Below are 232,568 nucleotides of genomic sequence, written 5' to 3'. Positions count from 1 at the left end.
CTCCTCATATACAAGGAGTCCAGAGGTAGGAAGTCCAGGGCTGGTAAGGTGCTTCCACAATGTCCTTAGGGACACAGGTTCCTTCTGTCTTTCTGTTCTGTCACCTTTAGGGTGTGGGCCTTGTCTTGTTCACTAAATGGCTGCTGTACATCTCGGTCCAATGTCTACATTACAGGTAGGCAAAGATCCTTATCCGATCGGGAAACAGTAACTTTCCTGGAAATCTCACACAGGATACTCCTTCTCCATCTACTTGGCTAGAACTGGGTCTCATAATTATATCTTTGTCTATAAGAAAGAATATTATTTAAAGAATAAAATTGTTTATATAGATATAATTTTACAAATTTAATTTTGCCCATACACAGGAAAGGCCATGTCTTTTGGCCTTTAATACACTTAACTGAGTTCTCTTCTTTATCTATTTTTCTTTTCTGCTTCTCAATCCTTGTTTTCCCACTGACCTTCTATCTCTCCATTAATCCTCCTTCCCAATGGAACCACTTTTTCAAGCTGAAAAACGGTGTTCTTTTCCTTTTTCAAAAGAAACAACTAAAAGAACTTTTAAATACGTACATAATACAGGCGAGGTGTAGCCATTGTTATTTTCTCTGCCCAGCACCTGTCCCTCCTCCTCCTGATAACAGCATCACTCTCCTTGCCCTTCCCTGTAGCACAGAGCTCCTCTTCCTCCACTGTAATCCTGCCCCACCCCCCGAGCCACAGTAATGGGCATGTGACTCAGACCTGGCCAGTGTCTATCTCATTCTCCTCCTGACCACAGTGACAGTCCTAGGAAGGGGTGTATGACCATCAGTGAAGCAGTCAGAGTTATTCTCTGGATTTATTTCAGGAAACTAGAGAGAGCATTTTGCCTTTTCACAGAATATTACATAGTTGGGATCATACAGTATGTAGCCCTTTCAGAATGGCTTCTTTCACTTTGCAATATACTTATATATTTATGGTTCCTCCATGTAATTTCATGTATTCATAGCTAATTTATTTTTATGTTTTTATACCTGTGTGTCAATGAAGTTTTATTTACAAAACAAGTAGGGGGCTGTATTTGTCCCATGGGCTGTAGTTTGCTGACTTCTGATTTAGGTAATTCATTTCTTTTTAGCACTGATTAATATATCATTGTCTGGATGTACTAGAGTTTATTTATCCATTCACCTATTGAAGGATATCTTGGTTGCTTCCAAATTTTAGTAATGATGAATAAAGCTGCTATCAACATCTGTGCATAGGTTTTCGTGTGGTTGTAAGTTTTCAACTCATTTGGGTAAATACTAAAGAGCTGATTGCTGGATTGCATGGTAAAGTTACGTTTAGTTTTGTAATAAACCACCAAACTGTCTTCCAAAGTGGCTGTACCATTTTGCATTCCCACCAGTAATGAATAAGAGTTCCTGTTGCTCCCCATCTTTGCCAGCATTTGGTATTGTCGGTGTTTTGGGTTTTAGCCATTCTGATAGGTGTGTAGTGGTATCTCGTTGTTGTGTTCTCTTTCTCCTTGAATTATAGGCTGTAAGGTTATTACCAGGGAGATCCTGGGGCTGTATATCCTGCCACTTGGAGGAACCTTAGATAATAAGGCCAACATCTAGACCTAGGAACTTAGACAAGGGTCAGAAACAGTGAATTCAAGTCCTTTAATCCAGTTAATTCTGAAAACACTACCCCTATGTTTATACAGTTTGTTTACATGGGTTAATAAATTTGCCTTCTTACTTAAGGCAGTTTAAGGTAGGTTTCTGACACTTGGAACCAGAGTCCTGACTAGTATAGAAAATGCAAGATTGTCAGGACTGAGTGTAGGCTCTGAAGCCAGACTGTGTAGGTTCAAATTCTCTGCAATCATGGGAAGTCCCTTACCTTATGTTTCAGTTTTCGTATGTATACAATGTGGATAAAAATACCTCATAGAGAGCTTCCCTGGTGGCGCAGTGGTTGAGAGTCCGCCTGCCGATGCAGGGGACACAGGTTCGTGCCCCGGTCCAGGAAGATCCCATGTGCCGCAGAGCAGCTGGGCCCATGAGCCATGGCCGCTGAGCCTGCGCGTCCAGAGCCTGGGGGAGGTCACAACAGTGAGAGGCCCGCGTACCGCAAAAAAAAAAAAAACCTCATAGAATTAATATATGTATAAAATACGTAGAACAATGTTCAGGATACAGTAAGTACTTTGTAACTGATAGCTACTGTGATGGTAATAATAATGACTGGGGTTATTATTTCACTATCAGTACATAAGAATTCAAATCCCTTTTGCAGAGGTAGACACTGGAAATGTTGTTGCAAAGGTACCAAAAAAATTTTTTTTTCTTTTTTAACAACAGCTAGTTTCTACCATTTATGCTCTGGATACTATTCCTTTCCTTAAAAACTTTGCCATTTTTTTCTGCCCCAGAGGCAACTACTTTCAGCACATTGGGTGATTGTTTTGTACTTACCTCCAAGGTTCTAAACGATATGTTTGAACTGCTCCTTTATTTTTTTTAAAACATGTTTATTGGAGTATAATTGCTTTACAATTATAAATTACAGTGTTGTGTTAGTTTCTGCTGTATAACAAAGTGAATCAGCTATATGTATACGTATATCCCCATATCCCCTCCCTCTTGCATCTCCCTCCCACCCTCCCTATCCCACACCTCTAGGTGGTCACAAAGCACCGAGCTGATCTCCCTGTGCTATGGGGCTGCTTCCCACTAGCTATCTATTTACATTTGGTAGTGTATATATGTCCATGCCACTCTCTCACTTTGTCACAGCTTACCCTTCCCCCTCCCTGTGTCCTCAAGTCCATTCTCTACATCTGCATCTTTATTCATGTCCTGCCCCTAGGTTCATCAGAACCATTTTTTGGTTTTAGATTCCATATATATGTGTTACAATATGGTAGTTGTTTTTCTCTTTCTGACTTACTTCACTCTGTATGACAGACTCTAGGTCCATCCACCTCACTACAAATAACTCAATTTCCTTTCTTTTTATGGCTGAGTAATATTCCATTGTATATATGTGCCACATCTTCTTTATCCATTCATCTGATGGTGGACACTTAGGTTGTTTCCATCTCCTGGCTATTGTAAATAGAGCTGCAATGAACATTTTGGTACATGACTCTTTTTGAATTATGGTTTTCTCAGGGTATATGCCCAGTAGTGGGATTGCTGGGTCATATGGTAGTTCTATTTTTAGTTTTTTAAGGAACCTCCATACTGTTCTCCATTGTGTCTGTATCAATTCACATTCCCACCAACAGTGCAAGAGGGTTCCCTTTTCTCCACACCCTCTCCAGCATTTATCGTTTGTAGATTTTTTTGACAATGGCCATTCTGACTGGTGTGAGGTGATACCTCATTGTAGTTTTGATTTGCATTTCTCTAATTAGTGATGTTGAGCATCCTTCCATGTGTTTGTTGGCAATCTGTATATCTTCTTTTGAGAAATGTCTACTTAGGTCTTCTGCCCATTTCTGGATTGGGTTGTATGTTTTTTTGATATTGAGCTGCATGAGCTGCTTGTATATTTTGGAGAGTAATCCTTTGTCAGTTGTTTTGTTTGCAAGTATTTTCTCCCATTCTGAGGGTTGTCTTTTCGTCTTTTTTATGGTTTCCTTTGTTGTGCAAAAGCTTTTAAGTTTCATTATGTCCCATTTGTTTATTTTTGTTTTTATTTCCATTTCTGTAGGAGGTGGGTCAAAAAGGACCTTGCTGTGATTTATGTCATAGAGTGTTCTGCCTATGTTTTCCTCTAAGAGTTTTAGTGTCTGGCCTTACATTTAATTCTTTAATCCATTTTGAGTTTATTTTTCTGTATGGTGCTAGGGAATGTTCTAATTTCATATTTGCACATGTAGCTGTCCAGTTTTCCCAGTACCACTTATTGAAGAGGCTGTCTTTCCTCCATTGTGTGTTCTTGCCTCCTTTATCAAAGATAAGGTGACCATATGTGTGTGGGTTTATCTCTGAGCTTTCTATCTTGTACCATTGATCTATATTTCTGTTTTTGTGCCAATACCATACTGTCTTGATTACTGTAGGTTTATAGTATACTCTGAAGTCAGGGAGCCTGATTCCTCCAGTTCCATTTTTCTTTCTCAAGATTGCTTTGGCTATTCGGGGTCTTTTGTGTTTCCATACAAATTGTGCAGTCTTTTTGTTCTAGTTCTGTGAAAAATGTCATTGGTAGTTTGATAGGGATTGCATTGAATCTGTAGATTGCTTTGGGTAGTATAGTCATTTTCACAATGTTGATTCTTCCAATCCAAGAGCATAGTATATCTCTCCATCTGTTTGTATCATCCTTAATTTCTTTCATCAGTGTCTTATAGTTTTCTGCATACAGGTCTTTTGTCTCCTTAGGTAGGTTTATTCCTAGGTATTTTATTCTTTTTGTTGCCATGGTAAATGGGAGTGTTTCCTTCATTTCTCGTTCAGATTTTTCATCATTAGTGTATAGGAATGCAAGAGATTTCTGTGCATTCATTCTGTGTCCTGCTACTACCAAATTCATTCATTAGCTCTAGTTTTCTGGTAGCATCTTTAGGATCCTCTGTGTATAGTATGTTGTCTGCAAACAGTGACAGCTTTACTTCTTTTCCGATTTGGATTCCTTTTATTTCTTTTACTTCTCTGATTGCTGTGGCTAAAACTTCCAAAACTATGTTGTATAACAGTGGTGACAGTGGGCAACCGTGTCTTCTTCCTGATCTTAGAGGAAATGGTTTCAGTTTTTCACCATTGAGAACGATGTTGTCTGTGGGTTTGTCATATATGCCCTTTATTATGTTGAGGTAGGTTCGCTCTATGCCTACTTTCTGTAGAGTTTTTATTATTAATGGGTGTTGAATTCTGTCAAAAGCTTTTTCTGCATCTATTGAGATGATCATATGGTTTTTTCCTTCATTTTGTTAATATAGTGTATCACATTGATTGATTTGCATATATTGAAGAAATCTTGCATTCCTGGGATAAACCCCACTTAATTATGGTGTATGATCCTTTTAATGTGCTGTTGGATTCTGTTTGCTAGTATTTTGTTGAGGATTTTTGCATCTACGTTTATCAGTGATATTGGCCTGTAGTTTCCTTTCTTTGTGACATCTTTGTCTGGTTTTGGTATCAGGGTGATGGGGGCCTCATAGAATGAGTTTGGGAGTGTTCCTCTCTGCTATATTTTGGAAGAGTTTGAGAAGGATAGGTGTTAGCTGTTCTCTAACTGTTTGATAGAATTTGCCTGTGAAGCCATCTGGTCCTGGGCTTTTGTTTGTTGGAAGATTTTTTTTTTTTTTGCGGTACACGGACCTCTCACTGTTGTGGCCTCTCCTGCTGCGGAGCACAGTCTCCGGACATGCAGGCTCAGCGGCCATGGCTCACGGGCCCAGCTGCTCCACAGCATGTGGGATCTTCCCAGACCGGGGCACGAACCCGTGTCCCCTGCATCGGCAGGCGGACTCTCAACCACTGCACCACCAGGGAAGACCTGTTGGAAGATTTTTAATCACAGTCTCAATTTCAGTGCTTGTGATTGGTCTGTTTATATTTTCTATTTCTTCCTGGTTCAGTCTCAGAAGGTTGTGCTTTTCTAAGAATTTGTCCATTTTTTCCAGGTTGTCCATTTTATTGGTATAGAGTTGCTTGTAGTAATCTCTCATGATCCTTTGTATTTCTGCAGTGTCAGTTGTTACTTCTCCTTTTTCATTTCTAATTCTATTGATTTGAGTGTTCTCCCTTTTTTTCTTGATGAGTCTGGCTAATGGTTTATCAATTTTGTTTATCTTCTCAAGGAACCAGCTTTTAGTTTTATTGATCTTTGCTACTGTCTCCTTCATTTCTTTTTCATTTATTTCTGATCTGATCTTTATGATTTCTTTCCTTCTGCTAACTTTGGTTTTTTTTTTGTTCTTTCTCTAATTGCTTTAGGTGTAAGGTTAGGTTGTTTATTTGAAATGTTTCTTGTTTCTTGAGGTAGGATTGTATTGCTATAAACTTCCCTCTTAGAACTGCTTTTGCTGCATCCCATAGGTTTTGGGTCATCGTGTTTTCATTGTCATTTGTTTCTAGGTATTTTTTGATTTCCTCTTTGATTTCTTCAGTGATGTCTTGGTTATTTAGTAGCATATTGTTTAGCCTCCATGTGTTTGTATTTTTTAGGTTTTTTTCTATAATTGATATCTAGTCTCACAGTGTTGTGGTCAGAAAAGATACTTGATATGATTTTAATTTTCTTAAATTTACCAAGGCTTGATTTGTGACCCAACGATATGGTCTATGGTGTATCCTGGAGAATGTTCCATGAGCACTTGAGAAGAAAGCGTATTCTGTTGTTTTTGGATGGAATGTCCTATAAATATCAATTAAGTCCATCTTGTTTAATGTGTCATATAAAGCTTGTGTTTCCTCAGTTATTTTCATTTTGGATGATGTGTCCATTGGTGAAAATGGGGTGTTAAAGTCCCCTACTACTATTGTGTTATTGTCGATTTCCCCTTTTATGGCTGTTAGCATTTGCCTTATGTATCGAGGTGCTCCTATGTTGGGTGCATAAATATTTACAATTGTTTTATCTTCTTCTTGGATTGATCCCTTGATCATTATGTAGTGTCCTTCTTTGTCTCTTGTAATAGTCTTTATTTTAAAGTCTATTTTGTCTGATATGAGAATTGCTACTCCAGCTTTCTTTTGATTTCCATTAGCATGGAATATCTTTTTCCATCTCCCCACTTTCAGTGTGTATGCGTCCCTATGTCTGAAGTGGGTCTCTTATAGACAGCATGTGTATGGGTCTTGTTTTTGTATCCATTCAACCAGTCTGTGTCTTTTGGTTGGAGCATTTAATCCATTTACATTTAAGGTAATTATCGATATGTATGTTCCTATTACCATTTCCTTAATTGTTTTGCATTTGTTTTTGTAGCTCTTTTCCTTCTCTTGTGTTTCCTGCCTAGAGAAGTTCCTGTAGCATTTGTTGTAAAGCTGGTTTGGTGGTGCTGAATTCTAACTTTTGCTTGACTGTAAAGGTTTAAATTTCTCCATCAAATCTGTATGAGATCCTTGCTGGGTCGAGTAATCTTGGTTGTAGGTTTTTCCCTTTCATCACTTTAAATATGTCCTGCCACTCCCTTCTGGCTTGCAGAGTTTCTGCTGAAAGATCAGCTATTAACCTTATGGGGATTCCCTCGTATGTTATTTGTTGCTTTTCCCTTGCTGGTTTTAATATTTTTCCTTTGTATTTAATTTTTGATAGTTTGATTAATATGTGTCTTGGCATGTTTCTCTTTGGGTTTATCCTGTATAGTACTCTCTGTGCTTCTTGGACTTGATTGATTGACTATTTCCTTTCCCATGTTAGGGTAGTTTTCAACTATAATCTCTCGAAATATTTTCTCAGACCCGTTCTTTTTCTCTTCTTCTGGGACCCCTGTAATTAGAATATTGGTGCATTTAATGTTGTCCCAGAGGTCTCTGAGACTGTCCTCAATTCTTTTCATTCTTTTTTCTTTATTCTGCTCCCTGGCAGTTATTTCCACCATTTTATCTTCCAGCTCACTTATCCATTCTTCTGTCTCAGTTATTCTGTTATTGAGTCCTTCTAGAGTGTTTTTAATATCAGTAATTATGTCGTTCGTCATTGTTTGTTTGCTTTTTCGAACTGCTACTTTTTGATACTTCTGTTTTGGGTATTATCTATTTACTTCCGTCTACTGAAAAACAATTTTTTAAATTCATTTAATTTGGTTACGTTGGGTGTTTGTTGCAGTAGGCGGGTGGGCTCCTTAGTTGCAGGTCACCAGCTTCTTAGTTGCAGCACGTGGGCTCCTTAGTTGCAGCAGGCAAGCTCCTTAGTTGTGGCTTGCTGGGTCCTTGGTTGTGGCATGCAACCTCTTAGCTGCAGCCTGCATGTGGGATCCAATTCCCAGACCAGGGATCAAACCTGAGCCCCCTGCATTGGGAATGTGGATTCTTAACCACTGTGCCACCACCACCAGGGAAGTCCCCCCTCTACTGAAAATTGAAGATTTCATTCTTTTTCCTTCCTTTGCAGTCACAGCTCATGTGTAAACAGTTTACTGTTTATCAGTTTGTTACTAAAGGATATGGTAAAGGATACAGGTGGACATGTAGATGGGAGAGATGCATAGGGCAAGGTAGGCAGGAAGGAGTGTGGAGCTTCTGTGCCCTCTCTGGGGGGCACCATTCTCGCAGCACCTTCACGTGTTCACCGACTAGAAGCTCTCCAAACCCTGTACTTTGGGGATTTTGATGGAGGATTAGTCACATAGGCACAATCAAATATTAACTCCCTTTCCAGCCCCTCTCCCTTCTCTGGAGAATGGAGGGTGGGGCTGAAAATTCCAAGCTTGTTTGTTTGTTTTTTGGCCCTATGGCATTCAGGATCTTAGTTCCTCGACCAAGGATTGAACCCGTGCCCCTGCAGTGGAAGCGTGAAGTCTTAACCACTGGACCACCAGGGAAGTCCCAGAAAATTCCAAGCTTCTAATCATGGCTGGGTCTTTCTGTTGACAGGCCCCCCTACAGGAGCCCACCCAGAGTCACCTGATTAGAACAAAGGACATTGCTATCACCCAGGAAATCCCAAGGGAGCTAGAAGCCCTGGGTCAGGAACCAGACTCAAAGACCAAATTTGAGAACAAGAAAAATGCTCCTGGTGCTCTTATCCCTTCAGAAATTATTGATAGAAGTATTTTAGGAGCTCTGTGCGGGAACAGGAGGCAGAGACCAATATATATATTTTCTGTTATCTTACCATCCTCTTTTCTTTCTCTTTGGATTCTTATAGGATATTCTCTTTGTTCTGGTGTCTGAAATGTCACTTTGTTGTAAGTTGGGATGTATAGGAAGGGTATTTGCTGCAATGATGCTATGTAACAAACCAGCTCAAAACTCCCATTCTTTCACCCTCCTCATCCCATCCATCAGTAAGTTGTATTGATTGCACCTTTAAAATGTCTTGAATCCAGGTGGGCTGGTTCAGTAGCCTTCTATTCAGTCTCCCTCCTTCAAATGTTGCCATGACCAGTCCACTTTCCATAGTTATAAGAATGACCCATCCACAGCTAGCTTGATATTAACTGAAAGGAGGCCTGGTGGAAATGGTAAATATTTGCACAATCTTTTGGACTCTGAGCATGTTCTTCACTGGCTAAAAACAAGATGTTTCTTCCTGGCAAACAGAGTGATCAGACCTGAAAGTGATCTTGAAGATGTTTTGGAGAATAATAGCAGAGTTTTATACAGCAACCATTTCCCAAACCCCAAATTAAGACAAATATTCTGAGAAGTAGTAGGGTACTTAGGGCTCAAATAATGATCATTTATTAAACACCTTCTATGTTTGCTACATACTTTGTATAATTTAATTTAATTAAATTAATTAATTTAATTTAATTAATTTAATTCTGACAAAGGTACACTAAAGTAAATACGTTTTCTATATTTGTTTAACAGTTAGTGGAAGTGGGGGGAAAATTATTTTCAATTAATAAAAATTATATATAGTAATGAATGCAGATTTCTGCTGGCAGAGCAATCTGTGTTCTTCAAAGACATGTACGCACACACATCCATACAACTGCCAAAACACTTCCATTTTTCCATTCTTGTTCTGTCTCAGGTTTTTCCTTAATGAGTATCTGAACCCACAAAAAGGTTTAAGTTTAGATAATAAATCACTTGTTCCCAGCAAACACCATTACAGCATGCAGAATTCCAGGGGCCATCGCTGCGCCTGCTAGGGCTGCAACAGCAAACTGTTCTTAACTTTTCCACTAAGGGAACTGTCTCCTGCATTGGGAATAGGTTAAATGTACATCTCCCTTGATTATTCAGTAATGTTTCAAATCCCTGATAAGACTGGTGTCCTGGAAGTTCCTCATAATTAATCTTCACAATACAGGTAAACAATCAGAGTTTAATCCACCCAAGGTTTTTTACTCTGGCAGAGCAATGGTTTAAATCATTTGTGCTTGATTCCAAAGCCAGTGTTCTTTCTACTACTTGAAAATTCCATAAGAGGATGACAAATAATCCTAGCTTTTACCTAATTTAAGGGAAAGATGTAATTTACATTAAACAAAGTTTTAATTGTTAACAACTGTATTTTGAACATATTATTGTTAGAAGAGGTAACTATTAGGTGGATTAAATCTGAGTAGTCATTACTAAAACAAGCTCAGTAAAACCATTAAATCATGGATTCAGTTACATTGCAATGATTATTACAGTGTCTCTTTCAGTATAAGAGTTTTAAACTTATATTATCTTCATCAACTACATTAGTAACACGGGTCGTACTGGGATGGTGATGGAAAGTAAAAACACTCAAGCCATTTTGCAAAAGGAACAATAGTATTTAATAGATTAACAGAAAATTTACACATGGTACATTTAAATTTGAACTTTTCTCTTTTGGGGGGTAAGTCTGCAAAAAACCTGAATGAATTTAAGATATGACCTGTGAAGCTGAATCGTAGTGTATCTATATTTAAAAGAATGATGTTGACAGAGAATATATCGAAGTATGTTACAATTATATTTATTAAGTGAAAGTAAGTTAGTTATTTTTTTAAAAGAATCCGGCTATTCTGGTAATGCTGCATATGTTTTAAGCAAATTATTTAAAAATGTAAACCATTACATTTTTTGTTAAAATTGAACAAGCTGTTAAAATTGCTACAATATATCTCACCTAAGCTCTCCAGTACTATTTTAAATACATATGTATTGTAGAAAAAGCACCAGAAGCAGTCAAGGCAGCAAAACTGTATTCATAGCAAAATAAGCCAAAACCCTCGTCCTTTTGTTTATTCCTCATTCCCGAAAGGAGTTATATTACTGAATGAAGGAATTTTCCAACTGCATTTTTGAGGTCACAGTTACAGCCTTAAATGATTGGCTTTTGCAGGCAATCAGGTACAGATAAATTACACTAAAATGAAACTGTATGATGTTTTTGTCATATTAACACCAAACTGAATGGTGGACTGAAATGAACAGATGAGAAAGAAAATCAAGCTCGAGGCTCACTCTTTCTCTAAAGTGGTCATGTTTCTAGTTTTACTAAAGCATTAATTTTCATAAAGTGCACTAACAAAATAAATAAGTTGAAAAAAGCTTTGAAGATCTATGTACAACTCTGAGATTAAGATAAATTACTGATTATGTTCTTGATAGCCTTTTAATGCTGTGGAAGCTGTAACATACATGAAAAGCTCATTGATCCGGGTAAAATAATGATTTTTCCCCCCTTAGATCAATCTAGTATTAAGGCGTATGTAATTATGCTAGCTTATTCTATAAGGCAAGTTTAGATTAAAGGGAAAATTTATGTGCTATAGGCTAAATCCAGATACTGTCAGGTGCTGGGCATTATTCCTGGCTTCAAAATAAGATGTATCAGTTTCACTGTCTGGCTGGGGTATGAAAGGCATCGTTTGATGCTGTAGATTTTCCCAGTCCACATCACTGAAGAGAGGATGATGTTTCAACTCTTAGGAAAAATATCAAACAAAGCAATATTATGACACCATTACCAAAGTCCTATTTTACAGGAATTAAAAGAGACGGTCTCACATGTAGCTTGCCCTGGTTTACTATGTCCGTTTCACAGACATTTTAAAAACATGTCTCTTTCTTCAACCACATACTTCCCAACAGCACACAGTGTCATTCTGTATGTCACTTGGCATATGACAGGTGCCTTAACAGAAGCTTATCTTTCTCACTGCCTGCATCTTCTCTCAGAATCCCTGACTCGATGAGAGAAGACAGCCTGGCCTACTTCCTGTTCCCCGACACGGCTTCCACACCACTAATCCTAATCTTCCATGATGAATGCCCCACTTCTCATTCCAATTCCTTGCCGCCTGCTTTGATCTCTGTAATCCTCAGCATCGTCACCCTAGATTACTTCAGCAGGAAGCTCATCCTCCAGTCCCTTACTCTCTTCCCTGTGCTCCATCCTTATCCTTCCTGGTAATTTCAACATACACACTGGTGATATTTCTGACACATGCTTTCTCTTCCTGGTTCTTTGATTTCTTTGATTTCACTGACTTGCATCTCTACAACACACCAGCCGCCCAGCAGTATGGCCGCATCCAAGTCTACTGCTTCCACTTACAAAATCTCAAGTTTGCCTTCCTCTTTAACTACATTTTCCTTCTATCTAGTAAAATGAAATCTCTTTTGATCACACAGGTATTTAGCTGGGAGACATAGCCACCCCTCTCCTCAACTATTCACTTCATTAGGCAACAATAAAGACAGCAAAAAAATGAAGTGTCAATTAAGGCAGTATACAAACCAAAAAAGCAATCAAATTTAAGGAAAATATCAGAAGACGACTACACAGACAGGAAAGAATTGTTTGTCTGTATTGGGGGTAATGGGCTGGAAAATCAATATGTATATATGATGGATTTTCCATAAACTAAAAGACTGGTAGGAAAAGGGATAAAAGAGCAAAAATAATTCACATTTAGAGAATTTATTTGTCTCAACGGTTCAAGCATGTGTTACTTTAGAGTTATTTGTAGTATTAACTCGAACTGGGATATCTGGATGTGATGTGATGCTTCGTGATCCTCTCATCATAACTATTTATTTAAACTGAATCTGCAAAAGAATTCTAATCTAGGTTAAGATTAACTAAATAAACAGTTGTTGAAACAACTGTTTCTTAACTGAAGAATACCCCTATCTGCTTCACTAGGTAAACTGTTCATTTAACTAATGAACAAAAATTTGAGGTCACTGGTAAGAATGTACTGAGCAAGTTACAGAGCATTATAGCCATTTTCTAAACAACGGTTTCCCAACTTTGTTACAGTTGACCTTTGGGACCAGATAATTCTTTGTAGTAGGGACTGTCCTGTGCACTGTAGGATGCTGAGCAGAATCCCTGGCCTCTACCTACTAGATGCCCCCAACTGTTGTGACAACCAAAAAATGTCTGCAGACAACGCCAAATGTCCTTTGGGGAGCAAAATCATCAGCAGTGGAGAAGGCTGTTCTAAAGCAATCTTTATTTTTATTATTTTAATTTTTTATTTTATTATTATTTTTTTTTGGCCGTACCTTGCAGCCAAAATAAAAATAAAAATAAAACTGAAAAAAAAAATAAAAAAAAAATAAAACTGTATGATGTTTTTGTCATATTAGTTCCTTAGTTCCCTGACCAGGGATCGAGCCTGTGTCCCCTGCAGTGGAAGCTTGGAGTCTTAACCACTGGACCACCAGGCAAGTCCCCTAAAGCAATTTTTAGAGCTTGGTTTTCAAATGTCTGCATTCTCACTTTACATAAGTTTTTGCTCAGATTCTACTCTTCAGGTCTTCCTGACCACCCCATCTAAAATATAAATCTCTTGCCTTCACTTTGTACCCTCTCACTTTGCTTTCTCTCTTCATGTACTTACCACTAGATGGCGTTATGTTATGACTGTTTGTTTACTTCCTGTCTTTCCACTAGAATGTAAGTTCTAGAACTTAAGCACAGGGATGTGTCTGGTTCATCCCTAGGATACCTCCAGTGCCTGAAACGAAAACACTGCCTAGCACCTAGAAGTCACTCTATAGGATTTGTTAAATAAATAAACTGTTGACCTCATTGGAGGGAACACCTAGAAGCTGATGTGAATGACATTATTACTAAAGTCCATTTAGTAATATACCCTACTTCACATGGAAATGCATTCTGAGACACAGTGCTTAGTTGTCTCTATATATACATTGTGACAAAAAGGATTTTAAGGCAGCTGCTAATGAGATTTTGAAAATTGGGTTTTTAAATTAATTGGAGTTTCCTGCACTGGAAAGAACCTTTGAATGGGCCACAATGCACCAATTTTGTCTTCTTTGAGGCAACCTGGCTATGAAGAATGCAACAGGGAGTCAAAGTCCATAAAAATATTTGATAATCAATAATGATACCAGGGACTTCCCTGGTGGCACAGTGATTAAGAATCCACCTGCCAATGCAAGGGACATGGGTTCGATCCCTGGTCCGGGAAGATCCCACATGCCACGGTGCAACTAACTCCGTGCACCACAACTACTGAGCCTGTGCTCTAGAGCCCACGAGCCACAACTACTGAGCTAAATCAGTAGTCTGGCTCAACAAATCAAGGGTAAAAGAGTTAACTAACACAAAACCTTACCTTTCATTCCAGCTCTCTTTGTATCATCAATGGTTAAGAGTATTTCTACAGCACTTTGAGCATTATCAGATAACTTTTCTTCACCTTCAGGCCAAGGGATATCTATAAATACAAATAAACTTGTTAATCATTGCTCAAGACAATAATACACAGAGATAAATGAGATAAATCAATCTATCTTAATAGGAGAAAAAGAATCACCTCTTTTCAGAATATTCTGGAATACTTGCTGGGGTGTTTCATCGTTGAAAGGGGGAATTCCTGTTAGAAACTCAAACAAGCAAACTCCAAGTGCCCACCAGTCTACTGCAGGACCTGGAATTTAAGAGGAAGCAGCTGAACTTGCAAGCATTTTCTATAAATGTTTGATCAACTAAAACATTAACTGTGGATATTTGGGCACAATGAAGACCCAAAGGCTCGTTTCCTTAAGGCTTTCTTCTGGCTTCCAAACGTGCAAAGACCCAAATTACCTTCCTTTAGGCAATGTGGTAATTACTTTCTTGGAAAATACTGGGCTCCATAAGATGATATGGAAAAACCCAAACGAACCTTTTGGCCAGCCCAACAGACGTTTAGATTAGCAATTAACATGGCTAGTTAAAAAAAAGTTTAAAAAGTTATTAATAACCTCTGATATTCTGGATACTTATTTGTGCTAAATCCTAAAACACAACCAAGGAATGCATTTAATCTAAAAATTATTCTCTAAAAGAGTATTTCTTAATTTCAAAACAGGAAACAATAACATTCAGATGATTCTATAGCCCACTCGTTTCACAAAGGAATGAGATGAGGTAGTAATATTAATGCAAACTGGAGGATAACCTGCTAACTAGGGAAAGCCTTACCTACAGAGGGTTTTTTTGTTTTGTTTTGTTTTTGCCACACACACCATGTGGGATCTTAGTACCCCAACCTGGGATCAAACCCGTGCCCCCTGCAGTGGAAGCACAGAGTCTTAACCACTGGACTGTCAGGAAAGTCCCCTTACAGAAGGTTTTAATGTGGCTTTATTCCTTTTAAGAACATAGAGGGACAAATTAGTTTAACAAAAAATACTCATTCAAACTATTGCTTGAGGAGGTAATTAGAAGATAAGTCTTAATAAATGGGTAAAACTGATTTCTTTTTTTAAAAATTTTTATTGGTGTATAGTTGCTTTACAATATTGTGTTAGTTTATACTGTACAGCTAAGTAAATCAGCTATACATATACATATATCCCCTCTTTTTTGGATTTCCTTCTCATAGGCGTTCCCTGTGCTATACAGTAGGTTCTCATTAATTATCTACTTTATACATAGTATCAGTAGTGTATATATGTCAATCCTAATCTCCCAATTCATCCCACGCCCAGGTAAAACTGATTTCTAAATAAAATCTTCATTGGAAGCATCATTTGTATACAAAGACATTTTAGACAATTATTTTAAACATGACCTTATAATCTGGTTTATACGCTTGTTTAGATACATCTATGAACAAAATTTCCTAAGCAAAGGTTAATTTCAGTCCAAAAATGATTAACTTCAATATAATTTTAGAATTGAGACTCTAGTCTAGAACTAAATTTGCCTGAAAATTACTCTTTAAAATCAATTTCACAAGAAAACCCTCAGAATGGGAGAAAATATTTGCAAATGAAGCAACTGACAAAGGATTAATCTCCAAAATTTACAAGCAGCTCATGCAGCTCAATATCAAAAAAAACAAACAACCCAATCCAAAAATGGGCAGAAGACCTAAACAGACATTTCTCCAAAGAAGATATACAGATTGCCACAGACACATGAAAGAATGCTCAACATCATTAATCATTAGAGAAATGCAAATCAAAACTACAATGAGGTATCACCTCACACCAGTCAGAATGGCCATCATCAAAAAATCTACAAACAATAAATGCTGGAGAGGGTGTGGAGAAAAGGGAACCCTCTTGCACAGTTGGTGGGAATGTAAATTGATACAGCCACTATAGAGAACAGTATGGAGGTTCCTTAAAAAACTAAAAATAGAACTACCTTATGACCCAGCAATCCCACTACTGGGCATATACCCTGAGAAAACCATAATTCAAAAGGAGTCATGCAGGGGGCTTCCCGGGTGGCGCAGTGGTTGAGAGTCCGCCTGCCAATGCAGGGGATGCGGGTTTGTGCCCCGGTCCGGGAAGACCCCACAAGCCGCGGAGCGGCTGCGCCCGTGAGCCATGGCCGCTGAGCCTGTGCTCCGCAACAGGAGAGGCCACAACATTACAATAGCCAGGAAATGGAAGCAACCTAAGTGTCCATCGACAGATGAATGGATAAAGAAGATGAGGCACATATATACAATGGAATATTACTCAGCTATAAAAAGAAATGAAATTGAGTTATTTGTAGTGAGGTGGATGGACCTAGAGTCTATCATACAGAGAGAAGTAAGTCAAGAGAAAAACAAATACCGTATGCTAACACATATATATGGAATCTAAAAAGAAAGAAAATGGTTATGAAGAACCTAGGGTAGGGGCAGGACGGGAATAAAGACGCAGACCTACTAGGGAATGGACTTGAGGACACGGGGAGGGGGAAGGGTAAGCTGGGACAAAATGAGAGAGTGGCATGGACATATATACACTACCAAATGTAAAATAGATAGCTAGTGGGAAGCAGCCCCATAGCACAGGGAGATCAGCTCGGTGCTTTGTGACCACCTGGAGGGGTGGGTTAGGGAGGGTGGGAGCGAGACGCAAGAGGGAAGAGATATGGGGATATATGTGTATGTATAGCTGATTCACTTTTGTTATAAAGCAGAAACTAATACACCATTGTAAAGCAATTATACTCCAATAAAGATGTTAAAAAAATCAATTTCACAAAATTCATTACTGTGGTTAAGCAACTACCACCATTTCATTTTAAAACAAGTAGGAAAAAAAAAAAACAAGTAGGAAAGCATCATGGAATATGCCATTAGAAAAAATAATCACATGCATTTAGAGTGCCTTTTCATCTGCAAGCCACGTAATCCCATCTTCCCTAAGGAACACAAGGTACAAACAGTCTCTAGGCTTCTATTTCTATAGTAATCACTATAAAGACATACAAAACACCTCGGTTAGTAGGCTTTTAAGCAGCACTGAGAAAGAATTATTCCAACAGCTCAGATAATATAACCAAATAATAGAAAAGTAGGGGGAAATCAGGAAAAAACGTGCATTTTAATTTATTTTACTTAGGTTAGAAATTAGGACCCTTTTCCCAGCTCAGCCAAAAATGTACTTATGTCATGTCAAAACATACATGATTTCTCCATGGATATGTCATACATACCCATATAATTGAGTCAAAGTCTAATAAGATCATGTATTGTGATAAATCATATTATCAATTATAAAATAAATCAATTATAATATATATCATTAGCCAGAGATATAGAATAAAGTTGTTTTATACTACTGGCTTTCTAATTTAAAACCCGCTTCTTTAATTTGTAAATTGATACTGTTAATTCCTTTCTATTTTCTAATAATAATAGAATTGAATGATTTAGAAAATTCAAGCCCTTTTGTAGCCACTAATATTAATATTTTTATCAAGCCTATTTCTTCAGTTGCAATAGAAAAAGCTATATCCACACTCTCTGCTACCTTTAAAAGTTATAAAAAAATGCCACATGCCTACATTTGTTTTCACAGAGAAGAGCAATTTCTCTGGATGTCTTCCTGCTCAGAAGACAGAAGACAGTTCATAAATGAGCTGAAATGAAAAAAAATTTTATATGCAATGTGATCTAGTTAGACTTTGTTCAGTTAAATGTGCTTTGCCATGTTCCTGTATGGAGAAATTTATTCACTCAAAGTCAGAGATCCTGCATGTAAGAAAATAGGAGTTAGGTACATTGTCTTAAAGTTATGAGTTCATTCTCACATCATTCATTGAATTAGAAGCCAGGTATTGTGCCAGATATAAGAGATACAAAGATGAGGAGGACAGCTTTCCCCAAGGAGAAAACACCCTACTCTGGGAGAGACAATACAGGTAATTTTAACACAATTTTAAGAGAGCTGAAACAAACATATGCACAAGAAGCTGTGGAAACTCAGGCCAGGGTCCCTAAGTCCCCTTGGCTGAGGGGAAGACATGGAGGGCATCAGAGGTCTCAGTAGGATGTTTGGAATTAGAAAACTAAAGAGCCCAAGTGAGTGTTTCTGGGGCCTGGGATTCCAGGGAAGAGGTTAGAGAGCAGGGAATTGTTTTTTAAAATTATAAATTGCTGTCTATTATTTATTTTAAACTCTATGTATCAAATTACTTTTATAGAAAATAAAAATTTTAGAATATTTCACTAGCTAGCTAAGATAACTAACTACATGTCCCACTAAAAGAGTGGCAAGATCTTATCAAGTAAATCTTTACATTTGAGGTTTACTTTCATATTGTATCCTAAGTTGGAGAAAATGTAAAATTATAATATAGGAAATGAGCTGGCAAATCTGTGACTTAGCAAAAAGGACAAAGTACCAAAACTAGTTAAGTGCCCAGAGGAACTTAGATGCTTTGGCGGATAAAGAGAGGGGAATATTAAACGTGTCTGCTTTCAACATTGTAGAGATTATTGACAAGGGTGAGTGAGGGCTGCCAAGGAGCTCTCCTGGAGGGCTATGCACAAGGAGAACTCAGACTCTAGATACAGCAGTGAATAATTAGTTCTCCATAACTGATCAAGGGATGCTTTATGGAAGAGGTGACATTTGAACTGATGAGCGGATGAGAAGAAATTTGACAGGGAGGTGACTGGGGACTGGCTTTTCTAAACTAAGGGAAAACAAAACAAAACAGGACTTCCTTGGCGGTCCAGTGGTTAGGACCCTGCGCTTCGACTGCAGAGGGCATGGGTTCAATCCCTGGTCGGGGAACCAAGACCCCACATGTCACACGGCGCGGCCAAAAAAAGAAAAAACCCTACTAAGGCAAAACAGTTGTGCAAAATAAGGAAAATGTGAAAATAAATGTGTCTAAGTAAAATGGGAGGATAAGGCCTATAAAGAGACTAACTGAGAGACGAGTCTAGCATGAGAGCTCAGAGCCTCGAATCAGTGATCTGGCTTTCTTTTTGCAGGTAGGAAGGAGCCACCAAGCCAAACACCTCCTCTGTTTCAAGGAGAAGAGTAGCATGAACTCTATTATGCTTTAAAAGGGAAAGTCTGGTGGCAGTGATAGCAAAAAAGAGAATGAAGTTGAGGAGATCAAAGAGAAAGTTATTAAATGAAGGAAAGGGAAAGATGAGGTTCTTACATGGAATAGTGGCAGAGATGAAAAAGTGAGGAGACACACTGCAGAGATGTAATTCATCGGATTTAAATGCCTGAAGGTAGGGACAATGTTTGTGTCACCATGAAGATGGTGAACAGAGAGATGGAACAGAGGAAGAGCAAGCTAGAGGACAAGTCGAGCTCTGATACATAGCAACTGAATGACAGTAGAATACAGAATAGGCACTTTGGCCACGTGTCTGCTGCCTAGAGAAAGTCAGGATTAGAGACAGATTTTTTTTTGGCCTCGTGGCATGCGGGATCTTAGTGTAGGCCCAACTGTCTATTCCTGAACCCAAACTAAAATAGACCTGGGGAGACATTTAGAACAAAGACAGTAGAGGGGGTGGAAGGCGGGACTTCTCTGGATCATTGAGACTAAACCAGCAGGCCAAGAACAAATGGCTGCATGTCTTCTTTCCTATAATAAAGGGCCATATATGTGAGAAAAGAGCATTGCACGAGTTCATTTTCTTTTACCTTATGCAATCTAAGTACTAAAGAAATTTAAAACAATTTATCTCAGAAGAAAACATAGTGATACTTCAAAAACGCAAGATGTGCATGCCTTACCGTGGGCCCTGCCTAACAGCAGCTCTGGTGCGAGGTAGTCTGGAGTTCCCAGAATTCGCCCACCATCCACGGGGGCCGCCCCTCTTCTCACACTCTTTGGAGTTCGGTATGGAGTTCCTGACTTGACCTGATCTGGGGTCTGCTAATTTCAAAAGAGTTTAAGACACAATAAATATCTTAATTCCTTTTACAGTGAACAGAAATGCTAGAACAAAAGAAAAGCTAGGCTGCTGGACATAAAGGATACACTCAAATACTTGATCAGTTTTGAAAATGACCTTGTAACTAATTATAATTATGAAAAGTCCTATTGTAAAAAGCCCCAATTATAATAATGAAATTCAATAGCTTAGATAACACCAATTATTTCAGTAAGAGCTGGAAATGCAAGAAACAATGAAAAAAATCCACAGGAAAAAATTCTTGATAGGATGGATCAATACAAGCTTGAGAGCAGTCACAGAGGGAGGCTGTGGCTGACAAATGAGTGAATTACTAGGACAATGCATACAACAGAACTACACATAAATAACCTCTCGCGCTAACTGACATTTATGGTTTTAAGGTATTTTCTTGTCTCACAAGGACTCTGTGGGACCAGCAGGACAGGTGTCATTATATTTTACAGACAAACGGCAGACAGAGGCTCTGAAGATAAGGACTTCTAAGTCACTCAGTAAGTTCTAAATAGAAAACTCAAGTCTTGTAACCCTACAGTCGAGGTTTACATTTTCTGTATTATGATGTCTCTCTGAAGGAAGGAAAAAATGAAACTTTGGGTTTAAAAAGATAAAGGTTTAGGAAAAAAAAAAGATTTGAAATATCTATTTTTCAACTTTCTTCTGTAAAGGAAAGAGATCATCTAAATATGTCCTTAAAAGGCAGTAAGGTAGATGGACTTTAATTTTGCATCTCAGAGTTGCCGTGATCAAGTGAAAATATGTGATTGTAAATATGTAAATGTGATATGTAAATATGTGAAAGTATACAGAACAGTACAAATGAAGGAGGCATTGCAGTTAAGAATGATAAACACTGCTACCTGCTTTACCTTTCTGTACTAAAACCTCCAAGGAGCCATAGATTCCCAACAAGCAAAACAAAACTATATGATTAATATTATATAGTCTAGCTGACAGGCAAGTGTCTGGCCTTAATAGTTTATTTTTCTAAAATCTAAAGGACAGAACATTAGCAAGTGATCACATACCTGATATGGCACGTAGGATCTTTCTTTTTGAGTAGGGGTTATAGCCATGGGATATGAACCACTACAGGCACATGAAATATCCATCATATCTAAAGAAGTAATGCTCATTTTGGATGGTTCTGAGCTATCGGATGCATTAATATGACTGTTAAAACTCCGAAAAGCCACAGCATTTCTTTTAGAGGTTAATGTTTTCAACGCCTCCAAAGAAGGAGCTAACATTTTTCGGTTGCTGTCCTGGACGGCAGGACTCTCATCACCTCTCGGCAAGGTGCTTTCTTGGCAGCTGGGGGATGCAGAAAGTAGGTCTTCAATATTTGATTCTTCCAAAGAGGATTCTTTGATGCTTTTATCTGGATCTAAGGACTGCCTTCCTAATGGACTTTCCATGATGGAAATTCCAGGAAAAGATGAATCAGAGTCCATGCAAATACTTTTAGGAGTTCTATCATCATCGGAACACAGGAAACTAGAACTTAAGTAGTCTTTCTTACTATTCTTGTCACAGTCGTCATCCAGTTCACACATAAGGTTTTTTGCTATCATTGGGACAGGTGATTTTTCTGGGGTTTGTTGCTTATCAATGAAAGAATTGCCCACGTTCTCCTTATTAGCACCGTCATTTTGCTGATCTCTGTATACCGACAGCTTAAGGTCCTGGACTTCAGCTGTTAAGCCTGTCCTTTGATTGACATAACCATCTCTCATTTCATTACTACTCTTATACTCGATACAATTTTTTTTATTCTGTATAATTTCCTGACAAGGACTGGAGTCAACTAACTCAAAACTTCTTTTACAACTTCTTTTCCCAAGGTGTTCTTCAGTCACCCCACTGGAATCCACAGCACATTGATGTGACTGATGGTAACCAGACTGGCTTGTGTCAGCAGCCAGATGAATATTATTTACATCCAGTTCTCTTGCTTCCCAAGAAACTTCCCCAGAAGAACATTTTTCAGCAAGGTTTCCACACGAGTTTCCAGTGGCAGGATCGGCACTGCTGTTATGAATGGGAGAAACGGCTAACTCACGATCCCTTTTATTGAAACTTTTGGTCTCCATGGCATTTGTAGATTTTGTACCTAAAGGCTTTTCGACTGTATTCCAACTCATCATTGTAGAGCCCACTGTGTTGTCACTTTCCTAAGAGGGAGGAAAAAACGGTTAAAAAAATTATGTAAAGCTGAGAATCTTTAACCTTTTAAACCTCTGCCCACTTAAGTGGGATAACTGACCCCATAAGCTACGATGGGTAGCTCTTTCCACATTCCTGTGGAAAAACAGAACAATGATAATGGAGAATTAGAAAGCAATGTAAACAATTATAGTATACATTTATATACATTATTTTGAGTGAAACACTGGTATAAAATTTAAACCAACTATTCTATAATATGTATTTGATGGTGTATTACATGTTATTTAAATAGGACAAATTAATAGGAATATATTCAAGCAAAACTGAGGGTAAGGCTACATTATGTATATATCTGCTGTGCAAAAGGGATGACTGTTTTGTACTTCAATCACAGGGCATGAAATACAGTTAATGGAAAATTACAGTCTAAAAATATAGTTAATGTAAACACGTATCACTTCATACAAGTATAATAAAACCAAGCTGACAAGATGAAGCTAAACTAACGGCAATTTGTAATTAAAAACCCAAAATAACAGGAGTTAATATCCATTGTCAACAATATAAACTGATGATGCGTTGATAACAAAGTGCTTTTCCTGAAGACTGTTTGAGTTCCAATTCTGCAGGTGCCCTTGTGTGATCAGAATTTTGGACATAATCTTGCAAACTGGCATATGGTAATCAGGATTTTTACAAGATTACTCAGTTAGAGTGAATCTTCAATAAACCCTAATAGTGCATATTTTTGATATGTGAAAAATCGAACTTTATTAACTTACTTAGTAATAGTAAGGAGCAGTTAGTCATGAACAAAAAGACAATTCCTAAAGTACAACTCACTGCTCTGGAAGCACAGAAAATGATGCATTTGGGGATCAGCAAGTTTATCAGCGGTCCCCTGTGGTCCATTGTCACTCCTCTGACCTAACTTGAGAGGCTCTACTGTAACCCAATCATTGCATTCCTTAGGGATGCAGCCGAGGGAGGAAGAAGGTTAAGCTATGTATACTTTGAAATATTATATAACATGCTTTCTTGAAGAGAAAAGAGGTAAAATAATAGAATGGAAATCTGGCTTTTCCTGAAGCATTTATTACCTAGAGGGCAATCAATGAGAGAAGGAAAAAAGATTGAGAAACCCTGCCTTAACTAAAAAATAATGTGACCTTACTCCTAAAATACACATATCCAACAATAATGAAGAAAATCATGCTACTGAGAATAAGGAGCAAATACAGTCCAATTTATTTTATCAAATGGAAGGTTTACTCTTTGTGTATTAACATTATTCTAAGCTAACATTATTTTGTCAGCATTCTATAAAGGAAACTTTATTGTATTTTAGTTCCCCTCAGCTTTAATAGCTTAAAAAAGCCCAAAACAGAATATATAAATTAAGTAAGATAACTTGCAGCAAATTTATTCATTTGGTAAGCAATCTCCTTAGAATAGATACTTTCAAAGACACACCTACATTACCTTTGTGGTCTAAAAGTTATTTCTGATCCAAAAGAGTTACCATTCCATTAAATGAGAAACTGGCAGAAAACAGTAAAGAAGGAGGTAGTATAAGTTTAAAATAAGACAGGTTAAAAAAACTCAACAATCTAAGGTCTGTGTCAGGGTAGGGAATTAAAAAAAAGAAGTCCATCCAGATGCCTAGAAGCCAAACATTTACTATTAATATACTGCAAAAATAAAAAAAACTGGAATCTCATATACTGAGCAAAACTAATTTCACATTTGAATGAGAAATATTTCAAGAGAATTTGACAGAATATATAGGAAAAATGAAGAATACCTTGATTGCCATTCATGTAACCATTTCATTTCCTTACAGAATTTGTATGAAATGGTACATAGCGTTTCTATCATTAATTTGACACACATAGTTGGTTTTGGGTAAGGTGAATGTCACTCTGACCTGGCAATCCTTTTCCCATCTGGGACTGCTGTGGCACTCGGATTCCACACTGGACATGAAGGTGTGGGATTGACTGCTGGTGCTGGATGTCGCCAGCCTTTTCCTAGACTGGAGGAGATGGGAAGTTAGACACTTCACAGGCATCCCAGGGTGGGAGGCAACGGTTTCAAGACCTGTGGGGAAGAGAAAACATTGAAGTTTATGTCACATCTTTCCTACTTTCCCGCTGATCCCGAATCTTTACAGATAATTAGAAAAAGTATTAAGTATTTCATATCAGAACTATTTCCATGTAAACATTATTTCACCCATAATGATGGCTTTGGGTGGTTTTGGCATACAAGTACTGTTCTGAAAGTTAAAAAACAAAGCAAAACTCTCAATATTCATAAAGTAGAAATCAGGACAAGGGAGCGAACATAATTAGGAGGAAATCCATTTTGAATAACCATTATCCAACTTGAAACTTTTCTTGATGAAGGACCATTATTTTTTTATTTTTTTTTTTTTTGCAGTACGCAGGCCTCTCCCTGCTGTGGCCTCTCCCGTTGTAGAGCACAGGCTCTGGACGCTCAGGCTCAGCGGCCATGGCTCACGGGCCCAGCCGCTCCGCGGCATGTGGGATCTTCCCGGACCGGGGCACGAACCCATGTCTCCTGCATCAGCAGGCGGACTCTCAACCACTGCGCCACCAGGGAAGCCCAGAAGGACCATTATTGATGTGCTATATCCAGGTGTGCTAGGAGGCTGGAATGGGACTACGTTTACTCGATTCAATTTGTATTTAATTAAAACTGTGGCTTTATTTTAATGTTGAGGTTTACATGCTTACAAGTGTGGAATTATATACATCCATAGAGACTTTTTTACACTACTGGGTAAAACAAATAATAGTGATTTGTCTAGGAGTGAGCCAGTGCAAGAAAGCAGCACCATCGAAATGATACAGGTTCCTGTATCTTATATACAAATAATGATGCTAAAAATTGTTGCTCTGGGACTTCCCTGGTGGCACAGTGGTTAAGAATCTGCCTGCCAATGCAGGGGACACGGGTTCGAGCCCTGGTCTGGGAAGATCCCACATGCCGCAGAGCAACTAAGCCTGTGCACCACAACTACTGAGCCCACGTGCCGCAACTACTGAAGCCCACACGCCTAGAGCCTGTGCTCTGCAGCAAGAGAAGCCACCGCAATGAGAAGCCCGCGCACCACAACGAAGAGTAGCCCCCACTCGCCGCAACTAGAGAAAGACTGCGCGCAGCAATGAAGACCTGATGCAGCCAAAAAAAATAATAAATTTAAAAAAATAAAAAAATAAAAATTGTTGCTCCTGAACTTAAAATGAGACACAATAGATAATCATGCTTTTACTAAAGATCACAATACATGCATATAAAGATTTGATATGTATATCTTGTTTTCTCTTTCCTGAAAAGGGTGAACATGACTTTAATCCCAAGTAAATTCTTAGTTTACTATAGTTTTTTTGATCTAATAAACCTTAGAATTTTGAAACTGGAAGGAGATTTGAAAGTCCGTCTAAAACAACTTTCTCTTTGGCACATAAATCCTCTCAATGGGATTCCTGAGACTCACTGGACACTGACCTTGACAGCTGAGTAAACTGCTCAGCTGCTTTTCCCCAGCAACATGGGAACTTGTATCTGATCTAATGCGTCTGCACACTGTATATTTGCTACTGAGCTCCTTCTGGATCACCGATACGATCAGACCATTCCCTGCTTTGAAACTTTTGGTGGCTTCCCTTTTTCTACAGCTTACATTCCAGGCTCTCTGTAACAACACTGATCCTTCCCCATGTACCTTCCCCATCTACCTGCTAAACTTCCTTTTTCTTTGCACGTGCTTCCCATTCTCACATGTTGTCCTGTTGTCTAAAGATAGAAGATACTTCCATGTGTCCATGCCTTTGCTCATGCCTCTATCTGAAATGCCCTTTTCCAATATACTTGGAGCTATTAAGATCCTATTTCTATTTTTAGGTCCTGCTTGGTTGTTCCTATATCTTTATTTAGAACCATTCTTGGTTTTTCCAGTTAGCAATGATCACTTTTTGTGTTGGATCACAGTATTCTTCCTATGGCATTTATTTTATAGGACTGTTATTATTATCCCTTTATACCTACAATCACCACAAAATTACAGGTTCTCCGGAGGCAAGGACCTCTCGTATTCATCTTCATATTCACTCATGTGACCAGCACAGTGCCTACCACATTCTGATCAGATTAAAAAATGGCTGAGGGAGATGCAATCATTTCCCTTAAGAACAAGGCTATAAATCACATCTGCATATCCTATATTTTAACAGTTTTCTGTTTGTTTTTTTTTTCCCAGCCACACCACACGGCTTGCAGGATCTTAATTCCCTGACCAGGGATTGAGCCCGGGCCACAGCAGTGAAAGTGCCAAGTCCTAACCAGGACCACCAGGGAACTCCCTAACAGTTTTCTGTTTATCAAAGTTATATATATATTTCAGTTATTTTGATGTTCACAGAAGTGTTTGAAGAAACAAGAGGAAAGGGTCAGTGGACAGAAAACTATATTTGCAGTCAGGAATTAATTGACCCACTTACAAGTATGTAACTGAAAGTTTTTAATATTCTCATTTGTAAAAAGGAGGCAATTCTTTCTATCTATCTACCCATTCATCCAAGATATGTACAGATTTGAGGACCAAATTATAAACAAGGTAAAATCTATGGAAAAAACAACACTAATTACCCTTCAAAGCATCATTATTCACATTCCCAAGATGATGAACATGCATGCAGACAACTAAACTGTCCACTGTTGATAAGTTATAGAGGGTAAGGTTAAGTGCTATACAAATGTCCCACTTGCCTCCTTTACTACTTGACTTTTGTCTTTTATTGTGTAATAATTAAAAACCATATCTTTACTTCAACTATTTTATTTCAGAATCTTTTGGAAATAATTTTATAAAGGAACAGAATAGTACAAGTACTACATCTTCTCCATATAAGACTTCCATAGACTCAGTATAGTAATATTCACCCAATGATCATTACAATGTTATAGCTAATTGAAGAATTAACTTGACATTTTATTCTGTTGATTTAAAGATCTGCAACAACCCCTGTCAGAAATGGCATTTACATGATAAAATAGAGAAATGCCACAGAGCGTCTGAATATTTGAATATTCCAAAATACTTTGTTCCTCAAAAGACACATTTAATAGAATAAACTACCTTTTCTTTTATACTCACATGATTTTAGTAGTTTGCTAGAATAAGGAGTAATGTCCTTTTGATCTATAGACATAGGACAAGTTAGTCCTTGAGAAAGCTGTGATGTTTCAGATACATGGGTTGAAAGAATATTTGCAGAGTCTTGACTTTTTTCTGCAACTGGTGTGTGCTATTAAAAAGAGAAAGAGAAAAACAAATGCTATGATTTACCTTCACAAAAACACCACCTAAATGCATTGACTGTTATACACCTAAGTAGATAAAATGTTGAAGTAATTCAACATGCTTGATATTTTAATTCATTTAAATGGCAATCATGAAAGGGCATATTATATGAGTTTTTTCTTATCAAGTACTTACAAATCCCAAAGAGCTGATGAGAGATAATACTTGTCCGGGGGTTCTTGAATAATAATCTTGCCTAGGTTTGGCCATAGATGGTGTTGTAAGAATATCCATCATATTGATATCTATGTATGGAAAGAAAAGTATATGATATTCTTCAAAAACTTCAACTGTCATTGACTAAGTCAATACCTATTTGCTCTGAACTTTGCCTCACTTTCCACATTATTAACATTATCTATAGAGTTGGCTTGTGCAAGACAAATAGAGCTAGGAAAGCCATCACGTCATACAGTAAATATGTATGACTAAGCAGACAGAGAAATACAAACACCATACGTTCCCTCTATATACAGAATATAAAAAACAAAACAAAACAAAAAACCAAGCTCAGGGATACAGAGAACTGATTGGTGGTTGCCAGAAGTGGGGGTAGGGGGTGGGAGAAATGGATGAAGGGGGTCAAAAGGTAAAAATAAATTAATCAATTAACAAGAGTGATATCTAACTGGCAAAAAAATAATTCTTGGTAATAAAGTATTAGAAAGGAGGTTGAAGGGACTTTCCTTGTGGCACAGTGGTTAAGAATCTGCCCACCCATTTTTCACAGAACTGGAACAAAAAATTTCACAATTTGTATGGAAAAACAAAAGACCCTGAATAACCAAAGCAATCTTGAGAAAGAAAAATGGAACTGGAGGAATCAGGCTCCCTGAATTCAGACTATACTACAAAGCTACAGCAATCAAGACAGTATGGTACTGGCACAAAAACAGAAATATAGATCAATGGTACAGGATAGAAAGCTCAGAGATAAACCCACACACATATGGTCGCCTTATCTTTGATAAAGGAGGCAAGACCAAACAATGGAGAAAAGACAGCCTCTTCAATAAGTGGTACTGGGAAAACTGGACAGCTACATGTAAAAGAATGAAATTAGAACACTCCCTAACACCATACACAAAAATAAACTCAAAATGGACTAAAGAACTAAATGTAAGGCCAGACACTCTAAAACTCTTAGAGGAAAACATAGGCAGAACACTCTATGACATAAATCACAGCAAGATCCTTTTTGACCCACCTCCTACAGAAATGCAAATAAAGACAAAAATAAACAAATGGGACCTAATAAAACTTAAAAGCTTTTGCACAGCAAAGGAAACCATAAAAAAGACGAAAAGACAACCCTCAGAATGAGAGAAAATATTTGCAAACGAAGCAACTGACAAAGGATTACTCTCCAAAATATACAAGCAGCTCATGCAGCTCAATATCAAAAAAACAAACAACTCAATCCAAAAATGGGCAGAGGACCTAAATAGACATTTCTCCAAAGAAGAGAGACAGATTGCCTACAAACACATGAAAAGATGCTCAACATCACTAATCATTAGAGAAATGCAAATCAAAACTACAATGAGGGATCACCTCACACTGGTCAGAATGGCCATCATCAAAATATCTACAAACAATAAATGCTGGAGAGGGTGTGGAGAAAAGGGAACCCTCTTGCACTGCTGGTGGGAATGTGAATTGATACAGCCACTATGGAGAACAGTATGGAGGTTCCTTAAAAAACTAAAAATAGAACTACCATATGACCCAGCAATCCCACTACTGGGCATATACCCTGAGAAAACCATAATTCAAAAAGAGTCATGTACCACAATGTTCACTGCAGCACTATTTACAATAGCCAGGACATGGAAGCAACCTAAGTGTCCATCAAAAGATGAATGGATAAAGAAGATGTGGCACATATATACAATGGAATATTACTCAGCCATAAAAAGAAAGGAAATTGAGTTATTTGTAGTGAGGTAGATGGGTCTAGAGTCTGTCATACAGAGTGCAGTAGGTCAGAAAGAGAAAAACAAATACCATATGCTAACACATATATATGGAATCTAAAAAAAAAAAGAAAAAAATGGTTCTGATGAACCTAGGGGCAGGACAGGAATAAAGATGCAGACATAGAGAATGGGCTTGAGGACATGCAGAGGGGGAGGGGTAAGCTGGGACAAAGTGAGAGAGTAGCATAGGTATATATACACTACCAAATGTAAAATAGATAGCTAGTGGGAAGCAGCTGCATAGCACAGGGAGAGCAGCTCAGTGCTTTGTGACCACCTAGAGGGGTTGGATAGGGAGGGTGGAAGGGAGACTCAAGAGGGAGGGGATATGGGGATATATGTATACATATAGCTGATTCACTTTGTTATACAGCAGAAACTAACACAACATTGTAAAACAATTATACTCCAATAAAGATGTTAAAAAAAAAAAAAAAAAAAAGAATCCACTTGCCAATGCAGGGGACATGGGCTCGAGCCCTGGTTTGGGAAGATCCCATATGCCACAGAGCAATTAAGCCCGTGCACCACAACTACTGAGCCTGTGCTCTAGAGCCTGCAAACCACAACTACTGAGCTCGTGTGCCACAACTACTGAAGTCTGAGCACCTAGAGCCCGTGTTCTGCAACGAGAAGCCACCACATGAGAAGCCTGCGCATTGCAACAAAGAGTATCCCTTGCTCCCTGCAACTAGAGAAAGCCTGCACGGAGCAATGAAGATCCAACGCAGCCAAAAATAAATAAATAAATAAATAAATAAATTTATTATAAAAAAAAAGAAAGAAAAGGAGGTTGTAAAAAACGCTAAGGAAGGAATCAAAATATTAAGAATATAAAATAAATTTCAAAAACAGAATCTATTTAAGTAATTAATATAAATTGTGGGCCCCTCATGTGAGCTAACTATGTAAGTATAGGGCAAGATAGAAAATGATGCAGATTTCTATCAGGTTTCAATGTGTAACACTGTAAAATAGAACATTCAGCACTCACACGTAATATTGTACTATTTTCTTTAGCTATCCAAAGTAGTAAGAGAAGTGTAATGCTTTGTATGTGGTATAAGACTTTAAAAGGTAGGCTGAAAGTTTGAACTTAATGAATTTCATTTATACCTCATTTTGATGAAACAATAAAAATGAAAATAAACTTCTTTAAAAATATTTTACAAATTAAACAAGTTAAAAAATATTATGGCAATGATTTCTTGGTTATGACTTTAAAAGCACAGGAAAAAGGCAAAAATAACAAATGGGACTATATCAAACTTCAAAACTTCTGCACATCAAAGGAAACAATCAACAGACTGAAAAGACCACCTACAGATTGGGAGAAAATATCTGTAAATTATTTATCTGATAATGGGTTCATATACAGAATATAGAAACAACTGCAACTCAATAACAAAAAACCCCAAGTAATCTAATTAAATTGTGAACAAAAGTCTTGGATAGACACTTCTCTAAAGAAGATATACAAATGGCCAACATGCTTATGAAAAGATGCTCAACATTAGTAATCAATAGAAAAATGCAAATCAAAACTACAATGAAATATTACCTTACATGCATTAGGATGACCACTATCAAAAAACAGAAAATAAGAAGTGTTGGAAAGAATGTGGAGAAATTGGAACGCTTGTGCATTGCTGGTAAATTGTAAAATGTAAAACTGTGCAGCCACTATGAAAAACACAGTGGAGGTTCCTCAAAAAATTAAAAATAGGGCTTCCCTGGTGGCGCAGTGGTTGAGAGGCCACCTGCCGATACAGGGGACATGGGTTCGTGCCCCGGTCCGGGAAGATCCCACATGCCACGGAGTGGCTGGGCCCGTGAGCCATGGCCGCTGAGCCTGCGTGTCCGGAGCCTGCGCTCCACAACAGGAGAGGCCACAACAGTGAGAGGCCTGCATATGGCAAAAAAAAAAAAAAATTAAAAATAGAATTTGATCTATATGACCCAGCAATTCCACTGCTGGGTATACACCCAAAAGAATTGAAAGCAGGGTGTTCAAGACTTATTTACATACTCATGTTCACTGCAGCATCATTCTCAATAGCGAAGAGGTAGAAGCAACCCAAATACCTATCGACAGGTGAATGGATAAAGAAAACACGGCACGCATATGTATATCTGTGTGTGTGTGTGTGTGTGTGTGTGTGTGTGTATATATATAAAATTTGGCCTTAAGAAAGAAAGAAATCCTGTTACATGCTACAATATGGATGAACTTGAGGACACTATGCTAAGTGAAATACGTCAGTCACAAAAGGACAAATACTGTATGATTCAACTTATATGAGGTATCTAAAGTAATCAAACTCATACAGAAAGTAGAACTGTGGCTGCCAGGGCTGCAGGGAGGGGAAAATGGAGTATTGAGTTTCAGTTTTACAAGATGAAAAAGTTGTAGAGATCTGTTGCACAACAATGTGACTAGAGTCAATATTACTAAAGTACACACTTAAAAATGGTTACGATGGTAAATTTTACCTTATGAGTTTTTTTTAATCACAATCCAAAAAAAAAAAGGAAAAGAAAGAAACCAAATCAGAAAAACCTGTATGCTCCAAGATGTTTTTCATAGAATTATTTATATTAACCTAAATTCACAATGTTTGGGAGCCATCTTTAAGCTAAACCATAGATATGAAAAAATAAAAATAAAAAGTATTAATATTATAATATAAAAATAATTTAAATCCATCAGCAATATCACCCTAATACAAAATTTTTCTGGGATTTCCCTGGCGATCCAGTGGTTAAGACTCTGAGCTCCCAATGCAGGGGGCACGGGTTTGATCCCTGGTAGGGGAGCTACAATCCTTCATGGCGCACAGCGCAGACAAAAAAAAAAAAGAAAAAAGACAAAATTTTTCTCATTTGTAATTTTTCCCAATATCTTTTCTGAAACTGAGGAGTTAGATTTGCCTTATTAAAAAATGTTTAGGGCTTCCCTGGTGGTGCAGTGGTTGAGAGTCCGCCTGCTGATGCAGGGGACACGGGTTCGTGCCCCGGTCCGGGAAGATCCCACATGCCATGGAGCGGCTGGGCCCGTGAGCCATGGCCGCTGAGCCTGCGCGTCCGGAGCCTTGCTCCGCAACGGGAGAGGCCACAACAGTAAATGTTTAGATTTTAGAAAAATAAGTGATTAATATACTATATAGTATGGAACATCCCTAGTGCATTTCGTCTACAATCTGTACTTATTATTACTTCTATGAAAAGTATGGGTTGTCACGTGAGGTAGGATTAATAAAAACTATAAATGGTCCACATCAACTCAGGTCACATTTTACCAAACATATGAAAAATCTCTAGGTCTTCAAAATGCTTCAAAATTTGTACTTGCAAATAAAGAATTGTAGCTCTCTATTTACTTTCAAATATTTATAATCCCACGGTTAATAATTTATAACCCAATATTTGGTTCTACTGCTCATTTATTTCCATCCTCTGCCATTGTAGTAGATAATACAACAAGCTACCAAGTCAGGAAGCTGTCATTTCTCCATGTTTCTGTAATAAACTTAAGTAGTTTCTAGTTTCTCCCTGTTAGAAACAATGCGGCTACAAACAACTTTATTCATATATATTATTCTTTTGTTTTTTTAATTTTAATTTTATTTTATTATTATTATTATTTTTTGCGGTACGCGGGCCTCTCACCGTTGTGGCCTCTCCCATTGTAGAGCACAGGCTCCGGACGCGCAGGCTCAGCGGCCATGGCTCACAGGCCCAGCCGCTCCGCGGCACGTGGGATCCTCCCGGACCGGGGCACCAACCCGTGTCCCCTGCATCGGCAGGCGGACTCTCAACCACTGCGCCACCAGGGAAGCCCCATATATATTATTCTTTTGAACCATTTCCTTAGAATAAATTCTAAGACACAAGTCACTAGGTCGAAAAGAATTAAAACCTTTGTTTCTTAAATCATACTGCTCCATTTCCTTTGGAAAGAACTATGCTTATTTGCAATGTCCCTAGGAAAACTTCCTGTGCTTTCTGCAGTCTCATTAACACTGGATCTTCAGCTCTCCGTTTTTGCTTTTGGCTAGCTTAATAGTGTAAAATGATTCATTTATTACTTTTTTAAATTAGCATTTCTAGTGCTATGAGTAGTGAAATTAACATACTCCCATATATATGTATTTGTGAATTCTGTGTTTATTTTCTCTGCCCCTTGTTTATCAAGGTGGTGGTCATGTATATTTGAATAATTTCTTTAGGTATTAGTTGTCTATCATGTTGTAGTTATTTTTTAGTCATTTTACTGATGTTTAATTGGTCAGCGCCAGTTTCAGTAGGGATAAAAATTTGGAAGAACAGAAACTGTCAGTTCCTCTTTGAAGATCCAAAGATCTTCAAGGACCTTTGAGGATATAAGATTAGTTAATCCATTTTCATTTTTAATTGAATGAAAATACCAGTATACGTTTTTAGCCTATTGCAGAAAAAAATAATCATCAAATTTTATTCATTATAAACTAACAAAGAAAACAGTATAAGTTAATGAAATGTAGTGTCTAAAATGTGTTGGATTTTTTAAAAGGTACTTACTTGCTGTGTTTCTTACCTCTATTCAAAGTAACTCTGGAAAGGCCAAAATCTGTTAGTTTAATGTGACCTTCATTAGAAATAAGCATATTGTCTGGTTTCAAATCCCTGCACATATAAAAAACAAATAGCAGATAACTAAAAAAGAGCTAGCGTTGATTTTAGAATTACCAGCGAAAAAAACAGAAAGTTACAGAACAATCAAACCCGACTTATTTTCTCTCATTGGTGGCTTTGAAAGTTCAGAAAACAACTCTCAAAAGCAAACTATATTTTGTATATCTGAATCTACAAGAAAGTTAACTATTTAATGCTAGATTATCTTTGGCATTATTCATTACATATTCTATTAAAATAAATAAACTTCATTAGGTAAAATAAACCTCAAGCCAGGTCAAAATCATATTTACCTCTTTCAAGGAGGGTGAGATTAAGCCTTAATCGAAAAGAGCCACTTAACCTTTCTTTGCAAAGAGCAAAACACTGTAAATCAGCTGGCATTATAACATATAGCACTTTTATATGACGTACAGCCAAAGGAGTGGAAAAAAGATTCAATATTTTCCACAAAATGGGATACCCGAAGACAAAGCAACATATTCAAAACACACAGGGAGATGAAAGAAGAGTTGATATAATTCCTAAACTCACACAAGTTACTACTAAACTTTAGATAACCCAGATATGTGGGGTTACGCAAATATTTAAGACTAAAATATTTAATAGATAATTTGATTACTTGTGCTTTAAGTAATAGTTTGGAGAAAAGTCAGTCTTTACCTGTGGATGATTCCATGTCTATGAAGATAGTCTAGAGCCAATGCCACTTCAGAAATATATTTCACAGCCATCTCTTCATCAAAATAACCATATATGTGTAAGAGAGACTTGACATCTCCACCTATGAGATACTCCATTACCTGTCAAAAGGAATATAAATATTGCAAAATAAAACCAATATGACTACTTTAAAAATATCTTACTTGAGCATTACGGTTATGCATTTTTAGCATGGTCCTATAAGACACATTTTCTTGGTGTCACTAAGTACACATCAATACCAGGTTTACTCATACTGCCATATACTTTTTAAAATTTAAATTAAACTGTTCAGTCTGAACAAAAATTCAGACATATAGAAAAGGTGTGAGAAGAGCAGGATGACTTCTCATATTCTCTCCATCTACATTCACCCATCGTTAGCACTTTGCCACATTTGCTTTCTTCCTCTCCACATATATGAATATAAAAATGAATATTTATGCTAATCATTAACATGATTATGTTACATAATAAACATAACACAATTATTAACATCATTAACATAAATACCTTACAGGCATGTATTTTTGTTCAGATTAAGCAGTTAAATTTAAAAAAATATGGCGACATTAGCAACTGGTATTAATCTATAACTTTAAAATTTTGGCTAACTCAAGAATAAAATTGAAGAGGTCATCATGTATCTCCCAACAAGGTCATTCTTATGTAACTATAGCATAATAAAATGCACGGAATTTAATTCTAAAATAATGCTATTACCTGTTGTATAGTCTGTATTCAAATTTCTCTGATTACCTCAATATTGTTCCTGATGGCCTCTCTCCTCGTCTCTCATGCCCAGGCCAGGACCATGCATGAGATTTAGTTGTCATATCTCTTTCATCTCCTTTAATCTGGAATAACTTTTTGCCTTTTTTTGGCAGGGTGCTGGATGGGGCATGGGATGGTCTTTCATGACATCTGATTATTTCCTTATGATTCAATTCAGGTTATGAATTTGGGGCAGGAATACTACAAAATGGATGTTGAGTACTTCTTAGTGACTTCCACCAGATGAGACTGCTAAATATTAGTGTGTTCCATTCCTAGTAATGTTAACTTTGATGACTTAGTTAAGGTGGTGGCTTCCAGGTTTCTTCACTGAAGAAGTATTTTCTCCCTCTTTGTAATTAATAGGCAATCTGGGGAAGATACTTTGAAACTATGTAAATACCCTCTTTCCCCAACAAACTCTCAAGCAATGATTTTAGCATCATATGACTATACATGATTCTTGCCTGAATTCATTACTGCTATGAGGCTGCAAAGCTCTATTAATCCTTCTACATGTACTAGTCATTATTCTCAAAATTTTCTATAGTTTCAAGCTATAAAATATTGCCTACTAAGGACTTGATAATATAAGTCATTTCTTTCCTCTTTAAGGCAATCACTTCCCTGGTACACAGAGGTTAGTTAATATTTGTTGATAGTATGAATCATTAAAACACTACTAAGCACAAAAACTGTGCTAGCATGGGGAATATAGCATGAATAAAATGTAACTGATGCACTTAACGATTATAATTTAGTAGCAGGGAAATAAGCAAACAGATAACTGTATTTGAGCTCACGAGAATGCTTGTTTTCTCACACCCTCATCAAAAATGATTATCAATACTTTTTGTCAATCTAAGGAAGAAAAAATGAACTTGTTTAAATGTTTATTTACTTTTAGGGAGATTTAGCATCTTTACACTGCTTTTAGTCTTTCATATTTCTTCTCTGAATCACTTGTATTCTTTGCCTATTTTTCTACTGGGGTATTTACCCTTTCTTCCTGACCATGTATATGGTATTTTGTGTCAAAGTAGGCTTTATTTTTCACTTAGTAAGATGTGCACCATTCTATTAAAATAATCACATCAGTTTTCTTCTAGTACTTTTATGGATTCCCTTCTCGAGTAGAAATCTCTGATACAAAAGGGGAATAAATGAACTTTGCACTGTCTCAAGTTTCATAACCACACAGAATTATTTCAAGTGACTTCAGAGAACAGAATCTTGATAGTACATACATCATAAGGGCAAAAAGAATTGCAGGGAAATCCTAAATTGAATCCAGTTGTTTTAGTGTTAGGAAAACAATACTGGTACCGCTATGTTGAAAATACTATATGCGTATATATATAGATATAGATATATAGATAAAGTTAGGAACCCAGATTTTCAGGGTGAAAGAATACAAATATTTTTCAAAATATTTTTATATTTTATATATTTTTCAAAAATGTTAAGTAAAAATTCTGTAATTTTCGTTTGACCTGGAAATATCAGCATGAACTCATGATATATTTTTCTATAAATATGTGTGTTTCCTAGTCTGTCCACTGAGAATGCCTAAAAGGAATGACAACCTAGTGGCAATGAACTTTTCTAATCACTACCTCCTAGATCACAGCCTCTAGACACTATTTCCCAAAAAGGAGCTAGACCTCCTTGCCTAGATCTAGTTCAGGACATTTGCAAAATGAGCCTTAACTATCTTGTCATGCCAGAAAGCAAGAAAGCTATCAGAATACTAGGATAGTATAAAAAGACAAAGAGATGAACTGAAGGGACTCCCACTCACTAAAGATGGGACAATTTAAACACAGAAAAAAATGACTGCAATGGATTAAAACACATCAACACTACAACATTCCATGAATTCATAAAGATACTTTAAAAAACACACTTATTTAGAGGTTGCACGTCTGAAAACTGGTGATGAAAGGGAAAGAATCAAGCATTTATTCTGCCTTCCTTAGACAAGCTGTATTTCAGAGCAATGAAATAGATAATAAGGGAAAGTTCTTTATAGATGAATTCCAGCTAATAAAAGCTGAAGGAATAATAGAATTTTTTAAAATCATCATTTTGAAAACCTTAATAAAGAATCCAGGCATTAAGGTAAGCTGGGATGAAGTGAGAGAGTGGCATGGACTCATATATACTAACAAATGTAAAATAGATAGCTCATGAGAAGCAGCCACATAGCACAGGGAGATCAGCTCAGTGCTTTGTGAACACCTAGAGGGGTGGGATAGGGAGGGTGGGAGGGAGACGCATATATATATATATATATATATATATATATATATATGAATAGTTGATTCACTTTGTTATAAAGCAGAAACTAACACACCATTGTAAAGCAATTATACTCCAATAAAGATGTTTAAAAAAAAAAAGAATCGAGGCATTGAATCACAGGATGCCAAGACCATTACATGAAAGGTTGGTGGAGGAGTTGGAATGGATTAAACAAATTTGGTGAAGTGTTGCCAACTGGTGGACTTGGATGATGATATATGGGAGTTCATTATAGTAATCTTTCAATTTTTGTATATGTTTGAACATTTCTGTAATAAACATTTCCATCTTTATGTTCCTTGTACTAGCATAGTACCTGGAAAGTAGTAATCAATTATTTGTCGTTATTGTGGCTAAGTTTAGTCATACTTTATCTTTTTTGTCTCAAAGGTAGCTTTGATTTCTAGGAAATCTTTTGTCTAAGCCAGTGCTTCTCAAACTTTAACATGCCTGGGGATCTTGTTAAAATGCACAGTCTGGGGAATTCCCTGGCAGTCCAGTGGTTAAGACTCACACTTCCATTGCAGGGGGTGCGGGTTCGATCCCTGGTTGGGGAACTAAGATCCCACATGCCACACAGCACGGCCAAAAAATAAAAAACAAACAAACAAACGAAATCTCATTCTGATTCAGCAGATTTGGAGTGCAGCTTGAGATTCTGCATTTGTAATAAGCTCTCAGACAATGCTGATACTGCTTGTCTGTGGACACACTTTGAGTATCAAGGATCTAAACCAGTGATGAAGTTAGTAGACAAGATATGGCCATCTATCTGATTTCAGGAATAATAATTCAAAAATATTATAGTAGGGACTTCCCTGGTGGCACAGTGGTTAAGAATCCGCCTGCCATTGCAGGGGAGATGGGTTCGATCCCTAGTCCAGGAAGATACCACATGCCGCAGAGCAACTAACCCAGTGCGCCACAACTACTGAGCCCGCGTGCCTAGAGCCCGTGCTCTTTGGTCCATGGGCCAGTTTGCCAACTATTGGCTTAAAAGATGTAAAGTCAATTATTCTGTTTGTTTACACTAAACAGAAGCTATTGGAGTTACCAAACATTTAATCCACACACTGTCTCTGAAGTCAGAAGAACCTCTAGAACTTGAAGTCAAAACACCTACCATCCTCACCTCTTCCTACCCCCACCCAAATTCCTCATTAGAATTAACAGTGTAAGCTGCCATGTTAAATGAAAAGCAAGCAACTCTCTAAGTCCATACACCCCAAATCCACCACTTCCCTAAATCTTTCCTTATCATACCCCAAGCTTTATGTAGTATTTCTATTATGCATCCTTTACTTAGCAAATATTTGTAGCACTCTGTGCCACACACTGTTCTACATAGTTTATATCAACCTATTGAAATTTCATAACAACCTCTGAGGTAGGTACTATTATTATGTCCATTTTGCAAATGGGAAACTGAGGTGTGATAGTTCATTTTATGTGTCAACTTGGCTAAGCCATGGTACCCAGATATTTGGTCAAACACTGATCTAAATGTTGCTGTGAAGGTATTTTTTAGATAAGATTAACATCTAAACCATTAGACTTTGAGTAAAAGCTGATTACCCTCCATCATGTGGGAGGGCCTTATCCAATCAGTTGAAGAGAAAATAATTGAGGTGTCATCTCTTTCTCCTCCAAAGAGGAAGGAACTCTACCTCTTCATTGCCTTTGAGCTTGAGCTGCAACATCAACTCTTCCTGGAGTCTACAGCTTGCTGGCCTACCCTGCAGATTTTGGACTTGCTTGCACCATAACCATGTAGGGCAATTCCCTAAAATAAATCCCCCTCTCTCCCTACACACACACACACACACACACACACACACACACACACACAGACACAGGCAGACAGACAAACACACACACACACACTCTATTGTTCTTTTTCCCTGAGAACCCTAACTAACAGAACAGGTAAGGTAACTTGGCCAAGGTCATAAAGCTTGTAAGTGCAAGATCTGGAATTCAAACCCAGGTACTCTGAACCCAGAGACTGTAATTCTTAAGTCACTGGGTTCAGTGATTCCTGAATGAAGAGAAAATGTCAAGTTATTTACTCACCAAGTAGACATTGTTTGCTGACTGCAGTGAATAGTACAAATGCACAATGAAAGGACTTTTGCTTAGGGCCAGGGCATCCCTCTCAGCTTGTACTTGATGAGTCATATTTTTGTTGATCATGTCTGCTTTTTTGACAACCTGTAGTACGTAACATGACAATAGACACATCCATTTTATTTTTTATGACAAAGTATTCTCAGGTTTCCTAGTTGCCATCATGAAAACAATCAGAGAGAGAAAACACAGATGTTGTTTGGACCTCACATTGCCAGTGGGAAACTCTGCTAGAAAAACAGCTAATATGGTGAAAACAAAACAAAACTTTCTTTAACAAAGAACTGCTTATCTTGGTATCAAGTGGCAAAAGTATCACATCCCTTTTGATAAGGAAAAAGATGTAAGCAAATGCTCCCTGACTACCCTACCTATTGGTAGAAAAAAATTCTGTTCTGTTCTTCTTACAACTAAGCCAAAATATAGTAATGTTCCTAATACGTCCCCAGATAATCAGGAATGTAGGCAAGAGAAATAGTAGCTAATTCACTTTTTAAGTTTCTGGTTCTTTGATGGATGGAAATAGAAACAGAAAGAGAAAGAATGTATGTTTGTTTGCCTGGGAAAAAAATTTCTTAAAAACGGTTAGAGTTTACTGAAACTTAATAGTCTCAGATGCTGTGTTATAGAAAATAACTAACTACTCTTTTTAAATCTCAAGGTAACTGGTAAGGAAGCAAAACTATAATCTACATTAAAATTGGAGCACTAGGGCTTCCCTGGTGGCACAGTGGATAAGAATCTGCCTGCCAATGCAGGGGACACAGGTTCAATTCCCAGTCCGGAAAGATCCCACATGCCGCGGAGCAACTAAGCCCGTGCGCCACAACTACTGAGCCTGTGCGCCAGAGCCTGCAAGCCTCAACTACTGAGCCCGTGAGCCACAACTACAGAAGCCCATGCACGCAGAGCCCGTGCTCCGCAACAAAGAGAAGCCACCGCAGTGAGAAGCCCGCGCACCGCAACAGAGTAGCCCCCGCTCGCCGCAACTAGAGAAAAGCCCGCGCACAGCAACGAAGACCCAACGCAGCCAAAAATAAATAAATTAAAAAAAAAAAACTGGAGCACTAAACTGAATAGTTAGTAACATTGAGATCAATTCTCAGGAAGATCACAAGTCAAAAAAAGGCATATTTCTTCCAAAGATTCAATAGAACATGTAATAAAATCATTAATACGCTGTAAATTCCAGCCTTAGAGCCTTTCCCTAACAAAACAAGGGAAACTGACAAAGCCAGTCTGAAACATGATCTCACCTATCATTCCACTAGATTACAAGCTCTATGAGGGCATGTTCGTTTTGTTACCACTGTACACAGACTCTACACAGAAAGCGGATATTCACAAATACTTATCAAAAAGTGTATTGGTGTTTTCATTTCAACAGCTAATAGTGACTGGTTAGTATAATAGAAGGAAACGCAAAAAATCTTGGGAACATATGAAGCGAGAGAGAATTAATTTCAATAGGGTGGGTCTGAAAGGTCAGGAGAGGTTTGAAGGGGGGCTAAGATGAACCTTAATACATAAATAACATAGGTGGAGAAGAGCAGAGAAGGGTGGAAGGAAGGCACTTAAGGAGGAAACAGAATAAACATAAATTTGGAAGCAAGACAATACACAGCATTCAAGGACTAGCCAATTGTCTGGAGTGGCTAGAACATAGAATATGTAGAAGATACAGTGGAAACTTAGAGCCAGAACTTGGAGCATGACTGCTTTTCTAAGGAGTTTGGACTTTAGCTTGCATGGCACAGCCAAAGGAATAAAATAGTGATTCCAGTTAGGGGCCTGTTCCAATAGACTAGGTATAGTAATGAAGGCTTGATGAACCTTAAAAACATCATGTCAAGTGAAAAAAGCCAGATGCAAAAGACCATATATTTCATGATTCCATTTATAGGCAATGTCCAGAAAAGGCAAACCTATAGTGATAGAAAATAGACTGATGATTACCTAGGGCTAGGGGTGTTAAGTGGGAGAGACATTGCAGATGAGCAAGAGAGGTCTTTTCAGGGTGATGGGAATGTTCTAAAATTGGAATGTGGTCATGGTTATTCTATATTTAATTTACTAAAAACTGAATTGTACTTTTAGAAAGAGAAAGAAAGAAAGGGAAAGAAAGAAAAAAGAAATGGAAAAAATGAAGTCCTGTACTTGGGCAGACTTGGGAATGGAATGGAAGGGGTAATACGAATGAATATGAGACAGAATTGACAGGCCTAGTTGAGAGAGAGAATATACAGATGAAGTAGAGAAAAGTTAAAATGCGTGAAGTTTCTAGCTTGAAATGACAGAGATGGTGGTATTATTACATGGAGAGAAGGAACACAGGAGGCAGTTAGGTGGAGAGGATTGTTCGAAGTTAGGCAAGCACAATTCCGAGGTGCCTGCTAGATAGTCACACAGCAATGTCCGACAGGAAGTTGAAACTGCATCAGACTGCTGGATTCTTTCCTTTATCACCATCACTCAGTGCTGAGATGTGAGTAATCTGAAACTATGGGAGTGGATAAGAATCAAGAGTGGCCAGAACAGCTTCAAATATACTGAAAGCTCTTGAATGCTTTGGAATGATATATACTACTGCAAGGATAAAGGAGTGATTTGGGACATATTTCAGCTCCGTCTTTAAATATAAGCACATTCTAGATTTATACAATGAAGAGAAAAGTGGGGTTTAATGAGATCTTTTTGTCATATAGGTCAGAAGTTAATCTACATCACAGCATGCTGACTACAGTTAATCCTACATTGTATATTTGAAAGCTGCTGAGAGAGATCTTAAAAGTTCTCATCACAAGAAAAAAAATTTGTAGCTGTGTCATGATGGTTGTTAACTAGACATTGTGGAGATCACTTCGCCATAGACAAATACTGAATCATTATGTTGTACACCTGAAACTAGTAAATGTCAATTACATCTCAATAAAAAAATGAATCTGTCAAACTGATAGAACTAAAATGTAATATGGAAATAACTGTTTAAAATTTAAAGTTTCAACCCTAATCCTGGTAAAGCCCAAATTAGTAAAAATGATTCAGAAGTTCTGGCGTCTCCTAAGCGTTCGCGGTGCGAAGAGAAGGGTGGGGCAGAGGTGGCACCGACTTGCCCGCGCTGTCACCCCAAGTGAGAAGTTATCCCACAGGGCTCCGGAGGTTTCAGCGAGCCAGGCACCCGTCTAGTCGTTCCAGCGGCCCTGGGGCCTGCCCAGTTCAGGGGGCGGGAAGGAGGACGCAAGGGCCGGCCTCTTTCGCTTTCTTTATTCCTTGACTCTTACCTTCACCGCGTACAACCTGTTGCCTTTCTGCCCCAGATACACCTTCCCGAAGGCGCCGCGGCTAATGGGCTTCACTATGGTGAACTCTTCAATGGAGGGAGGTCGTGGCACCGGGATCCTATTCACGAACTCCCCTGTCGGCGTGCCTCCTCCACCCTCCATCTCGCCGCCGACGGTGGTCTCCATAGCAGGCCAGCCCGGATGCAAGTCTCTGTCAGCGACCAAGAGCCCTTCCGGAGTCGCAACTCCCGCCAACTGGTTTCAAAGCGAGGCTCCGCCCACGCCGCTCTTCGGCCGTGATGTCACCCCGTCGCCGCGCACGCCACGCCCAATCCAGTGCGGCCCCGCCCCTGTCACCTGCTCTGTGTCGACGCAGAAGGCAATGAACGTGAAGGCGGGGCAGCTGGGAAATTCTTGAACCAACCACAGACTCTTCCAGGGTGACCGCGGCTCACGAACCTCGTTTGTAGTGACAGGGGGTGGCACAAATAGTTCTTGGCAGACGGGGAAAGGGATTACGGGGTCTTGACTCTGAATCGAGGGATTTGAAGAGTTTTCTCCCGACCTCCAAACGAGGTTGGTGGGACCCGGCCCTCATCCCACTTTTTTTTGTTTTGTTTTTTAAACTCCTTTACGGCCTCCCACCCGCGGGAGAAACGTAAACCAGTTCGGTCTGGTCCGTGAAACAATGGCCAGTGAAATCACAGAATGTGGAGAAACTGGATGAGCAGGATGCGCGTGACTGGTCCTGTAATTTGACATTTTAACAGGATGTAATTTGCCTATCTGAAATAGGAAGAGCTTTTTATTGTGGGGAAGATAAAGAGCACTTAATTGTAGCAAAAGAGGTTATCATAGCTCAAGGCCCAGTCAGAACAGGAGAATATATTGTAAGTATTGATAACAAAGCTGGAGAAAGATTTTAACGGGGTCCGTGTCTTTCCCCTTTAAAAAGAAAACTACAGCCAATGAGCTTTGGGGTTCCGGCGCCTGCATTACTCAACGTGAACGTGTACTACCTTGGGGGGCGTCAGCTGTCCCCGAAAAGGCGGAGCGTTGACGCACGCCCCTGAGTGGTGGCCTCACCTGCCCCGGAAGTACTGTTGCGTTAGCGCCTTGCCTTCCGGGGCAGATTGTCTGTCTTTGCAGCAGCTGTAGGGAGGGGAGGCCATTTTCCGTTTCTAGGAAGAGTGAGGGCGAGAGGAGAGAGAAAAGAAGGGGAAAAAAAGGGCTCAGCGCCTCCCCGCCGGGCCGTGGACAAGAGGGACAGTTTCGGCAGGCGGGTGAGGTCGCTGACGGCCTGGAGAAGATGTTTTCCCTGTCGAACACCGTTCAGCCCCAGGTGGGTACGGCGTCCAGTCCATTTTTCTCCCCCCGCCCTGCCCGCGTTTGCCGTTTGCGTTTCTTGGAAGTGGTTTCTCTTACGGGATCGTAGGAGGGAAGCGTTTAATCCAGTTGGAGTCCTGGGGTTGAGAAGGGATCGTGGCGACGCTGAGAGTAAAGGGCTGACGATGAAGCAGAAGCAAAATAGGAGCGTGATGGAGACCATGCCTTATTGATTTGATTGCGTGGAATTTTTGCTACAGAATCCATCAGGCATTGTTCAGTGTTAGACCTTCTGGGGTGGGGGTGGGGAGGGGGCAGGGGAAACGTCTGCCGTAGATGTAAAGGGAGCAAGTGATGTTTCTTTTCCATCCTTCCGCCTCTTCAAAGACTTTCGTCTTCACAGCCCCGATTCTCTACTCTTTCTTTTAAATGGAATTTAACCCAAACATGCTATAAAAATTTGAATAATCTTCTATGAATGCTTTCCTTTTTTTGACCAAAAGTAAGTAATAAATATATATTGATATATTTAAGTTATTGACTGCTTGCACTTAAAATTTTGATTCAGCCTCCTCCCCATCTTTTCATTTTTGAAGCAAAAGGGCAGAGAAAAAAGATTCCAAGCGTTTTTATTTTTAATTCTTCTTTCAGGAGTAATCACCGGTGATAATGTTTTGTTCTTAGTTCATTTAAAAATCTTTTTTGATGGTGACATTTAGATTTTTTTTTGAGAGTTCTTCACAGTTTTGCAAATAAACAGTTTTTGAAAACATTCCGTTTTAAAAATAATTTTTGACGTTCTTTAGTTTCTTGGTTAAAGCATATAATTATGTTCCTCTGTGTAACCTCCACTCCCTTTTGTTTTGTTTTGAATTTTGCTAATACTGGTGGGGTAATAAAAAATAAAGTGGTTAGTTATTTATTGGGCATCAGTGATGTGCTAGGTGAACAAAGCAAATGTGGAATCTTGATGATATGAAGTAAAAAATGAGTAGGAGTTAGCCAGGTGAAGAGTGAATAGATATGAACAGGTAGACAGAACATCTGGAGGTTCTGAGGTAGTGACAAGCCTAGTTGATTGGAGGAACAGGAATAAGGCCAGTGTGGCTAGAGCGTGGTGATTAAAGGGCCAGTGACGGAAAGGAGGTTGGGGAGAAGACATGATGCAGATCATACAGGGTGTTACAAGAAGGGACTTTGGGCTTCATTTTAAGTTTGTTGGAAACCATTGAATGCTTTTAAGCATGTTAAGGAGTAAAATGATCAGATTTACATTACAATCTATTACAGAGTAATAGATTACTCTGGCTTCTTGCTGTGTGGAGAATGTTGAAGGACAGAGTGGAAATGTTTTCAGTTTAGGATGTTATTGCACTAATCCAGAGAGGGATAATGCACCGCTAAGTGGTGACAGTGGTTATGGAAAGAAGGGGATGAGATTTATTTTGAAAAAAGAACAGAGGGAATTCCCTGGTGGTCCAGTGGTTAGGACTCCCTGGTCGGGAAACTAAGATCCCAGAAGCCGCGCGGTGCGGCCAAAAAAGAAAGAAAGAAAAAAAGAATAGAATTTTATGAGGGATGATGGAAAGAGGTGTTTCTGGGTTTGATCAGCTGGATGCAAGTAGGTGTTATTTACCAAGATGACCGGTGTCTGGAGGAGTCCTACCAATCGTTTGAAAAAGAATTTGACTTGGCTTGCTGAATACAACATTAAACCTTTTGAAACTGAACTGCAAGAAATTGATGTCAAGAAGACCCGATTTTAGGAAAATTTGTCATTAGCTGAATGGAGTTAGTGGTATGCAATGTCGGTAGAGGTAGTGAAGGAATTTTCTGTACTATAGGCAGTCCTAACTGGACTCACGTACGACCATTAATATGACACAGAAGTTCAACCTTTTCATTGAGGAGAGATCAAACCATCTTTTAGCAGTTTAAATTCTTTATTGAATGAGAAGAGGTACAACTAATTAAAATAAAACTTTTCAAGGTTATAGACAGGGAATTCCCTGGCGGTCCAGTGGTTAGGACTTCACACACTCGCTGAGGGCTCAGGTTCAATCCCTCCTTGGGGAACTAAATTCCCAGAAGCCGCACGGGGAGGCCAAAAAAACAAAAACAAAAAATGTATAGACAGAAAATATGTATCTTAAAATAATTTGATTCCTACAGTTTTTTGTTTGTTGTTCTTGTTTTTTGGTCACGCTGTGCAGCTTGTGACATTGAACCCAGGCCCTCGGCAGTGAAAGCGTGGAGTCCTAACTGCTGTACCGCCAGGGAATTCCCTGATTCTTGTAATAGTTTTAAAAGAGCTTATCGTTTCTTTCTGACTCTAAAAATAATACACGCTAATTGCCAAAAATCCTGAAAAGAAAAATATAAATAAGGAAGATCATCTATAATTTCATCACCCCAATAGATTACATTTTAGAATAAGTTCTTTCATCCTTTCAACTCTGCACAAATATGTGTATGCATACTTTTTAAAAAAATGTTACATAAAGGTTTATGGCTCCTTTTTTTCATTTAAAAAACAATGTTATGAATTTATTTCTGTATCAGTAACCATGGGATGAAAAGTCTTTAAGTGAAATCTGGAGTCAGATTATCTGTGTTAGAATCCTTCTTCCTATAGTACTTTCTTGCTGAGAAAGTGTGATAGAAATGTAATAGTAACTAATGTTTATAGTTGTTAGGAGGATTAAATGAGATAATATAAGTAAAGTACATAGTTCAAAATGTGGCATATAATAAGAGCCCATTTAATTTAATCATTTACTCAACAGGTATTTATTTAGCATCTACTGTGTGCATTATTGCACTGGGATACAGTATTGAATGAAATAGAGGAAGTAAGGTAGAGCAAAATAAAATATAAAGTGTTAAGTTATATTAAGTATAACGTAAAAACAGTTTATATTAAATAATTTATAAATAAAACAGAGAAAAATAATAAAATAGAGGAAAAAAACCCTTGCCACATGAAACTTATGCTCCAGTGGGAGAATGTGGTATAATAAATAAAAACTATTTGGTCTTTGTTCCCAATTCTTGGCACAGAGCTCCTAAAACCCTTGAAATTTCCTGTGATGGGCGTGTCTTTACTCTTAAAGCCCCTCTTTGGATCACACCTGGATTTACACTAATGAGGTGACTTAAACTGGGGTTTCTAGTAAACAATATATAGGTAAATAAGTAAGTATATGAAGTGTGTTAGATAATGAAAATGTCAAGAAGGAAAAATAGAGCAGAGGAAGGCAATAAGGAATATTTTTTAGGGGAGGGTTGCTGAAATCTTACATAGGTTGTCCAGAGAGATGAATGAAAAGATGACTTGTGAGTTAGGAACTGAAGGGAGAGCAAACTATGTGACTAACTGGACAGGGGAATAAACAACAGTGCAAAGTCCTTGAGGTGAGGGCCTGCCAGGTGTTTTCCAGGAACAGAAAAGGGGATGCGGTGGTGGGAGCAGAGAGAAGGAAGGGGAACTTAGTGGTGGATCAATTTGGAGAGGTGATGAAGAGCCAGGGAGGGCTTTCTGTGTCATCATTGTTAGGACGTTGACTTTTATTGTGAGAATAGCCATTGGAGGGTTTTGAGCAGAGGAGTGATGAGATCTGACTGGCTTTAATAGAGCAGATTCAGGGAGAGAAGTTAGGATGCAGTTGTAAAAATCCACATATGGATGATGGTGACTTAGAATAGGGTGGTGCAGTGGGGAAGTTGAAAAGTATAAAATTCTGGGTATATGCTTACTTGTTTCATGTCTGCGAAATATTTCATTTTTGTGGTGGTATCATTTGTGTAGCCACTCCCCTATTGGACATTTCTAGCTTTCCACAAATTTTTAAATATTTTGATGAAAACTGTCTTCTGTGCATATGCAAGCATAGATCATTACTTACTAGATTATTTCCTTGGAATAAATCCCTAGAAGTTAGATTGCTCGAATGGTGAAATGTATGTATTTTTAATACTTTTGCTGTATATAACCCCTATACTATCCTGAAGGTCAGTTTTCTTCCTACCAGCAATAATCTGAGTATTTATAATTTTTAATGTATAGTTTTGATATACGGTGTATATTTAACTTTTTACAATACCCAATCCTGACAATAAAAGGTTTTTTCTTCTGTTTTTATTTTAAAAAGCACTACTTATTTTCAGCTTCTATCTTTTTATAGGTTACAGTTCCTCTGAGTCATCTCATCAATGCCTTCCATTCACCGAAAAACACATCTGTTTCTGTCAGTGCATCAGTTTCTCAAAACCAGCATCGGGATGTAGTGTCTGAGCATGAGGCTCCCAGCAGTGAGGTAATAGTTTTTACCCTGGGTGTGTGAGAAAGTTTTTTTGGTTTAGTACATTGTAAACATGCCTGAAATAACTTTCTATGTTTAGGCATTTGTAACAGGGTGATTTCTGTCTTCAGCTTCATCTCCCTTTTACAATTAAAGATGTCCAACTCTGGCTTTGTTGTACATATAGAAATACTACTTTGTTTTATTTTTAACATTTAATTTATAAAAAATTTCATGTGGCAGTGTATTGGTATTCACTTCCTACGTTACTGCTTGTGTAATATCATTTAGATATTCTTTTGTGTTGCTTCAGTGGTAGCAGGGAACCTACAGTTAACTCCATAATTCCCATAATTTTCAGGAAAGATAGAATAGCAAGAAGTTATCATCTACCACCTTATAGGAGCTTTCAGTGTAATTGAACAATTAGAATATAGATACCTGAAAGTGAAATGTATAAGCTATGAAACCGTACTTTGAGTATTCAGAGAATTATAAAATCATTGTGGCCTAGGATATAGCGAATTCCCAACGTAGGAACCTTGTGTTTACAAGATTCATTAATAAGATAGTTTCTTGTAGCTCAGAATACATTTTTCATAGTAAACATTATAATCTGTAGTTAAGTTTCTCAGAAGCCTCTTTAACCATAAATAGTTTATGTTCTTAGTCCTGATATCAGGGGCTATGGCAAAGGACAGTAGAGGAGGAGTTGAAAAAAAAGTTTGCAGGACTTCCCTGGTGGCCCAGTGGTTAAGACTCCACGCTTCCAATGCAGGGGGCCCGGGTTTGATCCCCGTTCGGGGAACTACAATCCCACATGCCACGTGGCACAGCCAAAAAAAAAAAGTCTGCTTTTGGTGGGGATGGGATGGGGGGTGGTTGTGAGGTGAGTCTTGGGATACAATTTTACTTAGATGAAAAGTTTGTCTTTATGCTTTCCTTTTTTTTTCTTTTTTAATTGATTATTTATTTTTGGCTGTGTTGGATCTTCATTGTTGTGCGTGGGCTTTCTCTAGTTGTGGCGAGCGGGGGCTACTCTTTGCGGTGCGCAGGCTTCTCATTGCGGTGGCTTCTCTTGTTACGGAGCACGGGCTCTAGGCGTGCAGTCTTCAGTAGTTGTGGCTCGTGGGCTCAGTAGTTGTGGCTTGGGGGCTCTGGAGCACAGGCTCAGTAGTTGTGGCGCATGGGCTTAGCTGCTCCGCAGCATGTGGGATCTTCCCGGACCAGGGTATGAACCCGTGTCCCCTGCACTGGCAGGCGGATTGTTAACCTCTGTGCCACCAGGGAAGCTCTTATGTTTTCCTTTTATGTTATCTGCCAAATTCCTATTGCCTCTGTCTATGGGCAATCCATTCTTGTCTTCTGTTGTGACACCCTTCTTCCAATTTACAGCCCGAGAGCTTTCCTAATGATAAGACTGCATGTATCAAAATTGCTACATGCAGCAATATTATGTTCATTTTAGAAATTTTGGAAAATATTATGTAGGTAGAAGAAATTAAATTAACCTATGATCCTGCTTCTCTTTTTCTCACTTGTACTTTTATATTTTATAATAGTTGGATCATACTGTATATGCTGATTTAGATTTTGCTTGATCATTTAATAGTCTTAGGAACTTTTTATTCCATACATTTTCTGTATTTTTAATGACTTTCAGAGTGTTCATTTTATGATGTTCTCTTTTTGGATATTGTTTCCAATTTTTTGCTGCTCTGAACAACACCATTTGTACTCTCCGTGGTGCTAAATGTTTGACTATTTCATCAAGTGAAATGGCTAGGTCAGTAGTGAAGTACATTTTGGGGGCTTGAAAAGTAGCTAAACTCTAGAAGCCAATGTTGAGCTTAAAACTAATGGTCCCAGATACAGAATTGGTGTCTTATCCTCGATTTACCTTCATTATTCCTATGGTTTATCATTGATGACTGTTTGTTATTGCTTCACAAACATTTTCATTCTTCTTAAGCATCCTCCCTCATCTCTACTCGCACTTCCTTTGCTCTGAGGTTACATTGCTTTCATCAAGTCTTGCTCATCCAAACACCCACTTCACAGTGCAAGCAAAAAACTTTCAACTTCCTTCAAGCTACTGACTTCTTTTCCTGTTGCTTTCAGACTTCTTGAAAAAGTAGTACTCTGAACTTAACATCTGTTCTTGCTAAACTTTTATTCATACTACATCCCATTGTAGTTTGGCTACTACTTTTACCATTTTATAGACTTGTTTTGGTATATTTTGTTGACTTCCTTAGCAGTAAGTACAGGCCTTTTTAAAAATCCACATCTTTTTCATCTTTTCCTTAGCATTTGACCTTGCTGAACATCCACTGCTTTCAAAATACTTTCATAAATTGAGTGATACTACATTGATGGTTTTTTTTTTTTTCTCTTTCTGTTTTGCTGGGCGTTTTTATTGCCAGCCTTTTACACAGTGTGTGTACATTTATCTGTAATCTAATTTTCATTTTGCATAGTCTCCCAGATTATATATCTTAATGTCTATATATATTTATATGCTGATAACTCCCAAATCTATCTCCAACTCTAAAGTATCTCTAAAGTTTTAAAGTAATTATCTGGTGGCTTATTAAAATACCCCTCTGGATAGGCTCCAAGGACCTCGAAATTAAGATGTCTAAAACTGAGCTGCTTCCTCAGATTCCAGTGTTTTTTTTGTTTTTGTTTTTGTTTTTTGCGGTACACAGGCCTCTCACTGTTGTGGCCTCTCCTGTTGCGGCGCACAGGCTCCGGATGCGCATGCTCAGCGGCCATGGCTCACGGGCCCAGCCGCTCCGCGGCATGTGAGATCTTCCTGGCCCGGGACATGAACCCGTGTCCCCTGCATCGGCAGGCGGACTCTCAACCACTGCGCCACCAGGGAAGCCTGATTCCAGTGTATTTGATCTTAGAGTGGTTTTAGCCCCTCTTCATCAGTCTGGGTCCAACCAAGAGAGAGAGACCACATAGTCATTTGAACAGTGAATGTTTAATATAAAAAATATATAATTTTTTAGTTTAATATTTTAAAAACCCTGGTCTAACGGGATTAGAATAACTAGGGATTGGCTAGTAATAAGTAAAGAAAATTCAAATATATAGGACTTGCGGATTCAAGAAGCAGCTAATCCTCCCAGGACTGAGAGCTTCCCAGGAAGAGTTCTCCACCCCTGGGCTGAGGTTCTGAGGTTGTTGGAGAGGGAATGGCCTTGGCTCACTGAATGGCGCAGGAGTCACTGGTGCCGTGCCAGCTGAACCTGATGGAAATCTGCCCCCTTGGGTACCAGGAGAAGCTGTTCATGGGGATGTGTGTTACTGGAAAAGCTGCTGGGTACTGCTGGCAACTGTGCACTGTAGGAGCCAGGCTTTGGAGAAGCTGCACCAGTGGCAAGAACCACTCCTGGAGAAACCCATGGGTGTTATGTTGCACACAGGAGCCTGCTGAGTGAACACAATAGCCTGAACCAGGAGCAGAAACTCCTCCTACAATGTCTCTCCAGTGCCCTCTACTGACAGCTTAATGTTCTAGCCAACAAAGGAAAAATATTTAAAGGGCCCAGATCCATGAACATGGAGCCAAAAAAAGGATGAAGAGGAGCTAAGAGACAACAAATCAATAACCAGCACATCCATCCTTCTCCCTCACAATCCCTATACTTTACTGGTTTCTTCAAATGTCTGTTGTCTGTGACTTGATATTTGCATCCTTCTTAGTCAGGGCTCAGTTCAGGTTCATACCATTTTTCTCTTGTTACATCAGCCTTCTATTCTCCAGCTTATCATCTTTGTCTTCTATTTTCTTCCTATAAAACAAAACTAATGATATTAGCTATAGAATTAAATTCAAACAAGGCTCTTCACAATATGGCCATAGCCCATCTTTCTAGTGCTTTCTTTGGTCACTAAACTTTTTACTGCATCTCAAACATTCCAAGCCCTTTGATGACTTTTTGTTTGCCCTCTTCCCCAAGGTTTCTGCCCCCATCATTTGTGAATTAAGTGTTATTTCAGTGAAGCCTTATCACTTAGGAAATTAGTTGTGTGTTCTCTTATGACTTTTTAAAAAAATATCTCTGTAATAGCAGTTACCTTATTGTATGGTAATTATCATATTCATATGTACCTTATTTCTCTTTATGTTCCTAGGACTTGATACTCATTATGTAAGGGGCATAAATTTCTGTCTTAGTTAAAAATCTGCATTTCCCTTTGTATTATAAATAGACTTTTTGGTTTCCCCATTTTAAAAGATAAAATATCTTTGTAGCTCTTGAATATTGTAGTCCTTCTGATTCCATTATGATAATGTGGTTTATATTCTACAGTTTTTATTACCTTAAAAAGCACCTTTTAATGGCTTCCCTGGTGGTGCAGTGGTTGAGAGTCCGCCTGCCGATGCAGGGGACACGGGTTCGTGCCCCGGTCCAGGAAGATCCCACATGCCACAGAGCGGCTGGGCCCGTGAGCCATGGCCTCTGAGCCTGCGCGTCCAGAGGCTGTGCTCCGCAACGGGGGAGGCCACAACAGTGAGAGGCCCGCGTACCGCAAAAAAAAAAAATTCACATTGTTTCAATTGATAAGTACTCTTCAAGTTAAATAGCTTGATAATAATGCTTACTTGATATAAACAACAAGGACCTACTGTATAGCACAGGGAACTGTATTCAATATCTTGTAATAACTTGTAATGGAAAATAATCTGAAAAAGAATACATATATTTATACATATATAAGTATATGTATATATAACTGAATCACTGCTGTATACCTGAAACGTTGTAAATCAACTATATGTCAGTAAAAAAATAAAAATTAAAAAATAATAATGCTTACTTGGTTGCATTAATCTTTTACAGCCTATACTTAACTTAAGGGACCTTGGATTATCTGAATTAAAAATTGGACAAATTGATCAACTGGTAGACAGTCTACTTCCTGGAATTTGTAAGGACAAAAACGTTTCTTCCCGTTGGCATACATCTCATGTATCTGCACAGTCCTTCTTTGAAAATAAATATGGTAAGTTAATATATTTTGTGTCCCAATGAAGGTAAGCCATTACAGTACTATTGATAATTTAATTGATACCACTTATTTTTTTTTGATACCACTTATTAATACACCTCTGGTTTCCAGTGTTTCATTACATTGTTGATTAGAGGGGTTTTTTTTTCTTTTTTTTTGATTAGAGTTTTGAAATTGTCTCTAGGAAATAGCAATTTTTTGTTTCTCCGTGCTCTTAGCTAAAAGTAACTTAAGCTAGACATATATATTTTTACCTCTTGGTTTGAATTTAATTTCATTGGCAGCTATATTTGTATATCATATAAAAAAAGATAATGCAAAGGACAAGTGATAGACACTAATATGATGAAGAAATGTGATTAAATTTGCAATGCTTTTAGATAAAAATACAAAAAGCAGAGTCATACATGGGCAAATGAAAGGCAAAACTCATTTTGGTTTTTCTAATATTCGGTAAAATTATTTGTTGTATTTCATGACTTTTTTGTTTGACCGTTAGAAAATTTACTTTTTACAATTTCCCTCCAGGTTGCTTAGATATATTTAGTACTTTACGTTCCTCTTGCTTGTACAGACAACATTCAAGAACTCTTAAAAGAATTTGTTCAGATCTTCAGTACTGGCCAGGTATGAAGCAACAGTTGTACTTATTTTGAAAAAAATAATAGATTTATTTAATCTATTCAGATTTGTCTTTTTTAATGATATTAATGATTAGAAACATTCATTTGTAGCTCACAGTAGAACTTGGAGAATATTTGGAATCAACTAGTTTGGGTATATCTGTGTAATTTTTAACCTGGGAAATATAACTAAATTTTGAATGTGAGTGACAAGTGCCACAGTAAAGGAAACTCTAGGGAGCTCACGTATACCTGCTCCAAAACAATTAAGCGCATTTGTTTACTTCTCTCATTTTCAAAATCCCATTGCAATGACAAAAAAAGATAAAAATAAGAAAAAAGTCAGGGCAGCAGCAGAGGGGTTTTGTAAATGGACCAGAAATTTGATGACTTTCTGGAACTTGTAAAGTAGACGAAACCCCATTGATATCAAAATCCAATATGTATTCATTCATATTTATTTAATATCAGGCACTACTGATAGGTGTTAGGCGAGAGTGATAGTTATGTAACTGAAAAAGACATATGTTATCAACCCTCATGAAGCTTATAGTAGAGTGACATGAAAGAGGTGTGTAATGCTAATTCCAGTAGAACTTAGGAAAAATCCCCAAGTTCTAAGTCAATAATAGTGAGCTCTGGGGTAGCTGATTTAGTGAAACAGTTGAAAGATTGCGAAAAGTGGGCCAGTCACAGAACAGATTTGGCTTGCAACTTTTAGACAAAAGAACACATCTCTAATAAGGTATCCGTGTGTATATGTTGAAAAGGGACTCCTGGTTTGAGGGTTGATGCCAAAGAGAGAAACAAGATAGTAACCCAGGTTACTTTGGACTTGAATCATACACTAAAGGTACCTGCTCATTTACCATAAGTCCATGTTTTGTAGTCTAAATATATTTACCACTTTGATAGTTTTGAGGACTCCTGTCTGCAGTCAGTACTGATCATTGTGTTCTTCTTTACAAATACAAATGGTTTGCAAGAATCTCCATGTTTGAGGAAAATTTATAGCATGAAGGAGAGGCACCAGGTTGGGCAAAGAAATCTCTTTTGTAGTTCTTTGAAGAAATGGTTAATGTAGAAGACAGAAGAATACTTAAGAAGGGATGATACACTCAGTTTTAAATATTCAAGGAAGAAAAAAACTGAGCATGTATTAGGGTATAAAATATATCTTAATAACTTTTTAAAAAGTTAAAACTCAAAGGTCAGATTCTCTGATCATATGATAAAACTGAAGTCAAATAATAGAAAAGATACCTAAAAAAAATTCCTAAATATGTGGAAATGTTTAAAGATACTTTTCTAAGTGTCTTGTGGCTGAAGGGAATTGAAAACAAATTACAGACAATAATTCCTGAACCACAATGAAAATCTGCATATCTAAATCTTTGGGTTGAGGACAAACTGAAGCTGAAAGCATTGTATGAATTTTAGGAAATAAGGAAGATGGGAAATAAATTGATTAAATATTTATTTTTAGAATTTCTTTAAAAGAACATGAGAAATTAATATGGATAAGACACATTAAATTAAATGAATATAATGGCAAGAAATGGTTTTACTTAATTTAATCAAGAATCAATTTAATTTGAAAAGAAAATAGAACAAACAGTCTGATTAAGAAATGATGAGAAAATACAGTGTTAGAAGTGAAAAGTGGGAACTGTCACAGATAATGAAGATTTTTAAATTGTAATGTATATAATTTTATATTGTAAATAAAAATATGTTGAAACATAATTATTTGAGTTATAAATTACTAGCAAAATTGACCCAGGAAGAGATAAGACAATAACTATAGAATTTGAAAGATAATATCTTTCAAATATAATCTCTTTGCCCCAGAGGCACTAGGCTCAGATGGTTTTATGGCTGTATTCTGTTTTCCAAGGTCAGGAGTCTTCCTGTTATTTAAAACTTTTTTAATAAAGAAAAAGATAGACTAGGCTTCCCTGTTTATTCCATGAGATGACTGATACTAAAATATTAGTACAAAAAGAATACAATAGATTAATTTCACTTAATCTAGATATAGAAATCCTAAGTAAAGTCTAAAAAAGCACATATAGAAATATCCTAAAAATTATGATTAAGGAATACAAGAATGATTTAACATTAGGAAGTATGTTAATTTATCATGTTAATTGATTAGACAAGAAAAGGATTATTATTTGTGTATGATAAAAAGGCATGTGATATATATGCTAACTATTATGCTTCCTAAAAACTTGTAGAGTAGATACTTTTAAAATTTCTGAAGTGTATCTGTTAGGTTCTCATTAATATGAGAAACAGGATGTCTGGTATCCTGTTTTTGTTCAGTAATTTGGAGATCCTGAAATATCTGATTAAAAAGAAAAAGGAAGTTTTATATAAGTTAAAAGGGGCAAAATTATAATTAGGTGATACAATTGTTTACCCGAAAATTCAATAAAATCAACTGAAAGGCTGCCCTGGTGCCATAGAAGATAAATGCATAAAAATCAATCGCTTTTTTTTTTTTATCCTAGCAATAGGTTTTATTTACAGTTCGTTCAAAATCCATGAAATCTTGTATCCTGACAAGAAATATGCAACATGATACATATATACACACACAGATGTATATATGTATGCATGTGAAACCTGACTGAAAGAAATAAAAGAAGAGCTGAGTAAAATAAAGTGAGAGAGTACTGTAGTCCTCTTCAGAAGAACTTAGTGTTCTAACATTATCAATTTGCACCCAGATTTTCAATGCAACTCCAATCAAAACTCGAAACATTGGTTAGGAAAATAAAGAGTTGATTTTAAATTTGGGCATTAAAAGGGAATCAGATTATTTTCTTACACCTTAAAAAGTTCCAAAGAACTGAAAACAAGTAGAAGTATTAGATGAAGTCAGTAAACTGCCTTTAAAATCTTAGTGTGAGGATGAGACTCTTTAATGAAAGCACAGTGAACAAACCACTAAAGATTAAAAGACATGGCTTCATTAACCTTACAGATTACTGTATCACTTAATTAAAAGACAAAGACATTAAAATAAATGTTTGAAATATGCATGACTAAAAGTATATCTTAAAGTATATCCATATTCTGCAAATGAAAATGGAAAAATATGAAAGGTCATGAGTGCTCAGTTCACTAAAGAAATAAAAATAATCAATAAAAATAAAAAATGTGGGCTTCCCTGGTGGCGCAGTGGTTGAGAGTCCGCCTGCCGATGCAGGGGACACGGGTTCGTGCCCCGGTCCGGGAAGAGCCCACATGCCGCGAAGCGGCTGGGCCCGTGAGCCATGGCCACTGAGCCTGCGCGTCTGGAGCCCGTGTTCCGCAATGGGAGAGGCCACAACAGTGAGAGGCCCGCGTACCGCAAAAAAAAAAAAAAAAAATTAAAAATGTTTTCAAAAATTTTCCTCACTTCTAATCTGAAATGCAAATTGAAACAAAATGTTACTTTCTGCCCATCAGATTTTATACAAATTAAAAAGATTTTTATTTATATTCAGTGCTGCAAAGGATATGGAGGAAAGGACACTCATATTCATTCGTGGGTGTATAAATTCTTGATAACATCCTTTTGGAGGACAGTTTCTTAGTGTTAAACAGTTCAAGTCTCACAGTGTCACTTTTAGGAATGTAGTCTGTGTGTGATGAAAGATAACAGGTACAAGATTTTTAACCGCAGCATTATTTTTAGCAATAAAAACTAGGAAACAGCTAATGCCCATAGTAGGGAAGAAGATGAGTATATTGCCATACCCTGATACATGGGAAAACTGTAAACAGCCATTAAACTGAATGCACTGCCTCATCTGTTCTGGAAAATGTCCATGATAAATTGTTAAGGGAAAGAAGACAATTGCAAAAGTTATGTACTATTTTTATAGAAAGAGCATGTTTTAATACATAGAAGTATAGTCATGGAATTGTTCAATTGGTTACTTCTGGAACACTTCAGCACACTTGTAATTAAAGTAATTAAAACGGATTGAATCTATAAATCAACTTTACTTTTTCTTGGTAATTTTAAAATGTAAAAACATAAACAAAGAACTGTGTTAAAAAAATGAGATAATAACTAGGATGTACGGGAATAGTGTCAGAGTTTTGATTCTTACGCATTTTCCTTATAAAAATTTAAAATGAGAAGTAAATATGATACTGTTTGATTCAGTTTTCATACAGTCTCGGGGTTTTAAAACTTTAAAATCAAGGACACGACGTCTACAGTCCACTTCTGAAAGATTAGCAGAAACACAACATACAGCACCATCATTTGTGAAGGTAATTAGACCTTTTATGCTGTTGTTTGAAAAAGCAGTAATTTTCAAGTTATTAAAAAGAACGTTCAATATCTGATTTCTATTGCTGACTAATAGATTTTCTTCCATCTTTCCACTTAGAATAAAGGATTAATATCCTGTGTAATCAATATAGCTAGAACTCTCCTGGGTGCCAAGCTTATCTTTCCATTAGCCTGTTAGACATCTTCCTCTGGTTTTTTTTTTTCCCTGTCAATCTACACCTGCTTATGTATTCTTGGATAAGTAGCATCCACCCAAGCTAGAAACCTGCTGGACAGCTATGATCTGTCCATCTTCTCTCACCTCCCACATCCATTAATCACTAAAATCCTGTTGATTCAGCCTCTTAAGTATTTATTTCTTAAATCTGTCTTCATCCCCAGTTCCACTGCATAGATAGACCATAGTTATTTCTTGCCTAGATTCCTCTCATAAACACTCATTTAGTCTCCTTGCCTTTAGTTATGCTACCTTTAGCCCAGCCTCCAGACTGCCATCCACCAGACTGTCTGAAATGTATCAGTGTAATGGTTGTATTCCTCTGCTTTATTGTCAGACTTCTGCCGTGTATACATACGGCATTTCATCATTTGGCATTCTGCCTACCATTTTTGTGTTCTTATCTTTCAGTGTGCCCCCTCCTCTCCTCCTACCCTCCTCCTCTCCTGGTTTTTTAAAGTCCTGTCAAACAAGATTGTTTATAGCTCTTGAGCACTAAAGGCTGCTGTTTCATGGCTCTGTCAAATTATTCATGCTCTGTGCTGCTGTGGTTCAGCTGTGCCATTCTCTGTAAGGCCTTTACTGACTTCTTAGGTAGCAGTTGTTTTACCACCATACCTAGTACCTCTAACATAGTATCAAAATGACTTCAAAAACTTAGTTGTTTGTGTATCTCTGCCCAATAGACTGAAAACGTTCAGATGATCGGTTATTTATCTTTACATCTTCAGAACTTATACAGGACCAAGTATATGCAAGGTGCTCAGTAAACATTTAATAAATGAATGAGGTTTTTCCTCCAGCAGAAATAAAGGAATGTGACCTATTCTAAGCCATTAGAACCCTAAGTCAACATGTGACCTGTTAAATGTTTTCAGTGTAGTTAGTGGTCTTATGTAGAGAGTTTCTCTATATTAATTGATGCAAGTATAGGGTCCAGTGTTAGTTTCCTAGCCATTGATTATTTATTGTTGAGTCTTAATTCTTCACATTGACAATAAAAATTTTTAATTCTAGAATTTTAATGAATTTTTTTGTGAGTGGTTGTTATATTTTGGGGGAGTATTATCCGTATAATCAGCTGATACTGATGTATTGTTTGCGTATTTAGGGGTTTCTTTTGCGGGACAGAGGATCAGACATTGAGAGTTTGGACAAACTCATGAAAACCAAAAACATACCTGAAGCTCACCAAGATGCATTTAAAACTGGTTTTGCAGAGGGTTTTCTGAAAGCTCAAGCACTGACACAAAAAACCAATGGTGAGTTGATTTGACAGCATCCATATTTAGGGAAGAATATCTGAAAGAAAGTTATAGTCCTGCCTTTAAGTGATTATAATAACTTTTCTAACAATTTCCCAACATTTTATTGGTTATATTTCGTTATATTTGTATCTTAAGCTGTGGTGTAGAAGTGGGAATATCTGCTGGCACTTTTCACTTTCTGAAGTGAGAAGCCAAAGTCAGCGATAGAAGCATGAGTGGCTTCATGAAGTTTTTGGTAACAGGTGCTGAAAGGCAATCATGGAGATTATGCAAAACATGCCAGGCTCCAATATTGCATGTGGTGAAATGTGATTACCGTCAGTAACCTAATATTTGCATTTCATTGATATGTCATTTCTCATTGATATAATTTGATTTAAGGCTTTTTCTTTTTTCTCCAGATTCTCTAAGAAGAACTCGCCTGATTGTCTTTATTCTGCTGGTAGTTGGCATTTATGGACTCTTAAAAAACCCATTTTTATCTGGTAGAGGCTCTTTATATTTATCTGACTTTTTTTTTTGTCTTTTATATACTCATTTCTTTTTCATAGTTGATCTAGCTAAGGCTTAGAGATAAGAAAACATTAATGTTTATAGTTCCAGGGTCTAGGTCTTTCATTCCTAAGTCAAGACTTCTCAGATTGGGTCACTTTAAGATTGTTTTTTGCATTGAAATTAAAGTTCCAAGGATTATGTTAGAGTGGAAATGTTAGATCTACTTCTGGTAGTGGTTAGTTCCCCAGATTTTTAGAAAATGATACCTATCCAATAATAAAATTTTAAAAACATGTAGAATTTTATAATAGCAATACAAAGTGTAATAGTCATCTGTTTCAAAGACAGTAATAAATTGAATTTTGTAAAAATTAACTTATATGGAAAATTACTTTAAATAGAGTCCCAGATTTTCTCAGTTTGCAAGTCTAAAATGAAGTAATAATGTCAGGTTTAAGCGGTTCCAATTGCTTTTTCAACTATCATTCAGTTTTTACCCCGTGTTTTCTCCTTTCTTTATGATGGATTACCTTGAGAGAAAAAAACTGATTTACAATTAAGAACATTGATTGACCTGTATAAGGAATCATTCCCAGAACTTGCATGTAGCCCCAGTTATTTTAAAATTTGTTAGTGACATCAAACCTGAAATGAGGTTTTAACATCTAGGAATAGCCTTTCTATATCTAGATCTGCCTTCTCTTGTCTCCTTTTTTTCAAAAAAAAAACCAATACAGGGATGATAGGTGATATCAGCAGGGTGGTGGAGGGGTGGGATGAGCTCTGATGATTATTCCTTTTTGTTTCTTAATTATGTACAATGGAGTTTGAGAACCATTGGTTTAAATTTTTATTATTCGATATAAGAAGAGGAAAATTCTTAGTTTTAATTGGAAAGGCAAAGGTGTCATTTTATTATGAATCATTTATTCCTTGAATACCATCTCAAAATCCAGAAGACCTAATATCTACGCCTCACACTGATTAAATATATGTGAACTTAGATATTTAATTTTTCTGGGCTTTCTTGCATCTGAAAAATAAGGTAGTTAGAATTTTATGAATCTATCAAATATGTAAACATTTGTTTATGTCCCTTTAGTCCGCTTCCGGACAACAACAGGGCTTGATTCTGCCGTAGATCCTGTGCAGATGAAAAATGTTACCTTTGAACATGTTAAAGGAGTAAGTTAAAAAGTTTACCTTGATCTCCTCAAACATTATCTTAATTGTATTTTATTATTCTAAAGGTTGAAATAATAGAAAATATATATTATTGGTCTCTGCCCCATGTTCCTGGCACAGACGTCCTAAAACCCTTGTCATTTCCAAAGTGCTAAGAGCACCAGGAGCATCTTTTGTTTTACTGTTTGGTCTTTGACCCCGGTTCCTGACACAGGGCTTCTGAGTCCCTTAGAATTTCCTGGGTGATAGCAGTGTCCTTTGTTCTTTTTTTTTTTCCGCCTTGGCCACACTGCACGCAGCTTGCCGGATCTTATTTTCCCAACCAGGGATTGAACCCGGGCCCACGGCAGTGAAAACTTGGAGTCCTAACCACTGGACCACCAGGGAATTCCTGCAGTGTCTTTTGTTCAAATGAGGTGGCTCTGGGTGGGTGCCTGGATGGGGGCCAGTCACCAGAAGGACCCAGCCATGATTAGGGTCTTAGAACTTTCACCTCCACTCTGTTCTCCAGAGAGGGGAGAGGGCCTGGAAAGGGAGTTAATAATTGATCATGTCTATGTGAGGAAACTCCCATAAAAATCCCAACAGATCTGGGTTCAGGGAGCTTTCAGTTGGTGAACACATGGAGGTGTGAGGACAGTAGCGTTTTCAGAGAGGACGTGGAGGGGCCTGTGCCTCTTCCTATGTCCCTTGCCCTACCTGTCTCTTCCTTCTGGCTGTTCTGAGTTATATCCTTTCATAATAAACCAGTAGTCTAGCACCTAAACTGGTTTCCTGAGTTCTCTGAGCTGCTCTAGCAAATTAATCAAACACAAGGAGGGGTTGTGGGAACCTCCAATTTATAGCCAATTGGTAGAAGCACAGAGACAACCTAGATTTGGGATTGGCATCTGAGGGGTGTGTGTGTGGTGCTAAGTGTTGTGGGACTTTGGCCCAAAGATGTGTTTCACATTCACCCCTTCCCAGGTACTTTCTTTTTAACACTGCCCAATGTACTTGAGCTTTCTCACTGAGAGTTATTTAAAGTTGTGTAATGTGAGGTTGCAGGTTGGCTGCAAATATGTTATTACGGCAGTGTAATTTAAAATAAATAAATATGTGAAAGTACACATGCAGAGGCATTTTAAATTTACATTGGTAGCCAACATTTTTAAATTGAAGTTTCACCCACAAAAAGAGTTCTGTATTGTTTGTTCATTTGTTTTTTGAACACTGAAGCCTGGAGTGCTAGGCCTGTATTCTCTGGCAGAGCCATGTTGTGGTTGTCTTTAAAGGGACCGTTGCTTTCCAGTTCAGCACATTGCCACCACTATTGTTTTACATCTGGCCTTCTGCACTCATTGATTGATACCGTTTTGCCACTAGGAATTTGCATTTGTGACTTCTGGTTATATGCTGACTAGGAAAATGGCTCACCATTTCTGATAGGCATCTTAATCTTACATCAGAGTTTTAAAGTTGAACTCGTTTTCTGATTGCCATTTTTGTTGGCCAGATTGGGCTTTATTTTTGCTAGGGATCTCAATTCTGCAATATTTTATATTTTGGAGATTAAATCTCTTAAATTTTTTTTACCACAGCCATTTATAAAACAATATTAGTACACTATAGCTTAATTTTTGTCACTGTCCTTTGGCATTTGTCAGGAACTAAATCGTTTATAATCTAGTAGTAGTTCCTTGTAATGAAAATGATCTCATAACTAATCACAAATTAATGTTATAACTTAAACACAGACTCCCTTATCATTAATATATAGTAAGTCCACATAATTTGCCATTGAAGCTTATAACCAGGTCCAAAACAGTTTTGGATTTGAAACTTACTAGGTGACTCTTTATATTAAATGCCACTGACACATTTAATGAGAATTTTGAATATAACAGTTCTTTTTAACTAAAGGAAGCAGTTAAAAAGGGTTTTTGTTGGGACATATAAGGAGACTTCATATAACTGGCATTGAGGGTCGGGAGAAAACTCTGAGTATTTCTAAAGGGGCCTTTTTGTATACTTTCACTGAAACAAAAAGCCAAGTTAATTTAATCTGCAGTTAAATTTATGATATTCAAAGAGGGTATCTTGGTAATATAATAATTACTTGGTAAATTGTATCACTTTAGGTGGAGGAAGCTAAACAAGAATTACAAGAAGTTGTTGAATTCTTGAAAAATCCACAAAAATTTACTGTTCTTGGAGGTAAACTTCCAAAAGGTAAGATATCTTCCCTTTCACATAACTTGACAAAATACTGTAATATGTCACTAATTTAACTTTTATCAAAGTTGATCAAAGTTTAATTCTTAATTGCTATTTTACAAATAAGTGCTCATTCTGAACATACTGTTCTGTAATCTTTTTTTTTGGTAATTTAAAATTTTGTTATAATTTCAAACTTTAAGTAAATTGCAACAATAAATAGTACAAAGAACTCCCTCCAGGGCTTCCCTGGTGGCGCAGTGGTTGAGTGTCCGCCTGCCGATGCAGGGGACATGGGTTCATGCCCCGGTCCGGGAGGATCCCACATGCCGCTCCGGCTGGGCCCGTGAGCCATGGCCGCTGAGCCTGCGTGTCTGGAGCCTGTGCTCCGCGGCAGGAGAGGCCGCGGCAGGAGAGGCCACGGCAATGAGAGGCCCGCATACCGCAAAAAAAAAACAAAAAAAAAAACTCCCTCCATACTTTTAACTCATGAGACTCAAAATTTTTTTAACATTTTGTTCTATTTGCTCATTCCTTTCTTTACATAACGTGTAATTTTTAAACCATTTGCAAGTGAATTATAGATGTCATGCTCCTTTGCCCCTAAATACCTCATTGTGTATTTCCTAAGAATTACGGATATTCTCTTTACACCATTTCAGTACAGTTATTAAAATCAGGAAATTTAACATAGATCCAAAACTATTAATCTAATTCAAAGTCATATTCAAATTTCAGCATTTGTCCCAATATGTAAACAGTATTTAAATGATACAGGAGAATTAGTTAAGGAGCAGATCCTGAAGTGAATCATTAGTAGAGACAAATACGTTTTGGCTATGTTTCAAAATATTGGTCATTGATGTGCCTTCAACTGCAAAGCTATATAAATTAATAATTATTTGTTATAAGTTCATGCCAGGCTTTGTTTCTGATTTTTAATTTGAACCATTCTTGTTTATTTTTTCTTTTAGGAATTCTTTTAGTTGGACCGCCAGGGACAGGAAAGACACTTCTTGCCCGAGCTGTGGCTGGAGAAGCTGATGTTCCTTTTTATTATGCTTCTGGATCAGAATTTGATGAGATGTTTGTGGGTGTGGGAGCCAGCCGTATAAGAAATCTTTTTAGTAGGTTTTAACGTATCTTTCATACAGTACTAATTTCTCTTAACTTTAGAGGAAGAGGATTTCTTACCCTTTCTTTGCTACCTGTTTCTGATTGATATAGTTGGCTGAAATTGTAGGGTTCTGGTTTCGGATAACTTAGTGTGTGAGCTAAAATAGAACTGTACTTTTTTCCCCCAATTAGTCGGAAGAGCTAGTGGAAGTGCTCGATTGCTGGGTGAGGCTGGGGGCCTCACCAATTTATTGAAAAAGCTGTTACTTTTATTAGAAACAAAAAATGCTTCTCAAGATGTTGGCAACAAGTCATAGTATAGACATCTGTTTCAAACAGTGTACTTCTCCCTTCAATTATAAATTATATTCCAGTTGGAGGAGGAATACCTCCTTGGCTATGGGAAGTAGAAGTATTTGAGGGACTGTGTAAGCTGGTCTCCTTGTACACAAACCATGCATTTCCTCCCCAAAGTACCATATTCAGAAACCAAAGATCACAGATACATTTAGGGATCCCAGAGTAGTCACAGAGCCAAAATGACATATCACTTCTTGTTGATTACAAGGTAGAAGTTCCTGGACAATATTGTGACCAGTAACTGTTTTAATATCTGTAAGAGCTTTAGCCCAGGCTGAAGTGCTCACCAACCACAAGAAAGTGGCAACAAGAGTAACAACAAAGTCAACCATGGGAAGTTTTCGACTATCACGATACACGTTCGTGTAACCAACATAGAGCAGCGATGCAGTACAGGAAGACAAAGACTGCAAAAGTAACATAGAATTGTGCAGAAGAAGAGTAATCTCCAATAAGGACATGATTTTTCCAATCTGCATCACACATATTTACACCTTGATGTGCCTGAAATGATGCTTCATTCAACCTGAATTGATAACCCAAAGTAGCTGTGATCGTTTTATTGTCAGAAACTTTAGGATGACAAGCCACTTGAATTTCTGTTTTGCCCTTAAAACCTCCACAGGTGGCAAAAGCAAAGATAGAAGCAATCCACTCGAGGACCTTGATGAAGCCGAGCAGCTTCTTGAGCGGGTTGAGGTTGAGCTGGAAGGAGGACATCCTCTGAGGGAAGGAGGGAAAGAGAGTCAGGACGGTGGGGCGGAGGAGGAGGGGGACCGAAGAGACAGAGCTGCCCGGCCGTGAGAAAGGGCAAGCGGGGCGGGCCTATCAATTCTTTAGTATGTATTTAAAAAGTATTTGCCTCAAATCTGATTGTATATGGTTTGTACAACTAGGAAGAATGAATACTCAATGGTATAATTTTTTTTTTCTTCTGAGGCTACTGTTCTTAAATCAGTTTAAGAAGGACCTCCTTTTATGTATTTTCTCCCTACTGAATGTCTTTTTTTGGCTTTTTAACTGTCTTACAAGTTGTTAAATATTTATGCAATTTTATTTTAAAAGTGTTGATTTTATTAAACTTATTTGAATCTTTTCTGTCTTCTTAGGGGAAGCAAAAGCAAATGCCCCGTGTGTTATATTTATTGATGAATTAGATTCTGTTGGTGGGAAGCGAATTGAATCTCCAATGCATCCATATTCACGGCAGACCATAAATCAACTTCTTGCTGAAATGGATGGGTAATTGAATCTTCCTGTCTTTAGAATTTGGTGATATATTTGGTAGCATACCAGAGATAGGAACAATTTTGTTTATAGGCAACAGAGTAGTCCCTCGTGCAAGAAGTAAAGACAAGCTATTTTGACTATTGTATTGTTTTTACTAATGGGATCATTGATAATTGTTATATCAACTTTTCTTAAATTAAGAAATAGATTTTTCATTTACTGTAGCATGACAGGAAAGCAGTGATTCCAGCTGAAAGTAGTAGTCTCTTTGGAGATGTAAAGAGAGAATACCCTTATCCCTGCACTGTTTGTGACTAGCTTTGAGTGTTGCTGTAGATCAAAAAAATGTTTCTTAAAGTCATATAAGACATTCTGGAAGTCTAGGAGCAAATAATTTGAATTGATAAAGTTGAAAATAATTTTTCAAAAATTAGTCAGGGACTCAAGCTTTTTGTGTCAGGTCATCTCTTCCTAACTAGAAAAATTATTATGAAGGTATGTAACCACAGATGATTTGGTGATTTATTATTAACACTTTTATTGAAGTGCACTGGCATTTTAAAAAACAATTAGAGATGCCTTATCATTTTGGGCTTTAAAAAGATCAATCCTTTTTCTTTGCTGTCAGTAAGATTAATGATAAACAGTTTTGCATAGAACATTTCTACATGTGTGCTGTTTTAATTTTCAATGAAAAGGTCCTTTTTTTTTTTAATAGTTTTAAACCCAACGAAGGAGTTATCATCATAGGAGCCACGAACTTCCCAGAGGCATTAGATAAGTAAGTATTAAAATTTTTGTGATATATTCTAGAATAGTGATGAACTTTAAAAACATTGTGCTAAGTGAAGGAAACCCATCACAAAACATCACATATTATATGATTGCTTTTATATGAAATGTCTAGAATAAGCAGATCCATAGCAACAGAAAGTAATTTAGTGGTTGCCAGAGGTTAGGGAAAATGGGGAATAACTGCCAGTAGATTTGGGGTTTCTTTCAGCTGGAGGAGAGGGGGAGGGCGTAAAAATTCTCTAAAATTAGATTGTGGTGATGGTTGGGCAACTCTGAATATATTAAAAACCACTGGGTTACACTACCAAACGTAAAATAGATAGCTAGTGGTCAGCAGCGGCACAGCACAGGGAGATCAGCTTGGTGCTTTGTGACCACCTAGAGGGGTGGGATAGGGAGGGTGGGAGGGAGGCGCAAGAGGGAGGGATATGGGGATATATGTATAGCTGATTCAATTTGTTACACAGCAGAAACTAACACACCATTGTAAAGCAAATTTATACTCCAATAATGATGTTAGAAAGAAAACTACACTGGGTTTTCGACTTCAAATTCTATGATATGAAAATTGTATCTCAGTAAAGCTGCTAAAAGAGTCTTCTCACAACTTAAACATCACAAAGCTTTTGGGTGGGGGGTGGAGAGAATTTTTAGAATAAAATTTACTATAGTTTAAAATTTTTATTGGTTTTATTATATAGAAGTTATTCATACTTTCATTTGATCTAATAGTTAGTTCTTGCCTAAGACTCTAGTTTAACATTTTGTACTTAATAGCAGTAAGATGGATGTGTAGCGCTCATAATAGATTGCTGTAGAATTATTTGTTCCTTGACTGGCTGACTTGCATGTCTTTGTCTCTGACGGGTTGTATGCTATCTAGATGCACACATTTATCTATATGAACCTTTGTTCTGCCTTCCGGTTATTGAAACTGTTATTTGAGCCACGTTTTATAAGGAACTAATCTGAATATTTATGTTCAAAATAAATATTCGTTGCCATTGTCTTTCCATCTTCTCTTTAGGATGTCAGTCCTGTTTAACTTGACCTTCAGCACAGTCAGCTTATTAATTTATATTTTCTTTTTGTATTCTCCCTTTAGCGCCTTAATACGTCCTGGTCGTTTTGACATGCAGGTTACAGTTCCCAGGCCAGATGTAAAAGGTCGAACAGAAATCTTGAAGTGGTATCTCAATAAAATAAAGTTTGATCAGTGTAAGTCTTAATTCGATGATACAGACATTATCTCCATAAAATGCTAATATATCAATCCACCCTGTTTGTGGTCCTTACTCAGGATGTCTTAAAAGACAAATCCCTTTAAATGTCTATTTTTCTCTCCTCTTGTTTGTCCATAAAGTCCATTTCTCAATTAATGTGTATCCAGAGATTCTGTCATTTTGAATCCCGATTCTAAACAAAGTTTTCTTTGAGTACTTAGATAATACTTGATGAATCTATGTATAAATGTTTCTTTAGATGAATGTAAAATATAAAATAATATAAAAAGCACCTGTATATTATGAGCATAGTACCTTATGATATAGTCACTTCGGGGCCAAAAGAGGGGAAGCAAACTATAAAACAAAACACATGGAAATATTATAGAACCACCTGAGTAATAAAAGCAGCTATTAAAGCTGCAGTATTTTCAAAGATATCTGAATCAATTCATAAAACCAAATATGTTTCCGATAATAAGGGGGGCTATTATGTCCAAAGTTATTCCAAGATGAAATTCTGAAAACAAAACGTTGTCTATGAATGTGCTTTTTCAGTTTGTGGTTAGGCCATAATTAAAGGTTTGTAAGTCGTTATCTGGCAACTCTACCTTTCTTTGTTTATCACAAAGTTATTTAAATGTAAGAACTTTTGTCATTTGTCCCAATGACAATTTTAATGGTGTGTTTAATAGCAGTTTTGGCTTTTTCCCCTTAGAATTTAGTGAAGTAAGCTTTTGTAAAATTACAGTTCATGATGGCTATCTTCTTTCTTTTGCAATGTGAGTTCTTTATGAAGAGCTTTTTATTAGCTCTTCTGAAATTTTAATATTGTGTCCTGTCTGCATATAGCTGTTGATCCAGAAATCATAGCTCGAGGTACTGTTGGCTTTTCTGGAGCAGAGTTGGAGAATCTTGTGAACCAAGCTGCTTTAAAGGCAGCTGTTGATGGAAAAGAAATGGTTACGATGAAGGAACTAGAGTTTTCCAAAGATAAAATCCTAATGGGTAGGTTTTCTTTTTTTCTTCTTTTTTTTCCCCTATCTTATACTGTTCATTATGTTAGAGGAAAAATTCTTTTTTTTTAAATTGCCACTTGGTAATTTTTGGTTTGGTGGTATTTCACTCTTTATTTATTTATTTATTTATTTATTGGCTGCATTGGGTCTTTGTTGCTGCGCGCGGGCTTTCTCTAGTTGCGGCGAGCGGGGGCTACTCTTCATTGCGGTGCACAGGCTTCTCATTGCGGTGGCTTCTCTTCTTGTGGAACATGGGCTCTAGGAGTGTGGGCTTCAGTAGTTGTGGCTCACGGGCTCTAGAACTCAGGCTCAGTAGCTGTGGCACACGGGCTTAGTTGCTCCGCGGCATGTGGAGTCTTCCTGGACCAGAGCACGAACCCATGTCCCCTGCATTGGCAGGTGGATTCTTAACCACTGTGCCACCAGGGAAGTCCGAGAAAAAAACTCTTAATTTTGAGAGGAAGTTTATAAAAAATAAAGGTATAGAAACATGCAAATACATACTCTAACAGAGCAACACAGTTTGGCCTCTTACAGAACAAATATATTATAACTTATATTACACTCTTTGCGGGGCATGAGTGCCCATGTCTTTCCTCTTGTCCGATATTGCTGATAAAAGAATAGTTAATTTTACTGTTTTTCAGTATTTAATTTTTATTTTAAATCTTGAATTGCCTTCAAAACAGGTTAGTTATGATATTCCTGTTAAATTAGAAGTTTATTTTCTAGAAATAGAATTAAGCTTTTCCTTTTGATATAAGGATTAAGATGATAGTTTTTACAGTTTGGTTTTCAGTTGACAAATTATGGTTTACATGTGTTGTAGAGTGGAGTCAACTCATTTTTTAAACTTTCACACTTTTAAAATATTTATTAATGACATTAAATCATATTACTCTAAGAATGACTTTGAGGCAAAGGAGCTTCATTCATTTAAATATACCTTCCTAATGGAGTATTTTACTTAAGTAAATTTTTATTCTTAGGGCCTGAGCGTAGAAGTGTGGAAATTGATAACAAAAACAAAACGATCACAGCGTATCATGAATCTGGTCATGCTATTATTGCATACTACACTAAAGATGCTATGCCTATCAACAAAGCTACAATCATGCCACGAGGGCCAACACTTGGACATGTGAGTATCTTTAGTTTTTCTTTTCTTTCAGATAGTGCTCCCCAGGAGCTTATATAGGAAATTGCTGATGAAAACGTTTCAAAAGAAAATTCAGCTACTTCCTAGGTGTGTTGATACTTTCTTCTTTAACTTCTTCAACTGTCTTGAAATCAGACATACTTGTGAAATTTATCTGCTAATAAAGGATATCCTTAATATTTCAGATAATATATTTACATTATGAAATGTAATTCAGGAATGACAGCAAAATATAATTCTTAAATATGTAGTTGTTCTTTTCCCCTCAAAAGAAATTATGTATCATAGTGACTGGTTCAATAGTTTTTCTAAGTTTTTTCTCATTGAGTAGAAGTTTCATTTTCATATCTAATTATAGATTTTTTATTTATTTATTTAATTTTATTTTTGGCTGCGATGGGTCTTCTTTGCTGCATGCAGGCTTTCTCTCGTTGAAGCGAGAGGGGGCTGCTCTTCATTGCAGTGCGTGGGCTTCTCATTGCAGTGGCTTCTCTTGTTGCAGAGCACAGGCTCTAGGCGCGCGGGCTTCAGTAGTTGTGGTACATGGGCTCAGTGATTGTGGCTTGCAGGCTCTAGAGCGCGGGCCCAGTAGTTGTGGCGCACAGGCTGAGTTGCTCTGCGGCATGTGGGATCTTCCCAGACCCGGGCTCGAACCATGTCCCCTGCATTGGCAGGCAAATTCTTAACCACTGCACCACCAGGGACGTCCCTATAGACGTTTTAAACATTTTTGTGCAACGAGGGACAAACAGTTGTATTGCATCATCAACTACTTATTATTTATAAACTGCACTTTTGCTTTCCTCATTTTGTACATAGCTGGTTTGGTCATCAATCACCATGACCATCTCTATTAAATGCCGCTGAGCTTTCAGCATCATGGTATTAAGTAAGGTCATGGGAGACAAATGATAATTCAGGTTAATTAATGTAAGTGTTTCAAAACTGTGTCTGAATTTTTTCTTTGTTTTTCAATTGTCTAGGTGTCCCTGTTGCCTGAGAATGATCGATGGAACGAAACTAGAGCTCAGCTTCTTGCTCAGATGGATGTCAGTATGGGAGGAAGAGTGGCAGAGGAACTTATATTTGGAGCTGATCATATTACAACAGGTTGGCTGTAAAGAATAGCTTTGGTTCAAATTGTGTTTGTTGGTTTAAAGATTTTTTTTTAACTTGAGTATTATGTATATTTTAAAATTTTAGGTGCTTCCAGTGATTTTGATAATGCAACCAAAATAGCAAAGCAGATGGTCACCAAATTTGGAATGAGTGAAAAGGTAATGGCTAATTTTAATCCTTCCTCATGTATCAAATGTTGATGTGCCAAGTGTCTCTTTGTGAGATAGGGCTCTCATTATAAGTTGATAGATTTTCCCCTATCTCATTCCAGATGGATTTAACAAAGCTTACTCTAAACTAAATGTCATTTTCTGAGAAATGTAACATACTCTTTCCATTCTAGCTGCTCAAACAGTAAGAGTTATTACTTCATGAATTAACCAAATGATAATATAAATTCTTTAGCTTTTTTTATTCATATGACATCGAAGACCTGCTTGTTGAGCTTGCTTACTTTGCCCTTTCCACATACTTCACGTTCCTACATTATCACTGTGGCTCCATAAAGCATTTCCAGTACTCTGTGAAGTGTGGATTTCTGGACAGAATAGCTGCTAAGGTTTTCTAAGATGGTACTCAGAACAATACTTAGGATTTAACATTTTCTCTCTTGCTCACACTTTTTAGTATTATACTTGCAGAAGAATAATGAAGTTTTTTTGCCCTCAAGGGCATTTTTATATTGTATTTTTTCCTTGCCCCCATGATATTTATTTTCTTATGTATAGGATAGTACTTCCTCTGTTACATACATTAGTGTTGGAGGTTTTTCTGTTGGATTTCTTTCTTTTCATTGATTTTAGCTTGGAGTTATGACCTACAGTGATACAGGGAAACTGAGTCCAGAAACTCAATCTGCTATTGAACAGGAAATCAGAATCCTTCTGAGGGTAATGATCTTTTTTTTTTTAATGTTTATTTATCTATTTAGTCAAAATGTGCCTAAATATTTGGGTGCTTGCAAAAAACCTAAAGTTCCTCTGTTTTATAAAGTTAATAGGTGCACTGTTGCTGCCGTGATTAAATATGTCATAGACGGGAACCCCTGATCATAGACTGGATCTTTATTTTATTCTGGCCATAGGTTAAGAACTATATATATATATATATATATATATATGTGTGTATATGTATATATGTATGTATGTATGTATATATATATATTTTTAATAAATTTATTTATTTTATTTTTGGCTGCGTTGGGTCTTTGTTGCTGCACTTGGGCTTTCTCTAGTTGCAGCGAGCAGGGGCTGCTCTTCATTGCGGTGGCTTCTCTTGTTGCTGAGCACAGGCTCTAGGGCGCGGGCTTCAGTGGCTGTGGTGCGGGGCTTCAATGGTTGTGGCGCGTGGGCTTAGTTGCTCCGTGGCATGTGGGACCTTCCTGGACCAGGGATTGAACCCACGTCCCCTGCATTGGCTGGCGGATTCTTAACCACTGTGCCACTAGGGAAGCCCAGAACAATTTACATTGTGATTTAAATATTCAGTTCTACTTTAGCTGATATATTTCTAATATTTTATGTATTTTCTTTAATTTGATTATTTTACTTGGACATGGTTATGTTCAAAATGTCTAGTAATTGTATTGTGCTTATATGACCTGTGTTTCTTGGTGTTGGTAAATTCATTTTTACATTTTCCACCCAATTTTATAAGGACAAAAATATAATTCACTAGTAAAATATTGGCATAAACATTGTACAGGCAAATATGACACTGCCAAAAATGAACTGTTATTACTGCCGTTATTCATAAGCTGATAAACTTAATTCAGACTCACCTTTGGAAAGAGAGTTGAAGGATTTAAGTCAAGGTGGGTTGCAAAAAAAAAAAAAATGTATGGAAGTCAGGGATCACCTTTAATGATACTGTATTACAGTATTGAGAGGTAAGTGTTTTACCAAGTAAAAGAATGGAAATTATATCTTTTCTGGCCATTCTAGATTGAGTAAATTGGTGAAATCTGAAGAGGCAAAAGGAGCAAACTCCCTTTCCTTTTAGCACGTATTTTGAAAAGAGAAATAGATATCTGTGTTCACAGACCTTATTTAGAAAGCAGATGAGTACAATGTATACTTTTATTTCTTAAGTAGCTTTTTGTTTAAGTAGTCCTCAGTTATCTCTATGATAGATTTTGAGGTTAAAAATATAACATTTGAAAGTATGAAAGAGTTATCTTTAGGGAACCAAGCTTTTAAATGCTTTTATCTTTCATAAATAGAAGTCAATAGATTTTATAGTTTTTTAGGGTACATAAAGGCTTTTTATCTCATTTAGGGTTTTTGCTTCTCCTAAGGTTTCTGCCTCTTACATATCTGCTTTGTATTTCAGGATTCGTATGAGCGAGCAAAACATATCTTGAAGACTCATGCAAAAGAGCACAAGAATCTAGCAGAAGCTTTATTGACCTATGAGACTTTGGATGCCAAAGAGATTCAGATTGTTCTTGAGGGGAAGAAATTGGATGTGAGATGATAGCTCTTGATGCATTGTTGGTTTTATTGCAAGACCATAAGTAGCACTGCAGTAGTCGTATTTTGCAACACTTTTCTCCCATTCTTGGTATCACTCAAGGGTGTGAAACACTTTGTCAGTCTTTTGTCACATTTATCTAATTTTGATTATTCTCATGATGGACACCTACTGCAAATAGCAATTTATTAAAGAAAATAAAGAACTATCAGGATTGAAAACAGCTTGTTTGAGAAATGTCAATCAGTTATTAAGTTGAAAATAAGTAATGATTTTATGGTTGGTTACAGTGCTAGATGTGAATAGAAATTGTGCCTTTAGCTCTTGGGAAGTATTTTTACTTAGGAAAATAAAATTCTTGAAGGATTGTCTTTATTTCTAGATAGTACCACTTATCTTTGATAAAGAAATGATGCTATTTGGCTATTGGTAAATCATATTTCTACATACATCAGTGGAAACTTCATTAAGATGCACTTAATTATGATCTAGATTGACCATATATAAAGTGTTTTTTTAAAAATCTAAGAGTAGAGAAATGTGAACCTACAGATACAATTGGAATTTAAATGATTATTATAAGCTTTTTAAAATGCAGCTTGCATTTTCATGGTCTTTTTTTTTTTTAACATTACTCTCACTCTGAAAATGAAGTTTATTTCAGAGCAGCAGTATTTTGTTAAATAAACAAGTAACACACCTCAAATTATGAATAACTATGTAATTATGCTTTGCATTAAAACCAAAATAAAACCAAAAACCCAGTCCTGTTCAGAGTGAACTTTTGAATTATGCTGTGTTAGAAATGGAAAGTTGTGTTTATTTTTCAGTCAGATTTTGTGAATATGAATGTGTTACAGAATTTACAGATGACTTTATTTAACTCAGTAGAAAAATTATTTTAGAGCACATTGTATTGGTTTTACAACCATATTATATTCTTGAAGTGATTTTATTAAAATTACCTACAGTTTTCTAGTAACTTTTAAGCTGTATATGGTCTTCGTTGAGGTTGGTAGAGGGAGCTTGCTACATGATATTCTTGCCCTTTTATTTGGGTAATTTAAAATTTTGATGTACTTTCAAACTTAGAGAAACATTACCAGAATAATACAAGGAATTCCCATATACCCTTGATTCAGATATACCAGTTATTTTCATTTGCCCATTCTTTATTGCCCCTGCTTCCTTTCTCCCTTTCTCCTCTCTTCCCTCCCTCCCTCCTTCCCTCCGCTTCTCTCTGTGTTTATATATATATGAGTATACATGTCTTTGCGTGGACACACGTTTTCATTTGTCTTGGTAGACTTCTAGAAATTGCTGTGTGATGTGGCGAGTTTCTGTTTAACTTTTTAAGAACCTGATGAACTGTTTTGAAAGTAACTATATAATTTTATGTTCCAACTACCAGTGTATGAAGGTTCCCGTTTCTCCATATGTTGTACAGTGTTTCTTATAGTCTTGTCTTTTTGACAGAGCCAATCTAGTGGGTATGAAGTAGAATCTCATTGTGGATTTAATTTTACATTTCCCTAGGACTAGTGATTTTGAACATCCTCTGCTAGGCTTTTGGTCATTTGTATATCGTCTTTGGAGAAATGTCTGTTGAAATCCTCCCTTCCCTCTTTGGGTTGTTGTCTTCTGTGTTGTAAGAGATCATATATTCTAAAGACAAGTCCTTGATCATATGGATCTTGTTTTTTTTTTAATCCAGTCTGAAACTCTCTGTTGTTTGAGTAGGATGTTTAGTTCATTCATATTTAATATTTATGTAGTTTATGTATTTATGTAGTTGCTTTTACATCTGCCATTTGCATTTGTTTTCTGTTTTTCTCATATCTAAAGAGATCCCTGTGTTCCTCTTCTTTTTTTTTGGCTGCACAGCATGGCTTGTGGGATCTTAGTTCCCCAACAGGAATTGAACCCGGGCCCTTGGCAGTGAGAGAACGGAGTCCTAACCACTGGACTAACAGGAAATTCCCTGTTCCTCCTATTGTGAGTTATGTCTTAGCAGTTGCTCTAGGGATGACAGTATGCATTTATCACTCTTAATCACAGGCTCCTTCAAAATAATACAAGTTTAATTCTGTCAAAATGTAGCAAATTTGTTCCAGTATATCTCCTTTTCTTTCCTTTGTGCTATTGTTATCATGTTACATCTGTACGTGTTACAACAACTTAATACAATGATTAACTACTGGTTTATATAATCTTAAATCCTCTGTCTTTATCTGGGGATGTCTTTATTTTGCCTTTGTTTTTTAAGAATATTTTTGCTGGATATAGAATACATGATTAACAGTTTGTTCTTTTCTTTTTTTTTCGCGGTACATGGGCCTCTCACTGTTGTGGCCTCTCCTGTTGCGGAGCACAGGCTCCGGACGCGCAGGCTCACAGGCCTAGCCACTCCGCAGCATGTGGGATCTTCCCGGACCGGGGCACGAACCTGTGTCCCCTGCATCGGCAGGCAGACTCTCAACCACTGCACCACCAGGGAAGTCCAACAGTTTATTCTTTAATCACTTTGAATGTGTCGTCCCACAGCCTCTGACTTCCATTATTTTTGGTGAAAAGACAGCTGTTAATGGTAATTTTGGTCTCCTTTTCCGATAGGTTGTTTTTCACTTGCTGCTTTCAAGAATTTTTTCTTAGCCTTGTCTTTTAACAGTTTGACTATGATGTTTATAAATGTGGACATCCTTGAGTTTTTCCTACTTGGGATTCATTGATCTTCTTGGATCTGTAGATTAATGTTTTTCATCAGATTTGAGACGTTTTTGGCAATTATTTCTTCAAATATATTTATTTGCCCTTTCTCTCTTCTTCTGGGATTCTCCTTTCACATATGTTGATCTGGTTTCTGAGGCTTTGTTCATTTTTTTCATTGCTTTTCTCCCTCTCCTCTTCAGATTGAATACTTTCTGTTGATTCAGCTTCAAGTTCACTGATTCTTTCTTCTTCTTTCAACTGAATTTTTCATTTCATATATTATATTCTTCAGCTCCAAGTTTCTATCTGGTTCTTTCATATACCTTGTATCTCTTTACTGAGATTCTTCATACATTGCATCATTTTCATCATAGCTCTCATTAATTTTTTAAACATGAATTCCATTAGTTCTTTGAACATGTTCATAATAGCTGCTTTTAAGTCTTTGCTCATTCTAACATCTGGAGATACTCAGTTCCTATTGAATGCTTTTCTTCCTCAGTAAGGGTACACTTTCTTCTTTCTTTGCTTTGTAATCTTGTTGAATTTCAGATAATGTAGCAATTACTAATTCTGAATTTTTCCCCAGAGGGTTGTTCTTGTTTTATTTAGTAACTTGCCACCAGTAAATTTGTGAAATCTGTCTCCACAGCAGTGTGCAGTCACCAATGTCTCTACTCATTTTTTAAAATAATAAATCTTGCTTCCTAAGCATTGCTGCTGGATTGCATAGCTTAGGTTATAGCCAAAGATTGGACAGAGGTTGTGTTCAAACCCCATCAGTCAGGCCTCTACTCTGCCAGTGGATCTGTGTGGGCTGGCAAGTACATTCAGTGTTCAGGTCATTTTCAAGTCTGTTCTGGTCTGTGCTTTCTGTTGGGCTTTTTTGCTTCTCCCTTGTGCATATGTGCAGGCTTTGGCAACCATGGGTATGTGGGTGGCCTGAACCAGCTTCAGTTTCCGCTTTGCATGCCTGTACATCTGGAGTATATAGAGTGCTTATCAAACCCAGATGGCTGTCTTACCTCCTAGAACTTCCGGTGAAATCCCTAGCTACTCTGTTGTTTGCCCCAAACAGGACTACAACCTCACTGAGCTTTGTTTGCTTACCACTGAGCTCCCAGGTTAACTTACAATGCATCATATCAAATGAGTCCCCTCTGGCAGTGACAACAAGCCTTGTTCCCTGGGTCTGCTGTTGCCCTGGTTGAACTACTGCACCCGTAGACCTGGCCCAGGATGTGGCAGCACAGTAATCCCACAGGCTCACAGGTTATTTCCCTAACTGGGTTTCATGAATAAGCACTTCTTAGTGTGTTGCAGATCTTCAGTTAATTTCCAGAGTGCTGAAATGGCTGTTTTATTAAACAGTTTATCCAAATTTGTAGCTGCTTTTTAAAAAATGGAGAGGGAAGAGATATGGGAACATATGTATATGTATAACTGATTCACTTTGTTATAAAGCAGAAACACACCATTGTAAAGCAATTATACCCCAATAAAGATGTTAAAAAAAAAAATGGAGATGATTTGTCAACCTCCTCCCCTCATCATGCCAAAAGTATATTTCCCCAGCTTATTCTGAGTCACATTTCAACCAAATCAGTTTAATAAGAATGGACTTTGAGAGGGCTTGTAAACTTTTTAAAGCTGTCCATTGAAAGCTACCACAATGCCAGAGTTTTACAAGTAACCTATACCTATTAAATAGATTACTTGTGGAAATTGATAAATGTTTTATTTTTAGATATTCTTCGTTCATATTCATTTTAAAGTAAATACTGAGTTACTACAATCTGGCTAGTTATAAGCATTTTTCTTAATGTAAGTATGTAATATTTTAATAAAATATGTTGGAATGTAGACTTGATCTTTGAATTGAAAAAATAACACCTAGTCGTGGACATAAAATTTGGAGAGTTGATACATTTGAACTGAGGATTTTATTTTTATGCAGATTCTCCCCTGCCCCCATTCTGTCACATGAATCCCTATCCTTTTGGGCAAGAATGTGATTCCCCGACACACACCCCTCCCCACCTTTTAAAACAGAAACTTAATTTAGTTATGTATCAATGCTTCATATGGGAATATAATGGATAGCTAATCTGTTATGAATTTGAGAATGTATTTCATGAAAAAAGAAATTACAGAGCTGCCAAAGAGAGAGGGTGAGAGGGAGAGAGGTTGTAAAACCTAGTTTGGGGAACTTGATATGAATCTAATCTCCTGCAGTTCTGAGAGCAGGTATGTAACTCATACCCAGGGAACCTGGAATCTGAAGGAACTGGTAGGTTACTTTGGCTCAGGACAGGAGAAGAACTGCTATGTGTTGAGACTGTTCTGCACTCTCAGCATTTGCTTTGACAAAGACTGTTTGAGTGCTTATCGAGGACCAGATGTTAGTCAAGCGTGAAGGAGAGAAAGTGAGCCATGGTGGTGGATCCACGTTGGATACCACACAAAAGGGCCACTTAGAGGTGTGAACAGGCCTCAGAACAGGACAGTCCAAAGTGGGGCTCTGGATTCCTTAAGAACTAAGAAGAAAGAATAAATTACATTCACTTAGGTCAAGGGAGTTACAGGTGAGAACAGCTGTGGGCACAGAAATGCCCCTGAGAGAAAGAGTCAGCTCTAAAACAATTGCCAGATCCAGACTGCTCAAAACCATCTCACATAAGAACTCTACCGCCTCCTGCAGTTTTGAACCTGGCAGCACGGGAAACCCTAATTAGCCAGCTGAAGGAAGGGGACCATGCCTGCTTTCCACCCCTACTGCAGGTGGTCTGCCTGTAGCATGGCCTAGCTGATTAACTCTGACTTGGCATTTTTATAGTTCCGTATAGTTATGCGGGGCTGGACATTGTTTTTCAGTGCTTTGTGAGTAGTTATGCGGGGCTGGACATTGTTTTTCAGTGCTTTGTGAGTTAAAGCAACTCTGGACTTATTACTTGAGAGTAAGGGTTTTCAACCTGGGTTGGGAGAAGAACCTCTGAATATTTAAAAGGGTAGTGGGAGATGAAGTTGCCTTCTAATTATATCCCATGAGTCAAAAATAGTGGTTACATATATTAACAGATTTTTGTTTGAACATTTTTCTGGGTGATATAATTCTATTCATAAGATTTTTCAAAATTGAAATATTTGTGTAATTTCCATCATAATCATGTATGGGGTATGTGTGTGAGTAACTATTTTAACAAAGCTTCTAATGTCTTAGTATTTTTTAAAATTTTTATTGACGTATAGTTAATTTACAGTGTTGTATTTCAAGTGTACAGCAAAGTGATTCAGTTATACATATATATATCTATATATATTCTTTTCCAGATTCCTTTCCATTATAGGTTATTACAAGATATTGAGTATAGTTCCTTGTGCTATACAGTAGGTCCTTGTTTATCTGTTTTATATATAGTAGTATGTATATGTTAATCCCAAACTCCTAATTTATCTCCCACCACCATCCCCCTGCTATCCCCTTTGGTAACCATAAATTTGTTTTCTATGTTTGTGAGTCTATTTCTGCTTCGTAAATAAAATAAGTTTATTTGTATCATTTTTTTTTAGATTCCACATATAAGTGATATCATGATGTCTTTCTCTGACTTGACTTCACTTAATAATCTCTAGGTCCATCCATGTTGCTGCAAATGGCATTATTTCATTCTTTTTTATGGCTGAGTAATATTCCATTGTATATGTATACTACATCTTCTTTATCCATTCACCTGTCAGTGGACATTTATCGAAAAGACACATGCATCCCGGTGTTCATAGCAGCACTATTTGCAATATCCGAAACATCATGGAAGCAACATAAATGTCTTGGTATTTTTTATATCATTTTATTTTTTCTCCCCCTTATATGATATTTTATTGTACTATATTATGGTTCAGTATTCTTTCCCCTTAAAATTCCTATGCAATTTAGTCATGTTATATTTCCATAATCATTATCAGTTTAATATTTTTAATATTGAAATAGCTAATCTAGGGATTTAGTAGAATGATCTATTTATTGTTTAAATGGGGACAAGAGAAACTGCTTTTAGTTGATTACAGCTCTTATTTCCCCCTTTATTGATAACATTCTTATGCTTATGTTAAAATTCAGGAGTTATTTTGTGGGATCTTATTGTTTGCTCTCCATTTTATGTTGGTAAACTCTAAGGTTATATATATATCCTTGGTCCTTTTAGCTTCTCTCTATATTTTTGTATCATCTGTATGCTGATGACTTCTTAGTCTTTCTCTACAGCCCTTTTCCATTTAGGCTACATGTCCAACTGTTTTTCTCCATAGCATTTGATTTGTATGTTCATAAGAAGCTGTTCTTGGGGACTTCGCTGGTGGTCCAGTGGTTAGGACTCTGCACTCCCAATGCACAGGGCACAGGTTCAAACCCTGGTCTGGGAATTAAGATCCTGCATGCCACATGGCGCGGCCAAAAGAAAAAGAAGAAGAAGAAAGAAAAAGCTGTTCTCTAATTTATTGTTTCTGTGTCTGCCTTTTCCCACCTGGTGTTGAGTTCTAGGAAGAAATCTTGAACACTTGTATCTCTAAGACTAAATGGAGTGCTTTATAGGTAGACAGCTAATAAATTTTCAGTGAGTGAAAGAATAATAGGCATTCAGTAGATTGATCCTAATTCCCCCATCAGGCAGAGCACTAGAACAGATGGGTCAGATTCTCCATAGACGTTAAATAATGCCATAGAGGATGTGAGTAGTAAGTGGTTTTTTCATCTTTGAAAATATCGCAGTGAATATAACAATAAAGAAGATGGAATGTCTTCCTGAGGAAAATCTGCCTTCTTTTTTGGAAGATAAAATGTGCAAGGTAGGACTGAATGCCAGGCTAACAGTATCTTTTACACAGAAGGATCTGTTAACTGGATAAAAAGATAACTTTAAGATCTGCAGCATGTGAAATTCCTTAAGTATTCTGGATTGATTTCATACAAGATGTGTTTTATCTTTGATCAACCAGTTGCCTCCATTCACAGTCCTGAGGCATGTTAAAGACCAGTTGTTGGTAAACTTGAGATGTTAGGAATGTCTGTATAACTCTCCTGGAAGTTCTGAACTAGGTGATGAAAGAGACAGAGGTGCAAGAAGACGGAGAAAGAAGAGACAAAATATGGAGGATTGGAGAAGATGGTTGCTAAAGGATTTCCAGGAAGAACAAAAGAGAGACTGTGTTTATATTATTCGGAAATAAGCATCGTTATCTAAAAAGAAACCCAAATCAACTATAACCAAAATATCAAATGACTGAATGATTATAAGAAATTTGTGAATCAAACTGTGCAAAGCCTGGGGCTTCCCTGATAGCGCAGTGGTTGAGAATCTGCTGCCAGTGCAGGGGACACGGGTTCGATCCCTGGTCCTGGAAGATCCCAAATGCCTCGGAGCAACTAAGCCCGTGTGCCACAACTGCTGAGCCTGCACTCTAGAGCCTGTGAGCCACAACTGCTGAGCCCATGTGCCACAAGTACTGAAGCCCACACTCCTAGAGCCCGTGCTCTGCAACAAGAGAAGCCACCGCAGTGAGAAGCCCATGCACCGCAACGAAGAGTAGCCCCTGCTCGCCACAACTAGAGAAATCCCACATGCAGCAATGAAGACCCAACGCAGCCTAAATTAATTAATTAATTTAAAAAAACTATGCAAAGCCTGATGCACAATGTTTCCTGGTGGAGGGAGCATAGCTCCCACCAAGTAGAAGCATCTTGTCAGCATTAACTCTGCTAGGCCAAAAGGTTCATAATTTTTTATTTTTAATTTTGCTGAAAGATAATGTTTTATACTGTTACAGCACAAAGAAAACTGACTTCAAAATTTATCAAAACTTAATGTGATTTTTTTTCTTCCTGTTTGGGAAGTTGATAGGAGGGCAAGTGCATACTTGTACCCTGGTTCCGCTTTCTGTATGCTGCTTCATCCTTGTTAGATTTTAAGATTCTTAAGTTCATGCTTCTTCTTAGTGTCATAAGATCGCCTCAAATCCTCTCATATAAAATTTGAAGAAAGAGTTGTTAAAGGAGTACATATATGGTAAAAAGAATGTCTCTCTTGGTTGGGTTTTATAAAAAATACACCTTTTCTTTTTTTTTTTAAATACACCTTTTCTAAAAGTGAACTGTTACTATGCTTCTCGGTACCCCGAATCACAAATTTCATTTATCCACCAAAGCTGCTGTTGGTCACTGTTAGAACTGATTATATGGTTAGCATTATATTTTGTAAATTACTTGTGATGCCAAGGTGATGTTTAGGATTTGTGCTTAACTCTGGAGGAAATATTTCTTTAAATGGATAATGCTGATTTTTTTTAAGAGGGTTAACATAAATCATAACAGTGGGAAAATAAATTTTTACCAGAACTTTTAAACTATCTCCTATTTCCTATGCACCTAATACCATCAGCATGAAGTCATCCACATAATGGGTAAATTTGATGTCCTGTAAGGTAGTGAGAATATCAAGATCTCGGTGGATTAAATTACCACAGAATTATCAGCATTTGATGAACAAATGTTGTCTTGAGGCAAGATGATGAAGGTTGAACCCCTATCCATATCAAGTAAGAGTAGAAAGCTTCTGGTACCCTTAGTTAATTTGTGAACTGATTGTATCCTTTGATCATTAAAAAAAAAAAATTTAGGGGACTTCCCGTGCAGTGCAATGGTTAAGACTTCGCCTTCCAATGCAGCGGGTGTGGGTTTGATCCCTGGTTGGGGAGCTAAGATCCTTCATGCCTCACAGCCAAAATAACCAAAACATAAAACAAGCAGTATTGTAACAAATTCAGTGAAGACTTTAAAAATGGTCCACATCAAAAAAGCTTTTTAAAAAATTTAGTTCCTTGATTGTAAACAAAGAAAGAATGTTTTATTAATTATGCATGTTAATGCCTTATCTGTATTTGCATTTATACTGAGTGTGTGTGTGTGTGTGTGTGTGTGTGTGTGTGTGTTGTGTGTGTGTGTGTGTGTGTGTGTGTGTGTGTGTGTGTGTGTGTGTGTGGCTGCACCGGCCCTGGCAGCAAAAGTGCCAAGTCCTAACCACTGGACCGCCAGGGAATGCCCTAAACTAAATTTTTTGGTCACAAATTTTATGTGGCCAAATGTACTGATATTTTCTTTTGACACTTCCATTGTTTTTGTTTGGAAAATCTTCAAAAACTTATAAATAATACCACTCATCCATATTTTCTTCTAAAATATTTAATGGTTTCATTAAAAAGACTAAACATTTTTACTAACCTGGAGTTTCTTTTGGTGTATATGTTGAGATATGTAGTTAACTGCTTATCACTAATTGATTTTGCCCAAACCATTTATTAATAATCTATATCATTCTCATTGATTTGTATAGTTTCTCTTATGTTAATAAGTTCTCACCTCCTACTGTTTTCCAGTAATATGCTTACTCTTCTGTAGGCTAGTATTTAATAATTATATTTTTATATTTACTAATTATATATTTTATAATCTAACAGAAAAAATTTATCTTTCTTTAAACATATTTAAAGCTATTTTATTTTAACTAGAAACAAATCACTATATGTCTGTGCAAAAGCAACATATGTTTATTGCTGAAAAGTTAGAAAATATAAATAAGAAAATAAATATGAAAGAAGGAAGACCTTAGTAGTGAGAGTGGATGTAGCTATGCCTCATTCTCCTAACACTGGGTCCCCCACGTGCAGGGTTCTGAGGGGTGATGTTAAGCTTTATGCCCTACCTCCTTCCCCTCTTAGAACCCACTTGGGTCCCAGGTTGGTGACTGAGGCACCTAATTTGTTTCCAGTGAAAAAAGTTTGGCCACAAAGGGGATGGCCATAACACCTTTCTTGGTACCAACTCCTTATAAAACTAAGAGGTCCTATGTTTGCCACAGACTCAAGCGAAAAACGGCTTAAGACTTTATGAAGTAGAGATGCCGACCAGTTTTTCTTGTAGATGGAAGTGCATTGCTGGCTGACTGTAGTCATGAGAAAATAAGCTCAGTACCAATAAGAGAATGATAATAAGAATAAGAGAAAATAAGCTCAGTGCCTTCTCATAGGAAGCAAAGACCCTCGGAAGGGCTAAAGTAGGCACGTTGCCAACTGATGCTCTATATCCTCACAATGCTGGGGGGTCAGGGACACAGGGGATAGTCTGGATTCTATGGGGGAGAAGTATGGAAGTAAAACAGCTAAAATTTTAACTTGCATTCCTAATGAGTTTCAATGTTTGAGAGTTACAAAGAAAAGTTACAAACACCCCAGTCTGACTACGGAATCTCAGGAGTCACAGATGGTGTCTACTCTGGCTAGGTAGCGAAGGTAGGAAGAGGGTGAAAATCTTTTCCAGCTATAAACTGCCAGGATAAGCAGAAATTATCCTAAGGGGGCCACAGAGATGAGGGGTATGTTGAGTATGAAAATGCTCAGATCAGGTCTCCAGTGCTAGGGACAGGGTAACCAACCATGCCAGTTTTCCCAGGACTGTCTTGGTTTTATCACTGATAGTCCTGTGTCCCAAGAATGCCCCAGTCCTGGGCAAAGTGGGGAACCTACTTGGGACACATAGTAGACTGACAGCCCCAGCAGCTGTCCTTCTGGATCCACGTCTGTGTCTGTCCTATGCCCATGCTTCCCACGACTGCTCCCAGCCATTATACCCACAATAGGGGTAAAATACAGGCCCATTCCTGGAAGATGCGGGATTTATTTTTCATATGACTTTGGCTCCAGGACTCCCCTTTGGCCTGGCCAGAAATGTTGTTATAACTGTGCTGCAGTTTTAGACTCTCTCTACCCAATCCTCTTTGTTTCCCTCTACCTCCACTTCTTCCATTCTTCCTAGCTCCCTCTCTCCATAATTTTCTATGGCCACTTAACATATTACCACAAATTTTGTGGCTTAAAACCACACATATTTATAGTATAGTTCTGGAGGTCAGAGGTCTGAAATGATTCTCACTGAGCTAAAATCAAGGCTGCATTCCTTTCTGGAGGGTCTAGAGGACAATTAGTTTTCTTGTCTTTTCTGACTTGTAGAGGCCACCTGTATTCCTTGGCTTGTGGCCCCTTCCATCTTCAAAGCCAGCAATGACCTGTCGAGTCTTTCTCACATCATTCTGACACTTCTGCCTCCTCCTTCCACGTATGAAGGACCCTTGTAATTTCACTGGACCCACCTGAATTTGTTCAGGCATCCATAACATGGATCATGGATTTTTTCATCATAAAACAGGTATTACTCTGACATTATTAATTCCATTAGCATATCTATTAAATAAATATGCAGGAAACCACCAGGGCATTATTTGAGTCTTAGATAAGCATGGGAGCTCTAAGCAACAACTTTACTTTTAAAAAAAAAATTTTATTTATTTATTTGGCTGTGCCAGGTCTTAGCTGGCAGCACTTGGGCTCTTTTAGTTGCAGCATGTGGCATCTAGTTCCCTGACCAGGGATCGAACCTGGGCCCCTGGCACTGGGAGTGTGAAATCTTAACCCCTGGACCACCAGGGAAGTCCCTAAGCAACAACTTTCTAGAGGGCATCTGTTTGCAAAGAAATCTGGGAATCTTAGTTTTCAAGTGCTTGGGGATCCAGGTAGCATTTGACAAAGGACATACAGAAGTTCAGAGTTGGCCTAGCATATACTCCTTGAGTATCTCTGGTCTATACAGAAACACTAGAATCAACCAAATCTTGACAACCTACCTGGAGTCCTGGTGTGTGGTTCTTATCTCCCTACAGCCTGGTAATGTCTTTGACCCTCATTCCAGGCTGCATCAGCAAGTGTCAGAGTCTTCCTCAGATGTCACCATAGGGAGCCTTTACTGGTCTCATAGGTCACCCTGGGGAGTACTGCAGAGACAAATAGAGGACAAAAGATAATTTTCTGGTTGGGCTATTATAGGAAGAAAATTGTGGGTGGTCAGAGTTGAAACCAGTCACACACACCAAAACCATTTGGTCCAGCTAAGCTGGATAGACCTAAGAAATGTTTTTTGTTTTTGTTCATTGCTCTTTCACCGGTGAAGACACTGTCTGGAACCAGCTATCACTTCAACAGGGACCCTGCCTCCTTCCAGAGTTTTTCGGTGCAATTGCTTGCTTTCTTTCTTTTTTTTTTTGGCTGTGCTGCATTCCCCAACCAGGGATGGAACTCGTGCTTGCTGCAGTGGAAGCGAGGAGTCCTAACCTCTGGACCTCCAGGGAGTTCCCCCAGCAGCAATTTCTGCTGAAGGTCTGGACACCTGACTTCTGAGTCACTAATTCCAAACAATTTGTTGTCAAATCATTCAACCTACAAAGCACAAAATGGCATTAAATTGCCTCTGAAGAATAAGTACCTAAATTAATACCTGTGCATTTGTCTTGCTGTAAAATATGGCTGCCAAACTTTCAAATTTTGCTGGTGCATCTTGTGCAATGGTGGTATCTGTTACTTTTTAATTTGGTTAATAAAAATTCTTAAAATCATTAACATGATTTTGATCTTCAAATCATTAACAAATGTAATAGAAACCTGCTGAGTTTGGGGATAGCTGGTTTTGTATTAACTGTTGTTGTGAGCCTGCTTCTGCTTCTGTCTGTTTCACCCACAATACCAGGTTTGGTTTAATTGTATTGTAACTGTATAATTACAGTAATTGTATAATTACTGGATCAGGTACTACATTAAAAGGAGTTTCTGTATACAGTCGCCTGTTTCTACCAGTATGGAGTATGGAGTCAACCTATTTTGCTTTATTCCTAAGAAATGGAATAAAGATGGAAACACAAATTACAGATAGAGAAAGATGGAAGCAAGGGAAAAGATTATTTAAAGTTTGGGAAATTTTAGAGAATATGGGACAAGTATAAAGCATAAGAGGATTCATAAAAATGGAGATGATAAGATTCCACAAGGTCACTATGATGATTAGATTTAGGAGTGGGAAACAGATTTGGGTGGATAAAGCGAAGGAGCAAAGAGACTATTAAGAGAAAACAAAAGTTAGATGTCCCTATTAGTTAGCTAATTGCTGAAAAATTTGGCTAGTAGAATTTTAGGGAAATTTAGCTATATTGATTTTTTAAATTTGTAGCAACGATCTTATACTTCAATAAAAACAGTATCTTGTTTGCATTCTACTTGATTTTTTTTCATCTGCATACTATTCTTCAATATTCTTCAATCTATACCAACCAGTTTGTGCCTTCCTTAAGTACTGCCAGAAACTATCAACTCTTTCTCCTGTTACAAAATTATAGCTTAAAAAAGTTCTTCACTCTGGTTGTCAAAAGAATACACAGATATCAAACAACAATCGTTTACAAATTATAATGAAAGAATAATATACCATTACCAAAAAAAGCCCAGGTACAGATATATCAAGAAGTGTACAGGATTTACATAATGAAAAAAGCTACCAAAGGCTAATGAAGGACATAAAATAAGACAAATTGAGACATAACATGTACCTGGATACACTGATACGAGAGACTGATTCTCAGTTAAAATTCTCTTAACCTAATCAAAATCTCACAAAGAACTCTCTTTAGCTTGGCATAGTGATTAAAAGTTCATCTCAAATAATGTAGAGGTAAGCATTTCCAAGAGAATACTGAAAAGGAAGAATAAGGAGGGGAACCTTGGACCTGTAATAGATATTTATATTTTATACACTACTGACGCTAGAAGAAGCAGACCAGAATGGAAAACCCAGAAACAGAAAAAACATCCGAGAATTAAATGTAAGATTAAGGGGTAAACTAGGTGAGGAAAGATGGATTGTTTGGGACGAGTGGATAATCATTTTTTTAAAAGTTCTCAAATGTTACACCATGCTCCAAAATAAATCTTGAATTGATTAAAGATTTAATTAGGGGAAAATAAAAGCAAAAACTAAAATATAAGTGAAGAAAATGTGCAGACGGAACGCTGGGCCACAGTGGAGCGTCAGGAGGCATGCGGAAACGCGTCTTCATTTCATCTGGAAAACCTGCGTTGGTTTCTCCTTAAGTTTGCACTTGATGACACCTGTTGCCACGGTCTCTGGAACCATGAAAACAGCTTTCTGTAGTTACATCTGTTAAATTCCATGGAGAAAGCCTGGGGCCCAGAGGGATGTGGAAAGGAATAAACTGAGGGATAAGGAGATTTAGAGAGTATTTTTAGGGGAGCTCTCTGGGGGACGTGGCCTTCAGCATCCTGAAGCTCCCCGCCACTCTAGCCCCAGTCGCATGCGAAGACGACTTTCTCACGGGAGATTCTAACATTTGCAAATGTCCGGAAACGCTCAGCCAGCTCGCACCAACGTTGGAAAAGAACCCAGCGCGGCCCACAAAGAATCGCAGAGATTTCAGACGCTTAGGTCTCGCACATGCGCACTGGGTACTCCTGGTCTCCGGGCCTCTGTGCGCAAGCGCAGTGACGCCTTCTTACAAGGCGCGCATGCGCACTGCGTTTAGCTGTATCGCTTGGCTAGGGTTAGTCTGGGCTGAAACATGAGAAACCGCGGAGTTTCCCAGCTGGGATGTTGTGGCCAGACCGCGTTGGCTTATCTGTACCGCTAGTGTTAGGCTCGGGAGACTGTGAGAAGCCGAGGGGGAGGTGAGGTGTGTCTGAAGCCTGTAGGCTCTGCAATGAAGAAGATTTTTGGCTTCGGAAGTAAGAAGGGCGAGTCGCCCTTCGGCTCCTTCACCAGCTCGCGGAGAGAGAGCGGTAATCGAATCAACTCCCGGCCCGAGTACCACATCCGAGACAAGGATCTCGGGAAGATCCACAAAGCTGCCAGCGTGGGCAACGTAGCCAAAGTGCAGCAGATTCTGTTGCTTGGGAAGAATGGCTTGAACGACAGGGACAAGATGAACAGGTAACTGGGGCGGGCGGGAGGAGGCGGGGCGGGCCTGGGTGGGGTCCCTGCTGTCAGTTTCCCCTCCGAGGCTCGTGGACACCCACGTGGGATCCCGCGCCCCGCAGACTTTATAGGCAGCAAAAGCCTTAGCTGGTTTCGGACCCGCTCATGATTCCCCTTATAGAGCACTTTACTGACAGTTTTAAAGTCATTTGACTGAATGTCAGTAACCACAGAAACGAAATTAAACATGAACAGTATCTTATTTTTAATGTACACATTTTTATACCGTAATGTTATATGTTACAGAGAAGTGCATAATGAGGAAAATGATCTGTCTCATGACAGATAAACTTCTGGACTAAAAATTCTTCAGATACAATCCAGTATCTTTTTTTAAAAAAATTAATTTATTTATTGCTGTGTTGGGTCTTCATTGCCGTGCGCGGGCTTCTCATTGTGATGGCTTCTCTTATTGTGGAGCACGGGCTCTAGGCGCGCGAGCTCAGTTAGTTGTGGAAGGTGGGCTAGGTAGATGTGGAACATGGGCTAGGTAGTTGTGGCTTGCCGGCTCTAGAGCGCAGGCTCAGTAGTTGTGGCCCATGGGCTTAGTTGCTCTGCAGCATGTGGGATCTTCCTGGACCAGGGCTCGAACCCGTGTCCCCTGCATTAGAAGGCGGATTCTTTTTTTAAAAATTTATTTATTTTAATTTATTTATTTTTGGCTGTGTTGGGTCTTCACTGCTGCACGTGGGCTTTCTCTAGTTGCAGCGAGTGGGGGGCTACTCTTCGTTGCAGTGCGTGGGCTTCTCATTGGGGTGGCTTCTGTTGTTGTGGAGCACGGGCTCTAGGTGCATGGGCTTCAGTAGTTGTGGCATGTGGGCTCAGTAGTTGTGGTTTGCGGGCTCTAGAACGCAGCCTCAGTAGTTGTGGCACACGGGCTTAGTTGCTCCACAGTATGTGGGATCTTCCCCGACCAGGGCCCAAACCTGTGTCCCCTGCATTGGCAGGCGGATTCTTAACCTCTGTGCCACCAGGGAAGCCTGCAGTATCCGTTTTATATCAGTGTACACCTATGTATATATGTTCTCTACTGAAGGACCTTAGAAGACAGCTTTGAAGTGGGAAGATGGCTGTGTCCTTGAATAGGAAGACTCATTTTCTTAAAATATGGTCTTCCCATATTTAAACCAAATAAGCATATGGTGGTTTAAAATTTTTTGAGTTTCACATGCTTTCTTTATTTGCTGTGATGAAATTAAGTTTTATGTAGTAGACAAAGATTTGCTCTTCTAGATATCAAAATGTGCTGTAAGTTCCCACAAATTATTCATTTACTAACAACTGAAAAGACAGATAAATGAATGGAACAGAATAGAAAATGCCCAAACACCCAAATATATGTAAGACTTTAGAACTTGAACTAATGACATTTCATATTAGAAGGAAAAAATAAATTGTTTGTAAATGGTGGAGAAGTAAACTGCTAACTATTTAGAGAAAAGTAACTAGATTTTTATCTCACAAAAATAAGTTTCAGATGGAGTACATATCAAAAATTTTAAATATTCAAAGTGAGAAAACGACTAGAAGAAAACAAAATTCCTATTTATACATTTTTTGTGCTGACAAAGACCTTCCTAAGAATGACTTCAAAAGCAAGAATTCTGGAGGTTGATTTAACAACATAAAAAAATTAAAACCCTCTGTAGATCAGAAAAGAAGATTAACAAAATAAAAGACAAAGAGCTTTTAAAATATATCAACATATTTGTATCAGGCAAGAAAACATATCTTCATTTTACAGAGAATTCTTTGAAATCAGTAAGGGGAAAAAACCTCTAATTTGAAATTGAGCAAAGTACTTTTTTGCATATCCATAAGTGACCAATGGATATAGGAAAAAAAATTTAGCATTTCTGGTAATAAAAGGAATTTAAGTTAAAGAGGAATGAAAAACATTTTCCCTTCACAAAGTTTGTGAAGATGAAGAACAGTGGTGCTTATACTGCTGTTTAAAGTCTAAGTTGCTTTTGACTTTTCAAATAGGCAATTTGGTGATAAGTACCACATTTAAAAAATGTATATTCCCTTTACACATCAATTCTCTTTATACAAATAAGAGGTAAATAATTAGAGATAAATTAGAGATAGGTAACATACAATTTGTTGTTCTCAACACTGCTTAAAATAGCAATGTATTAAGACAAACTCAAAGATTTTAAAAATAAATTACAGTGTATCTGGTATGGAGTAATATGTGACCATTGAAGGTGGCATAGATAACAGATGTGTGTTGACCTGCAGAGATGTACTTTGGTAGAACATTGAGGAAAAAAAATCAGTTTCCTTATATATAAACACAAGAAGACTATGGTCTTATCTTAGGCAAAAATATGTACAAAAATATGATAAAATTTGTTATTTCTGCACACTTATAAGTGAAGCTTTCTTTTCCTTTTAAAAAAATCTGTGGGGCTTCCCTGGTGGCGCAGTGGTTGAGAGTCCACCTGCCTATGCACGGGATGCGGGTTTGTGCCCCGGCCCGGGAGGATCACACATGCCACGGAACAGCTGGGCCCGTGAGCCGTGGCCGCTGGGCCTGCGCGTCCGGCGCCTGTGCTCCGCAACGGGAGAGGCCACAGCAGTGAGAGGCCCGCGTACTGCAAAAAAAAAAAAAAAAAAAAAAATCTGTGATTTCTACAGTGAACATGTACAAAAATTCTAGTAAATGTTTAGTATTAGTGAAATAATTCTGGGAGAGAGCAGGAATATGAATCTTGTACAAATAAAAATAATTCCTCACTTTCTATTTTTTTTGGAAGTTTTTCAAGGATTGATATCTTCTGACAACTTTTAACCTCTTCAGAAGTAAAGGGAATCTTTTTATCCATGCCTGTAGATTTTACTAGGTATATATTTCGCTATATACACGTTTTTGATTTTGTGTAACTTTACTACCTATAATATGTAAATGATTATAGATTAATCATTTTACTTTATTGCAGTCTTATGAAAATAAAAAATAGTAAATCTAAGTGGTGATTATTACTATTGCAAAAGTTTATAGAGTTTTAGTTGTGTTCTTATGAAAATAAAAAATCAAAAATACAAATGTAAATGATTATTACTATTGCATAAGTATTGCTTTACTTCCCAAAAGTTTTCTTTAAAAATATCGAACTCTCCAAAGTAACAACTGACATCAGAAATACAAAGATTCATGAGAGATTACTACAAGCAACTATATGCCAATAAAATGGACAACCTGGAAGAAATGGACAAATTCTTAGAAAAGCACAACCTTCCAAGACTGAACCAAGAAGAAATAGAAAATATAAGCAGACCAATCACAAGCACTGAAATTGAAACTGTGATTAAAAATTTTCCAACAGGGCTTCCCTGGTGGCGCAGTGGTTGAGAGTCCACCTGCCGTTGCAGGGGACATGGGAAGATCCCACGTGCCTCAGAGCAGCTAGGCCCGTGAGCCATGGCCACTAAGCCTGCGTGTCTGGAGCCTGTGCTCCACAACGGGAGAGGCCACAGCAGTGAGAGGACCGTGTACTGCTAAAAAAAAAATTTTTTAAATCTTCCAACAAACAAAAGACCAGGACCAGATGGCTTCACAGGAGAATTCCATCAAACATTTACAGAAGAGCTAACACCTGTCCTTCTCAAACTCTTCCAAAATATAGCAGAGGGAGGAACACTCCCAAACTCGTTCTACAAGGCCACCATCACTGTGATACCAAAACTAGACAAAGATATAACAAAAAAAGAAAACTACGGACCAATATCACTGATGAACGTAGATGCAAAAATTCTCAAAAAAATACTAGCAAACAGAATCCAACAGCACATTAAAAGGATCGTACACCATGATCAAGTGGGGTTTATCACAGGAATGCAAGGATTCTTCAATATACACCAATCAATGTGATACACCATATTAACAAACTGAAGAATAAAAACCATATGATAATCTCAGTAGATGCAGAAAAAGCTTTTGACAAAATTCAACACCTGTTTATGATAAAAACTCTCCAGAAAGTAGGCATAGAGGGAACTTACCTCAACATAATAAAGGGCATATATGACAAACCCACAGCCAACATTGTTCTCAGTGGTGAAAAACTTAAACCATTTCATCTAAAATCAGGAAAAAGACAAGGATGCCCACTCTCACCACTGTTATTCAACATAGTTTTGGAATTTTTAGCCACAGCAATCAGAGAAGAAAAAGAAATAAAAGGAATCCAAATCGGAAAAGAAGAATTAAAGTTGTCACTGTTTGCAGATGACATGATACTATACATAGAGAATCCTGAAGATGCTACCAGAAAACTACTAGAGCTAATCAATGAATTTGGTAAAGTAGCAGGATACAAAATTAATGTACACAAATCTCTTACATTCCTAAACACTAATGATGAAAAATCTGAAAGAGAAATTAAGAAAACACTCCCATTTACCATTACAACAAAAAGAATAAAACACCTAGGAATAAACCTACCTAAGGAGACAAAAGACCTGTATGCAGAAAACTATAAGACACTGATGAAAGAAATTAAAGATGATACAAACAGATGGAGAGAGATACCATGTTCTTGGATTGGAATAATCAACATTGTGAAAATGACTATACTACCCAAAGCAAACTACAGTTTCAATGCAATCCCTATCAAACTACCAATGGCATTTTTCACAGAACTAGAGCAAAGAATTTCACCAGTTGTATGGAAACACAATAGACCCTGAATAGCCAAAACAATCTTGAGAAAGAAAAATGGAACTGGAGGAATCAGGCTCCCTGACTTCAGACTGTACTACAAAGCTACAGTAATCAAGACAGTATGGTACTGGTACAAAAACAGAAATATAGACCTCTGGAACAGAATAGAAGGCCCAGAGATAAACCCATGCACATATGGTCACCTTATCTTTGATAAAAGAGGCAAGAATATACAATGGAGAAAAGACAGCCTCTTCAATAAGTGGTGCTGGGGAAACTGGACAGCTACATGTAAAAGAATGAAATTAGAGGAATGAAATTCCTCTAAAACTCTTAGAGGAAAACTTAGGCAGAACACTCTATGACATAAATCACAGCAAGATCTTTTTTGACCCACCTCCTACAGAAATGCAAATAAAAACAAAAATAAACAAATGGGACCCGATGAAACTTAAAAGCTTTTGCACAGCAAAGAAAACCATAAAATAGATGAAAAGACAACCCTCAGAATGGGAGAAAATATTTGCAAATGAAGCAACTGACAAAGGATTACTCTCCAAAATATACAAGCAGCTCATGCAGCTCAATATCAAAAAAACAAATAACTCAATCCAAAAATGGGCAGAAGACCTAAATACACATTTCTCCAAAGAAGATATACAGATTGCCAACAAACACTTGAAAAGATGCTCAACATCACTAATCATTAGAGAAAGGCAAATCAAAACTGCAATGAGGTATCACCTCATACTGGTCAGAATGGCCATCATCAAAAATCTACAAACAGTAAATGCTGGAGAGGGTGTGGGGAAAAGGGAACCCTCCTGCACTGTTGGTGGGAATGTAATTGATACAGCCACTATGGAGAACAATATGGAGGGTCCTTAAAAAACGAAAAGTAGAGCTACCATACAACCCAGCAAACCCACTTCTGGACATATACCCTGAGAAAACCATAATTCAAAAAGAGTCATGCACCACAATGTTCATTGCAGCACTATTTACAATAGCTAGGACATAGAAGCAATCTAAGTGTCCATTGACAGATGAATGGATAAAGAAGATGTGGCACATATATACAATAGAATATTACTCAGCCATAAAAAGAAATGAAATTGAGTTATTTGTAGTGAGGTGAATGGACCTAGAGTCTGTCATACAGAGTGAAGTAAGTCAGAAAGAGAAAAACAAATACCATGTTCTAACACATAGATATGGAATCTAAAAAAAAAAAAGGTTCTGATGAACCTAGGAGCAGGACAGGAGTAAAGACACAGACGTAGAGAATGAACTTGAGGACACAAGGAAGGGGGAAGGTTAGGCTGGGATGAAGCGAGAGAGTAGCAGTGACATATATACACTACTAAATGTAGAATAGCTAGCTAGTGGGAAGCAGCTGCATCACTTGGGAGATCAGCTCGGTGCTTTGTGACCACCTAGAGGGGTGGGATAGGGAGGGTGGGAGGGAGACGCAAGAGGGAGGGGATATGGGGATATATGTATACACATAGCTGATTCACTTTGTTATACAGCAGAAACTAATAAATCATTGTAAAGCAATTATACTCCAATAAATATGTTAAAAAAATTATTGAACTCTCCAGTTATGTTTATCCATTGTTTAATCCATTTGTTCATCAAATATAACTTGAATACCTATTATGTAGCAGATGCTTTCTACTCAGGACCCTGCATCTATCTCTCAGAACTCTTTCATCCTTAAAAACTTCATGTTGCCCCCGTGAGCACGATGAGAAATTTAAAATTTGAAGTATTAAGGCTTAGTCTCAATTGAAGCTTTTCTCCCTTCTTTCAAACAGAAGCATTTCTGAAGGTAGGAAATTGTAAAAGATAACCTTTACTTGTCCTTTTTGAACATTTATAATGGTATTAAATACTACTATTGATCATTGGAAATGCCTGATTTCACACAATCTATAAATGTAAATATTGAATAAAATGAGCCATTCCTATTCATTTGAATCCTGAATTTCCTTTGGCTTAAAGTTTCCTGAAAATCAGAGTTAGAATTACTTTTTAAAAAATTCTTGTTTTGCTTGTTATTTTAGTTCTCTTTCCCCGTGCTGCTTTTATTTTATTATTTTTTAAAAATTGAAGTATAGGTGATTTACAGTATTGCTCATCATGCCTTTAAGAACTAAAAGTTATTTAAGTGCCAACCGTGTGACTAGAACTGCAGTAGACCCGTTATACAGGCCATTATTTCATTTGATGAAAGGCACCATGGACTGTATGATGCCCCACTATTTTATATATTAATATAGAAATTTTTTTAAATGTTACCAACTCACAGATATAGAGAACAAACTAGTGGTTACCAGTGGGGAGAGGAAAGGGAGGAGGGGCAAGATAGGGGTAGGGGATTAAGAGGTACAAACTATTAGGTATAAAATAAGCTACAAGGATATATTGTACAACATGGGGAATATAGCCAATATTTTATAATAACTATAAATGGAGTATATAACCTTTAAAAATTGTGAATCACTATGTTGTACCCCTATGATATATAATTTTTATTTTATTATTATTTTTTTATTTTTGGCTGCGTTGGTTCTTCGATGCTGCGCGCAGGCTTTCTCTAGTTGTGGCGAGCGGGGGTTACTCTTCCTTGCGGTGCGCGGGCTTCTCATTGTGGTGGCTTCTCTTGTTGTGGAGCACGGGCTCTAGGCGTGTGGGCTCAGTAGTTGTGGCTCGCGGGTTCTAGAGCGCAGGCTCAGTAGTTGTGGTGCATGGACTTAGTTGCTTTGTGGCACGTGGGATCTTCTGGGACCAGGGCTCGAACCTGTGTCCCCTGCATTGGCAAATGGATTCTTCACCACTGCGCCACCAGGGAAATTCCGTAATATATAATATTATACATCACCTATACTTAAATTTAAAAAAAATGGCAACTTTAGGCACAGAGACAGAGATAATTAGACCAACAGGAAAAATGAGAAAGGAACAGACAAAAAATGCTATCAATTATAGTTGTAAGACATCATGAATTATAAATTTCATTCCAATGTCAGAGATGTTAAAATGTGAGAAAATGAGCATATTAGAATCACTGAAGTACAGTGTTCTCTCTAGTCCTCAAGACATATCTTCAAAAGAGGTATAATATCCTTTTATTTAATTGAAATGTTGCCCTTGTAAAATATTAGTAATAATTATGATAATATTACCTAATAATTATTGAGCTGTTATCTGTGCGAGGAACTGTTCTAAACCCTTTGCATGGGTTCTCATTTAAGCATCACAGTGGTGTCCTGTGAGATAACTACTGCTTTATCCCCATTTTGTTGATGAGGAAATTGAGGCACAGAAAGGCTAAGTGACAGCTAATAAGTGACACAGTTAAAGTCAAATTCAAACCCAAGTTGAGCTGAATCTCAAGGTCATGCTCTTTCTATTCAAGCAGGTTGTTCTTTCATTAATGTGGAGAGTAAGAAGAGCTAATATATATTGTTCTTTCTCCAGAAGAAAACTAAATATTTGTTTTAAAGGGATAGGAATAGCATGCTCTTAAATGTTTTCAATTACATGAACAATTATATGTTTTGAAATAGTGCACTACAATTTCCTAAAAACTCCTCTCGGTTTCGTAGGACTGCTCTCCATTTGGCCTGTGCCAGTGGCCATCCAGCAGTGGTAACTCTCCTAGTGGAGAGAAAATGCCAGCTTAACCTCTGTGACAACGAAAACAGGACAGCGCTGATGAAGGTACATAGTAGCCAACCATGTCAACGTGAGATGGATTTGATTTAACTGCTTAGAATAAAAATGGATTTATCTCATTTAAATATAACGAATTGGTGAAACTTCTGGAATGTTTACTCTGAATTTCTAGAATTTACAGTCTGTGTCTTGGCATAACACTTATAGGCCATACAATGCCAGGAAGAGGAGTGTGCAACTATTCTGCTGGAACATGGTGCCGACCCAAATGTCATGGATATCAGTGGCAACACTGCTCTCCACTATGCTGCCCTTTATCAGAATATATCACTCGCAGCAAAGCTGCTTTCACATGATGCCAACATTGAAGCAAGGAACAAGGTATAGCTCAACTATATTTACAAAATATTTGCAATACATGGTTTTTTTTTGTTTGTTTTAGCTGCAGATGTTTTATCTATAATAATATGTATACTGAATACCACCCATCAGGCCCTGTTACCATGGAAACAACTGCAAAGCCAAGTCACGGGCTGGAGAAAGGTGGTGCTCACAGAAAGAGCACAATTCTGTCTCCCAGCCACCCTTCTACCCCAGAAGGGAAATCTTCCCATTAGGATATGCCTGGGAGTGGGTGGTGGGCTCAGAGCCCACACAAGACAAAGACCTGGGGGAAGGGAGATGAGGTGGGGGCTGGCTGCTTGCAGGGGCTCAAGGAATGGGTGCTGTTGGGGATGGATGGGAGGAGGAAGGAGACTCAGTACCCAGCAGGGAGAGCTGGGTGAGTGCAGGTGGCCAGGGCAGGCAGCAGGCCCTGAGCCCTCCAGGACCCCAGGTTCTAAGATTGGGGAAAGTGGGGCAGGTCGTGTTTGACACCCAGCAAGGGTGTTCCCTTATGCTGGTGGCCGTTTGGTCCACCATGTACACCTTGGGGTCTTCCACACTCAGCCTGGGGGGCTCCTCAGCAGGGTTGTAGCTGTGCATGGGGAGCAGGTGATGGCGGAGCTGCTGTTCCTGCTTTTTCTTTGGGATACACATTACCTCCTCCTGCTGCAGCCCCGCCAGGAACTCCCTCTGCTGACATAAATGGGGTCAGTTTTACATATTTGGAAGCTCAAGCATTCCCTGAGTGAAAATATTTTGAAATAACTTAATTATCTAAGATTTCACTTTAAATCATTATATTTCTAAAGAAGCATTAGAGGGTATAGCTTTCTTTTATGTGTCTATAGCAGATATTTGTGAAAACATTGCATTTGTTAAAGGTAAGACTTTTTTTTTTCCCCCGCTCAAATTTTTTTCCTGATTAGTGTAAAACAACACAGAAATGCAAAACTTGCCTTGGAGATAGACTTTGTCCTAAAACTCAAACAAAACAAAAGCATTTTACAATAATAACAATCTTGCTGCTGTTGACAAGTTCCTATGTTATTAAAAAATGATTTATGTAAAAATGATTTCTCTCTCATTACCTAAGGCTTCAGAGGGAAAAAGGAAAAGGAAAAGGAGAGAGCAGTTGAAATATGCAGGCCGGGCTTCCCTGGTGGTGCAGTGGTTAAGAATCTGCCTGCCAATGCAGGAGACATGGGTTCGAGCCCTGGTCCAGGAAGATCCCACATGCCGCGGAGCAACTAAGCCCGTGAGCCACAACTACTGAGCCTGCGCTCTGGAGTACGCGAGCCACAACTACTGAGCCCGCGCCCCTAGAGCCTGTGCTCCCCAACAAGAGAAGCCACTGCAATGAAAAGTCTGTGCACCGCAAGGAAGAGTAGCCCCCGCTCACCACGACTAGAGAAAGCCCACGCGCAGCAACGAAGACCCAACGCAGCCAAAAATAAATAAATTAATTAATTAAATTAAAAAAAAAAGAAATATGCAGGCCAATTTGGAAATTTGGCAGTTAGGAAGTGCCAAGAAGAGGTTTTTTGGGGGGGTTTTCCCCTTCAGTTTATGTATTTAGGCAAAGTTCTTTTCAGGTTTCGGGGATAATAATTCTTATTTTGGGAAAGAGCCTAAGTGAATTGTAACCTTGCCTAGAGATCAATTTTAGGAGGACTCAGAGGAAATCAGATTGGCGGTGAACGTGTGGTGATTAAATGGGAAATAAGGGAGAAGAACAAATAATTAACTGACATATTATCCTGTTTTGGCAGAAACAGCCTCTTAGATAAGAGTCTAGACTCTGCTCTCAAATCTAGAATGTCTTGATGGGAAGTAAAGGGTTTATAATTAATGAGATCAAGTTGCATTTTGAGTTTACTCGTCCCTGTTCTACCTATTTACCCAGAAAAATTAAATGTAGTTTTGGTGACTCTTATCTCTTACACTTTTCTTTTTTTTTTTTTCAAATCCTCAATTGAGAAAAGGAATTGGCCATGTGGGTAGGAGATGAGACTGACATGGTTGCTACACTAGTTCTCAGCTAGAATTCTTCTCGTGAACCACAGTCACCTGGGAGAACTTATAAAAAATTTACAAGCCTAGGCTCTCCCCTGAAGATTTAGATTGAATAAATCTAGGAAGGCCCAGACATGTGTGTTTGGAAATATTTCCTCGAGATTCTGATACAGCCCTTGGTTAAGAACAATGGAATGGATGAGTGTGATTTATAAATTCACAGATCTCAAAAATAAGAAATCTCTAGAAGAGTTGGAGTTTGATAGATGCTACTTCCATCAACTCCCTCCTTTCCAACAATATTAGCCTGACTTTTATCTTTCTCTGCCTCTGTGATTGAGAAGGTAAAAGGGATATTATTGGCAATATCTATTGGCTTGAAGAATAACTCCTTTTTCCTTCCAACCACTAGTCATTCACTGGCACTCAGAGAGTCTTTAGAAATTTGCTTATGGTGAGTCATTTAATAAGTAGAGTATGACCCTTTGCGATTTTTGCACCTTTTGTTATCATCCAGGTCGTTAGGTCAGCAGATGTTTATCACAAACAGGGTTTTCCTGACTGCAGTAATAGTAAAGCATGAGCCTTCTTTTGGTGAAAGCTGCATGACAGACTCTTGCAGTGTGTCTGTTAGGTTCACTGGGCCCTGGCATAAGCAAGATGATAGTTTTAAACAACAAAACCCATGAAGTTAGTAACAGTACAGATAGGAATTGTTTTAATAATTTAGTTTCAGCAGTCTTATGAACTAATTATCCATTTGGTTAACATCAGGGAGAATTATAGAAATAGATTGTAGGTTTTTTTTTTTTTTTTTTTTTTTTTTTTGCAGTACGCAGGCCTCTCACTGTTGTGGCCTCTCCTGTTGCAGAGCACAGGCTCCGGACGCGCAGGCTCAGTGGCCATGGCTCACGGGCCCAGCCGCTCCGCGGCATGTGGGATCTTCCCGGACCGGGGCACGAACCCGTGTCCCCTGCATCGGCAGGTGAACTCTTAACCACTGCGCCACCAGGGAAGCCCATAGATTGTAGTTTTAACAGGCATTGGAAACATTCTTGAAGTGGGTATTGTGAATCTTAATAGCAATTTTTATTACATGTTGAGACCCACTTTTGTTTTGTAAAACACATGATACTAAAGAAAGGAAAGGTTTTACATGCAAATATTTGCTTTATATCCACCCGTTTGGAAACACTCACAGCAAACATAAAAACACAAGTGGGCTATAGACTAAACGTGGCCCCTGGATGTGTTTAGCTTTTCTCCACAAATTGAGTCAGCATTTAAAATTTAGGAGACTCATGCAGAAATCTGCATTTCAGGCTTCTCTTAAGGAATCCAATCTGGTCCCCCTTGAGCCCACGCTACTGTTTGGTCTGCCGTGCAAAGGGTGCCCCTTCTGTATGGTGCGCGTTCTCCGGTTTGCTGGCCTCACCTGGGTTCTTCACTTACTTGGGTCACCTACTTTGCCTCCATAAGCATCTGTGTTTCCAGTTCCTGTATTACAGTTTATTTTGATAAATATTTCTAGATTTTAAAACAGTCATTAATTTATAATCTATTTCATATTTTAAAAGAATCTCTTAAGAGTGGGATTGAAATTTTCAAGTTAGAATTTATAAGTTTTTTTTAAAAAAACTCTTTTTCTTTACATGTTCATGTGAAGAATCATATTCCCATTGGAATGTCTGTAAACCTTATGAGGTTAATTGGTTATCGTTGGATAGGTTATGCATGTTGCAGACAATATTATATCTTTCTCCTCAGCATTGTTCCTAAAATATGCAGTTGATTTAATAGTTAAATGATTATCTCTGGAGGAGTGTTTAGAGTGTATAGACTAGTATAGAGCAATAAAATAACTCCAGTATACCTAATAAATACTGTGATAGAAGCAAAGATCCTTGGAACCGGTAAATGTTGGAAGTGAGTTTTAGAGAATGACTTTGCAGTTAATCATGTAAAGAAGTGAGGAGCATTTTAAAGAGAAGGAAGAAAAGCACAGCGTGGGTGAGAAGGAAGGGGCTCCTTTTTATTTACTTTCTATATTAGATGTTTAAGTTCAGAGAATCTATTATAAGTTTTAAAATTCAGTTTAGAAATATGTAACTTTGTACCTTCTGTATAAAGTGTTTCTGCTGTCTTACAGGAGGACCTCACACCACTTTTACTTGCTGTAAGTGAAAACAATCAGCACATGGTGGAATTTTTAGTAAAGAAAGAAGCAAATATACATGTAGTTGATAAGATGAAAAGGTACAGTAGTTCTTTTTCTTTTTAAAAACCTTAGTGCTGTTCTAGAGTGGTGACAGATTAAATTAGTAAGAAGAGGATTAATGTATAATCAACACATCATCAGGTCGAAAAGCAATTACTCTGACTGTGTATCATGAAAAATAATATATAGCAGGATTCATATTCCTTTATAATATTGACTGATGTCATTTGCAACCTGATTTTTTTCTTTTTTTGGTCACACGATCTTATAATAGCTAAGGGATTTCGTATTAGTTTTATTAGCTTTATAAAATACGGATTCTACTTTTTAATTTACCTTATGACACAATATTGAATTTCTTAATTCTTTTAGAATAATTTTTTAACCTCTACTTTGTATATATTTTTCCTTAAAAGATGCATGTCTTTGGGATGACTCTTTGCTTTAAATTACTTTCTTTGAAGAGTACTGATGTTATTAGGTTATCACTAAGTGATTGTTAATCACTATTACCAGATACTTTGGGCTCATCAGTTTTTATCCTTTTTCATTTGTAGTACTTTTTTTTTGGGGGGGGGTACGCGGGCCTCTCACTGTTGTGGCCTCTCCCGCTGCGGGGCACAGGCTCCGGACGCGCAGGCCCAGCGGCCACGGCTCACGGGCCCAGCCACCCCGCGGCATGTGGGATCTTCCCAGACCGGGGCATGAACCCGTGTCCCCTGCATCGGCAGGCGGACTCTCAACCACTGCGCCACCAGGGAAGCCCCATTTCTAGTACATTTTGATGTTCTTATTTTTAATTGGTGAAGGTAGAAGGAAGAAAGATAGCTTTAATTGGATAAACATTTCCTTCAATGAAGACAAGTCATAGATGGGTGATAAGGAGGAAAGTGATGGGCTTTAGATTCAGACTGGGTTTAATTCCTAGTTTTCCTACTTACTAGGTGTATGACCTTGGGAACGTTACTTATTATCAGCAAATATGTTTCCTGATATGAAAAGGAGGATAGTAGTATATCCTTCAAGGGTGGTTGTGTGGAAGAAAGATTACATATATAGTATTTCATTTAGTGCCTAGCACATGCTTATCAGCAACATTAACTGCAACCATGACTATTTTTATTTCATTATTATTAATATTATTGTTTTAAGCCTGCAAATAGCTTTTCCTTAGCCTGACCTCTAGCTGATTTTGAAGTATAATATAACAGACTAAGGAAGAAATGGGGAATTCTTCCTTTATATACTCACCTGCTTCAGATAAGTGACCTCAGCATAGTTTCTTGTCCATCAAGGACTTTAAATTAGCAATTTCTTCTACATGCCATCCGAGTGGGACAGGAGGCTTCTTTTTTGTCCCTTCATTTTAGCCTTGGAGGCAATTTACAAAGATGAACACTTGAATATGTAAATGGTCAGTTCTGCATGGATGGGCAAGATATTAACTTGGTAAAGTATATCAAATTAGCTGTTAAAGTAAGTTAGCTAAAGTTCCTAAGGGTGAAGTTATCTCTCTGTTATTTTAGAACAGCTCTCATACTTGCTGTAAACTATGAATCAACAAATATAGTCAGGCTTCTTCTTCAGCAAGGTATTGATGTCTTTTCTCAAGATATCTATGGATGGACCGCAGAAGAATATGCTCTTATTAGTGGTTTTAATATGTAAGTGTTTACATTAAAATGCCAGTTATCACTAAACTGTGGTTAAAAATAATTTAACTGTTACTTGTTATGTGACAGGTGAGAGTTCTTGTTTGGTGCAGGCAGCTTGGGAATGGTGGTGAGATGTTCCCCATCATCAGCTGGAAACCAGCCGAAAGGCCAGACTAGTTAGATGTAGCAGTGGGCACAGGGTTCTTTATCTCAGGACTTTAAGACTTTATATACTTAAAGATCCTAACGTTATCCATTTCATTCCAAGTGTAACCCCTGTGCATGGGGTACAAGTAGTGTCACAGCTCTGATTTTTCTAACTTGTTATTTGGGTCTTGAAGTGCTTAGTTCAGCAGACTATCCTATATTTTCTCTTGGGGACTTACTTCTATACTCTCCCTCTTAAATTTTGCAAGAACCTAAGGGATTCCCTAAGATCAGAGAGACAGTCCTCTTCCACAAGTCATTTGGAGGGGGAAAAAAAGGCATTCTCATCATTCTGTTGATTGCATTGATTCTGTTGCTGCAGTGTTGCTACTAAAACTGGTCTTAGCAGGGTCTCCTTGGCAGCTGGATCTGGAGTCTGGATGTTGCTCTATAAAGACCTTTAATAACTTTAAAAGAAAAAAGAAACTGGTCCTGCAGTCGGGTCACGATCGACCTTTGCTCCCGGGATGCCCTTGTTGATCCAGATTCCTCAGTCTTCATGGCGATGCACACTTAGACTTCAAAGTGACAACTTTTTTAGTTCTCATACATATGCCTGTAGCTCAGCCACTGTTCCAAAGCACCAGCACCCATTTCTGGCACCTGGGCCTCCTAGCTTTAGCCACACACACCCTCCCCGACACACTCAAAAACCTTATGTAGAGCCCACATCTTAGCCCAGATCTTCACGATGAGTTACCCTTTGAGGCTCTTGTCTTTTCTGCTAGCAGATGTCAATGGGAACTGTTTTAGGCTTTCTGAGAGGTTCAAATGCTCCTGCCGGGAGAGAGCTGACTTTCCTTTTTCCTTTGTTACCAGACCTGAACCTCAAGGCTGCTTTCTATCCTGTGGGGCACTTTTTCTTAGGTCGTGGAAGGTCCCATATCCTCCTCCTCAGAGTAGTGGGTGCCAGCTTGCCTCAGACTCCGGAACTGAGGTTGGCCCCTCAAGTGATCTGTGTTCCATGATAATGAAAATCTTCTAAATGATTTACATCTGCCTCAACCTTCAAAGTATTTTCAGATTCTGCCTCATAAGGAACCCATTCACCAGAAATCCCTGAATCTCAAGTAGGTTAGTTGGCATTAGGAGAGGTAAGCCCTGTCCAGGACTTGTCAGCATCCATTGTAAAAGTAGGCTTATGTCTTCCAAGTGAATTGGAGATGAACGTGGAGCTTAAGCCTCATTCTAAGAAAGATCTGTTGGTTCAGAGTTTGAGTAGGTAGAGAAGGAGTAGTAGTGGTCCAAGCCAGGTCTGACCTTTGATTAGTTTTCTACTCTTGGTGCGATTAGCTGCGATAATGGGGGACAGTTATGTTATCTAATTTAATGAGGTCATATATTTATAAATACATTCAGTTACAAATTATAGAACAGCTGAGAGTCCTTGAATTACAAACCACAAAGAAAGGACAGCTAATCACCCTGATTACTGACATTTTTCCTGAAAACTGCAACGTTAGAATGTTAAACCTATGAAAAGACACACACATTGGGTTTTTAATATGATTTTTTAAAGTTAATTTATATATTATTTATTTTTGGTTGCATTGGGTCTTTGTTGCTGTGAGCGGGCTTCCTCTGGTTGTGGTGAGCGAGGGCTACTCTTTGTTGCAGTGCGCGGACTTCTCATTGCGGTGGCTTCTCTTGTTGTGGAGTTCGGGCTCTAGGCGTGTGGGCTTCAGTAGTTGCGGCGCATGGGCCCAGTAGTGGCTCGTGGGCTCTAGAGCTCTGGGTCAGTAGTTGTGGCGCACGGGCTTAGTTGCTCCGTGGCATGTGGGATCTTCCCGGACCAGGGCTCGAACCCGTGTCCCCTGCAATGGCAGGCGGATTCTTAACCACTGCACCACCAGGAAGGTCCCACAATTGAAGTTTTGATAATAGCTCTGACATTGTCTGAAGTGATCTAAGAATTTAATATATTTGGTAATTGTTTTTCATATTAGTATTAAAATAGTAATATTATTTATCACATTTTTAATACATAGCAATCGCCAACTGATTTCTGAAAATAAAGAAGAAAAGAGACCTAAAACTCCTTCTCAAAATAGCAACCCAGGTAAGACGTCTGATAGTGAATCACTCTTGGTGACCCTACCATAGATAAAGTAAGAGTGAGGAAGTTTTAATAATGAAAAAGCAATGAAAAAAACCAGTGTGTAAACTGCATGTATATTTTTATTTTTTTAATTAATTTCTTAATAGTCTAGTATTCAGAATTGTTTAAGAAGTTAATTGTAGGTAATTTAAAATCAGAGACAGTATTGTCTGAAAAGAAATCCACATATTTAATCATGGCGCCTAAAATCCCATATTATATCTTTGTGTAAATAAGAAAAAAGATTTTTCGGTTAGTATGTTGTATGTTTCCTCTATGATCACGTGAATATTAGTTATTGTATAGTGATTAGCCTCACTAAAAAAGTTACCAACTTTAAGCCTGGGAACTCAACAGTACCTTCCTGGTACTTTAAACAGATGGCAAGCAAGAAGAACTGCAAAGCTGAGCCAGTGTGCAGCGTACCAAGAAGAGATTATTTTTGAAAGATACCTACTGATAGTACAGAAGTCAGAAAAGCAGTGCCTGGTAGAGAAGCACTGGTTATTTTCCATATTATTGTACCAGCGAGGTCTCGCTATTACCAACTTCATTCCTCACAAGTCCAAACAGAGTGAGATAGGCTGACTTCATCAGAACCAGATGTTTCTTCTGTGTGTTGGATAATTGTCATGACACTATAATTTTGTTAGAACGAGATGCTCTGTTGCCATTAGTTAAAGGATTATCATAATATTCAAATAGCCCAACTGGAGACTCAGCAAATGCTAATAAAAGCACAAAAATACTTCACATTAAGAAAAACACTATTGTGTTCCCTAGATGTGGCACCTAGCGCGTTGTACAATCTGTATGAGGACACCTCTAACATAGTAGACCTCTGTCCATCAAAGAACTTCTGTAGGTTGGTTTTACACGTTAGAGGAGATACAGAGATGAAATAGAGCTTTGGTCTTCAAGGTGCTCATAATAGAGTTGTCCCTGGTTAATTTCTGTATTTTTTTAAATGGAATTTTCAAAGAACACATTTATTTATTTATTTATTTGTCCACAAATTAACTATCAAGTATCTTTTAGGTACTAGGCACTATTCTGATGTCACAGGATGCAAACATGTAAAAAATACAGTCCTTGGGCTTCCCTGGTGGCGCAGTGGTTGAGAGTCCGCCTGCCGATGCAGGGGACACGGGTTCGTGCCCCAGTCCGGGAGGATCTCACATGCTGCGGAGCGGCTGGGCCCGTGAGCCATGACCTCTGAGGCTGCGCGTCCGGAGCCTGTGCTCCACAACGGGAGAGGCCACAACAGTGAGAGGCCCACGTACCACACAAAAAAATAAAACGAAACAAAACAACAACAACAAAAACACAGCCCTTGCCCTCCAGGAGCTTGTTATTATAATGATCATTTTCATTATTTAGTATACTTTATTCTGTGCTTACTATGTCCCAGAGCCCACTAGGAGTTTATAAATTGTCTTTATGTATTTTTTTAAATTGGTGTTTCATATGTGCCAGATATTTTAAGTCCATGGTGAGGGATTCGAGTTTTAAAAAGTGCATGGACCTTAAGGTAAGCGTGCAGAGTGAGAAGTTTGCCAGGTAAAGAGGCAGAAGGACAGCGTTTGGCTGGAGGAACAGCTATCAAGATCACATGTTTTGCAGAAAGAACAGCAGTGCACAGGCTAAGATGTACGAGTGGACTTGGCAGGATTTATGAGCAGTTCAGTTTTGCTGGTGCAGAAAGGGTGCTGTGGGGATGGTTGGTAAAGAACACTTGAGGAGGGGCTGGAGAAAAGTAGGGCAGGCACTGAGCTCCACAGCGGGACAAAGGGAAGGTCTCCTGGGGACAATCTGAGTCACATACTGCAGGGATCCTCCTCTAGGAATTTGAGTACCAGCCAATAACGAAAAGATGTCAGTGGAATTATAAAGCCCTTAACTGAGGACTGAGGGTCTTGAGATGGAGGGAAGTAGCATTATTCCACGTAGATCAGTTTCTTTTTTTTTTTTTTTAATATTTATTTGTTTTGGCTGCGTCAGGTCTTAGTTGTGGCGTGCAGGCCCCTTGTTGCAGCGTGTGGCCTTCTCTCTAGTTGTGGCGCGTGGTAGATCAGTTCCTATATTTGTTCATCTGAGTGTGCTAAATAAAACTCTCATTCAAAATAAAAACTAAAAAGGAAAAACAAAAAAAAGAAAAGTAGGAGAGAATGGTGGTGATGTTGCAAAAATTTTTTTAAATGAAAAATTCAAGGAGGGAGTATCAATTATATCAAGTAAAATTACTGAAAAGAAAGTTGGATTTAACTCTTAAAAGTTCTTTGGTGGTAACCTTTTCATAAGGACAATTTAAGAGTCATAACATCTACTTTTTACATGAGTGGTACTTCTGATGTCCAAATATGGAAAAATTATCACATCTACCAAGGTCCTACCTAAGTTTTTCATAACAGCAGCAGCTGCCCACCCAGGGTCAGCGAAAACAGTCTGGCCTGGTGAGTACGCTTGCCCGCGTCTTCCCAGAGTTGTCAAAACCTGGGAGTGGGACTTCCCTGGTGGTCTAGTGGTTAAGACTCCTTGCTTCCACTGCAGAGGGCATGGGTTTGATCCCTGGGGAACTAAGATCCTGCATGCCACTCGGTGTGGCCACAAAAACAAAAACAAAACAAAAAACCTGAGAGTCAACTGTAAGGAATTAAACGCTGCTTAGTTGGAGAAAATTAACTGATCTTTTCATTTTCTTTATAGGAACTTGCATACTTTAGAACATATTATCAATCATCAGAATTCTTTGGTTTTTTTCTGGTTGAAATAGGATTGTTGCTTGTTTCAATTAGTTTCTGACGTCACTGTTTCATCTATCCCTTTTACGCCTTTATTCAAATGGATATAGAAATACAGGAATCTCCAAGGCAAATATCAAGAAAAACAAATTTGAGGAAGGTTATTCCGTGAAATAACCTGACTGTAATCACATATAACACATCAACCCAAATAATACAGACTTCATGTAAACAATGCAACTGTTTGAGACGTTCCCCAAACCACACCAGGTTTGGCTCTTCCATAGAACTCCCAGGACTCAGCATGTGGTTGTACTCATGCTTGTGATTTATTACAGTGAAAGAATACCAAGCAAAATTAGCAAAGGGAAAAGGCGCACGGTGCGAAGTCTGCAGGACACCAGGCGCAAGCTTGCAAGTGTCCTCTCCCCGTGGAGTTACTGCATGTACTTCATTCCCCCAGCATCAGATTATGACAACACATGTGAAATGTTGTCCAGCAGTACCAGAGTCTCTCCCTCCCTCCTTCCCTCCCTCCCTTTTTTTGTTCATCAGCTTAAGATACGATGACATATGCCTTACAAGCTGAAGAAGCATGATTTCTATAATCATTTGCCACATAATCGGAAGGGTTGAGAAAAATGACATCCCTCACGACTACACAGCACTAACTGTTTGGACCGTGCTGCTCTATGTGGTGGGTCCAGATAGACTCTTGAGCAATGGAAGGACACAGTCTCAAGAGATTATACTTTTAAAATGTATATATATTTCAAACTTAAAAAAAATTCAACTTCTCCATCCTTACCATCCAGTTGACCCCATTTGCCCTTCCCTGCCTCCCTTCCAGGAGATTATCCTTTATAAAACTGGAATTACAAAGTCTTTCATGCTTATCTTGCAATTGGAAATAGGGCCAGAAAGAGTTTGTTTCCTGTGTTTTGCCGTGCTGTAAAGTACAGTGCCTGTAGACCAGGCTTCCTTGTGACAGGGCGTTTTTACCCTGAACTGAAGAGCCGGAGAAGTTGTGTTACGTGATGGCAAAATACATATATTCTCTGTGCACTGCTCTGAGTGATGGAAGTCCAGAAATATCATGCTATTTAAGTTTGCTATTGTCAGTTTATGGTACTGATTCTACTAATGATATCATTTTCTGTCAGTCTCACAGTTTGGTTAGGATTATGGTCATTGTAAACAGCACTTCACTTTTAGGTATCAAATTTTGATAAGTACTGTTCCTTTTTTTTTTTTTTTTTTTGCATTTGATAAATGTAAAGGTGGGGAAATGGCTCTCATGCATAATTGCCTAGCAGTGGTATAATCAGCATTCACTCTAGTATACTCTCCAGGTGTGGTTCCAAAGGAATACTTTTTTTTTTTTAATTAATTATTTTTATTTTTGGCTGCGTTGAGTCTTCGTTGCTGCACGCAGGCTTTCTCTAGTTGCGGGAGTGGGAGCTAACCTTTGTTGCATCACGCGGGCTTCTCATTGTGGTGGCTTCTGTTGCAGAGCACAGGCTCTAGGCATGCAGGCTTCAGTAGTTGCAGCACGCGGGCTCAGTAGTTGTGGCTCGCGGGCTCTAGAGCACAGGCTCAGTAGTGTGGCGCATGCGCTTAGTTGCTCCACAGCATGTGGGATCTTCCCGGACCAGGGCTCGAACCCGTGTCCCCTGCATTGGCAGGCGGATTCTCAACCACTGCGCCACCAGGGAAGCCCGCAGAGGAATACTTTTTAACAAAGCATCAGTCTTACACTTTTAATATTCTGTATTTTTCTATTGTTGATTTAAAATGTGTTTTACTTTTTCCTTTAATAGTGGATGAGAGTTCTGAAGAAGAGTCTTTAAGCAGGTAGGATTTTATGGATTTTTAAAACTTGTGTGTTTAACTAAGGGAACATGGAGAAAAGAAACTAATGTTTGTTGAGTGTTCTACTCTGGGTTAAACACTGTATTATGTGCTTAAATTTGTTACATCATAAAGTCATCACAACCGCTTTGCAAAGTAGCTGTGCTATATAGCTTACTTTATTAATTAGGCAGCTGTGGTTTGGAAGGCTTGGTTAATTGACCCATGATTCCATAGTCAACAAGTTGCTGACCTGTGATGTGACGGTCAGCCCCAGATCCACTCTCATGTCCCTCAGCAGAGATTGATAAGTACCCATGTAGCACTGGGGTCAAGATACAGACCCAAATCAGATCAACTCAGAAAGTCAGATTTAGTTATGTATTAACTCTGATTTAGAGTTTTCCTAAGAAACCTGGTTAGTCCAAGCCTTTGTCCTGATATATTTGACAATTGCAGTGGTAACTAGTACCTTGTATTTACCATTAAGGAGTTATGGCAGATCTCAGGTAGCTGAGGCCTCAGAACCATAGGGTTTTATACAAGCAAGACCTCATTAGGCAGGTCTTCTTAGATATAACGATGTCTACTCTCCTTAAGGTGAATTAGTTTTCTATAAGAGAAGAGTATCTGCCTATAGACCATGTTATGTTAATTAAATTCAACATCTACATAGAGCATCTGTCTAGTTGATTTCTCTACTTACTGCCTTCCCAGTCTGGTTTTGGTTTTCCCTTCAGGGTAGTACCCTTGCCTGGTTTTCTGAAGTTTTTTCTTAGAGTCTTTTTTCTTTTCTTTTCTTAAATAAATAAATTTGTTTATTTTTGGCTGCATTGGGTCTTCGTTGCTGCGTGCAGGCTTTCTCTAGTTGCGGCGAGCAGGGGCTACTCTTCGTTGTGGTGCACGGGCTTCTCATTGCAGTGGCTTCTCTTGTTGCGGAGTGCTCGGGCTTCAGTAGTTGTGGCACGTGGGCTCAGTAGCTGTGGCTCATGGACTCTAGAGTGCAGGCTCAATAGTGTGGCGCATGGGCTTAGTTGCTCCGGGGCATGTGGGATCTTCCCAGACCAGGGCTCGAACCCGTGTCCCCTGCATTGGCAGGCGGATTCTTAACTACTGTGCCACCAGGGAAGTCCCGAGCCCATCCTTGATTCAGGAACCATTGCCTTCACAGGCTGAAATCTTAAAGGTTGGAGGCTGCTATTGAGCAGGCCTCAGGGGTGAGGCACAGGGGTGATTTGGGAGGGGAGCCTATAGGAAGGAAGATATTTAGGCAGTACATAGGGAAAGAGAGGCACAGCTGCCAGGACTCTGTTTCTACAGCACTGTCTCTGCTTGGGGATCTGAGTGCCTATGAGGGTTTTTAAGAGCTAGCTATTTATGTGGACCTGAATAAGGCAGGACCTCTATAGGAAAACTAAGTAGACTTTATAATTTTTAATGTTTTAATCTCTCTGGGAATAGTTTAACATATAAATTAAACATATAAATTTGTTCTTTGACTTTTGTACATTTAACTTGCAAACATTTCAGGGGACTCCCTGTACTGTTTTAGAGTAAAGGGGAGGAATGGGGCCTTCTTTTTTTTTTTTTAATAAATTTATTTATTTATTTAATTTTTGGCTGTATCGGGGTCTTCATTGCTGCGCGCGGGCTTTCTCTAGTTGCGGCGAGTGGGGGCTACTCTTCGTTGTGGTGCGCGGGCTTGTCATTGTGGTGGCTTCTCTTGTTGCAGAGCATGGGCTCTAGGCGTGCGGGCTTCAGTAGTGGTGGCGTGTGGGCTCAGTAGTTGTGGCTCATGGGCGCTAGAGTGAAGGCTCAGTAGTTGTGGTGCACGGGCTTAGCCGCTCCGCAGCATGTGGGATCTTCCTGGGCCGGGGCTCGAACCCGTGTCCCCTGCATTGGCAGGTGGATTCTTAACAACTGTGCCATCGGAATAGCCCGGGCAGCCTTCTTTAATAAGTGGTTTCCCTGCTGGAGAACCAAGACTGCCATTTTTGACGGACACAGATTAGTCTTTGAACCAGGCACGGACAATGGAGAAGGAACAGCATATCCTTCTACTTTATTTTAGGTCATCAGGTTTGTTCCAGTTCGGGTAAACAAAAGTTATGTTACCCATTAATTGGGTTTTCAGTTCAGGTTTTAGGACTTTTGGTGGAAACAAATTATTCTCAGGCTCTGCCAGTATATTGGCTGTCACTCTTTGTTATGGGAACTAAGAATGGGTCTTAGCTAGATATTTCATAGGTTGGGAGAGATGGAAGCAGAAATAGGTAACTAAAAGCTTTTCTAAAACAGAGGCCACATTTTAATGATGTCAAGAAACATCATTTAATATATAGGCAACCAACCTTTCACTTGATTTTTGTTTGTTTGTTTTTGGTTAAAGAAATGAAGTCACTCATTTTTGTTATATATTTTTGCTCTGAAGGCTTTCCAACAAACCTGGTGTCGATGATTCATGGCCTACATCAGACGATGAAGACTTAGATTTTGATACCAAGGTAAAGTTCTCTCCTGTGAAATTAGTTTTCCTGCTTTGAATTTAGTTTTGTGTAGTATTAACTTCTAAAGTTTAGCAGTGGTCTACCTCTCATTGTTTTATGTTTGTAATAGAAAGTTGGTCAGAGCAAACCATTTTATAAAAATATGACTAGTTGAATTTTTTTTTTACTTTGCTAAATACTGAAGGTCGGGGCTGAAGAGAAAATGGGCTGGGAAGTAGATAGTGACAGGAAAAGTGTATTGGGAAGCGCTTTCCCACAAGGGAGGAAATACGAAATTTGGTCAAGCATAAGGATTCTTACTGTGACTTTTCAGCCATACTGACGTGATTTATATAATACTCATGCTTAAATGAAATCTTTAGTGGATACAGTTACTTACTGAAATAATCATAGAATTTTCCTGGGGCCTTTCAGTTCCAAAACTATTTAGCATATATCATCTAGTTCTTTTTTCTTGGACAATTTTTATTTTGGTATCATAGAGTTGTTAGGAGAGAGCTTTGTTTTTCTCTGTTTCTGTCTTTGGTTCTGCATTAAGCCTAAAATAACAGTTGGAATTATGGAAATTTAGAAATTAAAATTCTGTTTCTCAAAATCCATATTATGAAGGGATTTTGCTGTGTTTTCTCAAGCATTCCATTAGCGTATATTCAGGGAATTCCCTGGTTGTCCAGTGGTTAGGACTCCACGCTCTCACTGCCAAGGACCCAGGTTCAATCCCTGGTTGGGGAATTAAGATCCCGCAAGTGGAGCAGGATCTTAGTTCCCCGACCAGGGGTTGAACCTGCGCCCACTGCAGTGGAAGCATGGAGTTTTAACCACTTGATCGCCAGGGAATTCCCAATACTTCTTATTCTTAAAGCTCTTGTTTTCTTCTCTAGAATGTCCTGAAACCAAGCTTAACAAAGCTAATGAGTGCTTCTCGGCAATCCAAGAAAAACAGTAAGTTATTTGAAGACTGTCCTTCTTGTGTTAGTCACTGATTTGAAATTACAGATGTTCTCATGTACTCCACTTTGTTTTCACTATAGTAGAAGCAAAATGTGGCATCGTGAGGCCAGAGAAGAGAACCTTCTTTGAGGACAATAGTTCTGATAGTGAAAATGAAGATGTGGTCGAAACCTTTCCCAAACCATCAATCAGACTCCAGGGTGTCTCTCATCCTGCTTTCCCATCACCTGAACCTCTCCCAAAACCTCTCAAGTCTTTAGCAGGCCTTGGTCTTACAAAGGTAAGTTGTTCTGTTTTGTTTTTAACTTTTTTTTTTCTGTGCTTTTTCACATACCAGACCCCTGATTCTTACAGTGATGAAAAGAATGCCTTACAGAAATGGAATTCCTCAAGATCACGATAGAAAACAGTGTAACAACAAGAGCAACACATGTGCAGGATTGAGATTTATGAACGTTGGTGGCAGTAAACCATTCTGAAGTACGCCATTATGAAAGGAAAGAATTAGAAAGCAACTAGAAAGAACAGTTAGATGAATATGCAGATGGGGAGGGGGATGAAGGGGAAGAATTCATTTAAGAAGGACAAGATGAATTTAAAGATTGAATGAGGGTCAAGATGAGAGAGATTATTATACAAACACAACAGAAATAGTGGGGTTAAGTGAGAGCAGGAACTCTATAAAATATGATAGAAATTATTTCAAATTCACATTAACAAGAGAAAGTCAGGTCATGGGAAAAAATGCTCGTACTCTTTTGAATGACATATAGTTGATTTTTATGAAGAACTGAAAGAGAATTTGATCCTAACCTTTTTTGATTGTTCTTTTTTAATTGAAGTATAATTGATTTACAATATTGTGTTAGTTTCAGGTGTACAGCAAAATGACTTGGTTATACATATGTATGTATCTGTATTATTTTTTTTCAATTCTTTTCCATTATAGTTTATTACAAGGTATTGAATATAGTTCCATGTGGAAGTTAGTTTTAATCTGAAGTTTTTTCCTTTTTAAAAAATTCTCACTTTTAAATTAATAAGGTTATGTCTTATATTTAATCTAGCAAAACCCTTGTTCATAGATAATGCAAGATGAGCTCTGTTTTAGACCTTATTAGATTTATTTTGAATTAAGAATTTTTGGCCCTTCTCCTTCTTGTGGTTTCTTACTTACTGTTTGGTATATACTTAACTTACTTAACTAATTTATCTTACTGTTTGGTATCATCTTGGTAGGCATTTTAGATCTTTTTGAGAATAGACAGAGAGGAAATAAATAAGTATTTTATCTAGTTTTTCACTAAGATTATAATTTCTAATTATGTAAATGAGGTTCTTAATTTCAAGTCATTAAATGAGAAAATTTTAAACTGCCACAGTCTTAAAGAAAAAAATATAGAAATCATTTTTTCTGGAGAGATTCTGATTTATCTTTTCCTAGTAATATCTGTACATAATGGGCACATATACACGCATCAAATGAATGAAATCACAATTTATGATTTTTTTCTAATATAAACTACTTATTATTATAAAATAATAAGGAAGGAAAAATTACCAGCAGAGTGTACAAAATTATCTCTGGAAGACAATTTTTTACTTTTTAAAATATCTCCAGCAATAGGTACATTTCATGTTATTCTTGAGAAACTTTATTAACTTCAGTATTTATAGTTAAACTAGCATGTAAATATTTTGTTATACAAGTTAAACTAACATGTAAATTCTTTCGTATCTAAAACTCAGGAATCCTGGTTACTTGATTTTTTAGTCCCTTTGTTCTTCCCTCGTGTGAATATTGGGTCCTGTTTGTTAATCATAGATGTATCTGAGAACTTTTAAATCTCCAACTTGGATAATCATAGTTTTACTAATTTTTTTTAGTACTAAATCATTTCCCCAATCTTTAACTGCCATTCTATAAGGCGTAGATAGGAAGAGTTATTAGCGTGCTGTTCACAGGTGAATAAGAAAATCATGTGAATTTTAAAATAGGGTTTTATGTTTCTTCTGTACATCATAGTAGTACTTAAAAATGCCTTATAATTCCATAATCACATAAACATTCTCTTCTACAATTTTTTTTTTTTTTTTTTTTTTTGTGGTACACGGGCCTCTCACTGTTGTGGCCTCTCCCGTTGCGGAGCACAGGCTCCGGACGCGCAGGCTCAGCGGCCATGGCTCACGGGCCCAGCCGCTCCGCGGCATGTGGGATCTTCCCGGACCGGGGCACGAACCCGCGTCCCCTGCATCGGCAGGCAGACTCTCAACCACTGTGCCACCAGGGAAGCCCTCTTCTACAATTTAAAACTTGTCTTTTAAGATTAATTTTTGAAAAGGAATCTTCTTGTAGTCTCTTGAGTTGGTGTTTTACAATTAAATCTTTTCATTAAACTTAAAAATGCTTATTGCTATTATATCCCAGAAATGAATATTTGCACATATTCATGAAAGAGTATATTTTATATCCTTAAACAAATGTTGCAATATATAATCGAAAAATTGAAGCTCATAGTTTTCTTCCCCAGTCTTGTTTATATTTTCAAAAGTTCAGAACTCTGCATAGGTTTGCATCATTTAATTGTACCAGGTTAGTATATTTTACAGATATTTATCTTAACATCATATGCTTTTCCTGAACAAGTTTATCTATTACTAATCCAAATGCATTTATCCAAATCTTTCTTCTAAGTCCCCTGGGTGCCTCAAATTTCTTATGCCCCAAGCTGAAGACATTGTCCCTGATGCTTTCCTCTTTCCTGACTCTTTGTAAGCTACTCTGTCATCTGTCTTCCCCATCCTAGTAGATAACATCACTGAAATACCGAAGCAGGAAAAATCCTGGACTCCATCCCTCCCTGAAATCACCACATCCTGTTGCTCATCAAGTTCAGTATTTTCTACCTGCTTACCAGTTTTCATTTCCTATTACTTTCTCACTTATAATTTTGAAATGCTCTTTTCTAGTTTTGCTCCCCGATGTTCATCTTTATGTTGCTGCCAGAGTGACCTTTCTAAAATATATTTGTGAAGATGTAACGCCTCTACTTATGTAGTGGATCCCCATCACGTGAAGGAGAAAGTTCATGTTCTAGGAGGACACTTGCTTTTTTTGGTTTGGCTCTGATCCTCCAGTTTTGTCTCTCATTACCATTCCTGGTAACTGTGTTCTAGTTTTCCACGTGACTTGTTATGTTGTTTCACGCCTCGTCCTTTTGCTCAGGCTGCCCTTTCTAGAATCCCCTTCACATCCCCGCTCTACACTGTGTCTGTCTTTTAAGACACAGACCTGTCTTTGCAGCATTTCCTGAGCTACCCAGATACAGCTGACTCCTCTTTCCTTTGTGCCCTTCCTGTACTCTGTTCACATCAATTGTAGAGCTTTTGAATGATACTTTTCTCTTCTTATTTGTTTTCATGTAGCTCTACTTCTCCTAGAATACAAAGCAGAATCAGTCTTCTATTTATATTTCCAGCTTTTCTCCCAGGATAGTGCCTATGATTTGATAGATCCAGTAAATGTTTGTTGTCTTACTGATTGATTGAATGACCAAATGAATGAATATGATGTTTTCTGGAATTAGGTGTTTGTTTTATTTTGTTTTGTTTTTATAGGAAGGAGCAACAAATCCAGAAATTGGAGAAAAAGAAAATGATACTGATGTTGAAAGTGCTCCACAAGAGCAAATAGATCATAACAATTTGACTTCTTTTGATGGAGCACACAAAAATAATAGGAGTGGTAAGTTAGTGAATTTTTATGAATTTTTTTCTATGCTTAAAGGCTAGTATAAAAACATCTAAAGTCTGTAGATCGAAATATACTATCCATTTCTTTTTAAGTATGTTTCTTTTGCTCTATTTCTTCAGAAGTATCCCAATTACTACCAACTTTTTCTTCCTGAAAATGCCTCAACCCTCTGAAATTCTTTTCTGCTACTTTATTTGATTTAAATATTTGTGGATGGAGATAGACTTATACAGGTATTTAAAATTCATAGTAGTAAATGTTCTCATTAATGGATCTGTGGCTGCATTTTACAGATATGATGTCAGCATTAGGATTAGGAGAAGAGGAAGGTATAGAATCACCTTGGGATTCTGAGGTACTGTCTTCTATTATTACTATTTTTTTTTATTTTAAAATATAAGCACTGAGTGATGTTAAAACATAAAAGGGAGGATGCTTTGACTTTACTTTCTCACCTTTGCATTTGCCCATCAAAATTTTTTCCTTATATTTTTAACCTGTAATTAATTAAATAATTGTGTGCTAAATATAATAACTACCACATAGTGCACTTTTGTTAATTTGCAGGATTCACCTAATGAAACCAGTGTAGTATAGAGCAAAAACCAAGGCTTAGAAGTCATAAGGAATCAGTTTGGGTTCTGAAGTTAAATTTATCTAAAAACTGAAGCATTATTCCAGGTCAGCCTATGGCCAAATGTATGTTTCTTTTTTCTTTTCTTTTTTTTTTTTAATTTTTGTTGGAGTATAGTTGATTTACAATGTTGTGTTAGTTTCAGTTATACAGCAAAGTGAATCAGTTATACATACACATATATCCACTCTTTTTCGATTCCTTCCCCATATAGGCCATTACAGAGTATTCAGTAGAGTTCCCTGTGCTATATAGTAGGTCTTTATTATTGATCTATTTTATATATAGTAGGGTGTATGTCAGTCCCAGTCTCCCAAGCAAATGTATGTTTCTTTGGTACATATGGATGTGTAAAACTCCTAGTGAGGTTCAGAGAGAAACAGGTTGAAATGTAGTTTTTTACCACTTAGACCTGAAAAAGATAGTGCCTGAGAATTAAAAGTATTATTACATTTGGATTGTCAAATAGATCTCCAAGGAACATTTCAAGAGAAGCAAAAGAGTGGGGAATAATAAGTATGTGGCGTTATAATAACAACAGTTTGGTTTAGCAATGTTTTAATAAGTACACACCATTTTGGATAGTTAAACTAGTGTGCGTTGAGTACCTTTATGGCAGCCGTACTTGAAGTAACGTAAATATAAAGTAATGATGACCTGTTGTAAAGTGACAGCTATGGAAAGAAATAAGAAGGGCCTGATCCGTTAGATATAGGCAGCTGCTGCAGTGATACAGCACTGTTTAAAGTCAAAAGACATGGTAGCATCCTGGTTCTGTCACTAGCTGTGGGATCTCGGAAAAACTTGTCTACCCTGGTTGAGCGTCAGTGACCTCCTTTGTAAAAATGGTACTGGTACCCACTTCTCAGGTATGTGTAGGGAACAGATGTGGTAACAGCTGTGAACACACACTGTAAACTGTAAAGGGTGCTATAGAAATGTAAGACAAAAATGATCACAGTCGCAATTAGTGACTCACTAAATGCTGGGATACTTTTTTAAAACCCGAAGGACAATAAAATGACAGTAGTGTTAAGAATAGGAAAATTAGAACGGGCATGTGGATTTCTAGTTTGGGGTATGTTAAGTTTCTATAGACTGTTATCGGAGATCTCCTATAGGTATCAAGTGCTTTGGTACTTGAGGTGCTCTCGACATTTTAAATGTTTTGATCTTAAATAAATTCCTGTCATTGAATACCAACTATGTGCTGGGCAGTTAGACACTGACTGTACCAATTGAGGGGTTAGGCTGTAGTGGTGGGAACATAAAACCAAACAGGAATCCTTTATAAGTCACTGTTAAGTCCTTCATGTAAAGAAAATGGAGAGGGCTTCCCTGGTGGCGCAGTGGTTGAGAGTCCGCCTGCTTATGCAGGGGACACGGGTTCGCGCCTCGGTCTGGGAAGATCCCATCATGCCGCGGAGCGGCTGGGCCCGTGAGCCATGGCCGCTGAGCCTGCGCGTCCGGAACCTGTGCTCCACAACCGCAGAGGCCACAACAGTGAGAGGCCCGCGTACCGCAAAAAAAAAAAAAAAAAGAAAATGGAGAATGTTAAGTTAGACAACATTGAGAGAGTTTGTAGTTAGGATGGGGATGGGAGTGGGAGTGGAATTTAGGTAGTCAGAAAAGATCTGCATGTGAGAAAAGCTACCAAGGGGAGGATGGGAAGGAGCCTGTTATGTGAGGGTCCAGGGGAGGGACATTCTGAACAGAGAGAACAGCAGATCCCATCTGTTCGTCATTACACTCTCGCATCTTGGAATGACCAGGAAACAGGAAGTGGGGTAACTGTCCTTACAATCATTTTTATCATTGTTGTTGTATGTAGAAAGTAAAATGTGCATAGTAAAAGCTTGACACATTTAGATGATTAATAAATAAATGTTCTTATTCCCTTATTAAAGCTTGCTGTACTTTTTTGAAGAGTTGCATAACTATATTTAAATTTTTTGCTATTATTTAAACATAAAAGTTTTTCTTACTACTTCGCTATTTTATTCAACTAGTTTTCCTATCAATAAAAATTTTATCAAATAACAGATTCTTGTAAGCCCTTGTTTACCTAAATGAAGCAGCTTCTATAGTGTTCTGTTTATGCTCAACGTGACATACTTCATGGTTTCTTTTCATGCCAAGTATATTATTTTAATACTAAAAAATTTCTGTCTTTAGAAATATTTTAAATTTATAGCAAGTGTACTTATTAAAGAATTTATTTAAATACATATTTTTTAAAAATACTCTCTTCTTTTGACAGGGAATGCAAAGTAGAGTTAGGTATTTTGAAGTTAATTCCTTGCTGAAATGTGCCTGTAAGTCAGTATTCTGTCTGTGAAAATAATTCCTCTGGCTTTCCATGCTCAGTTTACAGAGTCAGTAGCCAAATGAGGATAAAAGATATACTTGATCTAGAGAGTGTATGTGAAGTTTTCTATTTAAATGTTTGAGTTTTCAATCCATGCTTCTCTTATTTTTAAATATAATTGCTTGTAAAGTAGGAAATTTTTAAAAAGTAGGGTATTTTCAGGTATTAGAAGGGGATTAGGAAATCTTTATGCAACTCATTAGTAATATCAATTTTAACAGAGTATCTCTGAGAGTCTTCCACAGAAGTATGTTGATCATTTATCTGGAGCTGCAGGTCAAAGAGGAAAAAGTATATTAAATGGACAAGTAGAAGGTAAGAACTGTATTTTGATGAAAAAGTCATTTGACAGCATGTTGATTTAAAATGGGAATTCTGATATATTCTAATAGCCAAGGAAAATCACCTGTCGGTTAAGAGGAAGAATCATTCCTCACACTGATTTCAAGTTGAACTGAGCCTGTCTCATTCTGGAAAAGAAGTGCTGTATCAGAAGAACTAAGCAGCTACATCTTTTTTTCCAGTCAAAAATCCATCAACAGTTTTTAGGCAGTTTTTATTTGGCCAAAAAGCAGTGCTTGAATACTTAACTGTGTGCTGCGTTCTATTTAAGTTCTGACTGTCCAGATGTCCTTTTGTAGACAACATGCCATGATATAATCATCTATCTCCATGTCTGTTATCAAGTTACACTGTGAAGTGTGCCACCCTTTTGAGGTGGTCCTCAAAGACACAGTTTGCTTTTTGTTTAACCAAGTGTCCTAAAGCATGTACCTGAAGTTATATCATTTTTTATTCTAAAAAGCTATGCAGCTTATATTCTGAAAACTATTACAAAATATAACACTGTTGATGTAAAAAAAAAAAAAGAAAGAAAATCACCTGTCAAATGCATAGTGAGGAAAAAGATGAGAAAAGGAGGGAAGCTGTGTATCTTATCTGATGTCAGCCACAGATTAAATTGAGAGTCCCCTTTAAGGAGCTAAATTATTAATTCCGTTTCAAGGTACTCTACAACCTAAGGAAAGTTGGGAAATGAGGAAGAGGAAAGAAGGAGTAAAGAATGAGAGAGGCAGAGGTTACAGAGAGTAAATGAAGGAAAAGGAAGCAGGGGTCTGTGGAGGACGGTGGCAAAGTAAAATAGGTCTTTAGAAAAAGGAAGAGAAGAGTATTTGAAACGTGAGACAAATTTGAAGTGAGCTTCCAGCACCAAAACTTGTCAGAGACGAACAGTAAAGCTTTCCCACTCTTACTGTGGGAATGTAGAAGCAGACTCACAGATCAGAGTTTCTCAAATTTTAATTAGTCCCCTGGGGACCTTGTGAAAAGTGCACATGCTGAGCAGCAGGTCTGGGGTTGTGCATTTCTGACAAGCTCTCAGAGTAGCAAGGGTGTAGGCTTGCATTTAGAGAAATCTGGAAGAGGAGCCACTGGATAGTTCAAGACAGAACAGGATCAAGGAAAAGCATTATTTTCTTTTTCTTTCTGAGCGTGTTTATAGCCAGAGGGTAGCAAAGCGTTGAAGTAGAACTTATAGATGTAAGGTACCACTGCCAAGCAAAGAGGGAAAAAGAAGTGGTGGGGATGATCCATAAAAAGAATGTAAAAGGGGAAGAATTAAGACCACAGATCCAGAGACTACCTTTGAAGAGGAAAGAATATAGTGAAAGGAAAGAGGGAGGAAAGAAGGATGTTAGGGAGGTGATTGTGGAGGTGATGAGGAAACTTGAGAGAACTCTTGTTAGATGACTTCAGTGTATTTACCCTGAAACAAGGTTACGTCATTGCTGCCCCAGAGAATACTGGAAGCAGGAGTGGGTGCTAGAATTGAGGTAAACCCCAGCTCCTCCTTGTAACTATCAGGCATCAAAGATATATGTTGTGTTGGTATGTGTTATTCAAATGAGATTAATTTGAATATGGAAGCATTGGCTGTTTTTTTTTTTTTTCAAGATAGGTTTTTTTTGTTTGTTTTTTTGGCTGCTCGGCTGGCATGTGGGATCCTAATTTCCCCGACCAGGGATTGAACCCGTGTCCCCTGCAGTAGAAGCATGGGGTCTTAACCACTGGACCGCCAGGGGAGTCCGTAAGATAGCTAATTTTTTGATGATAATTGTTTCACAAAAATCCTTTTAAACATTAGCATGATATACTGAACCAAAGTAATTTTGGAAACAAAAGAAATTAATAGGGTTCATTCCCTAAGTGCTAAAATTGTTATTTTTAGTAAATACTACACTGATTTTGAAATATTAAAGATTTTTAATATCTAATAATTCTGTGGCAGTAAAATTTACTTTTTCCTTTTTGATAATCGTACTTCGATATTGAAAACTTACAATACATTATTTCTTAGATGTGCCTTATATACCTTCTTGCATGAGTGGATCGAGAAACTTTAAGATGACTAAACTAGAGGATCCAAGAAATGTAGGCATACCAGTAGCCCACATGGGTATGGAAAAAAAATGAATATTTTTATGAACTATTATTCTACAAGTGTATATCCAAGCTGATCAGTTCATAACACTTTCTCTGATGAGAAATGTATTATACATTCAACTGAACTGTCATCCCAACTGTGCACTTCCTAAATTACAGGACAAATTGAAGAACATGATAAACACTTGTAGTATAATGGTGTAAATGATGCTGCCGTATTGCATTCAAGATATGCTGTTGCATTTTACCATCAGCTTTCACATTTACCTTCTCGGGGTCATGATTTGTTCCTCTGATTAAAGATCACTTTTCTCCTCATCCATCAGCATGTTCACATTGGTACATGTGCATTTTTCTATTTTATAAAGGCTTTTGGAACATAATCTTACTTTTGAAATCTTAACTGCATGTTTTATTAAACCTGTACTCCTATTTTTTCTTCAGTATCTATAGTGGATTCATATGTCTGTCTTGTTGCCGTCCTCACTTCCCCCAAGAAACAAAACACCAAAACCTAAAGTATTCACTGCCAAGGCCAAGCATGAGGATTCTGCTCAGTACTAACTGCATGAATATATAGGTGGCTTTCATAGTTACGTGTAGTTGATTCTATGTCCCTTTTGCCTTTTAGATTCTCCTGAAGAATATCCTCACTTGAAGGTAAAAACTTATATTTTTATCTTGAATTATTAACTACAGATTGTATCAAATGTACATTATTTATTAATCAACTTCTTTCAAAACCCATTCAGCCTGCAGTTGGAGTGAAAGATTCTGTTCCTAATAAAACAGTAGGAATGAAGGATTTGCAAACATCCAGATCAGGTAAATTCTGCAGTGCAAATTTCCCTCTGGAGGGAGGTACGCTAAAATATTTGAAATGCTCACAGCCTTCATATTCCTAATTCTTTTTTCTTTTGTTTTTGCAAATTTGATTGAAGGATTTGACGTAAATAAGGCACATGTTATTGTTGGTATCCATGTTTTGAAAAAAGGATATTTACAAGCATAAGAAAAAGATATTTTCAAAATGCAAGCTTTAACTCACATGTTCCTATGTATGTTTCAATACCCTAAAGTTCTCAGTTTGGAATCTCTGTACTTCTTAGGGATTCTCAGAGGTAAATTATTAGATTCTAAGATTTTTCCAGTTTTATCAAATGCTTATTTGAATTCTGACCTTTACCTAGAGTAAAGCTTCACTTGCTAACATGTCAATTGTATTTCAACTTTAATTATTTCATTTTAGTGGTGTTACACGGATGAACTTAAGCCAACCAGATGTTTTGATTAGCAGACTCTGTGTGTCTGTCTCTGTGTGTGTGTGTGTGTGTGTGTGTGTGTGTGTGTGTGGTGGTCTTTGATTATTAAAAGTGGGGGAAAGTAATCATACCTTAATGACGATTTGCTAGACACAATCTTTTAAAACAGTAATTCTGAAAGTTTTTGGCTTTAAGATCCTCTTATTTATTTATTTGTTATTTTTTTATGAGGCAGATATAGGATCCTTTTATACTTTTAAAAATTATTGAGAATTCCAATGAACTTTTGTTTAAGTAGGTTGTATCTACTGATGTTTACTGTATTGGAAAATAAAACTGAAAAATTAAAAATACAAGCACACACCATCATACATTCTATTAGCCATTAGAACTATGATGTTATCACATATCTTGACTCTGGAAAACTCCACTGTACACCTAAAACAGAATGAGAATGGAAATAACGTTTACTGTTATTGTGAAAATAGTTTTGACCTCTTGGACCGCTTGAATGGTTAGGTCTTGGGACTCCAGGGATGCTCAGGTGACACTTGAGAACCACTGTTTTAAACCATTCACAGAGCTTATGGATGTGAAATGATAAAGGGACCCTTGTGATGAAACAGGATTTAAACTTTCACTTTTACATTTCTTGCTTTTTTCTTTGATTTGTCTTTTTTTTTTTAGGTTTTTTTCTTTCTTTTTTTTTTTATACAGCAGGTTCTTATTAGTCATCAATTTTATACACATCAGTGTATACATGTCAATCCCAATCACCCAATTCATCCCACCACCATCGCCAACCCCCCATGGTTTTCCCCCCTTGGTATCCATAAGTTTGTTCTCTACATCTGTGTCTCAATTTCTGCCCTGCAAACTGGTTCATCTGTACCATTTTTCTAGGTTCCACATATATGCGTTAATATACGATATTTGTTTTTCTCTTTCTGACTTACTTCACTCTGTATGACAGTCTCTGGATCCATCCACGTCTCAAAAAATGATCCAATTTTGTTCCTTTTTATGGCTGAGTAATATTCCATTGTATACATGTACCACATCTTCTTTATCCACTCGTCTGTCGATGGGCATTTAGGTTGCTTCCATGACCTGGCTATTGTAAATAGGGCTGCAGTGAACATTGGGGTGCATGTGTCTTTTTGAATTGTGGTTTTCTCTGGGTATATGCCCAGTAGTGGGATTGCTGGATCATATGGTAATTCTATTTTTAGTTTTTTAAGGAACCTCCATACTGTTCTCCATAGTGGCTGTATCAGTTTACATCCCCACCAACAGTGCAAGAGGGTTCTCTTTTCTCCACACCCTCTCCAGCATTTGTTGTTTGTAGATTTTCGGATAAAGCCCATTCTAACTGGTGTGAGTGAGGTGATACCTCATTGTAGTTTTGATTTGCATTTCTCTAATAATTAGTGATGTTGAGCAGCTTTTCATGTGCTTCTTGGCCATCTGTATGTCTTATTTGGAGAAATGTCAATTTAGGTCTTCTGCCCATTTTTAGATTGGGTTGTTTGTTTTTTTAATATTGAGCTGTATGAGCTGTTTATATATTTTGGAGATTAATCCTTTGTCCGTGGATTTGTTTGCAAATATTTTCTCCCATTCTGAGGGTTGTCTTTTCATCTTGTTTATGGTTTCCTTTGCTGTGCAAAAGCTTTTAAGTTTCATTAGGTCCCATTTGTTTATTTTTGTTTCCATTACTCTAGGAGATGGATCAAGTAGATCTTGCTGTGATTAATGTCAAAGAGTGTTCTTCCTATGTTTTCCTCTAAGAGTTTTATAGTGTCCGGTCTTACATTTAGGTCTCTAATCCATTTTGAGTTTATTTTTGTTTATGGTGTTAGGGAGTGTTCTAATATCATTCTTTCACATGTAGCTGTCCAGTTTTCCCAGCACCACTTATTGAAGAGATTGTCTTTTCTCCATTATATATCCTTGCCTCTTTTGTCATAGATTAGTTGACCATAGGTGTGTGGGTTTACCTCTGGGCTTCCTATCTTGTTCCATTGATCTGTGTTTCTGTTTTTGTGCTAGTACCATATTGTCTTGATTACTGTAGCTTTGTAGTATACCCTGAAGTCAGAGAGTCTGATTCCTCCAGCTCCGTTTTTTTCCCTCAAAACTGTTTGGCTATTCGGGGTCTTTTGTGTCTCCATACCAATTTTAAGATTTTTTGTTGTAGTTCTGTAAAAAATGCCATTGGTAATTTGATAGGGATTGCATTGAATCTGTAGATTGCTTTGGGTAGTATAGTCATTTTCACAATATTGATTCTTCCAATCCAAGAACATGCTATACCTCTCCATCTGTTTGTATCATCTTTAATTTCTTTCATCAGTGTCTTATAGTTTTCTGCATACAGGTCTTTTGTCTCCCTAGGTAGGTTTATTCCTAGGTATTTTATTCTTTTTGTTGCAGTGGTAAATGGGACTGTTTCCTTACTTTCTCTTTCAGATTTTTCATCATTAGTGTATAGGAATGCAAGAGATTTCTGTGCATTAATTTTGTATCCTGCAACTTTACCAGATTCTTTGATTAGCTCTAGTAGTTTTCTGGTGGCATCTTTAAGATTCTCTATGTATAGTATCATGTCATCTGCAAACAGTGACAGTCTTACTTCTTCTTTTCCAATTTATATTCCTTTTATTTCTTTTATTCCTTTTATTCCTTTTATTTCTGATTGCCAAGGCTAGGACTTCCAAAACTATGTTGAATAATAGCGGTGAGAGTGGACATCCTTGTCTTGTTCCTGATATTAGAGGAAATGCTTTCAGTTTTTCGCCATTGAGAATGATGTTTGTTGTGGGTTTGTCATATATGGCCTTTATTATTTTGAGGTAGGTTCCCTCTGTGCCCACTTTCTGGAGAGTTTTTATCATAAATGGGTGTTGAATTTTGTCAAAAGCTTTTTCTGCATCTACTGAGATGATCATATGGTTTTTATTCTTCAGTTTGTTAATATGGTGTATCACATTGTTTGATTTGTGTATATTGAAGAATCCTTGCATCCCTGGGATAAATCTCACTTGATCATGGTGTATGATCCTTTTAATGCGTTGTTGGATTCTGTTTGCTAGTATTTTTTTGAGGATTTTTGCATCTATATTCATCAGTGATATTGGTCTGTAATTTTCTTTCTTTGTAGTATATTGTCTGGTTTTGGTATCAGGGTGATGGTGGCCTCATAGAATGAGTTTGGGAGTGTTCCTTCCTCCGCAATTTTCTGGAAGAGTTTGAGAAGAATGGGTGTTAGCTCTTCTCTAAATGTTTGATAGAATTCACCAGTGAAGGCATCTGGTCCTTGACTTTTGTTTGCTGGAAGATTTTTAATCACAGTTTCAATTTAATTACTTGTGATTTGTCTGTTCATATTTTCTATTTCTTCCTGGTTCAGTCTTGGAAGCTTATACCTTTCTAAGAATTTGTCCATTTCTTCCAGGTTGTCCATTTTATTGGCATAGAGTTACTTGTAGTAGTCTCTTAGGATGCTTTGTATTTCTGCGGTGTCTGTTGTAACTTCTCCTTTTTCATTTCTAATTTTATTGATTTGAGTCCTCTTCCTCTTTTTCTTGATGAGTCTGGCTAATGGTTTATCAATTTTGTTTATCTTCTCAAAGAACCAGCTTTTAGTTTTATTGATCTTTGCTATTGTTTTCTTTGTTTCTATTTCATTTATTTCTGCTCTGATCTTTATATTTTCTTTCCTTCTGCTAACTTTGGGTTTTGTTTGTTCTTCTTTCTCTAGTTCCTTTAGGTGTAAGGTTAGATTATTTATTTGAGATTTTTCTTGTTTCTTGAGGTAGGCTTCCATAGCTATAAACTTGCCTCTTAAGACTGCTTTTGCTGCATCCCATAGGTTTTGGATTGGTGTGTTTCCATTGTCATTTGTCTCTAGGTATTTTTTGATTTCCTCTTTGATTTCTTCAGTGATCTCTTGGTTATTTAGTAACGTAGTGTTTAGCCTCCATGTGTTTGTGTTTTTTACGTTTTTCCCCTGTAATTGATTTCTAATCTCATAGCATTGTGGTCAGAAAAGATGCTTGATATGATTTCAATTTTCTTAAATTTACTGAGGCTTGATTTGTGATCCAAGATGTGATCTATCCTGGAGAATGTTCCATGTGCACTTGAGAAGAAAGTGTAATCTGCTGTTTTTGGATGGAATGTCCTATAAATATCAATTAAATCTGTCTGGTCTATTGTGTCATTTAAAGCTTCTCTTTCCTTACTTATTTTCATTTTGGATGATCCGTCCATTGGTGTAAGTGAGGTGTTAAAGTCCCCCACTCTTATTATGTTATTGTTGATTTTCTCTTTTACAGCTGTTAGCAGTTACCTTATATATTGAGGTGGTCCTATGTTAGGTGCATATATATTTATAATTGTTATATTTTCTTCTTGGATTGATCCCTTGATCATTATATAGTGTCCTTCCTTGTCTCTTAACATTCTTTATTTTAAATTCTATTTTATCTGATATGAGTATTGCTACTCCAGCTTTCTTTTGCTTTCCATTTGCATGGAATATCTTTTTCCATCCCCTCACTTTCAGTCTGCATGTGTCCCTAGGTCTGAAGTGGGTCTCTTGTAGACAGCATATATATGGGTCTTGTGTTTGTATCCATTCAGCAAGTCTGTGTCTTTTGGTTGGAGCATTTGATCCATTCATGTTTAAGATAATTATCAATATGTATGTTCCTATGACCATTTTCTTAATTCTTTTGGGTTTGTTTCTGTAGGTCCTTTTCTTCTCTTGTGTTTCCCACTTAGAGAAGTTCCTTTAGCATTTGTTGTAGAGCCTGTTTGGTGGTGCTGAATTCTTTTAGCTTTTGCTTGTCTGTAAAGCTTTTGATTTCTCCATCGAATCTGAATGAGATCCTTTCGGGGTAGAGTAATCCTGTTTGTAGGTTCTTCCCTTTCATCACTTTAAGTGTATCATGCCACTTCCTTCTGGCTTGTAGAGTTTCTGCTGAGAAATCAGCTGTTAACCTTATGGGAGTTCCCTTGTATCTAATTTGTCGTTTTTCCTTTGCTGCTTTCAGAAATTTTTCTTTGTCTTTAATTTTTGCAAATTTGATTACTGTATGTCTTGGCATGTTTCTCTTTGGGTTTATCCTGTATGAGACTCGCTGCACTTCCTGGACTTGAGTGGCTATTTCCTTTCCCATGTTAGGGAAGTTTTCGACTATGATCTTTTCAAATATTTTCTCGGGTCCTTTCACTCTCTCTTCTCCTTTTGGGATCCCTATAATGCGAATGTTGTTGCATTTAATGTTGTCCCAGAGGTCTCTTAGGCTGTCTTCATTTCTTTTCATTCTTTTTTCTTTATTCTCTTCTGCTCAGTGAATTCCACCATTCTGTCTTCTAGGTCACTCATCTGTTCTTCTGCCTCAGTTATTCTACTATTGATTCCTTCTAGTGTAGTTTTCATTTCAGTTATTGTATTGTTCATCTCTGTTTGTTTGTTCTTTAACTCTTCTAGGTCTTTGTTAAACATTTCTTGCATCTTTTCAATCTTTTCCTCCATTGTTTTTCCGAGGTCCTGGGTCATCTTCACTATCATTATTCTGAATTCTTTTTCTGGAAGGTTGCCTATCTCCACTTCATTTAGTTGTTTTTCTGGGGGGTTATCTTGTTCCTTCATCTGGTACATAGCCCTCTGCCTTTTCATCTTGTCTGTCTTTCTGTGAGTATGGTTTTTGTTCCACAGGCTGCAGGATTGTAGTTCTTCTTGTTTCTCCTGTCTGCCCTCTGGTGGATGAGGCTATCTAAGAGGCTTGTGCAGGTTTCCTGATGGGAGGGACTGGTGGTGGGTAGAGCTGACTTTTGCTCTGGTGGGCAGAGCTCAGTAAAACTTTAATCTGCTTGACTGCTGATGGGTGGGGCTGGGTTCCCTCCCTGTTGGTTGTTTAGCCTGAGGCAACCCAACAGTGGAGCCTACCTGGGCTCTTTGGTAGGGCTAATGGCAGACTCTGGGAGGGCTCAGGCCAAGGAGTACTTCCCAGAACTTCTGCTGCCCATGTTCTTGTCCCCATGATGAGCCACAGCCACCCCCGCCTCTGCAGGAGACCCTCCAAAACTAGCAGGTAGGTCTGGTTCAGTCTCTCCTGGGGTCACTGCTCCTTCCTCTGGGTCCCGATGCGCACACTACTTTGTGTGTGCCCACCAAGAGTGGAGTCTCTATTTCCCCGAGTCCTGTCGAAGTCCTGCAATCAAATTCCACTAGTCTTCAAAGTCTGATTCTCTAGGAATTCCTCCTCCCGTTGCTGGACCCCCAGGTTGGGAAGCCTGACATGGGGCTCAGAACCTTCACTCTAGTGGGTGGACTTCTGTGGTATAAGTGTTCTCCAGTCTATGAGTCACCCACCCACCAATTATGGGATTTGATTTTATTGTGATTGCGCCCCTCCTACCATCTCATTGTGGCTTCTCCTTTGTCTTTGGATGTGGGGTATCTTTTTTGGTGAGTTCCAGTGTCTTCCTGTCGATGATTGTCCATCACCTAGTTGTGATTCTTGTGTTCTCACAAGAGGGAGTGAGAGCACATCCTTCTACTCTACCATCTTGGTTCAGCTCTGATTTGTCTTAAGAAATTTAAATCTGACAATTTTACTTTCTTTAAAAAAAAGAAAAATGTTTTTGTTATGTATTCATTTCCTGTCTCATGGCACTGTATGCTCTTTTGATCTAGTGTGGACCTAGACTTATCCTATTTTTACCTGGAAACAATTAGTCACTCAAGGCTATCATTTCTTTTGTAAATTTATGATATTTATCCAAGGCTTAAAAAATGATTTCTGAAGATACATTGGTAACATTGAGGAAAGTCCATCTCATTGTAATTAAAGTAGTACCATTCATTAAAAGATTTTTTAAAACCCATGTCTCTGGAACACACAATACTGTCATGCATATTTAAACATAAAATAAGTGGTTAGACATATTTTGTTAATGAAAAAATTCATATGTTGAAGAAACATAATTATTAATAAAACTCTTATGGTATACAGAATATGTAATAGAGATTGATGAGTGAATCAAAGTAAGTAATACTAGAAAATTAAAAAGTAGAACAGGGCTTCCCTGGTGGCGCAGTGGTTGAGAGTCCGCCTGCCGATGCAGGGGACACGGGTTCATGCCCTTGTCCGGGAGGATCCCACATGCCGCGGAGCGGCTGGGCCCGTGAGCCATGGCCGCTGAGCCTGCGCGTCCGGAGCGTGTGGTCCGCAACGGGTCTCACAACAGTGAGAGGCCGCATACTGCAAAAAAAAAAAAAAAAAAAAGTAGAAAAAATGAGAGGCAATAGTTAATGTATCTATATGAATGGCAATGACGTGTAAGATACAATAAGCCATGAAGGAGTAGTGTGTCTGGGGGGAGAGGAGGACATGGGACTGCTTCTCTGAAGAAAGAATTTGTTCAAGTTAGTCAAATTTGCATTAGTATTCACATTCTAATAAATGGAAACTTTGTTTTCAGATTTTTCAGATTGGGATTCTGCTAGTTTGACGCTCAATAATGAGACTTGTCAGAGAGCCGGGCATTTGAAAGTTGATGATAAATATCCATTTGTGTCACAATCAATGACCAAAAATCAGTCAGCATCCACAGAATTTGGACAGATGACCCTAATAGATAAAGAAAAGATTAATATCGGAGCGGTGTTTCTGTTAGGGAATTACACGCTCCATGACCTGTGTGAGTCACAGCTGCCAGAAAACAGAGAAAGCAAACAAGGTAATAAATAAGCACAGAGCACTCAACCGTAGGCCACCTTAGCATGGCTTCACCATAATCCTCATGTTTCCAGAATCATTTTGTGGCAAAATCTGCTTTGTGTTTACTCCTTTTATTCAACCCGCAGCCAGACATCTTTTAGCAAGACGTTTGCATTCTTCCTCTGACCAAAGCAACATGATAAATAACAAAGAGAATTAGGAGAGAGAATAAGTTTGTTAGGCTAGTATTTAGCATACACCTGAGAGTGGGTAGCAGGATTATATTTAGAATTTTGGGACTAGCTGGGAAACCTAGGTAGACATCTCAAGATTCCTTTCTCAAAATGTAGTTTTTTTAGCTTTATTTTTGTTTAGCTCTGAATTCATTAGTATTAGTTATAACTATATTCAATGTAACTAAAAGAACACCTCCAAAACCAAACACTAAACTATTTCTTGTATTTTCTATGAGTTTATATATTTTAGAATTGGCTTTCCCAGCAGTAATGGGAGTCATTGGGGATTGCTACATAGTCCCTCCTTCTTAGCTGTGTCCACATAGTATATCAACTTATTATTTTTAATGAATTAATACTTCACAAGGGATATTGGTTTTAAGGAGTGCTGATCATTTAAAAATAGTATATGGAAAATCAATTCTAATTCTACTAGGATGCCCAGTCTATTGATTAACCACACCTAATATATGTTCTACATAAATACCAATTAATTTAGTGCCCTTGATCAGTCATATGATCAGGGCTATAGTAATCAATCATACACTGTTTTCTTTTTCCAGTCCTATAGTTTTATCTTCTTGTCCTTCCTTACTGTAGAATTAATGTTACATTTACAAAAGATTCTCAGTTTTCTCCTAGAGTAGTGACTACAAGCTATAAACTCAAAGTTTTTTTTATCTATACAAGTGACTGGTTTGCTCTCATTTCTCCATGAGCTTGGTAGGTCCAAGAAGCACGAATTCAAACAAAACAGCTACACGAGCCCCCTCAACACAGGAAGATGTGAAACAGGAAAACTGGAAACTAAATACAAGCAACTTAAAACAGTTCATGCAGATCATTTCTCTTCTCAGTTGATACCTTTTATAAAGTAATAAGCAGAGTCTAGTTCTTGAGGGACCCAGGATTCATGCATTTATTTATTTAATAAAGATTTATTCTATGCTGGGTCCTGGTAATTTTATATCTTAAATATTTCTGGAAACAGTCCCTCAGTGTAGGCCTGCATCATCTTTTTTTTGCATTATAATGCCATCAAATTCGTCTCCCTCTATTTATTTGTATGGCCTTCAAATTCATCCCTCCTGCAGCATTTAGAGTGATCTATCTCAAATGCACCAGTGATCGTGAACCACTCTTTAAAGCATACTAATGTCCAGCCATCTTAGAATGACACGAGGCTTTCATAATCTAACTTCTACCTGACTCTCCCTCTCTAGCCCTTTCTGTCTGTCCTTTGCTCTGGAATTCTGAACTGCTGGTGATGCTCTCTCATCTATCTCTGTATTTTAGACAAATACTCACCCTGTTTTATGTATGCTTCTCTCCCTGTCTTGCTACAGCTTTCCATGCTCTCTCCCTTTCCTGTCCTCTATTCCCTTGAATCTGACTGACCTCACTGTGTAAGTCTCAGCTCAGGCATTATCTCTAGAAAAGCCATCGCTGACACCTTTTATCTACATTCTTCTTTAAACTGCAATGTTTAGTACTGAGCAGGAACTCAGTAAATAATTATTGAGTAAAATAAATAAAGACTGTGTATACAAAGATGATTTCAAGAGATTGTCCTCTACAGTCTAGGAGCAAAGAGGATAGTCGTGAAGAAATAATTTACAGTTCAGGTGATGAAGATACACTAGAAAAATCCATAAAGTACTAAGGTAGCTACTAGGAAAGAGATACCTGTTTGGGGAAAGAGAGCTGTAATCAAGGAGGACTTCATAAAGCAGGCTGGGTCTTAAAAGATGAAAAGAAATTTGTCAGAAGAGTAGAGGAAAACATTTCAGATTAAGGAACTGATAAAAGCATGAAAAGTAACAGTAATTTTGGAAACCATGAATAACGTTGCAGTTGAAGCTTGGTGTGTTGTTAAATCGGTACTATTATGAAGTAGAGAACAGAGTATATTGTGACTTTATATGTTTGTCCTGTATTTTTAAATTTTGTTTGGTTTTTGATTGTTCTGTTCATTGATGTTTGGTGGATGAATTTGTAAATGAATCTTTGAGATGTTTGTGTGCCTGTAACATGGTGACATCTGGTATTTCCCAGATGGTTTGTTGAAGTTTTAGGTAATTAGAAGTATTTCTTAAAGAAGTAAATATTCAGCTAAAGATTAAGCTTAATTTAAATTGTCGTTTGATAAAATTTTTTAAATCTATTTTTATAAAGATTATGTCTTTTATCTAACTGTTCTAAATAGTTAATTTTAACTAAACATAGATTTGTCAGCAGAACTAGACTTAGAAATAACATCGGAGGAAGCACAAGAAAGGCTTGATGGAAGTGAAAATAACCACTCACAGGTATGTAAAAATGTAAATGTAAATTTCTGGCTCAATATTGTTTTCTATGCTTTAACGACATAACAGAGTTCAAATGAAATTACCTTTCAAAATTAACCTCTTAGAATCAATAGATAATAATTTAATATTTAGTTTTTATAGTGCTTTAATTACAAAGCTTAAAATATTGTTAGAATCTATTATAATTTATAGTTAAACTTTGTCCTTGGAATTGAGGCAAAAAAATTTCCTGAATATTGTTTGCTTCTTCCTTACATGATAAAGAAGGTGATAATCAAATACTGAATCATATGATTAAGCAGTTGAAATTATGAACAATATATCAATGATGGTCCGTGAGTTAGATTCATGGAAGGAGAAATCATTCCCAGCTGTTCAAAATTTGCAGTTTCAAATTGCCAGTCACTAATGCCAAGATTAAAGATTTATTCTGTCTTGTGACCTCTATGTAATCGACCTAAGGATCTACATTCAGGGAGAGAAGGGGTCATACAATCAACCCAATTGCTTATTAAGGAATCAAACCTTCCAGAATTGGACCTTTGTTGTTAGGGTACAAACAATAACTTTCTAATTTATTTCATTTCAGGGTAGGAAACCAGTAAATATTATTAAACAATGTTTTATCCACTTTCATTAGTAGATACTAGAATAAAATATAACTGAATGAAAGCAGGTATTATATCAATGTACAATACTATCATAGTATATGATTTGCATTAAAATTTAGGAATTTGTTCCTCTTTCTGATTGGTGTTAATTGATTTTGGCTCCTAGTAATTTAAGGTTTGTCTATTCTCCAGTTACCAGTCCTTAAAAAAAAAATCCTTATGTGCACATAGGGACTCTTTAAGGTACGGTGAGGTGAAATATTTTTAAGTAAGGAAGCCTTTGTAACATTAAAAATCATCTCCTACTTCATTTTTGGTAGATTTAACATATATGAATTATTTAGTTCAAACAAACAGTGACAAAATTGGGTTTGTGAGTTCATGTTTTTCTCCTGTTTTAGGCTAAGGCAAGTTATTTTTCAACTCTTAGTTGTAATCCAGTGATTTGTGAGTAGCTAAACATAGATTAAGAAGTTTAACGGTTGTATTTTAATTATTCTCTAATTTTTCTTTGTCCGTACTTGATTACTTAAGGATAAAGTTATTTTACAAACATGTACCCTGACAGAAAAGACATCTGAAAATCAAATCAAGCCAATTAATCTTCCGCTTTTGCATCTGCAAAAAATGCCTCAAGAACCAGAAATGAATAATGAATGTGATAGAGAGGACATATCTGTATGTTCAGAACTTCCTTGTGTACAAAAGTATGAGGAAATGTGGACCAAACAAGGCAAATTAGAGTGGAAAAATAACTTAAAACTCATCACGAATGAGTTAAAGCAGAAGTTTGGTGAAATTTTTGAAAAATACAAAATTACTGTTTGTCCTGAGGAAGAGCCACTACATGATACCCCTAAAGAAGGAGCAAACATAAAGGAAATACCTTCTAATTTGACAAATAATATACCTGACTGTGAGGCAAAAGATGCATTTGGAGTATCTGTCTCTCTAGCATTTCAAGCATTTCCTGAACAAAAAGAACCCAGTCTTGAAAATGTTTTTCCATCTTATTTAACCTCTGGGTACTGGGGACATGCTTGCCCATCATCTTCACAGCTTTATTTAAATGAAAATAAATTAGACTATGAAAGTGATAAACCAGACACTGAACATGTTTTTAACAAAAATGAGGAGAGTTTTTATAATGATACAAAAAAAAAAAAAGTAAGGGACCCAGTAGTTACATTTGAAGTGCAAGAAGACCAAGAGTTTGATATGCAAATGGTACAAAATATGAACCAAAATAACACTAATTGGAAATTAGACATCGGATGTATACCTCAGTCTAGTGATCCCAAAAGACTTTTTGATTTATGGCTTGCCCGCTCCAATGAAATGAGACACATGATTCAAATAAAAAGTCGTGATATTTCTGCTGTTACAAATACTTATAAGAAAACCAAACCAATACAAGACTGGTTCCAGAAGCCATTGCTTGCAGATAATTGCAGTGCTAATAACTATAAAAGCATGGAACCTGAATTAGAAAATGGGAGTTCTTCTCCACCGAATAGTAACAGAACATCCAAAGTGTATCTAAATGAAGAATTACAGCAAGATATGCAAAGGTTTGAGAATGAGATAGGCATGTTACAAGTACAGTTCCTGGCTTTGGAAAAAGAGAAAATTCAACTTCAAAAAGAGGTAGAGGTTCATTTGCTGCTACTTTGTTCTTTCTCTTTATCAATGATCTGATCCATTCTGATTTTCCACTTATTAATAAGATGGGGTCAGCTAAATAGGTAATTGTGTAGAAGTAGATTACTTCTGCCATTTAAATAATAGGAAACTATTTTCATGGCTTTTGTTCCTTAATCAACCTAAGTCTCTCTCTGTCAGTCTTTCACATGGACTGGGAAGCTAATTTAGCTACATACCGTGTGACCTTCTGAGCCAGAATAAAGACAAAGGGAATTGCTTAAGAAATATAATAAGCTAGGGTTTGGGGGTTTTTAAAAATCTATTGGGTTTTAAATATAAATTACACTTCTATAGTATGGGAAGGAAGCAGTGACTGAAAGAAGGGACATAAACACGTATTCCTGCTAAACTAATCTCTTTATTCTGCTTTAGTGTGTGCGATCTTCTCTGCTTTACTCAGTCCCTTGGCACTTAGAATTCCAACATGGCCACTTCAAGATATTTTTAATAACAAATACATGTACTCCCACATATTCTTTAATCACCACTCTCAGATGTTTCTGTTGAGTCAGACCTTTACATTATGTTGTTTAATAAAATGTGGTAAGTTTTGACATGTATGATTTTATCATATAGGTAGTATAAACCCTCAGCAAAAAAAAAATTCAGTATTTATCTCCAAAGGAGAAAACTGAGTTTTGACGTGCGGTGAGTTTTCTTTTCCTTCCAGTAATAGATTTTTTAATTTGTTTGTTTGCTCTTTTGTGTAAGAGGTGCATTGACTGAGTTTTAAAGATAGACGAAAATCTGTAGATATTCTCCTTTAAAAGAAAAAGAGATGAGCCCTACCCCCAACTGAGGCATTAAATTACTTTGCCAAAGTCACACTTTTAACTTATCTGATTAATTTGATGAATTCATTTGGTAATTTATCAGATTCAGGGTTACAGAATGGTATCATCTCTTTTGGTGCCATGAAATGCTAGGAAATGCCACTTTAGGGGCTTTGGACAAATCATTGAACCTTTCTTGGTTTTATTCCCATTATTGGTACATAGTGGGGCTAAAGTAGATAATTACTTCTATACCCTTAAGCTATAAAATTTCATGGTTATTGAATGTGAAATTGGGAGGCGTTACTCATTTTCCAGAATTCCACACTAACTGACAATTCATTAATTTCACTCTACTCCTGTTTTTTGGTAAACTTTGGTTCGTATATTTTAGTGAACACCGTCACTTTTTTGATATTCCCAGGATCCGAATGGAAAAAGAATTGTAAAAGGCAGTGGGGGAAGAATAGCTTCAGTGCAGAAAGAAGAATGTTTCCTTTTTGTTACTGAAGGACCAAGGTGTCACATCCTCTAAATTTGGCTGTTTAATGCAAAATCCAGGTGGTAAAGACCGAAGAGGACAAATTTTGTGTCTTTGTCTCTTTATTTCTCTATCTCTGCCATCAGACGGGGAAGAGTGGATGTGAATAGCTGCACAACATTAAAAAGCCCTTTTTGAAATTTTTAAAACTTTATTTCTTTTCCTCAAACAGAAAGAAGCAGAATTTACAAAAATTTCAATGACTTGTAATTAAAAAAAAATAAGCACAAAACTATTTTTATTGCTTAAAACCGGGGCAAACTCTGAGTCAAATAATTAATGAAAATGAAAAGGTCTTTATAATGAATAAGGTAATAACAATTATATGTAGTGTCAAACTTTCATTAAAGGTTGAAGAAGAAAAGAATAAGCACAAAAGTAGTGAAATGGAAGTATCAGAAAACATATATGATGCTGATGATAGTGGATTAATTCAACAGAGAAAGAGCAGAAAAACTAATAACCAACAGTTTCCTACCATGGAGAATGAAGATTCTGATAGGTAAGCCTATGTCAGTATTTAACAATAGATAATTGTTATTTTCCTATAAAACAAGTTCTCATTTGAGCTAATGTTCATGATTAACAAATTGTATATTTTACTAGGGTTATAGTTATTTCTAATACTCTTGTCCTTTAGCCTTAATACTAGAGTTAATTGGTTAACACACCACCGTATTACAGTATTAGAGTATTCTGGATTTGACTGTATACTTACCTTTACCAGTGTGTTGTATATTTAAATATATTTTATGTTAACTAACTAGCGTCCTTTGATTTCAGCTTGAAGACTCCTTTCAGCATTTCTTGTGAGGCAGGTCTAGTGGTGATGACCTCCCTCAGCTTTGCTTTGTTTGGGAAAGTCTTTATCTCTCCTTCATTTCTGAAAGACAACTTTTCTGGATAGAGTATTCTTGGTTGGCAGTTTTTTTCTTTTAGCACTTTGAATATGTCGTCCTACTCTCTTGAAATCCATTGATAGACTTATGGGGATTCCCTTATAATTTACAAGCCTCTTTACTTTTGCTGCTTTTAAGACTCTCTCTTTGTCTTTGATTTTTGACAGTTTTGTTATAATGTCTCCTGGCGAGGATGTCTTTAAGTTGAGTTTGTTTGGTGACCTATGAGCTTTAGGAACTTGGATATCCAAATCTCTCCCCAGGTTTAGGAAGTTCCCAACCATTTTTTCTTTAAATAAGCTTTCTGCCACCTTCTCCCTATCTTCTCTTTCTGGAACTGCAGTGATTCATGAATTATTTCTTTTGATGGTATCTGGTAATTCATTGATGGTATCTGGTAATTTCTTCCCACTTTTTCATTCTTTTTTTCTTTATTCTTCTCTGATTGGATAATTTCAAAGCTCCTATCTCTTAACTCACAGATTCTTTCTTCTGTTTGATCCATTCTGCTGTCAGTGCTCTTTATTGCATTTTTCCTTTCATTCATTGTATTCTTCAGCTCCAAAATTTCCATTTGGTTCTTTTTTGTTATTTCTGTCTCTTTGTTAAACTCCTCATCTTGTTTGTGTATTACTTTCCTGATTTTGTTGGGTTGTCTTTCTGTGTTTTCTTGTAGCTCACTGAGTTTCCTTAAAACTACTATTTTGAATTCTCTATCAGGTAGATTGCAGATCTCCATGTCTTTGGGATTTGTTACTGGAAAATTATTGTGATCTTTTGGTAGTGTCATGTTTTCTTGATTTTTTTTAATGTTACTTGAAGTTTTGCATTGCTGTCTTTGCATTTGAAGTAGCAGTCACCTCTTCCAGTCTTTAATAACTGCCCTCTCCAGTGTACCCCAACTTGCATATTTTTGTTCCAGTGGTATGCTGGAACTTCTCTGCTGGAAACCTGGATTTCCACAAAGGCTCTCTTGTCTAAGACAGTGTTTTCCAAGGTTCCCTGGATGTTGCTAAGAGTGGCTGGAGCCAGTTCATGGGCCATGCAGGGTCCACAGCAGGGATGCGGTCTGTATGTCTGTTACCACTTGGGTGGGCAGGACTCTTCCCAGGTCCCTTGGTTTATGGTGCTGGATCCTGCAACTCCCACAAAGCCACTTTTGTCCGTGGATAGATGCCAAATGGTTGCTGCTGGTGGAGGGATACTATGAGGTACCTATTTTTCAGCCCTGATGCTGACGTGACCCCAACATGGGGGTGTTTAAAAGTAAATTTTCCCCCCAAGATATTTCCTTGAGTTCTTCTTTCATGTTATATGTACCTCATGTAGTTTTTAAAAATCATGTAAATTAAACATTATAGATCAAAACAAAACAATATAGTAGAAATCTAATTATTACTCCCATGTCTAAGAATCATTGCTTTTAGGCAGTGAACTTCAGCTTTTCAGTGTAGCACTTGAGGTTCTTCAGAATGTCTTTCCAGACTCATCTCTCTGCTTCTTTCCATGTATTTTGTACTTTTCCTTCCAAGTTCCTAGGAAACACCTAGACGCCATGTGCCTGATCTTTGTGCTCACATTCTAATCACCAAGTAGAATGATTTTCTCCATTTTCTTTTCCTCATGACCTCCTCTGTTTATCTAACCTCTTCTGTAAAGCTTTCCTATGTTCACTTATAACTTTCATATGTCAACTCTTACCTATCACATTGTATCATAATTGTGTATCTGTCTTTGAAGCAAGAATTTGTATTTGCTTGCATATGGTTGGTACTTCATAACTGTTTTGTGAACTAATAAATGACTTATGATGGGTAAGAGTTGGAATTTTTTAAAAATTTGTTTTTTATTCTTTATCAGTAGAATTATTAGAAAACATTGGCTTTTTTATGGATTTTTTTAAGTAGCGGTCCTGGCGTGCATATGAAGGAAGTAAAGAAAAATGAAAATGAAAAATGGACATCAAAAGAATGTGTGATTACACCAATGTTTGAGAAGGACGATTCACTGATTGGTGGTCTGCTACACATGAATGATGACAGCAGTTTAAGTGGAGTAGATCAGGATGATGGCAGGTAAAATCTACAAATTCTTTATTTTTAGGTCAAGAAATATTAACACTGAATACTTTTTCTGGAAATAGAACAGCATAATATAGTGTACAGGGCACGACAAGAGAATTCTCAACTATACCAGATGAACGCTGCTGAAAGGTTAAGATGAGGATGAGTGGCTTTGACCAGAAGTAGTTTCAATAAATATTCCCCATGGAAGCTGGACTGTAGTGAATAAGTATAAACGGCTCCTTAGGGAATATTTACTGGGAAAGGCAATAGAGAACTGGATGGTAACTGAAGAGGAATGTGGAGTTCAAGGGAGTTTCCTTTCTCTTTTTATGTTAAGATGGGAGTTTTTAGAGTATGTTTGTATGCTGTTGGAAATGAGCCAGTAGAGGATGCATTTATTCAGTTTAATCTTGTTTGCATGTCCAATATTAGAAAGCTTATTGATTGTATTACATTATCTTTAAAATATTATAGTAAACTAATTGTACATAATACTTCTATTCACGTATAGTTTTATGATAAGGGCTTGTTCACTGATTTTGAAGTGTAATATTCTTATATAATTGAATATGCAGATGAGTACTTAAAAATTATTCTATCATACATAGATTTTTAAAAATTATATAATCATAAATTTACAAACATTTAGGCCATACTGAATAAGATTTAATCATTCCTTGATAATTCTAGATGACAGTATCATCATGAGTGGCTATGGTTTTGTAAGGTACTCTAAAACAGATTATGTTAACTTCATAGTGGTTTAGATTCCAGGGAAAAGGGTAAGATTTTGTTTATATTCGATAGAAAAAAAAACTATTAACAATCTATCACAGATTATTACTTTTGGATTATAAAGTTCTAAATTACAAAAGTCATGCTTCCTATACTAAAAGTGTCATTAACATGTATTGTGCGCTAAGTATATGTTGAATGCATGAATAAACAACTGAATGGGTGAATGAATGCCTGTTGATGAATTTCTTTACAATAGCAAATCTTTATTGAAAATAGAATTCCAATATTGCCTAGGTCTAAAGCCTTTTTATTTTTAAAAAATATGTGTAAGATTCAGAAATTATTATTTATAGTTATAACTAGACATGGAATAATAATACAGATTCATTTGCTATCATATTACTTAAAAACACTTAAAAATAAATATTACCTTCTCATCATATTGTGAAACACAAGCGTTGAAGCCAGATTTCCTGGGTTTGAATTCTGGGTCTGCTGCTGATCTGCTGTAGGGGCTTGGGCAAGTTACTTAGCCTTTCTGTGCTCCATTTCTTCCTGTGTAAATGACCTAATGTATTACCTCTCTCCCAGAATTGTTGTGAGGATTAAAATGCCTTTAAGACATGTAAGGTGCTTATAATAATGCATAGCAGTTACATAGTAAGTCCTCAAAAAGCTAATATCATGATTACTAAAAAAAAGAGTTTCTTTCATATAAGGACTTAATACTTTCCAAATAGGTTTTAGTGCCATAAAGTTAGTTTTTATTGAAAATGACAATAACAAAAAACCCTGGTATATTTCTTCCTGTCAAATAATGCAAGTAACATTATGCTTTTCCTTTTCCTTTGATTGTCAGCTTGATCTAATTTAATGCTTTGTTAATATTATTATGGTATAGTTTCTTTGTCCTTTAATGTTACTCTTTCTGTTTATTGTTTAATCTCTTTTATAGAAAATTAATTACCGATGCAAAGATTTTATGTAAAAAACAGTAGGTTTAGATATTCTTTGTATTTTAAGTATTTAATGTTTGCCTGAAAAGAATCGTTTGTTTTTTTAGGGCTGCAAAGGAAACATCTAACGAAAAGAACAAGGTAGAGTAAACAATTAATTATAAAAAATATTATCCTGTAGTAAAAAATTACTTTGTAAAAGGTATAGTGGAAAAATAAAAAATCTTCCTTTGTTGTAGAGACATTTACTTTGAAAAAATAATTTAGAAACACTGTTGATAAAATTATCCCTTTGATAAAAATCTGTTCTTTTAAAAAGTATCTGTGTTTTTGCTTTAATAGAGATATTTATCATCTCTGTACACTTAGTATATTTTATAAATATTTTGGGGACATTGTGAAATAGTATTTTTTATTTGTAGGTAAAAGAGCAAATTGATTCTATGGATGACCTTGATGACTTAACTCAGTCATCTGAAACAGCTTTTGAGGATTGCCAGATGCTTTACTCTAATTATAAGAATTCCATGTTGCTAATTGAACAACTTGGCATGGAGTGTAAAGGTAGGACCATGGTATAAATATAAAGGCTTTTTGTGTATACTGTTGTAATATTTGGTAGAATTCACCAGTGTAGCCACTTGGGCCTGGAATTTTCTTTGTGGGACGGTCTTTAACTAGGACTTTAGTTTCTTTTTTAGATATAGGGCTATTTAGTTTATTTGTTCTTTCTTGATTGAGCTTTGGTAATTTCCCTCTCTCAAGGAATTTACCCACTTCATCTGAGTTGCCAAATTTATTTACATAATGTTCATAATATTACTGTCAGTCTTTTAATATCTATGGAATCTGTAGTAATTTCTCATTACTCATTTCTGTGAAATTGGTAATTTGTGCCTTCTCTCTTTTTTTTTTTTTCATTATCAGCCTGGCTAGAGGTTTATCACTTTTATTCATCTTCTGAATATATTTGGTTTCACTGATTTTTTAAATATTTATTTATTTATTTATTTTTGGCTCTGTTGGGTCTTCATTGCTGTGTGCAGGCTTTCTCTAGTTGTGGCGAGCGGGGGCTACTCTTTGTTCAGTGTGCAGGCTTCTCATTGCTGTGGCTTCTCTTGTTGTGGAGCATGGGTTCTAGGTGTATGGGCTTCAGTAGTTGTGGCACGCGGGCTCAGTAGTTGTGGCTTGCGGGCGCTAGAATGCAGGCTCAGTAGTTTTGGCACACAGGCTTAGTTGCTCTGAGGCATGTGGGATCTTCCCGGACCAGGGATCAAACCCGTGTCCCTTGCATTGGCAGGTGGATTCTTAACCATTGTGCCACCAAGGGAGTCCCTCATTGATTTTTCCATGTCTTTTTTGTTTTGTTTGTTTTGTTTTCTCTCATTGATTTTTTCTTTGATGTTTTTTATTTCCTTTCTTCTGCTTGCTTTGGGTTTACTTTGCTCTTTTTAAAAAAATATTTATTTATTTTATTTTATTTTTGGCCGCGTTGGGTCTTAGTTGCGGCACGTGGGATCTTTCGTTGCAGCGTGTGGGCTTCTCTCTCTAGTTGTGGCATGTGGGCTCAGTATTTGTGACACTCCAAATGGGGTGTGGGCTCCAGCGTGTGTGGGCTCTGTAGTTGCGGCATGCTGACTCTCTAGTTGTGGCTTGTGTGTTCAGTAGTTGCAGCAGGCGGGCTTAGTTGCCCCATGGCATGTGGGGTTTTAGTTCCCCAACCAGGAATCGAACCCATGTCCCCTGGATTGGAAGACAGATCCTTAACCACTGAACCATCAGGGAAGTCCCCTAATTTGCTCTTTTTCTGGATTTTTATGTTGGAAGCCAAGGTTATTGATTTGAGACCTTCTTTTCTAATATAGACATTCAGTGCTATAATTTTTCATGCAAGTAAGCAGCATTCCACAAATTGTAATATATTATGTTTTCATTTTTATTCAGTTCAAAATACTTTGTAATTCCTCTTTTCATTACCTCTTTAATCCAAGGTTTATTTAGATGTGTGTTATTTAGTTTTCAAATATTGGAGTATTTTCCAGAAATATTTTTGTTCTTGATTTCCAATTTGATTGCTTTGTGGTCAGAGAACATACTTTGTATGACTTAAATCCTTTTGACTTACTCCTTTATTTTATAACTCAGAAAACAGTCTTTTTTTGGAAGTGTTCCATGGCTACTTGAAAAGAATGCTGGTGTTCAAGTCTACAGTATCCTTGCTGATTTTCTGCCTGCTCTTTCTATCACTTACTCATTGAGGGGTATTGAAATCTCAGACAGTAATTGTGGATTTGTCTATTTTTCTTTGCAGTTCTCTCAAGTTTTGCTTCATATATTTTGAAGTTATTAGGCACATAAACGTTTACGGTTGTTATGCTTCTTATTAATTGACACTCTTATCATTATGAATGACCTTGTCTATTGCTGATAATGTTTTTTGCTCTGAAGTCTACTTTGTTTGGTATTAATATAGCCAGTCTTAGCTTAGCTTTGTTTTGTCACATGTTAGTGTGGTATATCTTTTTTGTTTGTTTGTTTGTTTGTTTGTTGTGTGGTATATCTTATTTCTAACCTTATTACAAATTTATGTCTGTGTGTTTAAAGTGCATTTCTTGTAGGTGGCATACAGTTGGGTCTTGCTTTTTGATCCAGTCTGACAATCTGCTTTTTCTTAAAATTTAATTAATTAATTTATTTTTGGCTGCGTTGGGTCTTCATTGCTGCACACGGGCTTTCTCTAGTTACGGCGAGTGGGGGCTACTCTTCGTTGTGGTGCGCAGGCTTCTCATTGCAGTGGCTTCTCTTGCTGTGGAGCACAGGCTGTAGGCCCATGGGCTTCAGTAATTGTGGCATGTGGGCTCAGTAGTTGTGGTGCATGGGTTTAGTTGCTCCATGACATGTGGGAGGACCAGGGCTCGAACCTGTGTCCCCTGCATTGGCAGGTGGATTCTTGACCACTGTGCCACCAGTGAAGTCCCTGACAATCTGCTTTTTAATTGAGGTTTTCAGACCATTTTCACTTAATGTGATTATTGATACAGTAGGTTTGAATCTGTCATTATGCTGTTTGATTTCTGTTTATCCCATCTGTTCTTTGTTCCCCTTTTCTTTTTCTGCTGTCTTTTAGATTAATCGAGTAATTTTTATGATGTAGTTTTATTTCTTTTTTGTTTTTTTGGTTTATTAACTGTAACTCTTTTGTTTCACTATTTTAGTGGTTGCTTTAGGGTTTACAGTATTTTACTTAGGGTTATCACAGTCCACCTTCAAGTAATATTGTACCACATCATATATAGGATAAGAATATTACAAAACAGTTTACTTCCACTTCTTCTCTCCTTGCCAGATCCTCCTGGATCTGTGGGAGTGTAGTTTTCATTAAGTTTAGAAAGTTGTTGGCCATTCTTTTCTTCAAATATCTTTTTTCTGTCTCTTTCCTCCACCTCTTTGGGGCATTGTATATTTAGCCACTTGAATTCCTGGTCAGGGAATTAAGATCCCGCATGCTGTGCGGCATAGCCCAAAAAAAAAAAAAATGTATTTGTTCAATGTATGGATGAGTGAAGGTGAAAATGCACAGTGCTTTATACACAAAAATTACTCATATATTTTATTTCTATCTTTGTTTTCTTCCTAATGCAGATTCTGTTAGCTTATTGAAAATTCAGGATGCAGTTCTTTCATATGAAAGATTAATAGAACTTAAAAAAAATCAATGTGAACTACTTACAGGAAAAAATAAAAAAATGGAAAGTAAGGTTAGTGGGCTACAAAAGGAGCTATCAGAAACAAAAGAAATGAAATCACAGTTAGAGCATCAAAAAGTGCAGTGGGAACAAGAGCTCTGCAGCTTGAGGTATTGAACATCTTGGTTTTAAAGAAATATTTGAACTGTTTTTATTTACTGTAATACTACAGATGTGTATTTACTTTAATACTATGGGAAGTTTTATAATTGCTAAGTTACCTGCTGGTATTTTACAGGGGAGAAAACTTCATTAGTATTGTGGAGTGTGAAATTCTTGGAAATAATACAGCAAGTTCTTAACAGTGGATACTTCTACTAAAAATTTAATGTATATATTTCCAAATCATCATTTTCATGGCCATACAGAAGTCCTCCATATGAAGCCTCATTTTTTTTGTAATCTCTCTCTTTTTTTAAATTTTATTTATTTTTTTATACAGCAGGTTCTTATTAGTTATCCATTTTATACATATTAGTGTATACATGTCAATCCCAAGCTCCCAGTTCATCCCACCCCCCTGCTTTCCCCTCTTGGTGTCCATACGTTTGTTCTCTACATCTGTGTCTCTATTTCTGCCTTGCAAACCAGTTCACCTGTACCATTTTTCTAGATTCCACATATATGTGTTAATATACGATATTTGTTTTTCTCTTTCTGACTTACTTCACTCTGTATGACAGTCTCTAGATCCATCCATGTCTCAACAAATGACCCAATTTCGTCCCTTTTTATGGCTCAGTAATATTCCATTGTATATATGTGCCACATCTTCTTTATCCATTCGTCTGTCGATGGGCATTTACGTTGCTTCCATGACCTGGCTATTGTAAATAGTGCTGCAGTGAACATTGAGGTGCTTGTGTCTTTTTGAATTATAGTCATTATTAACAAATTGAATTTCAGTTGTTTTTCATTTTTCTGTATTATATTTAATGCTACAAGGAACGTCTCTTCTATAAATTCATTTCTACATTTCTGATTATTTATTTTGAATAAATTCTTTAATATTGTGTTATTTGGTTAAAGTATGAGAACTTTTAAAAAAGGTCTTTGATCCATGTTTCTAAATTGTTCTCCAGAAAGTTTATATTACTTTACACTCCCACCCACAGAAGTATGAAATGGCCATTTTTCTCAAGACAAAATTTTTTAAAAAAATTATGCAGTTTTATTCTTAACATATGCATGGATGAAATAAAAGGTAAAAATGGAAGGTGATTACTGATTAGTTTATTCAATATCTCTTTCATACAGAGATAAAATTAGTTCAAAGGTTTGTACTGAAAGCACAAAATACTCTCTATTGTTTTTAATTAATATGGATCCTGCCTTATGGGATTTAAAATTATTTATTAAATAGATAATAATCAACAAGTTGAAGATGTTGCAAAAGAAGAAACATAAAAAGTGTGGGGCAACAGATATTAGATTCCCTAGCCTAGTCTTGGATTAGTGTCTGAAGATACGTGTTCCGTAAAAGACCTCTGCAGATTTTTATCTGGCACTGTAAGTCATTTAGGGGTACCTGCAGTATTTTATGAAGTTGAAATTTTATTTCTAGTGAACTTATGAACTTGTTTCTAAACAACAGCTTCTCTTTTTAATTAGTAACTAAATTATCTGTCCTGAAGGAGGAGTAATTATGACAGTGTGGAAAACAGGGTAATTTTCAACCTAACTTCACTGAATAATTTCAAAATTTCTTTCCTACACTATTCACCAGAGTTACTGTGGACTAAAACTTACTTAAGTGGCAGAATGTTTTTTCATTGCTCCCTTTCAAGTATATATATCTTTATGAAGAGATTGAAGTGAGGAATTAAAAATATGAGACCTAGAAAGGAAAAACAAAACTGGAGAACAGAAATTTCATTAGGATAGTAAATCAGCGGGTGAAGAGCCAGATCATAAAATGAACTTTTTATTTCCTAACAAACCACATTTTAAGGTAAACATATTTAACTGCAGATTCACCCTAAAACAAGAAGAAGAGAAGAGAAGAAATGCTGACATGTTATATGAAAAAATTAGGGAGCAGTTAAGAAGAAAAGAAGAGCAATACAGTAAAGAAGTTGAAATGAAACAACAACTTGAACTCAATCTCAGAGCACTAGACACGGAACTGAGGACTGTGAGAAATAATCTGAATCAGGTAAATTAATCTTTGGTGAAAATTTCAAATTTCCAACAGTATTTCATCAGTATTATTTGTAATATCTCTTTGATTTAATATATATTATTTAGGTTTAAAACAAAAAGTGTTATCTCATCCTAAATATGAACTATGACATTTACAGCTTAAATTATTAATTTCTTGCCATTCTTAGCTTCTAATACATGCTCTGTGTATGTTTTCTGAATGGAGAAATGGAAGGTAAATTGAGCTTAATGATTAACATAATGATTGGCATTTTTGGTCCATTCGAAAGTAATATTCTTAATTCCAATCTATGTGTTAATTTTGGCTTTTTTATGTTAAAATACAGGCTAAATTGCTTTGGGACTGTGATGGAACTAGTTAAACGCTTTGTAAAAAGATTTTCTTTCACAATACTATATCTCCCTGTATTTTTGCTCTGTGATAAGTTTAGCAGTCATTTAAATTAAAATCTTAAGTTATTCATGTGGGATAAAGATCCTTGTGTTTATTTAAAAAGGCTACTTCCTTTTAACAGTTTTTTTTTTTTTTAATTCTGCTCTTAAGCTTTTGACATTTTTTTTTTTAATGGTATGAGACCAAAAACCTCATGAAATGTGTCTCCAGGTTGTAGAAGAGCGAAATGACACTCAGAGGCAGCTTTCTCGAGAGCGGAATGCCAGAATTTTACAAGATGGAATCCTGACCAATCACCTTGCCAAACAAAAGGAGATAGAAATGACTAATAAGGAAATGAATTCTGAGGTATTTTCTTTAATCATTTTCAAATATTTGTGTGTATGTATCTGTATATATTTTAAAAACCAATACTATACATCACAGACAGTATAGAGGATATTTAAAACCTATTTAAGTATATTTTTGGGGGGGTGACGTTTCTCGTCCATTGGATATTTAATATTTTTAATTCAAACATAATTGAATTATCTTTAATTAAATTTAATTCAAGTAGTATTTTTAATTCAAATCCATTTGTCTGCAACAGTCAAGCAGTGACGTACAATAGCCTCATCCAAGGAGAGGCTTTTAGTATTTTCCATAGGAACTGATGAACTTTTCATAATCTCAAAACTATTGCTACCATCTAGAAAAGTCTGCACCCTGATGGTGGTTTAGGCAGGGAAGACCATGTGTGCTCCACCATCGACCACACTACCCAACCAAATCCCAGCACTGAATACGATCTTGCCCTCTGCTTTGGAGTGAACATGTCAATCACTATGCACCTCATCATTTTCAGTGTCTAAATCAGAGTCTGTTCTTAGTTTCACTGTCATTTCTTTAACCAGTACCCCATCAATGACATTTTTACATCATTTACAATTTTTCAGTATCATAAAAGCTGCAACATTAGTGGTAAAAACTTTTTTTTTTTTTGCGGTACGCGGGCCTCTCACTGTTGCGGCCTCTCCCGTTGCGGAGCACACGCTCCGGACGCGCAGGCTCAGCGGCCATGGCTCACTGGCCCAGCCGCTCCACGGCATGTGGGATCTTCCCGGACCGGGGCACGAACCCGTGTCCCCTGCATCGGCAGGCGGACTCTCAACCACTGCGCCACCAGGGAAGCCCGTAAAAACATTTTTGAGCACTTAAAAAAATTATTTCCTCAGAATAAACTTATAAAATACCAAAAAAAAAAAAAAAGAAAACCCCAAAACAAACAAACAAAACAACATTATGGTTTTTGGCAGTGATTTCACTTCCTTGATAGATTAATAGAGAGGTTAGTTTATCCCTTCCACTGATGGTAAGGAGGAAAGGTATAGCCAGTTCAGAGACCGTCTTTTGGATGTCGTTCTTCTACTTGTGAGAAAATTAACACTTTGCTCCATGTAGTGTCCTATTTCAGTACAAGGAACTTTTGAACATAGTGATAGATATGCCATAATATTTATTTAGTGATAATTTATTGATAAGTATTTTATTTTTAGTGAAACAGTTCATTGTATTTCCCCCTACCTTACTATTTTAAGCATTATGAAGAGAGAATAAAAGTGATTGCAACAGCGAATAATCTCATGATTTTCTAAGATCTCTATAAATTTTACCTTATTTACCACTAGTGTATGTACCATTAGTGAAATATAAGGCTCATTTCATATTTATATGTTTGTACTAGAGAACTAGCTGTGGTTTGGTGTAAGGGGACTCATAGTAAAGTCAGAAGACCTGGAGAAACGCCTGCAGCTTGCTTGTAGTTTTGACTTCCTCATTTCCAGGACTGTCATAGCTAAATGAGTTAATTGACGTTTGTAGAAGTGCTTATTTAGTACAGTTATCAGTAGATGTAATTCTTGTAACTGACTATAAAAATATTAGAAACATAGAATATTTATGGAATATTCTCAGGACTATACAAATATTAGAAACGTAGAATATTTATGGAATATTCTCAGGAAAATTTTTTTTTTTTTTTTTTTTTTTTTTTGCGGTACGCAGGCCTCTCACTGTTATGGCCTCTCCCGTTGCGGAGCACAGGCTCCAGTCACACAGGCTCAGCGACCATGGCTCACGGGCCCAGCCGCTCTGCGGCATGTGGGATCTTCCCGGACCGGGGCACAAACCCGTGTCCCCTGCATCGGCAGGCGGACTCTCAACCACTGCGCCACCAGGGAAGCCCAGGCAAAAAATTTTTGAGGAAATTTAATCTGTCGAAATATATACAGAGCTAAGGCTTTTACTATGGGGTAGCTGTATAGGTTAGATAGCAGATGAGCAAATTTTTTTTTAAGCTAGCGGGTGGTATTTTATTTTATTTTTTATTGAAGTATAGTTGATTTACAATATTGTGTTAGTTTCAGGTATACAGCACAGTGATTCAGTTTTGTATATATATATATATATATATATATATATATATATACCTTTATAGATTCTTTTTCCAAATATTGAGTGTAGTTCCCTGTGCTACACAGTAGGTCATTGTTGGTTATCCGTTTTTTATATAGTAGTGTGTATATATTAATCCCAACCTCCTAATGAATCCCTCCCCCTCTTTCCCCTTTAGTAACCATAAGTTTGTTTTCTATGTCTGTGAGTCTCTCTGTTTTGTAAATAAGTTTATTTGTATCATTTTTTTAGATTCCATGTATAAGCGATATCATATGATATTTGTCTTTCTGTCTGGCTTACTTCACTTAGTATGATAGTCTCTAGGTCCATCCATGTTGCTGCAAATGGCATTATTTCATTCTTTTTTATGGCTGAGTAGTATTCCATTGTATAAATATATCACATCAGATGCAATTTTTAAGTGTAGTCAGATTTATTAATCATTTATTTTAAGCCTTCTGGGTTTGTTATAATTTAGAGAAAGGCCTTTCCAATTCTGAGCTTCTTAAGAATTCTCTTGTGGTTTCTTTTTTGCTTTCGTGGATTCATTGTCTTTAATTAAATTTTTGAACTTTTGAAGATTTCTGCTTGCAAGAAGTCTGAGGTTTGTATCCAACCTTATTTTTTCCAGTTGGATATCCACTTATTGCAGCCTTTTCATTGTATAAACATATAGGTTAGTCTTTCAGAGGAAATCATGAAATGTCAATTTATTGAGTACTAGCTAAAATCTCCTCTGTTTCACTTAGGTGTCCAATAGTCCTGAAAAAGAAAAAGATCTGTTACATAAAAACCACATCTTGCAGGACGAAGTTGCCATGCTAAGACTGGAAATAGACACAATAAAATGTCAGAACCAGGAAAAGGAAAAGAAATATTTTGAGGACATTGAAATTGTAAAAGAAAAGAATGATGATCTTCAAAAGACAATAAAACTGAATGAGGAAACATTAACAAAGACAACATTCCAATATACTGGACAGCTTAATGTTCTGACAGCTGAGAATACAATGCTAAACTCTAAGCTGGAGAATGAAAAACAAAGCAAAGAAAGACTGGAAACAGAAGTGGAATCCTACCGTTCTAGACTGGCTACCGCCATACATGATCACCATCAAAGTCAGACATCAAAAAGAGACCTGGAACTTGCCTTCCAGAGAGCAAGAGATGAGTGGTTACGCTTGCAGGACAAAATGAATTTTGATGTGTCTAACCTGAACGATAACAATGAGATGCTTTCCCAGCAACTTTCTAAAGCTGAAAGTAAATTCAATAGCCTAGAAACCCAGCTCCATCACACGAGGGATGCTCTCAGAGAAAAGACTTTGATGTTAGAACGTGTACAGAGAGACCTAAGCCAAGCACAGTGTCAAAAGAAGGAAATTGAACACATGTATCAAAGCGAACAAGGCAAAGTGAATAAATACATTGGAAAGCAGGAATCCTTAGAAGAGAGATTATCTCAACTCCAGAGTGAAAACATGTTGCTCAGACAGCAACTGGATGATGCGCAAAACAAAGCCGACAGTAAAGAGAAGACGGTAATTAACATCCAAGACCAGTTTCAGGATATTGTGAAAAAACTTCAAGCTGAAAGTGAAAAACAAGGTCTGATGCTGGAGGAAAGAAACAAGGAGTTAATCAATGAGTGTAATCATTTAAAAGAGAGAATGTATCAGTATGAAAATGAGAAAACAGAAAGAGAAGTAAGTATCCAAGAAGAGAAATAATTCTCAGACTTCCTGAAAGAAAATTCAAAGTGATTTTGATTATGGCTAAATGTTGAATCTAGTTGAATATAAAAAATATATAGACTATAAATCTATAGACTGTAAATCAGCCTAAAAGCATACCTTGTATCCAGCAAATAAAGAATTAGACCTGAGAGGTGCTTTACTTTGAGTAGAGACATTGTGTCACCTATGAAATTTTAAGAGATTAAGTTATAAATTGTTAATGGGTATAGACAGGTATTAGTAACTTACTCTTCTACTGCTAAGATAATAATTTTAATCTTTATGTCACATTTTAGTATCATGATGAAGCAGATAAATGAAACGCTCAGATCTAAAATGAATTATTTTGAAATTAAGATTCAGTTGTGTGTATTACCTTGACAGTCAATTCCAGATTTCCCAGATGAACTGATGTGTCGATGCCATATCTCATAGTACTTTTCCTTCAGTAGCTTGTCATAAGTTTTTAGTTGATATAATTTTATTTTTATTCATGTCAATTAGAATTAATTTGGGAAATAGTTCAGCCTCAAACCATGTATTCTTATGACCTCTCAACTCTTTAAAGGCATCTGCTTTTCATTAAATCATAATTTGGGATTAAAGTAGTGAGCTTTAGCAAAACTATACTTGATTTAATCTTCCCACTTCTATTTATAATTTACTTGGAACATTTTTACAAATAATTTGCTCATAATTCTCATTTCAAGGCTCAGTTACTATCATTTGGATATAAATTTGTCCAATACAAAGAGAATTGTAGCTCTCTGTGACTTATTAATTTGACATTGGACTCCCATTTTCAGACTAGTGAGGGGTGACAGATTCATGAGTAGCAGGAATAGAGTGGGGGACAGGGTCATAGGGGCTGCCATCGGGAGGCAGAGGGAGGCCCTGAAGGTCTCATTTTAATTCTAGGAATTAAAATGGGAATGACCTCATTTTAATTCTGAGATAGGAATCTATTGAGCACTGGATTGAATATGTGAGGATCTCTGAAGTTAATCGAAGCCTCCAGTAGAGAAGAGGGAAGATGTTCCCACCACTTGTCCCACCTACACACTCATTTCTTTCTGAGACTTAAGGAGGTCCTCAAGCTCTGCAAATTGATCGGGAAGGGCGGGGAGTGGATAGCGGGACTGAATCCATTGTCTAAGTAACTTAATAGCGATAAGGCCGGAGGGTAACACCTTCTGTGTCTTAAACCAAATTCAGTGAGCAGGAAGGTGCACATACGAGAAGAAGGAGACAAATTGATGTCTCTGGTGACAGTTTTCAAAGTACATATGTTGGAGTTATCTATTATTAACATAACTTAATAATAAGGTAATTTATAAAATCAGTGACAGAGTATCTTATTAGGCACTTGTGAGACAACTTCAACAAGAACTGGCTGATACCCTAAAAAAGCAATCTATGTCAGAGGCTTCACTGGAGGTCACGTCACGTTATCGTACTAATTTAGAAGATGAGGCACAGGATTTAAAGAAAAAATTACGTCAAGTCACCAGTCAGGTATGTATGAAATTTAACGTGTCAATACTTAATGTATAGGATAAAGTGTTTTAGGACACTAATTTTCTTGGACGGCTTTCTTTTGTATTTTCGTTACAAGTAAATTTATTACAATTTTGTTATCTTTATAATGCACTTGTTTCTTAAACTCCGACTTTCATTCTGCCGTTTGCATTATATATTTTTTCTTACAATGTTTACCCTTAGGAAAGTTGAGAATTGTGCATGATTCCTCACAGAAGTTGAGAGACTTTTTTTTCCATTAAACAGTATTTTTTAGTGATATCTCTACTACCATGATGAAGCAAGCCAGATAAAATCAGAGGATAATGTTTAATGGAATGTTCCATAAAATTGTCATTTTTCATCTTCACTTTCGTGAATGGATATAGTATCTGTGGATATTTATTTCATGGATTTCAGAATAACTTGTACAGAAAGGTCATTATACAAACCAGTTGAAGTTAGGCATTGCCTTCATTTTCTTTTCATTTTAGATATATTGTAAAAGCTTAGAGATACTCAGATCGTGTATAGTATGTACACCCAAAATAAAAAATTAAGAAAATTATATAGATCCTGCCATTGTAATTTTTAAGAAAACTATTGAGATAATTCACATGTCGTATAATTCACCCATTTAAAATGTGTAGTTGAATTTCTCCTTGTATATTCAGAGAGTCGTGCACTTGGCACCACAGTCAATTATAGAGCATCTCCATCACCCACAAAGGAAAACCCTGCATCCCTTAGCCATCACCCATGGCCCCCATCTCCCTCAGCCCCAGCAACCACCAGTCTAATCTCTGTCTCTGTAGATGTGCCTATTCTGGGTATTTCATATAAATGGAATCACACAGTATGTGGTCCTTTGTGATTAGCTTTTCTCATTTGACGTAACATTTTCGAGGTTCATCCATGTTATAGCGCATATCAGTACTTCCATTTCTGTTTATTGTCGAACAGCACGTTATGTGGCTAAGCCATTCATCCATTCATCAGTTGATGGGCCTTTGGGTTATTTCCACCTTTGGGCTGTTAATAATGCTGCTGTGAACATTCATTTACAAGTTACTGTGTGGACATAATTTTTATCTCCCTGCTGTTGGATTTTATCCTCTGAGTTAATTGGCTGATTTCACCTTTTCTTGGCCTTTACTCATGCTGTCCTTTCTGTCTTTACAGTTTCTTTTCCTCCTGCCTAATCCTCCATTTATTCAGACCTGGACCCCAGTCTTCTCCATGAAGCTCTCTCTGACTGTCCTAGCTCTCATTGACCCTGTCATCTAGTCTGTGAAGAACAGTTTAGCCCTTAGTTTTACACTGTTTTAATTTTTTTCATGAGAGAGAATCTTGTCTAAGTATAAATTTGTCTAACAGAGAATACTTATTGATATGCACGGCACCTGTCTTGCATAAATTGAAAATATTTTAGCTTAACAGTTGCTAGGATACAATTAAGTACTTTATACCATACCAATAATTTTTTCTTGGAGCTATTGATATAATAAATCTTGTATTAAAATGTATTTTAAGCAATTAAATATAAAATTAAAAGCTCTTAATCTAATAGAGGAGAATTGTTCAATTAAATGCTCTTTTTTTTTTCCCTCACTCTGGAAAAAAAATCTAAATTTACCTTCCTTCATTATGCAGCCAGAACTGGGGATTTTGACATTTATAGCCTTTCACCAACTGTAAAGCTCTGTGGATAGCTTCTCCGATATCCATACCACATAACCTTAATTTTCTCATCCGAGTACTTTCTAGACATAAACAGTTGCTGGGAGTGAACTGATTCAGAACTTTGATTTAGCAATAGGGTGATATTTCCATGCCAGTGACTTAACCCTTCCTCTGATGGTCATGTAAGTTATGTACCACTCAATCCAGGAGGTGCTATTCGCATATTAAATCCATGATCACTGCCCACTGAGTAGTACAGAGAGGAAGTAAGTTATAAATTATTATAAGTGGAAAAAAGTACTGGTTGATTAGTGGAATCAGTGAAAGTTTTTGAAGTACTGGGCACATACATTCTGGTCCTCACACTCCCCGTTTACTGCCAATTTCAATGGTATGGAGAATGCTTTCAGTGGGACTTGTACAGGAGACCACTTCTGTTGGCATGCCATCTGCCTAAAATATCAAATTGTTTAGAACATAAAATACAGCAATAGTAATAATTCTAATTGTAAACACTTAGCATTTACTATGCGCCACGTACTTTTCTAAATACGTTATGTATACCCCCCTCCCCCAATTTAATCTTCCTGACATCCCAGTGAGCTCAGTGCTATTATTATCTTCATTTTACGGCTGGAGAAACTGAGACACAGAAAATTTAAGTAATTTGCTCAAGGACATCCAGCAAATAACTGGTGGAATTGGGACTCAGACCCACGCATTCTGGCTCCTGTGTAGATACTGCCTCTCACACTAGTCGCTGAAGCATCTGGTTGTCACCAACAGTAGTGTGTAGTGTGAACGTTCATAATCACTGGAAGAGCTGTGGTCATTCACATATGTGGATATTTAAAATTATAATTGGTATAGAGCGTGGAATAAAAAATATAAATATCTTTCCCCATTTGGCCAATTTATAAGTTTGTGTATTTATTTGATAAAATATAATTTAAAGCATGAATGATGTTGTGGTTTAGTACTAGAGGTCAGTAACTTGTAAAGGGCCAGATAGTAAATATTTTAGGCTTTGTGGTTCATGAGGTGTCTGTTGTAGCAACTCAACTCTGCTGTTGCAGCAGGAAAGTAGTCATAAACAATATGCAGATGAAAGACATAAAAACAGATGATGGCAGATTTGCTAGATTATCAGTAATTTTAAAAAATTTTTTCTCCTTTTAGTTGCAGGAAGCACAGGATCGACGTACAGAGGCCATGAGATGTGCTGAGAAGACGCAGGATCACATCCAAAAGTACAATTTAAAGCAGCACAGAAAATAACTTAAGTATAGAGCAGATAAGCAGTATAGTATGAGAATTATATCAGTAATGACAATAAATACATCATTGTGAGGCTGGGTAAACACTTCAGCTTTGAGCTATTTTGAAATGCGTAATTTTTCTCCATTATTTCTAAATTTTTCACATTATCCACAGAACACAACTAGAAAACGGCACAATTGCCAAATCATCTACTTTTCAAAATTCTAAGAACGTATGTAATTGAACCTGCAGGTGTTTGTTCAGAAAATGTGTGTGGTATTTTAAAAATCTATGTGTGAGAATAATTAGTTTAAAATATGCATTTTAGGCTTGAAACTGAAAATGCCAAGTTAAAAGCTGCAGTCAAAAAGCAAGCCGGCAAAATTGAACAGCTTCAGAAAAACCTGTTAAGTACAAGTTCAGTAAGTCAATCTCTTAATTTCTGTCATGCTGAAAAGGAATTTTAATTTTTATACTAGTAATATATAAGAATATTTTGGACAATATGAAAAGTCTCATTGATAAAAGAGCTTATTTTTATATTGATACTACTTGCTACTAGTAGCATAATTCCTCTTTATAGAGGAAGTTGACTGAAATAATAAAATTGATTTTTCTAGTAAGATTTTAATTAAAAAGATTGTGACAGTCCAAAAGCAATATTTTATGTATACCACATTTTGTTAATTCATTCATCTGTCAATGAACACTGGGATTTTTCCACCTTCTGGCTATTGTTAATAATGCTGCTATGAACAGTGGTACACAAATATCTGTTTGAGTCCAGAAATTTGAGTAATGATTTGATCTAGAATTCTGAATTTCCCTTGTAATGTAAACCCTCCAGTGCTATTTTGAGAATGAATTACTTTTTTTTTTTTTTTTTTTTTGCGGTATGCGGGCCTCTCACCGCTGTGGCCTCTCCCGTCGCGGAGCACAGTCTCCGGACGCGCAGGCTCAGTGGCCATAGCTCACGGGCCCAGCCGCGCCGCGGCATGTGGGATCTTCCCGGACCGGGGAACGAACCCGTGTCCCCTGCATCAGCAGGTGGACTCTCAACCACTGCGCCACCAGGGAAGCCCGGGAATGAATTACTTTTAATGTTGTAGTTCGTTTTATTTATCAAGAAGGAATACTAACTAGGTCACTATGCAAGCATTTTTCTGAAAAGAATGTATTTTTTCCTTTCTTGGATTTTATTTTACTTTATTTTTTAAAGATCTTTTTTGATGTGGACCATTCTTAAAGTCTTTATTGAATTTGATACAATACTGCTTCTCTTTTATGTTTTGGTTTTTTGGCCAGGAGGCATGTGGGATCTTAGCTCCCTGACCAGGGATCGAACTCCCTGCATTGGAAGGCAAAGTCTTAACCACTGGACCTCCAGGGAAGTCCCCCTTTTTTCTGTTAAAAAAAGAAAAGAGATGCCAGTGAAAAAGTAGAAATGGCTGCTCAGTCAGGGCCTTACATAGTAACAGGTGCTCCTAGCATAGCAAGTTCAGGAACAATTTTTTTCCCAGACACTTGAGTTAATCAGCCTTTCAAAGGTGTAACGGCCAGTCTCAGAAAAGACTGATGTGTAATCCAGGATTCCAATTTATCAATGTATAGTGAAAGCTATGTAACTATTTACCAAGCAGAAAGGGACTCTCCTGCCATTTATACTCTCCTTTGTAGGGGAAGCTACCTATGATTTAAAAATCAGAAGATTCTATTGTGAACCCTAAGTTGGAGGGATGAGGTAGCACCTACCAACTCGTCTCTTTCCATCACAATAGTTAGATTCATGCAGTGTCATTATACAGATATACCTGTCAGGGGAACTAGAACGTTCTATTGACTGGCCCTTCTTGTGTTAAAGAAACATTGAAAATTATTTTTTCTAGACTTGATATAAATTAGTCACATTGTATTAGCATACTTTTCATACAAGTGACAATACAATATGTTGACAAAAGGAGTCTTATGTGAATGAGAGTGCCAGATGTCCCCTTACATTGTCAAACAGAAATCTATTCGGGTATCAGAAATTGAAAATTTTGTAAGAATACCCCACACTGATTAAGCATATTAAAAATATAATTAGGGATTTTCTGTAGATTCCTATAGAAATGAGTTAGGATTATGACATAGAATTATTGGCCACTTTAAGGTCTACACAAATCAAAAATTTAATGAGACAGCTTTTCACCAATTCAGTCAGTAGCCCTGGCTTCTCTAGAAAGTTCTCATCTCAGGAATCCCCAGGCCAGAGCCAACCTGAGTTAAGATATATGGTCAGCACAGTGTTGAGATGAAGAATCTGGGCTGGGAAGAAGAGAGAGCTCTATCTGACTCAAGACTCCAAACAGTATAGTTGAGTATTCACCTGAAAGGAGTGTCAGAAGACTTCCATAAGGTCAGGTCTCTGTGGAATAGGAAACTATTCAAAAGAAAACAAGGGCAGGGACTTCCCTGGTGCAGTGGTTAGGAATCCGCCTGCCAATGCATTGGACATGGGTTCGATCCCTGGTCTGGGAAGATCCCACAAGCCGGGGAGCCACTAAGCCCGTGCACCACAACTACTGAGCCTGCACTCTACAGCCCGTGAGCCACAACTACTGAGCCCATGTGCTGCAACTACTGCAGCCCACGTGCCTAGAGCCTGTGCTCTGCAACAAGAGAAGCCACTACAGTGAGAAGCCCGCGCACCACAGTGAAGAGAAGCCCCCACTCACCGCAACTGGAAAAAGCCCGCACCCAGCAACATAGATCCAATGCAGCCAAAAAGAAAAAGAAAACAAGGTCAAATAATTGATAATCTGATCCTTGTGAAAAACTTTCTCATTATAAAAGGAAATAAAGACAAAGTATGCTGGTCAACATCCTAAGGGTGAGGGTGCCCCCCAAGATTAGAAAATAACACTACACTCAAAGTAACACCAATAAGAATAAACATAAAGTGTCCAAGAATAGCTCTGTACAAGGATAATCCACACCAAGTAATGACTCATGAGTGTGGCTGAGGATGTTGTCTATGAGGAGCGAGGAGCGGGAATGAAAAGTACAGGTGATCTCAGCAAAGGGGTCAAGGCTGGAAAGGTAGGTTAGGGAATCCAGTACGAAGCCTTGAGATGTAGGGAGCCCTGAGAGAATTTAGAAAGAGGATTAGAAAGGGTCAAGGACTGAACATCAAGGGTTACTGTCATTCAAACTGAGGTGGGCTCAGAGGAGCAGAGGCAGAGTGTGGTCATGTTAGCAGTTGCTGCTGAGAAGTAAAGCAGGGTAAGGACTGAAGAAACGGTTCTTGATGACCCTCAAAACTTTTAGTGGAGTTACAAGATTGAAAGTCAATTTAGTGTAAAAGAAGAGAATAAGTGATGAAAGATGAATTGTGGATGAGACCGTGCGTTAAAGAATGTAAGAGTCCAGGACTCTCCTGGTAGTGCAGTGGTTAAGAATCCGCCTGCCGGGCTTCCCTGGTGGTGCAGTGGTTGAGAGTCCGATGCAGGGGACACGGGTTTGTGCCCCGGTCCGGGAGGATCCCGCATGCCGCAGAGCGGCTGGGCCCGTGAACCATGCCTGCTGAGCCTGCACGTCCGGATCCTGTGCTCCGCAACGGGAGAGGTCACAACAGTGAGAGGCCTGTGTACCACAAAAAAAAAAAAAAAAAAAAAAAGAATCTGCCTGCCAATGCAGGGGACACGGGTTCGAGCCCTGGTCCGGGAAGATCCCACATGCCGCAGAGCAACTAAGCCTGTGCGCCACAACTACTGAGCCTGCGCTCTAGAGCCCGGGAGCCACAACTACTGAGCCCATGTGCCTAGAGCTCATGCTCCGCAACAAGAGAAGTCACCACAATGAGAAGCCTGCGCACCACAACGAAGAGTTGCCCCCGCTCACCACAACTAGAGAAAGCCCGCACGCAGCAACAAAGACCCAACGCAGCCAAAAATAAATAAATAAAATTAATTAATTAATTAAAAAAAGAATGTAAGAGTCCAGTGGCAGGGGTGGGGGAGAAAAAGGATGAGAGAAAAAGCTACAAGAATCAAGAAGAAATTACATTTTTATTTAGTGTATAGAAGACTTAAACTTTATTTAAAGAGAAGAATGGTTAATAGAAATGGAGAAATTAAAACCTATGGAAGAATGCTTACGGAGAATAAAAGGCTTTATCTCATGTTGTGTGGGAATTTTTCAAAGATTATATTAGTAGGATGTGATTTAACAAAACCTGGAGTATCTTAAACCATTGATGAAAATGTTTCTAGGGCATCTTTAGAAACTAAAACGTAAATATAGCCACTCTTTAAAAAAATTTCATTAACGTGTAAAAACCTCTGGGTTATTTATTTATTTATTTATTTATTATTATTTTGGTTGCTCCAAAATAATAATTGGTTGCAGCAGACAGGCTCCCCAGTTGCAGCAGGTGTGCTCCTTAGTTGTGGCATGCAACCTCTTAGTTGCGGCCTGCATGTGGGATCTAGTTCTCTGACCAAGGATTGAACCCAGGCCCCCTGCATTGGGAGCACGGAGTCTTATCCACCATGCCACCAGGGAAGTCCCAAAATGTCTGTTTTTAACAAATAAATTTTGGCAATTTAAATTCTAGCAAAATGATGAAATGATGAAAATGAAAAATCAATATAAGCTGTTTCAAGAAAAGTCATTATTTTTGAAGTCTGTCCTTATTGGCATCAGGTTTATAAACTGTGTTTCACTATAAATGTATATTACTCATGAACTCATGAGAAGTAATATTTTTAAGAAAGAAGAGTAAGTCTCTAGGTTTTAAAAAATAATTAAAATTTTTTTTTTCAAAGTCTGAGGATGAAAAGGAGCAATTAAAGAAATGTATTGAGTTAAAACAGTCTCTGGAATATAATTTGGATCAAGAAATGAAGAAAAATAGTGAATTAGAAAAAGAGATTATTGGGTAAGATTTTAATATTTCTGATAATTTCAACTATTAACTAATTGATTTAACTATAATTTTGTTTTATTAAAACCTTAGATACAAATTCATTTTGTATGTGTATATTCATACTTAAATCATCCATCCTATTTAAAAGTTTACTTTAGAAACTCACAGCACAATCTGAAACTGTTTTGAGTGCCCCAGTATTACAGTTCCTCTTCAATGATTTCTGAAACAATAACAATAGTGTGCCTTGTGTATAGTAATGTCACTCTGCTCTTTATCATCTACCTTGAATTTTTATGTCTGCAAGATATCTTTGCTCTTTTTTGGTAATCCTGCCTTCTTTCAGTTGTGTCCTTCCCCTTCAGCGTTCAAGTATTTTAATATCTAAAAACCTATTTGTGTCACTGTTTAACAACATCAAAAACTACCTTGATTTTGCTTATATTTTCTTTCTGCTCTAAAAGTTTAGTTCTAGAATATACATACAAAAACATATGTATGACTTAAAGAATAATAACATTAGTGATCATGTTTTGACCACTCAGATTAAAAAAAAAAAAAAATAGAGTGTTTCCCAATGTCTGTGATGCCTCCACATGGCTTCCTTTCTGGTTATTTGCTGAGCATAGTTAGCCCTCAGCATCCACAGATTAAACCAACCTCAGATTGAAAGTATTCAGGGGGGAAAAAATTCCAGAATGTTCCAAAAAGCAAAACTTGGATTGGCCTCAGGTGGCAACTATTTCCATAGCATTTATTTACATTGTATTTATAACTATTTACATAGCATTTACCTTGTATTAGGTATTATAAGCGATCTAGAGATGATTTAAAGTATACAGGAGTATGTGCTTAGGAGGACTTGAGCATCTGTGGATTTTGGTATTATACTTATGGTTCTTCCCTGATTCTCATTAGTATTTTTCTCTCATTTAATTTTCTCTACATTGCTTGGCATTTTGTTAACATTGTGCTGGGCAAGATTTCTAGATCTCTTAAAACAGCTTGAAGAGACTGGTACACATTCTCTCTCTGCTGATTTCCTTTTTTATGCAGCTCAGCCTGGTTTTCTTCCCTGTCAACTCAGACTCCAAAGATTTTTCTTGTTTCCTTTTCTATTTTGAGTGAGTGTCGATGTTTTTTGTGTGTTCTTTCTTTCCTTCTTGCAGAGGCTGTGGTCAGTAAGTACCAAAATGTCTTTTTGTGTCTTTTCAAAACATTCATATATGATATGCTTTTCTTCTTCAACTTGGACACTGATCTCTGGTTTATAACTAGTATTTAATAATAAGTTAATATTTCATATTAACATACTAAAAATGGATACTAATAACAGCTTACTTATAAGAACTGTATAATATATGTATACACACACTATATTAACTCTTTACTTAGCGTGTGTCATAAAATTTTTCTTCATATTATTTACCTAAGATTATAATTTAGTCATTATGCTTTCAAACAATATTGGATTAGAACATATGAGAAAGAATTATAATTTATAGCATTTACTTTATATGATAGAACATATATCTGTTTAAATAATTATTAATTATCTACTCTTAAGAACTTGACTTATTCATTCTATGCATTTCTACAGACTTAAGAAACTCTTAAAAATGCCAAGAAGGAAGTTAAATGAATATGAAAATGGAGAGCTTAGTTTCCATGGAGATTTAAAAATCAATCAAATTGAAATGGATATTCAGATTAATATGCTAAAACATAAGGTAATTTTTAATCAGTTTTGGGACCCAAAAGTCACTTAATTTGGGGAAATAGAAATCACTCCATGCTTTGAGCAGTGAAACGCAGATTTGTCTCTTAATGTTTTAGATTTGATACCAGTAAAAAAGACAGCTTTTTCCGATATCATTTTTCCATAAAAAGGGCACACTGTTGACTGTCTGTGTCTTGAACCATGGCTAGTGATCTGAAGCTGAGCAGCACACCATTACCCCAAAGCATCCGTTATTTTTTGGTGACAGCTTTATTGAAATATAATGAACATACCATGTAGTTCACTCATTTAAACTGTACAATTCAGTGACTTTTAGTATATTCAAAAAGTTATACAGTTACCACCACAATCAATTTTAGACCATTTTCATCACCCTATAAAGAAACCCTATACGTTTTAGCCATCACCCTGTGCCAGTTTTCCCTTCCTCATATTCCCAGCCCTAGTACCACGACTGTACTCCCTGTTTCTATAGATTTGCCTATTTTGGATATTTCATGTCAGTGGAATCACAGAATATGGGGTCCTTTGTGACTGCCTTCTTTCATTCAGCATAATATTTTTAAGGTACATCTGTTTTGTAGCGTGGATCAATACTTCATTTCTTTTTATTGCTGAATAATATTCATTTGTATGGACATACCACGTTTTATTTATCCATTCATCAGTTGATGGACCTTTGGGTTGTTTCCACCTTTTTGGCTGTTGTTAATAATGCTGCTGTGAACATTCATGTCCAAGGTTCGGTGTGAACATATTTTTTTCATTTCTTTTTGGAATATACTTATGAATGGAATTGCTGTATCGTATGGTAACTGTTTAACCTTTTGAGGAACTGCTGCACTGCTTTCCGGAGTGGCTGCCCCATTTTGCATTTTTATCCAAAGTGTGTAAGCATTCCAATTTCTCTACATGCCCGTCAACACTTGTCATTACCGTCTTTCTGATTATAGCCATCCTAGTAGGTGTGAAGTGGCATCTCATTGTGATTTTGATTTGCGTTTTGCTGATGACTAATAATGTTGAGGCACTTTTCATGTGCTTATTGTCTATTTGTGTATCTTCTTGGAAGAACTGTCTATTCAACGTTTTGCCCATTTTTAAGTTGGATTGTCTTTTTATTATTGAATTGTAAGAGTTCTTTTTGTATCCTAGATACAAATCTTCGATCGGATATAGGATTTTCAAGTATTTTCTCTCATTCAGGAGCTTGCCCTTGCCCCTTCTTGATGGTGTCCTTCAAACCACGGAAGTCTTTAATACTGATGAAGTTCAGTTGGTCGATTTTTGTCTTTTGGTGTCATATCTAAGAATTGCCAAATCCAGTCATGAAGATAAACACCTGTGTTTTCTTCTAAGAATTCTGTAGTTTTAGCTCTTGCATATTGAGTTAATTTCTACATATGGTATGAGGTAGAGGTCTAATTTTATTCTTTTGTATGTGGATATTCTGTTGTCCCAGTACCATTTGTTAAAAAGACTCTTCTTGTCTCATTCAATTATTTGGCACTCTTAAAATCAGTTGGCCATAAATGTGAGGCTTTCCTTTTAGATCCTCAATGGTAATGCATTGATCTATATGTCTGTCCTATGCCAGTACCAAGTCAGATTTTATGAGAATTCTTTCTTAGTCATCTTGCATATTACCAGTTGTTTTATGTAATAATAAAAAGTCAGTGTAGTGGAATGTCTTTAACTCTACTTCCGTGGAGGTTTTTTGCCTTTTGAAGGAGCCTGTGGCCAGCTTATGCCTCACTGACCCAATGACATGATGGGAAGTAGGTTTACAAAGGTAAAGTCCATTCCTTTTTTTCTCCCTCCATTCAGACCTTTAGTCTCTCACCCAGTGCCTCCCACTTCACTCCAGTTTCCATCAAATCTTGGTCACGAGATCTGCTGACTTAGTCTGCTATCTGCTTCATTATGTTTAGCTCATTATAATTCATAGACTCATCCATACATTTCACCATCTAGGAGGAGATTAAGTCTGGGCTGTCAGCTTTCCTCATTGGAAGTCTCTCTAAGCCATCATGTTGCAATTCACAATTAAATCATCTTTTGACGTGTTTCTTGTGTATAACACTCGTGCTGATCTTGTTCTTGACATAGATTCTGAATTCTCAGAAACCACAGTTCCCTGTATCTACCTTCTTTTATTTAAAAAGAAAGAGATGCATAGCTGTACTTTATAGCTTTACACATAATGAATAGAATAACTATTTCATCCCATCCAAAGAAAAAATTTTAAGAATATAGCTGTTAAAAACCAGGTAGGGCTTCCCTGGTGGTGCAGTGGTTAAGAATCTGCCTGCCAATGCAGGGGACAATGGTTCAAGCCCTGGTCCGGGAAGATCCCACATGCCATGGAGCAACTAAGCCCATGCGCCACAACTACTGAGCCTGCACTCTAGAGCCCTCAAGCCACAACTATGGAACCTGTATGCCACAACTATTGAAGCATGCGCCTAGAGCCCGTGTTCCACAACAAGAGAAGCCACTGTAATGAGAAGCCTGTGCACCTCAACAAAGAGTAGCCCCTGCTCGCTGTTAACTAGAGAAAGCCTGTGCGCAGCAATGAAGACCCAACACAGCCAAAAATAAATAAAATCAATTTTTTTTTAAAAGGTAATAATCAATTTATCTGGGACAAATAATAGATTAGTAATTTGAATTTCAAAATTTCAAAGCCAGTTTGTGTGATATAGAGAAGCACTGTGGTACAGTGTAAAAATGAGATAGTCCTACCTTCCCTGACAAACAAGCTTTAAGTAAGGTAAAGGAAAAATTGTATTTAATTATATACTGCCAAAGGACACTGCATTTGTTTTACTACTGAGAAGATTAAAAATGCTTCCATGATGTTTTATTTCTTCTCTGAGGAAAGGACAATGAAGATTGAGTCCTAGATTAATAAATATTCAAAGCTGCCTATCCCTTAGAATTTCAGTTCATTGAGATGAGGTAAAAGAGTCTGATTTTGGTAATTAAACTGACGATTTCTAGTTGTTTTTCAACTATGATACTTCATATGTCTCCTTGCTTACCAACCTTCCTTATCTTCAAACTTGAGGGGAAATTCTGAAGAGGCATACCTGCCTATCTGTAAGAAATTGTAAGTGAAGGGAACCTGCCAAAAACTTCCTCCTGAATAGTTCTTAGGTCTTTCTTCTAGTTATCTGCTTCTTCTCATCAGCACTGTTTGTCATTTTAAATTAATCTCGACATTTATTAGATTCCAGTTTATAGGAAACCAATTTCTACTGTGTCAAAGTTATGTTTCTTATTATCTCTTTTTTTTATCCACTTTTCTATCTGTTTTTTTCCTAAAAATCTCCTCAAAGTTTAGTAGCTTAAATAAGCAACGTTTATTTTGTTCACAATCTATACTAAGGAAAAGCGTAGCCAGGAGAGCTGGCCTCTCTTCCCCTCAGTTGGAACACGTACCCTGAACACCGAGGCTCTCTTTGTGGCCTGAGCTTCTCACAACATGGGGCTGGGTTCCAAGGTTAAGAGCCAGGCAGAAGCTGTGTTGCCTTGTCTAACCTCGCCTTGCAATTCACACAGCATCTCTTTCACCATATTCTGTTCATTAGGAATAAGTCGCTTATGCTTGGCCCATAGTCTACCTTTTTTTATGGAATAAATTTTTTAAAAAACTCATGGATACATTTAAAAACCAGCATAATCTACCCACTGGCCACAATTTTTTATATTCCTTCCACATGAAGAATACACTTATCCCTACTCAGTTCCCCCACAAATCTCAATTGTTATGGTGTCAGGCTCAGGCTTGAGTCCAGGATCTTACCATCTTTCACCAGGTACGGATGGGGATGAGGCTCCTGGGTGTGGTTTCTAGAGTATAGCCCCTTGAGTACCAGTCCTCTCAGTACTAAGACTTGAGAGCTAAAGGGACAAGTTTTCTGCCACCCACATACCCAACATTCTGTTAAACTGCTGAAGACCCTCCCATTCAGAAATGGAAAATGGAAGACATGCTGGTCCATAGCAGTTCTGAAATACAGCCTGATACCTGCTGCCAGCTCTTTGGTTAGGACTTAGTCCCGACCATGGAAGTGATTCTCCTTTGCTGTACCCTCTGAGCTCTTTGTTCTGTCCTTTTCGTAAGAAATGACCTGTGTTTGCAGCTGAGTAGTGTTTCTCAAGCCAGCAAGGGAAGAAAATTGTACTGAAACCTGGAGGAAGGGGGACTTATAGAACTTCTAAGAAAATCCCAAAGGCCTCTTCTCATTTTGTACTGTCTTGGTCTCTGTTAATCCAAGCTAGCAAGCAGTGTTTTTGCTACCACAGTTCTCTTTAAAGCTTTGAGTGTCCTGTGAATTTTATTGGGGTTCATGCCATTGGAAAAGCTACCCTCCCAAATCTTTTTGAGATAAGCTCTTCCCCTTGGGCTTCTTGTGAAGCTGTTGTAGGACGGGAAACTTTGTAGTATGATGCCTTTAAAATTCTTATGCTTTTTTTAAGATCCTTAAAGGAATTTGAGGCACCAACTTAAGTCTTTACAGGGTGTTAATAAAGGGTTCTACAGTCTTGGCTTTATCTTTAGACCATGTTTTCCTGGCAGCACCCTAAATCTGATCTTAGCCCAGAACCTATTTCTCTGTTTTAGCATTATTTGGGCATGTGGAGATGCTGTAAATGGGATACAGATATTTGAACCCAATGAGTCCTGGATCCTTTATATTTAATAGTCTTTTTTTTTTTTTTAGCTTATCCCTCTCATCAATTTTACTTTCAGCTGCTTTGTAGCTAGAGTCCCCCTTCCTCCAGGTTGCAGTGTCATTTCCTTCCCTTGCCTAGAAGCTGTCACCTTCAGCCTCTTCAAGGGCCGTCAGCCTTCCATTAACAGTCTTACGAAGCCGTGGGAATTTCGTGAGATAAGTGTCAAAGAATTTGTAGACGTGTTTTAAAACTACCACATCCACCTGACCTTGTCTTACCAAATAATCATTCTGTCTAAAGGGAAGTTCTTCCCAACTCAGTGTCGTTGAAATTCCAGCAAATTTTTTTGTTTGTTTTGTTTAGTATGTTCTCTTATTCTGTAGAAAGTAACAAAGAATTACAAGAATTAACGGCACTTTTTCGTTCAGAAAAATGTATGGATCATCTCGCTAAACTATTACACTGGGAGATGTGATTTCTCCTTAACCCTGTGAAGCATTTCTCCTTGGAATGCAATTCAAATTAGCATAAAATATTTGTAGTTCAGAAAAAAGGCTTATGGTATTAGAAGCCATATTTACAAGACTCATTAGAGTCTGATTTTCAGAGTCTTATTTTGGGAGGCATTTATTAATTCAGCCCTAAATAACTCAATATGATATCCCTAAAACTTTAAAAATCATGGAGGGTTAAGATGAGGGTGGGGAAGGAGTAAGAGACTTTCTACTAAGAGGTGACTTATAGTCATTTTATGGAGGAAAGACATGAAACAATAGAAGAATAAAAGAGTATAAAATCAAATGCAAATGTTGTGTAACAATGATGACAGTAAAGGATATATATTTGTGGCTCTTGGTGGTTTGAACTTTTTTCTTCATTTTCTTAGTAATTGAAGGTCCTACATGCTACAATATAGACACCATTTTATTGTAACTGAATTTATTTTAAAAGTTGATACTGGTTTTGAGTTAGGCTGTTCTCAGTCTACGTCCCTAATTACCAAACGATTTTATTTTATTCATGCAGATTGACGACCTTACAGCAGAACTGGAAACTGCATCTTCAAAATGTCTACATCTGGGTGCAAAAAATCAAGTTCTTCAACAGGAGTTATTATCTATGAAAGTAATGCAAAAGAAATGTGAAAAACTAGAGAAGAATAAAAAGAAGTTGGAACAAGAAGTAGTGAACCTCAGAAGTCATATAGAAATGAATATGATAGAACACAGTCAAGTAGAGCAGTATAAACGGGAGATTGAAGAAAGAGCAAGACAGGATATAATAGAAAAATTAAAAGAAGTCAACCTATTTTTACAGGTTAATTTTTTGATCTGTAATGTGCTTTAATTCACTTCACTATAAATTACATTTCGGATGTATACATTTTATGTGTTTCTTCTACTTCCCTTATAGCAGTTTGTTTTGTAAATTCTTGGAAGGAAGGTGGCATTTGTTTCTGCCTTTAATATTTCGGTTTCCACCATTATTCTCACTAAATTGATCTTTCAGAACGATTCTCACTAGAGAATCATTTTATTTTTAAGACCAACTGGTATAAAACAAAACTATTAGGATGAAAAGAAAATATTGTGATTTAGAAATTGTACTATACTCTTGCATTATTCTTAGTTGTATTGTTCAATTTAAAAATTTTAAAATTGATCCTATTATTCTTTGAATTATCAGATTACATGAGTACAAATATAAGAATGATCCAACTTTAATTTTATAATTAGGATTTAAGTCAGTTTACATTGATGATAAATATTTGTAAAGTTCAGCTTTTTCTTTCACATTTAAAATTGCTCTCTGAATCATTGACGCAAAACTAAAGGGCACAAATATACTATAATTATTCAGGTTATAATTATTTTAAACATGTATCTTTTTATTTTACTTTAGACACAAGCAGCATCTCAAGAAAACTTAGAGCAGTTAAGAGAGAATAATAATGCTTCAGTAAGAAGTCAGATGGAACTCAGAATTAAAGATCTGGAATCTGAACTCTCCAAAATGAAAGCTTTTCAAGAAGATTCTAATAAATCAGAATTGGAAAAATATAAGCAACTCTACCTCGAAGAACTAAAAGTTAGAAAGTCATTGGCAAATAAACTAAACAAGTAAGTCAAAACATAGAATCATAGAAAATAAATTTAAATTTAGCTCATTAATTTGCCTCTAAAGCATAATTTTTATTGAGCCAGGTTCATGAGATTAGTAGGAAGTGAAAGCTAACTAGATAGTATAACTTTGGAAAATGATGTTAGTAAGTGAAGTCACCTTTAAAATGTTAGTCCAGTTTGCATCTCCCCACCTTTTTGTTGGTTTTACATAACTTTATTTTTTATATTTTCATATGTTGGGTTGGCCAAAAAGTTCGTTTGTGTTTTCCCGTAAGATGTTACTAGAAAAACCCAAACGAACTTTTTGGCCAACCCAATAGTTAACCTGATTTAGTCTTTAAGCTAAGTATTTTTGAAACTTTGTAGTTTAAATAAAATTTCTTGTTGGAATTCCCGTAAATAGAAATATTAACGAGTTTAATTATTTTTTGGAAGATTACAGCTTAAACGCAAAGCGTCACATTTTAGCATTTGGTAAATTTACTTTCTTGATTATGATCTTTGGTATCACCGCTAGAGGGCGCCCTGAGACAAACTACTGTATTTGAAGTTTTTCTACTCTACATAAAGTCATGCTTGTGAAATAAGGGGAAGGTAACAGGGGCGAAGGGCCGTATAATTCACAAAGTGTCTAAAAATAACACGGTGGCCTGCGTGAGGGGGTGCGTGGAAGACCGCAAGGGCAGATCCCACCCCCAGTGCCTCAGTAACAGTGTTACCGGTACCTGTCCGCAGCCTGTTAGGAACCGGGCCGCACAGCAGGAGGTGAGCAGTGGGCGAGCCAGCAAAGCTTCACCTGCCGCCCCCCATCGCCCCCCATCGCTCACATTACCGCCTGAACCATCCTGACAGCCCCCATACACCCCCATCCATGGAAAAGTTGTCTTCCACGAAACTGGTCCCTGGTGCCAAAAAGGTTGGGGACGGCTGCACTAGATCATTCCTCAGTGCCGAACGCTTAATTTCTCTGAGGTAATGAGTGAAATGTGTATACAGGGGTGGTGAAAGCAAATGCTTGAAAATGTCTTTAAGGGATGGTTTGGTTTTTCGTCCCTGAACTAAAGGTGGGTGTCTAAGTGCAGCCATCGCAGAAGGCAGCGAGCGTCACCTGTTAAGCCGTCTCCGTCACTGACACCATTTCTCTCCTCTCCCGACTTTGACTGACTTGTTAGTTCAGGATCCCCCAGACACATATATACTTCTTTGGAACAATTTTACACCTACAGTTGTTTATAGTAGGTCTGCTCTGTGCCATTTTCAGTGTTAAAACGTGGTTTAATGGGACATTCCATTTACTATTATGGCAATTTAAAAAATGCAAATCATTTAGGAAAAATGAAATGAATGAAATTGGTGTTTTGCCATCTTCCCAGGACTAATGAGAGGCTGGCAGAGATCAGTACCAAACTACTGGTGGAGAAACAGCAGAACAGATCTTTACTCAGCACTCTTACTACGAGGCCAGTCCTGGAGCCACCTTGTGTAGGAAGTCTTAATAATAGTTTAGTGCTCAATAGAAATCTTACTCCAGGAGAAAACTTAGAGATTTCTACCTCAAGTTCACGCCCTTCAAATAAGAGCATGGAGATTTACTTGACCAAGGTTAGTGATATTATCCTTTTTTCCTTGGGTTTCAGATTTCTGATAATAATTCTTGTTTTTAATTTGGTGAAATTCTGAATTGTTTATTTGACTTACACACACGAAGTAAAAGCCATAATTAATTGTGCTAATAAAGAGACAGAAATTTTATGATTTTTTTAAAGTCCCTGGATTTCTCATTTTCAAGAGAGATTTATCATTAACTTTATTCAGTAAATGTAATTAAACTGACAAATTTTAAATTTCTTGAAAAACTGCAGTTAAATTCTATTTTAGAAATTAAATATTATTGCCTAATAACCAAAGATATACTTTCTAATTGATTTCAGTTTGACAATGGTTCATAATCATTTTCAAGTTTTGCTGCACCCTAGTTTTTCCACCCCTAAGCATAAGTGAATGATTGGCATCCAAACACTTAACCATATATGGATTTTTTTTATTTAAAAGAATCCTAGATAAATCCTTTTTGTGAATTAAATAGACTTGTAGCACTAAATAGGTTAATTTTTAAGTTAAAATTTTTTGTCATTTTCATACATGAGAGTGCATCCTTAGTTGCTGTTTTACGTAGAGCATTTTTATTGAATTTTTATAAAATGTCTTGCTGAGCAATTGTAGAACATTTCTAAATACGTAAATAAAGCAAATATTTAGGTTTTTAAAATGAAGTCCACTTATCTGTCTTGCCATCATCTGGATGAATGATGACTATGATGGGGAGTCTTTAAATTGCAACTAGTTTTCACTGTGTATCGTTATTAAAATATCCATCTCACTCAATGCACAGGGGTTTATGGTTTTGATGGTGTTTTCATGATGTTCTTGATGCAGAGAAAAGTAGCCCTTGTTAAATGAAGTCTCAACCTTTGGCTTCACGTCGTAACAAATCATAGAAGAGCAAAGCTAAGGTTGCTTAGACAGTGCTGTGGCTAAATTGGGTCTAAGTGCTTCAGAGCCATGAAACTGGACTCCAGGGTCAAAAAGAAAATGCATGTCAAGCCCTCTGTCACTTGCCAAGCATGATGTAAACTTAGAATGTTCTCATGAGTTGTCACCCAAAAAATCAGACAATGTATCATTTTACAAGATGAAGATGAAAGAGTGTGTGAATGCAGAAACAATGTGAGAGAAAAATTTCTGCAGGAAATTTTTCCTTTAATTTTTTTGGAGGAAAGAGGTGTTTATTTTTTTAGTAATTCTAGATAAATCGAAAAATAGTTTATTTTAAACTCAATGTTGTAGTTACTAGGTATACATAGTTCCCTTGTGGGGTCTTTGCCAAATCGTGCTGGTTTTAATAAGAGAGATTGAAAAGCACTACTTACTCTGTCAAGATGCAAAGACATGTCTCCATAATCACTACAGAATGCCGCGGAAGAGTTATTATACAGTTGTTGTTCACATAATTCTTAGTAAGACTTACAGAAAGAAGGTGCCTTCTGGAATTGCTAGGAATATAATTATTTCTACTAGGAAAACATAAAATAATACTATGAGAGGTGTTAACGTACTGTCTAAAATGATAGAAAGGGGTGGGTTTTTGGATGGGACATTACAAAACAATAGCCTTCTAAAGGTTTTAGCTATGATTCTACAAAGTAAAACGTTAAAAATGGCATTAGGATTGCATTTGTTTATCAGTCTCCTTTATTTGCAAGGTTTTAACATTTTGGACTATTCCTACTGTGAAGTTTTATCTTACTCAGCATTTTTCCCTAACTTTAAGGAAAATAATTATAGCAAAGTACTACTCTAGGTCTGTGCTTTCAGTTGCGCTGGTTGTAGCAGCAAGCTTTCTCCATGTACCTAACGCTTAGATTTATTACCTCCCTCACCAGTACATGAAGTTCAGTCTTAACAGTTGATACCATTGTGGGGGTAGGACATTAGCACGTATCTGTCTTGCTAATTTTACCCTCAGTTTTCACATTCTAGTTAATTCTGGGATGTTTTGTCCTATATATCAGAAGTAATTTTACAGTTTTTTTTCAATTGTGTTATTTAATTATATTATTATAAAATACAAAAAGTTAACATTAACCAAAACAGCTACGTCACTGTTAGATTTTCTTGCACATAGAATTTTTTCAAGAACTGAAAACTTAAAAATCTATTCCAGACAATTTTATGACAGACACAATTTCACTGGTTTAAAGATTTTTTTATGTTCAAGAGTTTTTAGGTATTTGTGTGCCAAACACGATGCATGGCCACAGTAGTTAATAAATGCCCTTTAAATCTGTCTTAAGTAGGAGGACTGCATTTTACATTGACTGATTTTGGACTTTTGGCGCATTACTGACACTTTCAAGATTTTTCTAATGATTTAAGTAATTTAAAAAATTGCTGAAATGTCCATTCAGTTTAGCAACTCTCTTTCTAAATGTGGTCATACAAATGCACTGAAACTAAAACAATTAATATTCCTAAGACTTTGACTTTTTATATGATACAACATTTTGTGTCTCACCAGAATATTGAGTCACATTTCTTTTTAAAAAATAGGCCTCCTGTTTACATCACCGAGGCAGTGTCTATCCACTCTGAGTTTTAACTCTAATCAGATTACCACAGTAGTTAAGCTAGTTTCACATAAGGCACAGGCAGAGTGCAATAAACTTGTTTATTGTCTCAGTTTATTATATCAGTGTAATCCTTCTTGTTCCCACTTCATTTTGTCCACATGGACAAATGAGTAGGCATTTTATCTTTTGAAAGATAGAGGTAATAGTTCAACCTCTTAACAGTTCTTTTTCTTTCATTCATTTTTTTTCTATACTTAGTTTTTCAGCTCCTTGATCTACAAATTCTTCCTCAGTTCTTCTCTCTGCAGCAAAATACATGCACTTAATATCTACAGACTGCCGAGTGTAATTTCCTTCATACATTAGCCTGTTAACAATTGGATAATGAATGGAAGTGGTTTAAATGACTTGATTTTATGACATTTTCATGACATTTAAAATGAGTGATATCAAATTTTTAAATTATCAATAATTACTGAAAATAAATTAACTTTGGAAATGAGTGTGCGTGTGTATGTGTGTGGTGTGTATATATTTATCAAATTGGTCTAAAAAGAGAGTGCAACATGATTTTCCAGCCTGCAGTCTCAGATACAATTTAACAGTAATACATTACGGTTGGGTGAACGAACACATACTCGTCGTGCCTCATATTGTCATTGGCTTCACGACGTTCCTCTAAAATGTTCCTTTCACCTCTCCCCTACTTTATAGTGGGGGCTGTTTTGAACAATGTACGTTAATTATAGAGTCAGGGAAGAAGAAGAAAACGTTGCCTCGGTGTCGTCTGGTCCTCTGCCTTGTTGGAGCTGTGGTGGGTAGGTGGCAGACGACACTTCTCTTCCCCTTCTGAGTTCAGCACGCGGGAGTCAGCAGCTGGAGATCAACTAAGGAGCTTTGTTACTGACACACAACTAACGAATTGGAGGACGGTGCTTTAGGTGTGCAGTCACAGTGGGCCTCGGGATACTTCATCCCAAATTAGGCCTGAGGGGAGGAAGCAAATGCTTGACCCCCGCCCCAGGGCAGGCTGCTTACTGCGGGCGTGAGAGCAGACCCCAGTTCCCGGTGCTGAGGGCACACACACCTTCTCAGAGAAGAGATTCGGAAGCAAGCAAGCACTGCTCAGTTCCTTCTCCCAAATTCACCCATTGGGTAAATCTCCCCTCCTCTCGTGAGGAGGGTAGGAGTGTAAGTCCTCACGTTGAAACTTTAGGCCAAGGAATTAGCCTGTAATTTCTGACTGGATTTAAATTCTAATTGAGATTACACTCATGGTTTTTGTACATACAAACTAATGATGAGAGATTGAAGTATGCTAGATGGTAAAGAGAAATCTGTTTTGTGTTTTAAATTTTGCCATAAATAACCCGCAGCGTGGTTCATTTGTTGACTCATTTCGTTAAACCAAGTTTTATTTGGAGGAAACGAATATCCTTTTAAAGAAGAATCTCCTCAATTTTGGCCTGTGTGATTCAACTAAAGATCTTCTCCTTCAAGTTCCCTGTCCTGTGGTTAAAAAAAAAAAAATCTGTGCTTTATAAATTAAATATATTGACTGCTACTAATAGGAGTTATGATAATTTATTCTTGTTCGTGCCTTTAAAACATAATTTAGTTAGAAAGCTACTATGTCATGTCTCATGCATCAAATGTTATTGAGCTACATGACAAACTTTTACATATTCATTTTCTCTGAGTTATAGTTAAAAATCTATGTGTTTTTTTTTCTTAATCTGAGGAAGTAGCTGGCATAGAACTCTCTCTAGACTCAGAAGGCCGTTGGCTTTGTGACACGTTGGCTTTGTGACAAAGTCTCTCTGAGCCTTTGTTATTACCTCTTTTGTAAAATTAGGGACTTTGACTAAATCAATGACTCTCATACCTTAAAAATTTTTTTTTCAAGGAAAAGAACCTTTCTTTTTCTTTTTTTTTTTTTTTTTTTTGCAGCATGCGGGCCTCTCACTGTTGTGGCCTCTCTCCCGTTGCGGAGCACAGGCTGCAGACGCGCAGGCTCAGCGGCCATGGCTCACGGGCCCAGCCGCTCCGCGGCACATGGGATCTTCCCGGACCGGGGCACGAACCCACATCCCCTGCATCGGCAGGCGGACTCTCAACCACTGTGCCACCAGGGAAGCCCCCTTTCTTTTTTTAAAAAAAAAATTTTTTTGCATGAAACTATATTATATAAAACAGAGACAAATATAGAGCTTTTTAGCTAACGGAGTGGCTGGAGACCCTGAAGCTGTGACTTCTTTGTCCTTCAATCCTGCAGTGTCCTCAGTGGGACCTTCCATTTCTATGGGACATAGTTTGGAAACTACCAGTTGTGAGAGAATCCTTCTAACTAAAAATCTTTAGAATTAAAACTTGCTGATATATTGTTTTCCCGTGTATAATTTTCACACCTTTCTGTGTTTTTGTTAAATGGAAAAGTTTAAAGAAAAATGCAGGTGTGTTCTCCTTATTCATGTTCGACTTCCAACTACTTCCTCCAGCTGAACATGATCCTCACCTAGAAATCAACATGAGGGTCTCGGAAGTACATATTGAGGAAAAGAGCTTTTGGGGGAAAAGAGAGTAATCTTACACGGGTCATTCCCTAATTCAACGCGTGTAAAAACGTGACCTACATTTTGCAGTGTTTATTAATGGTAATAAAAAATCATTTCAGTAAAGGCTTCTTCCTTCATCTGTTATGAATTATTAATTTCACAAAACCTGTCTAGTAATGTTGTCACATTATTCATTTTATAGGGCCTCTCTATAGTGCTGTTGTCAGAAAAGTGTTACGGAAAACAGTCTCTGAAAATATTGGGAAACCTGCTAGCCAAAAAATTTGTCTTCGCACCTAAAATTTACAAAGACGTTGGCTATCATGATATCATTATCATCACCGTGTTTATTATGTTCAGTATACTATTTTAGACCCTGTTTAGTGAGAGGGTGCCTTTTTTTTTATAAGAAAGATTTTTAAAAGAACACTCTAGGTGGAGACACTTGTAATACAGTTTGAAATGTTCCCACACATTTCATAATTAAGTAGATAACTATAATTAGTCAAATGTTTCAAAAAGTTGGCCCTAATTTCTAGAATGGAAACAAAGTTACAGTTAAAGAATTATGTATTGTTTTCCTTGTTTCTAATTCTAGAAAGTCATGAATCAGAAACTGAGTTTGAAAACTGGCTCTAGCCTCTACTTTTCCTTTCTTCAAGCAGATTTTCTGAAATAAATGTTTTAGTCCTAATATAGACAGCAAAATACCTTTACTTAATTTTTTGCCCGTAGAATTTTGACATGACATTACAACAGAACCATTTTCTTCATTTTATGTATTTAAGATTCTATGTTGAAAAATTATTACCATAGAACATACCTTAAAATTTTAGTTTTATAGAAGTGTAAGAATGGAAAACTCATTTTAAGGAAAAATCCATTAGAGTAAAAAAAACTGATTAAACTTTTATAAAGAGCAATTTTTCTAAGAATTGCAAAGTAATGCATTCATTGTAATATATGACTTGAATCGTTTAAACTTGTTTGTACCAATAAGATCAAATATCACCCTCTGAAATTATGTATATTCAATAGACTGATATTTATTGTACTTTTTATCAGATTAATCTAAATAACATTACATATATATGTTCTCTATTATCTAAAATCAAAATAAGTAGGAATTTATTTTACTTATGTGATTATTTTTCTATTTAAGCAATCCTCAAATTAGGTCTAGTCTCTAGAAGTATTATTTAAAGGCCACATTTCATAAGCTATACATCATTCCTACAAAAATGTCTCTTGTCTAACTTAAACGTAAATAATATTTGACTTATTTCAGATGCAGCAGGAGATGGAAAAAAATATAACTAGAGAACTAGAAAAAGGTATGTTGCCGAAATTTATGAATTAAATTTAGACATTGATTTTGGAAATAAACTGTAAATATTCAGTAGTAAATGGCATCTCTTTCCATTGTTTGGATGACAGATACTATTGATAGGCTAAATATCTTTTCTTATACATATCTAATGAAAACTGTGAAAGCATGAACATTCATAATGAAAGATATCCTGATTCCTCATTTATTCATCATGTTCCATAGCTTTAAAAAAAAATCTCAAAAAGCCTATGTATTTCTCTTTATTTCTGGCTGTATCCTTCCTCTACTTCTGCCATCCCTGTGGAACTGTCAACCTGCACACTGACACTATTAGGAAACATGGGTTTCATCAACTTCTCAAGTTTCTGGTAGTGATTAAGGCCAAAAAAACCAGACTCAAGCAGCCACGTTCGTGTAGCTGTTGCTTAGTGGCTGACATTAAAATTTCCTGTCATTGACTTTGTCATTGGTTTATCTTTTGCTCTCAGGAAAAATTCCAAATTCCTTATATCATGGAGTAAAAACACCCAAATCAGTTTGGGTCCTGCCATAGTATTCAGCCTTATCTCTTTACTACCTTCCTCTGCCCCTTTGCTCTGCATCTAGTCAAATAGACGGCTTACAATCCCACAGGTGCTCTTCCTCACCTTCAGTCTTTGTATGTGCTTCTTCCCTCCATCTCCCGTACTTTTTCCTTGTCCTTCAGGTATCCACTTACATACCACCTCCACCAAAAAGCTGACAGTATTGACACAAAGCTGGGTGTCACTTCTGAGTGTTCCTTGTACCCTCTTTTATACCTGTCATAGTATTTATGACTCTGTATGGAAATTGCCTGTTTTTTTTCCAGTTTATAGTATATGATTTTTCAGGGTGGACTGTGTTACCTTCATCTTGTAATTTCAGTGCTTGTCACAGCACCTTAGCAGATGGTTGTTGAGTAAATGAATGAAGAATGAGAAAATCAGAAGCTCTGATACTCAGCCACAAGAGCAATGAATTCATCGTGCAACCACGGGCAAATTATATAATAGTAATCTTGTATTTTGTGTTATGTCGTGTATAGATATTTTTCATTCTTCTGAACGCTTAGAAAGGTCTCAGCTTTTCTTTTTAACTAACTTATATTTAGTCAACTCAAGTATTTTAGGTAAAGAATATAATCCTTTCTTTTTCTTTTCAGCTGCTGCTGAATGTGAATCTGGATCCTATAGAGCTTCTCCTCTAGGAGCTACTGATGAGTCAAATCTAAATCAGGATCTAGTTTTGAAAACATCACAAGAATATGTACAGATTTTGAAGAAAAATTATATGATCTAAAAGATAAATAGTAAAAATTTCCCTACTGGGTTGTTTGCATAACATTTTAGTTGTTTCCCATTAAACATGATGTGAAAATCTTTATTAAAGGAAAATATTTTTGTATTATATGTGTATGATGAAAATTTATATAGTATTTTAAACCATGTTTCTCTGCATCTAACTTACTTTTAAGCAGATTTTGTGAATCAAAACACTGTTGAGTTTTACATACTCAAACTGAGCCCTGATACCAGCACCCAGACAACCAAACTTGTCATTAATATATAGTGGTGTTGACTGATAGCTTTTTTGTATTTCCAATTTTATCACTATATATAGACCTAAAGATTTAGACAGACATCATTTGGATATACTGCTGCTATGGCTGTTGTCAATGTTTGGTTTTTTTAAAAAATATTATTTATTTATTTTTGTTTTTGTTTCTTGCGGTACGTGGGCCTCTCACCGCTGTGGCCTCTCCCGCTGCGGAGCACAGGCTCCGGACGCGCAGGTTCAGTGGCCATGGCTCACAGGCCCAGCCGCTCCGCAGCATGTGGGATCCTCCCGGATCGGGGCACGAACCCGTATCCCCTGCATCGGCAGGCAGACTCTAAACCACTGCGCCACCAGGGAAGCCCTATTTATTTATTTTTGACTGTTGGGTCTTCGTTGCCGCATACGGACTTCCTCTAGTTGCGGCGAGCGGGGACTACGGGCTTCTCATCGTTGTGGCTCCTCTTATTGCGGAGCCTGGGCTCTAGGCGCGCAGGCTTCAGTAGCTGTGGCATGCGGGCTCTAGAGCACAGGCTCAGTAGTCGTGGCGCACAGGCTTAGTTGCTCCATGGCATGTGGGATCTTCCCGGACCAGGGCGAGCCCGTGTTCCCTGCATTGGCAGGAGGATTCTTAACCATTGCGCCACGAGGGAAGTCCTTATTGCCAATGTTTGATGTATTACAATTGTTATAGTGCCATAAAACTTAGTATATGTAACTTTAAACACTCATTCATAGATCTTTCCTCATGGAGAAATAAAATTTGCCTATGACTTTTCACCTTTTCTATTTATTTACTTACTTTTTGGAAACAGTCTTAAAATTAGAGAAAAGTTCCAAGCACCAGACTCAAACAGACATTTTCATAAAACTACCATATCTCCCATATATTCTCCTAATGTAACATTTATCTTTCCTAAACGTCATTTGTTCTCCCATAAGTGCCCTTCCCTCCCCCCACCAAGAAGTCATGTTTTTCAGAAGATGCCTTTCTCCTACTCCCTGTCACTTAAGTAGTATATAAGCCCCCAGTTGTAGACAGCCCCTCAAATCATGTTTCTTTGTGAACCCCTGCATGTAATCATACACAGTTAAATGTTTTTTTCTCATGGTAATCTGCTTTTGTCAATTTAATTTGCAGATTCCCAATTAATGAACCTAAGAGGGTAGAGAAAGTGTTTTCCTTCCCAACAATTCCAAGAGCTAAAATGTTAGTAACTCTTACTTACATCCTTTATTCCGTTTTCTTCTGTCCTTTCAGTGTACTTAGTTGGCAGAACTCTATAAGAGATTGTTTATCATTCTCCCCACTTACCTTCACCCAGGCATCTACGTGCTGCTGAAGAAAATTATTCTACTTTTATTTAATTTGCATCTTCTTTCTTCACAATGTCGATTTCAAATCTCCTCTCTCTAAACTTTTCACCCTGTTTTTTCCCTCTCATGTGTACCAGGCAATCTCATTTCCCACGACAAACTTCTTGAAAGATTTGCCTGAATCCCCACCCACTCTAGGCTGTCTTCTCCTTCCCCCATTCTCTCAAAACTACTCCGAAGTCACCGATGACTTCCACATCGCTGAATCAAAGTGTCACCTTTCCAGTCCTTGTCTAACTGAATTTCTCATTCCTCTTGGCATTCAGCATAACTGACCTCTTTGAGACACTCTCCTTTTGGCTGGGCTTTTAATACTCTTTAATTTTATCCTGAATGCACGCACAGCGTATTGTGATCGGAGACAGAGTTCTTATTAGTATCTCACAGTAAATACACAGGCCTTCTTCCCTCGCCCAGGCCTGCACCTGGGGCAACATGGCGAGAACAGGTCAGTTGTTCTAAGCCAGCAGGTGAAGGGCGGGAGGAAACTGGTTTTCCCTGCTGCTTGTGAAGGGGCGGGAGTTAAACGTCCTCCTCTCCTGGGAAGCATCTCCTCCTCACTCTGGCCTTTGGTATGTAAGTAAAACTGTTACCCACCCCAACAAGGGTCCTTCTGCCCAGTGTCGCTCCCACCAGTAGAATGAGTTGGGTTCAGAAGCAAAGGAAAGCTTTACTCTTTGATCAAAGACTGGAGAGGCACAAGCTCCTGCTCAAGAGGCCGTGGGCGGGGCTGCTTCACAGGGATCCCATCAGCAGGGGAGGGGGTGGAGTTCTCGCGGGGCAGGCGCAGGCGCAGGCGCAGCTGCTCCCCATCGCAGGGCCCACGTGGCCCGCCACTGCCATCTTGAATGGGGGTGTCGTGTGCAGCGTTCCTGCATACGGTCGGTCCTCCCACCCCCAGCTGGAGCACTGGCACAGCAATTTCACACCCGGAACTCGGGTCTGAAGTGCGGGCTGCGAGGCCTGTGCACGAAGCACCCTGTGAGCCAGCGAAAGCAGACTAAGAACAAAGGCAAAAAAGGTTAGACTTTATTTTACTACCGAGATTCTATTTCCTGGGAACAGCTAATGGGCTTTGCCGCTGATGAAATCTCTCCAGGAGCCAGACCCGGAGTCTCCAAGTTTCTGGGCCTCATTCCTCCTTGAAATGTGAATTCCTAGGGAGATGGTGCACCTTCGGGGACCTACTCAGAGCTGTAACTATTTGGTCCTCCTGGGGGGGATGAGACTTTATGAATCCTTTCAGATCAGAGCAATTAACTAGACAAATGGCTATAGATGTGAATCTCACGCTGCACAAAGTGTCTCAGAGGGCCAGGGCTTTTTACAAGATCGCTGAGAAATCCCAGGAAATTTTGCTTCCCCACAATTCCACCCCTCATTCCGGAAGGAGTTTTAGCCCCAACATCGGCCACTGTATCCAGTCCAACCAAACTTGAACTTGGTGGACACCAAATCCTTTGGGTTTGTCTTAGCCAACACTTAATCAGAGCTACGATCAGCAGGACCCTGACTTAGCAAAAGAAGTTGGTCTCAGCTGAACTCTCCTAAATCTCAGATTCAGGCATCTAGCCGAGTCCCCCAAACCATTAGGGACTACCTTGGGAAGGCAGGTGGCTCCTCCTTGTGTTTCCATATTAACCTTTGCTACCTGGCCCAAGGCACTGTAGGGAAGCAAAATTTGTCACCCCCAAACGTGTCTCTTTGGCACGAGAATTATTTTAGGCTGATTAATTTTAAGAAGTGGGAAGACTCAGGAAGGTCTTTCTTTTTACCACCCCCTTAACTGTTGAAGAGTTTAGATAAAGGGCCTGGTCCGAGAAGACCGCCATCGCTAGAGACACCTAGAGGGAATATGGGCGAGGTGCGGTTAAGAGCACTACAGTTATTTACAGGGAGTTCCAAACATTTGCTTTTCCATCTCCATGTGAATTGCCTTCCTCCACTTTGTAGTCCCAAACCACTACCCATAACATCCTCTTTTGTGTTTAGCTGAAGATGGTATTTAAGGGGAGGGTTTTAGTCATTCTGGTGAGTTACTCAATTTTCCTGGGTCTCTCCCGTGTGTACAGGAAGTATACATGTTAGTAAGCTTTTTTTTTTGTTTTTCTCCTGTTAATCTGTCTCACATCAATTTTATCCTGAGACCAGCCAGACGAACCTAGAAGGATAGAGGAAGGTTTCTTTTCTCCCTGACAGCAGGTACCTTAGTACAGGTAGCGATGCTAATTTACAAGTGGCACAGACTTTGCCTCGCCTGCAAGGAAGGAATCTGTGGCAAACTCTGTTATCCATACAATACTAGCCAGTGAGTTGAAGCTCACCTGAATGCCTTCAAGCTGAGGTGGGATCATTGTGTTAGTCATACTGCTTGCTGCAGGACCGGCCAATAAATTGAGAGACGAGTTGTTGGAGCAAGGAATAGCGACCTTATTTGGAAAGCTGGCAGGTTGAGAAGATGGCAGACTCATGTCTCAAAGAACCGTCTAGCCTGAGTTAGAATTCAGGCTGTTTTTATACTGAAAGGGGAGGGAGTAAAGTCAAATACTTCCTGGTTCCCATCAGCCTCCTGGGGGGATGTGTTAATTTCTTCCTCCCTGCAGTCATTCACAGGTGGGCCTGGTCAGCATGCTTCCTGGGAGCTAAACAAAGGTACTTTAGCTTAATGCTCATTACCTGGGAGGCAGGGTTCCCAGAGATGGGCCATTGTGTATAAGTTAAGCTTATAGGCAACATCCCCTCAGTGATTAACTTGTAATAGCATACGAAGGTTCTTCGCTTTGTATGGTATTGTACAACTGTTCACTTAGCAGAAATCAGGGACAAATTTCATACTGCCTTTTGTGAAAGAAAAATAAAAACGGAGTCGGTAATGCTCCTTAAAGAGGACTCTCTAAAGTGGAGCTGGGAGGCCATTAAGGGGTGTGACATATGCAAGTCTCAGCCTGGATGGAATCTGACCTTTTGACCATATATTGTCCTAATGAAGTCATCCAGAACATCTGCCAGAAACTCAAGATACTTCTTGGACCCTACCCTAAAATAACTTGTGATCCCTTAAGGACAAGTATTTCCTGACTCGTATCAGAGTCAGTCATAATTCTCATCAGGCCATTTTTGTCAACGTGTGGCTTTTTCTCTTTGTAAGCCCCTGACTCTCTCTCGGAACACTCAGTTTTACGTGAATCTGTGTCTCCCGAATTGAAATTCTTTTTTGTTCCTTCCAGTTTTATTGAAATATAATGGACATGAAGCACTGTATAATTTTAAGGTGTACAGCATAATGATTTGACTTATGAGATGATTACCACAATATATTTTACTATAATTATAAACATAACTATATCCCTGTTGCCAGGATATAGTGAAACATAACTATAGCCCTGCTGCTGGGATATAGTAAAATTATTAGTCAGTGTTCTCCAGAGGGGAAATAAAATCAGTATGGGATTACCTATCTATCTGTCTATCATCTATCATCTATCTATCTATCAATATCTATCTATCTCTGTCAACAGGTCTGAAATCTGCAGGGTGGGCCTGCAGCCTGTAAATTCAGGGAAGAGCTGATGTTGCAGTCTTGAGTCTGAATCCCCAGGACAATAGTCTGGAAACTCAGGCAGGGTTTCTATGCTTCAGTCTTGTAAAGAGTTCATTCCACTCTGGGGAACCTCAGTCTTTGCTCTTAAGACCTACTGATTGGATGAGGCTCATGGACATTATGCAGGGTAATCAGCTTTATTCAAAGTTACTGATTTAAATACTAATCACATTTAAATACACCTTCACAGAGGGGACTTCCCTGGTGGCGCAGTGGTTAAGACTCTGTGCTCCCAATGCAGGGGGCCCGGGTTCGATCCCTGGTCAGGGAACTAGATCCCACATGCACACCATAACTAAGAGTTTGCATGCCACAACTAAGGAGCCTGTGTCCCTCAACTAAGGAGCCTACCTGCTGCAACTAAGACCTGGTGCAACCAACCAAATAAATAAATAAAATCATTTCCTCAAAGAATACTTAATGGTATGGTAAAGTGCTCCAAATGTGATGTTTATAAAAGTAGGATACAAAACTGTATTTAAATATATATATCTATTTAAATACCTTCATGGAAACATCTAACTTGTGTTTGACCAAACAGCTGGGATCATAATCTAGCCAAGTTGGCACATAAATTAACTATCACACTGGGCAGATATTTTAACTGTCAACTTTAAGAAGAATATTGAAATATTCTAATATTTTTCCAGTTCTAGGCTAGGTTTTATGGAGAACCTATAATGCAACCTGTATATTCCTTCCTGCCCCCCTGCAAGAGTTTTTTGTTTTAATTTTTAAAATTTTTTATTAGAGTATAATTGCTTTACAATGTTGTGTTAGTTTCTGCTGTACCATGAAGTGAATCAGCTATATGTACACCTATATCCTCTCCCTCTTGGACCTCCCTCCCTCGCCCCGACCCCCATCCCACCCACCTAGGTCATCACAGAGCACTGAGCTGAGCTTCCTGTGCTTTATAGCAGGTTCCCACAAGCTAGCTATTTTACACATGGTAGTGTATATATGTCAATCCTGATCTCCCAGTTCATCCCACCCTCCCCTTCCTTCCTGTGTCCACATGTCCATTCTCTACATCTGTGTCTCTATTCCTACCCTGCAAATAGGTTCATCTGTACCATTTTTCTAGATTCCACATATATGCATTAATATATGATATTTGCTTTTCTCTTTCTGGCTTACTTTACTCTGTGTAACAGACTCTAGGTCCATCCACATCTCTACAAATGACCCAATTTCATTCCTTTTCATGGCTAAGTAATAGTCCATTGTTTATATGTACCATATCTTCTTTATCCATTCTTTTGTCATTGGACATTTAGGTTGTTTCCATGTCCTGGCTATTGTAAAGAGTGCTGCAATGAACACTGGGGTACATGTGTCCTTTTGGATTATGGTTTTCTCAGGGTATATGCCCAGTAGTGGGATTGCTGGGTCACGTGGTATTTCTGTTTTTAGTTTTTTAAGGAACCTCCATACTGTTCTCCACAGTGGCTGTATCAATTTACATTCCCACCAACAGTGCAGGAGGGTTCCCTTTTCTCCACACCCTCTCCAGCATTTATTGTTTGTAGATTTTTTGATGATGGCCATTCTGACCGGCGTGAGGTGATACCTCATTGTAGTTTTGATTTGTATTTCTCTAATAATGAGTGATGTTGAGCATAGAAGTTTGTTATTGATTTTGTTGCCAAACCAAACTTGGGTCCACTTGCCCGATGCACAGCAAAGATAATCTACTGACACCAGGTTGTGATGAAGGAAAGTGTGGCGTTTATCCCAAGGTGCCCAACGTGGCGCCAAGCAAGGAGAACAGACGGCTCAGGCTCCGTAGACCCAAACTCTCCGATGGCTTTCAGGGAAGGGTTTTTAAAGGTAGCATTAGGGGTGAGGATGTAATGTGCCAGATGAGCTTGTGTACGTCCTTCTGGATTGGTTGGCGGTGAGGTAACAGGGTGGTGTTTTGGGAAGCAACATCATCAACCATCAGGTTCCAACCGGTCTGAGGTCTATGGGCTTGTGGTCAGCATGCAGTGAACTTCTTCCACCTGGTGGGGTTTTCAGTATCTGCAAAACAGCTCAAGGATATATATGGCTTAGAATATTATCTATAGCCCTTGAGGAGGAACTAAAGATCCTTGACTTTGTTTTATGGCTAAACTATTATTATTTTGTCTTGCTTCACTATTTTCCTTTTTTCTCACTTCCCTGATTACATTTGCTCTTTGGAACCGGGGGAAAGCCTAGGAGGCTAAAGGTTTTCTACAAACAAGAGGTAGGGGCCATGGGGAGGTCCCCACTGGGTCCTGCTCCATTGCAATTAGTTTTTCTTTTAAACAGTGTTTCCCCCCTTATTTTTAATGGATTCAAGAGGAGGGGAGAGGATTCCTAGTTAGTTTTTCAGTCATAACCCATCTAAACTGGAAGGTCTAGAAAAATCTCTCTCCTTAAAATAAAATAATCTGTGTGTCATATTCCCTCACCTCAGATAGTAAATGCGTGTTATACCATTCGAAAAGCCACAAAACCGAAACCGGCCAATTCCAGAGCTCTAGTCTATGTGCTGGATGCTAGAGATGCAACAACAGATAAAATGTGGCTTCTTCTCTCTAATTGTTTGTTACCGGTTGTCATGTTGATCCTTATGCTAATGACTCAGTGGAGTAAATAAAACAAAATCACTTTATGAAACTGCAAAGAAAATGGGAAGGAAGTCGTAGGAAAGACCACTTAGCTTCTGAGATATTTATTAGGAGTTGGAGAGATTTGTTCTAAAGCCTTGTTCCAGCAGGAAACAATTAAAAAATTTTTTTTTATTGGAGTATAGTTGACTAACAATGTTGTGTTAGTTTCAGATGTATATAGCAAAGTGAATCAGTTATATATATATCATACCTCTATAGATCCATTATTTTTCAGATTCTTTTCCCATATAGGTGATTACAGAATATTGAGTAGAGTTCCCTGTGCTATACAATAGGTCCTTGTTAGTTATCAATTTTATATGTAGTATTGTGTATATGTTAATCCCAGTCTCCTAATTTATCCCACCCCGCCATGCTTCCCCTTTGGTAACCATAAGTTTGATTTCAAGATCTGTGAGTTGGTTTCGGTTTCGTAAATAAGCTCATTTGTATCATTTTTAAATTAGACTCCACATATGAGTGATATCATATGATACTTGGTTTTGAGTGATATCATATGATACTTGGTTTTCTCTGTCTGACTTACTTCACTTAGTATAATAATCTCTAGGTCCATCCATGTTGCTGCAAATGGCATTATTTCATTCTTTTTTTATGGCTGAGTAAAATTCCATTGTGTATATGTACCACATCTTCTTTATTCATTTCTCTGTCGATGGGCATTTAGCTTGTTTCCGTGTCTTGGCTATTGTAAATAGTGCTGCAGTGAATGTTGGGGTGCTTGTATCTTCTTGAATTATGGTTTTCTCAGGGTATATGCCCAGGAGTGGGATTGCTGGATCATATGGTAGTTCTATATTCAATTATTTAAGGAACCTCTATACTGTTCTCCATAATGGTTGTACCAATTTACATTCCCACCAACAGTGTAGGAGGTTCCCTTTTCTCCACACCCTCTCCAGCATTTATTGTTTCTAGATTTTTTGATGATGCCCATTCTGACCGGTTTGAGGTGATACCTCATTGTAGTTTTGATTTGCATTTCTCTAATGATTAGTGATGTTGAGCAGCTTTTCATGTGCCTACTGGCCATCTGCATGTCTTCTTTGGAGAAATGTCTATTTAGGTCTTCTGCCCATTTTTTGATGGCATTGTTTGTTTTTTGATATTGAGCTGCATGAACTTTTTGTATATTTTGGAGATTAATCCCTTGTTGGTTGCATCATTTGCAAATATTTTCTCCCATTCTGTGGGTTGTCTTTTCGTTTTGTTTATAGTTTCCTTTGCTGTGCAAAAGCTTGTACGTTTGATTAGGTCCCATTTGTTTATTTTTATTTTCATTGCTCTAGGAGGTGGATCAAAAAAGATTTGCTGTGATTTATGTCAGAGAGTGTTCTGCCTGTGTTTTCCTCTAAGAGTTTTATAGTAGTCATCCTTACATTTAGGTCTTGGATTTTGAGTGTATTTTTGTGTATGGTGTTAGGGAATGTTCTAATTTCATTCTTTTACATGTAGCTGTCCAGTTTTCCCAGCACCACTTACTGAAGAGACTGTCCTTTCTCCATTGTATATTCTTGCCTCCTTTGTTGTAGATTAACTGACCATAGGTGCGTGGGTTTATGCCTGGACTTTCTAAACTGTTCCATTGATCTCTATCTCTGTTTTGGTGTCAGAACCAGTGTTTTGATTACTGTAGCTTCGTATCCTAGTCTGATGTCAGGGACCCCGATTCCTCCAGCTCCGTTTGGGAGGATAGCTTTGGCTATTTAGGGTCTTTTGTGTTTCCATATAAATTGTAAAGGTTTTTGTTCTAGTTCTGTAAAAAATGCCATTGGTAATTTGATTGATAGGTATTGCATTGAATCTGTAGATTGCTTTGAGTAGTATAGTCATTTTGACAGCGGGAAGCAATTTGCTCAGGATGGTTCTAGGTATGCCTAGGTAGGCACCTGATATTCATTAAATCAGATCTGATTTTCCCAGCCTGTGACTCTTTGCGCCCAGCAGATGGCGCCAAATGACTGGCCATGATTCCGATACACGGGCTCTTCTTTGGAAAATATGAAATGTAATTATAAAAGCCCAGCACCTTAAACAGAGCATTCATATTGCCTGTCTGCGACGCTTTCTTTTGCTCTATTTTAGCGTGATGTGAATCAAAATGAGAAGCAGACAGTGAAATGGTTGCCTCTCCTGGCATGTGGTAATATTGTGGAATAATGAAAATGTAAGTCCGGCACAGAGAGAGCCCAGTAAAACAGCACATAAACATGGAGCTGGTGTGGGGAACTCGTGTGTGTGTGTGTGTGTGTGTGTGTGTGTGTGTGTGTGTGTGCGCGCGTGCGTATGTGTGTGTGTGTGTGTGTGTGTGTACTTGTGCTTCTGAGAAAGATAAACAATAAAGAGTGGAAGTGATGAAACATACTTCAATAAAAGGTAAAGAGAAAATATTGTAGAAAAACCGATAAAGAGAGTAAAAAAGTTGGAGATGAAAGAGAGAGAAAGAGAAGGGAGAGCTCAAGGGAGCATGAGACTAGGCTACATGGATAAAAGTATTGACATGGGAACTCCAGGAGACAGCATCCTATTCCTCTATTTCTTGCAGTTCTAATAATAATTGAATTTCTAATGAATATCATAAAAGTAGAGGACAAGAAAAAAATACAGTAAGTCATCTGGAACCAATTCAATGGAATTCTTCATTTCAAGGGACTCTAACTTCATCTCACAAAGACTGGGAATGTTCCATACCCCTCACAGCACCTGTTATAGAAGGTGAAGTCGAAGCTGCAGGTACTGAAAGAGGAAACTCCCTACTGTGGAAAAGGAGAAAAGAAAAACGCAGCGTTGAGTTCGAATAGTAGACCTACTGAGTTCACTTTTTTGTTAAGCTTTTAAAATCTCCCCCATTAAAAGAGAAAGTCTGCCTCAGATAAGGGGGGCTGTGAAGAGGGAGGTTGTTCCTGCTTCATCGAGGGATCTATCAGTTCAGAAGCTGCTTCCAGAACAGGGCCACCCACATCCTAATTCGGAAAACAGTTCCCTGTGTCCTGCGTCACCTGTTGGGAGACATTTCAAAAAGGAAGAAAAAGAAAAGCAGTCATGAGATATTCCAGTGAGCAACCACAAACGACCACTGAAGGCAGAACCAAGACTCTACTACCATGGTTTGCCCAGGAGACTGCGGCTCCTCTTAGGAATCTTAGGAATGAAATGATGCTACCGGCAGAAGTGTCTTTAAAGCATCGTAGTATAAAATATTATGGGCTTTGCAATTTACCTCAATTCCAATGACCTTACCAAAAACTAAACTTGCCTAAAAACTAGAAGTCCCTTTCTTCCAGGAGAGTTAATTTGTTGCAAAAAGAGTATGACACCCAGGTTCTTACAGGTTTGAGTTTAATTATAAAATCTATGGAGGGGGAGAGGTGTTTAACCCAGATTATTCCAATTCTTCAAAGGATACCTTCCTTTTTTTCTGTTGGCCATGCCACATCTATGCAGGATCTTAGTTCCCTGACTAGGGATCGAGCCCGTGACCCCTGCAGTGGAAGGGCAGAGTCCTAACCACTGGACCGCCAGGGAATTCCCCAAAAATGCTTTCTAAACAAGCTCTGATTAGCCAGTGGCTCTCAAACTTGTGTGTTAATGAACCACCTGGGGTGCTTGTTAAGATGCAAATTCAGGCCTAGCTCCAGACTCTGATCAAAGAGGTTGGGTTTGGAGCCTAGCAATTTGCATTTTAAACAATCATTTCAAGTGATTCAGATGCAGAAGATCCAAAGACCTCTCTTAGAGAAATATTGCCCTAAGCAAAGGCAGGATTGGTCATTCAGGGAGGCCTTCAAACTCACTTCCCATCTATCCATCCATCCATCCATGCATCCTTTCAGTCATTCCCTCCCTTTCTCCTGAACTCATTAATTCAAGAAACATTTCTGGTGCCCTTGCATTGTACTAGGAGATGTTGGACGTAGTAAATACAAAGAGACTCAGTTCCTGCCTGGAAGGTATTTTATACCTAATGACTGATAGGCTGATATATATATATATACACACACACACATATATTATACATATATATATTATATTATGTTAAATATATAATCTATTTGTATTATATATAATATATATATGAATGACAATGTCAAGTGGTAAGTGTTGAATTTACAGCTGTGATACCAAAGAGTGTTGCAGGAATTTAGAAGAAAGTTGCGTGGACATGAGCTAGTGTGCCTGTGAAAGGAAGACAGCTCCACGGAGGGCGTGGGATGTGGCCTGGGCCCTGAATGATGAGAAGGAGGCAGGATATTTGAGAGGAAGGAACAGTATTAGCTTCCTATCACGCTTGTTAAGCAAGGTCGTTATTAATACCCATAAGCCTGCACTAAAGATAGCAGAGTGGCAAGGCATGGCCAGGGATTAAAAGGATAATCTTATTACCTGCCTTCAGAGGAGCCATAAAGGATGAGAAGCCGAAAGTTCCTGACTCAGCAACATCATCTCCTCGTTTCTTTTCAGTATTCTGGTGCCAATTGGACCATTTTTTTCACTTTAATAAGTTGATAAATAGTAGGAACGCTTGACATGACATGTTTACTGTATATATCCTGTGTTTCTCTTAGGTCCATATCTATTTCATCCAGCTGCTTTAAAAAAGTTAAAATTATGGTCATAAGACATAAGAAGGGCATAGACAATTAGCATCATCAGAAGAGGATCAGAACTGTTAGAAACCAAGGGAGGTTTCTAACATAAGTAATTTATGTAATAAGGAGAGCTGTATTCCTGAAGATTTATGCTTAGACATATGATTATATTTAGCTATATTTTGCCTATCTCATTACGTGAAAGACATTTTAATCTAGCTACTTTGTTTTTCTTCTCCAGCTCTTCTTCCCAACAACCACAAAGCATCAAAAACAAAATATTTAAGCCAATTTTGTCCAGGAGTTTTCACTGACCATGTAGAGAAGGGGTATTACTATATTACCACCACCACCACACTTGGTGGGAAAGGGGACGGACTCTGGAGCCAGACAGTTGGGTTTTTAATCTTAGATCCGTCACTTACTATCTGTGTGGCTTTGCTGTGACTCAGTTTCCTAATCTGTAAAGTAGACACGAATAGGGTCTTGTGATGGTTAAATGAATCCATACATACACAGCGCTTAGAACAGCCCACATAGTAGAAGCTCAGTCAGTGTTAGCTATTGTCATGAGCTCTGGTGTTGAGGAAGGTACACAGGAGCAAGTTTCTTGGGATATGTAGATAGATTGGAGAGATGCTAATATGTACTTGAAAATCAACTCTACTATGGGGCTAAAAATTATTCAACACCGCCCTGAAACTTTTTTTTAAACATTTTATTGGCGTATAATTGCTTTACAATGTTGTGTTAGTTTCTGCTCTATAACAAAGTGAATCAGCTATACATATACATATATCCCCATTTCTCTTCCCTCTTGCGTCTCCCTCCCACCCTCCCTATCCCACCCCTCTAGGTGGTCACACAGCACCGAGCTGATCTCCCTGTGCTATGCGGCTGCTTCCCACTAGCTATCTACCTTACGTTTGGTAGTGTATATATGTCCATGCCACTCTCTCACTTTGTCCCAGCTTACCCTTCCCCTTCCCCTTCCCCGTGTCCTCAAGTCCATTCTCTACGTCTGTGTCTTTATTCCTGTCCTGCCCCTAGGTTCTTCAGAACCATTTTTTTTTTTTAGATTCCATATATATGTGTTAGCATACGGTATTTGTTTTTCTCTTTCTGACTTACTTCACTCTGTATGACAGTCTCTAGGTCCATCCACCTCACTACAAATAACTCAATTTTGTTTCTTTTTATCCGCCCTGAAATATTATTTATATTCTTCGTTGTAAGAGGAAACGTTTAAGACTATTTATAAGAATGCACAATAAAAAGTCATATGACACAGGTCTTAAATATGAGAAGAACAAGGGTAGGGACATAAAAGAGAACTGGAGAAGAACTAGTACAAAATGCATTCATGGCCTTTGTCTCTGAGCTTTCTAGTAACCATTGCAAAAAGGGAAACCTAATCGGTTACTCACAAGATAAAAACAGACCAGTTGTTCAGGAGAAACACATTTACTTACAAAATTAATTATGCAATTAAGACCAGAGAGGATACTCCCAGAAGTCGTCTTTAGGATGAAGCTGTGTAATATAATAAAAAAAATCTTTAATGTCTTTTCATCAAATGAACCAGAGTTTCACAGGGTACTCCCATGACATTCCTCAAATCACCACCCCCTCCAAGCACATGTCAGTAGAAGTTCTATGAGGAGATGACATTTGTGCGCAGTGCTCAGCTCTGTGTTGATTCTGCTCTATGGAGCGGAAGATTTTAGAACGTCTGGAACACCCATGACTTACACCCATTCCGAGTTGTTTGGCTTCTTAAAGCACAGTTGTACCTGTTCTCTCATTTCATCCTCAGAAACCTCTCTGAGACAGGCATTATTAAGCCCATTTCACAGATAAGAGACTGAATCTGAGGGTAGTTGGACAGCTAGAAAACTGTGGGGGAGGATTTGACCTGCTGACTCCCAAGCCCTCCCCAGTCTCTGGCTGTGCCTTCAATCACCAGACTTCTCAGCACCCTGCTCCCTCTTCCTCACCTCTCATTTATTTTTTTAATCCATTAACATCTGATTTTTATGTCTGCAACTCCATTTAAATTGCTCTGGCAAAAGTTGCGAATGATATTTTCATTGTCAAATCCATTTACCCTTTTCTCAGCTTTTTTTTTTTTTTTTTTAGTTTTGAAATAATTGATTATTCACTCTTTGGCATTCTGTTCTCCTTTGGCTTTGGGGGCACTAAATACTCCTGGTCCCCCTCCCCCCTCCCCTGTTCCTTCTGTCATTAGCCTTTAGGACTTGCTCCTCTCCACCCACCTCCTATAGGTTGGAGTTCCCCACGGTTCCATGTTTTGTCCTCTCCTCATTTTACTCTATGCATTTCCCCCAAGAAAGCCAATCCTCTCCCATGAATTCAGCTGCCATCTTGAAAACACTAATTCCCAGACTTACACGGTAGTTGCGTCTTGTAGGGGGTTGAGTTCTAAGATCAGGGTCAGAGGTGAGAATAGCATTTGTCAACATGAGACTTGTTCATTGTTTCCTCAGTTGAATTAGAGATGAAACAGTTGGCTCAAATTTGGAGCTATTATGCAGGAAAATGTTTCTTTAAAGACTGGAATTATACTCAGAATGGTGAGATTTTTATATTGTGAAGACCTACAAGTGAAATGAACCCGTTGGGAGGAAGAGCAGATTCACACCTCCCATTTCTCCAGCAGTTCAGAGCCTGGAGCCATAGGGTAAAATTGCATAAAGAAAACAATTTAAATAATTCTTCCCCACTCTCCCGCACAGGTGAATTTGCATGTGTAAAAATGACTCCCTGTGTCTCTACAAACTCGCACTGCTTGCCTATTAGACGTTTTCATTCAGTTGTCCCACAAGATTTCAATCTCAACTTGCCCAATATTTAATCTATTGTCTTCACTTCCCACTCAGTTTTAATTAGTTATAACAAGATGTGCACTCTATATTATTGCTGTGACAAAGATACTCCCAATTCTTAGTAGCTTAACCAGTAAAAATGCATTTCTCATCTGGGTAACAGTCCAAGGCAAAAGTTCCAGGTCAGGAGACGGAGGGTGAAATGGGGCACAGGAGATCCACTCCACGAGGTCATTCAGGGATCCAGACTCAAGGAGTTGCAGCCACCTTTAATATGTGGCTTCCAAGGTTGCCTTGGTGTGAGAAGGAGGGAGCAGAAAAGAGGATGGCAAAGGCCCAGCTGAGTCTTAGTGTCACATTACTGCTGTCCCACTCCATTGGGCCACCTGCATGCGTGGGAGGGGAGCATAGCACCCAACTCTGATGGAAAGTCTGTCACACTCTCCCTTCCTCTCCATTTCTAATTTTTTCTTCCACCAGTATGTGCTGTGTCTCAGTTTCCTCTTCTGTAAAATGGGCAAACAGTTGTACTCCTCACAGGGGTTGTTGTAATAAGTGAGATAATCTATGTAAGACAATTAGAATATGCCTGACTCATAGTTGATGCTCCAAAGTCGGTTAACTACTATTGTTATTAGTCAGTTGCAGGAATTCATCAGCCACCCGGTTGCACCAGGCTACAAACTCTCTTCCCCATAACCAACTTCTCCAAGTCAGCGAGTCCTACTTAGTTACTTAAGAAATACATGCATATTTATGTTTCCTTAAATGCAAGGAATAATGCTTCTTACATGGAAATTAAAACATATGGATTTGGGGACTTCCCTGGCAGTCCAGTGGTTAAGATTCGGTGCTTTCACTGCTGAGGGTGTGGGTTCAATCCCTGGTCGGGGAACTAAGATCCCACAAGCCATGAGACGTGGCCAAGAAAAAAAACAAAAACAGAAAACAAACGTATGGATTTGGATTAAAAAACAAAGCCACTCTCCTTGGGGGATCCAATGTATTCATATGGCTTCAACCGCCATCTTTAATATATACGACCTCTATGACTGGATTAGAACTCCCCGCTGGAAGAGATCTACAAAAATCTTCTTATTTCCTCATTTTAAAACTGAGGAAACTACAGCCTGGGTAATGGCAAAGCTGGCACTCAAAGCTAGGTCTCTGAACTCCCATCAGGCACTTCACTGGACTCAGCTCCCTTCCTACACGAGCACGTTCACATACTCCTCTTGATTCTCATTCCTGTGTTGACCTCCTAGTTTAATTTCACAAAAAAATAAACTAAGCCGAAAAACCAAACATTCGTCCTCACAATTTTTAGTTGGTGCCTATTAAACGAAAATGACTGCTGCACGAATTTTCTCTAATCTCCTATGTTACCAAACCAATTACGAATCCAGAGTGTGTACTAATTTCTGAAGCTTCTGCCTGGTTACTGGGATCCCTTCCTGCTTTTTCTTCTGAGCAGCAGGTGGCGCTGTGCACAAGCCTGGAAACGTTTTTTTCCATACACAGGGAAAGTTGAGGGAAGATGTGCTCAAGTTTCTTGCTAAACACTCCTTAATTTTGTAGGCATGCTTACCCTCCTCTTCCCAGGTTTGCGTGCTCACAATGAGTGTGAGCTGTGAACTAATAGGCACGAGTGATACTCTGTGTGTAATTTGTATGGTCCAGGACATTGTGGCAGGGACTGCTGGTTCATCATTGAACTGGCTTCCTATTCTTCCTGGTTACTCAGCAGGACCACATGTCCTGGTTTCCATCATAGTTCACTTTGGCCATGTGACAGAAATGTAGCCAACGGAAAGAGAGAGGAAGTGATCTGTGCCATTTCTAGGGCTCGCCTATAAAAATCTCCTGTGCTTTTTCCCCTCCACTTGCTGGATGTATGCCCAGGATGACCTTGGAAATCATGGGTTGAAGGTGGCAGAGTTGCCTCCATCCCGGGTCCCTGAATGACTGCATGGAGCGAGGTACCCCACTGACTTGGGCCCACATTGGGCTGTTACACGAGTAAGAATTAAAGTCTCACGTGTTAAGCCTCTGAGATTGTGGAGTTTATTGCTGCAGTGGTTAGTCTACCCTCACTGAACAAAATTAGTTGGTGAAACCTACTGTTCCATGTGATGTTCCTGGGGAAGATGTTTAAAGAAGTATCCAAATTTCTGCACAATTGCATATCATTTTCCCACATCAGACACCAAACAGGAAGTGACTGTTCCCTGTCAAAGGAAGTTTCAAAGGCTTCCTCACCCCAATTGTTTCAGCAAACAATGGACTTCATCTGCAGCCTGGAAGGCAGGCAGATAGCAGGGAGAACGCAAACGACCTCAGGATAAAGTCAGAGAAGATGGCACGTGGTCAAGTTTATTTATGAGCAAAGCAGATAGCCAGCAAGTTGCCGAGCATATTGGAGTGAAGTAAATCCCTCAGTAGGAATAAAGGTACTGTAATAAGGACTGTCCATGGTGGGGAGATTGTCCTTAAAGCTGGCCACAAACAATTTCTCCCCTCCCTGTATACATAAGTTTCTCTTACATCAAGAGCGGTGTTCTCTCTCTTCTCCCTTGAATCTGGGCTGGCCTTGTGACTTGCTTTGGCCAACCAAATGCAGTGAAAGTTCTGGGCACAGGCAGCTTCCACTCTCTTGGAACCCAGCTGCCAGTGTGAGGAAGCCCAACTAGACTGTGAGATGAAGAGAGGCCCAGGTGGGGAGAACTCAGAGGCTCCAGCCAATGGCCAGGACCAACCACCTGCCATCTGAGTGAAGTCTTCTTGGCTGTCCTGGCCCAACTGAGCTCCCAGCTGAAAGCAGCCGCATAAGTGACCACAATCTACACCACATGGGGCAGAAGAATTGTTGATGTAAGGTCAAGCGACCCACAGAATCGTAAGAATTAATACATCGCGCTCTTAGTCATTACATTTTGGGGTGGTTTGTCCTGTGGCAATAGATAACCGAAGTGCAGGAAAAGTCATAAAACCTCCTGAGAAGATGCTTCAGGACACGGCAGAGGACAAGACACGCTGAGGCAGAGAAGAAAGTCCTTCAGTGATAAATTACTAAATCCCCTATGATTGAGTCTGCTGGGCCAGGAGGATCCAAAGACCATTGAGATGCAATCCTTGCCCTCATGGAGCTCATGGCAAAGCAAAATGACAGAAATGCAAACAAACAGCTAGTTACTGGAATAGCTTTTGAGTGGGGGACAAAAAAATGGGAGCAGTCCATTTTTAAGAGCTTAAGTTGAGTTTATAAGATGAATAGGGCTTGATGAGTAGCTGAAAGTGATTGCAGTGGAGGAGAAGAAGCATTCCAGGCATGGGGAGATCACACACAGAGTCAGGAAGGGGTGGATCGTGATGGTAAAAAGAGGGAGCACAGGCAGCCTGCAGAAGCCGGGCTGAGAGCAGGCAAGCCAGGTGAGGCCCACCCTTGCAGAGGGCCCTTGTTCTTAGCACAGCTGCCTGGCTGGGCTCGGTGCCGCCCTCTGCCGGGAGACACCGGGAGTTGTGTCACCGCCATGCCTGCCCACGCAGCTCACCAGGGCCGAAAGAGGAGCTCTTATTTTGGTCTGAGCAGTGTCCGAATGAAGTATCAGGTTCAGGTTTGTAAGTGACAAGAGAATAAAAACTCAACATCCCTCACTTGTGCGAGTGGTAACCCTTCTGTTCACCTATGGTTTTTCACAAAGAGCATCAGTTTGGCCTCTCTCTGCTTTTATTACATAAACCAGTAGTCGCCAAATGTTTTTATCTCACTAATTTTAACCCTCCTACCTACAAAAATAAGTACGTAACACTACTTTCAGACCTGTGGTATTAGAGAAAGAGAAATGAGTTCTCTTTCTAAGGGTGGAGGGGAAAGGCTTTACCCCTGGCCCTACCACCTATTTTGGGGGCCAGGAGTATCTGAAATTAGATGTGAAAGAAGATCCACTGGATCTTCTTATTTAAAAAAACATTGAATTTAAACAAAAAATTAAGGTAAGAATACTTAACATGAGATCTACCCTCTTGACAAATTTTTTTTTTTTTTTTTCCCGGTACGCAGGCCTCTCACTGTTGTGGCCTCTCCCGTTGTGGAGCACAGGCTCCGGACGCGCAGGCTCAGCGGCCATGGCTCACGGGCCCAGCCGCTCGGCGGCATGTGGGATCTTCCCGGACCGGGGCACGAACCCGTGTCCCCTGCATCGGCAGGCGGACTCTCAACCACTGCGCCACCAGGGAAGCCCTTGACAAATTTTTTAAGTGCATAACACAGTAGTGTTAACTACAGGCACAATGTTTTATGGATCTTTGTGTTTTTAAGAAATTTAACCTAAGCCATACAAATACATCATCAATACAGATGAATAACGTATCCATACAAATATGTATATGGAAGTTACCAGAACAAGTCAGGTAAGCAGTCAACAAGGTTTGGAGAATATACTTCCCTTGTCGTCTGTGCCTTCCAGCCTCCTCCTGAAGCCCCTAAGAGGGACCCTCCCATCCATCCCCTGAGGGGAACAGCTGCACACCTTCTGCAAGAGGAACCAATGGGCTCCCTCCTGTCCCCTCCCCGGCAGCACATTCCTTGGCTCTGGTCCATTTCTGCTTTGTCTTGTCCAGGCAGAACTGTTTAGGCCTGAAGTCTGCTGCTCCCCAGTCGAGAACTTTCATCATTACCCTTCCTCTCTCCTCACCACCCCTTGGGTCTGGGGCCTGATACCCACCTGTCCCAGGCCCGCTACCTCCTACCCTCCTGCCCGCTCTCCAAAGCAGCTGGACTCCCTTTCTCCCCAGCCTTGTCTTGATAATATCTGAAGTCCGTCCTTAGTAGACTAGTGTTCTACCTAGTGACAGCACTTCCCTGATTTTGCAGAAACAGTAATAATATCAATACAATAATAACAGTAGTGACAGCAGCCATGTGTATGCTTACGAGGTGCCCTCAGCTTTATACTTCACAGGATAACCTACAGTGCCCGAGGTGATGCTATCATTCCCACTTAGGGATGAGACAGTTGAGGCTGAGGGTTTAAACTTAAATATTTGAGCTGGAATTTGCACACAAATGGCCCGCCTGTCACCAAAGCCTGCATCTTTCTGTCGCACCCCATGGTTTTTCTTTATCACTGTGGGGATTAGTTTAAATTAATGCCGAATCAGTGCTGGCATGGCCTTGCCGGGTGAGAAGTATCCCTCTTCATCCCCAAGCAAACAATCTAATTTGCAGGCTGTGATCAGAGTAGACAGATAGATAAATGAATGGATAGAAAGATAGAGAAAATAAATTCATTGGAAATACTTGAGATTCATTTGGGGACAGAGTTAGAATAATAATTCAAAGGAATTCCAGTGTCTAGAGCTTTGTCTTATTCACATATCACTGTTACCACTTTTCTCAAAGCCCAGGGCCCAGAAACGACCCATGGGTTCTGCCCTCCTACAGATGTGGTTTATTTAAGCATTTAAACGCCAACATCCCACCTCCTGGCAGTCAGATTTCTCGTACTCTGACAGCTTCAGAAACTAACCAGGGAGACGACGTGGATGCAGCAGCCCAGGGGCTGCACAGACCTGCAGGCTGCACTTCCCTTTGTCGTGGAGAAATAATTATCCTGTCGCTCAGCCTCCTTCAGAGGCTGAAAACAGACCCTCACCCCCACCACAGGCGCATCCGTGGCCGTGATAAAGAAACGTCTCTCTTCACCCCGCGCGCTCCCAGGTTAACACCTGGCCAATTTCACCGCCTTTTGGGTTGGCCATTGCCTGTCCTGCGGAACCCAAAATGACAGATTTACGCCACGCTGTGGGTTTGGATCAGAAAGTGCCCTTGAGCAGACGTTTATTCTCTGCTTCTTCCCAGCCTTAACTACTACCTGGAAGAGCCAATGGAGAGAGAAAACAAAACAAAAGCTCGTTTCTTGTTCTTGGGAGCTAGGCAGAGGGATGTTGGACATCCGCTACAGCTGTTCTCCACACCAGGGAGACATTGAATCAGAAGACAATGCGTTAGCCCCTCAAAAACAGGGTGAGAGTCCCTTCTGTGCCGAGGCAGTGACAACAGCCCCCGACTGCATGCACGTTAACTCCCCCCCACTGTCCCACCCCAGTCTGTGGGGACGGGTTGGTGATGGAGGGTTTCGAACTCTTTGTTTTCCCTCCAATGAGCATCCAGCTGATGGCCTCGCTGCGTGTTGTTTATTCCCCGGTACTTCATGGGCAGTTTTCTCTGAACTTTAACCCCTAGAACCTGTGACCTGACGGGCTGAGAGCTCTTATTTCCATCATGTTTCAGCTGTGCCCTCTCCCTTCGACTGTAGGCAAACCATTTAATTTCTGCTCCCTTTGTCTTCTTGTAAAAGGGAGTTTTGGGGGGATAATTTTCCAAGAAATCTCAAGTGGTTTTAAGATTAAAAGTTAGTTTTGATTCCTTATCTCGTTTCTTCCAGCTATTCTGAGTTCTGTTCTCCTTGATTTGCAGAGGCTTATAAAACTGCATTCGTTGTTTTACAGATTCACAGGTGAGAGCAGAGGTTTCCAAAGAGCAAAGCCAATCTGCGCTGAGGCTGAACCAGTAATCCATATGGTTGGTCTTTGGTTCTAACCAGCTCTCTCGTTCTGATTAGGTGCGCAGAGTGAAGGTACAGGCAGACGGGCTTCATGGTTCCTGTGTTCCAAGAACAGAGGTGCTGCACAGGCTCGCTCTCCAGCCTTCTTTTCCAGCAGGTATGACTGTTTTGTTTGAATTTTGAGCTGCAGTCAAGAGTGGAGAGTCTAATTAGGATCTCAGTGCTAACCAAAATGTTCAGGACTTGTGCATAGAATATTGACTCATTTCTAACTTGAAGTCCTGTAGTCTTCCCGGTGAATAAAGGGAAAGGGTAGCGGGGGCTTGTTCTTGTGTATCTTCAGTGGTGGTGTCTTAGATCAAATGCCTAAGATGTCCCAGAATGTGACCCAAGTCTGGTAACCCAACCCTCTTTCCCATGCAGTAAACAACTTCAGGGGCTTCTCTCCCCAACGGTGATACTTGAACTGTGTATTCTCAACCTCATCATGATAGTAGAGCCTACACTTTGTGTTTTGCAATGAGAAGATGGACAATTCAAACCAGTTGATTAAAATCCACGTGGCTCTGGAAGTAATGAAAAACAGTCATATAATGGGGCACAATCTCTCTGTCTCATATATACACACCACTCATATATGTTTGGATTTTAATTTTACTCTACATCTAATTAGAACCCTCTCTTGGCTTGGCCCACGCTGTCAGTGACTGTGGAGCCCAGAAAGACAGCCGAGGAAGCACGAAGCTGACCGTCCACTGGTGGTTATTTGAGAGTTGATCATAATACTTCAAGTTCATGGCTGCAGTGGGGGCTGCCCAGCATCAAGAGCACAGAAGGCTTCCTGTTGTACCAGAACCTCCATCTAAAAACGGATAACATCAGTAGGAAAGCTGGGGCAGAAGGTAACACTTCCGTAGCAGGTAGCAGGTAACAGTCCATGAAAACAAACTGATCTCAGGTCCCCCTGGAGAGTTGAAAGAGTATTTGTCCTGAACAGGTCAGGCCACATAGGCAACACACAGGAGACTAAGCTTGGAGCTCTGTGGACCAGAGCAGATGACTTCAAGTCTCTCTCTATATAACTATGTGTTCTTTGGGGGAAAAGATTGGGGCGGGGGATCAAGTTGGTTTGGGAAATTCTGCACTAACCAAAGTTAAACAGCCTTCTTTAGCCTTTAATATTCAGGTTTTATCTCAAATCTCTAAGAGGGGGAAATGAGAGGGAGCTTTTCCCAAATGTTTTTGACCTGGGAAAAACAGGTCAAAAACAGGTCTCTCTTCACTGGGAATCCCTAACATTTCAAAGGCCACTAATGTCCCACCAAACCCAGTTTGGAGAAGGCTATTTGGAGAAGTCAGGGAAGCTCCAGCTGTCCAGGGTCGCCAGCTCCACTGAGACTCAGCTCCCAGGTCAGTGGGGTCATTCCAAGGAGGGTGGCCTTCACATTTGGGCACCCACATCCATAGGGGCATGTGAAGGCTTGCTAAGGGTACATGGATTAAAAAAAAATTTCTAGATCCACAACCTGCATGTGCACGCTTTCCTAAAATCACTCTGCCGAGAGCTGAATGGCAGTAAGCCATTCCAGTGGGGTGGAGGGTCTCCCCTCCTACAAAGGCCACTTCGTAAAGGAGAGACATGCTTCTCTCTCCTCCTCTTCTTACTATCATGCATGCCCCAGGGCCCACAAATCTCTGGGGTGCCAGACAAAATGCTGTTTTTTGAGAAAGCGAATGAGTCTATTGACTTTTTTGCAACTCAGATGATTTTTAATTCTTTGCTTTCATGAAAATTGAGGGAAGACCTAATTGAGCTGTCAGAGATTAGATTAAAAATAATTTTGATGATAGATTACCCTATCAGAAGGAGCTCAGTAATTGACATTTCTATGATAAAATTCCTTTCATTCTCATATATTTATTTTCATGAAAAAGTTTTCACAGTGCTTACAATAACTGTAACAACAATAATTGTAAAATGGGGATAATGTTGATGAGGAACCCCTTCTAATTTAGTAAGAAGTCTGATGAAAAGTAGTTTTTCCAATAAAATTGTACTTTTTATGTTTAATAATTATTTATAAGAATTCTATTTTGATAAATCACATATTAATAGGATCTATAAATCACATTAATTTGATAAATCACATATAAATAATTCTGGACTGAATTACTATTAATTCAGTCCAGAATTATTTCTTTGATACCTAGAGCTATTTGGCTACAGGGTTTAAAAATTAATTTCAAATTAATTAAAATGTGTAAGATCAATTTCAAGTTATATACATATTTTTGCTGCAGATAATTATTATGGGTGATCAATAAAAGCATTTTAGGCATAAAATAGATCACATTAACATAAAATTATGTGAAGAAAGTGGAGTGGAAATACAACTTTAAGGAGTAAATGAAATAATGTTTGCCTATTAAAGACGAGCTTGTTGGTGTATATTAAAATGAATTATGGTGGATATCACATGGCTGTGATATTAGGTTGTACTGGAAACATTGAAAAAAGTCATATTAGGATTTTATTTTTAAATGGTTAGTATTTCCAATTCACCAGAAATTATATCCTTTGCAGCTCTTTAAACTGATGAAGAAATGTTTTCGATGTTAACTTAAATAGCTGTGAAAAGACATATAGTTTTTTTTTAGTCAAGTGACAGTATTAATATGCATTTTGAAATATGCACAAGTGAATAATTTGAAAAGACGTATAGTTAAAAAAATTAGTTTAAGGGGTAAACAAGCAGGAAGTTGAAGGTCTCTGCATCCAACAGCACCTAAGGAGAATGAAAAAATAGGGGTCTAGAAATGGCCACATTAGGTCTGAATCAGGCTCACTTCACACTCCCTCCCTCTGCCGTCCCTCTAGTGTAGTGTCCAGGTCTATCCAGCTCTTGGTGCCCTCAAGTCCCAACTTAATGTCCCACATTACCACTAATCTCCTCCTCCCAGAGGTTGCACTCATTTGTTTCATACTAAATAACCAACCACGTTGACCTGGCCCTGGGACCACCTCATGGAACCATCCTGGGATTCATGGTCCCCTGCCCCACGCTCCTTGCCTCGTTCTTCCCCCAAATCCCAGAAACCTTCAGAAGGTAGAAAGCCCAGGGTTGGTCCCGGTCCCCAAGCCCTAGTCCATGCATCACCATCTCAACAACTAGCATTAATTTGTAGGTTTGCAGTTTTCAAAGTGCCTCCCTCTTTATCTTCTTTTACCCTTTACCACAACCTGCTGTGATAGATGAAGATAGAAAGAAGATGGATGTATAGATAGAAAGATAGGTAGATAGATAGATAGGAGAAACTGGGGCTCAGAGGATTTAAGTGATTTTCCTGTGATGACACAGCAAGAAATGGTGGAGTTGATATTTGGATCCAGGTCACCTGTCTTCAGATTCTTTGCCTTATGCACAACATCTCACTGCTCCAAGTCCAAGGTCAAAGAAAACCAATTGGAATCTTTTGAGTCTGGGGTGGCCCACTTAGCACCCTGAATGATCACACCTCCGGAGATGGTGGTAGGTGTTAGCATGTGGTCCTGGTCTGATGGCCACTGTCTGGGGCCATCCCACTTCATCAAGATTCTCTGCCAGACATTTGGAAAGGACTTACTGCGAGGGGAAATCAACACATATGCGTACTTATTGCGGAACAAGATTGCTTAACTCGGAACAGGATATTATGGTGTGGAGCCCAGACGAGCTGAGTATAAACAAACATTCACATAAAAATGTGCAAGATTTGCCGTGAGTGGTGTTTTAGTTTGTATAGCTGTACCAGAAATAAGACTTGATTAGTAAAATACCAGTTATCTAGCTTTAGTTTTGTTTTTTAAATTTATATTTATTTATTTATTTTTGGCTGCATTGGGTCTTTGCTGCTGGGCACGGGCTTTCTCTAGTTGCGGCAAGCAGGGGCTACTCTTTGTTGCGGTGTGTGGGCTTCTCATTGTGGTAGCTTCTCTTGTTGCGGGGCATGGGCTCTAGGCGCACGCAGGCTTCAGTGGTTGCAGCATGTGGGCTCAGTAGTTGTGGCTCGTGGGCTCTAGAGCGCAGGCTCAGTAGTTGTGGTGCACAGGTTTAGTGGCTCCGCGGCATGTGGGATCTTCCCGGACCAGGGATCAAACCTGTGTCCCCTGCATTGGCAGAAGGATTCTTAACCACTGTGCCACCAGGGAAGTTCCTAGGTTTTATTTTTAATTAAAGACACCAACTTTTAGAAACCAAGAGAAATACTAAATCTGTTTCACCTTACCTCAAAGCACCCAAATTAATAGTTATTTCTGGTTAAGTTGACTCTACCTATACTTTTATGTTATTTTTTGGAAAACTTTTGAGGATATGTTTTTTGTGTGTGTGCATTCAGACATACAGTTTGGAAAAATAATTACTCCGTCTTTGGAGCTTGATTTTTTTATCCTTCAGTGTGAGGTATTTCATTTGAGGCTGAGCTCTTGAGAACATGGTAAAGTTAACTGGGATCTCTAAGAGTGATTGATTCCCTAGGACTTAAAGGAGCCAGTCTGTAGGTAAGATACACAGTAAATCATTTAAATCCACTTAGCGCATGCAGGACATAATTTACTAAAGGACTGCAGCATCATAAACAACACAAGGTCACCCTCCAAGACCACCTGGAAGTTCAGGTGTACAGATGGCCAGGAGTTTAGAAACCTGGAACTTATTCTGCTTGTCCTTGTTGCTTGGCTCCAGCTGTTTACTTCTGAGGACAGCGCAACTTGCTGGTTAGTCAGGCTCCACTGGCAGCTGGGACCCACTGGCTTCTAAAAGAGTTGACCTTGGGCTGATGATACTCTTAACACAAGTTGACAGGGTTGCCAACATTAGATTCTTGTGTGGAATTTAGGAGCAAATCTGGGTGAAACATTGGGGCCCTTCCCAAGCGGAAGCTGAGTAACCTGAAAAACGTGCAAATGAGAGCCCCTGATGCCAGTTGTCTGCTCCCTTCCGGTTCCTCTCATCAAGCCTGGGCTGGACCAGCTGAGTGTAGAACTTCCTCTGTCTGTGACTGGACTGTCAGTGACCGATATGCATAGACTGTCAACTGGGAAGGGTGTAAGAGATCACTTACCAGGGTAAATGACCACCCAGAGGGCTACTGGCATTTGGGGCAGGAAAATCTCTGTGAAAACTTTGCTGTGCAGGAGAAACAACATCCAGGCTTCTGGCATTTACATATCACTAATGCATCTGCCACCATTATTATGACAACTAAAAATCACCTCTCCCAGATTTTCAAATACGGGGGAGGTGGGGAGAGGAGGAGAGGGTCATATTATTTTCAGCTGCCAATGCTGCGTACAGGGAGGACACAAGGCTCCAGGGAGGAGGACCATAATGCAAATTACAGTGAAGTCAGAAGTTTCCTCTGATATCTCTTGACTTTAAACATCCTCGTGCTACTATCCATCTGTAAAGTAGGAATTCATTTACAGATTAATTTACTCTTCATGTCAGTGTTTGTGAAGTGCTTTAAAGTCCTGTGCAAAAGACACTACATAACTGCCCCAGATGATTTATTATCTGTTTATAGTATAGGGCAGTAGCAACAGGAGTGTAAATTACAGAATAAAAATTTATATTGGAATCCATTCTGGAAGTACCTAAAAAAGAGAGACAGATCAGGGATGGATAGAGCACAACTGTGTCCAGAGTGACAGCTCTGGGAGGGCAGGTCTGGAATAGTCTGGAATATTCTCTATATGTCCCAGCCCTGAGCACCAAGCCTGGCACTGAGCTGACAGTCAGCCATCATGTGTTCATTCAAACTAAAGCACATGCATGCTTGCATTTGAGCTGCTCTCTTAGATAGTTAGTCAAAAGGTGTACCTTGGAGTTTCATTTCTAATTACTCCAGGGCTTCCTGACCAGGCTCCTCTGGATTATGGTGACGAAACCGGACCCTCAAAGCAACCCAGATTGAGCGGGAACTCAGAAGGAATCACCTTGAAGCAGGTATGCAAGATGTGGTCAAAATGAGCCACCAGTGCTGCTGGGCAGGTGTATAGAAGAGGCCCCCTGGCCAGCCCATAAATCCCTCGCTCCCAGGAGCTCCAGCATCCTGAGCAAGGTGCTGGCTGCCAAGTGCTCTGAGCTGCCGGGAACTTCATCTGTATTCTTGTTTCTAATCTGCAGATCCAGGCTCCGTGTCTGTAAATACAAAGAAAGGAGCAGGGCTGGGTAGACGAGCAAATACATGCGAGCACCGCCGGCTACTTCTTGCTACTTGCCTTCCAACAAGAGACGTGGAGCCTCTACTGCTGAGCCTCTGCAAGTTCTACAACTTTGTCTGTGATAGGAGCTTCCTCTTCTGGAACACAAACACTCTTGGTTGTTTTTTTTCCTTAACAATCAACTTTTGTTCTTTCCTGGCAGAGCGCCTACACAGCCCTGGGCTACTCTTTCTTTAACTGGATTGTGGGAACACCTCTCTCCTTTCCAGCTCTCCTAGGAAACCCATTAGGGATCTCCACTGGAGAAAAGCTGTTTCTTGGGGTTCCAAGTGGTTAGTTACATTCCTCCACGTGGATCCAGGGGAAGAGTAGGGTAGCGTGGACACAGGTTATACACCCACCAGTTTCACCAAATGAGGCAATACAGAGTGTCCACAATATCAAAGGATGCTCCTCTGGAAATCATAGCTAGCCAGGGGGTTTACAGCTTAAGAAATGGCTTTGCAACCAAATTCAGGGTGTGGCAAGTTCTTCAGGACTCCGGACCCAGTTTTTTTCAACTACCCAAAAGCATGGGAATAAAAAAGGGAAGAGAGAGAGGAATGCTGTAGTGTGAAAGAAACTTAAGAGACCTAAGTCAGATAATAACCTTATACAGTGTTTCAAATAAACCTATGGTAAGAAAGATTGTTCTAGGTATTTGAGGAACTTTTACGAAGTTGGGTATCATAATTTTGTTGGGTGTGTTAATGGCATTATAGTTATGTGATAGAATATTTTCTTCCTTTTAGATGTCTAATGAAGTATTCAGTGGCAAAATGACTCGAAAACTTGGATTTGCTTTAATAAACCCTAGCTTAAGGAAAAACGACTATTCATGAAACAAGCATGACAAAATGTTGATGGGTATCGAAGCTGGATAACCAGTACCTGGGTATTTGTTATACTCTATTTTGGGGTATATTTGGAATTTTTAATCAAAACAATTTAACAGGGAAAAATTAAATGGTTTATATAAAAATATGAGAATTAGTTATGGGATAAAGTTACTTAACATATTTAAGGCTGCTTTTACTTTTTGTCTAGTTTAGAGAGAGCCTGGTTTTCTAGAACTTCTCTGACTTAAGCTCTTTGAAGAAGACGTTTCTATTTGCAAGTTGCGTATGGTTTACCTGGAGTTTATGGATTGTTTTACATTTTGGAAATACTGCTAAATTCAGTGATGTCAACTGAATTTAAAAGAGATCAAACAGGATTCAATATTTTCCACCTCCTTTTTTTCAGTTTTTAAAATAATTATTTTATTTTATTTTAAAATTAATTTTAAATTGATATAGTTGATATACAACATTATATAAGTTTCAAGTCTACAACATAGTGATTCACAACCTTTAAAGGTTATACTCCATTTTAAAATATTGGCTATAGTCCCTGTGTTGTACAATATATCCTTGTAGCTTATTTATTCTATATATAGTAGTTTGTACCTCTTAATCCCTTACCCTTATCTTGCCCCTCCCTCCTGCCCTCTCCCCACTGGTAACCACTAGTTCTCTATATTTGTGAGTCTGTTTCTTTTTTGTTGTATTTACTAGTTTCTTTCATTTTTTTAGATTCTATATATAAGTGATATCATACACTATTTGTCTTTCTCTGTCTGACTTATTTCACTTAGCAAAATTCCCTTCAAGGCCATCCATGTTGTTGCAAATGGCAAATTTTCATTCTTTTTAATGGCTGAGTAGTATTCCAGTGTGTGTGTGTGTGTGTGTGTGTGTATGTATACCACATCTTGTTTATCCATTCATCTGTTTATGGACACTTAGGTTGCTTCCGTATCTTGGCAGTTGTAAATAATGCTGCTGTGAACGTTGGGGTGCCCGTATCTTTTCAAATTAGCAGTTTTGTGTTTTTGGATATATACCCAGGCGTAGGAATTGCTGGGTCATATGGTAGTATTTTTTTTATTACTACATACTGGTGGACGGCTACTTCCTAGTGGTATTAGACACTTAAGCCCCTTTTTGCTTTCCTTCCTAGGGGAAAATTTTGTTTGGTGGTGTGTTTCTATTCAAGTTCATTTTCTGAAGGGTCTTCCCAAGTGGTTCCAATTCCAGGGCTCCTTAAGTCATGGAACCATAAATTATGTGTGAATGGTTACCACAAGACTTTGATATTTTTTCTTTTTTAAATAATATACATTTTATTGATATAATCGACATATAACATTGTGTTAGTTTTAGGTATACAGCATAATTCTTTGATACATGTATTAATTGCAAAATGATCACCACAATAAGTTTAGTTAACCCCTAACACTACACATAGTTACAAATATTTTTTTCTTGGGATGAAAACTTTTAAGATTTACTCTCTCAATAACTGTCAAATATACAATACAGTATTGTTAACTACAGTCACCATGCTGTACATTACATCCCCAGGACTTATTTATTTATAACTGAAGATTATACCTTTTGACCACCTTCACCCATTTTGCCCACTCCTCTACCTATGGCCATTGGCAACCACCATTTCTGTATCTGTGAGTTCTATTTCTGTATCTGTGAGTTGAGTTCTATTTCTGTATCTGTGAGTTCAGTTTTTGATTTTTAGATTCCAGATACAAGTGAGATCATACAGCATTTGTCTTTCTGTGACTTCTTGAGCAACAATAAAACAGTAAAACAGCCAGTTATTTTACTAGCAAAATGGTTTACTCAGGAAGAGCAAAGAATTGCAATTTGGGACATGCAGTCTATAGTGAACCACAGGCAAGTTCAGATAACAAAGGAGAGGAACCTTCTTTTATAGAGGAGAAGGGGGAGTTGGAAGGGGCTGTTATAAACAAGGAGTCCATTGGAGGAAACTGAAAGTTTTAAGTGTAGTGGCTTTTTACTGGCTGAATTGTGACAGTCTATTATTGGCTGGCCTGCTACCAGGCAAGGAGAAATTCTTCCTCCCTTCTGCTGTGTAGTAAAGTAGTAACCTTCCTCCTGTGGGAGATGAAAATGTACCTCTCTTCCTGTTGGATCTGCAATTGACATTGAGTGGTAGAGTGTGAGAGCTCCCCCTTCTGGTCCCTAGCTCTATTTTATTTTATTTTACATTTTATTTTTTCAGCTGCCTTGGGTCTTCGTTGCTGCATGCCGGCTTTGTCTAGTTGCAGTGAGCGGGGGTTACTCTTCATTGCGGTGTGGGCTTCTCATTGCAGTGGCTTTTCTTGTTGCGGAGCACGGGCCCTAGGCGCGTGGGCTTCAGTAGCTCTGGTGCGCAAGCTCAGTAGTTGCGGCCTGTGGGCCCTAGAGCGCTGGCTCAGTAGTTGTGGCGCACGACTTAGTTCCTCCGCGGCATATGGGATCCTCCTGGACCAGGGATCAAACCCGTATCCCCTGCATTGGCAGGCGGATTTTTAACCACTGCACCACCAGGGAAGTCCCCCCGCCCCTGACTCCATTTTTTTTTTTTTTTTTTTTTTTTTTCGGTACGTGGGCCTCTCACTGTTGTGGCCTCTCCCGTTGCGGAGCACAGACTCCGGACGCGCAGGCTCAGCGGCCATGGCTCATGGGCCCAGCCGCTCCGCGGCATGTGGGATCTTCCCAGACCAGGGCAGAACCCGCGTCCCCTGCATCGGCAGGTGGACTCTCAACCACTGCGCCACCAGGGAAGCCCCCCTGACCCCATTTTAAATGAGGTTTCTGTTTATCAGTTTTCACAGAAACCCCATTTTAAATGAGGTTTCTGTTAATCAGTTTTCACAGACTTATTTCACTTAGCATAATGCCCTCAAGGTCCATCGTGTTGTCCCAATGGCAGGCCTTTTTTATGACCGTGTAATATTCCATTTTATATTTATCATATTTTTCTTTGTCCATTCATCCATCAGTGGACCCTCAGGTTGTTTTTATGTTTTTGCTATTGTCAATAATGCTACAATGAACGTGAGGGTGAAGATGTGTTTTACAGATAGTGATTTTGTTTCTTTTGAATAAATACCCAGAAGGGGATTGCTGGATCATATGGTAGTTCTATTTTTAATTTTTTAAGGACCCTTCATGCTGTATGCCATAGTGGCTGCACCAATTTATATTCCTGCCAACAATGTACAAGTGTTCACTTTTCTCTGCATCCTCATGGACACTTGTAATATCTTGTCTTTTTGTTAATAGCCATTTTAACAGTTATGAGGTGATACTTCATTGTGCTTTTGATTTGCATTTACCTGATAATTAGTGATGTTGAGCACCTTTCCATGTACCTTTTGGCCATTTGTATGTCTTTTTTGGAAAAATGTCTATTCTGATCCTCTGCCCATTTTTAATAGGATTGTTTTTCTTTCTATTGAGTTCTATGAATTATTTATATGTTGTAGGAATCACTTTGAGTCTATAGATTGCTTTGGGTGGTTGGACATTGCAGTAATATTAATTCTTCTAATCCAAGAGCACAGAATAGCTATTTGTTTGTGTCTCCTTTAGTGTCTTTCATCAATGTTTTATAGTTTTCAGCATACAGGTCTTTCACCTCCTTGGCTAAATTTATTCCTAGGGATTTAATTCTTTTTGATGCAATTATAAATGGGATTATTTTCTTAATTTCTCTTTCTGATTTTTGTTCAAGTAATTCAAGGGATTGTTGCATATTGATTTTATATCCTGCAACTGTACTGATTTTTTAATTAGTTCTAACAGTTTTTTTGAGGGATTTTTAGTGTTTCCTATATACAATATCATGTCATCTGCAAATAAAGACAGTTCTACTCCTTCCTTTCTAATCTGGATAAGTTTTATTTATTTTTTCTTGCCTAATATATCTGGCTAGGAATTCCAGTACTATGTTGAATAAAAATGGTGATAATGGGCATCCTTGTCTTGTTCCTGATCTTACAGGAAGAGCTTTCTGTTTTTCACCATTGAGTATGATGTTAGTTGTGGGCTTGTCATATATGGCCTTTATTATGTCGAGGTACATTCCCTCTATACTCACTTTGTTGAGAGTTTTTAATCATGAATGAACCTTAAATTTTGTCAAATGCATTTTCTGCATCTATTGAGATGTTCATATGATTTTTATCCTTCATTTTGTTAATGTGGTTTATTATATTTATTGATTTTCAGAAGTTGAACCATCCTTGCATTCCTGGAATAAATGCCACTTTATCATGGCATATGATCCTCTTAATGTATTGTTGAATTCAGTTTGCTAATGTTTTGTTGAAGAATTTTGCATCTACGTTTACAGGAATATTGGCTTATAATTTTCTTTTCTTGTAGTGTTCTTGTCTGGTTCTGGTATCAACGTAATTATGGTCTCATGAAATGAGTTTGGAAAATTCCCTTATCTTCTGTTTTTCGGAAGAGTTTGAGAAGGGCTGGTATTAATTCTTCTTTAAATATTTGGTAGAATTCACTCATGAAGCCAAGTGGTCCTGGACTTTTCCTTGTTGGAGATTTTTCATGACCAATCAATCTCTTAACTAGGAATTGATCTGTTCAGATTTTCTATTTCTTTAAGATTCATTCTTGATAGGTTGTATGTTTATAGGAATTTGTCCATATCTGCTAGGTTATCAGATTTTTTCGCATGTCATTGTTCATAGTAGTCTCTCATGCTCCTTTGTTTTTGTATCTCATCCTTGTAACGTCCCTCCTTCCTTTATAATTTTATTTCACTCCTCTGTTTTTCTTGATTAGTCTAGCTAAAGATTTGTTTATTTTGCTTACATTTTCAAAAAACAGCTTTTTACTTTATTTATTTACTTATTTTTAGTTTCTGTTTCATTTGTTTCCATTCTGATCTTTATTGCCTACCTTATAATAACTTTGGGCTTGGTATGTTCTTATTTTTCTAGTTCCTTATTAGGTTGTTTATTTGATATCATTCTTTTTTCTTGATGCATTTATAGTTACAAACTTCCCTCTGAGAACTTCTTTTGCTACATCCCATAAGTTTTGGTATGTTGTGTTTCCATTTTTATTTGTCTCAAGATGTTTCTGATTTCTCTTTGGATTTCTTGTTTGACCCATTGGTTGTTCATTTGCATGTTGTTTAATCTCCACATATTTGTGAGTTTTCCAGTTTTCTTCTTGTAATTGACTTGTAGTTTCACACCACAGTGGTAAGAAAAGATGCTTGATATGATTTCAAAGTTTATTAAGACTTTCTCATGGCTTGACATGTGCTCTAATCTGGAGAATGTTCTGTGAGCAGTTGAGAAGAATGTGTATTCTGATGCTGTTTGATGGAATGTTCTGTAAATGTCTCTTAAGTCTATCTGGTCTAGGGTGTCATTTAAGTCCAATGTTTCCTTATAGATTTTCTGTCTGGGTGATGTATCCATTGATGAGAATGGGGTATTGAAGTCCTCTACTATTATTGTATTGCTGTCTATTTCTCCCTTTAGGTCTGTTAATATTTGTTTTATAAATTTAAGAGCTCCTTGATATTTTTTAAAAATGCCTTTGGATTCCTTAACATGAATCAAACAATCAGAATATACTTGGTTCACTGGAATGTATGTAAACACGATATGTTTCCTGCCCTTAACAATATCACAGGTCTAACCAAAAAGACAATGTGGAACCACAGGAAAATTGAAATTTTTGAAAGGCTCACGTAGGGTAGGATATCTGTTTTGGCAAAGTGTTTTTGAAGGATATTGCCATTCATTCCAGAACCAAGTTGAGACTTGTCTTCTCTGGCCTTCTTTACTAGGTGGTGTTCATTCCTTTTGTTGTTGGTTGCTAATACCTATTGTTTAGCTGCTGAGCTACAAAACCCATCATGGCAGTCATGCCAAAAGGTGAGTTTCTTTTGCCTGGCTTTCAGGAAGTTAGCAGAAAAGTAAGGTAAGACACGCTGGAGGAAAACAGGAGCAAAAAGCACTGACGCAGAGGCCGCTTCCACTTAGTAAAGGCCCCATATGTAAGATTGCAACCCAGAGATAGAGCAGTGGTGTTCTCTACTTGGGCATCCTGAAATAATCCCAGAACTGGGTGTTATAGTGATTTCCTTCCATCTCTTCTGTTTTTAACTCAAATGGACAAGATGAAACTGTTTCCTGAGGCAGTATCAAAACAGCTTTCCTCATGTCACAGAAATTTCCAGAAGTTTGAGACTTAGAATTGGAATCCGCAGTGGGGGCAGTGGTATCAGAGCCCACCGCAGGAGTACAGGGGAGAGGCTGGCATCCCATCAGCCTCCACTTTCATCCTTGATCACATACCACACTTGTTTAGTTGTAGAACAAGTGACTCTAAATCGGAGGGAAATTCCACACACTATTAGATTATGCAGTGATTCATTCAGTATCTGTTGAGAGCTGACAATATGGCCACCACTTTGCAGAGTGCAGTGATATGGTAGGGACTGAGACACCAGGTTTCCTATCCTCATGTCATTTATGGTCCAGCAGTGTCTGGAGAAATACCTCATTTGTAAAGAGGCAGAAACTTGGTTTTGGTGAATTTGACTATCAGAAAGGGAGACAGTGCCCTTTGGATTTTACTGCCCTTCTGTTTTCTGTATCTGAGGTTTTGCATCAATTTGTCCTCCTAGGACTCCAACTTAGACCAGTTATTTAGTGCATGGGGCCAAGAATCCAGCAGTAGTCTACAAATTGACTGCAATACCCATTTTTTCAGTGGGTGAAGTAGTATAATCCACTGAATCCCTAGAGTTTTGATTCTGCTCTGGCATCTGTGAGTGCTCTATGAACCGCAAATTAGAAAAAAGTAGAAAAAAAAATTAAAATCCCAATGAGGTGGTTCAAGTGTCTGGGTGGTCTGGGTTACATGTGTTCCAAATTCTGTTCTGAGCTATTTCACTGACTTACCGACATTGAGACACTGTGTCTTATGTCAACCTGGCCATTGTAAACCAAGGGTCCTTGTCAAACATGCGGTAAACATTCTACGGCAGAATCATGATAACTCCCTAAGAGGAATCATGGTATCTCCTTAGTTTCCATCACTAACTGAGAAGAAAGAATATGAGGTTTAAATGCTGGCTCTAGCATTTACTAGCTGTATGACCATGAGAACTTGGGCAAGTTAATATAACCTCTCTGAACTATTGCTTTAGTTCATTATCAGTAAAATGGGGCTAATAATATTTACCTTGTAGTGTTGTAGTGGTTAAATGATAAAGTCCCTGGTAGAGTGTCGACATGTACTGTGGGCAGGTGGTGGCTGCCCCACGAATGGTAGCTGTGAATGAGTTAACGGTTAGGGTTTTAGTGCAGTGAGGAGTCAGAGAGAAAGGGGACAAAGGGGAGACTTCATATTATTATGGGATGTGAAGGAATTCCTGATAAGGCATGATGAATGGGACACATTTCTGAAGGAAGCCATTGAATCTCTTTCTCACTAGACTCTTTAAAATAGGACACTCCATCTCTTGAAAGAGTTCACTATAGGGTGGATTACTTCCTGAGGTGCACTTTGGGTTCTGGGAAATGTCTGTTAGCAGAGGAATTGCTATTGAAATTCACCCATGGACCCAGACCCTGACCCTTTCTCATAAGCTCATCCCTAATAATGGCCCTACCTTCCAGGTTGGTGATAGACCAGCTCACTGGCCTTTGGCAGTTTTGTTTTCAAGTTTGATGGAAACAGAGCTAGTATTGAAGCAGCAATTATAGTTCCTTTAAAAACAACCCAGATTGTCATGGAAACTGAAGGCAAAATGACAAAACTCCAAGGTTGGGGTGTATCCTTTGTTAAGTGCTTATGAAGGTATGTGAAAGGAACAGAAAGTTCAGGCCTGGAAAAATGACGGATCTATCTAAGAGGAGGAGATGAAAGAATAGGGAACAACACTGTTGGGGAGGCCCCACACAGTACTGTTGAAATCGTGGCTCTGTGGAAGCATTTGATTAGAGAGTTTCAGTTACATTACCTCTCAGATTCATGCTGGGGTAAAAAAAAATCTTGTGTTACATTGACTACTATATGATTAAACTGAGAATCTCTGGGGAGGAAATCAAAATGGTCAGCATACATGCTTCCTGGCTAGATTTTAAATCCCTTAAAAAAAAATTACCTGTCGTTTCCTCAAGGATTAAATAAGAAGGTAGAGCGTTTCCTAAGTTTCAGTGAATTCAAACATTTTAGATTTTTTTCTGTCTCTATATAAAGAAGACATATCCCAGGTATTCAATGCTAAGTGTAGACTCCATAGCGTTATGAAACATAAAGTACTCTTATTCGTTAAAGCCTCCTTCAAAGCTTAAACATGTATCAGAGCACAAAATTAAACCTCTGTTTAAAAAGTACATCTTTGTTCAAAATGTTCCTTATAAAGACTCCAGGCCTTTTAGAACGAATATCTGTAGAATTCTCCTACTGAATCAGTTTGTAAGAGCTGTAGGTTTTTAAGGCTTGACAAGGAAAGTACTATTGTAAATAATTTCAAGCCACACCTAGTTATCAGTGCCTAGTTAGAAAACTGGTGGGAAAGTGACCATTTAATTCTTCTTTATGAGTAAAGGAAAAAAAGATATGTCAGGATGAGGGGTGATGTTTTGGTGCTATTATGATATTTCCAGGGACTAGTGATGGCCCAAATTCTGTTTTGTGACTCACTCCTTTTCTGCAAAGAGTTCTTGACCTGACAGTGAGACTCAAGGCACAAAAACTAAATGCGAAACAAAATACAGGACTCTTTATATCCGAAGATAACTAATACTAGAAAAAGGCCACTCAAACGGAATTCACTTAAAGTGAGGACCAAAATTTCATAGTAGACAATGTAAAACAGGTTTGACAGGTATGATTTTTGATAAATAAAAGGCAAATTTAGAAAAATTAGTTTATTTTGTTTCATGATCAACAAAATGATCTTATAATGACAATTGTGCACTAAATCATTTGCTCAACCAAAAATAAATGGAGTGTTGATTTGAAGGATGTGATAGACTGTGACTTTAGTGGCCCTCAATGAACCAAGCTTCTTTTTATTTGTATCCCTGTGAGTCCCCTCACACATTGATTCTGGGCTTGGCCGTGTGACTAACTTTGACCAATAGAACATTAGCAAAAGTGATGCAAGTGAAAGACTGGTTAGTCCTTGCACAGTGGACCTTGTCTTCTTAGAATGCTTCATTTTGTAAACCTTCCACCATGCTGTGAGAAAGCATAAGCAACCATGTAGAGAAGCCTCCCTGGAGGAGAATCAAGGCCTCTAGCCAAGTCCAACTGGGCTCCCAGCCTGTAGCAAGTACCAATTTCCAGCCATGTATGTGAGTCCATTTTAGATCTTATAGGCATCTAACTCCAAGCCTACAACATGTGAAGCCTAATAACCTCCTGGTCAACCCACAGAGTTGTAAGAAGTCATAATAAATTGTGAGAAGCCATTAAATTTGGGGTGGTGTGTTATGTAGCAATAGATAGCTAAAACAGAAACTATTGCCTCAAAGTGGAGTTCTGCCACCGCATGTGGCATTGATTTTGAGTCTGGTGGAAGAATGGAGAAATTTGCAGAAATGACGAAGAGACTGTTAGTGGAGACTGAAGGGAAGTGAGGAGCACCCTACTAGAAGCTGAAGGAAAGAGAACCCGAGTTATGTATTGGTAGAACAATTAGCAAAACTATTTGCCTGTGGAAATATGTGAAATAAATAGAAAGGGTAGCTTATGAACTTGGGATCTGGCTGAGGGGAGTTCTGGACAGTGTGTTGAAAGTGAAATCTGGCTCTTTTTAGATGCCTATGGTAAAGTCCAGGAAGAGCCAGTTGAAGCAAAGAAGGAACTGTTTTGATTTCAAGCAGAATTTAGAAGAACTAAAAAGGCACTAGAACTTGTGGGTTTGATAATAAAATTGCTTCCATCCTTAGTCTCTCCAAGTAAAAAATGGCCTTGGTTTGAGGGTGAAATACAGGGTACTATTAGTAAAATATGACCTCCGGGTCAATGTCTCTGTTAAGGCGTCAGAAAGATTTAAGGACTGCCTCAATGATCCTCTCAGCTAGACAAGAAGACTTCTAAGAATCTTCAAAGTACCATGTGAAGCAGAAGAGCTACCAGATCATCCAATAGCACTGTGAGAAATGTTACATTGTTATTGTTTTAAATCTTTAAATGTATGGGTGGTTTGTTAGGCAACAATAGATAAGCCAAACAGGGAGCTAATGGTTTTTAGAGGCACTGGTATAATGGTAGGATAAAACATCTTTGACTTCACATTTGACTTTTGATGTAATCAGAAAAAGGGCTATTTTTGCAAAAATATTCAAAAATTTTATTTAAATTTTCCACGTGCTTTGTATCTTTTATGTCATCATCTTTGTTTATTTTCTCTTCTTCAATTGTTAACTGGTCAAATTATCCCCATTTATTATTATTATTTTTAAAAATAAATTTATTTAATTTATTTTTGTTTTTGGCTGAGGTGGGTCTTCATTGCTGAGCGCTGGCTTTCTCTGGTTGTGGTGAGCGGGGGCTACTCTTCGTTGTGGTGCACGGGCATCTCATTGTGGGGGTTCTCTTGTTGCGGAGCACGGGCTCTAGGCGTGCAGGCTTCAGTAGTTGTGGCTCACGGGCTCTAGAGCGCAGGCTCAGTAGTTGTGGCGCACAGGCTTAGTTGCTCTGCAGCATGTGGGACCTTCCCGGACCAGAGATTGAACCCGTGTCCCCTGCATTGGCAGGCGGATTCTCAACCACTCTGCCACCAGGGAAGCCTCCCCGTTTATTATTGGCTTGACATATATTTCAAGCAGTTTTGCAATATTGCTTTCATCAACTTCATGAAATCCTGCATCTTTTGTAATATTTACAAGTTCTCTTCACTTCTTCTATATTTGAATTTATTATCTGCTATAATGCTGGTAGGATGGATACTAATGTCTTGAAAGAAAGGGTCTTTGGTTGGACATTAATTTTATAAGTTGTCAGTTTATTAATGAATAGGTTTGCTTTAAGAAGACTTTGCTTCTCTTAAATAACCCAGACAATGGATTCTCATATAATGAGAGGCCCCCTGTACCACTCTATTTATAGCTGAACAGGCCCTAGTACCAGACAGTGCTTGACTCTGTGGTGAAACTGAGTTGAAGCATGTGATTTCGGCTCACAGTCTAAGAGGATCGTCTGCGTTTTATCCTGAATCTAAATCTTGGCACAAGCCACTCAGATATAACTTCGGGGAGGGAGAAAACTAGAAAGAAGTCTGGATCCCCTGGCCCATTTTAGCATGCCATTAGAGGTGGAAGAGGTGGAGAAAAGAAATGAATGCTCTGAGAAGACAGCTTCTGCATAGTCTACAGGAGGAGGCTGATGAGAGAGGTCTGCCCACCTGTGTTGTCCTTAAAGGCACCATGAACCTGCTCACTGGCAGATGTGACCTGATGAATGTCCTGGGCTCTCACCAATAAAGTTAGGAAATCCTCATCTCTTGTGAGAGGTTGGAGGAAGGAGGGGGTAGGGAAATAGAAAAGCAGGAAGAGAGGCCCGGAGATTCCCATCCCTCTACAGTGTCCATCTTACTGGAGAGAATCTACCCATTAGGTGATGGGAGGTTGGAAAGTCGCAAAGCAGAGAAGGGAGGTAGGTGTTATACTCTGAGAGCAGATCACTCTCTTAATTTTCCCCCGTGGAAAGGAGATAAGAGAGCTGAGTAAAGGAAGCCACACTTCTGGGCAGAATTGCTTTAGCCACAGACTGATAGAAGCTGGTCACAGGAATGAGCTCTCATGCAAGTTGAAGTTCAGAACCTATTGCTGAAAAAAGCTGTAAGATTTTTTTAAAGCCAATTTCCCCCAAAGTGTGTTACTAGAAGTAGAAGGGAGTTGACTCCAAGGCAGGATTGAAGTGGAGTGAGAAGCTCTTGAGCGAAGATCTGGAGATTCGTGCAAGATTAAGCTGAGATTGAGAAGAAGAGAAAGATAGAAGGGAACCTATTGTACTTGGAATTGGTTTCTTTAAAAAAACGATTTCAGAAGAGTTATCTGCTTCTGTTGCTAAGTGTTAAGCTTAGCCATTCCCACAAAGAACTCATTTTTGTAAATAATGAGTAAACATTTAGAGCCATATTATATTATAGCTATAATCCACCCCCAAAGCCCACAGTTTTTAGTTCGAACACAAAAGTTAAATACATGACAAGGGAACATTTAAATCGAATAAATAGTTTTAGTGTTGGATTATCTTTCAGCTGAAGTTGTACATTTATAGACACAGAACATATATACTCATTCATTCATGTAACTCAGTAGTGCCGGCTCACTGCTAGTCACTACACGTAGTGCTCACATTATTAACACAGGTTTGGAAAACTTACTTTTAAAGGCTATAACGTATAAAGTGGGGTTACTGGCAGTAAGTCCTAATATTTTTAAATGGAACAAAATCAGTAACGGAAGATTTGGAAAAAGCAGATATTCTTCTGCAAAGTACTTTACCTTAGGGGTAGAAGTTGCTGAAATACTGATCACATGATGCCTTTGCAATGAGAGCACAGATAGAAAGGTTAATAAATGCAGAATGCAAGTGAAAAACATCACTTAGGGAAAAAAAAGACTCTAATTGTGATGCCTTTGGGGTTTTGCTATAAACGAATCCGTTGGACTTCTTCCTGATGCCAAAAAAAGGGCTGCGATCTAGTTTTATGTATGTTTCAGAGCCATATGTATTCACCCTTTTAATGCAGTGCTTTCACAGTAAACATAAGAATACCTGAAATCCAAACTTTCTATGCATTTCTCAGTGGTCATCACAATGTCCCACCAAGCCAAAATCCTATGAGACCCTTCCTCTGGAATAAAAGCCTGTTTCTCCAGCAAGCTTTTCAACAGGATTTGAACTCTTCTATGCAGCTGGCAAAAACATAGAACCAGCAAACTGAAAACACCCAGTGGTTTATATGTTTGGGTCTAAATAAAATTTCCCATGCATGCTATTCTATCAGTTTTATACATTCCTGGAGCAGGAACTGATAAGCTGAGCTAACTAACAGGCAAGTGCCGAGAGGTGAAAATTGGTCCAGGACGCATAGTTTGTGAATTTACAGTCTGTTGAGTGGGCCCAGCTGTGTGTTTTCTCTTCAGCAGGAGGGCTCTTCCCTTTTAAGAACTTTGTTCCACTCCACCCACCATGGTTTCTACCACCTCCCCACGAGACTTCACTTCCTATGGGAAAGAACCACATCTCAGGGAAAGTCAGAGCGGCTTTAGGATAATCACACAGATACCCTCTCTCCACTCCTCTTCCTCAGCTGTGGCTTATTGGTTTCATTTCCTTCCAAGGACACTGATGTGAAAGGAAATGATGTGAAGGAAATGATGTGACACTGATGTCAATGAAACCCACCTTGCTCTCAGTCTGAGGGTTGGTTACACTCTGAAATAGAAAGGGGAACTTGGCTTCTCAGAGGCTTATCTGAGACCCAGAGTGCTGAATTTTAACCTGGTCAGTTACTTGGACATTTAAATGAAGTTGTTTCAGAGGATGTTGAACGAGGTTTTCAAGCCATTCTTTCCCAGGTAAAGGCTATGTCTTCAAAGGCAAGCCTTTCTCTCCCCAGCTTATCAATGGCACCAACTTGACTTTTGGTGGATGTACCCCCCAAGAGGGACGGGGTCTCTGTTTTATTCACTGCTGTATCCCCAGGGCCTAGAGTAGTGCCTGACACATGGTAGTTGAAACGTAAATGTTGAAAGTTATCTGTTGAAACGCACGTGTCGACTGATGATATTAGAGTGTCAAGATGCTCAATCCATGCCTCGTATTTCCGTTTAGCATCTAAAAACTTACACAAAAGGATGTTGGGAATTTGGTTTGATGTACTTAAAATTACAACAGGAATCCTTACATGCTCAGCTCAATTACTTGAAAAATCAACTTCTCTCTCTGTTTCTGTTTTGCCAACTGTGAAAAGGGGTCTGGCCAAGTCTTCATTGTGACAGTGGAGTGAGGAAGTAAGCATGGTTCTTAAAACCTAACAGAGAGCCATGCATTCCTACGGAGTGCTTGTCAACCCCAAACTTAGCTCATTCTTTTTCTGAATGCAGATGCATAAAATGGCATAGATTAAGATGTCTGTCAAGAGTTAAGCCTCCTTATTTTTATCTTCTCTTAATAGAATTGTCATGGATTCAGCACTGAAAGGGTCTTTTAGGCTAAATATTAGTCCTCAAATTGGATGAATTGGAACTATCAATATTATAGACAATACTTACATGTCCTAAACCTGCCTCCTGAAAATGTACTCTGCATGAATGTGGGGAAGAATAACGTATGTCGCATCTCAGCATCCCATAACATTCCTTTTATAGAACAAGATTCCCACAGAGTTTTAACACACAAAGTTGTCTCTTAAGAAGAAGGCCCTATTTGGGAGTCAGGGGACACCCGGCAGGGATTCCTGACCCCAAGCCCCATTCCCAGCACCCCCAGCTCCTGTAGTTATGTGATCCCAGGCAAGGCTTTTAACCCCTTGGGACTCCAGCTTCTTTATCTATGAAATAACTTTGGCTTCCTGCCTTCCAAGGGAACCAGAAGGAAGAATGAGTTAATATTTACATAGCACATTGACAGCCTCCAAGAAAGACACCGTACAACTGGGAAATATGATATAATGGGAAGAACGTCCTTTATTTTTAACTTGTTGGTCTCTGGTCAGCCTTTCTGGGCCTATTCCATATGTACAATATTAAAATAACAGGCAAAAGTGAAAGAACGTTCTGAACCTAATTCAGGTAGGATGGCTCTGAATTGTAGCTGCTGGAGTCTTTGTTCATTTGTTAACTTTAGGGAGTCCAGGGACTCAGCTAGTGGTTATTTCCCCAGTTGCTGAAGGTGTCATTGGAATAGACATAGTTGACAAGGGGCAGAATCCCCACATTTGGTCTCTGACCCATGGGTGATGGCAACTATGGTAGGAAGGGCTAAGTAGACGCCCCTAGGGTTTCCATTCATATCAAGCGAGTAAATCAGAAACAGTACTGCATCCCTGGGAGGAGTGCAAAAATTAATGTTACCATCAAAGACTTGAAAGAAATCTGGGTGATGATATGTAGTGTAGGCCCTGACAGTTTTTTGTTTGTTTGTTTGTTTAGTTTTCGTAGTGCAAGTGCCTGATTTAAGCTTTGATTGCCAAGGCATCCTCTTCAAAGTCAGCTATCTTGAATAAACACAGTGCCAGCCGCAAGACTAGATAAAAAGCCAGGCTGTCCCTACTCCAACCCAGCAGCTCCTTTGTTAGAGATCTTGGTTGATTTCGATAACGGACCATCTAGGCTCCTGGTTTTCCTCTTCTTGTGCTTTAGGTTCCTGCTCTTACATTTTATTTATTTATTTTGAATTTTATTTTACTTATTTTTTTATACAGCAGGTTCTTATTAGTCCTGCTCTTACATTTTAAACTCACCAATAAATAGTGAGCCTGCAAAATCCTAGGCAGCCCACCCTCAACCCCAATAAAAGCAGAACTCCAGGGACTTCCTGGTGGTCCAGTGGGTAAGACTCCACGCTCCTAGTGCAGGGGGCCCAGGTTCCATCCCTGGTCAGGGAACTAGATCGTACATGCTGCAACTAAAGATTCACATGCCAAAACTAAAAAAAACAAAAAATCCCGCATGCCGCAGCGAAGACCCCATGTGCCACAACCAAGACCTGGCACAGCTAGCTAAATAAATAGATAAATATAAATAGATAGATAGTTAGATAACAGAACATCAGGCCTGTGCTCTCTCTCTCTACCTGTGACTTTGCTGTATGACCCTATGTGTACCATGTAATTGCTAGGACTTGAAAGTAATAAAATTTTCTTTTTTTTTTTCAGTTTCCTATTAGTTATTGCTGAGGGTATCTTACAATTATAAGAACCACAAGGGCCGGTCCAGCCACAATATTAGTTATCTATAGGCTGAAAGCTGCACAAAACATGACACTTATCACATCTCCATTGAACTCACCAGTTTGACCTGTGCAAAAGTCACACTGATCTTGAAGAATGAGTGATGCCTACTATAAACTTAATGAAGTGGTGACTAAAACTCCACCTGCTGCCCCAGATGTAGTATCTTTCCGGGAGCAAATTGACATGTTCTTGAGCACTTGCTTTGCAGCTACTGACCTGGTGTATGCCCTTTTCTCTATACCAAGTTGTAAAGGCCACCAGAAACAGTTTGCTTTTACTCGTCAGGGCTAACAGTGCACTTTCACAGTCTTGCCTCCAGGCTATGCCAATTCTACTTTCTGTCATATTATTCTGGACAGATCTTGATTATCTTGACATTCCACAAAACATCATACTCCAAGCTCACTGATGACATTTTGATGATTAGATTTGATGTTCATAAAGTAGCAGATACTTCAGAGGCCTTGGTAATGTGTCTGTAAATTAGAAGGTGGGAGGTAGGTCCCACAAAACATAACACATATTCATTGAAAAAAATCCCCTTATAAGAGGACTCAAACTCAAGCTCAATGTAGTTCAAACCCCTGTTGTTCAGGAGTCAACTGTATATATCACATTTGAATGTGCTACTAGGACCCACCTATAGAATCAACTATAAGCCTGGTTTACAGATTGTTCTGTCTTGTATGCTGGTATCACTCAGTGCCTGCCACTCAGGGTTGATGTTGAAGGACGTGGGTGAGGGAAAACATTCCCATGGGTAGAGCTCTGAGTAACATACTTAGTTGTACACAATGTCCAGACTGAGAGATGGCCAGCAGTACAGATGGATACCAACTCTTGGGCAGTTGATAGTGGTTTGATTGGATACATGTTAGGCATCACCAGAAAAACAGATGAATATATATATTATATGTATCACCAATACGAGATATATGTATATATATATTAGAATATATAATATATATGTTAGGATATATCTACATTTATATATATTTAGGATACAGGCATATATCATTTCATTATGCTTCACTTTACTGTGCTTTACAGATATTATGTCTTTTTGCAAATTGAAGGTTTGTGGCAACCCTGTGTTGAGCAAGTCTATCTGTGCGATTTTTCCAACAGCATTTGCTCACTTCGTGTTTCTGAACTTACCTTACTAAGGCTGACCCTGCTAACACCAATGCTGAGGGCTTACTATGTCAGCACCAGAGATCAATACTGATGCCCTGGTGGCAGGTTGACTACACTGGACCTCTTCCATCTTGGAGGGAGCAGAGACTTGTCCTCACTGGAGTAGATACATTCTAGGTGTGGATGCACCTTCCCTGCCCCACGATGCTTCTGCCAGGAGCACTATCTATGGAGCAAAGAACACCTTATTCACCGTCATGGTACTTTCCGTAGCATTGCTTCTGATCAATGACTTCCATAGCATCTCTTCTCTCACAGCAAAGCGAATGCAGCAATGGGCTCTTGGCCATGGAATTAACTGGTCTAACCATGGACTACATCACCTAGAAGCAACTGAGCAAATTTTGAAAGCTTACTGGTACAATGTAATGGCTTATGAAGACTCAGTTCCTGTGTCAGATGGGAGTCAACATCCTGAAAGGATGGGATGCTATCTTAAAGGATATTGTAAATGCTGTGAAGGATATTGTACACGTTTGAAACAAACATATATGGTGCTATCTCCCCCACAGCCAGAATATACGGGTCTTGGAATCCAGGGGTAGAAGTGGCTTGTTTGCCACTGAACCCATGGATTCAGTCATAGAGTTTTTGCTTCCCATCCCAACTACCTTGAGCTCTGCTTGTTTGGAGTTCTTAGTTCCCAAAGAGGAGCTGCTCACCAGGGGACGCTCACACCCAGGGCTCCAGGTGAAGAACCCCAATCAGCGAGGCCCTCTGCCAGACTTTGCAGAGAAGAAAAGCATGACTGATGTGTCTGTGAAGAATCCAGGAGAAGGACAACCTCTCAAAGGCCCTCGTGTCTGGAAAATACATTCTGGGCAGCATTGGAAGAGTTTTGATTCTGTCAAGTTTATACAACAAGAGAGACATCAGCCGTGCATACTGATTTTTATTTATTTGTTCATCTGAATGGAAAGAAAAGTCAGGGTTTTAAGGTCTGTAGAAATGGACAAATGTTTTCCAGGCCTCTGAAGCACTTGAAGATACAATTAAAAAGAAAAACTTCCTTATTGTCTTGTCTGCATAAGTTATAGCACTAACTTAAAATAAACTTAATAACTTATAGAGCAGGGCTGCTGGTTAAAACAAAATTAATGTTAGTCCAATTACACCCTCATTTAACCATCACTGGTGATTCTGTGAAGGTTATTATTGTTCATATACTCTACTTACTTCTTGATAAAGGGCCCACTCATGCCTTTAAAACATTGCTTGTTTTGTCCATATTTTAATGCTGTAGTTAAGTGCATGGACTCTGGAATTTGATGCTGGGGTTTGAAATCTGGCTCAGTCACTTTCTAGCTCTGTGATCTTAGTAAGTCAATTAACCTCTCTGTTCTTAAGTCCCTTATCTCTAAAATGAGGATGATAGCAGTACCTGCTTTTTCTTAAATTAATTTTTTTAAATTGGACTATAGTTGACTTACAATGTTGTGTTTGTTTCTGCTGTACAGCAAAATGAGTCAGTTTTACGTACACATATATCCACTCTTTTTTAGATTCTGTTCCCATATAGGTCATTACAGAGTAGTGAATAGAGTTCCCTGTGCTATTCAGTAGGTTCTCATTAGTCATCTATTCTATATAAGCAGTACCTACTTCAAAGTGTTGTTTGGAGCATTACAATATGCAAAGTCCTTACAATGGTGCTTGGCCCATAGTAAGCGATGAGTAAATGTTAGCAGTTGTTCATATTATAATTTGGCAATGCTTGCTCTAGGTCGGCTTGCCAGGAATATAAACCCTTTTATATCCTCTCTCTCTTTTTCTCTAGCAAACCTGCAGAACACCTGCTAAATAACTTATGGATTGAATTGTGTCCCCTATTCCTGCCCCCTCCTCCCTGCCCTATATTCATATCTTAAAGCCTTAACCACCAATGAGACTATATTTGGAGATAGGACCTTTAGGGAAGTAATTAAGGTTAAATGAGTTCACAAGGGTGGTGATCTAATCTGATAGGACTGGTGTCCTTACAAGAGGAGGACGGACTAGGCACCAGAGATCTCTCTCCCTCTGCAGGTACACAGAAGGAAGGCCGTGTGAGGACGCAGAGGGGAGGCGGCCGTATACTAGCCTGGAAGAGCAACCACACCAGAAACCAATCCTGCTGACACCTTGATCTTGGACTTCCAGCCTCCAGAACTGTGAGAAATAAATGTCTGTCATTTAAGCCTCTCAGGCTATGGTATTTTGCTATGGCAGCCTGATCAGACTAAGACAGTGACTATGAAATGTTTTAACTCACATTTTCAGTGAGAGACAAATGAGCAGTCCTGAAGTACAACATGTGATGCCATCCTCCAAACCATTGGGAAAGTCTGGTACCTACCATGGCGGGGGGTCGCAGTGAGGAGTCATATACCATCGGGACTACTGTCCACTTGCTTCCCTCAATATAACTACTTTTTCTACAAAATTAATTGAGGCCTCAGGCTGACTACTAGCTATGCAGGGGTTAGTTATTTGTGAGGAGCTCTTACTCTGATTTCTTTCTTCTTTTAGGCCCATCACAGATGATTTTGTAGGAATAAGAATTTGGTCCATTGAGTCACTGATCAGATTCTGGATTAGTGTGACCCAGTGTTGGCTGGAGCCTTCCATTCTCTCAGGAGCTGGGCAGCGCTGGCTGGAGTCCTGGTCATTCCACTTCTTGGGATGCCAAAGCCCTCCCGAAGATGTCTTCTGGTTCCCTGAGGCTGCCCTTTTCACACACTCTTCCTCCCCTTTCCTTGTCCCACGCTGGCTGGATCTGTGCCCCAGAGTTGCCATTCAAAAACTTCCGTCACAAGAAGCACTGACGAATTTAGTTGTCTTAACCGAAGATTCAGGGATCACAGTAAGAAGATTTGGGGATCATGGGAGGTGAGGCCCAGCCTTGGAATTTTCTCTCCTGCTTCTCTACACTCTTTTCTCTTTACCTTTCCTTCCAGAATTCCCTAAGAACTCTTCCCTTCAGTACAGAGAAGAATTCAGCTGGATTCTAAGATTTACACGTGCAGATACCCTGGTTAATATGCTCGCAGAACAAAGAGCCTTCCATTTTAAGGCAGTTTTGCTTATAAATTTATTATAAATATATATTATATAATATGTATGACATATGCATATATGTAAATTATATGCATGATATTCTGTATTGCCTATATAAAATAATACATATTTATAAATAATATCCTCTTTTTTCTTCTTACTACATTAGGAACAATTAAGGCAATTTGGAGATAAAAGGAACTGCTGAGTTTAGGAATAAAGATTTAACTGTGGAGTTTGGGTCTCCTCACAGCCACTCATTGACTTGTGAAAAGCTGTTTGCAGTTTACTGCTGAATTTATTTCTCAGGTGAAGGGTATTCAGAATCTGAATGTAGGAATTATGTAAAACATGAAATCATGTAACTGTAGGAAAATCAGAGCAGTCTGGCTTTGGCTTTTCAAATCTTTAAGGCTTTCCTAACAGCATTATTAAAAAATAAGGGGGGGGGGGCTTCCCTGGTGGCGCAGTGGTTGAGAGTCCGCCTGCCGATGCAGGGGACGTGGGTTCGTGCCCCCGTCCGGGAAGATCCCACATGCCCCGGAGCGGCTGGGCCTGTGAGCCATGGCCGCTGAGCCTGCGCGTCCGGAGCCTGTGCTCCGCAACGGGAGAGGCCACAACAGTGAGAGGCCCGCGTACCGCAAAAAAAAAAAATAATAATAATAAAATAATAAGGGGGGTGGGGAGAGAGAGAACGAATGAATCCAGAAAAGTTTGTTATATCACATTGAATTTCCTAGTTGACCTCTGCGATGGTAAAGTTAGATTCCTGTGTATTTGACTCTAAATGGACTACAGAAAGTGCAAAAACGTATACAGCCTAATCATGGCAATTGACAGCGATCATTCTACGGACGCCACGTCTGGTACAGGCTTTGCGCCTGGAAAGCTTCGACCAGTCGGTCCGCGGGGCGCTGCAACAGGGCTGGGCCGCCCCTCCCAGCACTGGCTTT

At 38.2% G+C, this 232,568-nt stretch overlaps 4 protein-coding genes across 8 annotated transcripts; 2 read left to right on the top strand and 2 right to left on the bottom strand.

Annotated features, from left to right (window-relative positions):
* Nucleotides 1–11,362: 11,362 nt before the first annotated feature.
* MASTL (microtubule associated serine/threonine kinase like) lies at nt 11,363–43,785 on the bottom strand (the record flags this gene model as incomplete). Of its 3 annotated transcripts, XM_082649682.1 has the most annotated exons (11): nt 43,639–43,785; nt 40,304–40,441; nt 35,114–35,253; nt 34,353–34,441; nt 27,933–28,042; nt 27,591–27,741; nt 24,336–24,508; nt 21,268–22,413; nt 20,058–20,196; nt 14,189–14,290; nt 11,363–11,520 (listed from the first exon to the last, which is right to left on the bottom strand). In XM_082649682.1, the coding sequence occupies exons 2-11, from the start codon at nt 40,421–40,423 to the stop codon at nt 11,363–11,365; spliced, it is 2,328 nt and encodes a 775-aa protein (XP_082505808.1). In that variant the 5' UTR covers nt 40,424–40,441; nt 43,639–43,785. The 3 variants fall into 3 exon arrangements, with proteins under 3 accessions (XP_082505808.1, XP_082505806.1, XP_082505807.1); XM_082649680.1 differs by lacking the exons at nt 35,114–35,253; nt 40,304–40,441; nt 43,639–43,785 and adding an exon at nt 14,390–14,503 and having other exon boundaries at nt 20,058–20,199; nt 34,353–34,437; XM_082649681.1 differs by lacking the exons at nt 35,114–35,253; nt 40,304–40,441; nt 43,639–43,785 and adding an exon at nt 14,390–14,503 and having other exon boundaries at nt 34,353–34,437.
* Nucleotides 43,786–44,791: 1,006 nt separating this feature from the next.
* YME1L1 (YME1 like 1 ATPase) lies at nt 44,792–75,291 on the top strand. Its single transcript, XM_082648926.1, has 19 exons — nt 44,792–44,980; nt 49,149–49,280; nt 54,125–54,287; nt 54,822–54,920; nt 59,082–59,191; nt 60,542–60,692; nt 61,100–61,183; nt 62,296–62,378; nt 64,499–64,589; nt 65,549–65,701; nt 67,160–67,292; nt 67,999–68,061; nt 69,181–69,293; nt 70,151–70,306; nt 71,307–71,458; nt 72,460–72,586; nt 72,680–72,753; nt 73,399–73,485; nt 74,927–75,291. Exons 1-19 carry the CDS (start codon nt 44,948–44,950, stop codon nt 75,068–75,070), a joined length of 2,148 nt encoding a protein of 715 aa, XP_082505052.1. The 5' UTR covers nt 44,792–44,947; the 3' UTR covers nt 75,071–75,291.
* LOC309818143 (synaptophysin-like protein 1) lies at nt 66,054–66,864 on the bottom strand (the record flags this gene model as incomplete). Its single annotated transcript, XM_082647620.1, is given in 3 exon segments — nt 66,054–66,175; nt 66,178–66,436; nt 66,441–66,864. Coding segments are annotated over 3 exon segments (711 nt in total). The 5' UTR covers nt 66,771–66,864.
* Nucleotides 75,292–90,371: 15,080 nt separating the features above from the next.
* On the top strand, nt 90,372–183,339 carry ANKRD26 (ankyrin repeat domain containing 26). Of its 3 annotated transcripts, XM_082649456.1 has the most exons (34): nt 90,372–90,644; nt 98,973–99,087; nt 99,250–99,423; nt 103,589–103,695; nt 107,508–107,578; nt 112,179–112,212; nt 114,641–114,713; nt 115,598–115,658; nt 115,748–115,947; nt 119,286–119,412; nt 119,715–119,776; nt 122,645–122,738; nt 124,780–124,878; nt 125,497–125,525; nt 125,618–125,690; nt 136,326–136,408; nt 140,388–140,539; nt 142,841–143,011; nt 144,804–144,837; nt 145,119–145,260; nt 148,339–148,552; nt 150,414–150,597; nt 151,210–151,347; nt 154,185–155,141; nt 156,534–156,686; nt 159,552–159,622; nt 159,961–160,054; nt 164,441–164,553; nt 166,142–166,271; nt 171,992–172,282; nt 172,868–173,085; nt 174,462–174,690; nt 181,062–181,107; nt 182,287–183,339. In XM_082649456.1, exons 1-34 carry the CDS (start codon nt 90,415–90,417, stop codon nt 182,421–182,423), a joined length of 5,106 nt encoding a protein of 1,701 aa, XP_082505582.1. In that variant the 5' UTR covers nt 90,372–90,414; the 3' UTR covers nt 182,424–183,339. The 3 variants fall into 3 exon arrangements, with proteins under 3 accessions (XP_082505582.1, XP_082505581.1, XP_082505580.1); XM_082649455.1 differs by lacking the exon at nt 124,780–124,878 and having other exon boundaries at nt 142,844–143,011; XM_082649454.1 differs by lacking the exon at nt 124,780–124,878.
* The last annotated feature ends 49,229 nt before the right edge of the window (nt 183,340–232,568 follow it).

Source organism: Grampus griseus (assembly GCF_964374135.1).
Source record: "Grampus griseus genome assembly, chromosome: 2".
Taxonomy (NCBI): domain Eukaryota; kingdom Metazoa; phylum Chordata; class Mammalia; order Artiodactyla; family Delphinidae; genus Grampus; species Grampus griseus.
Note: the sequence above shows the minus strand (reverse complement) of the source record. Positions and strands in the feature narration are given on the sequence as shown.

What these genes read in the sequence shown, in the direction of transcription:
- YME1L1 (XM_082648926.1), top strand. Translation starts at nt 44,948, where the DNA reads ATGTTTTCCCTGTCGAACACCGTTCAGCCCCAG. An exon ending in ATGAGGCTCCCAGCAGTGAG is followed by an intron (nt 49,281 to 54,124) that starts GTAATAGTTTTT and finishes AATCTTTTACAG; the next exon opens with CCTATACTTAACTTAAGGGA. An exon ending in TGGAGGTAAACTTCCAAAAG is followed by an intron (nt 64,590 to 65,548) that starts GTAAGATATCTT and finishes TTTTTCTTTTAG; the next exon opens with GAATTCTTTTAGTTGGACCG.
- ANKRD26 (XM_082649456.1), top strand. Translation starts at nt 90,415, where the DNA reads ATGAAGAAGATTTTTGGCTTCGGAAGTAAGAAGGGCGAGTCGCCCTTC. An exon ending in TTCTCAAAATAGCAACCCAG is followed by an intron (nt 107,579 to 112,178) that starts GTAAGACGTCTG and finishes TTCCTTTAATAG; the next exon opens with TGGATGAGAGTTCTGAAGAA. An exon ending in TCGGCAATCCAAGAAAAACA is followed by an intron (nt 115,659 to 115,747) that starts GTAAGTTATTTG and finishes TTTTCACTATAG; the next exon opens with TAGAAGCAAAATGTGGCATC.